Source organism: Aricia agestis, chromosome 9, assembly GCF_905147365.1.
Source record: "Aricia agestis chromosome 9, ilAriAges1.1, whole genome shotgun sequence".
NCBI lineage: Eukaryota > Metazoa > Arthropoda > Insecta > Lepidoptera > Lycaenidae > Aricia > Aricia agestis.
This window is the reverse complement of record NC_056414.1, coordinates 4,970,171-5,258,528: the sequence shown is the minus strand read 5'-3', so window position 1 is coordinate 5,258,528 and position 288,358 is coordinate 4,970,171. Positions and strand designations below refer to the sequence as shown.

Here is a 288,358-nt window from a genome sequence, read left to right as displayed (position 1 = left end):
TTGCTACATTCTGGTCTTTAGTTCTCTATTTCAAATAAAATATTGTGAATCCTCCCTTTTACTTTCATATTTTGCGTAACTAAAGGTACTATTGTTCCTATATTACACAAATTTTGAAGAAAAATTTTTCATCAAAATTTCTAACATATACGCTAGTGCTTGAATCAAATTTATCGATATGCTTATCGATATTTTACAATAACATAAATCTAAAATAAAAATCATTTACCTTTATATTTATCACCTTAAGCCCGGCCGCACATTATCCGAAATTTCTGATCAGAAAAATTCGGACGCCCGGCGCAACGCACTCTGTTCATACATTTTGTTGTAGACCCATCATACTAAAATAATTTCTGACGTGTCAAAATGTATGAGCGGGGCGGGGCGTCCGAATTTTAGTGATCACAAATTCGGATAATGTGCGGCCGGACTAAAAGGACATATTATCTTATTTTAACTAATAGTATATTATAATATAGCTAATATAATATAACTACTATAATATAGAGTGACTCTAAAACTAGAGGAAGGTTTATATTTATATATCATAATCATTTGTTTTACAGATTCCCTCAAGATCCTCTAATAAGAGGAAAATGGCTGAAATTAATTGGGCGTGTTGGTTGGAATCCCAAAAAAAATTCAACAATATGTAGCAAACATTTCATTGAAAATTTTTAAAGAAAAATTAGAATAAATACTATTTTGTTTAAAGGAGCTATCCCAACTTTATTTGTGCCAGTAAGTTTGACATACTGTTGCACTTATTACTGAAGCAATTATTAAAAATAAGCAATTATAAGCAATTAATGCTTTTTAGTTCATTTAAGATTATACTTATATGAACTAAAAAGTATTAAATAATCCTTATTCTGTACTCAATCTTCATTTCGTGAACGTTCTTGAATATTTTCTGGGACCATATGTTCCCATTTGAATATCAAGGAGTCACTTCGATTTCTCATTGTTTCCATCACCAGACCACCACTTTTGTGAACATGATACCTACTCGGAACAATACAATGTACAGCAAAAGAAAAAATTTGAAAATCGGTTCATAAACGGCGGAGTAATCGTTGAACATACATAAAAATATATCCACAGGCGAACGTCTAGACTCCTCCTGTTTGGAAGTCGGTTCAAAATAATTGTAATAAAATATTATGATATTTTATAATATGTATTTAATTTAAGAATAAAATATAATATACTATGTGTGTTGTTTACTTTCAACGTTTACTTTCAATGTAAGGGCTGATTTACCAGATAGATTTTACCTGAGTAATAAATAAGTAACTTTATAATTTGTTAAGTGTAAATTATTTACCCCTATAAGAACCTCATGTCATAACATATCCGACGATTGAAAAATCATTCCAAAAGAAAATGTGTATCTACTTTTCAATCGTCACCTTTTTTTGCCAATTAAAATTTATGATACCTAATTTGAAATACAAATCTATCAAAGTTGCATATTATTTATTTCTTATAGAAACTCAGGTAAAATAACTCGAACGGACTAAACTATCGATAGCAAAATACTATACTATCGATAGTAAAATATACATCACTAGCACACGCACACATTGACAGATCAAAAATGGTCACGCATTTTCGAGTTGTCAGGTGGTCTTTACGACAGTATATATTATGTCTATGGTTGATTCCTATGCAATTGACAGACCAACGTTATTTGGTCGAATATGTCAGTTCAATGTTAATTGTGATCTGTCAGCTGGGTTTGACGTAACGCAACCAAACTACTTAGGTCCCCGATTTGCATAGGAATCAACTTCTCTGATAGTACATTACGATTATTTTACAAACGTAGGTACCATACTACCCAGGATGTTTTGGTACGTAGCCGAAATTAGAACTATCTGTTTCACAACCACGCCTTGAGACCACACCACCAAAACATCCTATATCATTATTATATCGTCCGTAATTCCTATAGAAAGTATTTCGAAAAGGGTTGCAAATTGTCTGTCTGTGTACTACTTTTATGTAATACTTATATTAATTTACACACTCATTTTTAACATACTTCACAGAATACATAATTATTAGTATTTAGTACAAGTACCGACTTCCAAAAAGGAGGAGGTTTCTCAATTCGACCTATATATGTTCTTTTGTTCTCCATTAACTAGTCTTAATATATTATGAAGTAGTAAAATACAACATACTATTGTTTATCCGCGTACGAACTTAGCTCGCGGACTTCGTACTTTTCTAGCACCTTCCAAGTTCTATAGAACGCAATTTCAACACTGTTTACTTTGCTTGTATTTACTCAGACAATATTAGTTTTACGCTTGACTGCTGACAAAAAATAAACCAGATTATATTTCACTTTAGAATTTAAATTTAAGGAAGTAAACTATAATCTTTTTGCTACCTCTTGAAGTGCCTCAAAATATTCATAATGATATTATAATATAAAGTATGTATATCAGTCTATCTTAGATCTGTAGGTTAGGTAACATATTACCTAACCTAACCTCTTTACGCTAAAACTGCAGAACTGATTTTGATGAAACTTAGAGTGGAAAATTCTAGCAACATCTTATTTATTATCGTATCCATTATTTATACTTATTTAGTTGTAACTTGTTCAGTAAAACCTCTAGAATTTTCATAATAAACTGCAATTTTGTAAAATATTAGCAATGAGAATAATCATATTTAACTAGATATAAGTACTGCATTGCAGTATATTACGAATATTTATGTAGCTTATCTAGTTGATTTATGTATTTTTGTACTTAAAGTAATTTTAAAGTGATCCAAAGAAGCGTGCTTAAAATAAAAACAGTACCCTGATTCGACTATTTTAAACCTATATTAATGCAGCTGGAATTACCTAAATAATAAAACGAACATGTCATACACATTACACACCCTAGTGTGTCCGTTTTAGAGTTGAAGGTGTAGCTTCATAAAAAAAAGCGGCCAAGTGCGAGTTGGACTCGCCATGAAGGGTTCCGCAGCTGCAATAAGGTTTATTTCTATGAAATTAAAAGGTTTTTGTTTTATTTTTATATTTCAGTTGATTTAATGAAAGTTAAATTAAGGTTAACCATTTATGACGTATAAAAAAACTACTTGCTGGATCTTGTTCAAACCAATTTTCGTTGATAGTTTTTATAGTAATGTACATCATATATTTTTTTTAGAATTATCATGCCCCTACTTTAGACTTCTAAGGGGGGGACACACATTTCACCATTTGGAAGAGTCTCTCTCGCAAACTATTCAGGTTAGAAAAAAATGATACTAGAAACCTCAATTAAGACCTATTCATAGATGTCCCACACGCATAGGTTAGACGAAAAAATTTTTTTTTTGTTTCTGTTGTACCTATGGGGACCCCTAAAATTTTTGATAATTTTGTCTAAAACAGCTGTATCGAACCTGGAACGTAGCCGCATCATTATCGCATTAAAGTAGTAGAATAAGGGTACAGGACATGCGGTAAAGACTTAACGATCATAAACAGTCATCTCACGGAATGCACATACAGTATCTACATTATGTCACAACTCACAGCTGTTATTTCCTTGATATAACAACGAGGTGCGACTTGGAGCTTTTTGAACTAACAAAGACGTATAAGAGTATCCATAGTCATATTAAATGCGGAAGTGCTATTGTCTGTCTATATTTTTTTTTATGAAATAGGGGGGCAAACGAGCAAATGGGTCACCTGATGGAAAGCAACTTCCGTCGCCCATGGACACTCGCAGGATCAGAAGAGCTGCAGGTGCGTTGCCGGCCTTTTAAGGGGGAATTAGGTAATAGGGGAGGGTAGGGATGGGAAGGGAAGGGAATAGGGGAGGGTAGGGAAGGGAATATCGTAGGGGATTGGGCCTCCGGTAAACTCACTCACTCGGCGAAACACAGCGTAAGCGCTGTTTCACGCCGGTTTTCTGTGAGAACGTGGTATTTCTCCGGTCCAAAAAAAAGGTTTCTATTAGCATACTGTTTTGAGCAGTGAGCATCAAACCATACGGATTAACACAAAGTAAATAGTAATTTTAGGCAATTTTTGAGCAACGACCATACTCAGAGATTGAATCATTACTTAACTGTATTAAAATGTAGCATTTGACATTAAAAGTACAAGCTCCATAACTCCAAAAGGACACCGGTGACCGCGACAACAATAGAATAACAATAGATTTCCAAGAATCCGCGATCGAAGGATAAAATGCCAAAATCTTTATGAAATTAAAGTTAGGTTATTATTAATCTCTCTGTTGCTGTAGAGTATAGTATATATCATAAACCTTACGTCAGTATATATTAAGTCTATGGTATATATAGATATCTACCTGAACAACATTACAATTTAGGTACAAGCATAGTGATTATGTTCTCTTTGGATACAAGATTTAAGTGCAATTTTGTTTAAAAATCCTCTCACTTTTGGTCAGGTAGAGTTCAAAACGTTCAACTGGTTCCCGCTCACTTAAGCTTTGGAAAATTCCAGAAACATTAATTATTATTACTGATGTTATAAAATATGCATTGTTTTATAATATTGTATTGTTTGCTTATAATAATGCCTATTGTTTATTCTTACATCATCTAGGCTATTTATTTAGTCTAGACTTGCACGCAACGGTCACTGGTTATGGAGTAAGAGCCAGCGATAGCTAGACTTCTGTCATTTTATAAAAGCTGTTTATGCCCCTTATTATAGAGGTAATAACAGCAACTTTGGAGTTTCGGTCGCGGTTACTTTAGGTACGGCGCGGTGTCCAGTTCTGAAGCTGACCTTTGATAAAGTAGAAAACTCAAGTTTTTATCCTATTTGTTGGAGGTAACTGTAGGAATCTGTAGGAAAACGAAAGAACTACTATGCTAAACAAGTAACAACCTATTCTGTATATCTGGAGTCGCATACTAAGGTGATCTCGTGGGCAGCGCTAGGAACTTCCGTGCCTTCAAGCGTTTTTGTCACAATTATTATTGGCAACAGTCAAACACAATCAACTCCAATATTAACTTAGCTTTAGCTTAGGAGTCACAATTATTAACCTTATTTCCGTGGTGCTCCCCCTTAAGTTCTTTGACTTTCGGTCATTGCAACATTGTGCTGTCTCCCGCTTTTATGGGGAGGGAAATTGGAATCTTCCTACTCCTCCTATTTTCTTCTGATTAATTTCGTTGCGGGCCCCAAGACAGTTTAGCATGTCCCTCGGGCTCCCTGAGATCATATCAAAGGGTTTCCGTGATTGGATACCGCTGTCGATCCTGGCGACACAGGTGACAGGAGATACAGTGGTGGGAATGTGTGGTGGGCCAAAGCCCGTCTAAACTGTAGGAATCTTGTCCTCCACATTCTTGGCAGTTTTTTCCTAATTCTAGACACTCTTAAGGAAGACTTTGAAGTTCTCTGGCAGTAGGAAGCAACTGTCGTAAGTGTCCGGCAGTGGGAGATGAAATACCTACAGTTATTGCGAAGAAAATAAGAAAAACAAATGAGCTATATATTTAAAGAAGTTACCGCGACCGAAACTATAGACATAGTAAAAGGAGGGGAAGTGAGTTATCTTCATACAAAGGCACCGCGCGTGGCTTGTATGTGTGCGCCATAGTATCAATGCGTCCGCGTCGCCACGTACGGCACACAACAAAATCTCGGCGGGGTTTTAGAGGCTGGCACCGCCGAGATTTTGTTGTGTGCCGTACGTGGCGACGCATTGATACTATGGCGCACACATACAAGCCGCGCGCGGTGCCTTTGTATGAAAATAACTTATTTCCCGTCCTTTTACTATGCTATAGAGGTAAGCACGACTAGCAAATATGTTGCTAGTCGTGCTTATAGAGTGCTCTATAGAGGTCATAAAAAGGTAAACTTCCAGCTTTTATAACATGGTTAAAGTCGGGCTGCGGCTGGCTCTTACTCTGGAAGTAACTTTAGCACGAGGATTTTATGTAAATTAAAAACATTATATAATAATTGTTTTTTCACGAGATTCTTCTAGTAGCATGTATTATATAATATTTAATGTAATAGTATTACATAGCATCGAGATGGCCTTTGCCCTAGCACGAAGGATACGATACGACAAAGACGTAAGTATATTTGTAACTTTGTATTAGAAATTTAAGGTACCTAATACTTGGGTGCACATGGAGTAAAACCAAATCACAAATTTTTGGACACGTTATGCATACGAGAATCGATGGAATATTGGAGCTAATTGGAATTTTTAATGATTGTCAGTAATTATTATCTAAAAGAGTGTATGACAAAATTTTATGAAAATAATTGCCCAAAATACCTACAGAATTGAATAATATTATCTTATTCTGATTCAGAGCATAGTATTAAGTATTAACTATATAGAGACAGTGACGGATTAAGACTACTTGATGCCCTAAGCAATCCATGCCTGTATCCAAATCAATGTCAAAATCTCGACATTATGAGACGAGTAGTTTTTAATTATCTCGAGAGTGAGATATCTCGTTGGCGTATGCTAGGCAGGCATGTATAATTTCACATTGAATTGACATAAGCCAACCAATTGACGTAGATCCGTCAACTGTCTAGGAATCAATTTCCTCGATGGTACCTTTTGCAAATAAAAGTTCTGAATCCTAGTAGGTGATAGAATATAGTCGTCTACTACTTGTCTACTTTGGGTGAAAACACCCAAAAAGAGAGCGTATTCCCTCTTAAAAGGCCGGCAATACACCTGCAGCTATTCTAATGTTGCGAGTGTCCATGGGCGACGGTAGTTGTTTTTTATCAGGTGACCCGTTTGCGCATCTCGCCCCCATATTTTATGAAAGAAATAGCTAGTAGTCTACTACTACTGTACAAGTCGATCACCTGACCAATATCCTTAGTGCATCACCGAGGCCCAGTGTCGCAAGCGCGCGCGCGTCCTCCGCGCGAGGCCGGCGCGCGGCGTCGCTCCACAGAAGGAAATACGCATCGGAAAACTCATTTCGTCAGTGCATACATTATGCCGCTTGATTGGGAGTAGAAAGCATAAGTAGCCTTAATCCAGGCTGTACACAGCTTCAAGCGACGTATTCGGTAAAAAAAAAACACGATTTTTTTAATAAAATTAGGGGCAAACCTGCAAACGGGTCACCTGTTGGAATTTGGAAAGCATGGACACTCGTAGCATCACAAGAAGTACAATGTGCATTGCCGGCCTTTTAAGATGGAATAGGATTTTTAGATGAAGGCCCTACTGAATTTTGTAGCTCTACCCTCACAAAGTGGTTCGAAAACTGTCAATTCCCTTTGCTCACTTGCCACGAGTCCCGAGAAGCATGGGTCGTTATTCTGAATTCAAATCTCCAAATCACAAGTCACAAAATTGTATTACAAATAGCATTATGAGTATAAGTTTTGGACCTCATGCCATGGTCCGAAAAGTCTAAGAGCTGGTAAACGTAATTATTTTTTATAATTGACTAACGCGTATTTTCGTTTTACAACTTAGAAGCCATCATTGAATGAAACAATACTTACGCAATTACGAGTCAGGGCCTTGGTCGTCAAAATCTAGAAATACCAGGTTGAATGAAAAAATCTATTCAAAAATAATTCACGAAACTTCCAAACGAATAATAAAAACATCTAACCTTCTTTTTTCAAACGGTCAAGCTTCCGGTTTCCGGATTTAATTCATAAGCAAATATTCATGAAAAAATTGACCAGACTTTTTAGTTGCTTCCTTATTCGATTTTATCGTATTTTAGGTTAAATACTTATAATAAGTAATAAAACAATTGTTATTAATTGTTACTGAAGTTTTGAATGTAATTTACTTTTTAAATCACAGTAAATTTGAATATTATGTATTTAAATGAATCATTATCGAAACGGAAAAATATGCTCATTAATAATATGTAGGTAATGTGTTTATTATAATATAATGAGGAGGTAAAGTTTATGTTTTTATGAAAAATGATATTTATAGCTTCAAGTACTTAGAAGCTAATTACTTTCTGCAAAAAAAAATTATCGATATTTAAATAAGTAATTGTAAATTAAAAAATTTGAAACTCTACGGTACGTATAGATGTCGGTAATCAAAAAACTTAATAATAAATTACTTAATAATAAACTTTTACTAGCGATTTTATAATTTACTTTCACGTTATTTAAACCCAATGAAAAAAAACTATCCTAACAATAAATTTATGGAAACCGTCTGGATAAAAAAAAAATGTTTTATTTCTGAGTAAATTTGAATCAAATGTTTTCAGAATGTCTACCTGATGCCTACCACCGGTTCGGGAACTACCCCGGCGAGAAGAACCGGCGTAAGAAACTCGCACGGGTTCCACTTTTTACCTTTAATAGAACCAAGAGTTGCGTCTTGGTTACAAACGACAGGTTATCGAACACGTTTCTGGCCAAATTTTTGTCAAGTGATACCATTTTCCTCAAAAGGCCCAGGGAAGTCTTTTTGTGGTCTAGTTTTGTATTAAAACAATTAAAAAGTCGGACCTTTAATTTTCCGACAAAGCGCGAATTGTTTAACGTTACAATTTTAAACACGGCATTCGTTTTTCAAATATCCAATTTGATTATTCGAAAAAAATCGATTTTCCGAACATCCGTCGATTTCAAATTTCAATTTTGATTTTTTATTTCTTTTGGCTGTACATGGTTTGTAATTGGTAACGGTGGAAAATAATTGCAGCGTGCGCAAAAATCCAGACACAACCAGTTCCAATAACAAGAATTGGTTGCTTCGCTGTGGTCACAAAGGAAACCAGTCCTGCATAAAAACAAGCAGAACTTATAGGGTTCAAGCAGGAATTTTTGATGTTAATACTTAATACTTTATAATAATATTATGTTGTACTAGACAATTCTGATTATAATCAAGAAAATAATGTTTAGCAATTTAAATGCTTTACCCCTAATTATGGCTTAATGTTAGAGCAGAAATATTATAATAGATTTTGATGCCCCATTTCTTGTTTTAGAATAGATAAATTTCTGTCCAAAACGTCTGAAATCGGGGCTCGGGCATATTATATTTGCTGAATTATGAAAACGACGTTACAATAATATTATACCTACTATATGACGCCCGCAACTCCGTTGCTCCAAAACTCGTTTCTCGCGCGGGAACCGTACATTTTTCCGGAATAAAAAGTATATCCTATGTCCTTTCCTGGGACTCAAGGTATCTCCATACCAAATTTCAGCAAAATCGGTTCAGCGGTTTGGGTGTTAAGAGATGACAGACAGACAGACAGACATACATACTTTCGCATTTATAATATTACATGTAATATAAATACACAAGCTATAAATACAATAGTACATGGATATTTCTGTTCATTAAAAATTGCAAAAAATATTTTTTGCACGGAACCGGGTATGGACATAATAATTATTATGTCGTATTAATAAGTTTACAGTTAAGACAAGATCAACGGAAAGTTTGGCTTGAAAATTATTACTGTGATTTGAAAACATTCCAAAATATTTTACAAATGGTCCCTAATCGCCGACAGCAAAATATTTAAGACCATTATAATTATGGTCCCACTTAGTTCTTATTGAGTTATTTTTTCACGTGGTTTGATGAGAAATCAATTGTCATTATGTAGAGTCTGAATCTCTGCCGCCACATATTTTGTTCTTTATATCTTCAGGTTAATCCTAGATTATCAAGTAACCTCTATTATTAGTATATAATCAAGATATATCTTGATATTTAACCCAGGGTTAATTTATAAGCAAATCCGTGCAAGCGGGCGAGCTTGCTGCGCGAAGATTCTTAGGGTGGGTTGCACCAACTTACTTTAACTATAACTGTAACTTTAACTATAACTTTAACTACATTGCAAAATGTCAAATCTTTGGTTAATGTCAAAAATGGACGCCATATTTAACCATAACCATAGAGCTCGACAAGGCTTTAGATGCACATGGCGAAAAAAGGAACTAGCTGTCATCATACAAAAACGCCATTTCTGACAGTTCGCCTTTACTAGCAGCGGTCCCGCCCACGTTCATTTATAGCCTTGTCGGACCAGCTGTCATCTGTCAAATTCTGTGGTCAAAGTTAAAGTTAGCCTTAAGAGGCTAACCCAAAAAATCAAACATTGTCCTTGTCTCTTCACACTCACGCCCGTCTTTCATATGCCAGATGAAAAAGGACGACGCGGATTCATCACCAAATTAGTTTTTTCTCAATAACTCGATAAATATACAACATTTCAAGAATCCGCTAGATCGGTCTCTCAATGATAGAATTTTATACAATGTGTTAAAATATTAACTTAGTTGAATGCACGGTTATGGAAATAAATAAAAAAATCGTGAAAATTGCCTATTTGTGATTTTTTTTTCTTTTGAGAAAATTTTAAGATATCGTGGATTTGCTAAGATTGAATTCTCCGAAATATAATGTAGTATCTAATTTTAGAAAATGAAACAATTCGGGGCTTATTTTCAAGTATAAAAATGAATTTTAAAATCGACACTTTAGGATTAGTCGCCCCCTTAACTATAACTATAACGTTGACCATAACTTTAACTTTAACCACGCCTCTGGTAGATACCCTAAATTCACATGTGTGTTGTCATTCATTAAAAGTGACAAAGGCAGCATGTGAGTATAATGTATATTGTATAATGCTAATTATTTATACATGCAAAAAATAATACTAATTCTGAATTCATTTATTCGCTACTCCGGACCTAATCTACAAGTAGAAGCGTATTCCCTATTGAAAGGCCGGCAACGCACCTGCAGCTCTTCTGATGTTGCGAGTGTCCATTGGCGACGGTAGTTGCTTTCCATCAGGTGACCCGTTTGCTCGGTTGCTCCCTTATTTAAAAATAATGTGCTTACGTTTAGAATTTGCTATGCCTAACGTGTTTTTTTTCCACACTATTATAATATTTCATTATTAATACCAAAATGCATTTTTAAATATTATTTCTTACCTACGAATAATAAAAACTATTTCTTACAGAAGAAAAAGTGATCAAAATAATAACACCCCGTAGACTAAGCTAATTTAATACTACCTAATATACAATAATTACAAATTACACATAAAATAAATAATACAGGATAATACGTCATGCGATGGAAAAACTGTGATGCACGCGCCGTGCAAACGTGTCCTGACTCCTGGCACGTGGAACCTACTACATGCTAACGCGTGTAATAAATAAAATAAAATATTATCAAAATATAATTAAATAGTTACGGTAAATAAAAGAATAATTTAAATATAAGGTGTTCCATAATTTTCATGTGGTGTCCTTCCAACACGTGAAAAATAAGAAAAAAGTCACGTTTGACTTAGTGGCTGCTCTTTTTGTAGAGCTAGTATAGTCTGTCAAGAAAGTGAAGAAATTAAAAAGTGGCAACGTCCTATAAGTGTCGTCCCTTTTTTAATTCTTAGATTAATTTGAAAGGGATGACACTACGATGTTGCCACTTTTTAATTTCTTCACTTTCTTGACAAGCTCTAACTTAGTATAAGTAGTCCAAACCTCAAATCGAGTCATTAAAATTCGTATTATTAATTATTATTTATTTAAGTAATTTCAAAGTGTTGTGACTAACCTCGTAGTTTGGGCGATATGACGTCAGTTGCTATTAGGCCACCCTAATTTATGCAACTGATGATCCTATTGCACCAACTTACTTTAACTTTTTTTATGAAATAAGGGGGCAAACGAGCAAATGGGTCACCTGATGGAAAGCAACTTCTGTCGCCCATGGACACTCGCAGCATCAGAAGAGCTGCAGGTGCGTTGCCGGCCTTTTAAGAGGGAATAGGGTAATAGGGGAGGGTAGGGATGGGAAGGGAAGGGAATAGGGTAGGGGATTGGGCCTCCGCTAAATTCACTCACTCGGCGAAACACAGCGCAAGCGCTGTTTCACGCCGGTTTTCTGTGAGAACGTGGTATTTCTCCGGTCGAGACGACCCATTCATGCCGAATCATGGCTCTCCCACTCTGGCTAAAAAATGTTGAATAGATTTAAAATTCGGATTGTCAAAAAACCTCAAGAGAACTACCAAAATGCATTACTTATTTCTAACACTATAAGTTCAAGGTTTAAAAAATGCAATTTATTAACAAAACTGGTCTTTGCCATGATTAACACTAACTCATTGAATATGTCATCAAGTTAATTTTGAAGTAATAAGGAAGTTCCTCGGAATATTATAATTTTGTAATTACTTAAATAAATTAATAAACATTTGAGGAAATAATATAACACCCAGTTCACACAAAGCTCATTAAGGACGACGGAATTCGACAACCATGAATTATTATCTATGTGGAAATCATAAAGTTAATAATGGGCGATTCCATTATCGCGGGTGCAACATTTTGACGCACTTAAAGCGTCCTACTGACAAAATAAAACACATTTATTAATAAATTATCTTTTGAATGGATAGAAAACTAAAATTAAATCTAAAAAAAAGCCACAAAACATGTTTGAAGTACTATCGCGGATGCAACCAAATTGGTCCTCTATTAAGAACTCGGAGGAGCTCATTTGAGAATACTGCTAATTGTGGAACTTTTAGTAATTTATTAACCCATATTTCAAAAGTGTATAAGACAAAGAAATGATTTAACTAGATACAATTAATTTAAGTAATTAGTACTAGGAATTATTAACAATTTTCACGATCGCGGGTGCAACATCAGAATATCTCGGGCGCAACGAGTCTAAAGAAATTGAATTTATTCACAAGTCTGCGACTAATTTCTACATTTTTGATATGCAATACATAATATTATTAGTAAATTGTAATAATACTATTAAAATTTTATTATTTTTTAATTCTCAGTCATTTATCGATCCGAGAAAAGAAATCATCTAAATCACTAAAAACAATTAAATAATGTAACTTAAGCAAACCTTTTTTGATGTATTGTTATAAAACCGAACTACAGCACACCTTTAATTCAAAATTAATATTTATAATTTAAAATGATAGGGGAGAATTATAAGTAAAAATATTTTTTTTCAAAGAAAATTATTAAATTTTTATGACTTTTCCTGTCATTTGTAGCATTTCTTCTAAAATATTTAAAAATAAAAGAATATAAATCATCATTTTAAAACATCTGTCAAGTAATACATGAAATATTTCGAAAAATATAAAACACGATGTGACTCCATTCAAATTTTTATAAATCTTGTAATTACATGTAAAGTATTAATAACAAATATAATCTAACGTTATTGTTTACCTTAATAATATGAAATAAGACGAAAACCACTACAATAGTCAAAAAATAATTTGTTGCATTTCCAATTGTACTGCTTCGATCGCAGGCGCAATCACTTTAAAGGTTCTGTTTTTTTCTTAAAAATAATAAAATAGTTTGTTCCAATGATTAATTCTAATTTCCCTCACATTTCTCCTTACTTTCACAAAGTTTTAAATTATTAACAACATATTTTAGCGAGAAAACTAAACTTTTGTACCTTTATCGCGGGTGCAACCATGGCAATTTTACTTTAATAATGTTTGAAAACTATTTAAAATTGTTGTTTTTTTTGCACCGAAATAGAAACTTATGTTATACAGTCAATATTGAGTAATGAAATTCAACTTCGAGATAGTGATTTAGAGTAAAAATGATCATGTGTGGCATAAGCAGTTTTTCTCGCGCCGTTAGATGATATCACTTCAAAATGCTCTAAATCATTCAAATTACAATTTTTACTCATTAAAGTTCTTTTGCTAGTAGATATACATCTTTTTATTTATAATTTTAAAAAAATGTAACAAATGCCATACTTTAAAAATTCGTGTTGAGGGTCGTCTCTAGCGGAATCGCCCTAATGTACCTAGCGGTAGCGGAATAGAGCAACAATCTCGAGCCGTCAAACGAAACCAAAATTGGTTTTCATCTGTGTGAAAAATATGTGTACGTACACACTTACACAAGCATGATTGAACATGAATTCTATGAGATTAAATTGTCAACGTGCGGGACGTGCCGACTGCCCGTCAAAAAAGAGTGCTGCTATCATGTATCACACGTCTCTTTTTACCACGCAGTGTTACTGATAGTGACATCTCTCTTGCTCAGGCCTTTGTTCCTCTATTCCGCTAGGTATATTAACTTTATGGTATAAATTTGTTTCCGTGTTCTTCTAATGCCTTTGGCAGAAGTTTATCTATTCTGAGCTTGATTGGCTAATATCAAAATATTACTCAATCACAAACGCTGTCGAACAGTTATAATTATGATAAAAGCCCAGGAAAATTAAAGTTTCTACCTGGGAATAAATCGTATAGGGCTAAAAAATTAAAAATTGTAGAGAGGTTATAATAAACACCATTATAGTACCTACAGTAGCATGCACTAGACTCTAGAGCAGCCTTTCCCAAAGTGGGCGATAACGCGCTGAAGGTGTAGGCGGCGACCAGAAAAAAAATTGGGGTGTTGTGTAGAGGCTTGGGGGGTGATTTATTTCATCTGGATGCATTTTAAATTGAAACAAGGGGGGCGCTAAAACATAATTCGTTATAAAAGTGGGCAGTAGACAAAATAAGTTTGGGAGCCCCTGCTCTAGAGTCGACGACGAGCTAACAACGTACAAGACACGTTTGTCTGGTCAGCTAGTTTCTTGATAAAAAAAAACTAGTTATATTAAGGTAGGTTACTTATTTTCCTAATGCGCAGAAAACTCAAGTAGGTAAGTATCCTTTATTGCCTTTCATTGTCTACTGTTAGAGATAAAATATGCTTACTGCTTATTTTATGGTCATGTTATGCCTGAATCATTTTTTTTAAGAAATATTTTATTCTGTATATAAAATAAAATAAAACATCAGTTAACCTACTGCTATACAATATTAAAACATGGTGTATCTGTTTGTCAGTCTTTAAATTAGTACCGTATCTAAAGTTAAATTGATGGGTTTTGCCAGAAAAATATACGGTTTCTGTTGGTTCCAAGTTGTTGACTTGTATTTTTCTTCTTGTTACGCATACTGCTACTGTTATGAATTTCTTATTTTTTTTACGTCCGTGGAATTTCGCATATTTTTATGTTAACTGCTTTTTTGTTTAATTCTAATAATACAAATAGCATCTTAGCACAACTTTAATAAGGTTTATTTTTGCACGAGTCGCAAATAATGACCTTAGCAGGTTGAGATGAGAAGTTGAGACTCAATGGATCCATTGAATGCATCAGGCGATCGGACGATTACATCATGCGACTCTATCTATCCCGCTCGGCACTGATAAGGATGAACGAGATAACACTATCGAGTCTATAGCACGTCCGTTTTGCAATATGATTCGTAATTCGTCTTAGATAATATTATCTATTGTCGACAGATGTGGTAATAACATGGATTAAAGTTATAATCGTCATTAAAAGTTCCCTTTAACTCCATAAATGCTTCTCTATATCCATACTTTCCACAGAGACTAGATATCTAGTCTCTACTTTCATCATGTCCAGACTTATAATAATGTTATAAATGGGAGTTCGTCTTTATGCTTAAACATCTAACCTATTTTGATAAAAAATTGGTAGTGTGTAGATATTTTGAATTTCAGGAAATGTCATAAGTGTTCGGATTCTAATAATTATACTGAAATAAAAGCAAGTAAGACTTCTCACAACCACCATATATAATATTTTCAAGTGACACCATCACATTTTCCGTTTGATAGGTACATAAAATATCTTCTCAAAGTATAATGTGCCAGCAAAACGAGTAGTTTTACATTCCTGATATAATATTTACACCTTAACAATAAGATAGTTATTACTTAGGATTCCGGATAAATGTAATAAGTACAGTTTTAAAGACAATAAAGTTGCAGGCAACTTAGTTGTATGTAAATGTCGACACTTCTTTGTTAAAAGTTAAAACATTTGATGGCTGACGAATTGAGAGACTTAATTTTCACTTTCATACCCCATCGAACCCCGCACGTAAGACACTCTAACCACTATACCATAAAGGTATCGATCTAATATGATAGACAAATATTCATTGTATAAAACGTGATCTACGTAAATGGCGAAAACCGTAGTTTTTGTGAATGGATCGTACATCCTGGTTCATTGTAATTACTAATTTGTATTAGGGCTGGTAGGTAAAAAATAAAATAAAATAAAATTTATTAGACATTACATAAAAATCAAGTGAGGTGAAGCACCTGCCACCCTATATAGGTTAGGAAACCTGTAGTTAGGGCTAGCCATAGACTTAATATATACTGATGGGGCTAGCAGTCTCTTTTCCCCCTAAATACAGAACATACAATTTTTATACAGTATTAGCAATAGTTCCTTAATTACAATATGTTATAAACTTATGTATTCTAAATGGCACAGATTTTGACTCAGTATAGTTATGATTTTATCTATTTACCTTTAATATAACAAGACAATTAAATATTTAAGTACCTTATTTTATCTTAGTTTTAAAATTACATAATAATATGGATGTGGAAGAGTAGACAGAGTTTGTGGGTCTGTGAGTATTAATGTTTGTGGGTCTGTGTGTAATGTGTGCAATTGTTATTGAGGTGTGGTTTCTTTATTGTATTATGTAGATATATTTAAAACATAATTTGAGTATGCAAGTTCCATTATACCATAAAATTTTCAGTTTCATCATAGGACATTTTGTGAAGATCGGTACGAATGAGATTTTTGCAGGTGGAAAAGGTTGTTTCATATATTGGTACATTTAGGTTAATTTTATTGTAGAGGTAAGGGCCTAGATAGAAGAAGAAACGTTTGGTGAATACCCTTGGTTTTGGAATCTGACATATTTTATCTTTGCGTCGCTTGATGAGTTCTACAAAAGCGGTCTTTCTATATTGTAAGAGTACTGTATGAGAAATAAATAACTGACGAATGTTAAGGACGTTAAATTTTTCATACAGAAGAGAAGTTGGGAAACGCATTGGCTGATAGGTAGCAACCTTTAGGATGGCTCGGTGGGCGATTTCTAGAGGCCTGAGTATGGTTTTTGCTGAACCACCCCAGCAGATGATACAATATGTGATTACAGGTAGACACAGGGCGTGATAAACTTTGCGAATTATTAACTGGTTCGCAACATGTCGCAAGGTTTTAAATATATAAATAAATTTTCACACACGGGCTACCAAAGTATTTATGTGGATTTTAAGTTTAGGAATTGGTCGATATTAACTCCTAAGTATTTAATGTTATCAACAGCGGGGCTAAAATGGTAACTTTTAGCAATTCCTCTCAATCAATTCAGCGACGATATTACGAGCAATATCGTCGGTGATTCATCTAATTTTGTAAAATAACGTCCTACGTCAATGGCAATTCAATTCATTAGCAGATTCATAATTGAAACTGTATTGCCATTCTGAAAAACATAAAAACGAACATGACCGGTTTTTTTTCTACATTTATTTATGACTAGCTGCAGTTGCCCGCGACTTCGTCCGCGTGGACTTCAGTTTATAAAGCGCGATGTCAACAAAATTGGTGTCAAAAGCTTTTATAAAAAAACCCTGGTACCCCTTAAATCAATACAGCTGTCCAGTGTGCACACAATAAGTATTTCATTTTTTATAATAAACTTTATATTTTATGCCAAATTTTAAAGCTTTTTTAGCCCCCAATTACAAAACTTTACCCATAAACTATTTATCATTGATAGGTTTAAGGTTACGTCACTGCACAGATAAAGTACTGAGTTATTTAATACCGTAGAATAAATATAACAATCGAAAAATATCGAAACTTAAATGTAAGATGATACCACGTCTTATAGAAAGACTTTTGAGCAAGCGTCAGCGCGATGTAGAAGACGCACGGCGCCATCTATTATGAATTGTTGGAACTAACTTAATTTGAACAAATTTACGCATTTTCACCCCCTTACAACCCTTTTTTTCCAGTAAAAAAGTAGCCTATGTCCTTTCTCAGGCTTTAGACTATCTATATACAAAATTTCATTACAATCGGTTCGGTAGTTTTGGCGTTTGGCGTGAAAGCGAGACTGACAGACAGAGATACTTTCGCATTTATAATATTAGTATAGATTATGTGCACACTGCACAGCTGTTTTGATTAATAAGGGCCGCGCTACACCGGAATGGCAGCGGCGAGGCGAGCACTTTCAGCGCTGCCATTCCGGTGTAGCGCGGCCCTAAGAGGGGTACCACTTACCAGGGTTTTAAAAAGTTTTTAAATTTGACACAAATTTTGTTGACACCGCGCGCTATAAACTAAAGTCCACGCGGATGAAGTCGCGGGCAACAGCTAGTATTATACATAAAATATGTTTAAGATTTTTGAAATTTTATTTTAATACACATCCAAGACCCAGGAACATTGAAAACTTTTTGTTCCGCCTGCGGGACTCGAACCCAGGACCCCCGGGATGAGCGCTGGCCACGCGCAATGCGAATTCATTTTCATCGATATTTTCATGGAAATAAGATATTTTCCCACATCAAAATGTAGCCTATGTCCTTTCTCAGACTCTAGAATAACTGTATACAAAATTTCATTGCAATCGGTTCAGTAGTTTTGGCGTGAAAGCAAGACAGACAGACAGACAGACAGACAGAGATACTTTCGCATTTATAATATTAGTATGGATGATTATATTATTAAACATAATATTCTAACGTATTAAAAACTATAAACAAAAACATACTAACTAATAAGTATGATTAGTTCTATGTTACAATAAAGTAAAAAATAAAACGCCATCTGTTGAATCGTATTAGAACTAAAATGTTCATTCCATCGATATATTTCTGGATTTTTTATAAGTAATATTATACATAAAATATGTTTAAGATTTTTGAAATTTTATTTTAATACACATCCAAGACCCAGGAACATTGAAAACTTTTTGTTCCGCCTGCGGGACTCGAACCCAGGACCCCCGGGATGAGCGCTGGCCACGCGCAATGCGAATTCATTTTCATCGATATTTTCATGGAAATAAGATATTTTCCCACATCAAAATGTAGCCTATGTCCTTTCTCAGACTCTAGAATAACTGTATACAAAATTTCATTGCAATCGGTTCAGTAGTTTTGGCGTGAAAGCAAGACAGACAGACAGACAGACAGACAGACAGACAGACAGAGATACTTTCGCATTTATAATATTAGTATGGAAGTATGGATTTTATGAATGATCCACGAAATATTTGATATAATTGTTATATTTTATGTATTAAACTGTACATTTATTGTATACTAGATGTCCCGCGCGGCTTCGCCCGCGTAAATTAGGAATTTCACAGAAACCGTACATTTTTGAATTAAAATAGCTATAAATACTCCTTTCATGTGGTCTACTCTATATAAGTGCCAAATATTGCTATAAAAATTGCTCCAGTAGTTCGTGAGATAAACCCTTTCTAATATTTTCCCCGTTTTTTACCATATTTTCCTGAGTTTCTTCGGTCGTATTAGTCTTAGCGTGATAATATAATATAATAAATAGCCTATAGCCTTACTCGATAAATGAGATATCTAACACTGAAATAAGTTTTTAAATCGGACCTGTAGTTCCTGAGATTAGCGCATTCAAGCAAACATAATCTTCAGGTTTATAATATTAAGTACGGTATAGATTTTTTTAAATTATCGCTTGACAAACTCGAGCCTCGATCTAAAAGACTATGAAAAGGCTCATAATCATGGGACGATGCATGGTATAATATTATGGTAGTGATGATGATGATGATGAATGTAATTTGCATAGTAGCATATGCTTTCCGTTCTTAAAACAACGCCGAAACTCCCAAACTTGTATTTATAAAGAATCAGGAGTTCTCTCAGCACCTTCCGAACCACGGTATACCAGGTATACCTCGGTGCAAAATCTTACTTGTTTGTAGCATATGCACTCACGAAACCGAAGTCACCACATGTTTCCCCATAAATTTTGAGGAGTTCCCTCGATTACTTATGGATCCTTCATCAGGTCACCACTTTTGTGAATATAATACCAAATTGGGATGACACCCTACATACCAAAAGAAAAATTTTGAAAATCGGTTAACAAACGGCGGAGTAATCGTTGAACATAAGAAAACGAATATAACACCTCCCCCATTTTAAAAGTCGTTAAAATTGTAGCCTATGTGTTATTCTGATGTATAAGCTATATTATTGTAAAGTTTCATTAAAATCCGTTCAGTAGTTTTTGCGTGAAATAGTAACAAACATCCATACATCCACACATCCACACATCCATACAGCCATACATCCAAACAAACTTTCGCCTTTATAATATTAGTAGGATTTGTTCATTAAAATCATTTTATAACTAAAAACAAAATGTTGTTTAATAATTTCACCATAATCTTCAAATATCGTTATATTTTCGTAACGTTACTGCCGCAAGGGCATCTATGCCCATTTATCAATATGAAAATTTAACCGATACTTGAAATTATTAATTATATGGAAACATAATATGGTGATTTTGATTCAAAGAGAAGTACCCTAAGCATATGCTACCAAAAAGTAAGATTTTGCACCAAGGTATGCTATGGTTCCGAAGATACTAAGAGAACTCCGGATTCCTTATAGATAAAAGTTTGGGGGTTCCGGAGTTGTTTTACGAAGAAAGCATATTATTATGCTACTATGTAAATTACATTCATCATCATCATCATCACTACCATCACACCACAGACCAATTATACATAAGACTCTTGAATCCCATAAAAAAACAGCGTGTCTGCAGTTTTTAGTTCTCATCTGAATGATAGATGGCGTTGAGTGTATCAAATTAGCCTAACAAATAAAAAATACAATAAATAAATGCACCCTCAGTAGACTATTTTTAAAACACGTTCACAAACTGCAAAATTCTCCCAAAGATGTCGCTGATTAATTTTAATCGGAAATGACATTTATTAAAGCTTTCTTAACTCTTTTAGTTTTTGGCTCTTTTAAAATATCTATATTTTTTTATAAATATAGATACTAAAAAAAATGTTTTTTTTTATTCCGTCGGCGGGATTCGAACCCGCGACTCTCGGCTTGAGCTACCAATGCGCTCATCCATCTGTTTTTCTGATATTATGTATTTCTATTGCCGCTATAATACTAAATACTAAAAACAAAATAAATTAAATATTTAAGGCGAGCTATATGTAGCTTCACTCTGCATCCTCTATCAGTTGTATCACGGGGAGTGCTCTGAGGAATTGTTCGGAATCATACCTCCTGCAACTTTTCGCCATCGCCCCACGCGAAAAATATACTTACCATCCTCATCACCTTGATGAGTGGCAGTCTTCCACCGTGAATTTTTCGCGTAACTTTCTGCCGCGCACTGTAAAACTCTGGAACGAACTGTCACCAGCAGTATTTCCGGACCTATACGACCTGCAAACCTTCAAGAAGAGAGCGTATTCCCTCTTAAAAGGCCGGCAACGTACCTGCAGCTCTTCTGATGTAGCGAGTGTCCATGGGCGACGGTAGTTGCTTTCCATCAGGTGACTCACGACTCACAAAATTACGCTCGTTTGGCCTCACCTAAGGGTTCCTTGTTGACTACGAAACCCTAAAATATGCGTCATGTTGATTTTTTTTTAAGAAATAAGGGGGCAAACGAGCAAACGGGTCACGGCTCACGGTTCACTAAATAATTAAATTAATCAACAATCTTACAAATAGTATGAGTAGTGCAGTGTTCGCTGTAAATAAGAACAAGTATGACATGCCCGTGTTCGCGTGGAATGGCGCGTAATTTCAAACGCGGTACAAGACGGTAAGTATAGATGTCCGCATCTGGCACAGTAAAATTGAATACAGACAGACAGACGGCCTGACAGACCGAAACTATAAGGGTTCCTTGTTGACTAGGGAACCCTAAAAAGTAGGTAAGCACAAATCTTGCGAAAAAACTTTGGTGCTCGAAGTTGGGCTTTGAGTGAGATTTCGTGCGTCTACTAACATGAACGGAAGGTGTCGCGTCGAACTGGCATCGTTGCATACCAAAAATTACCGTTAAAAATATCAGTATTAAAAACGTTATTTTTATACCTATAGGTATCTAAAAATGTTACCCACAGACTTGTATGAATATTAACGAAATGTGTCGCGTCGAACTGGCAACGTCGCATACCAGAAAATAACGATATTTTTACCGGTAATAATAACGGCATTTTTTAAACTATATTTAAATGTTATGTTACCTACTAGATATCGTTAAAAATATCGTTAAGCTACCCTTATAAAAATAACGGTACGTAACGGTAATTTTTCTAGTAATCGATAACGTTATGAAGCCATGCTATATGCTGGCAACATTTTTTACTTTAGTCATGTTTGTATACAAACTTCAAAGTTTTGAAACCGACTTTGTAATTTTAAATTTCTTTAGTTAAACAATTTCCGACATAAGAATAGTTCTAAGATCAAAGATGACGTTTATAGTAACATTTGATGATTCTGCTATTTGACAGAAAAGCAATTCGGATATATTGGACCATTTTTACGACTTTTCATAGAAAAATGTCAAACAAATGAATTGCTTAGTAAGAATCATTAAATGAATTGCACGTTAAGAGAAGTTTAAAAATGAATCGTAAATGATTCATTGTATGATTCAACTAAGCGACCATTTTAGCCCCGCTGGCTCCAATTTCTGACAGTCACATGAAGATTAGGTTGATTATTTATGGTATTTGTATTTTCTGTTGAAATCAGTCAAGTTTGAGTTTTGATTTAAAATTAAGTTCCTTGATAAATTAGTAGTCTAAGTAGCGCTGAGTTTATCCACAATATACAGTTCTGTCATAGTAAAAGGAGGGGTAAGTTATCTTCATACAAAGGCACCGGTTCTTTATTCTGTCTACTCTGAGTTCTGACTTATCGCAGAGTATGTAGGAAGTCCGACACACAAATAAAAATATATCTACTTCAAAATTGAGTTCCAAAATTCCACCTGAACTTACATACTTATATACATACAGAGCAAGTTATAATATAAAAGCTTTTAAAAACTGTGTATACTAGTATCAGCCATAGGCGCGGGCGGTAGACCTAATAAATTTGGTCGCGTCCAACCGATTACTGCTAACATTGAATTGACATGATCCGACCACATGACGTAGGTCCGTCAACTGTCTAGGAATCAATTACCTCGATGGTACATATTATTTAAACATTTATCTAAAATTCCGTGCTGAACTCTGAAACTGTTTACTCAAACACTGTAGTACATGGCACCATGCTCATTGATGAAAATCACTTAAACAATGAAAATTGCGATAGTGTTAGATCAGTTAGAACATAAGCGATAATTTTATATATCCGCGTATACAGGGTGTAACAAAACAAAGTTTTGTACGTGGGAGAGCCATGCTTCGGCACGAATGGGCCGGCTCAACCGGGGAAATACCACGTTCTCACAGAAAACCGGCGTGAAACAGCGCTTGCGCTGTGTTTCGCTGAGTGAGTGAGTTTATCGGAGGCCTAATCCCCTACCCTATTCCCTTGCCTACCCTCCCCTATTCCCTTCCCTTCCCATCCCTACCCTCCCCTATTACCCTATTCCCTCTTAAAAGGCCGGCAACGCACCTGCAGCTCTTATGATGCTGCGAGTGTCCATGGGCGACGGAAGTTGCTTTCCATCAGGTTTGCTCGTTTGCCCCCTTATTTCATTAAAAAAAAAAAACTCGCTAAAAAAGGCCGAGATCTCGCGAGAACGAGATTGCATTCCCTAGTCATGACTTTACCCATACAAAAGTTTAAAAAGTTACTCTTTCAGCGCTGTTACTTTCACAGTGAAGTCTATACAGGGGACTTCGGGAGTAAAAGTTGGTTGAAGCCATTGTACGTTAATGTCCTGACTCCTGAGTCAGGACTCCTTAAGAGGATACACCAGGGGCTGGAGAAATGAAAAAAAAGTACGTGTAATATCTATAGCTGTCTCCCTTACCTCAAGCCTATACCGCAGAACGCGATAGAGACAACTGCAGAAAATCCAGAAAATCAACGATTCGTTGTCCCCTGATTCCTTCTCCAAAACTTAACCGATTTAAGTACTTTTTTCATTAAAGATTAAAAAAAGCCTTGAGCTGTGTTCCTATGTTTTGCTTTTTTTTGTATAATCTAGCCAAATCTGTTTTCTGGACGTTTGAACACAGCGGAAAATCTGGCCATTTTTTTGGGTTTTTGAACGTTCATATCTTATTTAATAATTAAATTATGAAAAAAAAGAAAACATAGGGACATTGTATTAGTGGCCGTAGATATTCAGGAAAAAAATTATAATTCTACTAACATTATCCAGGGAGGAAACAGGGGACAGCGTTTGTATGGAAAAAAGGGCGGTGTGGACTCCTCTTAACAAATATTTGTGTGGTGTTTATCAAAATAATGATTTGTTGAAAAACTATATTATGTAACATACCTATCTTATATTATGTAGTAGGTATCATACTTATTTTAAATACAAAATATAATGTAAGTATATTTACATTTAGTTTTTCGATTTCATCTTTTTTATGAATTTGAAATTGTGTAAGTATATTATAACTTGTCACACTCAATTAAACTCTAAACCTATTGAGATGAATTTTATACTGAAATACTCAGCCTGTAAAGGACAAAAGATGGGCCGTATTTTTTAATATAATTCCGAAAACATTATATTCTAGCTGCAATATGTATACGGCCACTGGCCAGCCGCGATACAAGTTACAACAAAATATGATCTCTGGTATATTTTAACCGCGAAAAATTTTATCGTTGCGCTTTTTGGCGAAAAACAGGACCTTTGTATTTTTTTCTAAGAAGGTTCTGTTGAAAATATAAGCTCATCAAGACATCCAACCGTTATTTTCCAGCTTACCTACAGCGGCTCGTTGGTCTAGGGGTATGATTCTCGCTTTGGGTGCGAGAGGTCCCGGGTTCAAATCCCGGACGAGCCCAGCTTTTTTTTTTAAAGAATAATATTATAAGATTTTTATTCTCATAATAATTTTAATTTTTTTAGTATAGGTCTACCAGAATCTAATGGCAAATTTTGACAGTAGATTTTCAAAAAATCTCCTTGATAATTGGATAAGTTTTTATGTTTGCATGTTACACACTCAGAATAAGCCGCTGAAGGAAAAAAAAAAGGATCAAAATGTTTTATTCCTGTTACCCCGGTACTGCTACAGTCAATTTATTTTCTCACTTTTTGCCATCAGATTCTGGTAATATTATTTACACAAGATGAAAATAAAATCCTCATTTTGTACTTGAACTTCCTATGTCATGTCGATTTTAAGCAATTCAAATTCGGAAGCCTAGCCTAGGCCAAGCTTTTAATAAGGCCGCCTTTGTTTCCAAAAAATCTGACCTTAAGTGAGTAGGTATATGGTATAACAGCTGATGACGTCTATATTTCCGATTTCGCAACGTCAATTGTGCGTGATCATCACTCACAGGCCACAGCCTGTGCAAACACTGACCACGTCTGTTCAAACACGGCTCAAACACTTTAAAATTGACGTAAATGTCACTTACCGCCAACTATGTAGGAGTCATCGTTAAAATTACAAATGACGTTCAACGACCGGATTCACCAAATCAGATGGTATGTTTTGTTAAAAATAGGAGAAACAAGAAATTATTTCCTTACCCCCCCAAGAGCCAATACTACCTGCCTACAGTAAGTTAGAATCTGCATATCACTCCTACACCATAAATACCGTACCTATTGCGGCTTAAGTTCCTCAGTCCTCCTCAAATAAATACATCAATAAAATCTATAACATGATATAATATCATATTATATATTTATGCGTGGGAGAGTCATGCTTCGGCACGAATGGGCGGCTCGACCGGAGAAATACCACGTTTTCACAGAAAACCGGCGTGAAACAGCGCTTGCGCTGTGTTTCGCCGAGTGAGTGAGTTTACTGGAGGCCCGATCCCCTACCGTATTTCCTTCCCTACCCTCCCCTATTCGCTTCCCTTCCCATCCCTCCCCTATTGCCCTGTTCCTCTTAAAAGGCCGGCAACGCACCTGCAGCTCTTCTGATGCTGCGAGTGTCCATGGGCGACGGAAGTTGCTTTCCATCAGGTGACCTGTTTGCCCCCTTATTTCATAAAAAAAAATATATATCTATGAAGTTAATTCATCTTTTATTATAATATTAATTTCAAGGTATGTGATATTATATTATATTATTATCGGAATTCAAGGAAATATTTGCTTCAATTTAATGTGACGGAGTAATTATAGGTTAATGTTATAATAACGGTTTATTATTATTATAATTATTACTTATTAATGACATCTTTACCGACCTTTGCGTCCTCTTCCGTTAGATGATGTTGAGATTTGCTTGAAATTTAATATGGTCTAGTTGCCTAGTACTTGCTAGCTCTAGGTATGTAAACAAATCCGATCTACCGAATACCACAGATAAGAGATTGTATTAATTATAATTTATAAGTAATAACTCCATAACAATTCGCCCATGACTATTAACAATGTCTGATGTGCAAAATCGTTATTTTTGTTTTATTTCATAAAATATGTCCTTATAACCAAGGCTATCGTGAGCTGAAAAGAAAAAAATCTATATTATGCGTAGTTTCTGAAATAGCCACATTAAAAATGTCGTATATTACTAAGATAGCCCGCTAACAATGTCGGATAGTCACTACCTACGTTATTAACGGAACGCGGATGCGAGTGAGAGCGCACGATGTGCGACATCCGACTATGTTAACGGAGGGAATGGACGTCGCGCTGTCACTTAATTTTTGCTACCGTAGTTATATTTTTTTACTTTTCGACGCCATTTTCAATGTTTACAAGATCAGCACGGCCAATTAAAACTTGGTACTCAACGAAATTAAGAAAAATATAGTAAAAGGCAAAAAATGCTGATGGTAATATTATGTCCAAAGCTAACGCTAGTGCGGAAAATGGTATTTACTATTCTTTATAATCTTTTTAAATATTTTTAACAGTATAGCTTATGTTTTATTGCTTTAGATTTGATTATAAGATGAATTCTTAACTTCATCAACATTAATTTATCGTAGGTAACTTAAAACTGTAGGATGTACCACATCCAATGTTCTTAACCGGTTTTTCAAATGTGTAAAATGTCGGTAGTACCACATACGACATTTTTAATCGGTTTTATAAGTGGTTAAATTGTCGGTAGTGCCACTTCTGACATTGTTATGTGGATTTATAAATTGGTAAAATGTCGGTAGTACTAAATCATAATCATTTCATTTACTTTTCTTATTGATTAAATGTCTCTTGTAGTTTGTACCATATCTGTCGTTGCTTACCGACTTTTAAGAAATTTCAGAAGGCTTTAAAATGGGTAATTTTTGTGCGAAAATTAGGTTTTTGTTGGCACATGTCATACATAATGAATTAATATAATTTTTTATTTATTAATCGTATTTTTCATGGTTTTGCGATTTGGTAACTAGTAGCTGCAATAAAGCCAGACTTTCTTGGCATTTTGCTATTAAGCAGGTAGGCAACAAACTTAAAGATTTACTCAAATTATGTAAAAGTGACGTAATTCCCAAAAATAATATCTAAAATGCTATTTGAAATACTACAATGGATCAGAGAAAATCTCGGATGAAGAAGACTGCTTTTGAATAATTAATCTAATAAATGCTATTCTCAATTTTTCATATAAACAAAGGCTGTGGTGGTACGTAAGTGTCCTAAAATGTAGAAATTTTGAAGAACTACTTGACTCCCCGAACTTCGTTTCATGGGCCTGCAAAACAGTCAGTCCTTCGTCAGTACTTTCTGTATTCCCCACACATTTAGGCACTATCATCTCTCCAGCATATTTGGAAGATCTAGATGAGATCGATAGCCGGTCGTTCGACTTACAAATATAATATTTTCCATTACACATTCGTGGTAGCCGCCGCCGTTGCCGCGTCGGCGCGGGCGCCTTATTTTGAGCTTTAATCAAACTGTCCTTACTTCTAAAATATTTGTATATGGGCGAATTATTTACCAAAAATTAAAAGTTGTGGTAATTTTTATGCAATTATTTTAACTTACAAGAAAAACAAACACAAACAATCACATATTTAAATTGTTAGCATCTTAGCTGCCGATTTTTGGCTTTTTTAACCTGTAGATAAAGATAATTTTAAATATATGGTATCTAAGGTATTCAGATTGAGAATCACACTTTCGACTTAGCAGGCTTTCGTTTTTTTTTTTTTTGCCAGAGCCCTGCGGTTATAAGTAGGCATGACATACTCATATTACTACTTAATAATCTGTGCTAATGAATACTATGTAAGCAAAATTTTTTGCACGGAATTCAGAAGTTTTAAAACCACATAGATTGTTCTCGTACGTGAAACCGGTTTAAATAAAATTACGAGTTTGGTCACATAATTATTAAACATATAAATATTTACACGAGAATAGATTTAATTAAGTAATATCAGAGAAGTTGATTCGTAGGCAGATGACGGACCTACGTATTTTGGTCGCTTTATATGTTAAACCCAGCCGACAGATGCCGACTTACATTGAAATGACATAATCCGACCAAATGGCGTAGGTCCGTCAACTGCCTAAGAATTAATTTCTTCGATGGTACATTATTTTGGTCTTGTTCCGTTTACATTATAAATCTTCGTTAAATATTTATAAACGAAACAATTAATCGTAACTTGGTTACGGAAGTTTTTTTTTAATTCGACACAAATAACATTCCGATGAGAATTGTATTTGGCAGAACCCAGGAGGCTTGTAGTTGTAACTATATAATTATGTATAATACAATTATACAATAGATTAAATGATAGGATAATGATTTATGAAGGATTTTTGTCTTAGCTCTACAATTAGGTATTATTATATCTACGCATTTCCACGTGCTACGAAATGGCTATACGGCCTACGTAAGTACATTTGTAGAGTGTAGATTGTGACCTATTTTGCAGCTGACGGAATGGCATAGCACGTAATTTAACGACTACAGCAAAGCCAAAAGGAACCTAATAATTAAGTGTATGTATATACCCTCGTAGCGGCTAAACGTAATTTACTAAAACAGAAGTGGGGATGAAATTTATCGTCATCTACTTAATAATAATATAATATGTAACTAGCTGTCCCGGCAAACTTTGTTTTGCCATAAAATGATTTTCCCTGTTTTCCTCTTGAAGTTTTTTCTGATATTTTTTCTATAGACCTCACGGAGCCCGAGACCTTTCCAATGAATGCAAAACCGTGGAAACCGGTTCGTGCGTTCTGGAGTTATAGCGTCAGGAAGGAAAAGGGGCTGGGCTTTCTTTAACTCATCATTCATCAATCTATTTATTTGACATCTGCCCCTCATTAATGAAACTGAGACTATTGATTATACTAGCATAGAACAATGTGTGTTTATTTGGAACATAATGTGATCTGTGGACCTGAAACGCAAATTCACACCTTCGGTGACCTTTCGTGAACGTTACAGTTAATTATTCGTTCATTATCATTTACAGTTAAATACTTTACGTCACTTAAGTAGCGCTAAAAGACAAAAAAGGCAAAGGGTTGACAGTTTATTGATTTAAATTTTGGGGGATTTGGGGAAAACTTTAAGTAGGTACACAATATTGACAGAGTCGACAGTCTTTCACCTAGAAGTAGGGCTGCCATCCGTCCGGATTTCCCCCGAGTTTGGTTTGAAAGGCGTCCGGGGTGCGTGATGCGTCCGGCCGGGTTTTTAAAAAGTGTCCGGGTGAAATCCGGACACTTTTGTTGAGAGAAATATGACTTTTAAGTTTTAAGTCATGCAGTAAGAAACGAAATATAAAAACTCGCTAAGCATACACACGGTTTCTAGCACGGACTTGAGTTAGTCAGATTTTTATAAATTCTTATTAGAAAAGTAAAAATTGACAAGACGTTATCGTAAAATATACCTACTGACTACTGTTTAAGAGGTGTCCGAGGAAATGACCACATTTCGGCCAAATGTCCGGGAATTTTGTCGTGCCTGACAGGCGAAGGCAATTTGGGTGATGGCAATGCAACCCTACCTAGAAGTAATATGTCCTATAATATTTTAAAACTGAGAACTATCTCAGTTGGTCACTAGACCACAACGCCTGCAGAGTATAAGATCTACTAATTTAAAAGTATGGGCCACCTTGTGCCGTGTGCGGTAGTCCGTGTGCCCATTGCGACTTTTTGTAGCGATGCAGTCGCGCTGTCGCATAATTTGCATCGATACAGTCGCGATGCTGTCGCTAGCTGTGTGTTTTGTATGGAGTAGGAGTTGCAAATGCGACTAACGCTCGTTAGTGGTGATGCAGTCGTGTGCTTCATAGTCGCGCGACTGCATCGCCACTAAAGGTCGCAGTGAGCGAAGGCCCTTAAGCCCCGTAAGGGCTACTGGCGCCTGTGTGCAAAATAAGGATTTCAATAGCGACCCTTTAGGCGAATTTTTTGAGTCCTTGGTTTTGGCGCCCATAAAGATGACGATTTGGCGCCCCTAGAGGATGGCGCCCGTGTGCATTGCACACATTGCACATATGGTAGCGGGGGCCCTGCCCTTAAGATCGATATGTCGCAGGGAAAAGAAGATATCAGGGATATCCCGAAATCCCTGGGGATATCACGAAATCGCGGTAGATACCGAATATTCTTGTTTCTTACGTCTTCTTACTAAACAAATCTAGTGATATGTCATTTCACTAAACTAAATCTAGTGAAATGTCAGAAAAGCGGATATCGCCGAATAAAAATCGAGCTACGCATTTCTCTCGCTCGCTCTAATACCCACACGGGCACTAGTGGTAGTGAAACAAATGCGTCGCTCGAGCTGGCGCGGCTCGTGTGATTTTAGTCGTTAAATTATTACGTGTACGTTAAGTTTGAATGCGATTTTCTAAATATCACCTTTTACGACTCGAGTTTCAACATTTTTTAATATTTTCCAGACTTACGTGCATGTTACTTGCATGGTTCGATAGCCTGTTAAATGTATATTATGGGGATATTAATAACTCAATACCGATAATAAGATCCCTTCACGCTGATAATGCCCCATTCGCGTTAAGAGTCTTCACACTCACGCCCGTCTTTCATATGCCAGGTGAAAAAGGACGACGCGGATTCATTTAAATAGAAAGAAAATTATTGTTTCCTAATAACTCGATAAATATGTAACATTTAAAAAATTCGCTAGGTCAGTTCTTCAATGATAGAATTTTATACAATGTGTTAAAATATTAACTTAGTTTAATGCACGGTTATGGCAATATATGAAAAATTCGTGAAAATTACATGCATCTTTGTGATCGAGAAAATTTTAAGATATCGTGTTTTTGCTAGGTCTGATTCTCGGAAATATAATGTAGTAAGTATATGAAAAATTCGTGAAAATTACATGCATCTTTGTGATCGAGAAAATTTTAAGATATCGTGTTTTTGCTAGGTCTGATTCTCGGAAATATAATGTAGTATCTATGTCTACAAAATAAAACAATTCGGGGCTTATTTTCTTAAGTATAAAAATTTAGGGTTAGTCGCCCCCATAAGATAGTGATAGGGTATTAGAGCGAGCGAGAGAAATGCGTAGCTCGATTTTTATTCGGCGGTATCCGCTTTTCTGACATTTCACTAGATTTAGTTTAGTGAAATGACATATCACTAGATTTGTTTAGTAAGAAGACGTAAGAAACAAGAATATTCGGTATCTACCGCGATTTCGTGATATCCCTAGGGATTTCGGAATATCCCTGATATCTTCTTTTCCCTGCGACAGATATATATCCGCGCGAGAAAGCGGTTTGGGCTTTGGCCGCTACACTCTGCTCACAAGCAATTGTATGAACTATGAAATATGTAAATAATTGCATACAATTGCATGTGATCTCGTTGTATAGCGGCAAAGCCGCTCTTTAGCGCGACTCAATATAAATCGAGACTTATTGATTGCGTCATTGCGTTAAGAATTTATTTTTAAACTTTACGCTATAGCCACAGGCTACAGCAGACCATCACAAGATTCACAAGCATTAAAAAATAGTGATGGGAAATTTTTACAACACACAAAAAATCACGACGGAACGAAGTAAATAAACAAATCATAATATTATATCAAGTGTTTACGTCGCTAGAATTTTCCACTAGTTATTGTGTATGTATGAATATTAATATCTCATCAATAGTGATGTCAAATGAAAGCATTCCTGATAAAACGGAATCGTTAACTTCTATTAAACGAATAACTTAGATAAGTGGTAATTAAAATTACATTTTTCTTCCAAACTTGAAATTTGTACCATAAAGGTACAAGCTGGAAGCTATGTAGCGGCAGCAGACAACATGTCGTCGTGACACTACTGGTTTCTATGTAATTCTATGATAAATGTCGCTAGCTTCGTGTCGCTAGCTGCACAGGGTATTTCATAGAAATACAATATACAAACCAGTAGTGTCGCGACGACACGTCGCGTCGCGTCGTCTGCCGCCGCGGCCGCTTCTTGTCGCCCGCTGCCAACCAAATTTTTATTATATTATGACTAGCATAGACGAATAATTATATATTATACATTGTACTTACTAGAGAACTTTTCCCATTTATTGCAACATTTGTAGGAGATATTTTACTCTTTGCAGTCTTATAATATATAATATATTTTGATATTCGCCATTTTTTTCTCGAGACCTTTGTAAACAAGGGACTAGGGTATTAAGGTTCTATTTGCTCTTTTGTTCGTAATTCTAGAATCTAGAGCCTATTCTTAAATTGATCCTTAATTTCGTATCCAGTTCTATCGGGGGTGTAACTCAGTGGTAGAGTGTCTGCTTCGCATGCTGAAAGTCCTGGGTTCAAATCCCAGCACCTCCAAATGTTACATTTTTGTCTAGAAATAATAATTGTTGTTCTAATTAAGCGACTATTGCAAAGCGTTAAATTTTTATTAATCTATCAGTTGAGTCTCGGTGTTTTAACGATAAACTACTTAAAAATCAATATAGACTGTCAATTTGAATAAATTACAATTCATTTTAATAATTTGTAAAAAAAATGTGAACATAACAAACATGCAACAATACTATAACTTTTTAGAATTTTAAGTAAACTCTGGCTTTATGTTTAAAATTCTCGAATATTTCAATAAATAAAAATAAGGCAGGTAGCGCCATCTACATTTGGATTAAGTAAGTTGTGATGGTCAATGAACTAAAAAGCGCCACCTAGTTTTTGATCCGTGTAACAAAATTTAAAGAAAAAATAATTTCAAAAATAATAATATTGAACGGATAAAAAGAAATAAAATTATTATTATGTTTTTTCCCTATTAATGAATTGGTCTTCCACGTAATATTTTAAATACGTCATAGCTCATAATAATATGTATTAAGATATTTTATGTATTTGCGTCTACGAATAATAAAGACTAATTTGCGTTTATACTTTATACGTCACTTAAAACATTTTAGTTGGGGAGGGGAAGAGGGGATTTCGGGACAAGCGCGAGTACGTCAGATTAAACTTGTTTAGGCTACGGACATAATATTGTGTCTAGTAACTAGTTATTTTGGTATAGAAGTAAGATTTCTCACGTGATGGGTTAATTTTTTTTAAATATTGAAATGTCATGGGATCTATCAGATTAAGATGGATGTTTAGTATACCCCAAAGAACCTTCCATATAAAGTATTGACGATTCAAAGGTTAGGTAAACCTGTAGGGAATAAAAAAATAAAGCTTCATATTTTCTTAACTAAGCTTCGCAGATATTTTATTTTGCACTAAATGATTTAGTCCTTTTTGTCTAAATATATATTTACAATTTACCTAAATAAGCAATTTTCTGAATATATTTTCTTTTTCAAAACTTTAAAATGGCTGCAGTTTTTGAACCCACCGCTAAAATAATAAACGCTCTTAGGTATTATTTTTTTATCAGTTTTACCTAATGTAAAAAACCTACTATGTCTCCATGACGCTCGAGTGACTACACAAATAGCACCTTCCCCTCCCCTACTATTTTATTTTTGACACAAGGGGGACAGGTATTGCGCTTTTTAATTTATCCCTGTTACTATTATTGTTTTCTACGATTTACCTTACTCTATGACGTAATATTATGTGGAAAACCCCTTTTATGTAGCAGGTAGGTATTGGTATAAGTAATAAAATAATTAAATTTTTAACATTATACTTAATTAGTAAGCTATCGTAAGTCGTAACGTGATAAATATATTAATGAATTAAACACAGAGTCGCAATTCAATATTTTAATGAAAAATTCAACTAAACGTATAAATCTTATTTATACTTATTTTATAATAAACAAGTAAATGAGTAAATCTGTACAGTGTACAATGTACATACACCGAAGGACCCCTGGTAGTGGAGGGACCTTCTAAATTGTACTAACAAAATACGGGACCAATATAAAGGACCCTGTCACCCATACAAACATCGATTTGACTTTTTTAATTCATTTAAAATGGCAAAAAGGATATTTTTTTAATTATAAAGGGGATTCAGGGTAAGTTCATATAGGTACAGAGCAATTCTGCGATATTCGAGGTAAGTAAATTTAACTCTGCGAGTGTAAAAAAATAAATCACTGAGTCTTTTTTTTTAATGAAATAAAGGGGGCAAACGAGCAAACGGGTCACCTGATGGAAAGCAACTTCCGTCGCCCATGGACACTCGCAGCATCAGAAGAGCTGCAAGTGCGTTGCCGGCCTTTTAAGAGGGAACAGGGTAATAGGGGAGGGTAAGGAAGGAAAGGGAAGGGAATAGGGGAGGGTAGGGAAGGGAATAGGGGAGGGAAGGGAAGGGAATAGGGTAGGGGATTGGGCTTTCGGTAAACGCACTCACTCGGCGAAACACAGCGCAAGCGCTGTTTTCTGTGAGAACATGGTATTTCTCCGGTCGAGCCGGCCCATTCGTGCCGAAGCATGGCTCTCCCTCGTATAAATGCAGATGCAGCACTGCATGCAGAGTCCGATCTAAGGGGGGCGAACCGATCAAGTGGCAAAATTGCCTTAGCCATTAGCCGTCCGCCACCCAAGTTTTTCAGAATTTTTCTTTCCCTAGGTTGGAAGATCGGTCAGTTTGGATAGTGGAAATATTCAAATAGTTTACTTAAATATTCCCCCGATAATCTCGCAACAAAACTAGTTAATTAATGACTTACCTACTACTGTATGTAAATGGCGGCGGAAATTATCATTGCTCGTTCGCGCGGACGAATATTCTAACCTAAATTGAATTATCCATCTTAATTAACTTAACCTGAATCTGAACTTACCCTGAACAGTCTTTGTAGCTTATTATTGCGATTATGGTAACTTAGAATTGGTCATTTTACTAAAATATAGAATACAGAAATAGGTAATTTTGATCACAAATCACAACCGGCAAAACTCTATTTTAGAATGTGGTTAGTATAAATAAAATTATAAAATTTATAATTATATTTATGTTAAATAAAATTATAAAATTTATAATTTTAATTATGTTAGGCAAGAAGGTTGGGTTGCACCAACTAACTTTAACTATAACTGTAACTTTAACTACAATGCAAAATGTCAAATCTGTCAAGCCATCAAGACGCCATTTACCATAACCATAGAGCTCGACAAGGTTTTAAATGCACGTGGCGAAAAAAGAAACTAACGCTGTCATCATACAAAAACGCCATTTTTGACAGTTACCAGCAGCGCCCCCACCCACGTTCATTTATAACCTTGTTGGACCAGCTGTCATCTGTCAATTTCTCCGGTCAAAGTTAAGGTTCAGGTTAAAGTTAAAGCTCAACTATAACCATAACTTTAACCTTAAATTTAACTTCCACACCTCTGGTGCAACCCAACCTTAATGTTCTTGTCTACCTGTCCTGGCAGTTTTGAGTGAAATAAAATAAAATAGAATATAGATAAAGACTTCATGAAGATATGATATGCCAAAAATGCAAAAGTAAAATAAGACTATCTCTTAAAAATAAGTCAGTAGTAGTAGTACAGTCATGACTCATGAGTGATGACAAGTAAATGTTTCGTTTTATGGGATTTTACAGAATATCTCTTGCTAAAAAAGATATTAAATGCTACATCGGCTATTGGTTCTAAACTTTAAAAGTAATCCTTATCTGCACGAAAACCAAGAGTACCAAGGAGTTTTTTTTTTTTTTTACCTTTGATGTTTTGCAGAATTTAACAGAGATTTAGGTAGGTCCATTTTATAAAAAATCCTGTCAAAGTCTCTACTTAGTAACTCTTTGATTTTTATCTGTCTCGACGCGACCATACAGAGTCACCCCATAAGGTACCTGCTTTAAACACTGAAATGTGTAACATGTTTAATTTGTTTGCTTAATAAATTTTATTATTATTATTGATCGGTTATTGCTGAATGTTGCTTGGGTGACGCCATAAGGCAGTCTCCAGCACTCCGCCTCACCGGAAAATACAGATTCTAGAATACCTAGGGCACCCTGGATGCCCTAAGTACAGCTAACACTACACTACCTTAAATGTTCTACTTGCCATGAAATATATAACTGGGAGATCTTATACAGTTGTATAAATGTAAGGAAATGTGATTATATACGGGGTCATTCATAATTTACTTTAGTAAAAGTGGCTTCAATGACGGGGGTGGAGTACAAAAGTCCCAAATTACAATATTACGTAATTTACAAATGACCCCTTAACACTAGTACGTAAAAAATTAAGATTAAACATTTGAGATGATTACTTATTAAAATCGATACATTGAAGAAACAGATTTCTACTAGAAGAAAATTTATGTACTAGTCTAATAATATTATGTATCATAATAACAATCATTGAAAATATATAACTCAAAGTTCAAACAATAGATAATAATAATTAAATTATTAAAACAAATATTCTCACTACAGTCACAGAATAAATATTAGTTGCTACAGTGCAAGTGGTTTTAAACAATCGGCCAAGTGAAAGGCGGACTCGCGCACGAAGGGTTCCGTACCACTATAGAGCAAAAATAAGAAAAATATGAGTGTTTTTGTATGGGAACCACCCTTAATTATTAATTTTATTTAAATTTTATTAAAAATTATTAAAGTACAAAATAAAACTCAGTAATTTCTGAACATTTCAGGTCCTACCTGTCGTCATCATTAATAACGAGCAAAAAAATGTTAAAAAATCACAAAAATCAGGGGGCTCCCCTATATTAAATTTATTTTGTTTTTAGTATTTGTTGTTATAGCGGCAATAGAAATAATTATATAATCTGTGAAAATTTAAACTCTCTAGTTACAGCCTGGAGACAGACGGAGAGACATCGAAATCTCAGTAATACCCGTTTTTACCCTTTGGGTACGGAACTCTAAAAAGGCGGTTAAATATTTTATAACACCTTAAATATTGGTTAAATAGTATACAAAAAATACTAAATTATAATATAATTATTAGGGTTCCGTACCCAAAGGGTAAAAACGGGACCCTATTACTAAGACTTCCTTGTCTGTCCGTCTGTCTGTCTCCAAGAACCGCTATAACTAGACTTCTGAAATTTTTACAGATTATGTATATCTGTTGCCGCTATAACAACAAAATATATATCTATCCCATACAAAAAACGTGATTTTGGCCTTTTTCGCTGTATATCAATAATAACAAGAGATAGGCACTTGAATTTTTCACACATTCTTTTGATATATATGTACTTTAATTTTTAATAAAAAATTATAAAAATTTAAGGGGGCTCCCCTACAAAAACATAATTTTTAGCCTATTTTTGCTCTGTATCGGTACGGAACCCTTCGTGCGCAAGTACGCCTTTCGCTTGGCCGATTTTTATAAAAAACTATCAAATTTATTAACGGTATTAAAAGCTTAATGGAATGTTGTATTAAAATTAAAAATAAAAAACGTAATTTAAGTTAAACGTAATTTAAACGTGAAATAAAAATGCTAATTAAAACATAGAACAACAAAACAACCGCTGCTATGGTTATGTAAAATGCTTACCGTATTTTATGAAGTCGGTTCAGATCAATTATTTAAATAAAGAATTTACATATAATAAAGGAACTTGTTTTACATAGAATTATTAAACACAGAAGAGCAGTTCGGAAATAGCGCATTTTGTTTTTCATTTGGGCCCGATTCTTGTAACTTGGTTTTATTGGAAGTACTGAGTGCTTACTGCTTAGTCATTAGTCAAGTTGCATTCGATAATTTCGACAGCAAAGTTTATAACGCAACGCATATTACCTATATCAAAATATAATCAATATCAAATGTAACTTGACTAAAGATCCTGCCCATATTTCTGTACTAATAATTCTATGAGACTTAAACCACGACATCCCAGTTACAACAACTATTACCTACATCTACGAATACCTGAGAGAAACGGCCTTGCCTACACCAAAACAACAAAACTACGCTAAGACTAGAGATTCTGGAGGGATTTACTTATGGAAAATGGAAGAACTACCAGGCGTCAACTTGCGCCATGTTGTTACAAAATAGTGCTTTGGTTATTTTCAATTTGAAAATAGAACAACTTTATAATCAAAGTAGAACAATTTGAAATTGGAATTCGGAATAGTCGTTTGATTGTGAGTTTTTTTTTACAATTCCGGTAACTTTTTTATGGCTAATTAATATTCTTCTGTCTGTCAAGAAAGTCATGACAGGCGGGATTTTTTTTAAGAGAACTTTATTCATTCGAGTGTAATAAGCGTTCTCTGTGAAAATACAAAGAAAAATATACACCTTTTAAGCGTGATTACGTTTAGAAAATTTTCCCGCCTGTCATGACTTTCTTGACGTACCTACTATACGGAAAACTATGATTCTAGAAAGACATCAGCAACTTGGTTTTACGATATGAGTTATAAGTCGTAAGTATCGTAACCACGTTGCCTTTAGTAATCGTCGTTTGTGTAAATCGTCTGACACTTCCATAAAAACTAAGATCAACGAAAGAGTATTATCATATTTTATGTAGCATCATAAAATATCTAGGCGCAAGTTAAACGACATATCAAGGACTACAACATAAAACCTACAGTTTGGCAGGAGGGAGAGGTAGCTATAGGGAGTCGAGGCGGGTCCTCTGCACGGCGAGGAGAGCAGACTGCTGCTGCAGACTCTTGCGGAGGCCCTCCAGAGTTTGCAGCACCTGGAATTTGTTGACAATCGAACATTTACTTTTTTGTTCCCGATAATTTTGACCGACATTTTTGAGAAACTTTTTTTTAAAATCGAACGGTTACTTTTTTATTGAAAACAGTTTTCGACCACGGTTTATGAGCTTTTTTTAATAGATAGAATGTAAAGGAAAAAAAGTAATTGGTAAGCAATTATTGGTTAGTATTTTTTCATACTATTAAAATAATAAAAATTAAGTTAGAAATAGTCTTCTTTCTTGTAGGTGCTTGCATAAATATGCAAACAAGAAGACTTCTATGATAAAGTAAGTAATCATTTTATGATAATTTATGACTTATTTAATTAAAATATATTTAGTACACCAAAGAAAATGTATTTTTGATTACAGAAAATATTATTTTGACGACAAGAATTAAATATTGTATTTGGAAAATAACAGAAGACATTATAATGCTTCGATTGTAATAAATGCTTTAATAGCACTTAAACCACAAGTGCGCCTCCTCTGCCATTAGCTAAATCTATTAAGACATAGACCAATATGAAGATAAAAGATTTAATTATAAAATTTTCCTTTTGTTATGGTTAGCTGACACACTTTTCAAAAGGAAGAACTTGGTAATAAACTTCCAAAGTGCATAGGATCATTGACGGGAAAACTTACCTCATTTCTCGCGTAAGCCTTGCGTTTGGGCGGCTCGGAGTGGGGGCGGTCGGCGGGGGCGGGCGGGGGCGCGGCGAGGGGGGAGCGGCGCGCGGGGGCGGCGGCGCGGCGGGGGGGCTCGGGGGAGTTCGCGCGCATGAAGTTAGTGAGGTGAGTGCGTTCCGGACTGCGCCGGGGGACCTCCACCTGGTGGTACCAATGAGTTATGACATGAGATACGTACTATGAGAGAAGTTGATTCCTAGACAGCTGATAGACCTACGTCATTTGGTCGGCGCGTGTCAGTCAATAACTGTGATGACTGATCAGTCGGATGGGTCTGACTTAACCCATCAATCCCCAAGTCGCAGCCGGCTGCCGCATAACAATTGAAAATCTATTGTGTCTGCGATACCCACGATGGAGTTGCTACCGCGACCAAATTACTTAGGTCCGCCATCTGCCTCAACTTCTCTGATAGTCCATTAAGTTCGTTCTTAGTGCCGATTGAATTTTTTTTTCATCGCTCACTGTGAAAATATTAATGACAGTATGGCGTTGAACCAACTAGTTGTAATTTTTTACTACTAAATTGAAGTTACTTTCCATCGGTGACAAGTGAAAAAAACTTAGTCAGCACTAAGATCCAGGTAAAAAACTCTATAGTCTGAATGGACTGAAATGTGTTGACCATCACAAGATGAATACGAATATGATTTATGAAGGAGCAAAGTGCAGTTGGACGTATTGCTCAGACAAATGTAGAGGAACTTTTTACCAGCCATCTATTGGACTTACCAAACCACCTAATATATAAACTTAAATAAGCACCTCGGTGGCTCTGAGCTCCCTCACTCGGGGGTTGTGGGGGGGTTCCAGGGGGGCTCTGGACACCGTGACGAGGAGCTTCTCCGCCTCCCGGATCAGTTCCCGGTACTTCCTCTCCGCCTCCCGGTCGGCCTCCAGCAGGGGGTCGCGCTCTCTGACGGGGGGAGCGGAAGGCGCGTGCCGACGGCGATGACGGGGTGGCGTTGCCCCTGGAAAGTGTTCTATGTATTAATATGCGCTCCGGTTATATAGGACTAATTATAGTTTATAAAAGAATGTAATATGATTTTGTTACTGACTCTACAACTTGGGAGTGGGTTGGCCAAGAAGACTTCTTAGTTCTATGCACTGTTTGTTCAATACGGTATAGGCGTAAAAGTGTTTATTTGAAATCTTTTTTTTTATTATTATTTTTTATTGCTCCTAGTATACAGGGTGTAACAAAAATAAGTGATAATACTTTAGGATGTGTACGTGTTCCTTGTAGAGAGTTCACTGTGAAAGTAGCAGCGCTGAAAGACCAACATTTTTTTCCACTTTTGTATGGGGAAACTCGTGACGCTCGGGCCCTTGCCCATACAAATGTGAAAAAAAAATTTGGTCTTTCAGCGCTGCGACTTTCACAGTGAACTCTCTGCAAGGAACAAGTACACACCCTAAAGTATTATCACTTATTTTTGTTACACACTGTATAAATTACTTACGTAAATTATTTAATTACTTCCTGTAGAAAGTAGAGACCCTTAAACAGTATAGGACATCCATTAAAGATCGAACAACTTAAAAGCAATTATTATAGACCATAAATAAATCTCTCTAGTCTACGTTGCGCCTTGATTGATAGCCGGTAGGCTATCGATAGACATTTATAGCACGCCAATTATTGCCATCGTCTATATACAATGACATAAGAAACACTGTCTATATAACACAACGTGTAACCGGGAAAGCATAAGTACTAAAGTCATGTTAATTCTGAAAGAACCATTGTCTTTTGAGGAAAGAATTTATCATCATCAACTAGCAACCGACCTGCAGATCTCGGCGGCCTCCGCGGCGGTCGGCGGCGCCTCGCGCGTCTTCTCCCGTGATTCCCCGTATCATCGTCCTCATCTCCCCCATCTAGCCCCGTGTCCCCATCCGAGTCTATATCCGCGTCTGACAATATCGCCGTCTCCCTTCCACGTATCTTCCCTCTCTCTCGGCACTCCTCGTCGCTGGACACGCCGCGGTAGTAGCGGTACGGCTCCGGGGAGAGACGCGGGGAGAGATGCGGGGAAAGATGTGGGGAGAGATGTGGGGACAGGTGCGGAGAGAGATGCGGTGACCTGAAAAAGTAATTGAACAATAATGTAAAATTTTTCATCTAGTAATGAGAAAATAGATTTTAAAATAACGAGAAGTAACGTAAGGACTAAAGTTTCAGTTTTTGTTACAACGGAAAAAACTTTCTTAAGGAGAAAATTGGAAAAGCTAACCTAGACTGTTGGACAGGGAGAATAACCGTAAAGTACCTATATGTTTTTTCGTTAAATTAGGACTAAATATAAAATAGGTTCCGCGTGGTGCGCCATCTATAATAATTGTATAGCAAAGGCATTATAATATGCCTTCAATTGCTTATGTAATATAAGCAACGTTCGTTCTAGATCAGCTTAAAGCTGATTCTTGCACTACTGAACCTTCTCTATGCACTCGGACCTAGTATAATGCAGAAAATATTGTCGCTGCTTGCAATTTTTATAGCATGCTCTTATACTGTATACTTTGTCCTAAATGCTGTGTGTCTCTCAAATCTTAAATGGTAATCTCACATTGCATTACCTACAGGTTACAAAATCTATACCTACTTATATAGCTGAAGAGTTTGTTTGTTTGAACGCGATAATCTCAGGAACTATATTAGACCGCTTTCAAAAATCAATGTATAGCTAAGATGTCCCTGAGTGCTAAAGACTAACTCCCTTACTAATAAACGTTGTACCTATACCTAAGCTTTGAATAGTTATACAGTGTTTTGTTCCTGTCACACAAGTGACATTTTTAATGGATTGAAGAAGACAAAACACTGTATAACTATTCAAAGCTTATACAGCGTTTATTAGTAAAGGGGTATGTATGTACCACGGGCGGAGCCGCGGCGGACCACTAGTTAATTTATAATGCGTAATACGGATAGGATGTTCTGTATCGAGGGTTGTAAAGGTCGAGGCTGACAGTGTCGTGAAAGTAAAATAAAGGTCACGTGGGTCTGCCACGCTTTACGTCACGTGACATCAGAAAAAGATGGTAAGGTCGAGTGAGACGTAATTTATTCCTTCTTCATTAACAGACTAAAAATAAGACAGATTAAAAATAATGGACGTTTGAAAAACTATGATGGTAGATTACTACTCGTACTAAGATTACCTGACGGAGAGTAACTACTTCCCTCATACTAATGAGGGAAGTAGTTCCTCTCCCCCCGTCCAACCATCATGGTTTGACAGGTTTGTACAGATCGCTTGACGGAGAGGAACTACTGAACTCGTACCTATATCTACAATGCGAGTCCAGCGAATATGGTGCATGGTGCAGCTGCGGCGTCGGCGCCGGCACCTGCAGCGACTGCTGGTGTAGGATGCCGGGCCGCCTGCGAGCTGGCGACGTCGCACCCAGCCACGGGTTGGTCCTGATCCGACACCGCGGACGGGGCGACGGGGTCGCGCAGACCGGCTCGCATTGACGGGTTACGCTGGCTCGACGTTGCTGGAATGAGAAACGGTAGGTTAGAGTTGATTTACCTCTTTTTTTAAATAAAGTTAGGGGGCAAACGAACAAGTGGGTCACCTGTTGGAAAGCAACTACCGTCGCCCATGGACAAAGTAAATTGACTACGCTAATCTTGTAGTTAGAGAACCCGAGCAGGTACTACGAAAGTTTTTGGCAGGTTCATAAAACGAAAAGTTGACGCGAAAAGGTATAATATAGGTAATATTATAATAAGGAATTGCATTCCCGCAATTCCGCAGGATCCCGTTTCCGGGATGATTCCAATATGAAGAGCAGTGTTTTTAACCTTTGGGTCGCGTACCCCGGAGGTCGCGATGCTTCTGCACATGAGTCGCCACTCGAGAGAGGTCGAGAGAACTATTTCAAAATGAAATATATTTCTTACAGACTGATATATTATGTATAGACTTAGACAAATACATGAACAGCCAAAATCGGGCTTCTACCATGTAAATCACTGGTAGAACACAATAACAGATTTCCTGAGAATAGGTCACTACGACTGTAAATAATAAAGTGATTAAAACATATAAATATCTCGATTTTCGAAAAAAGTATTTCTAAATACTAACGATTTTAACGAGCGCAGCGTTTCAGATCCTTAATTTTTCTTTTTTTTACATGAATTTTCCTAGGCCGAGACTAAGCCCGGGCGCGCACTAGCGGCCATCGAAAGTATGGTGTGGTTTCATACTAAGGTGATTATCTCGATGGCCGCTAGTGCGCGCCCGGGGTAAAATAACAAATAATTTAAGATATTAATTTATTTTATCTTTACTATAATATCCCCATCTGTTACCTCGTGAGTCGTGAGTGTCGTGACGTTAAACGGCAGAGCCAATTTTGATAAAAATTATGCATGGATAGACTGAAGTCTAAGAAAGTTGCGGGCAAGTTCTTGTAAATAAATAAATAATTATGATTTCTCGTTACAATAATTATGTACCATCGAGGAAATTGATTCCTAGGCAGTTGACAGACCAATTTAAATTGCTCAGATCATGTCAATTCAATGTAAATAGTGATCTGTCGGTTGGGTTTGACGCAACGCGACCAAACTACGTAGGTCTCCCATCTGCCTAGAAATCAAGTTCTCTGATAGTACATGAGCGACCACATTATTATTATAGTTATATGTTTCCTGACACCCAATATAAAACTCGGTGAGCTCTGAAACAGTATATTTGACGGACGCAAATGGATATGCCAACATTGTGAGAGTGCTAATATTAAAAGTGGTAAAATGTTTGCCCTCAGCGCCGAGCCCTCGGATGCGAACGCCCCAAGTTTATCTTATAAAAGCTTTTAAGACTGATAGTAGGTATTTTAAGGTTACTTATAATAACTACAGCAATAGAGAAAAATTTATTATCATTACTTAATTTGTTATTTTAGTCTGACAGACCGGTGGTAGGCAACGTAGTTTCTTCGTTCGACTTTTAAAAAGTGTATCATGATACCCATTTTGAATAAAAAGATATTTTGTTATTTATTTATTTATTTAATTCATCCTAAATCCTAATAAGCGGTCTTCAGAAGTAGATTTATGTTTTCGAGAGTATTGTAAACTATGTAGGTATGTAGGAAGTCTAGAGCCTAAACTGGGTATTATCAGTGTTTATAGTAGATAGATTTGATACAGCAAAGCAGTGTAGTGTTTATTTATTTTTTTAGCCTCCACATAACTGTACTTCACTTAATGTTCTTAAAATGACACAAAATTTACTTATTTTATGAGTACATGCTGTACGGTCTCGGCAAGCAGTCCAGGTACTCGTATAAATGATAATTGATAATTTTAGAAATTAGAATTTAATGAATATTTGTAGCTGACTCGGCAAACTTAGTTTTCTCATAATATATAATATACGTGGGAGCGCCATGCTTCGGCACGAATGGCCCGGCTCGACCTGAGAAATACAACGTTCTCACAGAAAACCGGCGTGAAACAGCGCTTGCGCTTGTTTCGCCGAGTGAGTGAGTTTACCGGAGGCCCAATCCCCTACCCTATTCCCTTCCCTACCCTCCCCTATTCCCTCCCCATCCCTACCCTCCCCTATTACCCTATTCCCTCTTAAAAGGCCGGCAACGCACCTGTAGCTCTTTTGATGCTGCGAGTGTCCATGGGCGACGGAAGTTGCTTTCCATCATGTGACCCGTTTGCTCGTTTGCCCCCTTATCACATAAAATAATAATAATAATTTTTACGTCATTTTGCTCGAGAATTTTACATGTTAGATATTGTACCAGCAGTTGTTTTCAGTCCTGTAGGTACCGACTACCGTAGGAGCCCTCTATGAAGTAAGAGGGCTGTACAAAAATTGCGTCCGGACTCCCTTGCGGCAGCCGGACGCGGGTAGTTTCAATGGGTTGTCAGCATCAGTGCTCTCACTTTACGATCACTGCGCACTATGCTCCCCGAGACAAGGAAGTCAATAAATAAAGAAGAAAGGTTGGGTCCTACTAGTAACCTCGTGTAGGAACACCGATAGCGCGATGTAGAGGTACCGGCAGCGCCATCTGTTGGCGTACATGGGAAGTATAGGCTAGGCTAGACCTGTGTTTGATCGAGTTTACTATAATAGTAAGTGAATGGATAGTCAAGTACCAAAGGAAGTTGAGAGGCCTTTTACATAAGTGATTCGAAGCATAAGTTAGTAAGTGAGGTATGTAGACGCCAGACGGCTATCTAATATTATCATGCAGTTGCAACTTGCACAATATTATGTCAAGATCAAATATAAATTAATTCCTGGAAGTTCGAATATTCATTTAATAAGGTAATTTCGTACTTACAAACTTTCTTAATCCTTGCAGATTATTATAAGCAGCTTAAAATATCGAAAATATGAAAGAGCACGTCCATTGTTTCATTCAATTTGGTACAAAAATTATGGAGACTTTGATTCTCCGAATCTAAAATTAGATCAAAGTTAAACAAACTAAACTGTTTAAAAATGGAACATCGACACAAAAAACCTTTTTTTACGAAAAAACCTTTTCAGCGAATTAAGCTTTTCTCAACTCTTCCTCGAGGAAAAATTCTACACCCAAGCGGGCTCCTAATAGAATAAGTAAATAAACCTTAAAACCTGTGGAAATTCGCCTTATTTCATCTCGAGGAAGGCTTTTTAGGCCGCCATTAAATTGGGAAGATAAATTACTAATGAAAGCGGACAGGAAAATGGGCGGAAAGGACAGGACAGTACGACCAATGTCAATTTGATCCGGTCTAGTTAATTAATAAACCCGATACAGACAGAATCGATACGCAACATTTTTAAAGTTATACCTCCGGTGGAATGGAAAATCCTATTTTCTAAGTTTTGTATTTCCTAAGTTTTGTAGTGTAAAGCAAATTAGACTAATTATTATTATTAGACTTACAAATTCATTTTGCGGCTCATCTGATTGGTAAGTCTGCCGACCCATGACTTAGAGGATTATTATTTTAAATGTTCCACTTTGTTTTTAAATTACTTTAAAGCAACATGCATTTTTTTGGAGATACATTATGATATGAGCTATCGCAAATGTAATCTTTTTCTTGGCTTGATGCAAAATTCTCGATGCAAGATGCAAAATATTATTTTAGGGAACTTTTTGTAGACCAAGAGAACCTTAGAAGTCAGAACCGTATTTATAGGATGAAAAGCATGGACCAATGTATAATTCGTCCATAATGGTACTGATACAATACAATAGTGATTGATGGTGGTAAAAGAATTAAATACATATGAGCTTTTCGACTTTACCGCAGATTACAGAAAACAGAACAGAACAAAACATTTCAAGCTTATTAGTTCCCGTTTAATATGCCAATACTACACCATAACCTTGTGGGAAATGTTAATTGATCTGATAAGGGTTAGGGGATTTACCTCAGAATGTCAACTATGTCATATAACGACATACTATAGCGTTGAAGCCTGATACTGCCAGCACTTACTCGCGACTTAATGTGAAGGCAGCCTTAAGGTCAATTGTTGTTAGAAAGTAGTTTTAGGGACTTTTTTCCTCTGCTTTTTTTACGCCTGATAAACTGAGGATTCCGAAATTGTGACATTGTGTTTGCTAAATCACTTGGAGGATTGAGGAGGAGGCGTTTAGTAAAGTTACATTCGATAAAACATGTTACTTGGCCAAGTGTGTCACGAGACTATCACCGTGACGCCAACATTATATTTAGGGCCTGTTTCATCACTTCCTAATAAAGTGCCGGATATGCTATCCACAACTTATCTGACAGATACTCCATATTCTGCGACTGTTTCACCACTTCCTGATAAGTAACGGATAGGCTATCCACAACTTAACTTGATAGATAGAATATGGAGTATCTGTCAAATAACTTATGGATAACCTATCCGGCACTTATCAGGAAGTGGTGAAACAGGCCCTTGATCGCTAATATAGGACGATAGCAAATAAAAATTTAGTGCCTGTTATAACTTTTAAGTCACTTTAAAAGTAGGTATGCAAATCTTTTTAAATTAAACATAAAAAAAATATATCCACAGCCGAATATATAACCTCCTCATTTTTTGGAAGTCGGTTAAAAATGTAACAGGGTGAGCGTACTGCTTGTGGAAAATCAAGGCGAAAAACCACCAGTCGATCGTGATTAAGTTAAGAAAACTTACTTCAACGCCTACGCTACAGTCTACTCCAACCTACTCTCAACACATAGTCTGAAACTTAATAAGTTACTATACAACGCAAAACCGATTGCCTCCGACAGTTTTCTAACTTCTATTTCTTTTTCCACTCGCTCCAATACCGGCAGTAATTGATTTTATTTGCCAGTAAAGAAATGCGGTTTGAAAGCTCTGAATGTATTGCATTTAAAGCGTGAGTTTTATGTCCGTTTACTTTTAACACGGATTTTATTTTATCAGTCTTGAGGATCGTTTCATTTTAATTAGTTAATTTAACATAAGGTAAAATCCTAATATTATAAATGCGAAGTATTTCTGTTTGTCTGTTATAGGCATCTTCACGCCGAAACCGCTGAACCGATTTACATGAAATTAGGTATGGAAATACTTGGGAGACTGGAAAGGAAATATAATTATTTCTGTTGCGGAAAAATGTACGGTTTCCACGCGACCAACGAGTTTCTGTGCAACGGAGTTCCGGGCAGCGGAAATAAACATTATTTGATGTTTCAGTCAGTTACACAAGGGATTCCCTCAGATGACTTCTCAGACTTGAAAAAGAATAAAAATATCTACCTACTTTTGGCTCATGATAAAGGTGTGTCGTCGGTTGCGCGAGTGGCGGCGGCGGGGCCACGAGCGGCGCGGAAAGCGGCATGTAAACGTGGTCCGCTCTAGTGAAACGCCGGGCGACGTCCCTTCAGTGGAGTAGCCGGAATTAAACGCTTATAAGAGACAGCAATTCCTACCTTTGGCTCATGATAAAGGTGTGTAGTCGGTGGCGCGGGTGGCGGCGGCGGGGCCACGAGCGGCGCGGAAAGCGGCGTGAGCGTCGTCCGCTCTAGCACGACGCCGGGCGAGGTCCCGTCAGTGGAGTAGCCGGTGCTGTAGGCGCTCTCGGGGGACGACAGCGGCGGGGCCACGCTGGCGGGGGGCGGGGACTTCTTCTGTTTCCGCTTCTTCGCCCGCCCCAGCTGCGCCTCCATCCATGACTTGAGCCGCGCGCCCAGCATGCTGACGGACACCTGCAATATTTTAAAATGAAGTTTTGTCATGCAGTTTTTTTTGTATCGCCAAGCAGTGAGTTGGCTGTTAATAATGAGGCGGAGAAATGTGAAACTCCATAAACGGCAATAATAAATGTGTGTTTTGATTTTGGCCAAGCGCCAATACAGCCTTTTAGCTATGATACACAGAAACAGAAATATCAAAGTAACGACACCGTGTGTTCTATAAAAAAAAAAAAAATAATACCCCCCACACTGGTTTCGGTGACGGTGGCCGGTTTCATTAAAACCAGGTCAGGTACGCAGGAGTAATTTTATAGTGCCCAAGTGTGTGCGCAGTACACAAGAGCACTCTCTATTCCTTTACTCTCATAACCCAGTGGGACGGAATACCGACACGACTGGCGAGAGATCAGGCGCAGGACCGACTTTTTACATGCCCATCCGACGCATGGATCATCTTACTTGTCAGACAATCAGGTGATCAGCCTGCATTGTCCTAACCAAATATATAAATAACATGTTTCCAACATGGGAATCGAACCCACGACCTCCCAGTCAAAAGCCACGCTCTTAACCACTCCAATGGACCACGGAGGCGTTCATATAAAAAATATTATGTAATCGACGACTACGGCCTACGGGTACCAACTGATCATAATTTAAAGTTAAATGTAAAACACTTTTTTATGGAAATGCTATATACACCGTTGTTGTTATGTGCATTAGACGTAATACTATGTGTGATTATGTGATTTTAGTTTTAAGGCGATAATGTACATGATGTGGTAGTACTTATTAAATAAATAAATAAATAAACTGATTTCGTGAATGAGCGAGCTGATGTTGATGATCTATGGCTGTAAACATTTTTTCGGTTATGTCAGCTTTATAAATCTAAAAAAAGGTACGCTATTCTAGCGAATAGCGATACGACATTTTTATCTAGCCTAGTACTAGATCTAAAAATGTGCAATCGCGAGAAAAGCGTGCCTTTTTGTAGCTCCTAATTTTTCGTCGAGGGTTAACAAAACTCATAATACCATCATAATATCATCAATAATATCCGAGTTTGTCAGAGAATTAATCAATCTAAGTCAATCATCTTGTCACCTTTTCTTTTTTTTACGTAGAGAAATATCCCATTGCGGATATGTGAGACTCGCCGCGGGCAAAGATGGTGTATGCCGCGGCCCTACCCACTAAAACTCTACGGTGCTCCTAGCCGCCGCTTCCTGACGAAGTCGCGGGAACTTTACGACACCACAACTTCATCAGCAGACGTCTGCTTAGTGGGCTGCAGACTCTTCTCGATGGGAGCGTTTTACTCGCTCCCCAGGCCGAGCAGAGGCCCCAATTGGGGGCTTGCTTCTAGGCCATTCCACTGCGTTTTGTCGCGAAGCGTAGGAGCACACTGCACATCGCGACCCTCTCGGGGACTCAGTGCAATGGGCGACGGCATCCCCATACCGCCGCCCTGAGCATCCCGGTTATGGCGGGACGTTGTTGTCGCCATTGTTGGCACGACGTCTTCGCCTTGGCCGTCTTCTGGGGTCGAGCGCCTCCCTTTCTCTTATGCGCTCGGCCTCCTCTTTGGCGGAGATAACTTCTTCGGCGAAGTCTTCCACCGCTTTCCAGTCCGGGTCGCCACGCAGCAAGGCTCGCACCAATGCTGGCAGCGTGATGTCAGGTCCGATTGCGGCCGTTAGGGCCGCGCGTTGTTCAATCCAGGAGGGGCAGGCCGTCACGGTGTGATCAGCCGTATCCCTGTCCGCGTCACAATGGTGACAGCGTGTATTATACCGAAGCACCCGTGCCCGGTCAGCACCTGCATGAGGCGTAACGAGAGTGCGCCTCACGCAGGTGCTGACCGGGCTTCCTGTCGAGCCATTCCTTGAGTACCGGGCGAATCGCCAGCACCAAGTCTACGCTGACTTGCGGGTTCTCTAGCCGCTCCCTCCACATTTCAATAGCCGTCTCTCTAGCGTCATTCCTCCACCGACGTACGACGTCCAGTGGGAGGTTGCTGCCACCCTCGCGGGCTTCTGCGCAACGCCAGAAAACGTCAGCGAAGGCACGCGCGTCTATATCCCAAGGGAAGGCTCCCACGAGCAGGCATGCCGCATCTTTAGATATTGTGCGGTAGCCACGGACGGCTCGGGTAGTCATCATCCTTTGTAGCCGGTTCTCTTGCTGCAGATGGTCTGCCCAGATCGGAGCCCCATACATGACCATGGAGCGCACGACCCCCATATACAATCGCCGGCAGCTAAGGCTCGGGCCCCCGAGGTTCGGGAGCAACGAGGCCAAGGCTCCGGCGGACTTCGCTACCTTCGTCTGGAGCTTCTTGAAGTGTCCTTAAATGAACTTAAATGTCCATCGGCTATCTAGGACGAGACCCAGATACGTCATAGATGGTGTGACGTTAATCTGGGTCCCACCGACTATAATCGCCAATCCAGGGGGTGGAGAGTGCCTTGGCCCGTGAAAGCATATGGCTTCGGACTTCTCCAGCGCCACCTTTAGACCCAGAGCTCGGATCTTCCGTACGGTCTGAGCGACACCTGCCGTTGCAAGGATGACGGCCTCTCTGTATGATTTTGCACGGGTGACGGTGCAGGTATCGTCAGCGTAACATACTTCTTCCACGCCGGGTAGATTGGCGCCCGAAAGAAATCATCTTGTCACCTAAGTCGTCAATAAATCTGCACTTAACTGACGTTAATCTCAACTTTACCAAAGTATAACTTAAGTACGGCAATAAACTAGATTGACTCTAGCATTATTAACTTTACTCGTGTCGCGAGACTTTACTTATTCATATTTGAATATGAGGGAAAACTTTCATAATAACATATTCACTGTGGCATACTATCGTATCCTATAAATGACTTACTGACTTCAAAAGTATTTTTATTTTTTTTTATTTTTTTTTTAAATATTACTTTTGTTTTTTCCTTAAAAGTCGATTTTAATTTTTTTTTGTTATTATTTATGTAACAGATATTATCTGGGAGAGTGCAGCGAGCCCTTGTATATCCCACAATCTGTACATTTTGTGGTACACTTTATGGAAAAACTATCACGCCTATTGATTTGTGCTTTAACATAGTAATTTTTATTTATATGTAGAATGTAGATGCGTTATCATCAGCCAGTCAAGGTTTTTTATATGTAGATGTATTATTATTAATCAGTCACGGCGTGACGACGCCACAAAAGCTCGGCTTGTAGCTAGTAAGTATTTTATACCTGAAGTGTAAACTTCTAAACTTAATAACTTTAACGCACCTACACCAAAGTAAACATAGAGTCTACGCGAAAGCCGCAAAAGTGGCAATCCAAGAAATCCGAGGGTGAAGCCATGTAAAATTCAAAAGAAACATAAACAAAGACCTCAGAAAACATTTATGTTAAACAAAAAACATGAGCAACGTGATTGTTCCCGCCCGCCCTGCGCCCTGCGCCGCCCTATGAAACCCTTTGAACAAAACAAAGGAACGTCATAAACTTGTCATAAAAGTTTTACCGTGTCATCTTCAGAGTTGTTACCTCTTCGTTACCCACGTGAAGTTATATTAATGATTTAATTTCGTACTGGAATTTTCGATTGAATATGAGTGGATTTCAGTTTCATGTTGTAAGAAGCGACCATGCACTAGAAGAAATGAAACGAACGAATTCTGTATCTTAATACATACAGAATTCGTTCGTTTCATTTCGTCTTTTCGTCTAGCTGCTAAATGTTAAATAATTTCTTTTGTAAAAAGCCGTAGGAAATTAAGCTGAAGATAAATATTTTATCGTTTTAATATCTATTCCTGTGGGTTTTTAAAAAATATTATTAGATCTTTTTTGGTTACTAATTGCTACTAAGTTGTATAATGGGCTGAAAGTAGAAACATGATCAATTTAAAATTTTCAAGGCAAATTCAGTCTTCAAGTCGTAACTCAAACTTTAACGAAGTTCCAGACAAATAATAATTTAAACGTGGATGTAGATAAAATTGAAATTTTATATTTATTGCCAGTTTTTAATAACGGAGCTGAAAAATTCATGGTTTTCGTTTTCCGTCAGTCCATGAATAAATTATCTTAACCGTTAATATTGAAATCCGCTGTCCAGTAAATTTACTTTGCAGTTAATCAAAAAGTATACGAAACTATATAGCTTTAATACGTGGAAATTGGAATTATTCGTCGTTCGATATTTTGCATTTCAGAGATGAATTGTTGAGAAGAAAGATTGCAAACAATAGCACTTTTCTTATGAATGTAAACGTAATTTATGTAATATCAATTGAAATAAAAACGGTTTAATTGATAAGTTCAATCAATAGCAGAAGTTGGTGGAATTCAAAACTTAAGCTATGAATACATTAAAGAATACATGGGTAAAAACTAAAAACTTATGCGTATTTCAATTTTCAGCAAAAAAATAAAAAACAAAATAAATAAATAAGTAACACAGACTGTGTTATAAAGTAACCTAAGTACATCTACCTTAAATATTCAAGCGCAGTTTAAGTCTTGTTTTGTTGGCAATAATAGCCATCAGCATAATGTAACAGGCCCAACGATAGACGGTAGATAATGTCTCCCCCGGTGTCATGTTTCAAAGAACATTCCTTGACAAATCCGGCTTATCGCATTTCGACCCTATTACGAAATAAATAGGGCACAAAAGTGGAAAACTCAGATAATCCTGACTGTACCTCCACTCGTAAAACAAACGTAGGCCACGTTTTGTCTTTCATTACAGTAAGTCGGCCTGTGTATTTGATTATCTAAATTCTTGGGCTTTTTGCTACCGCAGATAAGAATTATTTTTTGGCCGTAAGTGTCTATGTAGAGTACAAGAGGTAAAATGTTGAGATGTAAATTATTAAGGAGAAAAAAGACTCGACGAAAATTCGACAATGAAAAGTTAATTTCTACGGTTCAACAATTGTGCCTCAAAAATTTCAGATAATGAAAACGTACCTATTGTGAAGATCAATTGTATCCCCCTCACCTTCTATAAAACCATCGTAGCATGATGAAAACTCTCTTTTGTTCTCTTGTCTAAAACAAGATAATAATCTTATATCTTTAAACGAGCAATTCTTGTATATATGTATAATATACAGGGTGTAACAAAAATAAGTGATAATACTTTAGAGTGTGTATGTGTTCCTTATAGAGAGTTCATTGTGAAAGTAGCAGCGTTAAAACACATACACACCCTAAAGTATTATCACTTATTTTTGTTACACCTTGTATATAATTGGAATCTCGGAATCGGCTCCAACGATTTTCATGAAATTTAGTATATAGGGGGTTTCGGGGGCGATAAATCGATAAGCTAGGAATCATTTTTAGAAAATGTCATTTTATTCGTGTTTTATCGAATACCGAGCAAAGCTCGGTCAAATAGCTAGTATCGATATTAACTATGAAAAAAAATATCCGTAAAAAAGTTACAAAATATAATATTATCCTAATATAACCCTTACAAATCCTATAACACTTTACCCTCAAATATTTACGAAACTGATCTTATTCCTTCTCTAAATCAATTTGCCGTCGATACAATCAATTATTCTCACAAGCTCGCGCCCTCAGCCCTTAGGGAATGTTTAGGGCCGTAGGGAAAGGCTGTTTAGGGCTGAAAAGACGAATGAAGGCTCACTCAAGGGTGCGAACTCGCGACTAATATCGGCAATGCATTACTTAACCACTTTTGCGATTGGGTCATGAATATCCCGACTCCTGAAGAGATGCGGTGGATTTAAAGATGTTTAGTTTTTTATCCGATTGTAAAATGCGGGTTGTGTTTTATGCACGGCTACAACGATTTTGGTTAAGTTTTTATTTATTTTAAAAGCTGGTATAATATAATCCACCCTGTTCTATAGTTAACTATAGAACAGGGTAGATTGTAGATTTTATAACATTAAAGCGTCTCCCAGACAGACGCGGCCTGCGGCGGCGGTGGCGGTGGCGGTCAGTTGGATGACTTGAGAGTTCTAGGAACGACACAGGCATACGCGGCCACGCGTATAAGTCATCCAACTGACCGCCACCGCCACCGCCACCGCAGGCCGCGTCTGTCTGGGAGATGCTTTATGCACATACTAAGTACAGACAGCTTGTTAAAATTTTTCACAGTAGAAGCCTACGGAATACTTAAAATATATTCAAAGCATTTTCTTACATTTCGGAATACTCTGTTGAGCATAACTGAAATAAAAAATAAAATCGGAGAAAAAACTCATTAACAAAGAAAAAAGTTACAGACGAAAACTCGGCGATAGGAAAAGCAAAACTTTTTCAGTCCGCGTTCTGCAGCAAGCCTTTATTAATTTAAGCCTACTTTTTAGGTTTATTAACTAAAGTTCTACAAAGGAAATCTTTCAGTTCGTCTGAACTCTACTGATTGTTAAACCTGCATAAAATAACTGCACTATTTAAGGTTAAAGGAATAGAATCTACGAAATTATTGTTCATACTTAATAATAAATGTTTCTCATCATTTGAAGAGTATTAAAAAGATTTTGGGCAACATTTTATTTTAGGTTTTGTTGATTAGTATATACTGTATAGTTATAACGACACGATGGTGAAGACGGCTACTAGAATAAAATCACAAAGAATGTAAAAACAAAATAGGGTTTCGTAAACTCATGTTCTTTAATCGCCAAGCATCAAGATTAGTTGTTCCTTTGAGACATTTAACTGTGGCACTCTTGTGACAGATCGTTAAAAACGACAGTAAAACGCTAGAGTTAACAGCACTAATAAACGTAATTTGGGGTTAAATTGAAACAGACAAGTGACGCAACACAGAAAAGGTTTTTATGAAAAAAAAATTAGGAGTTAAGCATCAAAATAACAATGTTGTCGTAACATTATGTAAAAGATATGTATGAAATTATTATAACTCCGTGAATTTGTTGTTTTCATGGTAGATTTCCTGAAAACTGAAAACTGTACTTATTAATAAAGTCATGATAAACTGATACCAAATCACAAGTGGTTCTAAACAGAGTAAAGAAAATGCATTGTAACGTTGTACGTTACACGTATTAAAATATATTATTATAATGCTCCATACAAGGTGTAACATAACTAAGTGATAACGAAATAAAAAAGTTTAGGGTGTGTATGTGCCCTGTTAAAGTAGCAGTAAGCTCTAGAAGAGTAACTTTTTTTACTTTTGTGACTAAATTTTTGACGTTAGGGCGTTTGCCCATGTTGCGGTAGGTTCTATCGTACCCGCAACTCTGCCTGAGCGATGAGTGGAGCACCATGGGGTTTTAGTGGGTAGACTACAGGAGTTCGACATACCCCGGCCGATATCCCCAATTTGCCGGGGATACGTAAAGCATTTCCCTATATTAAAAAAAAGGGCGTTTGCCCATACAAATCGCAAAAACAATTCGCTCTGTCACGCTGCTACTTTCACAGTGAACCTATGTAAGTTATACAAACACATCCTAAACTCTAAAGTATCATCACTTTTATACGATTATCACCCATATTAGTGAAAGTCTAGTGATCAAAACAATCTCAATTTTACAACACTAATCCATAATATATCGCCTATCGTATTTGGCAAAGTTCACTGACCCCTACCTCCTAAGCTGAGATAATCCAGGAACCCTTCGCATCGGCTTATCGTGGACTCCTTCATTAGAATTCTGCTCCTTATAGGCCCATTTTGCTTACAGACTTATAATATGTTTAATGTGTCTTTTGGAACTTTAATTAATTTAATAAAGCAAAGGTATTTGAAAAGATAAAACCGGCCAAAGGCGAGTCTAAAGCGCACCCAAGGGTTACGTACCAAATGGCTAAAAGGATCACCAATAAATTATTTAATTGAAGAAACTGACTGACTGATGACTGAGCGAGATCACCTGTGAGAGGCAGATAGACGGACAAATTAGTCTTTAGACTTACTATAATAGTATTCCGTTTCTACCCTTCGAGTATCTATGGACCCTAAAAATAATTCAACATAACTAATGATATTTATATTTCAAAAAGGTTGGCAGTATTAATTTCGTATGTATGTATTAATATATTAATTTCGTATGTATATTGTATGTATTATAATCTCCTAACCTATTAGTTATAATAGGAAATCGAACGAAATCACACAATACTCGTTGAGTAAGCGAATCAGCGAATCATGTTTGGAATCAAATAACATCCATTATAGCCGAAAAGATATCCAATATCCGAGTTGGGTAAACAATTCCACGTAATAAGAGAAATACCAGAAGAGAGCCATCATCACAAACGTCTTTATGTCGACGACGTGATGAGAGAAAACTCGAAATTCCACAAGAAATAGGCTCATGTAAAATGATGCCAAGTTGCTGGGACTGGCACAGTCAGATCAGATCAAAAATGTGAGCCAAGCTTACTCTACACGCCCTCTACAAAGAAACTCTTCAAATACATCATCCAATTTCTATTAGCATACGTCATAATTATTATTATGACAGCTCTACACTTGCTTCATTAAATAATAATAATATTATGATTATTGATTTGTATAGAAAAATAATAAGCAAAAAGTGTCTAATCTAGGGTGTAAGCACAGATTAGTATTTGGTGTAAGTTAAGCTAATATTCATGTAGCTTTTTGAAGTTACATTAATTATTTGGCTTTTCAAATGTTTTCGAACTTTATGATTAAGTACGTAAAACTCATACTCATTGTTTGTCTTATGCGAAGTGCTACCGTGCCCCCAGCTTGAATTAGATCTTCAATACAGGGTTTTCTAACAACACTTTCTTACGTTTCGTCGAAATGTACACGAAACGTTCTTACGTTTCGTGTACATTTCAGGACGTGGAGGACTTATTAGTATGCGCCACAGAACGGTAGGTCAAATCTGGTCCCTCCTGAATTTAATCCAAGCGATTAACTGACGACAACGGGCGCTCTCAATTTACAAAATTCTGCAAATTACTTTGTGACATCTGTGTCACAGGAACTGTACCTACCTTAAGGCATAATAAAAGGCAAACTATGTGCTTTCATAACAAGTTGTGTTAATGTGTTTTGAGTTCAGTTGTCCTATAAAATTTTGCCAAGTTAGTTTATGTGGCTTAAGCATAATTAAGTAACCGATCAGATTATTACAGCTATGATCCGTATATTTCTGTTATTTATGAGCTGAATCATCCACCCTGAATCATACCATATCATAACCCTATGAAGTCTCTGACAAAACTTAATTAGCACTTATAGTACGCACATACCATGAGTCCCAGAAAAGGACATAGGATACTTTTTATTCCAACAAAACGTACGGTTCCCGCGCGATAAACAAATGTTGGTGCAAAGGGTTACGGGCGTCGTCTAGTTGTGAATAAGGTAAGGATTACCGAACAAATATTATGATTAATAAGATAACAGAACATCGAGAGAGGATTCCAGCGAAATCGATAATCCACTTAGGCCGGTGATTGGCAATCAATCTGCCCAGCGACCAATTACAGCCTTAATGAATGTGCAGCTACTGTCTACTGTGTCTGGACACTGCCACAGTATAATACAGTACATCTGACTTTACTAGATCGCCTGAACTGAATCGGGAAATAAGCTTGATTTTAAATAAGTTAAAGTGGGAAAATACTGTAAAGTCATGTAATCGAGTAATCCAGTTTATATTATGTTGAGTGAGTTATTTTTCAAGGAGACGTCATTTACTATACTGCATGATTTTTATTCTCTGACAGTATACTATGTCGTCGATTGATAGCGTAGCTTATACGTAGGGTTGCAGACGTCCCGTATTTCCCGGGATGTCCCGTATTTTAGGCATAGTTTAAAATGTCCCGGCGGGACTGACTCTGTCCCGGATTTGAAGCGTACTTTGTTTTTTTCATTATGAAATCGATCCAAATATTCACACATGCAAAGTTCGTTAAACGTACTGCCCCCCTAGACAAGTGGCAAAACGCTAACGCTAGCGCTAACGCTAACGCTACAAAATGTATGGATTTGACATTAGTATTCGCTAGCGAAGCGATGACTTATGTCAAATCGCATACATTTAGTAGCGTTAGCGCTAGCGTTAGCGTTTGCGTTTTGCCACTTGTCTAGGGGGGGTTTACATTTCTGACTCGGCTAGCCCTCGCAAAGTCGTAACTCGTGGCCTAGCCGTCATTACTCATTGCTTACTGTTTAGAGACAGACGTTGCGTAAATATAAAATACGTAATTTTGTTTTTCATTTAACCATTTGTCCCTTATAGGGTGAAAAAAAAATCTGGCAAACCTACTTATACATGCGATTATAATGCATAGTTAAAATTTAAAACTACACAGTGCATGCAGCATGCTGGTTAAGCTATACAAAGATGAAATAAATATCCTTGTCTATCAAGTGAATTTACCAACTCGAAAGTCGAAACAAACTATGAGGAATCAAAATTATTGTACCCTAGTTACAAGTGCTAAAAAGTGTTAATTTTGAAGTCCCGAAAAAATCTATCTTAAATTTTTTATAGTCTCGATGTTCCTGAGTTTCTGTCCTTGGCATCGTACTTTAAAACGGATAAATAAATACTGACTTTCAACAGACAATTAAAAATGAGGAATGCAAATGAAATTCATCAATAATTGAACCCAAACGGGACAAACAGTGCCAGCCGGACCGTAAATGGGACATCAACGTAATTGACTTATATTCGTCGCTCAAACTCAAAAGCTATCCTCATTATTTTCGTAATTTGTTGTTTAATTGTTTGTTGTTTTAATTATTATTAAAATATCATTATTTTATTTGTTTTAACTTTTAAGGTTTTTAGGGAAAAGCGAATTCACGCATTGTGATATCATAGGAGTGAAATTATATTATAAAAATTCCTCTTAAAGTATAATGATATTATGCTAGAGATTTTACCGTAACATAATACTAAAAATACCAAATACGCACACAGACATCATAAAATATTTTCATTCAATACTCCTTAGAAACTTGAAGTCACATATTATGTACGTAGCTGTCAATTGTTCCTGCTAACCCCACATTAATTGTTTGCGCGAACGACTCCCTCTGTATGTGCAAAAATCTTCAAAGTTTGCGCAAAAGTAATTTAAACTTCCACGGTCCAGTCGACGTTGGTGAGTACGTGTTAGTAGGTTAAGTAGACACAGAGCTCACGCTGCCACTACTGAATTAAATATGTAATGTTTTAATGGCTGACAACTTTTTGTTCACACATATTATAATATTAAAGTTAACATTTTGCTCACATGTACAGATGTAACAAAACAAGGTACTTCAGGGTGCGTATGAGATATGACTCCCTATAGAGTTCACTGTGAAAGTAGCAGTGCTGAAAGAATATCTTTTTTTACTTTTGTAGGGGTTTCATAACGCTTGGGCGCTTGCCCATACATTACATCACAAAAAAATGGCTCTTTCAGCGTACTTTCACAGAGAATTCTATTAAGGTGATGTCGCGTTAAAGTAAAAAATTGTTTTGGATATGTTTTAGATCACTTGTTTTGTTTTGTTGTTTTCTATGAGAGGCCTCTCATAGAAAACAAGAAATGGAACATCAATAAATGGAAAGGGCGTAAGCGTCAAAATGGTTTTTGTTGCGTAATTTAAAAAACATTTATATTTCATATAAGCTATGGGCAAATTATAGTGTATTCTTGAACTAATCTATGTACGGAAGCTTAAATCAGTCTCCTCTGTTGGCAAAATTAGAATCCCTGTTTTTATAGAGGTATTTTTGATTATTAATCTGTATTATAAAAGTTGACCAATCGTGTTATGCTATGGGTATTTCAAAGATAAAAACATGATGAATACTGACAATGAACTTTAAATTATCAAGGCGTCACCTTAAGTGACACATATACACCCTAAACTTAAAGTATTAATATCACTTTGATTTGTTATAGCCGTTATAACCTATATATTATTTGAGTTTAAAGTTGTTTTCACGGCCAAACTGGGGCAAATCTTTGCAACAGATTATCAAAATGAAATTTAAAATTTGAAGGGCGTAAGACTTGGCACAGAGTCAGATCTATTCCCCAGTTTAACGTTTAAAAAAGTTTCGAAGAGCTAAGCTTTTTAAATGTAAAGTCTTTAAGGAAAACCTAACGCAAACACTCCGAACAATACAAAGATATTTTCTTTTGAAATGTTACTTCGACATTACGAGGAAAATACTGTTAGAAAATCCTATGGCGATACAAATAGCGCTACAGTCCTGCAACGAAGTTTTCTTAGTCAAAAAAATATAGTACACCTATATTTTATACAGGGTGTAAAAACAAAGTGATAGAGTTCACTGTAAAAGTAGCAGCGCTGAAAAATCATTTCTTTTGTGATTTGTATAGGCAAGCACCCGAGCGTCGCGCGTCGTGAATTTTCCCATACGAAAGCAAAAAAGTACTATTTCATCGCTACTACTTTTACAGTAAACTCTATACATATAGGGGCCCCACACACACCCTAAAGTATTATGATTTATGACTTAGTTTTATTACACCCTGTATACCATAGCTGAAATCAATCACGTGGGTTTCGGTCAAATTGAGTACAACACCTCGCTCTGTCAGAAGATATTCCGTTGTGGCCACCGCACAATATCCTCATATTGGTGACCCTCGACAGAACAGGCCTCCTTCATCATCATCATACGCCCCTATTAAAACTCCCAGAGCTCAATAAATCAATAGCTTATTTAACTCTATGAAACTATGTTAAGCCAACTTTAGACGCGAACTGCGCCGGATATATCCGGGTGCCGGATATGAACTCGCTCGCGAACTTATCCGGCACCGATAATGAGTTTTCCAATATAGAGCTTACGTTTGACAAATTATCTTCTGTCGAGAACTTGCGCCGTCACCAGCATACATAATTTGTTGAAGAGCGTTAACGTCGTGTAGCTTTTGTCACGAAAACGTCAATGAAAGGACAAGATTCAGGGGGGTGAGCCAAAATTTTTTGGTTTTCGCTTCGTTATAGAATCGCCGATGACAATGTATGGAATTGACATAAGCGTTCGTTAACATACATTTTGATGGGCGATTCTATAACGAAGCGAAAACGAAAAAGTTTCGGCTAAATGGCCAGGAGTGGCAAACGCTAGTTCTTTTTCAGAAAAAAGTCATAGTATATATGCATTATAATCTTTAAAATGGAAGAGGTAGGAGGTAGTAGGAACTGATAATAATAAAATTATAGGAGATACGCCACTGCTATTCACTATCTTAATTAGTAATAATTGCTATTATAGAGTGCTATATTTATTAATTGATAGGTACAAGCTTTATAACTCGTAGACTCAAAACAATAATATTAAGTGCATTTGTCAATGATCATCAAATACTAAATACATTTTCATTTCTCTTTAATTAAAACATTCTTCTCAGAAAGTGCATTTATATAAGCAAAATAAAACCGCATCCATCGCTATCTTCTCTGAAGTAGGTTAAATATTATTAAAAAGTATTTTAATCAAAAAGTTAATACAAGAATTTATGGTCTATAAGAAATGGCAGTATTACGGGGAAAAATTGAAGAATGGGTGGAATGGGGTAAACGGTTCCACCATAAAAGATCCCATTAAGATTTATTGTTCGTGTGACGGATTCTTGAGAAGGAATAAGGATTAAGGGACGTAGTGGACGAATTATTGCGACATAACTTCTGTGTATAGGCGCCGTAAAATGCTTTATACTTATATGACATTTAACACGTTTCAGTAGTTAGAAGTAAGTTCTAAATCTTAATTTCAAATTCTTCTTTTTAGCTATACCAAAATAGTACTATAATTAAACGAAAGTATGTACGTTTTTTGTCATTTTTTTTAATGAAATAAGGGGGCAAACGAGCAAACGGTCACCTGATGGAAAACAACATCCGTCGCCCATGGACACTCGCAGCATCAGAAGGTAGGGAAGGGAAGGGAATAGGAGAGGGCAGGGAAGGGAATAGGGTAGGGGATTGGGCCTTCGGTAAGCTCACTCACTCGGCGAAACACAGCGCAAGCGCTGTTTCACGCCGGTTTTCTGTGAGAACGTGATATTTCTCCGGTCGAGCCGGCCCATTCGTGCCGAAGCATGGCTCTCCCACGTATAAAATCGTGGGATTCTGTATATTAATACATACAGAATTCGTTCGTTTCATTTCGTCTAGCTACTGCATGGCTCTCCCACGTGTTTCCTCCGTAGTATTTCTCCCTAAAACCAATGATCTGGTTTTGATGTGTTTCAAATATTATTATATTGAATCTCAAAAAAGTACGTTTCTCAAACGATGAACGAATATTCGACCAACTCAAGCAAAATAAGGAAAATGAAAGCAAACGGAATCTAGAAGATAATCTTGATTCTTGATATCACAATTTGATACATCCAGTTTTCCTGTTATGTAACATGTCCTTGCAAGTCTGAAAAGTTAGATTAAATCACTTGCATTTTATAAAATGTTCGTGATCATTTTAAAAATATTGAGCACATAGTATTTAAATAAAATACATATGCAATATTTTATCAGCCTGTTAGTATGAAAGTGCTCTTCACTTTTTTCATCGCGTATTCACAAGTATTTTACTGTTTAATTATGTTTTTAATATGAAAAATATTAACATACTGAATCAGAAAATTATATTAAACTATGTTATTTGTATTAAAAAACGTATTTCATCTACCACAGATAACAATAAACTTTTATAACGTCTTAATCGAATATTTTAATGAGATTAACACAGAATCATGCCTGGAAAGTATAATAATGCTGATACCTTACAAGTATGCATATAAAATGAGGACGAACTCTCAGACAGTAGGTAATTGCAGCCGTTTTCAGGTCTAGACTTTAGATAGGCGTCTTGTGTAGGCTACAAACAAAATGCCTTGGGCATTGTCACGCGGCGGTTTCGAGAGACATAAACGGCTAAAAGATGTTTCAGATAAAAATCGTGGGTACTTAGTTATAAGTTGGCTAGTATAATTATTTCTATAAATGTTTAAGAATTCATGGCTAAATAATAATAAAAATATAATAATCGGTAGATATACTTAATAACAGTAATTGTAACAAAACATTATAGACAACTACCTACTTACGCGGTGCGATAAATCTTTAGAAATCTCTAATTTAATTTAAAGTTTCGACTGCCATAACAAAATTCACGATGAAAAACGTAGAGTATACAAACCTGAGGCAATTTTCACAGTTTTTTAACTGAAAATCACGCAGAATTTTCGTATCGAGGACACTTCAATAATTAAGCACACTTCAGGCTATTTATACGTGACATTTCAGTGAATAATCTGTATTTAGAACCCTTCGTTCGGTCGGAAAACCTTACAGGGGCAGTGGGCTATCGAACGCATCCCGACACGTGCGGGTAAATATTACGTTTTATCTCAAATTATGAATGAAAAACTATGCAAAATCTTTCAAATATTCATTCTGTATTAATATTAGGTGGATATAAATGAATGGATGGATGGATAACTTACATAGGCGCGTTGTGTTGTTGTTGTGAGTGTGTCGCGGCATGCCGGCTCTCGCGACACGCGCCGGCACGGCACTGCCGCACGCACGCGCCGTCCGCCCTCCACGCTCCGCCCGCCCTCGGACGTAGGGCTGTGTGGTGTGATGTTATTTGCGTTGAATAATGCATATCGAAGACGTTTAATAAATAATGCGTAACTATGAAGGTGTTGATGAATAGCTGATATAAAAAAATAATGGAAGTAAGACTTACAGTTTTGTTTATGAAACATTTCAATAGCGTCTTTTATAGTTTGTGCGTTTTATGATGATATGCGTGACACATTATAATTGACAATAGTAGGGAAGTTACCTAACAAAAATTAATCGATAGTTTAAAAATATCGAATCACTTCGTAAAGGAATTGCAATCGAAATTATCGATTTCGTACTGACATTTCAGTGGTGCCGGCGATTTAAGATGGCCGCCCTTTTTTATCGATTTGATTTCGATTCAACCGAGTCAATCTCTATTGACATAAGTTCCGTTTCATGCATATGACATTTTTCAAATTTTTTAGTACCAATAATTTTATACTCCTATTTCACAGTTAATATTTATAATTTTTATTAATAAGTTAGCATTTAGCATCGTTTCATTTTTATTCATTTACAATTATAGGAAACATTTGTTTTTGTAGATGGAATATAATTTATTACATTTTGATTTTTTTGTTTTCTTGTAAAAAAGACCCGTAGCAAGGAACATGAAAACTGTCACCCATATCATCATATACAGTTCATCATTCAAGTACTTCAATATTCTGTCCTCCTAGGCCTACATAATAAAAACTTTATTATTCGTAGTCCAAGGCTTTGTAAATTTTCTAAATGTATTTTTTATAAATACGAATTTTTGAAACCAAACGCACTGGGCATCTATACCATATCACTAAAATCTGGAAATGTAATAACTAACACAAAATTAAGAACAGAAAAAAAGATAAAATATCTACAAATAACTTTTCGTAGGCAGCCCTGCTACGGCGCTACGCGGCTACAGCGCGCAACGGGCAGCGCGGCCGCGCTCACACCGAACTCTTATGTAATGAAATTGTCATGTTGATGTAAGGGTGGGGGTGAATGATCGTAAAAGGGATTTTGTTTTGATTGCATTTATCAAGTGGCATTTCTAGGTTTGTTTTTATACATATATTGTAAGTTTCCACATATTGTATTTAACCATAAAATTAATATAATTTTAACTTATAAAATGATTGCGGTGCATAATCGCATAGAGTACCATAAAAGAGGTGCCCAGTTAAATTCTGTTAAGTACACCAAAGGAAGATAAAAGAAGTAGATACTTAATTTTAAGGTATTTATTATATTGTTACGGTACATGGTATACGGACACGTGGTGCGCAAGTACATACTCGAACCTTCTGGGAAGGTCCAGTGTTTGTTTACGTGTTTACCCTTTATTTGTTAGCGTGTTTGAATTTAGACCTTATGACTGAGTACATAAGGTCTAAATTAAATTCAACTTACTGCACTTATCGCAGGGACGGCAGTTTTATTGTGGTACATTCCCGGGCCTCCTAGAAATTTCCCACGGTTGTTTACTTGTTTGCGTGAATCGGGAAATTTCTGGAATTCGTCTCGCCATATAAAAAGAGCCGCAGGCGCGCCCGGCAAGTCAGTTCAATCCGAGCGATCTTCAAGGCGACATCAAGTGATCAACAGTGAGTGAACCAGTGAAACCTGCGACTTGGCTACGACCTAGGACAGTGATAGTGCTTAGTGATTGGACCTAGTGATTAGTGTTTGGACTTAGTGCTAAGTGTTGTGACCTAATGTTTAGTGCAGTGTTAATAAAGTCTTCAAGAGAGTCACCAGGTCTTTCTCTCCAAATCCTCGAACCCTAGCACGTAACAACTGGTGTCAGAAGTGCGATTTGGAGATGCCATTGACTCCGAGAGAGGACTTCAAGGGGAGTGTCAGGACAAGGGCGCAGCGAGCTGCTGCCATTGACTCCGAGAGAGGAGTTGCGGAGGCCACACCCATTGGGGACCAAGCTCCGCCCACTGAGGGACAGGCCCCACATACTGGCCCCGCCCACATGGCTCCGCCCACTGGCCACGCCCACCAGGATCCGCCCACTGGCTCCGCCCACCGGGACACGCCCACTGGCCACGCCCCTCTGGCTCCGCCCACTTTGGACATGGCCACGCCCACTGGCTCCGCCCACCAGGCCACGCCCACTCAGGCCACGCCCACTGGCCCCGCCCACCAGGCCCCACCCGTAGCTCCTACAGCCCCCCAAGTGGCCCTTCATTTAGAAAGTTTAATTGAATTAATGGAGCTGCAAAGGGCTGAAATCAGAGCGATTCGAAAGGCACAAGACCGCAAGTTCGGCGCTTTGCAGGAGTCACAAGACCGCAAGCTCGGCGCTTTGCAGGAGTCACAAGACCGCAAGCTCGGCGCTTTGCAGGAGTCACAAGACCGCAAGCTCGGCGCTTTGCAGGAGTCTCAAGAGCAACAAAAGGACCTCCAAGAGAAAGCGCTTCTGGCCATAAAGGATGTCAGTGACACGGTGACTAAGCTTCGTAAAGATGTCGACGTAATGAAAGAACGAGTTACTGGGTTAGAGACGGTTGTGGAAAATTTGAAAACCGGATTCACAGAACTACAGAAGAGAGTAGTGCGCCTAGAAACTACGGGAGTTGCGGTGTCTAGTGGAGTCACTGGTGTGGCGCAAGGACCAAGAGTAAAGGTGCCACCGTACGACGGCACTACTTCTTGGAACGCTTATCGTCGGCAATTTCAGACTGTTGCTACCGCAAACGGATGGACGGAGGAGCAATGCTTGACCGCTCTCACTGTTGCACTCAGAGGGCAAGCTGTGTCGGTTCTGGAGGCACTGCCACATACGGGAAATGGTTTCCAAGACCTGATGGAGGCACTGGAATCTAGATACGGGGAGCGACACCTGGAGCACGTGTTCCGTGCCCAACTGCGTGACAGAGTCCAACGTTCAGGAGAAGGACTTCAACAATGGGCGTTGGAAATTGAAAAACTCGTCAGGAAGGCATATCCAGGAGCCGACACCAAGATGGTCGACACAAATATTGTTCAAGGATTTGTCGACGGAATCAAAGATTTGGAGGTCAGGGCTGCAGTAAGACTTGGTCACCATACCTCGCTAAAGGAAGCATTAGCGCATGCTTTGGAAGTCGAGGCTGTGCGCCATGACATACGGCAGACCCATAAGATCCACAAGGTCTCTGAAGAAGTCAAGGAAGTTAAGGCTTCTACGAGGAAAAGACTTGAAGCCATGTGCTATAAGTGTGGTGAGAGGGGCCATCTTCAGCTAAACTGTCCGCAGAAGAAGACCCAGATGGCAAGGATAAAAAGGATCGAGGAACAAATGGAGGAGTTGAAGAAGCAAGCGGTTTCGTCCCCTACCCGAAGTCATGGGGAACGAATAGAATCCAGAACTAAGGGGCGAGTACTGGATGACGCGGAGAAAGCCCCGGTAACTGTTACCTCCCAGGCACGGAGCGGAACAAAGAGAACAAGTAATTTGGGGCACATGGAGAATGAAGCTATGAGAAAGGCTCAAGAAAAAGATGACGACCTTCGGCACATCATCACATGGAAGAAACGGGGTGACATAAAACCAATCTGGAGTGAGGTTGCACCCACTGGCGCTGTCACTAAGGCGTACTGGGAGCAATGGGACAGTCTGATACTTCAGGACGGACTACTCTACCGGAAATGGCAGAAGGCTAACGGCAGAGAGTTCTATTTTCAGATAATTGTCCCAAGGGCAAGAGTACCAGATGTTCTCCGCGAGATACATGAGGGCGTATCAGGGAGTCATCTAGGCGTCAAGAGGATGCTAAGGAAAGTGCGAGAACGATTCTTCTGGTTGCATTGGAGAGATGATGTGCAGGATTGGTGCCACAGATGTATTACTTGCGCTGCTGTAAAGGGACCACAGACCAGGAACCGTCTGGCGCGTTACCATGGCAGTAACAATGATGCTCGGGACGAGCATCTCTAAGAGGGGAGTAGTGTTACGGTACATGGTATACGGACACGTGGTGCGCAAGTACATACTCGAACCTTCTGGGAAGGTCCAGTGTTTGTTTACGTGTTTACCCTTTATTTGTTAGCGTGTTTGAATTTAGACCTTATGACTGAGTACATAAGGTCTAAATTAAATTCAACTTACTGCACTTATCGCAGGGACGGCAGTTTTATTGTGGTACATTCCCGGGCCTCCTAGAAATTTCCCACGGTTGTTTACTTGTTTGCGTGAATCGGGAAATTTCTGGAATTCGTCTCGCCATATAAAAAGAGCCGCAGGCGCGCCCGGCAAGTCAGTTCAATCCGAGCGATCTTCAAGGCGACATCAAGTGATCAACAGTGAGTGAACCAGTGAAACCTGCGACTTGGCTACGACCTAGGACAGTGATAGTGCTTAGTGATTGGACCTAGTGATTAGTGTTTGGACTTAGTGCTAAGTGTTGTGACCTAATGTTTAGTGCAGTGTTAATAAAGTCTTCAAGAGAGTCACCAGGTCTTTCTCTCCAAATCCTCGAACCCTAGCACGTAACAATATTATTAATTATGTATGTTAGATCTAAGGTATTTTTCATATGGGCCTCTAATGCCCGAAATAAAGATGATTTAATTTAATTAATTTAAAAATTTAATAAATTTTTAGTACATTCGGTGTTCCTAATATAAAAGACGAACGTTTGCATATTATTTTTGTAGTATATTTTACGTGCATTTTTCAAATATTAAAATCTATAAATGCGTATTTGTGTGTAGGTATTATATTTATTATATTTATGTGTATTATATTACGTTATAATATAAATGGACGCCCCAACCGATTTGTTGATTACCGATGATTTTTGTTAATAACTAAGTTAAAATAAGAAATTTAAAAATCCCGCCAAACAACTTTAAAAAGTAATGAAATAATATATTTTACTGACTTTAAGAATTTAATGTGTAATTGTTTTTACAATACCCAAATAGGGTACTTTCCCAAAAAGGGTTTCTCTATTACGAAGCTCTAAAACGGTTAATATCTGCCAAAACGGTGTGAAAATTCAGAAGGTTGTATCACTGATTACCGCATGGGGTAAAAGCCTTTAAAAATAAATACCCCCGTGAGCTGGCGGAATCGATGTGGCCCATCCTACCCCATTACCTTTACATATTTAGCGTATTGTAACAATTTAGGGTAATTGCCTTACAAATTTTGATTTACGACTATTTGATTGTACCGTAGATTGTAAGTAATTTGTTCTTTTGTGCAGTTTTTGGCCGTTGTGTTGAGGTGTTTTGAAGACATTTTTGATACAAATTAGGTTTATTGATAAAGAAATATCGCATTAGAGGGCTCATTGGGGGATTAATGTACTTACAAGGCAAAAAAACTGGATAAAGCTTTTTTTGCCTCGTAAGTAAAAAGAATTGACGATAAGTATTGAAATTAAATCAGTTTTTAGGGTTCCGTAGTCAATAAGGAACCCTTATAGTTTCGGTCTGTCTGTCCATCTGTCCGTCTGTCTGTCCGTCTGTCTGTCCGTCTGTCCGTCGTCTGTCCGTCGTCTGTCTGTCCGCGGTTTTGCTCAGAGACTATAGGACCTACAAAGCTGTAGTTTGTTTGGCATGAATGCACATATTAATGATGCCGACCATACCATTTTGTACATGAAATCTTAAAAAAATATATTTTTATGGTACCTTCCCTACACATCAAGCGGGGATGATTTTTTTTTCGCGTCCACCCCATCGTGTGAGGTATCGTTGGATAGGTTTTTTTTTTTTAATTACGAGTATTCATAGATCATTTTCCGATTTAGGGATCCGTTTGTGAAATATTAAGTATTAAAGTGGAAAAAATCGTTAGAGTCCAGTGTCCCTCCCTTCTACCAGCTAAACGGTTGCTTCTAGAAATGTGAAAAAATTCACGGGAGTAGGAAATATGCTAAATTTGAAAGGAAAACTATCACGGCTAAGAAGACTTCATAAGTTATTGAGTACCTTATATTCGATCAACTGACAACAAAACAAAAAAATGCATTCGGCGAAGTTTAAAGGAACCTTTCGTTGAAATTCCTTTGAAAGTAACTGAGATGATGTTGTTAGTAGTGTAAAACACGTTATAAATGTACATTCATTGACCATACAAAAATTTAAAAAAACTAGCGGTACTACGGAACCCTATATTGAGCGTGGCCCGACACCATAAAGTTAATATACCTAGCGGAATAGAGAAACAAAGGCCTAAGCAAGAGAGATGTCACTATCAGTAACACTGCGTGGTAAAAAGAGACGTGTGATACGTGACAGCAGCACTCTTTTTTTGACGTCCAGTCGGCACGTGCCGCACGTTGACAATTTAATCTCATAGAATTCATGTTCAATCATGCTTGTGTAAGTGTATACGTACACATACTTTTCACACAGATGAAAACCAATTTTGGTTACGTTTGACAGCTCGAGATTGTTGCTCTATTCCGCTAGGTAACATTAACTTTATGCCCGACACGCATTTGGCCGGTTTTGTTATTTATAGTTTATACAGACAAAGAAACAAGTATAAATTAAACAAGCTCGATGCCATTACTTAATAATTTATGGACCATTAGATGACGCCCGCAACTCCGTTGCGCCAAAATGCGTTTATCGCGCGAGAACCGTACATTTTTTTGGCATAAAAGTATCCTTTGTCCTTTCCCGGGGCTCAAAGTAACCCCATACCTGCAAAATCGGTCAGCGGTTTGGGCGTGAAGAGGTAACAGACAGACAGGCAAACTTTCGCACCTATAATATTATTATGGATAATCCATATTATGTAAAACCCATAATATTATGATCTAAAGTGCATAAGACTCTAGAATATATCCCTATTCCCTAAGTTCATTAAGGTTTTCAATGTTCGGCCTAAACCAAGTCGCTGACGTAGCAATTTACAAATACAAATATTTATTGGCCAAAAAATTGCCAATAAATATTTATTTGAGCAGGGGTTCGTTAGCGAATGTATCCTGGGCTCTGGCACACGTTCAAAGTGCTCTGAATGCCAAACGCCAATCGCGAACCACTACACATGAGTATTCTGCATTAGCGACAGAACTATATTCTATACTGTACTCGGCGAAACATGGCAGTAGCGGTCATTGTCTCCGTCAAAAACTTGTCATTTTCCATATAAACCGCAATTGATAATGAAGTGTCAGATGTTCTTCTTCTTCTTTTTTACTAATGGATGTCAGATGTTGTTAATCGCGGTTTTATATGGAAAATTACTAGTCTTTGACAGGTAGTCAATGACCGCTAGCGCCATGTTTCGCCGAGTTATACAGTACTAGATGTCCCACGGGGCTTCGCCCGCGTAAATTAGAAATTTTACGGAAATCGTTCATTTTCCCATAAAAAATAGTTTATGTCCCTACTCCCTTCACTTGGTCTACTCTATATCTGTGCCTACGAATAATAAAAACTAAGGAAAAGTACCTAACTCCGTCAAAAAACATGCTCCGCAATACTTGTCAAAAAAGTGTACCTTAGGTACACATTTCAAATTTCAATACATTTGCAATATTTAGGTGACCTTGAGCGGTACTAGGCTGACGTTACATGACAGATCAAAAGGAACCAAAACGCTAATAGTACATAATATGGGAGTTACGATTCCTTATTTTTTATTATTCGTAGATCTGTGCCAAATATTGCCATAAAAATTGCTCCAGTAGTTCGTAATCTATACTAATATTATAATTCTGCAGAGTTTGTTAGTCTATTTGTTTGTTTGTTTGAACGCGCTAATCTCAGGAAGTACTGGTCTGATTTGAATAATTCTTTCAGTGTTAGATAGCCCATTTATCGAGGAAGGCAATAGGCTATATTTTATCACGCTAACACTAATAGAAGCTAAGAAATAGAGGAAAATGTGGAAAAACGGGCTGAAATTATTTGAAAGGGCTTATTTGAACGCGCTTATCTCAGGAACTGCTGGTCCGATTTGAAAAATTCTTTCAGTGTTTGACGTGGGAGAGCCATGCTTCGGCACGAATGGGCCGGCTCGACCGGAAAAATACCACGTCCTCACAGAAAACCGGCGTGAAACAGCGCTTCCGCTGTGTTTCGCCGAGTGAGTGAGTTTACCGGAGGCCCAATCCCCTACCCTTTTCCTTTCCCTACCCTCCCCTATTTCCTTCCGTACCCTCCCCTATACCCTTCCGTACCCTCCCCTATTCCCTTCCCTACCCTCCCCTATTAACCCTTAAAAGGCCGGCAACGCACCTGCAGCTCTTCTGATGCTGCGAGTGTCCATGGGCGACGGAAGTTGCTTTCCATCAGGTGACCCGTTTGCTCGTTTGCCCCCTTATTTCATTAAAAAAAAAGTGTTAGATAGCCCATTTATTGAGGAAGGCTATATGCCACGCTTTTCATTACGCTGTATTAAGACTAATAGAAGAATGTGGAAAAAACGGGGGAAATTATTTGAAAGGGCATATCTCGCGAACTACTGGAGCAATTTTTCTGTTATTTGGCACAGATAAGAAGTAGACCACGTGAAGGATCATAGGCTATCTTTTGTTAACTAATTTGTCTGTGAAATAACTAATTTACGCGGGCGAAGCTGCGTGGAACGTTATATTTCGCGTGGTCACGACATCACGCGTAAACGGCTGGACCCATTTTGCTGAAATTTGGTATAAAGATACTTTGAGTCCCGAAAACATACTATACATTTTGTCCCGGAAAAATGTACGGTTACTGCACAATATACTTTTATGATTTGCGCGTAAACTATTCAATCTATTTTGATGGAATTTGGTATGGAGATACTTTGAGTCTCGGGAAAGGACAAGAAATACTAATTTTGTCCCGGAAAATGTACGGTTCCCGCACAATAAACTTTTATCATTATCGCCTAAACTATTCAATCTTTTTTTATGAAATTTAGGATGGAGATTGGAGATACTAATTTGAATCTGGGACAAGGAATATTTTTTGTTACGGAAAAATGTGCGGTTCCCACACAATATACTTTTCCAATTTGCGCGTAAACGACTCAATCGATGTACGGGAACAACTTTACTATAAACTAAAGTCCACGCGGACGAAGTCGCGGGCAACAGCTAGTAATGTATATTTTTACATCTTCGTATCTTAAGATACCGAGCTATATGAAAATATATATTTACATTTTAATACATCTCAATATAAACTTGCGTGCAAAAAAATCGACCCACCTCTCTCCTTATGGTTCAAACGGTAATAACTCAAGAAATATAATAAGTATTATATAAATGTTGGTATCGTTTTAAAGGTAGTACAATAAGGATTTATTTAATGCTATAGTTATTGTAACTGTAAATTGTTTACTAATTCTACAGCCTGAAATCTCGCCCATACAGTCCCCGAACACCTACCAAATGGAAGCCTTTCGTCAATGCACGCTTGCGCAAATCATTCTCCTTATCTACGGTATGCTTTTCTGCGACCATCGATACCATAAAAACTGATTTAGCTTTCATCAGAAAAGAGCACGACCCGCCATTGCTCCAATGAAAAATCAACACGAGAACGTGCGAAACTAAGCTGCGTTTGACGGTGTGCTGGGGTTAATTTTGGACCGTTAGCGAGTTTTTGTGAAGTCAAACAGCTGCCTGCAAGTCTTCGTCGTACAGTCTACTCAATTACTGTAACTCATCCGACTTCTCTTGGCCGTCGTTGCACTTGAACTGAAATGAGATGTCGATTCCGCAAGGACGTTGACACCTTCAAACGGTCATCACGTTCAAATGTAGCCCAATGTCTTACTGAACATGGTCGCATGGTAAAGTTTAGAGTCTCTAGAATACTTCGGTATACTCTTGTAACCGAAGTTCGACTTAAATAAGACTTCTAGCCGCAACTCGTTGTCTAAATGCAGTTCTTGGCAAAGCCCCTGCTTGAGAGGCTTTATTCGGAGTAATATCCATTTTGCCACAAAGAAATTACGTTTAAAATTAAGTTAAATGAAAAATAAATCAATAAAAATCGAGACAAAACAAAAACAATAAGATTTGACCGATTTTTCATACAGAACAAAACCGTTCAATTAACGAAAATTAACGAACGATGGGGGTGCTTAGTGATTTGTGTCGTTTGTAGTCAAGCATGTTGGTTTTAGAAAATGTAGAGTAAACGTACACATTCCCTATCATATTAACTCGCATTATTAATAAAAAGAAATAATAATTAACTATAACTTTTTAAGATATAGTGACTTCAACAGAAATGCGCGGGGTGGGTCGATTTTTTTGCACGCAAGTGTATTTCCATGTAAAATATACATTTCTTCTCTTCATACTGTGATTATATTATTATTATGTACTAGCGACCCGCCCCGGCGTCGCACGGGTATAAAATATATAGCCACTGAAAAAATGATTAAAATCGATAGCCTATGATCCTTCACGTGGTTTACTTCTTATCTGTGCCAAATAACATAAAAATTGCTCAAGTAGTTCGCGAGATATGCCCTTTCAAATAATTTCCCCCGTTTTTTCCACATTCTTCTATTAGTCTTAATACAGCGTAATGAAAAGCGTGGCATATAGCCTTCCTCAATAAATGGGCTATCTAACACTGAAAGAATTTTTCAAATCGTACCAGTAGTTCCTGAGATTAGCGCGTTCAACTTATAATTTTCCCCGTTTTTTCCACATTTTCCTCTATTTCTTCGCTCCTATTAGTCTTAGCGTGATAGAATATAGCCTATAATAGCCTGCCTCGATAAATGGGCTATCTAAAACTGGAAGAATCGTCAAAATCCGTTTCGTAGTAGAAGTAGATTAAAGGGAACAAAGGGATATGAGCGAAAAAAAGCGACATATTATAGGCCCATGTCGTTGAAAGTAAGGTCGAATTTCGACCATTGGGCGATCTCTAGTGTACATTAATATACATTACCTGCTCTGTCTGTGACGAGCTTTATAATACCAGTCATTGTCCATTGGACGGTTAAGGACTTTTTTTACAGAAATAGCTGTAAAAAATTAAATACTTCCCATGAAATCGAAATAGATATTAAATTTGTGTTCATAAATTATCTAACTTAAGATAGGCAAACATAAAAATGCGATGGTTTTAGTTTATATTGATTTTATAGTAAAACGTTTCTAATATTAGCCTAGCCCGCCGACAAACTACTATGCAGTTTGGCAGGTTAATAGAATAAGGAAATATGTTTTGGTTTTCAATAAAGATTTATTACTATTATTAGAATTATTATTATGTAATAAAAATGGAGTGAAGTGACGGGCGAATTTTCGAATTCCTAGAATTTTACAAAAATTAAGGGCTCAATTGGGTTCCAAACCCAAAACATATTGACTTTATCATTTTTTTTTCAACTCTTGTCTCTGGGACTTAGCTGATCTCAGACTGGCCGTGTAATCATGGTCCAAAAGTATCATAAATTCAATATAAAAAAAACTATAATCCATTTTCAATTTGTCAACTTGTTGTCAACAGATTCAACCATAAATAAAAGAGTATAATAAATTATTCGTATGTATAGGCTTGTCACTCAAAAATCTGTCATTTCTCATGTGTGTGTGTTGTAGTGTGTGTAATGTTTTATTTGTTAAAAAAATGTATGATAAAAACATAATTTCAAAATAATAAATTAGTTCGATGCACTCCTTCACCATATAAACTATAACTGTGCAAAATTTAATTCACCTACGTTTCCCCATTTTTCGTAAAAAGGGTTACGAAGTTTTTCGTTCGCGTATTAATATTATAATTACATCCCGGGATGTGTATCTTTATATTATATTAATGTATCACACACACAACAGGTAATGTAATGTATCTTTCCCTACATTTCAATGCTAAACGCCCCGCTTCACGCTTGACGCACATTTCAGCTGCTAAAGTGTTATACAGGCTGTTCTTATTTTTAATGTTGTAATACTATGGCCTTTCGAGTTACTTGCTATTAGATTCACTAGATAGTTCATCAGAAGATAATTCGGATTGTAATTTTGATGCGCGCATTGTTACATATTGTGCCAAAAACAGAACGATGTGGATTGAAGATATTTGATTGAAAATATAGGCTCTGGGGAACAGACTGCCTGCAGTACCTGCTGTGAAGTGCTGTGCTAAGGTGGCAAGTGGCAACACTGTGTGTATCTGTCTATCATACACATTAATATAATCACAGAAATTTTTGAACACCCTATGAAGAGAAGAGATGTAGTCGTAATATACAAAAATATATTGGAGATGTATTGGGATGTATTTGGATGTATCAAAATATAAATGTTTATTTTCATATAGCTCGGTATCTTAAGATACGAAGATGTAAAAATATTATACATTATAGCTGCTGTGTGTGGTCTCCTGACGATTTCTATTATACAGAAAGATGTATTGAGATGTATCGAGATGTATCATGCTATAATATACATCTTTACATTACCTGCTCTGTGTGTGACAAGCTTAATAGTTTCCGATACTAGAACCGAAGACTAGAACATTGTTTCCCGCCATTTACTCGACATTGGCCACGGTTTTATAGCTGAAGTGCCATAATAAGAAAAAAAATTGACAGCTGCTGTCATTTTGCTTTAGCTTTGTTGCTGTCTGTCAGTCAAAAAGTTTTAACTTTTACGAATAATTTTACAATAAAATACAATTATCAATAGAACAAATTAACAAAAATTGACAAACTACTATCGTAAATCCATATTATCAGGTTCTTGTTTACACAATCTCGAAGCGTCCTATCTCAGTGAGCGAAACCACTTTGCATTCTGTGATTTAGAATACGAATTACAATCGACGAATAATTTGAATAACAATGAAAGTGTATTTAGAATAGCTGGGAGTAGGTGAAGTGTGAACAGTTTCAGACGCATCAGACGTTGCAAAATACGACCATGGGGGATAATGGACCGTTCGTGGCTAAGCCGGCTAGGGGTTGGCTTCATCCCGACTCTGTGTTAGCCAGCGACGGTGTCACTTACGCCGTTCGGGTAATTATCAACGACCTAACAAAATATATCCACGGTAATACCATAATATAACTGGATATTCTTCTTTCAGTACATTGGCTGCATGGAGGTGCTTACATCTATGAAACAGTTGGATTTTGAAACCAGGTCCCAAGTAGCAAAGTGAGTATACTGGCCAAAATATTTATTTATATCAAGTTCATTTTGTTATTTAGTGTCAATGCCAAATCATGTGGTATTCTAGCAAGATAACTCACATAGGCTTTGTTACATTAAAAAAAACAGCACTACATAATATTACATATTATATTGGCTCAACTATTTCTGATAAAGTCCTTCCAGTGATGAAATGTGACTCATCCCAATTTCTAGGTAATGTCTAGTCAACATACCATCTATTAGTTAACTATGATAACAAGTTCAATATGAAGTGCATTCATAGTGACATTTCTCATCTTTGCAATTTAGTCAAAATCGTATACTTTTGTCGAATATTATTAAAAATCGGCCAAGCGCGAAGGGTTCCGTACCAGTATAGAGTGAAAGTAGACAAAAAATTGTGTTTTGGGAGCCTCCCTTAAATATTAACTTTATTTTGTTTTTAGTATTTGTTGTTATAGCGGCAACAGATATACACAATCTGTGAAAATTGTTGGTTCTTGAGTTACAGCCTGATAATATACAGACGGACAGACATCTAAGTCTTAGTAATAGGGTCCCGTTTTTACCCTTCGGGTACGGAAATCTAAAAACTAATTGTATGTGAATAAAATCACCAAATTTTTATTTATTAACCTTCCTACAAAATTATTTCAGAGAATGTATAGCAAGGGTGTGTGCTGCAGCTGGTTTGAGGTCAGCCGACAAGAAGCGCAGAGTGTGCCAAGCTGCAGCCTGTGCACTGGCCGCTAGACCTAGGATGGCACATTCGGGATCAAATGTAGCACTGACAGTGTCATCCCGAGCTATCACACTAGCAGCATTGGAAGGTGGTGAGAGTATTGCCCGACATGATATGCCAAGAGTGTCGTTTGCTTCAGGAGGTGATCAGGTAAACTAATCTTTTATCTCCTCACTTAAATAGTGGGAGAGCCATGCTTCGGCACATAAACCTATAATGCTAAATACCAACAAAGAGTGCGAGAGAGAAGAAAATCTTTTATGGAATTATAACAAGATGAAAAGAGAGAGGCAGTCTAATGAAAATTGTAACCACTTTCATTTGACAGGTCGTCAGTCGTTTTTATGCCCTTTCGGTATTTCCAATATATTGTTCAATTTGTTTGTTATTTTGAATAAATATTATTATATTTAAAAATTGTGACTTGTGCTGTAAGTATTTGCAGTGTAAATCATAAGAATAATCCTGAAAAATATACATTTCACAGGTAATTAATCTTCATGTCCTAAATTTTGCTACGATGTGTTTATTTTTGCTATATTCTGTCTTTAGTTCTCTATTTCTAATAAAATATTGTGAATCCTCCCTTTTACTTTCATATTTTGCATAACTAAAGGTACTATTGTTCTTATATTACACAAATTTTGAAGAAACATTTTTCATCAAATTTTTTTACATATACGCTAGTGCTTGAATCAAATTTATCGATATGCTTATCGATATTTTACAATAACATAAAACTAAAATAAAAATCATTTACCTTTATATTTATCACCTTAAACCCGGCCGAACATTATCCGAAATTTCTGATCAGAAAAATTCGGACGCCCGGCGGAACGCACTCTGTTCATACATTTTGTTGTAGACCCATCATACTAAAAGAATTTCTGACGTGTCAAAATGTATGAGCGGGGCGGGGCGTCCGAATTTTTGTTATCAGAAATTCGGATAATGTGCGGCCGGACTAAAAAGGACATATTATCTTATTTTAACTAATATAATATAGTATAGTATAATATAGCTAATATAATATAACTACTGTAATATAGAGTGACTCTAAAACTAGAGGAAGGTTTATATTTATATATCATAATCATTTGTTTTACAGATTTCCTCAAGATCCTCTAATAAGAGGAAAATGGCTGAAATTAATTGGGTGTGTTGGTTGGAATCCCAAGAAGGTTATTAATTGAAAGATTTTGAACGTTTTCTTGGGCCATATGTTCCCATTTGAATATCAAGGAGTCACCTCGATTTCTCATGGTTTCCATCACCAGACCACCACTTTTGTGAACATGATACCTACTTGAAACAATACAATGTACAACAAAAGAAAAATTTTGAAAATCGGTTCATAAACGGCAGAGTAATCGTTGAATATACCTAAAAAATATATCCAGAGCCGAACGTCTAGACTCCTACTGTTTGGAAGTCGGTTAAAAATAATTTTAATAAAAATATTATGATAATAAGAATAAAATATAATATACTAGTATAGTGTGTTTTTTACTTTCAATGTAAGGGCTGATTTACCAGATAGATTTTACCTGAGTAATAAATAAGTAACTTTATAATGTGTTATGTGTATATTATTTACCCCTATAAGAACCTCATGTCATAACATATCCGACGATTGAAAAATCATTCCAAAAGAAAATGTGTATCTACTTTTCAAGTGTCACCTTTTTTGCCAATTAAAATTTATGATACCTAATTTGAAATACAAATCTGTCAAAGTTGCATATTATTTATTTCTTATAGAAACTAAGGTAAAATAACTCGAACGGACTATACTATCGATAACAAAATACTATACTATCGATAGTAAAATATACATCACTAGCACACATTGACAGATTTTCGGGTTGTCAGGTGGTCTATACGACAGTATATATTAAGTCTATTCTTCGGCACGAATGGGCCGGCTCGACCGGAGAAATTCTTTAAAATTCAAATTCTTTTTCAAGAAATACCACGTTCTCACAGAAAACCGGCGTGAAACAGCGCTTGCGCTGTGTTTCGCCAAGTGAGTGAGTTTAACGGAGGCCTAATACCCTACCCTATTCCCTTCCCTACCCTCCCCTATTCCCTTCCCTACCCTCCCCTATTCCCTTCCCTACCCTCCCCTATTCCCTTCCCATTCCCTCCCCTATTCCCTTCCCATCCCTACCCTCCCTTATTACTCTATTCCCTCTTAAAAGGCCGGCAACGCACCTGCAGCTCTTCTGATGCTGCGAGTGCCATGGGCGACGGAAGTTGCTTTCCATCAGGTGACTCGTTTGCTTGTTTGCCCCCTTATTTCATAAAAAAATATAAATATTATGTTACAAATTAGCTATCCAATTGCTGCTTTTGTCTTAGATTAGTCCTATGTACTCAGACCAAATAAAAAGCCTATGTATCCAACAAAGACTGTAATATAATAAATAATAATGGTGTGCTTATTATGTTCTTTGCAATAATTTCCTTCCTGTCGTAAAAACATTTTACCATATACTTATATAAATATTTGGTATTAATTGGCTTAAGGAAAACACCTCTTACTAATTCTCATTCCTCTGAAAAGCATAATACACCCACTGAACTAATTTAATTAAGTGTGAAGACTTTAATAACGTTAAATTTTACATAATATTATTAATGTTATTTTTCATTTTAGGACTCTTTGGATTTTGTGGCATATGTGGCGAAATCCATACCACCAGCAGAATGGAGGGCTTGCTATGTTCTAGAATGTGGCGGACGACTGGCCCAAGATGTGATTGCCACAATCGGTCAAGCATTTGAACTCCGCTTCAAAGAGTTTCTCACAAAACCAAACTCGTGAGTCACTTTAAAATATTCTTAAATGAATCACCGCTATGGATTTTTGAGTGATCACTGATCACTGAATAAGCATTTTGATAGTTTGCTAATTTGTTGTGCCAATACTAACTTAAACTGATGTCAAATCATTTTTAGGGTTCTGTACCCAAAAGGTAAAAACAGGACCCTATTACTAAGACTTCGTTGTCTGTTTTTTGTCTACTTTCGCTTTATATCAGTACGGAACCCATCGTGCGCGAGTCCGACTCGCACTTGGCCGATTATTATTTATTTTTGATCATGACTCAGACGCATATTGGTGTAACATTAAGAGAAATCAAAAAGGAATGTTACTGCTTATTGATACTTCTTTATGTTACATATGTGTAAGTGTGTTTGTAAAATTATACATATTAGTTTTATTTGAAATCAGAGCTATCGCAACCTGTCTGTTAACCGGAAAAAACCGGCCAAGTGCGAGTTGGACTCGCCCATGAAGGGTTCCGCAGCAGCAATAAGGTTTATTTTTATGAAATTAAGAGGTTTTTGATTTATTTTCATATTTCAGTTGATTTAATGAAAATTAAATTAAGGTTACCATTTATGACGTATAAAAAAATCTCGTTTTTAATTAATTAATTTTCGTTGGTAGTTTGGTATGTACATCATATATTTTTTTAGACTTATCATGCCCCTACTTTAGAAGTTAGAGAGGAGGGACACACATTTTACCACTTTGGAAGAGTCTCTCTCTCGCAAATTATTCAGGTTATAAAAAAATGATATTAGAAACCTCAATATGATATTTGAAGACCTATCCATAAGTTTTCCAATTTGGACAGACATGACGAATCTATAAGGGTTCCGTTTTTTGCCATTTGGCTACGGCACCCTAAAAAATCACAGAATCACAGGTCGCCTGTCGATTTTGTATTGATGGCCAAGACGGACTATTAATGTGTGGACCCTTTAGATTGCTTGGCATTAGGGAATGCAATACCGGGATCCCGAAATACCGGGATCCCGCATGCATTTTGCGGGACTAATCCCGGTCGAAAATGTAGCGGGATCCCGCGGGACTAGCGGGATTACAAAGAAGCGTGATTCATACGTGTAACTCTGCGCGCGGGGGTGCGTCAACTGGCTACAGGCAGCCCACTAAACAATTTACCTTAAATTCACCTATAATGCAATGACAATAATGTTCCTGCAACCAGCGTTGAAGCTGAGCCAACTTTTTCAGCTGCTGGCTACCTTGTGTCGAATATCAGGAGTCGTTTTGCAGACACAACTTTTTTAACATACTTTTATAAGCTTGGGCTATATGTATGTAACGGAGTCTTTTAGCACAATTTTCCGTATATTTGGAAACAATGAATAATTTTTATAAAAGCTGAAAATAAATAAGCTTATTTTTTTATTTTTATATATTCTAAAGAATGAAGTATTAATACACCCTTGTAAAAAAAGTGTCTAACAAAGTTTGTTTTATTTAAGTTTCTAAGAATAAAACGGGTTCTATCAAGTAAAGTCATTAGAACGATTTATTTTACAAGTTTATGTCTCCACCCTGCGGGATCCCGCAAATACCGGGATCCAGCGGGATTGTGATGGTTCAGTCCCGCAAATACCGGGATTGAAATTATCTTGCGGGATTGCATTCCCTACTTGGCATGTATAGAAGGAGAATGCGCAGTATTCGATTTGTGTGCAAGATTAGTTGATTAGATGGATCGCAATTATTGTTAGATAGAGTTCAGACTAAAACAAATTATAGTACGCTATTGGTAGATATTGTACAACTCCAAAATCTCTGACTATAATTAATTTCAGCTTCCCATACAAGGCTGAACTAACCCTACTGGGCTAATAGAGGTTAGTGATATTAACCAATAAATTTCAGCTTGAACATGAACGGGCGCAGCAACGGTGTGAGCGAAATAGCACTAGAGGATAGAGAGTACTACAACGACATGCCGGACAAGATCCCCCCGCCCGCGCCCCCCGGGTCGCACCGACACCCGCCGCCGCCCCTTCCGCATCTACCGCCGCTGACGTCTTCGTGAGTGACAAATAATATTGATCCTGTATGAAATAAGGGGGCAAACGAGCAAACGGGTCACCTGATGGAAAGCAACTTCCGTCGCCCATGGACACTTGCAGCATCAGAAGAGCAGCAGGTGTGTTGCCGGCCTTTTAAGAGGGAATAGGATAATAGGGGAGGGTAGGGAAGGGAAGGGAATAGGGGAGGGTAGGGAAGGGAAGGGAATAGGGGAGGGTAGGGAAGGGAATAGGGTAGGGGATCGGGCCTCCGGTAAACTCACTCACTCGGCGAAACACAGCGCTAGCGCTGTTTCACGCCGGTTTTCTGTGAGAACGTGGTATTTCTTCGGTCGAGCCGGCCCATTCGTGCCGAATCATGGCTCTCCCACGTATACAATTTAATTTAAGTCTTTTACTGTATACAATTTAATTTGAGGCCTCTTACAGATGAACGGTTGTTTTTTTAGTTGTAGTTGCTGGATTTTTTTGTCATAGATTTTTTTTGACACTTGTCGACTGCCGTCGATGCATGCCGTCGGCAAGTGCCGTTCGTCTGTAAGTGCTCTAACTCGACGAAATTAATGTGTTATTTAAGTATTTCTGATCTGTTTAAAAAAATCAAATCGGGTTCAATCATAATGACAAGCCACTACGGACATTCGCAAACTTATAGAATTCTGGTATGAAAGCACTGAAAACTGATAATGTTTGTAGGTGCGAGGAGAGCGTCCGTCACTACGTGAATCAGACCCCGCCCCCGCGCACGCCCCCTACCGCCCTCCTGCCACAACATCACACTGACATATTCGACATGCGTAAGTATATAATATTTAAAAGTTGAATCATTACCTTACTACTAAGGGTGGGTTGCACCGGAGGTGTGGTTAAAGTTATGGTTATAGTTAAGGCTAACTTTGACCTCTAACTTTGACCACAGAATTTGATAGGAGACGTTGCTGGTCCGACAAGGCTTTATAAGAATAATAAAAACTAAGGAAACGTAACTCCCATACTTCAACCGTTTTGAATTTGGTTCCTTTTCGCACACAATATGGCAATAGCAATGAAACATTAACCGATTCGTTGCCACCTTCATTTTCACGAATTCTTACCACAGGCCAAGCAGTTTGTTCGATGACGCGCCATAAGCGTCATCGGCCCTGCTAAACGATGACGCCCAACGTGCGGCATTGGCCACTGGTTATGTTTTATGCACATTTAGACGGAATTGTAATTACAGTATAATAAATTAGTTTTAACGTGTTTTTTAACAATCCTTGTATGACGCGCCAGGGCCCCACTGAATCTTTTTAAATGACGCGCTGAGCGCGGCAGTGGCCACGAATCGGTTAACACTCAAATTTACGAAATAAAGCCGTTGATATTAATTGTCACTTCTATATGTCACAAAATGTGTGCCGAATACATGCATAAAGTATGCATGTATTCGGGTCATATTTTGTAGACTCGTGGACAATTTTTTTGACACAGTCACTCTTCCTTAGTTTTTGTTCATTGTACTTATTATAATATTTAACAAGTAACAACGCCTTGTGATCGTATAGTCCACTAAACATAAAAGTAACTCCTATTTTCCAGAACCATTCACCGCCGCACCTTCGTCGATCGCATCAACATCCGGCGCGGCGTCGGGGGGCGCGGGTGCCGGCGACCCCGAGCCGCTCGCGCCGGCGGTGCAGGCGGCGCTGCTGGCGCGGGAGCCCTGGTTCCACGGCGCCATATCCAGGACCGCCGCTGAGAGGGTGAGTGGATGGTCGATTTGTGTATAGACAGGCCACGGCCTATGAGCGGCAGCGTCATAATATGACCTAGGGGGGCGGCAGAGCTCGGGGCGGTAAAATTAAATTGGCCTATACTCATTAAGAAAGGTGTATTTTCAAACGACTTTCTAAAAAGAGAGGTTTTCGAAAAAGTTAATTAATCAAGTAAATATAAGAACCATCCGTGGGAGGGCATTTTATACGTGGGAGAGCCATGCTTCGGGACGAATGGGCCGGCTCGACCGGAGAAATACCACGTTCTCACAGAAAACTGGCGTTAAACAGCGCTTGCGCTGTGTTTCGCCGAGTGAGTGAGTTTTACCGGAGGCCCAATCCCCTACACTAATCCCTTCCCTACCCTCCCCTATTCCCTTCCCTTCCCATCCCTACCCTCACCTACTACCCTATTCCCTCTTAAAAGGCCGGCAACGCACCTGCAGCTCTTCTGATGTTGCGAGTGTCCATGGGCGACGGAAGTTACTTTTCATCAGGTGACCCGTTTGCTCGTTTGCCCCCTTATTTCATAAAATAAAATCCATAAAGTATGTCACCTACTAAATGGGGGGAGAGGCTACGAAAAGTAACGAAATTTAATTTATTATATATTTCGTCACTTTTTTTTAGTTAATGATTTTAATTTTTAGGTAAAAAATTACTCTGTGACGTCATAGTAGGGATCTAATAATGATGAAAATCTTGTGACATACTTTACGGAAGGTATAATAAGATTGTCTATTTCAGCTGGTGAGCGCGGACGGGGAGTTCCTGGTGCGCGAGTCGGGCGCGTGCGCCGGCCAGTTCGTGCTGACGGGTGCGCGCCGCGGACAACACAAACACCTGCTGCTCGTCGACCCCAACGGCGTGGTCAGTACAGTTTATTATTATTAATAGCCGGGAGTGTTCCACTCGTGGGCAAAGGCCTTCCCTCTTTCCTTCCACACGTCTCTGTCCTATGCTGTATTTGGCCACTCTTTATCTGTAGCGTCAAGTTCGTCGCGCCACCTTGTCTTGGGTTTGCCCCAGTTTCGGCGACCGGTCGGTCGCCACTCCGTAACTAGAGTACAGTTTAATTTTATATAAAATATTTTTGATGTCACTGTGTGTGTGTGTGTGTGTGTGAATGCGTGCCAGCGCGCATGCGTGTGTGTGTGTGTGTATTTGATAACAAAGCGTGAGTTCAGAAATATAACCCCATATGATATTGAATGTACTGTCACTTCTTGGTGGAAATTCATCTTCAATTAAATAATTATACACTTGACGCAACGCGCCGTGTGGACTGGCACTTACTGCCGCACTCAGAGTGGAACATTAATTATTTTAATGTAATTTTTTAACATTTTGTTAAAATCAGTGTAAAAAACGTTAAGTGACTGTGACGAACACAAACAATAATGTGTATTCTCCTTTATAGAGACTTTAAGAAAGTGTTGATGGACACAATCTTAGTTAACTCTACTTAGCAGATTAAGTTAACGTAAAATTACTTATTAGTCTTAATTATTAGGCTAGATTGTAATAATTATAAAATACCTATAGTTACAGGTATTTTATGTATAAAAAAATGTAATTAATTCAAAATTTTGACATAAGCCCCATACATTATCTGTCAAACTCTTCATTTAATTGAAGGGTAATCATAAGTTCATAACTTAATGTCTCTGAGTGTGGCGGGTTGTCTTGATAATTTTGAAATATTTACACATATTATCGTTTTTAGTTTGTTTCCTATCAACTTGCCAAATATTGAATACAGCAAACTGGAAAAAAATGCTGTAATAATTTTATACAAATATTGCCACGTTACATTATTAAAGTATGTCCCTTCACCAGGTGCGAACAAAAGACCGTGTTTTCGAGAGTGTCTCCCACCTCATCAAGTATCACTGCTCCAACGAGCTGCCCATCGTGTCAGCTGACTCCGCCCTGCTGCTACGGACCCCCGTGCCCCGCCAGACACCCTGAGCTTGGAGTACAGAACAGATGAACAGCATAATAACCTTTTGAATTTTTGAATTTGGCGGGCAGCGGGGCGGGAGCGGCGCGTTCCAATGTATAGATTTATATGGACCGGTTCTCGAAAACAGCGGCTCGCGGCGTACTAGAACGCGCCGCTGCCCGCTGATTTCGAGATAAAAGCCTTAAAATGTTTAATAGGCAAACAAACATTAATTTGACTCGGCATATTTGACTGCGTACGCGATAGGGGGTGATACATAATACATACACACTTGTAGTAGGACAATCAAATTGATAGTTTATTATGTAGCTGTTTCTCAGTACGACTATACTTTTTTACTTTGCGCCCTGAGTATGCTTTTTTTTATTAATGTTTCTTGTTCCCCCGTACAGTATACAGGTAAATTCTTACATTTATTTATCTATTTACAAGTGAAATTTCTATTATAAGTATATTACACTTTTACCACTTTACACTACAGTATTTAAATTTTTTGATTTGTTTTACTTATTTACCTTTAATTTTACAACAATCAATTCGCCCTGAGTATGTTAGACAGAATAAAACAGGCTATAGTGAATTAATTATAATGCAGGTTATAACATTATGCTTCATATTGTCTAATCCATCCATCTGGTATGCCTATACTCATCCATTTTTAGTTATAACTGCTGTAGGTGCATGGAGCGCAATTTGCATTATAAACTATGAATTATACAGGAAAATGAAAAAAAAAATAGAATTTACTATTTTATTCTACTATCTACTATTTTATTAAGTTGCACAAGCTATTTATGAAAATGAGAAATTCATAGGATTATGGAGGTCTGTGAAATATTTTGTACTGAAAAGGTTCTAATCTAAGGAATCTAAGTCCCAAATTGCATCGCATGATAATGTAATAACTAATGAAATTGGCAGATGTTGTGAAGTGTGTGCCTTGAAATAGTCATATCACTATGATATGATTCGTATGACTATTCCTAAGGGTGATATCAGACGGTTCACTTGAGTGAATGTCCATCATTTTCCTTAAATTTCTTTTATTCAACATTCGACAATATTTCATTTATAAAAATTAGTAGCCGCTGCCTCACTAGAATGAAAGATGATATAAAATATGAAAATAACAAAAAAATAACCGTCTGATATCAGCTTAAACATTCCTAGAGTGAGAGTTTGTTTAGTAAGCAGATTATTGAATGAAACTATGCGAGTTGCGACACATTTTTGACTTTTGAGATAGAAATATAAGAGCCAAATTTTTTAATAAATGATAAAAATACAGCATAACTTATAAGCTTGGCGCATCTCTCGTTTTTTAATCTGTTAAATAGTATAATGGAGTTTGAAGACTGTTGCGTCTTGCGAAGGTGAATAATGCATTTTATTTTAATATTATATTATGTAAAATAATTGTAATGTAAAGGCACAAACATCGAATGTTATAAATTTTCACATAAAAATTGTATACTAGATATTAGTAAAAACAATTATTGTTAGCACAAATTAGTCTATCTTCTTCACTTGTAAAGAGATCTTGCACATTCATTTTAATGCATTTTCATTATTGACTGATAAAATGTGCACATATTTTTGTAAGACTTTATTTGAATCGTTTTTTCGACGTTCCTTTTGCGATTCGTATTTTAGATTGTGTTAAGGCTGGCCGCATACGCACGTTTTCCGTCTTCGATTTCCTAATGTGGAATTTCGATTTGGAATTCCGTGAGACTAGCTCAAACATTCGTTTTTAGGGTTCTGTACCCAAGGGGGTAAAAACGGGACACTATTACTAAGACTTCGATGTCTGTCTGTCTCCAAGCTGTATCTCAAGAACCGCTATAGCTAGACTTCTGAAATTTTCACAGATTGTGTATTTCTATTGCCGCTATAACAAAATACTAAACACAAAATATAATAATATTTAAGAGAGGCTCTCATACAAGAAACGTGAATTTTTTGGACTATTTTGCTCGTAGTCAATAATGGCACTTGAAATTTTCACAAAATCTTTAATTATATTTGTATTTTAATCCTTCGATCGTGAATTCTTGGAAATCTATTGTTATTCTATTGTTGGCGCGATCACCGGTGATCTTAGGTTAATAATAAAAAATAAAATATTTAAGGCGGCTCCCCTTCAGTAAATGCATAAGGGGTGGGGGGCATACAAAAACCACAATTTTTTTGCCTACTTTCGCTCTATAACGGTACGGAACCCTTCGTGCGCGAGTCCGAACGCGCTGTCTTGCACTCGAAACGTACGTGTGGAATTCGTTCCATTCGAAAAAAATAGAACTTCAGCGTCAGTTAATATAATATTTTCTACTGATTCCATGCATTCGGATTTCCGAATACGGAAAACGAATTTGGAATTGGCATACGGAAAACGTGTGTATGCGGCCAGCCTTAAAATATTATGATAGGCAAAAGGTCTGGAAGTACCATTTGATGATATTGTTTTTCTTCAGTTATAAGGTGTACAAATAGTATTTCAACCTTTGTACTTTCGTATGAGATAAAGATACAATTTTTATATTATTTTTAAACGGAACGGCTTATGAATAACGATGGAATTGATAAATGCAAATAATTTTAAGTTAATTATATATTAACTTTAATTTTACTGTACTAGTCTTCACCAAATGTATATAATATCAGGCGTGAAGGCTTAAGTTTAGTTTTAAATAAAGTGCAATTTATATGCCAAAATTATAATCATGTCCTCCACTTGAAATATTTTGCTACGTTCATTTTTAAAGATTAGTAGGTAGTTATGCTCTCTTCTACGAATATATTGTATAATATAATATTATAGTGATATTTAGTTTAATATTGTATAACCAATAGGTGCTACAGAACTTACTTAAATAGGCTATAACTATCGTTAATAATCATCACAAACCCCCTGTTAGCCCTGATACACTTATTTACGGGACGGTTGATCATTTGTCGTCATGCTTTCTCTTTCATAAAATATGAAGACTTGAGTGGATGAAGTGGGTAAATAAGGCGCTTTGCAGACGACGGGGCGGGACGGACCGGTCAATCTCGCCGCGAAAGATCGCACAAAGGGAATCCTATATTACCAATGCACACGGCGGGCGAAAAGACCGCGCCGCTGGTGTCCGGCCCGCCGCCAGCGCATGTCCGCGGCTGCCCGCCGTGGATCACACAAACCAGTTTACATGCAGTAACGCAGACGGCGTGTGCTTTGTGCACGCGGCGCGGGCAGCCACAGACATCGACGGGCGTACGCGGCGAAATTGACCGGCCCGCCCTACACCTTCGTCTGCAAAGCGCCTTACATTTTGGAAGTTTTCTTTTTTTTGCATGAATGGAGGCTCTAAGGAGCGGGAAAATGATATGAAATAAATCTGTTGATTTTCTGTATAGCTAGATATATTAACCAGATCCATAGGTTCAAATTATGAGGGAAAAATGAGCAATTGCCCTTATCTTATAAAAAGTTAGTGATCTACTTCTTCCAATTACGTCTTTAAATATGAAGAAAAAGAAAGACTCAAATCTACATTAACTTTAACCCATAAAGTTAATATACCTAGCGGAAAGAGATACCTAGAGAAACAAAGGCCTGAGCAAGAGAGATGTCACTGTCAGTAACACTGCGTGGTAAAAAGAGACGTGTGATACATGACAGCAGCATTCTTTTTTGACTTCCAGTCGGCACGTGCCGCACGTTCACAATTTAATCTCATAGAATTCATGTTCAATCATGCTTGTATAAGTGTATACGTACACGTATTTTTCACACAGATGAAAACCAATTTTGGTTACGTTTGACAGCTCGAGATTGTTGCTCGATTCCGCTAGGTATATTAACTTTATGTTTTAACCCAGGCTGGCGCAAGTGTACCTAAGTAAATTTGTATCAGTTAAAACTAAAACGCCTCTGCTCAGAGACAAGCCTAAATCAACTTGTTGTGACATACTTAATGCTTTAAATTTTTTTATCACGTTTAAAATACACTAGGTACTTTCATTTGTATGAAATTGATGTTAAAATATTGGTAATATAGTCTATTATTAAATGTTACGATCATTGTGATTATAGTAATAAAATCATGTATAATAATGAGATGGTTTTTTTTTTATCCTACAGAATTCTTGCACTTTGGCTACTCACAATGTTTTTTTTTGTTGTATTAAGGTCAATTCAGACCGCAACGCGACGCGTAGATGCATTTCTAAAGTATGGATTTGACAGTCTGCAATAAAGTGAGAGGCATAAAGTTAATATAGGTACCTAGTGGAATAGAGAAACAAAGGCCTGAGCAAGAGAGATGTTACCATCAGTAACACTGCGTGGTAAATAGAGACGTGTGATACATGACAGCAGCACTCTTTTTTTGACGTCCAGTCGGCACGTGGCGCACGTTGACAATTTAATCTCATAGAATTCATGTTCAATCATGCTTGTGTCAGTGTAGGTATACGTATTACGTACACATATTTTTCACACAGATGAAAACCAATTTTGGTTTCGTTTGACAGCTCGAGATTGTTGCTCTATTCCGCTAGGTATAATTAACTTTATGGTGAAAGATGTCGTGCAAGTTAGTCAATTATTCAATACAGAATTAGGGCCAATGCTAAAACACGGGCGGATATCAGTCACCCGCGTCCGCGCTCCGTCGCAAACGCCTGCGCTGCCCATTTTTTTTGTGTTAAAAGAAGGCAGATAGCTGTAGCCCCTGACGTCACTGCGACCTACAGGGATCTATTGTGACTCCTTCGCACTAGATTAGAGTATCATCCCCAACCCAATACTGCTCATAAATTGAACGATATGGTTGGGGTTGGTGACACGAATTTCCTCTGTGGATGAGTATTAGCTCTGCCCATACTATTTTTCATTATACACACGCGAGCGTGCGCCCGCCCGAGTTTTAGCGTTGGCCCTAAATGCATCTACGCGTCGCAATGCGGTGTGAATTGGCCCTTAAAGGTACAGGTAGAAATGAAAAACTTAAATCTTAATAAAAATTTTAATGTTACAATATAAACATTAAGGTCTTACATGGCAGTGATGTTACATTACTATTTATTATTATATAAATACAAATACAATCCACCAGACTCGTAGACGTCCTGCCACTCTTAAAGCCTAAAAAAATACATCCAACATTCAAATGTTACTAACATACCATAAAACTTCGAGAAAAACCAACGTTTAGCCTTAAGAGTAAAGCAGCGTCTCCTGCCAACATTCCTAATCTTTCCTACGCTTACAAGCCAAACAATTTTCTAATTTTTTTTGTCAAATTTGAACAATACTGTCCCATCGATTAGTAGATTTTCTCATTTTACACCCCAAATATGTCAAAAATTAAAATAAAAATTACAACTTCATACAAGATTTTTGCGATTACATTACTGTATTTGCCTACAAAATATCATTCTTTGGGACACAGCAGCACAACTCCAGACCCTCCTAAAACGCAGAGTCTCACCGTGCCATCAACTATTCGCTACGGATGTGATTACTCCTTTGCTAGAATTGTAGAAAAAAAACTTATAATTTAAGTGAGAAATAAATAAATATACTTCTTTACAAAATAACATATTTGTGGTGAACACCTGAGCACTGAGACCATAGCGGGCCGACCCCCGGCGGACGTCGGCCTGAGACCAGACTAACCTAAGCGAGTACATCTACACTAGCGCCCTACGGCGGGCGACGTCGAGCGACGTCCGGACTCCCGATACGATACTGTGATTCGTTAGCATTCCGCGAATTGACTCAAATCTTTACAATTATTTCTCTTAACAAAAGTGACCGAGAAGGACCAATCTGTAAAAGTTACTGAGTTACAAAATTACGCATCTGCTGTACATCGACCGCCCGAAAGCTCGCGCTCGCGCGACGTTCGTTAAAATAGAACGGGGATATTCGCTACACTTTATTATTCTAGAGAGTTGGTCAAATACGACATCACGTTACGAGTTAACCGATAGAAACTAGCTCGCGACTAATAAAAAAAAATATCTACCGAACTACAACGCAACGACAACGACGACGACGACGGCGGCGGCGCGACGCTCACACCACACTAACACGCTCCGGCGACGGCGGCGCAACGGCGCGTCAGTCCGGCGCCGGCGCCGCCACCGGCTGCGGGGCGTGCGGGGCGTGCGATGTGTGCGACGTGTGCGACGTGTGCGAGGCGTGCGAGGCGGGGGCGGGGGCGTGGTGCGGCGCGGGGCGATGCAGCACGAAGGCGTCGTACACCTGCGCCAGCTCGTCCATGTGGTGCTCCTCCAGGCACAGGAAGCCGGCGAGGTCCGGAGCGGCGCGGCGCGCGCACGCCAGGCAGTGCACCACGTGCCGGCGCTCGTGCTCGCGCACCAGCAGCGCGTGCCACACCTCGCGCTCGCACGCGCCGCAGTAGTGCGAGGCCTCCCCGCGCGCGCGGCCGTGGAAGCGCACGGCAACGCCGCGCGCTCGCACCGCGGCCAGCGTGCCGGCGGCGGCGCGCAGCGTCTGCGCGAGGCAGGTGCGCATGGCGCGGTGCAGACGCGGGTCGGAGACGCGGATGTTGCGCGCGAGGTTCCACGTGAGGTGCACCATGGGCACGATGGACTTGAAGTTCTGCACCTTGTTCCACTCGTAGCGCTCGAGCGCGAGCGAGTACTGGCGCGCGGTGAGCGGGCCGACGTTCCAGGCAATGTTGTTGCACCAGCCGGTGGCTTGCACCCAGTGCACGCAGCCGGCGTTCACCCACACGAGGTCGCCGGGCCGCTGCGTGAAGCGGTACACGGGCACGCCGTGCGCGCGCAGCTCGTCGGGGTCCGGCCACCACGAGCCGTGCAGGTAGGACAGGCCGTGGCGGTCGCACAGCTCGCGCACGCCGCCCCAGTACGAGTCGGGCACGCCGAACCACTCGCAGTCGCCGGGGCCGATGTTGATGTTGATCGAGCAGAAGTTGTTGTTCTCCTGGTGGCCGGGCGTGCGCGAGCCTGGCACCTTCATGTACAGCTGCACCGTGTTCATGCCGAGGATGACGTGGCCAACGTGCGACAGCATGTTGGCGGCAGACGCGACGCGCGCGAACGCCGGCAGCTTCTGCAGCTCGGCGAGCTGGGGGCGCCACTTGCGCTCGTCGGAGAGGTCGACGTTGGTGCCGAAGCGCAGCATGCGCGCGTGGCGGCGGCGCTTGGGGTGCGGCGCGTCGCTGTCGGAGGGAGGGGCGCGCTCGTCACGCAGGGAGTCGCGGAAGGAGCCGGCCTGGTACTGGGCGTACTTGCGCACGGTGGTGTGCGAGCGGTGCGAGGCGCACGCCCACACGCGCCGCCGCCCGCCCGCATCCCAGTTCTCATCGGCGCTCTGCATGAGCTGCGTGCGCACCTCGACGGCGTGCTCGGGCCACGCCTCCACCAGCGTCTTGGTGGAGAAGAGGCCGAGGTCGAGCTTGAGCGCGGCGGTGAGGCCGCGGACGACGGCGATGGGGTGCTTGAGGCAGAAGTCCTGCAGCTGCGGGGAGAAGGCGTCGCGCTTGGACTCGACGTAGACGAAGGGCGCTGGCGGCGCGAGCTGGTCGGGCGTGAGGCGCGGCGGCGGCACGCCGGGCGGCTCCGGCGGCCCGAGCCCGTCCCCCAGCACGCTCCACGACGACGGCGGACCCGCGTTCTCCCTGTGCACGGCACGGTGTTATTATTACCAGACAATGGTGGGTACAAATCTTCATATAATTTAAGTATATGCGTCCATACTACTGTTCTTATTTAAATTAAATAGGTAGGTAATACTAGATTACGTACATTTTTATTATTTTTACACGGTCCTACAAACTTTCCTACAACAAACACAAATTGTGCAAAACATAATAATATGTACTCACTTGCAAGCATCTAATATCTGCTTGGCGCTCATGGCTGAGTGGAAGGTGACGGGCTTGGTGGGGTCGGTGTTGAGCGGCTCGAGCTTGACCACGGCCTGCCGGCCCCCCAGCACGGCGGGCGCGCTAGTCGCCGGCTCTGCTGTAACAACACGCAACGTATAGTCTACTGACTTTCTGTTATGAAATATATCATGTGTGCTCTTAAAATAAAAAATAAATAAAATATGTCGATATAGCTTAAGATTTCGTAAGATTGATAAAGTTTTAGTTTTTATAATTAAATAAGCGTTAATATTACAACGGCAATAAAAAAACTATTCCATTGCGATAGTACAAGTTATTCACCAGTAAACATTTAATTGCTTGAATCTTGTTTCACTTTCTTAAAGAATTTTGGTTTTATTTCTTTCACTCAGGCAGTATATTTAATAAAAATTTATTCAATAATAATTACATTATCGCTTAATCTAATATTTAAACAAAATAATAATTAAAAACGTAGGTATTCAAAATACTAAAATGACACAAAAAATTTGATTGACACTTTGACGCAAATTATTTTGACAATTATTCTTTTTTTTCTATAAAACTTTATTAGGATATGCTGCCATAATATGGCAGAGTATCCGTTAGTACATTTTGAAAGTGATGAATATATATTATATTTTATTTTATATTTATATTATATTTTAGTAAATATTTCTTAACCTAGCTATACTCAGGCACATATTCTGGGCAGTTCCATGTAAAAGTCTACCATAAACTAAGAAAATAAATGATTTTGGTATTAAATATACTTAATTATAGTCACAACATTATGGTACTATTAGGATTTTATAGAAGCAACAATTTCTAAGCATTACTTTTTAGCAAAGCTGCCATTTATGAGATGATGTCGTGAGCTCGGCTGAGTGTGGTTTTGTGTGATGAAGTTCTGACTTAGTTTTCATGTTATCTATTTTAAATTCTTGTCATATTTTGTTACACACTGATTATTCACACAATTAAATACCGATATAGCTTTTGAGATTCGGGAAAATTAATGTTTAAAAAGATATAATAGGCTTGTAAGATTACAGTGTCGAGTTGTAGTGTCGGTCACATAAAAAAACATTACTTTTGTCTTTAACTACAGTAAAATTAATTTTACATCAATAAAATTAGAAACTTTCCTACGTGACGCCTTTACTCAAATGATACTGGCATTAAGAGGATTCCACACCGCCCTTTTTTCCATACAAACGTTGTCCCCTGTTTCCTCCCTGGATAATGCTAGTAGAGTTATAATTTTTTTCCTGAATATCTACGGCCACTAATACAATGTCCCTATGTTTTCTTTTTTTCATAATTTAATTATTAAATAAGATATGAACGTTCAAAAACCCAAAAAAATGGCCAGATTTTCCACTGTGTTCAAACGTCCAGAAAACAGATTTGGCTAGATTATACAAAAAAAGCAAAACATAGGAACACAGCTCAAGCCTTTTTTTAATCATTAATGAAAAAAGTACTTAAATCGGTTAAGTTTTGGAGAAGGAATCAGGGGGCCAACGAATCGTTGATTTTCTGGATTTTCTGCAGTTGTCTCTATCGCGTTCTGCGGTATAGGCTTGAGGTAAGGGAGACAGCTATAGATATTACACGTACTTTTTTTTCATTTCTCTAGCCCCTGTTGTATCCTCTTAAAAATTTGTCATCTTTTTTTATAGGGGGAAGTCCCTTAACGCCGGGCGGCACCTATCGTCGGACACTAGTAATATTTTGATAATTCAAAATGCGGTGGTTTGAAAGACGTGTGAGAGGGGTGCGGGGGATGGTTTCAACGCCGGACCTCATAGGGCAGCAGGCCACTGGCCCGCGAGCGTAAGCTAGAGAGGGTTTTTGTTTGTTTTGGCGGGAAAACGATGCACCGCATTAGATTCAGGTAACTATTAAGCTTTTGGTTTTTTATATACTACTATGTTACGTTCTCTTATACCCAAAGCATGACATCATATTCCATGTAATCTAAAAAAAATATCAACTTTTATAGTAGTATTTGTATGAATTGCATTAATTTTAGACGTTCTCGTCCCCTAGTACCGGACAAGGGCATTTCCCCCAGTACCGGACACGAACATGCTCCTTAGGTATATTATTTTCATTGATATTTTTTACCTAAAATAATTTTATTTTACAGAAAATACTGTCGAAAACTAAAAAAATTGAGACTGTGAAAAAGAAAGGACAGTGAGACCCAAAGAACTTGTACGGTCAACAGTTTGTCGACAGTACATCACGTTTCGCACTGTCAGCGTATACGCCGCCACGCGTTATTATAATTTAGTTTAATTAACTAGTTCGCGTCAAGCCGCCAATCGGTTCGCGTGCTCTCTTTACCATTTAACCATTAAACCATTTTAGCATAAGTTAAGGATTCAATAAACCTATTGAACCTAACTTGTCCTTTACTCTGTACGGGACCAAACCACCGTACAGAACTTACAAGAAGCGATCGATAACGTGTTATCAAAAAATGAGTTACGACGTTAGACTACGACGAAGATTGGATACAGTGGTCCAACTGTCATGGGTGGGCTCACGAAGAGTGTGCAGACATTCCTGAATGCGCAGGTTGCTATATCTGCGCTAGGTGTTTGATTTGCTGATTATGTCCGGCGCTACGGGTTTGACTGGATATGCGTCCGGTACTAGGTGCCACTTTCAGAAACTGATTTATTTTTCACCAAAGTTCAATTTAAGTTCCTAATTATGTTTAAGCAAAAATTGCTGTTTTGTTAGTTTCTATTGATTGTATACTCTGTTACTCTTGAGATCTCATGAATAAAAGTTTTTATTTTTATTTTCTTTAGTGAACTATTTCCTAAAAACCTTAAGTGTTCGCCACTGGGGGACGTCCCCCTAACACCTAAACTCTAAAAAATATTTTTGTAGTGTCAGTCACATAATAGAGTTGATCACGCCCAAAAGTAGCGTTTTGTTTGTTAGTTTTAGTGATACATGGCGAAAATAGCTATAGAAAGCAGAGAGAGAGAAGCAGAAAGCTAAATTATTATTTTAAGAAGCTGCCAGACCACCTCAAAGTCAAATATAACCCAAAATTTAGCGATGTCTGGAAATAGGAAGCAATTGTCACAAAAATTTGGCAGTAGAATATAAGATTCTTACAGATATCGCAAGAAAATAAGATTAAATTATTGATTTTTAAACTTTATTGAACGTAAGGTAGACCTGCAGAACTGGAAACCTTCTAAAGTAATAGCGACCGAAACTCCAAGGTTCAAAAAAAGCATTTTAATGAATTAACTAATTACTGATTTGCTTTTATATAATTTTAGAGTTCATATTGTACGTGCTGAGATACATCAATTTTAAGGTGTCATGTAAAACTACCGACTTTTACCTGCACAAAGTGAGTGTAGTGTCGGTCACGTTTTGGGATGTAGTGTCGGTCACAATTTCTTTTGCTAATAAATAGTTTTTTAAATAACTTACAGGTTATAGGTAACCATTTTATAATAGTTTGTTTCATGAACTATCGATAAAAATACAAAGTAGAGTTATTTAGCAGACAGAGAGGAAGATTATTGGAGTTTACAAACACTCTCGGAAACGACTTCCTTTTGCATGTAGTGTCGGTCACGTTTATGTTTGACTAAATAAATGCTATTTGAAGACAACAATGTACACCATTTTTTCTGCATAAGTTAACTTGTTTAATCTGCTACAAAGCCATCTTAAAATTGATATTAACAACATGATAGTAACCATAATATATGACAAAATAAAACGCAAGTCGTATCAAATGTAGAGTCAGTCACGTATGGAATTGCCCTTCTGGTCCAATTAAAAGAAATTAAAAATAATCGGCCAAGTGCGAGTCGAACTCGCGCACGAAGGGTTCCGTTATCCGTACCGTCATACAGCAAAAACTGGCCAAAAATTGTGTTTTTTGTATGGGAATGTTTATTGAATTTATAAATATTATAATTAATTATTAAAGGACACATATAATTATGACTTTTATCAAAACTTCAAGTGCCTATCTATCGCCATTATTGATATCGAGCAAAAAATAGCAAAAAAATCATATCTGTTAAGTATGGCAGCCCCGCTTAAATATATTTTTTTTGCTGTAGCGGCAACAGACATACACAATCTGTGAAAATTTCAAAGTCTAGCTCTAGCGGTTCTTTAGATACAGCCTGGTGAGTGGTGACAGACAGACGGACAGACTTTTGAGACGTAGGAGAGCCATGCTTCGGCACGAATGGGGCCGGCTCGACCGGAGAAATACCACGGGCTCACAGAAAACCAGCGTGAAACAGCGCTTGCGCTGTGTTTTGCCGAGTAAGTGAGTTTACCGGAGGCCCAATCCCCTACCCTCCCCAATTCCCTTTCCTACCCTCCCTGTTACCCTACTACTTCTTAAAATTCCGGCAACGCACCTGCAGCTCTTCTGATGCTGCGAGTGTCCATGGGCGACGGTAGTTGCTTTCCATCAGGTGACCTATATGCTCCCTTATTTCATGAAAAAAAACAGAACGAAGTCTTAGTAATAGGCTCCCGTTTTTACCCTTTGGGTACGGAACCCTAAAAACGACACTCACTGCTGACAGGCTCCTTCTTGATTTCGGGCTGAGTGTCCGAGAACTTCTTCAGCAAGTCCTCAGCCAGGGACTCGGCGTTGTCGCCGCTAGAGGCGCTACTTTCGCTTTTCGCAACCTGTAAACATTCACACAGTTAGCACACACTCGTGGTTATTGGGTTCCCTAACTGGGCTTCCTAACCTGCCGCCGGGGTATGGGATTTAATATGTATAATATACATGTATACGTAATATAATATACATAATATATTATATTATACAAACCGCCCGCGCCCGCGCCGCCTGCGCCAATCGGTACTGCGACAGTAGTTGCTGCATCATTGCCTGGAAAAAAAAAGTCGTTTTATTAGCCGTTTTATGTTTTCATTACATAAACTGAATCACCTGTAACCCTTTCACTAAGTAAACAATTATCTGTTTTGCCTGATTGTTAGAAAAGTTTCTTGATAGACACGGATAGAAAATTTTTACACAACAATAATATTCATACTAATTATGTGAAAATGAATGTTTCTGTACTTTTTAGATTTTTTATTACTTTGGATTTATTATTAGTAAGGGTAGACACATATTTTTTGCCGCGGATTGGTTTTTGCCTTAAAAGTAAATACTAAACACTTCTTTGTCACCTACAACAGATCCGATATTCTTACTTTTAAAAATCAAATTCTAGCTTGGACTTCTAAAAAAATCATAGGCGCTGAAAAGGTAATTCAAATTCAGAACAATCAGCTGACATACCTGCTGCTGCGGCGACAGGTTGTGCGCGTTCCGCTGCAGGTACTGTAGGGTCTGTAGCTGGGCGGGCGTGAGGGGCGGGGCCTCCGCGCGGCCCGGATACGGCGGCGGCGCCGGCTTGGGCGCGCGCGACGACATCTCCGCCGATATGGGGAGATTCCATGCCTCCTCGATCGACGGTAGAGGGCGCCGCCTGCGAACAAAGCACGAGGATTATGACCTGTTTCTGATAAGCACCTATCATGAATATCACTAGGATCCGGCACCGTGTTACGGCACGACGCCGTCACCGTGATACGGTACGGCGCTGCACCGTGTCACGGTGCCGCGTACGGTGCGTCCCTATTCAGTCGATATTGTCGTGACACGGTGCGGCACCATACCGTATCACGGTGGAGGCGCGGCGTCGTGCCGTAACACGGTGCCGGCGCCGCGCCGTGTCTGATGGGGACGCAGCCTTAGCCCATAGCTTATATGAAATATCAATCTCAAGGGGAATATTGTTAATTCAAACTTTGAAGCTCTATGAATGTTTAACTATTCAGAATTTCTGAGGCTAAGTCACGATCGCTATCTATACATCATATTATATTTATGCTTGTATTTTGAAATTTATTAGCGTTACAGCTTAGTGAATCATTTATAAGATATCCAACGGTGAAGGGAGTGCGTTTGTTCCGTGGCCTTGTTTTGTATAGGATGCAGTGCTTATATCTAGGTACACTAGCTTCGCTTTAGTGTTTAAGTTCGTAGTTGCTTTAGCATAATTTAGGTTGCCTAACTTTGCAATAAATGATTACCTTATAACTTATAGTTATAAGGTTTTTCATTTAAACCTACTCATAGAACGTCTATATAATATTGTGTCTTCTTTGTTATCGCATTTCGTTTTTTTTCACCGTTTCGCTTTTGTATAACCCCCATTACATCACAGTTAACTAAAAATCACCGTTGCGAACCTAATGTTTATAATATCATAATATAGACCCCTCAATTTAGCAAAATGCGTCGTTGTTTTGCCATACACTGTGCCATTTATTTTTATATTTTTTACAAAACAAGGTTTCAATCTTTCTTTGCATAATAATCACTTTTATCATTGCTAACTATGTTTTCAGCATTGCAAACTAATTTTGTAAATAAATAAAAATTGTCTCATTTCTGAATAAATTTGAATCAAATGTTTTCAGAACGTTGAACTACATGTTGCCTACCACCGGTTCGGGAACTAACCCGGTGAGAAGAACCGGCGTAAGAAACTCGCACGGGGCCACTTTTTAGTAAAAAAGTGGAAAATTTGTCTTTAAAAAAAATAAAATTTACAATGTAAATAACTTAATCTATACAATCTATACAACATGAATACACATATAATAAATGTAGAAGCAGCCTTGCAAGCAGCCATCCTACTCCCAAGATGTGCTATATGAATATATAAAATATTATATCGTTGTTTTGCCATTTTATTTTTGAGTTTTCCTACCCAAAACTATTTATTTTTTTCTTTGCACACTCACTTGCCAGTAACGCTCGGCATGGGCGCATGTGCCAACTGCGATCTCAAAAACGCGAGTCGTTGCCGCAGCGACGCGTTGTTCGCTGTTGCAGCGCTCCCTCCGTTGCTGTAACACGCGAACGCGTCGCGCGGCATCTGACAGCTCTCGTATAGGCTGCCGAGGTTCGTCCAAGCTGCGGAATGGCCCTTGTCCAGTTGGACGGCACAGATGTACGCTTGGAGTGCGTCCATCGGCTGGTTCTGTTGTTGGTAGAGCACCCTGCGGGGGAAATAATCACATTAACTAATACATATAAAGGCGTCAGTATCATTTTGGAGATGGAACCTAGAATTTAAATTTTAATAAAGGGTACTGTAGTTTTGTATTATTTTTATCAGTATCAATACTGCTTTAACACGGTTTGGATCCGTATACCGATCATTCGTCAATCAATCCAACGTGAATTGTTTGATTGATCAAAACACCAAAAATCTTTTGTTTGCGGTTCATGATACTATTTTGTTCCAAACTGTATTCATGTTGGATTAAATGTATTCATGTTTAATCGAAAAGCGTACAAAGTATTTAACTCGTTTCGTTTTTTTAAGTCATCGAAAAAGCTCAGAGCCAGAAAAGCTCATCAAAACATGAAACAATCGATGACCAATTTTCAACGCAAACAATTTTCGTGTGAATCCCACAACCGCTCGAATGAACATTTAATATTTAACCACTTACAGTTTGTCCACAACTATTTTACCTCTGCAATGATCCTTGTACCAACGACATAAGACTCACTCTCAGAGGGAAAATAACTGTGAACTGAGTATAATTTATTCAGTGAGAATTAATTGGCTTCCGCAAAAAGCTCGAGGCATCCGTGCAATTGCGAAAAAAAATATACAGCGCCGTTTTTATCAGCTTTCACTATATTTTTAAAACTGTTTACACTATTATTAGATCGGATTTACATCCGCTTAGATTAGATTCATTTGCCTTATATATTTTATTTATTTTTATTTTACAATTTATGTACACACAAATAGAAGTTAACAAACCAGCTTAAAACTAAAAATATGTTTTGTACAAAGGTACATCTTATTCCAAAATGGAATGTCTTCCAGAAGACCTGAGTGAAAGTAGGAATGTGTGATTGTAAAAATATAATATGCAAAAATTAGTGTGCACCCGTAAATTATTATTAATAGTAAAGATAAACTTAGTATATTATTTTTATTTAGTAATATTATAGTAAAGTATATACATATACAACATATAATAATATTATAATATATATAAAATATATTATTATATACATACATATATACATATATAAATATATATAATTATATATAACATATATTGAATATAATAAATATTTATATACTTACAATAAAAATTACTTAAATAGATGAACTTAACATGGAATAACAGTAGTATTATAATATATTTTACGTGTTTTGTCGCAGATAATGTAACCTGACTCTCTTTTTAAATAGTGCCAAAGTTTTACTTTCACGAATCTCTGGTGGTAGGGAGTTCCAAAGCCTGGCGGAATGAACTGTGAAAGAATAGGAAAGGAAATCAGAATGGTGAGAAGGAATTTGGAGAAGAGTTCGTCTAAAAGTTCTACAAGACTCGTCCTGGAGATGAGGAAAAGAAAAAAGGTCGTGCAAATAGGAGGGGGGAGAAGGACAGAAAAGTACTTTGAACAGCAGACTAAGAGTCCTATAGTTTCGACGCTGGCGAACAGGAAGCCACTGTAATTTATTGCGATAGTCCGAGATGTGGTCAAATTTCTTTAGCCCAAATATAAACCGAATGCAGAGGTTTTGTAAGCGTTCTAATTTATTTAAATTTTCCTCAGTAGCATCAGGATAACAGACGTCTGCATAGTCAAATTTAGGCATTACAATGCTCTGCATGAGTGTGATTTTGGTGGAGATGGGTAAAAAGTTTTGCATAGCTTTAAGAGAATGAATAACATAGTTGACCTTTCGACTGATGTCATTAATGTTGACATTCCAGGATAGTGTAGAATCTACTGTAACACCCAAGTATTTAGCGGACTCGGAGAAAGGAATGCGTACACCATTTAGTGTGATTGGTGGTAGTGATTGTATGTGAAGAATCGCACGCATTCGTCTACTACCTATGATGAGCGCCTTAGATTTCTCGGGATTAACCAGAATACCATTGATTTCGCCCACTCGCTTATTTGACGTAAGTTATTATTAATAAAATTTACTGCAGACATAGCGTCAGCCATAGAAAAATGTTCATAAATTTGCAGATCGTCTGCATAAAGATGGTATTTAGATGTAATTACTTTAGTTATTTCATTAATAAAAATGGAGAAAAGAAGAGGTGACAGCACTCCTCCCTGTGGCACGCCAGCTAGAAGATTGCACCAATTTGAAAATGTAACATTTGTTTGTACACGCTGCGATCGGCCACGAAGGTAGGAGTCAATCCAGGCTAATGCCGCAGCAGATAAATTAAGAGATTTTAGGATAGCAAGAAGGATATCAAAATCAATAGAATTAAAAGCATTGCTGAAATCAAGCAGGATGAGGACAGTCAGGAATTTGTTCTCCATGGCGAAACGTATGTCGTCAGTAACTTTTAATAGTGCTGAACATGTGCTGTGTCCTGGACGAAAACATGATTGTAAGGGACTTATTAACTTATTTTTATTCAGAAATGCGGATAATTGCTTATGAACAATGTGCTCCAAGACTTTAGAAAGGAAGGGTAAAATAGAAATTGGGCGAAAAGAGGATAAGGATGTAGGATTTGAGATCTTAGGTAATGTTTGCCTGTTTCCTGGAAAAGAATTTGAGGATAAGGAGAAGTTTAAAATGTGTGTAAGGATTGGTAATATAGAGGGAAGTATCATTTTTATCATTTTAGAGCACAACTTATCACAACCAACGGCTTGAGATGAAATTGCCATGACTACAGCTTTTACGTCAGATTCCGAAGCACTGGAAAAAGGGAAGGACGGGGCTACTTTTGGTAGTTTCGATATTTGTTTCAAGGTGTTGTTTTTGACAGCCCGACAAAGAGAAACAGGTGGCTTAGAAAAAAAGTTATTGAGTGAGTCCAGGTCTAGGTCATTAGGTAAAGTAGCGGAAACTTTCCTTATACCGACTGACCTAAGAAACTTCCAGGCGTCAGCACATGTACGGTTTTCAAGGCGTGAATAAAAGTAACGACGTTTCGCCGCACGGCACAAACTGTTGCACTGGTTTAGCAAGGTTTTGTAGTTTGTTACATTCGCATCATTAGGCTGGCGCTTACATTTCTTTTTAGCCTTATCTCTAGCAGCCATTGCCTCCTTGATAGAATCAGAAATCCAGGGAACAGGGTTATGTTTTATTTTTACCATTTTTAGTGGAGCGTGTCGGTCATACAGTTCTAAAATAATTTTATTAAATGAATAAATTTTTGCGTCAATAGTTTGACTACTTAACACCGACGACCAGTTTAAATTTAGAGCATCTCGCTGTAATACTGATCCTGATCGATACATCTAAAACTACGCAGCAACATAGATTGAGGTTTTCTTTTTGGGGAGCGGATTTTGTACGAAAGGTAATTAAGATCATGGTACGAAAAAGGAGCAGTAAGTTGACCGTGAGTGGAAATATTATTGGGCGAGGAAACAACCATAAGGTCTAACTGGGAAGGGATGGTATTTGGAAAATGATGGGTAGTGCTAGTTGGAAGTAAGTGAAGATTATGAGAGGATAAAAGTGACTGAAGCTTAAATGCACGCGAATCATTTTTGACTAAACATGTATTAAAATCACCCATCATTATAAAATGATTGTATGCTATACGATGATCATGCAAAAATTTATCAAGGCAATCGAAGTAGTCAATATTCATATTTGGCCTATACAAAACGACAAGGAGATTTTTATTATGGTGAGATATAATTTCTAGGGCAAGATATTCGGCTGAATCAAGGTTTTAATGCATGTACTGTTTGGCGTCCTTAATTTAAATAAATAAATAAACTAAGTAATATTACTTTAGGGTGTGTAATGTGTATGTGTCTCTTATATTAGAGTTCACTGTGAAAGCAAGCAAGGCAAGCGACCCCGGGTCATGAATTTATCCATACAAAAGTAAAAAAAAAATACTCTTTCAGTGCTGCTTAACAGCGAACTCTATACACACCCTAAAGTATTATCACTTAGTTTTGTTACAAATCGTGTAATATCTTACACTCACCCAATAGAGCACCAGGTGTCCGCGTTGCCTTCCGACTTCTCCACGGAGTTTCTATACGCGACGAAGGCATCGTGCACCTTGCCTTGGAAGGCGAAGCACCTGCCCAGCAGATACAGCCCGGCTCCGGACTCGGGCTCCGCTACCACGGCGCGTTGGAGGCACCAGATGGCGGCGCGGGCCCGAGACGCAGGTTCTCCTAGCGACGCGCACCGGTGGAACAGCCAGCCTGGTGATTAGAGTTAGTTGTAGTGATTTAGAGACTAATTATGACCTATATATTGAGTATAAGGTGAGGCTAATCAGGGTAAGTTCGGACACAGGGTAAGTCCGGATAATTCAACATATCACTAACTGAGTCAGGTTTTCTTGCCTGGCGCTACGGGCACTGCGACCGTAAATAGTAGTACCGTACCGCAACTGTAGTTTAATTTAGCGTTAACTTGAATTATCCGGACTTACCCTGTGTCCGAACTTACCCTGATGAACTATACTTCTATTAAATTCTAGAGGTAGAATAACTCAGAACAGCTTTTAAATGGTTTCCACAATACATTAACCATTTACTGATCTTGAGCCAGAAAACTTGTGATACTTCAAGCAGAGAGCATTGATTTACAAAACTAACAGCATAACTCGGGTTCTCTATGAGATGTTTTTATCAAATGAAGCCCATCCATTACGAAAATTTGCATAGATTAAATGCAAATTTAACGCAAAACCAATCTTCTTAAATACTTTGGCATCGCCGCCGATGGAAAGCGCTTCGCATATCTTAAATCTTTCATCCGAGAAGATTTATGTACAGTCGACACTCGACGATATTGTGTCACTTTTGAGTCTTATCCCCGGGTAGTAAGGTCGAAGAGTAGCCGGATTAGTCGCTGGCGGTAAGAAGAAAACATCCCGGTATTTAGTGTTCATTAAGCCAAATAAGATAACATCTATATTGGCTTAAGTATGATCATCATCATTAGTATCCGGCCAAGAAATAATGCATTTGATTTGAGAAATTTGAGAAATATATTTAATACAAAAGTGTAAACAGGTACAAAACTTTTTAAAAAAATCTGTGCCGCGCGAAAACCTATTCTACGTCCATTGGAGACTGACTCTCCAAAAGACTCTATCTCAAAACAAAATTTCATTCAAACCAGTGGTTGAGGCATGAAGAAGTAACAAACAGACAAACTTTCGGTTTTACAGTATTGATGTATTATTTTCATTGAATTGTTCATTTATGGTTAAAGTTACGACTTGACTCTTAAGTAAAATATATTTTACTTAAGAGTCAAGTCAAGTCAAGGACTTTAGTTTCTTTATTGCTTTTGGCATAGATTTTAAATACTTTTATAGTGACGAGTCGTTTACTATATCCTCAATCAAATGAATCATGCGTTACGTAGCGGAAATCCGGACGGAAAACCCGAACGCGGAATTGGAGGTACCAAATGTTATTGATAATAATAATTGAATTATTAATTTGCTGAATAGCTCTAATTTACAATTAATATTTTTACTATTACTGGTATTTTATAATGCAACAGTTTTAGCATGCCTTCTGTATGCCTAGAGATGGGAGAGTCAGATTTCCTTTGTCTGTCATTTCGTCTATTATATCGCAGAGTTCTACCTTTTCTGTGGCGGATATCATAACTAAACGTTCCCTAAATGTTTAAAAATAGAACTTATTTAACTAATAGGGACTAATACTAACTGGACTTATGACTCAATTGTTAAAAAAAACAAATCGAATACGATGCTATATCAATTTCACTCTTGATTTGAACATTTTCCTGTGGTTTATTTTATAATATTGGATCTGAATAGACTATAATATTTTGTCAAACTATGTTATGGTATATAAAAAATATGGCCTCTCACGTCAGTCCATGTCGTTTGATCCAAGTTGAAAGAATGTTGGAATGTGGGAATGTATGTGTGGCCACTGGCCACGAGAGACAGACAAAAGATTTTAACATAATATATTATGTAAAATCTTTAGAAATAAGTATGTTTGTGATAAATAATTAATAAATCTATGAAACTGAATATATATAGGCAGGGTAGAGAAATAATAAGAATTCTTGAAGAAAGAATTGGAAGAAAAATATAGAGAGTCCCCTCAATTTCTGTTTTATGCTGTTTACAATATTTTGAACACCGATCCATATCATTTTAACCTAAAACAATAATTATTATTTGCCATCGAGTAATGATGGCGAAGAATGAAATGGTTTATTACATTGTCGTAGGGTTTGTCGGCCCTCGGCTTCTCCTACATGATACATCTTATTTATGTCTCTAACCATAGATGTAGGCTAGGTCTTTCCTGTCTACACCTTCATACCATATTATTTTTGTAGAGGTAAATCTTAGGGCCTGTTTCACCACTTCCGGATAAGTGCCTGATAGGCTATCCGCAACTTTTATATGACAGATACAGGCAGATATAGATACTCCATACTCAATTCCGTATAGGTTATCAACGACTTATCTGACAGATAAGTTGTTGATAACCTATACGGAATTCATCAGGTAGTGGTGAAAACCGTGAAACAGTCCCTTAGTCTGTAAGCTTTCCTCTGAAGAAGAACCTACGCAGAACTACTATATATCATTTACAATGTGAGCCGTGAGCCCGTGAATTTAATTTCAATTAAAATGTCAGTAAACCTGAGTCATTCACCTCAGTATTCCGGCCTCACCGGTTCATGTTAGATAACATGTGAACCTACTGTATGGTAATGTGCGTTTTATTGAGGTAAAATGCGACCAATACCCCTATTCCACTATTTTAAACCAACAATAGTATTATTTCCAGAATCCCCATGCTGGCCCATGACTGATAAAGGAGCAGGAGGTACTTATAATTTTTTAAATGCTCTTAAAGATTGTGTGATTGTGACGGTTTTTTGATGCATTGAAATGTTTGCATTTCTAGTATTTCTACTTATTCTTGGGTGCCTAGACGCCACGGGACACCTAACATGGCACTATTAGCTTAGCTCTACAGTGCTTAGTGTTTGGACCTAGTGCTTTGTGTTAGACCTAGTGCTAGTGAATAAATTCTTCAAGAGAGTCAGCAGTGGGGCTAAAATGGTCGCTTTGAAGAATCATGATATGAAATGTGAATCATAATATGATTCATTTTTCTAAAATCGCAAAATGCAACTCTGCTTGCAATTCATTTCTGTATTTTTGTGCTGATTTGACATTAATTGTCAGTTTGACAGTTTTGACAATTCATTTGCTGAATTGATTGAGAAGAATTGCTAAATGTGACCATTTTAGCCCCGCTGGTCTTTCTCTCCAAATCCTTCGAACCCTAGCACGTAACAACTGGTGTCAGAAGTGGGATTTATGTTGTCTGTGTTCCCCGAATGGTTCGGCTGGTTGACGCTAGATGGCAATGTGTGTCATAAGTTCGGAACAATAATTTTCTTCACTAAGAACTAAAGTCTTTACATGGCTTGGATATTTTGCTCCATCAAGCGTTTGTATTAATTTGGAGCTTAATAACAATACCATAAATAGAATTAATTCTTGTGCAAAAGTATAAATCTACTCTCGACAAAAAAAAATCAACGGATTCGTTTTTATAACAGGAAACTTTATGAGTATTTTTTCATGTTTGCTGCCCATTGATACTCAATACCAATGGGCAGCAAACATGAAAAAATCATCAAAACCTTTCAGCCATTCGAAAAGCAAAAGTTAAAAATTTAAACCAATTAAAAAGTTGGTGAATTTTGTGAAATGCTATCGTATTTATGCTTTCACTTTTTAGTATTTGAGCTAGCTTTTCGCATCAATCAATTAAAAAATACACCCGTGCATTTTCTGTTTACATCCGTTCGTATCGGCTTCCCTTTCGACAACAAATGCCTGGGGGATAGTAAACAAAGCTACGTATTGCTAAAATAGAGATATTGATATCGATTGTCCATTGTACAAATCTCGGAGTACGGGCTTCATGGCAGACGCTTAAAGGCTGCAGTTGGGTCCTCTGATTGGTCTTGGGGTCGGAGAATTTTACGGCTTTGGTACTCTTATTTCTTTTTGATCATTAAAATTTCATTTGACACACACAAACACTGAAAAGTGAAAGCCTGATTTTGGTAGTATTTTTTTATATAATAAAATGAGTAATTATAAAGGGGTTTACCTTATAAGGTAATTTCAACGTCAAACCTATTGGGTAACTTTACACCATCCTCATGACCACATTTTAATCATCATATCCCGTTTATAACTTCATCCACTGGCAAAAAACTATAGATCCTGTTCACAATGGTCCAGTTTCACATTATAATTAGCTATTTATATAAAAACCTGTATTATACGGCTAGTTTACCACGTGCCAACATCCGACTCGTCGTATAAGGCCGACGGAAGCGAAAACTGGGCCGGTGCAAAGAAACATTTGTAATGCAACTCACTTTTACAATATAGCGAGTGGCCATTGCTGAAACACTGCAGGTCATTGTTTCGCGACTTCCTTTAAGTGCATAATAGCCGTTTGAAGTATCACAAGTATCCGTAACTCAAAGATCAGGCTATTTAGGGTATTCCATTTAAAAGTCTGCAAACTCAATAGGCTAGTTAAACTGGTATAAAACGCAGAAGTTAAGTAGGCACCTCATTGTAAAGATAATATATGGAAGCAGGTGCGACATTAATTCCTGCGTGTAGTACAAAATTTTATATTGAAAAACTAGAAAAGTGTTTCAACTTACCTAATTGCCGGCAGACATCAGCCTTCAAAGACGACGACAACGACGGCTCTTTCAGAAGTCTCTCGTAGGCGTCTCTCGCAGACTTCCTCAGTCCCCGCGCCTCCAGCAGATGAGCAGCGTGGAAGCTCAGCTCCAGCCTCGTGAAGGTGGCATCCTGGTGGGGGGCCAGTCTCGCCCTCCTGAAGTGGACGGCGGCTGCTGCCCAGTGCCTTCGGGCTTTAAACATGAGAGCCAGCCGCATATGAGCGTCCGCGGCCCGGGAGAATCCGGGCGACACGTACAGAGCCATCTGCAATGCCTTCGTAGCCCTAATCGACACAACACGAAAAAAAAAAAGTTATGTAATCCGCAGATGTGCCTTAGCACATGGGCAATGTGTGTGTCTATTACTGTAGCACCTATAAAAACCTGTTACTATTTACAACTAATTGCAACAAAATGTGGCGGGCATGAGGGGCAAATTGCACTTTTTATCAGAAACCTTCGTGGACGAACGCAGCCCTTACATTGTTACAGGTTAGCAGTAAAAAATAAAAATGTCATCGATTCGAATCGAACCAATGAAATAAAGGCGCGCTGGACAACGAACTCAAGTAATTAATAGAAGGTGATTACAAATTAATTATTTTAAAAATAACAAGTGGTTAAGGAATCTCTACTGCTGATAACCTTGTAAACAATAATTATTTTGTTTTCTGATGCGTTAAATATTTTTATTCGTTACGATATTTTTGATACAATATCAATACCCAGCTTAAATCCTTATAATAACTTGAATTAAATAAAATATATGTTTACTCAGTTGTCTTTCACTAGAAAATATATCTTACAGCGTTTACAGCGAATGATTTACAACACGAAACATTTGGAACACAATAAACTCTACCTGCGTAAAGCATTGTTGTAAGAATTTATTTATGTACATATTCGTAAAAAACCATGGACATAGTTAGGCATGGGGCACTAGTCAATACAAATATTTATTTTATATTACGCAACGCAAAAAAAATTACGAGAAAGCCATACAAATTAAGCGAAATTGGGGAGGAACAATTAGTCGACCGAAACATTTCTAAAAGGGGCAACGTATTTTAAAAATTTGCGTCCTTTAAGGTCGACCGACGTTTACGTAGATGGTGCAATGACCGTCGTAAAACTAAATACCGTCGACGGTCACGCTAAATTGTCAGACTTTATTATCCACGCAATCTACAAAAACAATTTTATTACTTTTAAGTTTTAACAATTGATTAAGAATGGGAATTTTTTTATGACTCTGAAATTCGAGAATTCGACGACACGAAAGCCCAAAAATGTTGGATTTGGAATGCCGGAGCTCGGAGACTCGGGAAGGTAGAGCCGAGGCCCGAGACGCGGCCAACAAAAAGTGACGCATTGTCAACATCCGTAAGGTTAGGAGCGCATCACCGGAGCGTGACGTCACAGATGCGCCGCGGGGTCGATGACCGTCTGAGGCTCGGTACAATCGATCGGACGTCGCATACAACGCATCGTCTAGACGGGGATCGGGACCGAAATCGAACGGCAACGTCTTTATTTAGATGACCTCCGCTGACATTTGCGAGCCGAAACAAAGGAGCGAGACAGGTGGAGGCTGCGGCGTCCGGTCCCGAACTCAAATTGAGCGTCTATTACCCACACGCACTCGCATCTCGCGGCGGACGTGGCTTTCACCGAGCGACTCGGACCTCCGTTTAAATATCTCCTATCAATTTTGTATCAAACGCTTCTGAGAAATTCAATTTCGACGGGAAGCCGTACGATCTCGAACAAACGAAAAATAATGAAATACCGTTTTATACTGTGCATGACGCAAATTTCAAATCACCTTCCTCGCACTAAAAATAAAAAGCAATTTATCGTGAAGCGTAATTTGTATTACAGTAGAAGGTACATGTAGAAGGTACGAGTGGCTAGTAGTACCAGTGCCGCACATGAGCAACTAATTAACGAGGAACTGCGTAAGTCGTGACCCTAATATTCCACATTTGAATATAGACGTATAGAATTTCGAAAGTTTTGTAGTAGATATTTTATAGGACAAAAGCATTAGCATTTTGGTTACAAACATTTCAGGCGATATTTCAAGGATAGAGAAAGGACAAAATATGCAAAGATAACTTCTCTCACTGATTTACGAGTGAAGTGAGTCTTTGATAAAGATAAAATGACAAAATAACCTGCCCCTGCTAGAGTATTAATACTTCATAGATTTAGTATTTATCAACAAAAGAAAACAGTCACTGGACCAAGTCGATATAAACATTATGAACTAAATAATAATATACTTTTATCCACCGTAATCGCAATATGTTTTTATAATATGTGGCTACATAATCATTATTGCATTGTTTATTACTAGACTGGAAATTAATAACATAAGAGAAATGCATTTAGTGATTTAAACTGGAAATTAATAACATAAGAGAAATGCATTTTGTGATTTAAAAAGTAGCGTGAATCGAGAGACTAATAAACTGTAATAACATAGCAACGGCATACATGATAGATGATAGCGATTTTTAGATATTTACAGATTAACAGAGAAAATTATTTAGAAACACACCCAAAATGTTCTCGATCCCAAACAGTGAGATCGGGAGACATCACAAATTCACTTCATTAAACAGTTGCCTGACTCAATTGAAATACAATTTCATACAAAACGTGGAACGTAAAAGAATAATTCCGTATAAAAGATGGGATACAACATTGCATTATATCGACAGGGGAAACGATGGGGTTTCGTTACTTTCCAGCATATTCCAAATGATCGATATTACAACATCGATGTGGAACGATAACTACCTGCCCGCCGAGGGACCATTATTATCGCTCAGGTAACTAAAATACACGCATACAATATTCAACATAAGCAACATCTGTTTAACTTTGATCGTAAAGCTTTTTGAATATTTCAGAAAAAATATATCAGCGAAGAAAAGAACGCTTAGATGTCCCGGGTAATTGGAGTGGCCGAGTCGCGAGGAGCACCGCCATGAGGCTTGACCCAGTTTCACAGCACGGCTCAAGGACGGATCGCCGGCTATTTATAGTTCGTTCATCACAGCTCATACTTTACATAATTGAACTATCGCTAGGTGCGAGGTGCGCCCCGCTCCACGTGATTCCTCATAATGAGCGCTCGAGACGTTCCCACGGTGACTCGCAAAGGGAACGAGCAAAGTGTAATAATAACCCACTTCCCCGTTAACTACTGTATAAAACGAATACGGGTCAAGCAATTATTGCCAAGGTCGGCTTTTTAACTGCAGCGTTATGACTTATGACATTCGCTTAGATTCCGTTTTAATTTTCTGGTCGTTCCACATTTCCGAAAGATAATTTACATCTAGTGGCTACCGAGTACTAATACTGTCGAGTTTTTTGTGGCTTCTTTTTGGTTGAAGATTAACCTAGAATTTGAAAATGTTGTCGATTCAATTGAAGCTTTCGTTCGGTAGCATCAAGCAATTACATAATACCGCTCAAACCTATCCGTTTCCGTGAAACTGCCGAACGTTTTAAATTCTGCATTCAGAATCACACGACCAAACCAGCAAATAGATTGGCTTTACCTCCGAACAATTGATTGCACCAAGTTCAATTACACTCGGATAGAACTCGTGACGGGGCTTCGTGATGCAATCAACCGATGCATTTTACGTGCACACTGCACACCTGACTTACATCATGGCCTTGTTCGCCCCACGGTAACAGATTGCAACCGCTTTGTTATGAGAACGAGATTAGATATCCAGTAACAGCACTGCAAGATAATTTTGGCCATAAAACTAGTGTTCCCAACGTTGTTTTAATATCTCGTATAAGAAACTTATCAACTCATTTGTACGTGCTGTAAATTACTGAAGTATAATAGCCAATGATAGATCTATTTCTATTACGTTAAATCTATACCTAATCTTAAATCCTTAACTCACTAATACAGAAGTCTATAAACAACTTTCATTAATTTATAATGAACTTCTGTATAATTTATTTTCTCTTCATTCTGAAAATTTCTGAGAAACACAATGGAGTTGAAGATCAAGCTAAACTAAAAGTTACTAAGTTAAAGAGTAATTCTAAGAAACAACACCCTTCACTGAAGTAAAACTTTGGGAAGGATAATGACAATCCTCTAATAGCGGAGTAAATGAGCATGTTTCGAGTAATTTCCATGCCGTTAGCCATTGTATATTGCTCCGGAATGCTCAATATTAGCTAACTCACTGCAATTGGTAATATCAGCTAGGGCCCGGTTATCGCTGCCGTCGTACCATTTGACCTACTTTCGTACGATAACTAACACTAATATAGCCCACACCATATTCGATTGATGGAGGTTTACCATTAGTCATACTCGTATGTTTTCAGGCGTAACTTCCTAGCAAGTCTTTCTTTTCGCTTTTTAGTTAAGTTAGATTAGGTAGACATTTTCCTATATTAGTTAATTATTTAGATTGGTTCTTTCTTAATTTCTTTAATTTTTTTTAAATTCCACTACACGTTTGTTTTTGAAATTCATTCCTTAACCTTCAGCGCTTGTAGTGATAGGTACTATTTTATCTATTTCAGATATCAGAGCAGGGTTAGTTTCATTCCGCATTCCCATGACCCATATTGGTCTAGACTAGAACTAAACGTGAGCTTATTTTATGATTCACCGAGCATGAATAGAAATTGTAACGGTATAAATAATTTTATAGTAGTAACTTTAAACAAGTCAACGCTCAAGGCGAATTTGAATAAACTATACGAAGGGCACTATAAACCAACCTTAATAGTTAATAATACTTAACAATTTAAAAAAGGAATTTATTCATTTCATTTTATATGTGTTATTATACTTTTGACAATGCTCACTTAAGATTTTGTTATTGGATTAATAAGTAATTCTTTGCACGGTATAAATTATACTGTATAATATTTAAATATTGTTCGTATAGAAGCGGTGTATGTATTAACTATTTTCATTTTGTAAATACAAGTAAATACATACTATTATTCGCGTGACAATGTGTTAATACATAATATTAAAACGTGACTGACCTTAGAAAGAACATATAACGTAGGTGATACTCATTAACATAAGCACATAGCAACTAAAACAGTCATGTTCTGGTAATTTGTTCACTTAGCTTGTTTTTGCGTGTGTCTAATGTTCATTAATTACTTTATACGTGATTGTAAACTTTATTCAAAGAGCTCAGATTATAATTTAGACCTACTAAATCGGTGGATTGTGAAGTAACTAAATTTAGCTTCAGCAAATCAGCACCTTATCGAATATAAATAAAAAGTACCTGGATGACCGAGTTTTGCTCGGTATAGCAAACACTCATTGACTGCGTGTTACTTAATAACGCCATCTGCTGGTCGTTAAAACAATTACTTGCCAACAAAATAGTATTATTATTCGCCAATAGATGTCAGGAAGAGTCATATTTTTCAGTTTATCGATTATCCATAAAACACGAATAAAAAGACATTTTCTGAAAATGATTCCTAGCTAGATCGATTTATCGCCCCCCAAACCCCCTATATACTAAATCCGATTCCGAGATTCCAATTATATATATCAAGAATTGCTCGTTTAGAGATATAAGATATGAAGAAGTCGAATGTCCAGCCAGTACAAGAAATAAATAGACCATTCAACTTTTAATTTGATTAAATCTAATAAGATATTAACCATCATAACATGAATATAAATAAACTTGAGCGTGAAATTATAATGGGGGAAGCCATTTTCAATACAGTAAGTAATTAGTAGGCTCATCGTAGCGTAGTCAATGAAATAGTAACAACATTTGTCACTGGGTATACGAGGAATGAGATTTTTAAACACTTTGTGTTGAAACTATAAATCAATCTACTGCAAAAGTGAATAACAGTGCAGTGTGATGAATAGCCTGTTGTTTAAACGTAAGTCCACAATCACAATTCACTAACGTGGAATATAAATAAGGGACAGTAATCAATATACGATTTCCTATCGACACGACAGGCTGCACGAGCAACCTTATGTGGCAGTAAATTCAATGACAAAGTACCGTCTATATATGGTAGATTAGAAATAAGCCGGTTCTAGTGGAAGCCCGCAAGCGCAGCAGGCACGTAGAGGCCATCATTACGGTACTTGAGACAACATCGCGAACCGACACAAACATCACTTATATATATTCGCATATGTATTCCGCAAAGACGAAATACCGAGAAACGAAACGTTTTATGTGCCTAAAGATGAAGAAGTCGAGAAGCCAGATGTAAATACGGCGCGCGCGACGCCAGCAAAACTTGACCCAATAAATAACTTAAAAACATTGCGGCGTGAATCATTGAAATGTGACATAATGTTCTACATTTCGTTTAGCGATGACTGCATCCAGTCGACCCACAACAATGAAACACGCCCACATATACGTGTGTGCAAGTGTATCATAGTGTTCGTGTACGCGAAGCTCATTGTGCACACTGCACAGCACGATGCGAGGTCAAGTAATGAGGAAGCGAGCTCATCGCGACTGCATTCTGCGCTGCAAGAAACGCAGTCGTATTACGTTGGTACAAAAAACAAAGATTCCACCCACGATATTTGCACAATATACACCGAACAGGTTTCGCATTTATGTATTCGATGTAAACAGCACGCATCAGCTGGGAGTATAATTCATTTGCTAAAACAATGGCCTACCGAGAGCAGAAATGATGCTTCTGACAAAAGAGTTCTTTGATCCGAACTTTTTAGCAAACTAAGTTCCGTGCATAATGCTCCCCTAACGAACTGATCATTCCGTGCTATTATTACATTACAAACGTCGGAGTGCCCTTGAGAAGTACCCTACAATTCATGGCACACAAGTGTCGTAACAAGTCCAATACTTATTTACATGCAGGAGAATTAAAAACTCGGCCCCATCCCTAGCATCAGGATTATAAAAGGGTTGAACCCTTTGTGAACGATTTTAAAGCCATCTACGTCAGACATTGTTTGACGGTAGGGTACATATTATGCGTGGGGATTGGGGAATATGGCGTTCGGCGTCATACGATTTCTTGGACATTTGTTAGATTCGTGGGACGCGGCCGGAGGTTATCGCGTTCGGTGACGTAACGCCGTGTCGCAAGCTTGTAGCGTTGGATCGGAGCCCTTTCCGTGCTCCCTTTTTGCGGTCACCGGCCGCTTTCTAATGCCCATTGTATGTAACGGCAAGAACGCTGCGCACCATCCGTGAGAACACCTTCCTCGCTTCAATTACAGTCATCGTTAGTCGGAATTTTATTTATTACTCGAGATGTACTGAGTCATCCGCGAAGTTTACTACTAACGTAACAGGATTTCATGACGCGAGGAGTTGTAATTGTAATCTCCGTCGTATTGTATCACATTTAAATATAGCACGATTACCTAATTTGGAGATAAGGAGCCTTCGTAGTTGCTATCTCATTGACGTAATTCGCGGGTTAGATGTAACTATATTTTAATGAATGAAAATTAAGGATAACTCGATTAGCACTTGCGTGGAAATTCATTGTGGAGTTGTGGATATTACGACATAAAAGCTCAGAATTTGCAAGTTTTCCGGGTGGCGACGCTTTAATTGCTTCTATTGTATATTTTGCGTCAACTCATCAAGCTCAACAATTAATATTTGTTTGGACTATAGAATCTCTTGTTATGTTTTTTCTACTCAAGGAGTAGAAAAAACATTGGAGCTCGCGTCACAAACATGTGATTAGTAAAAAAATGTACTACGCCCAGCGAGAAGCTGCGGGTAGCTAGATAGACGGCCTTGTGACGTTTCCTCCGGTGACGCGCCGCGTGACGTATGGATTTTTTCGCGGAAATTCCGCCGCGGACAATGATCGCGAACACAGTACATACTCGCTAGTCGCTCCTGTATCTCTCCACGACGACTGCGCACAATTAATACACCATCTCCATTGGCTGCTTAATTTAAAATTCATTGATTGAATCCTCGACTACGATTGTAGTTTAGATTTAACATTTTAACTTTGTCAAAATAAATAAAGTTTATGAAATTTTAAATGTACAGTTCAAATACAATACACTAAAGATACTTTAAATCATTACGGAAGAGATTCAAGCGAAGGGGCACTAAAATATAGCGTAAATGGAGCATCCATTTACTGAGAAACGTGAGAGGCTCGAGTACAACGCTTCAAAGTTCAAACGAACTGACTTTTTGCTGCAACAAAACTAAGTAAACTACAACGTAGTTCGTTTAATATTTGATGCAGGAAGCGAACGCTCGAATGCTGAGGAGGTCATTGACAGAGGAGACGCTTGCAGCGATGCAGCGGTCGAGTTCCGGTGCAGCACTCCGCTCTCCGCAGGTATAAATAGTGCTCTCCGTTAGTGTCGACGACCGCGGCGGGACATCACTTAACCCGGCCCGGTCGGAAAGCATGACCCAATTCGGCCACTACGATTATTTCGTAACGAGACGACCGAGCCCTTAAATGTGGGCCGCGATGGGGTAGGTTAGAGGGGCGCGGGGGAGGGTGCCGATGCCGCCCTCAGTAGAGGATTCGATTGAGGTACAGACGGCAGAGCGGCGCGCGCTGCCCCTCGGTAGACGAAAAAGGGCACAATGCGTACGTGACGCGGCGCACATCGGGAGGCAGAGGGAGCCCCTCCCGCACGTCTTTCCGTACTTAGATGCACTCGGCTCCGGTCGAAAACCGCGCACGCCAAAACTAGCGTTCTACCGCTCGGCTTATATAAATAGACAAGAGTGTTCGTCGATGTATGTAACACTTCGAACACAAATTCCGGTTAGGCCCGTTAGTCTGTTACTACGCTGCTTCGCCGAGCCGTCCTACGTCTTCACATAACAAACGATGTTGCGTAACACACTTGTAATTATTGTACGCCTAATGATGGGAAAAACATTCCTATTCTAAATGAAAATTCGATAATTCGGAAATTGAAATGGCATGGTAATGTTGCTAATTAACGAGAATTATCAAATAAGAAAGAGGATCCAAGACATCAAATTAAATACAAAATTTTAAAACAAAATTATAAAATTGTTATTCACATATTCAGTCCAAAAAGTCAGGACGAAATGGCATTCAATGAACTAAAGTATGTACTTAAATCTCAACAAAATAAATTTTAGCTTACTAAAGAATAAAATCCACAAACTGGCAGTTTAGCAAAAGGTTGGGTCAAAAAAAAAATGGCGCAAGGTCAGTGGCATTGCATCTGCAAGTTAATTGCACACCTACATGCGGATAACCGCACGCGTCGCCCAACCGGTCCGGGGGAAACATGCTGTTTGCGAAAACACAAAGACCTGCAGTACTTTGACACGAACTACCAGACCCTGTCAGCGAGTACAACTTATTGCTGGCAACTTTATAACTCTCCGCCTTCGAGGAACGCTAGAAAAGGTTGTGGACTTCGATGAAATATTTCTGGTTGAGGATGTTAAATGAGACTTTGAAAATAAAATCAATTGAGCATCGAACGTATTAATAAATTATGACGAAAAATAAAGCAATTAAACGAGCAATAAAAGTATAAATAATGTCGTTTAGTGGCTTTTCGCTTATGCTTAGGCTGACATTATTATAATTCAAAATAGGCATTGTGATTGAACAAATTCGCATTGGATAAGAGGACCTAGAATAACATTTACATTAATGAATAAAAATGTATGTCTGGAAGAATTATTTTGCAGGGTTTTAAGAGACGTACTCGTTACAATATAAAACTAGCAACTTTCTTATATGTTAAGAAAAAGTAAAAAAAAAAAAACAAAAGGTAAGTAAGCCAAAGAGAATAAAACGATACATTACTAACACTCACGTATGTATAAGAGTCTCTAAGATCATGTTCATGACAAAGCAATTAATAGTAGTGAAAGTGTTCACGTTCGTAAAACTATACGAATATGTTGGTACTCGCTAGAGTATGCTATATGCCGCATGCTATTTTATTGATAACTGATTGTTAAAACATGAGAAACATGACATCTGTATGGTAAACAAAAACGATGTACACGTTGGTGTAAAAAATCAAAAGAACATTGCAAGAAAAACAAATGAAAATATCATGACACGAGGCAACAGTCCAGAATTGGTTTAACCCAATAACATAATATCTCCGAAGTCGTCATTGATGTAATATGTACATAAACTTGTTCCGAAGCCATGATCCGTTTCAATAAAGACGGTAACCATACTCGAAAAGAATTTACTATCATTGTATCGTCCTTTCGCTTGCTATCTACTACGCGAAACAATGAGTACTATGATAGCATTATCGAAGAACGAAGTGTTACTATGAGCGATAAGATGACTTACAATCGCCAAGTACGTAGCATTGACGTTTGATATTAGCAAAGGTTACATAATCTTCGAACGTGCTAAAAAGTCCCAAGTTCAAGGATACATTTCAGAGTTCAGTCTCCAATTACGAATTACGATATCGTCGACAAAAACATTGTATTCTTGATAGGTCTGATAAATCGGAAGTGGTTTTTAAGGATTATTGCAAAGAGCGGGTAAGGCTTTTAAGTATGAATGATGGAATAAAGAAAGCTAGAAGCAGCTGATGTGACAGGTGTGGGAGCAGCCGGCCTACACCTGCCCGGCACGCGCCACCGCAAGCTGCCTTATACATTACGAGACCTATTAGCTATACCCACAATTCACTTTAGACACATGAAATGTGCAACCAGCTCGTGTCCGTTAAACCAGTTCCGAAAAGCTGACAACTATTACGGAATTACCAGAACCATTCAACGAGCTACGCACCGTGAATAGAAATACGTAAATATATGGAATTCGACGAAATCGAAGGCATTAAATCAAACGAACAATTGAACGGGGCACCGTTGTAAAAACAAATGAATCTCAGCGCAGGAAACATCGGTTTTGGATTACATAAGAACAAGAACGAAACAATACGTTCGAAACTTTACAGAACAAAGGTAAAATTATTAGGAATCAACGAGCGAAGAAACTCTTGGAAATAACACCATAAACAACGATCATTATCTCGAGTGTATTCGTGGTATACAAGAGGTTGTAGACAATCTACGATACTACGATAGCACGCTACAAATTGATCCGCTTTTTAGGTTATAGAAAGGGCCCGTTCTAAACAAACAGATCAGGTGTATAGCTAGAAGTACCGTTAGCCGAGAGCGGAGCGGTGAGAAATTGAAAATACTCGGACCGGTTAACTCCAATCACTGGCGCGATTCGTTACATACAATTGGATGATTCCGTGCTAATACGTTTAATGCCCATTTTATACAGGACATCGAACTGTAGATAACATGCTATGCGAAACATTTTAGATATTCATAGCATTTCTTTTTATTCCCAAAAATTTTCAGGGCGTGGCCCTAGGCTTACAAATTGCAATTCGTTTCACTTTGTGTTTAAATGGTCCTTTCAATTCTCACGAATAAGTTCGTTTTGGCATTTTATTACTTGTCACGTTACCTAATTAAAATTAATTTTAATTATTAAACGTTTCCGCGATTTTCCTCGTGGTCTTTGTTACTTTATCTTTTGTTATTTTTTTAATTTTGGTCGACTAAATATATAGTTCAACGAAGTTATAACTACAATGTATGGCTTTCTCAGGAATATTTTTATGATATTGATTAATTTGGATCTGGAAGATATGTGCCACATTCCTCATACTCCGAATCTTATACCTTTACCTTTAAACGAGCAATTCTTGTATATATATAATTGGAATCTCGGAATCGGCTACAACGATTTTCATGAACTTTAGTATATAGGGGGTTTCTGGGGCGATAAATCGATCTAGCTAGGAATCATTTCTAGAAAATGTCATTTTTATGGGATACCGAGCAAAGCTCGGTCAAACAGCTAGTGCTTTATTAGGTGTGTACTGAATACTTAGTAGAACAATGAATTATACAAATATAATATGTCGCTTTCCATATTTATATTGTTTCGTTTTATACTATAAGTCGAAGGACACTTTTTTGGAGGCAAGTGCGAACACGTGCAAAATTGTGAAGCCAAAGAGTTTACCGAAGGTATTAAGCAAATTATCATATTTGGCAGCACATGTTTAAATTCCACGGCGAATTAGGAATATTTCTGCTATAATTTATTCGTCTTGTACCCGTGGAGTTATCGACCAGCTTGCACGAGGGGTTGTTGCGCATCCCGGAAGAACGAACATCTGTCAATACAGGAATCAAGATAAACGTGTTGATTTAAATCCTATTCCCAAATATATCCTGACCGGATTTGCTGTTGTTTGCTATTTGATTTCTCTTTAGTTGGGGCGTTTTCTTGAGATATGGTAATTTTTTAATCAAAATTCCTTGGGAACGCTTCTTGCTCCCCTGTGTTATTAGTTGTACGGTTTTGGATGAGTAATTCCGGATACGTTTGAAGATATGCCTCAAAGGTGCGACAAAAAATTGGGATTTTGTGGTGAGGTGAGGTGTATTTCCGCAAATGTTTGTATCATCGTGAATTTGCGAGCAGATCGCCGCTGACTGGTCGGCCAATGAGGCGCGGACAAAAGTGCGCGAAACCACCGCGTACATGACTCACTTTTCGCATTACGCACGTAACAATTATGAAACTTATCGCATGTAAATTCCATTCAACTTATCGCTGTAGTAAAACCCAACATTACCGTTACCCACTAAATAATTAAGCAAAAATGTTACTAACTACATCATTATTCTGGCCAAATTACCCGCGTAGAACGTCGAAACTACTCGCGAGTTTGATCAATTCCGAGTAACAATATCGGAGCAACAATAGATGCCAGTCTGAATACATTAGGGTAGCGCTGGTATTGTGTTGCGTATACTTATCAACGACATGGAAGGGACCGAGGCCCGACATCGCGTGCACTCGCCACGGCCGCACTTCCACCGACCGACCTACATTTTATGCAGCGCCGGGCCTATTCAGTAAAAACAATCGCACACGCGAATCCACCCTCGCCGCTGCACCCTCCTCGGCTCGTCTCGCCGAAATCGCTTCGCCGAATAAAAAAGGACGTCCTCTCGACTACCTGCGAAAATACTACAAAAAATGCACAATACATGCACACACACAAAAAAACGCAGCCTACAGACGGGACCGGGTTCGGAGCCGTCGACGTAGGTGTCTGCAATTCGGAAACAAAACAAAATAGAGTCGCGTGCGAACGCGACGTAGGGATACGGGCGGCAGGCCGAGAGAAAGAGGCGGCATTAGGGCCGACGTAAACAAACTACGATCGGGAGCTTCGACCGCACTCACCATTTTGGGGCTCCTCTCGGACGGGCGGACCGGACCACAGAGGCCCACGTAGTGAAGATCGGGGGAGTCGTCGGAACGAGAACACAGTCACACAGGATCGTCCGCACGCACGCAATACATAAACATCGAAGCACGACACGTCCCGTCCTACACTACGTTAGCGGCCCGCGCCGATGCAGTTTACGTCACCGCATCCCGCTCCCGACTGACGGCGGCGCGCGCGAGCGACGACCTCGCTGCAGCGTGCACCCCGCCCCGCCCCTCCCCGCGCTGCGCCGCGCCCCGCCCCCCGCCCCCCGCAGGCCCTTCCGCGCGACTGTCCTACGGCCGCGGAATCACAAACAGATATCGCGGCGAACATCAACACGACATCCTGTCCCGTACGAAAATAAAGCTATTTCGGTTTACCCAATATTTATCAATTTACACAACTGACACATTTTAACCCCAGTTTTATTACATTTTGTGAGTTTGTCGTCGTTCGCGTTATTATTAGTAGCTGCAGAATAAATAGTGTGTAGCTTACGCAGACTATTGATATTTTTTTCACACAAAATAAAACTTGTTATGGAGATTATAAAAATAAATTTGATGGTAACATCTAACCAGTTTCCTAATAAGCGTCGAATTTAATTAAGTACACTATAGATTATAAATTATACAGTATAAAAAAGTAATAATTAGAAACCACTTACTATAGAAATAGACTGTTAAATACAATAGAAGTTGGATGTCTTGTACACAGAACAATAAAAACAGGTCTTGTATGTGTAGCAAAAGTTACATAATGTCTTTTATTTCAAGTTCATGTGACAAGATCAGAAAAGTTATGAATAAAACAATTATTTTAGTGTTATATAAAACAATCTGAATATTACATGAGTTGTAAGTTGTAATATGATATATATGAACTATTGTTAAGCATAAAATATTATACTAGCTGTTGCCCGCGACTTCGTCCGCGTTAGCATAGTAGATCACATCCCAAGTAGGTATTATTTATTGTACAAAAATATTCAATAATATACAGAATTGACTTTCCTACGATTTGTATAGATGTTCCGCGCGACTTCGCTTGTGTAATTTAGGAATTTCACGCAACCGTACATTTTGCAGCAAAAAATAGCCTATATCCGTTCACGTGGTCTATTCTTCATGTTTGCCAAATAACATAAAAATTGCTCCAGTAGTTCATATCCCCCGTTTTTTCCACATTTTCATCTATTTCTTCGCTGATATTAGTCTTAGCGTGATAAAATGTAACCTATAGCCTACCTCGATGAATGGGCGATCTAACATTGAAAGAATTTTTCAAATCGGATAAGCAGTTCCTGAGATTAGCGCGTTCAAATAGGCCCTTTCATATAATTTCCCCCGTTTTTTCCACATTTTCCTCTATTTCTTCGCTCCTATTATACTTAGCGTGATAAAATATAGCCTATAGTCTTCCTCGATAAATGGGCTATCCAACAGTAAAAGAATTTTTCAATTCGGACCAGTAGTTCCTGAGATTAGCGCGTTCAAACAAACAAACTCTTCCCAATTATAATATTAGTATAGATTACGATATTTAATTATAAAATAAAATTATCCTATATTTTACCACAATTTAACCTTGTACAAAGGATAAATTATTTTGGCGTATCTATTAATTAAAATTATGAGTAGTAAGAATTGCACTGTCTTAAAAAAAGTTTGTTACAAATAACATTCCTGCAAACATTTTAAATTTAATATTTTACAGTCCAGTCCTCAAAAAACTATAAAAAAAGATTACTGTAGTGTCTTTTCAATTTAAATAAATTTAACTATACCAATAATAATACAACCGTGTAGCGCCCTCTATGTCGTATTACTTGAAACGTTATTTTTATTTCACTCCAACCTTCCCATATTTTGTAGAAACTTATATAACTTGCTTATGGTTAAAATTGCATTAGACTTTTAGTAGAAAAAATTGGACCAGACATGTGTATTGTATGAGTCCATTCAGATTTATTTAACAAAGAAGTTTATATGCAAGTGAACCCTATGTATTCGACATAAAGGTCTAGATGTAAAAAATAAGTCAGACAACACTTTACTGTATGGCGGTTCTTAGGACTATTGAATGATATCTGAATAGCAGGTAGATAAAACTCCTTTGTATTCATTGTAGCTGTCCCTACTCCCTAAGGTTAAATACGGCTATAAAAGGTTTTTTTCTAATATCATTTGACATGTTAGATCACATTTATGTAATATTTTGTCCAAAAAAAAGACAACATTGTACAAATAATAAATCTGCAAAGTATTATAATGTTTGCCAGGGCGAGTATATCCCACAACCTTTACATTTTGTGGTAAGTAGACTTTACGGAAAAACTATCACGCCTATTGATTTATGCTTTTACATTAATTTATCATCAGTCAGTCAAGCAAGGTCTTTTATCAGGGCGAGCGAAGCGAGCCCTAGTATATTCCACAATGTTTACATTTTGTTATACAGTTTACGGAAAAACTATCACGCCTGATTGACATTTTGTACTTTAACATAGTAATTTTTATTTATATGTAGATGTGTTAGGTTATATAAAGAATAGAAAAATAATAAGTAAACTAAAAAGTTGAAAGATGTTTAATTACAAAGTTATAGCTAATTTTTATTAAGAAAAAAATTTCAGAGATAAATTAAAAATTATAGTAAGATATTTAAAATTCTGAGTTTTTCAATATTTTTTAAATCATTCTTCCTTAAAGTTTTTTATAATGTTTTCGTCTCGCTGTTTTTATTACTTATTTAAAATTCTCCTCTTTGTACACCATTTCTAAGTACTTAATTAAAATGTATGTATTATGGTACAGTTACTAGACGTAAAAAATATGTAACTTGCTGTAAACAGCGCATAAATATGCGGTCCGGTAAAGTATTTTAAAATCCAAATGAATACAAATTAAATCAGTCATTACATGGGCGTACCGAGGGGGGGGCAGGGGGGGGCAATTATAGATGAAAGTATTATCTAGTACTTTCACCTATAAAAATAACGAATTTTTGCCATTTGTTCGCAATACAACTAAAAATTATTAATTTTTCATTCTTTATAAACACCTAGCTTATAAAAATCTGATTTGCCCCCCCCCCCCCCCTGGCCCAGAATCTGCGTAATTTGCCCCCCCCCCCCTTGGCCCAGAACCTGCGTAATTTGCCCCCCCCTGGCCCAGAACCTGGGTACGCCCATGTCAGTCAACATTATTCAATTGTACAATTATACCTATATGTATTGATTAAAAGGTTTTTCTATGAGTCAGAATTCAGAGAGAGAAGTTTTTTTAAAGATGAAATTAGCAAGCAATATTTTATATTTTCATACCCTTATTTTAGAACTTATAAAACTAGAGATCTCCCAATGGTCGAAATTCGACCTCACATTCAACGACATTAGGACTACTACCTATATTTTGTAAAAAAATATTGACTTTATCATATTCTTTTTCAACTCATAATGAGAAGATATTATGAAGTAGATGATGCCCGCAACTCCGTTCTGCCGCAACTGCAAAATTCGATTATCGCGCGGGTACCTTTTTTTTCCAGGATAAAAAGTATCCTATGTAACGAGACTTAAAGAATCACCATACCAAATTTCAGCAAAATCGGTTCAGCGGTTTGGGTGTGAAGAGGTAACAGACAGACACACTTTCGCATTTATAATATTAAGGGCCTGTTTCACCACTTTCTGATAAAGTGCCGAATAGGCTATTTACAACTTTTTTGACAGATTCTCCATACTTCATCTGTCAAGTTAAGTGGTGGGTAGCCTTATCAGGAAGTGGTGAAACAGGCCCTTAGTATGGATGTTTTAAAGCCTCTGTTATTATGAAGCAAACAACTGGAAATACAGTTGGTAATATTATTTATTGCCTTTGATTTTTGTGCTTTCTTCAAATAATTTAAGTTGTTGAAGGTTTCTGATGAAAATATTTGCAATCATGTTGTGTGCAAGTAGCAAACAGAGCCTACAAAAAGTCTTTTTTTTTTCTTTTTATCAGCCACGATCAAATTAAGACATGTAATTCATTCATACAATCCGAGTGAGTCTATATTCTGATATTATGTATTTTGGGATTTCATACCCAAAAGGTAATAATCGGCCAAGTGCGAGTCGGACTCGCGCACGAAGGGTTCCGTACTGTAAACTGTTATAGAGCAAAAGTAAGCCAAAAATTGTGTTTTTTATATGGGAGCTTCCCTTAATTTTTATTTTATTTTGATATTATATTATTATTATTTGTTAAAGTACACATAAAATTTAGGCCCTTGTGAAAATTTCAAGTGCTTACCTGTTGCCATTATTGATAATGAGCAAAAAGGGCAAATAATTCACGTTTGTTGTATGGGAGCCCCACTTAAATATCAATTTTGTTTTGCTTTTAGTATTTGTTATTATAGCGGCAACAGATATACATATTATGTAATCTGTGAAATTTTCATAAGTCTAGCTACAGCGGTTCTTGAGATACAGCCTGGTGACAGACAGACGGACAGACAACCAAGTCTTAGTAGTACCGTTTTTACCCTTTGGGTATGGAACCCTAAAAACAGGACCCTATTACTATTTCTTTTGAATTATACAGTGATCTAAATAATGCAAAAGAGATCAATTATTATATTGACAACAAATTATGCTTTTAATAGTGGTTACAATGTATTTGCACCTGTTTAATTGTAGTATCAGAGAACTTGATTTGTAGGCAGATGGGTGAACTAGGTAATTTGGTTGCATTATGTCAACAGATAATATTATTATGTCTAACACTGATAACATAACCCGACCAAGTGGCATTGGTTTGCCATTTGCAAATAAATCAATTCTTCAATGATGCTTTCTAGAACAATAATATAATAATAATAATACACCTCAAAACTTTGTTAATTTTTGTGATAGCTATCAAAAATCAAAATCAAAATCAAAAATACTTATTTCCAAATAAGTTAACAAAGTTAACTATTTTAGAATGTTGTGTCTACATGAGGCCTACCACCGGTTCGGGAACTACCCCGCCGCTATTTTATATATTTTATAAGTCATATCAGCATAAAAGGATTCCTTCAAGGAACTATTAATATAAGAAGGAGAGTACTTACCAATCAAATGCATTGTAATGATAGTAGCACAAGCCGAGGCCATAGAGAAACAACGGGTCTTTCCAATTGTCCTGCTCCAGGGCATAGAATTTTTGATATGCCGACATTGCTACAAAAAATATATCAAAATTTGAGTTTAGCAAAAGTCATTAATTTATTCATATATGATTGTATAAATAATTTAAATAAATTCAAATTTTGTTAATCATGCTAAGGCTCAAGCAATTTGGCTTTTTTTTTAAGTCTTGAAATATTCATGGAAGTGCTGGGAAGGTTTATATGAGGAGGAAAGTAATACAAAGTACACCAAGTCATCTAGTTTTGTATATAAACAAGTTAAAGTAATCTGGTTAAAGAAAATATGTGTACCTTTTGCATAGTCTTCTAGCAGCAAGTGAAAATGGCCCAGTTTACAGTAAGTTTTTGGATCTATACATATGTCTCTTCTAGCGCCCGGAGAACAAGCTCTTTCTTCTTCCTGTCAATAAAGATAGATAAATTACTTTAAAAAGGCCTCAAAACATAAGTATAATTAAATCATAGCTGTATATAAAAGTTTCAAGCAAAGTTTCAACTTATGACTCAAACACTTGCTCGAAGTTGACTTGTAGCTCTTAAATTATTACAACAAGTGTCAAATTGATAAACAGATTAACTTAAGACAATTAATGTAGTTTTAGAGCAACCGCAGACTTACAATTTCAAGTGGGCCAAATTGCATATTAAAGCGACTTATGCGAAAGGTCGAGGTCTCGCACCTTTTTCCAACTTAATTGTACAAATAAATAGTTGGACACCAATTGTATCAGAACCGCAATTGGCAATTCCCTTCTGATTACCCACAAAAAGTTGTCCAACTACACAATTTAGTTGTACCATAGTCGACCAACTTGAAATTGTAAGTCTGTGGTCGCTTTTATTGCTTGTTTTGTTACTTGCAAGTCTTAGATGAAAATATGGAATAAAAATCAGTTTTACCTTGACTTGTACCAGCATGCCCTCCAAATATTTAACAGCTTTAAGAACAAGCGCCCTGGTCCTGCCATGCTCCGTGCCTCGAAGTTTCAGGAAACCGAATTGCCGACTGAAACATTGTTAAGTGGAAACTGTACTCTCTGCTAGAACTAGCTAATGATTGTATGTATGTACAAGTTACTACAAAAATCTAGCGTTTGATTAGAGATTTGTATGTTTATTCAACCTACTTTTCGATGCTCTTATTGCTATTTTTTTAATAACATCTGAGCAATATTCGACGCCGATAGTGCCTTTGCTAACTAGTTAGATTTTGCGAAGCGTTTTCTTACAAGTTAGTTTTTTTTGGCTACGCTTATTGAATGAGCGCCAAACAAATAGAAACAACAATAAATAATACCTGTCCAATTCCGACAAAACCTGTAGCTCCTGAGAGGTTAAATGTAACTCTTCTTTTTCATCCATCTTGCACGTAAACACTCGTTGTGAACTTAGATAAAAACTTTAGTCACTAAGATTAAAACTAATACATAACATCTTCTAGCAGTAAAATATTGAGATATTACGCTTTATAAATTAAAGAATAGTAGGAGTTTCTTAAAAATAATTAGCTGTCGACTTGTCGAGTCGAATGTTGAATGTTGATGCAAATAATTTTTTAATTTTTTTTTACAATTTTATTTGAATACAAGAATTTTGCGTCAACTCCCGTCACCCGCGCATTGTCACTTCACTTGTCACTTTTGTTTTTAAGGGCCCCCGAGACGGTCAAACGGTGTGACTCTTGGTTTGACTCAAACACGAAAGACTCAAACACTCAGCTCAAACACATCCACCAGCAACACTTTAAATTTATGCAATAATACAGGGTGCTTTTGTGATTTTTTCTTACCTTCACCCTTGTTAACTTTTTTCTGGTGATGGTTTAGAGATTTTAATGTCATACAGGAAAATGTACAGCTTTTCAAGCCCTTTCATTATATGTCTGGATGTGCTACAGCTTGGGTACGGGTCCCATACAAAAATAATTGTTCTTTTGGTTTGACTCAAACCATTTTGATCGTTCACAATCACAAAGCTGGTTTGAATGGTTTGGCAAACATTTATGTGTTTGAAGCTCGTTTGATCCATATTGAAATTTTTGTGTTTGACGCGCCGTTTGATCGTGTTCCGATGCGTTTGAACAAACTTTGTACCATTCTTTGGAGTACATTATTTTAACCGACTAAATATATATATTTTTTTGTTGTACTAGGTATTGTTTAACTCGGGAGACTTCTGCAAGTTTCATCAAAATAGCTTTAGTAGTTTTTGAGATAGGGAATTTTAATTCTATTTTAATTATTCTAATTTCGTACAATTTTAAAATCAGTTTTATCTTTTTTTTTTATGAAATAAGGGGGCAAACGAGCAAATGGGTCAGCTGATGGAAAGTAACTTCCGTCGCCCATGGACACTCGCAACATCAGAAGAGATGCAGGTGCGTTGTCGGCCTTTTAAGAGGGAATAGGTGTAAGGTGAGGGTAAGGAAGGGAATAGGGTAGGGGATTGGGCCTCCGGTAAACTCACTCACTCGGCGAAACACAGCGCAAGCGCTGTTTCACGACGGTTTTCTGTGAGCCCGTGGTACTTCTCCGGTCTAGCCGGCCCATTCATGCCGAAGCATGGCTGTACCACGCTATCTTTTAAAAAATACTATTTATTCGTCACAAGACGTATACTCGACGGCGCGTATTGAACCTAACTGCGCAGTTTCATTTGACAAACCGTTCAAACCATGTTCAAACCAACATCAAACTGTTGCATCAAGTGTGTCAAAAAAGTGAAGAAATTAAAAAGTGGCAATATTGTAGTGTCATCCTTTTTTTCTTTAAGCGCTTATTCCATTTGACTAAATTCTAATTAGGATCCTAAAAAGAAGACTAATTAGAAGCTGATTCCACTTGTCCTAATTTTAGTAACTAAATCAGTTGTGACCAAGCGGCGACTTCGGCCAGACGTCTTCTTAATGGCTCCAGTTCTGTCAAAGCAATAAAAAATTGATCTTCTCGTAGGCTTAGCTGTTGGCTCAATGAAAATAGAAAATAAATAAAAGACGAAAAAGATGGATGAATGAATTTTTGCTCCACGAAAAATTATCAAACACGAACTCTCGGAACTACTTGGACCAGCAGACTTCAGAAATTACCTACGAATAGATTCCAGGGTCCCTTGACAAAATCCAAGCATTTTCCGTGCAAGTGTTTTCCACTCAAGCTAAGGACTTGACATCCGTTTATCATATTATTACATAAATCGGGTGTGGTGTTATAATTTATAACTTTTTTTTAACACCTTAATTTTAAAAAATCAAATTAAAATGTTTTGTATTTTTATTACAATAATTTCTGTTATTTTTACTCCGAAGGTAATTCGTACAAAAATAACACGAAAAAACATTATAGCGCCACATCATTGATATAAAGGTAACACTTGTACGTCTTCACAGCTAACGCAGTGCGGTGCGAAATGCGAATGAAGCGTCTAAAATTCTAGGAAGTCCTAGCTAGGATCCTAAAAATTTAGTCAAGTGGAATATCATTTAGAAAGCTAGGATCCTAGCTAGGATCCTAAATCGGAAAAAATGTGGCTTCTAACTGACTAAATCAGTGTTGCCCGATGGTTTCAATCTTTTATCTGTAGTGGGAACTGCTACAGTCTGTCAAAAAAGTCATGAAATTAAAAAGTGGCAACATCGTAGTGTCATCCCTTTTTTCTTACATTGATTTGAAAGGGATGACACTACGATGTTGCCACTTTTTAATTTCATGACCTTTTTTGACAGACTGTAAATCTGTATTAAAGTCAATTTATATTATGTTATAAGATCTGGAATTAATTCGTAGGTAATTTCTTAAGTCTGCTGGTTCCAAGTAGTTCAGAAAGTTCATAATTCATAATTTTTCGTGGAGCAAAAATTCTTTCAACCATCTTTTTCGCCTTTTATTTATTTTTATTTTCATTGAGCCAACAGCTAAGCCTATGACAAGACCAAGTTTTGTTGCTTTGATAGAACTGGAGCCATTAAGAAGACGTCTGACCAAAATGACAACTGATTTAGTCACTAAATTAGGACAAGTGGAATAAGAAGCTTCTAATAAGTCTCCTATGTAGGATCCTTGCTAGAACTTCTAAATAGGAAAAGTGGAATAAGCGCTTAAACCTTTTTCGACCTTTCTAAATAGCTTCCTAACTAGGATGCTAAATGATTTAGTCAGTCAGTCAGAAGCCACACTTTTCCGATTTAGTACACTAATTAGGATCTTAACTTTCTAAATGCTATTTCAGTTGACAAAATTTAGTTACTGAATCATTCACTAAATTTATAATCACTCAGTACGAAAACGCCCCTGCGTTACCCCTTCTCATTCCCCCGCGCCGCGAGTGACCGAGTCTGGAACGATTTTAAATAGGATAAAATATGTCATTGAAAAAAACAAAACACCCAATTTTTTTGGTTAAATGGACTCTCCTATAATACCTAAGCCCTGGAAAAAATTTGGCAGGAAGGTTTAATTGCACCCTGTATATATTGAGCCGCGCCAGGTTATGTTATAACTTATAATTTATAAATGTCAAGCAAAAAAAACGGTAAAGAAAATGACACGAGCAAGACATGACATTTCGTTACACTCCTCGTACTTCACGAATATTCGGGCCGGGCGCCTGTCTGGCTTTAAAATCTCTGTGATAAATGATAATTAATATAATGAGGAGCCAAACTAAAAGCTCGAAGCAGATGGAGCCACCAGCGACTGGCCTTTGTTTACTACAAGTGTCAAATGAGTGGTTGCGATTTTCTATGTTTTTTTTTGTGTTAACGATCTTAAAATATATTCTTTGTTTACTGTGAGTGAGCTGAAAAGTGAGCTTCGTAAGAGAAATGCGTCAGTGGTGAGCAAAAAGCCGATCTGAGCGGAAGGTAAACATAGTAATATTTTTATGTTATATTTCTTATTTCACAATTTGTTTAAATAGGTACCTATGTTATCCTCATAAGGAGTTTTTATTTCAAGATTGGAGGCGTATGATCGGAACCAAAACTTTGACGATAGTTTGGGCGATCAAAAGGACAATTCTCTTATCTATCCACACCCTAATACATTCAGAGACATGAACACCGATTAACCTGTTCCAAGCATCAGCAAGCAGGAAATAATAGAATATCTATAAAGGTATGTGTATATACATTATTAACATTTGTTTACTATCACAGATAAACGTGAAATATTTAGATATTATTCCATCTTTTTACAGATTGAACACAGAACCAACGGCTAACTTTTATACAAATCTAGACATCTTCTGACCGCCCCTTTACTCATGGGACACTATACATTTCGTAAGAGTATGCAAAGCTTGCAAAAGTGATGTATTTAGTAGACATTAAAGTCTCTCAAGAAGGAGGTGTAGACGTGTAGAGGAATGCTATTGTGAATGCGCTGCAGGAAATGGTGCATTTGCTAAGTGCAAACAATATGTCTGTGTCATGGTCATTCATGGCTTACATCCACTATCTTGAACCAGCAGTTTTTGAAAAATAATGGTATAAAAATTATTTAAATGTAATAAAACCAAACAATCATTGATATTAGCATTTATTTATTTTTCATAATACATTCTCTAAAGTTACAACACATGAAACATAAAAAATATTTGACTTGCAATTGGTTAATCCTATAATCCTCTCAGTATGAACACATTTTAGTACTTGCTGCAACTGTGGTACAACAAGCTGCGGAATCCTTACAGTAACTTTTCTATTAGCAAACATGTCTTGAATTTGCTTCGACACTTGGTCATAAGATAGCCTATTCCGATTATTTGTCAATCACATATAGATCTTGCATAGTTATGCTAATAAACAGTAAGACAACAGAAGCTCTGTATGTATTTCTTAAAAATGTTTCTTTTGGCTCAGCATCAGAAAATATATTATGTTATAATTTGTTATTGGTTTGTTTGTAAGAGGCATGTCTAGGAAATAATAAGTTTGGCTTAGGCTAGACATCATAATTTTACAACTTAACTGTATATTTACTTCCTTCAAAATAATCATCTTCTGTGAAATGAAGTGAACTTAAGCATGCCATATTCTTTCCTTGAAATTCTTTATTCACAAGGCATTTCCCCACTTTTTCCTCACTTTGGGTCTTTGGGAAATATATGAACTCTCCAGTTTTTAAAACTCAAAGCACAACATTGAGGCATTTTTACGAATATTGATAAATAATACTCTTATTTACAAAAAATGTATTAGATTTTACAGCTCTAATGTGAAATTACGGTCAGTCGACGATGCGACGCCTATCGGGATAAAAAGGCAGTTTTGCTCTTCATTATGATTCTGCGATTCAGCCTATTACACCATCAATATTATCACAGAATCGTGATAATATTGATGCGTGTAATATGCCCCAATTGTGACCAAATGTCAAAAATTAAGAATATTTTGACACTTGGAGTTTTTGAAATAATGTGAAAGAGTGATGTTGTGTTTTTATATTATTTTCCTAAAATTGTGTTATCTGGGTTTTTAATGTGTAATATTGGTAGGATATTAACCATTAAATATTCGTTATCGTGCACATGTGTAGGAGAGTGATGTAATAACCAGAAACGTGCTCTTTTGTGTTCCCTCCAAAACTCCATCAAAAGTTTCAGTAAAACGTCCTACCACTTTACTGAATCGACCGACTTGACTTCTTGACTTTATACTTAAACTTTGACTAGACTTTAGACCTGACTGACCTGACGATAATATAGAAAAAATTGTATAAAAAGAATATTGTTTTCCCGCCATAATATTATACTCGACACTGGCCATGGTTATAGCCGAAGTGCCATTATATGAAAAAAAAAATTTTTGACACTTGACAGTTGCTTGACAGATTTCGGAAAACTCGGAAATCAAAAGACGCAGTTACCTACAAAATATTTATTTGAAATTTAATATTTCTTGAAACATAAGTGCTAAATTTATTTATTTTATTTAGTGTCTATAGTAGGAATCAAAATATTATACATTTTGAAGTGCTGCTTACTGATATTATAATTATTTCTCAAAAGGCGTATAGATCAAGAGTTTCAAAATGAGTTATAGGGATTCTGTAAGTATTTTTTGATAAACGACATTATTTAGTCGCAATATTTACTGAAAGCTATGTTAAATTTTAAACTTAATGCATTTAAAGTTATAAATATACCAAAATAGCTCAAGTCTATTTATACACCCTAATAGTCATTCAGTGGAGACTCAAGGTCGACTCTGTGGCCTATTATAGGTAGGCATATCATTTTTCTAAGCCGTGCAATATTTTATTAGCCTGACGTGCCGCGACCGCGTTTTCTGAATGTAAATAACTTATATTTTTTCATCACAGGCTGTGATTCACAGCTTCCATTTCCAGTCATATGAAACTGCTTATAGTTGGATCATGGATGTTTATTAATCATGATATTTTACTCTATCATAGTATTATATGTATTTATATCCATAGTTTGAAGTGTATTATCTGTATCATTTCCAACTAAATATATCAAAACTATATTAATATCAGAAAGAAAAAGTTGTAATTACCTTTTGTTTTTTTTGATGATTGAAATTCGTTGTAATCTAAGTTAACTGCATTATTAATAATATAATATTATTATTATTATATTAATATCAGAAAGAAAAAGTTGTAATTACCTTTTATGGAGTAGTTTTTTTTTAAATATTTACAATAATGCAGTTAACTTAGATGCTGCCTGAGATAATCAGGTTGTAACAATAATTTTTGTCTGATCCAAATGGACCTAATTTAAAAAAGAAGATGGCTTATGAAGCACTGTATTTTCTGCACTGCCGCATTCATATTTTATATGAGATTAGGCCACTTTGTTTCCGCCTCCTCATGTATGTAATCTGTAGGGCCTCTATTGACGCTTCAGCCCCTAGGCCATGGCCTATAATGGCCTATTTATAAATCCGGGGGATTATAATAATTATCAAATTATGCATTTCCTTCGAAAAACATTAGTATTATTTAAAAATCATCAACCATTATTCATTATTTAATTTTTTTATTCTCTTATGTTATTGGCAGTACTCACTCTATCCGAGGTATCATTCGTACAGTGCGGCTAAAGAACAGCGTGTAGGATCACATTTGAGGACTTTAATGGTATTTATAAATGTCTATAATCTACTAGAGTTGCAATATTTCCCATTGAACATCTATTATTTGTATATTTTTTTAAATAATAATATTATGTGTGTGTTTGTTTTGCTAAAAGCATACTTACAATTCCTGTTAAGTATAAAATTGTGAATTAAGAAAATATTGCTACATGTTATACTAGATATCAACATGAATCAAAAACATTCTATGGTCTAAATATTTTATCAATTTTGTATGCTAGATTATGCTTGCTTGTAACTAAACAAGCAAAAGTGTTTCATAGCATTCCTTAGTTTTTAAAGCACTTCAGTACTTAATTTCAGTTTTAAGAATTACTCATAAAATATATTATGTTATTTTTAAAGAAACTACATAACATTATTCAGTAATAATTATTGTAAATAATATTTGATGGGGAATTGTTTATTTCTATGTACACTACACAAACATAATTTCAATATTGATAGTAACATCTTATTATACAAGGATAAACAAAACAGAGTTATCAAATATTGATTCACTGATTTACTTTCTTGTTAAGGTACAGAGTAAGATAAAAGTAGGCTAGCTATCGAGTAGCCTATTGAGTTCATATTATAATAACTCTGTGCTATTTAGCTGAATATGGGCCAACTAAGCTCTTGTTTTAAAATGAAATTGTTTATTCAGAATTTGCCTTCATCACAACCTTCTGCGCTGAGTTCCCTGTCGTCATATCGGTCTGGAGTGTCGGGACTATCTGGATTGTCAACCAGTTCATATTTACCAACCCCTGATGTGAGTGAAGTTTACCCGGGTCTGTTTGTTGGGGATGCGTAAGTAAATTTTATTCCTATTTTATAATATAAATAAGAGTATTACGGTTTTTGTGTGACTTTCAATTAATCTGTTTTGATTTAATGTAACATAATGCAAGAGAATTTATAATTTGGCAAATTGAATTTCTCTAGTTTATTGATACTGTATTTGTCTATATTTTTGTATTCCTTTTGTATCTTTCTCTTATGTGGACAGTAAAAAATATTTTTATTTTAATATTCATTCATTGTTACAATAATTTTGACTGTTATCAGGAAACTATGATAGTGAGTCTATGGCAATCTTCAGAGTTTATATTGGAACTCACATGACTTAATGGCTACTTATTTCAGGGTTGCCGCCAAAGACAAAGCGTTTTTACGGCGTATGGGCATCAACTATGTCCTTAACACAGCGGAAGGCAAGAGGTATACCCAAGTGGATACTGACCATTTGTACTATCGCGACTGCCCGGGACTCCACTACAAGGGTTTCCAGATGATGGATCTTCCTACTACAGACATATCGAAGTACTTCCACATTGCTGCTAATTTCATTGACGAGGGAGTTTCCAGAGGTAAGTTTCTCTCTGCAACCACAGTTTGAAAATACCAATATGTAAAAATGTGTACATTGAAATAGTGCTTTGTTGTCATGTTATTTTGTTCAACGAAAAGTATAGACCGCGCACTACTGAAATTCTTAGGCAAAGAAAATGATGGGGAGACATAGGGTGCAATGTTAGATTTCAGGTCTTATGGGTGGGGCGAAGAGCGAGTGGGATGGATCCAAGGAGTCGCAATTGGTACCAATAACCACAAGGGTCGCTATTGAAGTTAAGCGCGGCTTGTTAGTTGGTTCTGGTAAAATTTGTGTTATGTTAAAATTTACAAATAAAAACATATTCTTCACAGGTCGAGTATTAGTCCACTGCATGATGGGCGTCTCGAGGTCGGCAACCTGCGCTCTCGCGTTTCTGATGATCAAGCGTGGCATGACCTTCCATGAGGCCATGGCGCTGGTGCGCTCCCGACGAGACATCCACCCCAACGAGGGCTTCATCCGCCAGCTCCAAGACCTCGACAGGGAACTCAGGGTTTGTAGAGCCCGCTGACATAGAAGCCCCTTCCCTCCATTACTTAGACTGTCACTCGACATCCAAAACACAAACGTCCGAGCGCGGAGCCTCGACCGAGCTTACACCAGCCGATACTAGTGTTGGACCAACCGAGTAATGGAACTCTTGTTAACTTTCGAATCTATATTTTATATTAAGAACATGTTTATTCTAGTTACATTTTAATATACAAGTATATGTGATAAAATAGATGACAAAATCGAATTATGAAAATATATTTAAGAAATGAAATATTACTCCCGTGCCATTTTTTTTTAATTCAAATATTTTATGGTCTAAAATCTAAATTATATGTTATGTGAATATATTTACAGTTCTTGAAGTTGTTGTTAATGAAAATATATAATCATATGTGTAGCAAAAATAGATGTATAAAATAATTTATTTTCTCTATTTTACTTCTAAATGTTCATAACATGCTTTTATTCTGGATAATGATTACAGGATATAGGGAGTTGTGAGTGCCCTCCCACCCATATACTGGGGTTTATTCCCTTGTCAGCAATAAGCAATGAACCATATATTAAAGTAACTATAGTACAAGTCTAGCCTTACGCTTCCAAGTTCGTACTTTATGTTATTAACTAATTAGTCTTACACATGTAATAAACGCCAAAGATATATTTTTGTAAAGAATTATGTAGCTTTAATAATATATTATTTTATCATTGGTACTTGTTGTTAATTATTGAAATTTATTTTATGAAAAATAATATATTTGTTATTTAAAATGATAACAAAATATTTCTGAACAAATAAGACAATTATTTTTTATTTATTTTTCTATGTTTTTAAAATAAATGGCCGTATTTATATTTCAATAATTTAATTTTTGCGTTACATCACTGTTATAACAAAGCAAAGAAAAACTAAAGTATTTTTTTCATTCTTTTTATATTTACAGGTACAAGTTACAACACTAGTCAATAAAATCTGTTTATAGTCATGAATTAAATAAAAGTACTTTTAACTAGTTCACGAGTGAACTACTTGTGTTTGTAGTCGCTGCCAAGTCCTATTAATATTTGGCTAGTGTTAGTGCCTTTGATTTTATTTTTAAATTCAATGTACTACCTTCAACTGTAAATTCACTTTCTTGTTTCCATTTTGTGTAGATATATAAAGCATAACTATTACTTATAATATTATTTTGTTTTAAACTTTTCTTTCTTTTTTAATAATTTATGAAAGATAAATTAGTTATTTAATTTATTAATATATAATTTATTTGCTTTTAAACTAGTTTCTCTTTAATGAGACTATATAAAAATAACAACTATGACATGTCACATGAGTAACATTGTTTAATAATATAAATTGCTACAAAATGTAATATTGTAAAGATGGAATTGTACAGAGATGTGGTCTTAAGGAACCCTTAAAGGGCAAGTTATAATATTTTGATGTAGGTGATTAACTATTTTTATAAATTCGTAAGAATTCTCTTAATAGTTATATTATAACTATTAAGAGAATTCTTAACGCCTATACTTAACTTCAGATCCAATCTAAAGTGCTTTTAGGTAACTATTAAAGTAGTGTAATCTTATAAGATTAAACAGTATTTTAAATGTAGTAAGTATGACAGATGTTGTAAATCAGTACCTATACTTATATCATATATGTAAGCAAATAAAGTACTTACAACAAAATATTATCATAAAACTAAATTTATTATCTAATGCCTGTAATATATACCTGGTATTTATATTTAATTGGCAAATAGCTTCAACTAAGTACATGAGAAAATAATAGTTATACAGTACAAAAATTGTTGAAGCAATATTATTATTTTAATTATTACATTACTTTAATTTCTCTTAAATGTGATATGTATTTTATGGTTGTTTCTATTTTATCAAGTGTTTTTCATTAACATGATTGAAAATGCCTTATGTAGCTAAGCTAGACATTAAAATATATCTTCTTAACTTCATGGCAAGTGTAATCAATAATTATTTAATTTTTAAGTAGATTTGTAACTGTGATAAATATTATTTTATAGATAATGTTTTAAAATTGTTACATTACTTGTGACTTACATTATTGCAAAGCACTGTTTTAATCAGCAACCATTAATTTAGGAATAGATTGTGTCCGAGTGTGAAATATAGAATTGAAATAATGTTGAACATAAAAATAGACTAATAAATAATAAACATATTTAGTGTTATTTTGTACAAACACACTAATATAGTCCGTCAAGAAAGTGAAGAAATTAAAAAATGGCAACATTGTAGTGTCATCCCTTTTTTCTTAGATTGATTTGAAAGGGATGACACTATGATGTTGCCATTTTTTAATTTCTTCACTTTCTTGACAGGCTGCACCACATGTTTTCAACTTCAATTATGCATAGATTATGAAATTGCTTAACCAGTACATTTTTAATTTATTTCGCCACAATAAAAGTGTTCTTAGTTAAGCAATTTAAGCAAGAAACAGACATTTTTGCATTTATAATATAAGAATAATATAATATAGTTAACCATGGTAACCATGTTCTTAAAGTTAATGTTTATTAATTAAAAATCCAGTTATACTATCACTATTTATTGATATTATCAGCTAATACAATATTTACAATAAATTTAGGTTAATCCATTTTCAATATAAAGTAGCTTCATCTGTTATCAGTGTTTTGTAAAATTTTAATGCTAAGTAGAGTTCTTGCAAAATAACCTTACCATTTACAAGTAAGGCCTATTCATTTCATTATTCTTGGCCCTCTTATCTCTAGCTCTGGGGAACCATCTATGTGTTGTAGTAAGAGTGAGTGAAGCAAGTTGTTTTCTCGCTATTTCTGGTTTCATGTCTCTAAAGACTCGTTTTACTTTAACGGGGTCAGTCATCCGCAGAACAGAATTGTCTTCCTTACTTTCTTCAGGAAGTGGCTTTGAAAATTCGTAAGGAAACTCTTCTTCCTTGTGCAATGCTACAATTGTAGATCCATCATCTGTAATAACGATTTTTGAGAAGTTTCTTGTAACGAAGAGGTTATGTGGACGAACCAGAGGTCGAATAAGATACGCCATCTTCGTTTAGTTAATGTTTGGCGCGTTGTTATGAGCACAATTTTTAAAATAACAATGTTTCTTGATATTTTACGTAGTTCTAGGATAAATATTTGTATTTTAAGTTAAAAACGTTTTTAAAATATAAACCAAAATTAGTCTACATGACAGCTGACAGACGACAGCCGACAAATGACAATTTCCATAGATTAAAAAATATAATCTACTCTGTGCCACAACTGCCACAACCATAGATAAAGTATTATAGTATAGATGTCATGATTCATGTAGTCAGCTTAGTTAGCCTGTCATCGCGTGGCCATTTTGTGCTTATTTTCATACAAGCAGTGTGCGTTTATTTTCTTGAATATTTCTATTTGTCGATTAATTCGAAGCACATTATGATACAGGAAAGAAAGTCAGTTCATGATATCGATTAACTATAGTTCAAGTGATGAGAGATTTAAACACACGTAAAAAGCTATGCAATTTTTAAAGCCAAATTATTAATTGATGTGACATTTTTAGCACTAATGCCTTAAATAGCACGGATAAGGGATAAATAAACTTATAAATTATCTTTTTAGCTTACAAAAATACCGATTAGAAAGCCCAAAAAAACGTTCAAAACTTACGTATTTAATGTTAAATCCACGTGTTTAAGGCATTCTTTGGCAATTTTTATGGTTTATTATTTAGCGGAACCACAAAACTCAACAATATCTAGCATCAAATGTTCACTAGAAACCTTTATTAACACTTTTATTACATGAAATATGCAGACCGACTCCTTTGTTATGTCCTAGTAACTAGGACATAACATTACACGCTTTTGACGCTTATACACCGACATAAGCAATGATGAAATACTCAAACCAGATATGTTACTACCGCGCGCTTTGTGAAGCTTCAAATACGGCCCAATTGGGCCGTCTGTTGTTTAGTCTGCATCGAGCGCAGTCATGAACGTGCCGCGTCTTGTCTTACCTAAATGAATTGAAAATGACGTCGTGCGTGTATTGAAAATGTACCAATTATGACCCGAAAGTAAACAAAACACATGGAATCTCTTACCACATGTCTTGATTGCAATAAATATCTCGATTATTTACATTTTCAATTATTTTTTCGAACAATCTGGAAAAAATCGAATTTTCGTCATAGCTCAGGCGAAGAAAGAGACAGCGATACGATTCGACGTTTAAAAATAGAACTGTCTCTTTTACGTAAATGGTTTTTCGTATCTTTTGTTTCACTCATCTGTCAAATTTGTCAATGTCTGCAATTTTGAATTTCAAAATTGTTCGGAAGAGATTTAAGCCGGAAAATAGTATGGATGTAACATATCTGTATAAGTACAATATCATTGGATATAAGGCTCTCTCCAGTCTATAGTACCACATGGCCACAGCCATTGAGGTTCTAGAAGTCTGGCTAGCGAAAGATGAGACTGGAAAAAGGCGGCAAATTCAAAAAATCGACGTTTAACAACCATGTCAATAGCCGGAATTATAGTTTTGATCTACGAACTACGAATAATAAGGTTTCTTAGTTTTTATTCTTCGTAGTTCGTAGATTAAAACTATAATTCCGGCTATAAACAGGGTTGTTATACGTCGATTTTTTTAATTTGCCGCCATTTTCCAGTCTCATCTTTCGCTAGCCAGACTCTCCTTATATCGGTGTATATAAGCGTCAAAAGCGTGTAATGTTATGTCCTACTTACTAGGACATAACAAAGGAGTCGGTCTGCATATTTCATGTAATAATTTAATTGTTAATAAAGGTTTTTAGTGAACATTTAAGGTTATATATAAGGTCAAATTGCGTACTACGTCCAATTAAATTATGAAAGTACTAAATATGTAAAAAATTGGACACCCAGACACTTATTATTCATTAAGTATATAATGATTTTTTATAATAGATTTTTAAAGAACTATTCGATATTTCATTATTATTGAAAAAAATTTGTTGTAATTTGACTACCGCAAATGGCGGCCAAGAAAGCTCGGCAAAGTTATAAATGAAGGTGGCGAAAAAAGGAATTAACGCTGCCACATACAAAAACGACATATTTGACAGTTCTTCTCATGGAATTAATATGTACGTTATACGTAGTACATATTAATTCCAAGGTTCTTCTTTACCAGCAGCGCCCCCGCCCAAGTTCATATAAAGTCTTGTCGCACCCTTCGAAGGATAATTTTCATAAATTTCAATTTGAAATATTTCCCCAGAATTACCGGTGAACCCACTTTTTTTTGGGCTTAAAAAATCGCAAATCGTACAAAGAAATTGATAAGCAGTTTTTTTAGATGTTTATATTTGATACAAAGTTATCAATTCTGACGAATTCTCAAAAATTGTAACACTTCCGGCAAACATTACGTATGATAAATGGAAATTTTAAAATGAATTATTTCACGTAACTTATCGGTAAGGTATTGATTTTTTGGTATCAATCGATGCAGGATGTTATATTCTACTATATATTTCGAATTTAGGTCTTAGAATCGTAGAATCTTTGAATTTATAAATGTCATATACATCCTTAATGCTAGTGTTACACCCTATGTTATTACGTTAGGGTAACTAGAATGAGTGTTCATAAATAAAATCCTTTTGCTAACTGGATTACGTTTATTACGCAAGCGACCATTCAGGTTGCTGCACCAAGAACACTAATATTTTACATGTTAGTTCACCACATGCATCGAACATCGATATAATATAACGACACATGATCACATCGATATACAATATATTGTGTCCCCACAGTATTCCCCCCTTTTAAAAAAGGAAAAACAAAAGAATATTACAAATAAGACACATAAAATAAAAGTGTAGACAAAAAATATCAAATTTCACAAAAAATAAAAAAGACAAAAAAATAATAATTGACAAAAAAGAACAATTTCGACCGTTTACAGTTTAGATATAACACTCTTATTCACTTACTTAAATATTATTTTTCACCTTAATGACTTTCGTCATAAACACAAACATTGAGCCTTAATGACTTTCGTCATAAACACAAACATTGAGCCTTAATGACTTTCGTCATAAACACAAACATTGAGCCTTAATGACTTTCGTCATAAACACAAGCGATTGAGATACGACTGGAGTCTCTCCTCCGGGAACTGCTGCGAGATCGCTCCACGTCAGCTATCCTGGCGCTCAGTTTTGCGATTTCGGCCAACATTTTATCATCCCCTCTGACAGGCTGAGATGTTGATAATTCGGAGATCTGTGGCTGCTGTGAAGTTTCCATGATTTTGTCGGCCACAGTGGCCAGGTTATCAATGTCTTTGACTTTTGTGACGGCGAGAACGGCTCGCACGGCAGTGGGGAGATGGCTCTGCCACAATATCCTGAGTGTGTCATCAGGAATTTTCCCTCGGCCTAGATCGCGCATGAGGCGAAGAAGTTACGACGGCTTTTGCTCGCCCAACTCCATTTCGCCAATAAGTTTTTGTATCTGGCGATTCTCCGACTCCTCATAAATGGCCAGAAGTCTACATTTAAGTGCTTCATATTTTTTGATGTCAGGGGGCTTAATTAACAAATCGGTTACCTGCTGGATCTTTACCCAGCTTTGATACGACTATCTGGAACTTAGTTTTGTCAGCAACCTTTTGAGGACCCAATACAGCTTCCGCTCTGATGAACCATACTCTCGGCTGGTCAGTCCAAAATTCGGGAATACGATTAGTGACGGAAATTGCCGACACGTCACTAAACTCCGGCGTGGCCTGCGCTGGCCCCTGCTGGGCGGCGGGCTGAGACGACTGTCCCGGTTTCGGATTCATCACCAAAAATTTTCACTTATTAATTTGTCCCGAAAATAGTTCATAAAAGTCACTTGTCACGGGGTCACCAATGTTACACCCTATGTTATTACGCATAGCTGGGCACCGTTAATGAAATAGTTAACTTCGTTAATCGTTAATCCGTTAAAAAAAATGTTAGCTTCGTTAAACGTTAAAACGTTACATTTCGGACGAATTAACGTAAGTTAACGTTAATCGTTAATCCGTTAATATGTAATATGGCCTTGTTGTAACTTTTTTTATGAAATAAGGGGGCAAACGAGCAAACGGGTCACCTGATGGAAAGCAACTTCCGTCGCCCATGGACATCCGCAGCATCAGAAGAGCTGCAGGTGCGTTGCTGGCTTTTAGGTGGAATAGGGTAATAGGGGAGGGTAGGAAAGGGAATAGGGTAGGGGATTGGGCCTCCGGTAAACTCACTCACTCGGCGAAATACAGCGCAAGCGCTGTTTCACGCTGGTTTTCTGTGAGAACGTGGTATTTCTCCGGTCGAGCCAGCCCATTCGTGCCGAAGCATGGCTCTCCCACGTATAACTTATATCATTGCGTTAGTGTACATACAAAACCTGTTGGTTTAAGATTTTGGAAGTTAAAATGTTAGGGACAAAACAAAATACTTCTATGATTATTGTATTCTACCTAACTAAATTATACTGCACTCTTCTTTATCAACATGCAAAATATGATTTATAATAACAATAAACAAATCACTCTCTCTATAAGAACCGGCGCTGAGCAATGAAATGATAAAACGAAACAAATTTCTTCTCACTCGCACGCGCCTGAAAATGTATTTAGTATTGTTTTTGTTTCACTCGCTGCTGCCGTGCCGCAGCGCCGCGCTGCCCTGTCTGAACATGTTTTCGCGCCGCACCGTGGTGCCGTGCAGTAAATAGTAGGCATTGGATTAACGATTAACGGACTTCTGCATATTAACGGAAGTTAACGAGTCCGTTAATATTTTTAAGAGTTAACTTAAAAGTAAATCCGTTAATCAAAATGTTAACTTCGTTAATTAACGATTAACGGATTAACGAGTTAATGCCCAGCTATGTTATTACGTTAGGGTAACTAGAATGAGTGTTCATAAATAAAATCCTTTTGCTAACTGGATTACGTTTATTACGCAAGCGACCATTCGGGTTGCTGTACCAAGAACACTAATATTTTACATGTTAGTTCACCACATGCATCGAACATCGATATAATATAACGACACATGATCACATCGATATACAATATATTGTGTCCTCACACTAGATATTGTTGAGTTTTGTGGTTTCGCTAAATAATAAACCATAAGGATGGGCAAAGAATGCCTCAAACACGTGGATTTACCATTAAATACGTAAGTTTTGAACAACGAAAAGCCCTAAGCTTTTCAATCGGTATTTTTGTGCTAAAAAGATAATTTATAAGTTATCCCTTATTCGTTCTACCTTCTTCTTTTTATTTATGGCTCCTTTGTGAATCGCCAATGTCAGAAATATGTTCACACTCGTGCTTACAGTTCATACCTTGTTAGAAGCACTCTATAGCTTGCTATAATGTTTACTCTATGGTTGGAGTAGACTCTGTTATTCGTTCTATACTTTACTGTCCGTCAAAAAAGTGAAGAAATTAAAAAGTAGCAACATCGTAGGACCATCCCTTTTTTCTTAGATTGATTTGAAAGGGATGACACTACGATGTTGCCACTTTTAAATTTCTTCGCTTTCTTGACAGACTGTATCTATGATCCAATTGGGTTGACACGTGACACTTGACAGTTATGGGTTTTGTAATTTGTTCTCCTTTTCAGGCATCAGCGCAAATTGTTAAACAAAAATTCGACTCGGTAATAAAAACAAACGTTCTTAGACTATGTGCTGTATCGAAACAAGACGTGTAAATTACTCATAGCCACATGGATCTAGCGTCTACACCGTCGAATGCCTCGGATAGCAATGAATATCCTGGCGCCATACCGTCGCAGTTCGATACTTCTCATGATGCAAACACAAAACGTCGCAGGTAACCCAAACTTTATATACGATTGACCTCCTCATTATATCCTTGGATTTATTGTATATTTATCATTAACATTCCAGTTCGTCGAGGTCGATAAAACGCAGGCGGTTCGACGATGAATTAGTTGAGTACAGCCTCAGTCTACCCGGCGCGTCGATGGGAAAAGGGGAGAAGAGGATTCGTACGCAGTCCTACACAAGTCAGGTCCCTGAGTTCCTCGCCGTGGTCACTCCGAAACCGCCAGCACCGACCAACGAGCGCCGAAGGGCGAGTAAAGGCGCTGGCGGCGGCCCAGGACGTAAATCCCACCGCAAGGGACAGCTCAGTCAATTATCTACTAAAGATTTAGGAAGATGGAAACCTACTGATGATCTTGCTCTTATTATTGGTGTTCAACAGGTGAGGTTTAAAGAATTAATATATACAGTAAATAGTAAATAAAATCAGCCAAGTGCGAGTCGGCCTTCCGCACAAAGGGACACTTCAGTACCATTATAGAGCAAAATTAGGCCAATAATTGTGTTTTTTGTATGGGTTTAATTTTTTATTTTAATATTAAAGTACACATAATTATAACTAAGGACTTTGAGAAAAATTCAAGTACCTACCTATTGCTATTATCGATATAGAGCAAAAAAGGTCAAAAAAATCATGTTTGTTGTATGGGAGCCCCCCTTACATATTAATTTTATTTTGTTTTTAATATTTGTTGTTATAGCGGCAACAGATGACATAATCTGTGAAAATTTCAACTCTCTAGGTATTTAAACCATTCTTGAGTTACAGCCTGGAGACAGACAGACAGACAAACAGACGGACAGACAATGAAGTCTTAGTAATAGGGTCCCGTTTTTCCCCTTGGGGTACGGAACCCTAAAAAGCCTTATTTCTATAATATAATGACAACAAAACTAGTTAGAACTTTTTACATCTAATTTGATTATTAATAAAAATAAGGTTGCAATAGATTTTTAAGTTATTATAGTTGGGGCAAATTATTAAGCTATGTCTATTTAAATCTTGGGGTATTGTTAAAATAGGATTATAAAAACAGTTGCATTAACTTATGCCATGGCCGCACATGTGTCTATTGTACTATACCATTGGACGATACACTCAGATCGTCCAATGGTATCGTTTTAAGCACGAAGCACTACGCAGGTGCGGCCTGGGCATAATATTACAACCATTCTTTACCATTCTTTAAATTTATTATCTATCTATTTCAGACAAATGATCTACGAATGGTGCACAGGGGCATAAAGTTTTCATGCCGGTTCACAGTTGGAGAGTTACAGTCACGTTGGTATGCATTGCTCTATAATGCAGAAATATCCCGAGTAGCTATAGCGGCCATGCGTAATCTCCACCCGGATTTGGTTGCACATGTTCAACAACAGGCATTGTATTCTACTGCAGAAGAGGAATTACTTGGTAGCTTGTCAAGTGTAAGTATATTTTATTTTTAAGATAAAATAGCCATCTAACCCTAAAGTACAAAACTATGAGGAATTATAGATAAACAATAATAATTAATGAAAATCACTAATTATTATTATCTTTATGAGAACTGAGAAGTTGAATATGAATAACAACAACAGTATTTTGATTTGAGATTTTTCTTTCACACTAAGATTTAATCGGAAATAAAAATTGTTTTATTTCCGAATAGATTTGTAACAAAATATGCTTTCAGAACGTTGATACTACTGGTGCCTACCACCGGTTCGAGAACTATCCCGGCGAGAAGAACCGGCGTAAGAAACTCGCACGGGGTCCCACTTTTTACCAAAAAATTGAGAAAAAAATTAATCTTTCTAAAATAAAATTTACTATTGTAACTTAAATAATAAGAAAAATAAATAGCAATAGAGAATAAAGTGAATACTTTCAAAAAATATTATTTTTCTTTCAGAATTCACATCCAGCAATAGAGAAATTTCAAGAGTTACTGGAGCAAAACCCTCATGTATTCTATCCCACTAGAACGGCTAAGTCTCTGATGGCACATTGGCAGCTGATGAAACAATATCAGCTGTTACCTGACCAAGTGGTGTTACCATTACCTAAAGGTTGGAAAATTTCTTCATTTTTTTTTCATCTTTAAGCATTTATGTTGACAGGAGTCCACCCTGTCTATGTTAAACTACTGAACCAATAATTTGGATCCATCATTTTTTTTTTTTATGAAATAAGGGGGCAAACGAGCAAACGGGTCACCTGATGGAAAGCAACGTCCGTCGCCCATGGACACTCGCAGCATCAGAAGAGCTGCAGGTGCGTTGCCGGCCTTTTAAGAGGGAATAGGGTAATAGGGGAGGGAAGGGATGGGAAGGGAAGGGAATAGGAGAGGGTAGGGAAGGGAATAGAGTAGGGGATTGGGCCTCCGGTAAACTCACTCACTCGGCGAAACACAGCGCTAGCGCTGTTTCACGCCGGTTTTCTGTGAGAACGTGGTATTTCTCCGGTCGAGCCGGCCCATTCGTGCCGAAGCATGGCTCTTCCACGTATAAATCATATGATTGAAGAGAGAACATACAATAGTTTTTATCACGGCAAAATGTGTGGTTCCCGCAAAGAAATTTATGTATCCATGGCTTTTTTTGCAATCATATATTTAAATAAAAAACGAATAGTTTTTGAGAAGTACTAGTAAATTTGTTTTAGTGGAAAATGTAAATCATTGCTTCTAAGGTCTATTATGTTCTTGTAAGTCAAATGTATCTCATGCTATTTTTTGTTAACACCTTAGGTCAAGGAGATGATGTTTTGACATTCTCTGATGCAGAGGACACAATGAATGACAATGAGTTACAGGACTACAAAGAAGACGGGATTGATGTGGAAATGCAAATCGCCGACAGGTATATATTCAACTACTTAATTATTTCTTTGTGTAAGGGGGATATTAGATTATTATATATGTATATTGGATCCGAGATCACTGAGTCAATGATATTGGATAATGTAATATAGACATATGATTCATTTCTTCCTTGATCATAGATTTTTGACGTTTGCTGAGAGATTGGATCCAATACTTATTAAATATATAAAAGAGTTTTTAATTTCTTGTTCGTTAATATGTTTCAAATAATGTAATGTAATTATTTTTCTAAATATATACTTGGATAATCTTGCTGAAATAACAAAAAATAAGCCATATTAAAAATGATGATGTCTTTTGACAAATCAAATTTTTTGAGATCTAGTAACCCTGACGTCAATACCTGTCAGCGTTAGCACTCTCCATTGGCTATTGAAACCACATATGACGTAAAATAGGGTCAATGAAATATGATAATTTAATATGCAGATATGATCAAATGATCATATATATTGGATCCTATATATGATCATAAAAATGATTTTATTGTGGCTATATATATATATATATATAGCCACAATAAAATATATATATAGCCATAAAAGTGTTCTATTATATAACACCCCTTTAATAAGCAACTGATTAGTGACTTTTTATAAAGAGTGGTAAACATAGATAGGTATCATGTCTCATAACATTTTGTAATTTTTGAACTCCTTGATGAATTTTATCACATTTTATCCCACCCTAACTCCTCCTTACGTAATATGTGAATGACCGCTAATCCCCATAACACTACAGGATCGAAAAGAAGAACATTAGGCTGCTGGAGAACTCGCTCTCCCGCTGGCAAGTGCTGGTGCAGTCCGTAGCAGGGGGCAGCGTAGAGTTGGATAAGAACACACTGGCCGTGCTGCGGGGAAGACTCGTCCGGTATCTTATGAGGAGTAGGGAGGTATGTAGCTTTAGAGGGATTGCTGAACATGGCCACATTAGAAAAGCTTTCTTTCAACAAAAAAGATTCTTTTAATGCAACAGATTGATAAAATAATTCTAGTGTTTGGTTTTCTACTGCAGTCATGCTATGCCTGTAGGAACATAACTTGTTACACTAGAAAAGTTTACATGTGTACAAGCCAATTAAAATATCTATAGAAATGCAGGATGATTTAAAGTTTCTGTTGGACTCGGATTGGGAAACTTGCGGCGCGGTTACTGGTCAACGTTTACCGTTTATTGGCTGTTGAGCGGTTAAGTTTTCAAATCCGATTAGAAAAACGCATTGTTCAAATATGAATCAGGCCTCATATTTGATGAAGTCAGTTCGCCATAATTTTGACTCGATTGTAACTTTTCTGGTGTTGCAAGTATCGCTTGCCTTTAGATTAACGTTAAAGTTTTGCTACCTGGTTTATTTAAAAAAAAAGTTTTTTTTTTTCTCTAATGTATAGTTTACCTGGGCGTTTTGACAGGAGTTTATCTATTATACGTGGGAGGTCCATGCTTCGGCACGATTGGGGCGGGTCGACCGGAGAAATACCACGTTCTCACAGAAAACCGGCGTGAAACAGTGCTAGCGCTGTGTTTCGCCGAGTGAGTGAGTTTACCGGAGGCCCAATCCCCTACCCTATTCCCTCCCTTACCCTTCCCTATTCCCTTCCCATCCCTACCCTCCACTATTACCCTATTCCCTCTTAAAAGGCCGGCAACGCACCTGCAGCTCTTCTAATGCTGCAAGTGTCCATGGGCGACGGAAGTTGCTTTCCATCAGGTGACCCTTTTGCTCGTTTGCCCCCTTATTTCATAAAAAAAAAAAAAAAAATAGTGTTGTTAAACACTCTGACATTAGCCAATTAAAAGCTCTCATGAATCCATACTAATATTATAAATCCGAAAGTGTGTCTGTCTGTCTATCTTACCTCTTCACGCACAAACCGCTGAACTGATTTTGATGAAATTTGGTATGGAGGTACTTTTGAGTCCCGGTAAAGGGCAAAATATACTTTTTATCTCGGAAAAATTTATGGTTCCCACGCGATAAACGAATTTTGGCCCAACTCCGGCGTCATCTAGTGTAAATTGTAATATAAACATTAGAAAGATAATCTCTGAAACTGGGCATAGTTAGATGTAGCCCTATCCTGTTTTTTCCATACTGTCATGTCGCCTCATTAGTCAAATCAATTTTTTCTATTATTTTTATACACTATAAAAGAAAGCGTGAGGGCATTTTCAAAAAAATGTTTACCCCTGGTTTTTACCTTGTCCCTTGACTTCGCTACAGATTATTTGTAAAAAATTACATACTAACATTTTGTAATTTTAATGTAGGAGCAAAAACAAGTTTTCTTTTATTAAAATACATTCACGTTTGTATAAAATTTTATTTAGTATGAGATTTATAAGGGTGTTTAAGTACCGCAAACTATTAAATTCACCTGTCCCCTTCCCAGAAGTTGTAACAAAATCTTTAATAACTATTTTTTTTCTTAAAGTAAGTTGCTTATAAAACATATTTTAGATTCCTAAATATTTAATGTATCAATTGAATGTCTTCTTATTGAAAAATCTAACATAATTTAACTACAAATTAATTAAAATTATAATCATGAAAAAACAACCCGACCGAAATGTTCTGTTTAGTGACCGTTTTTTTTTAGTTTTATAAACATACTACAAAAATATTTTCGGTACTAAATGATAGCACTATATTTCATTGTACATCGAGAAACTCCAATTTGAATTTAGTAGTTAAAAATCTGCTACTACTGTTGACAAGTTGCAAAATTAGCTTAGTATTTAGTATAAAAAATGAAATTGTGATAACTATTATCGGTTATTTACAAACACTTTAAAAGTAAAAGAAAGTAATATTACGTGACTTCCGATTTGTGACTTTTCATATGGTCACATATAATGGAACGGACAAGTCACAACAGGCGGAAAGCATAAGGCTTAGTTCACATTTTAAATAAATTATTTTTTTATTCACAGATTTTATTAAGAAAATTGGAGATTTTTAAACTGGTACGATTAACGTACAAATATATTTTTTATTACTTATGTGCTAAGGTGACGCCGCGTTAAAGTAAAAAACCGTTTTGGATATGTTTTTGATTGCTAGTTTTCTATGAAAGGCCGGCCCGGCCTCTCACAGAAAACAAGCAATGGAACAGCAAAAAATGGAAAGGGCGTAAGCGACAAAATAGTTTTGTCGCGTAATTTAAAAACCATAAATACATTTCATATAAGCTATTGGCGAATTAAAGTGTATGCTTCAACCAATCTATGTCATTTTTGGAAGCTTAAATCACTCTCCTCTGTTGGAAAAATAGGAATCCCTTTTTTACACAGGTATATTTGATTGATTATTCTGTGTTATAAAAGTTGACCAATCGTGTTATGCTATGGGTAAATCAAAGACAAAGACATGATAAATACTTACTGACAATGAACTTTCTTAGATTTAGTCATTGAAAAATCCATATCGCTACAGCCAAATTATCAAGGCGTCGCCTTTACATAACAATAACAAATATATACTATTTAAAATTTAAGTAGGTACCTAAAAGTTTTATTTTTTAAATAATTTTGATTTTATTTACACTACTTTTCTATCAGTAAAGTTGAAAATCATTTTGTGTCATTGATATTTTTAGATTTATAATAACTAGACATCGGATTATATGCATTTGCATACTTGCATATGCAAATGCATATAATGTCACTTTTTAGGCGATAGTGCATATTTTGGCAATTTTTCGTTGATAGTGCATATTTCGGTAGTTTAACTTCCATGGGCATTAAGATGGCAATCGGAAAATGTTGGTAGACAATTATTATTGGCGTATAATAAATAAATAAAAACTAAAAAGTCTTTATTTCAAGAAATTAAAAATCCTGGATTTTATGAAATTATAAAAATTGGCGCTTTTATTAATGTCACTACCGGAAAAGTCTACAAAAAAATAATAAATTTTAATATTAAGTGACTTTTGATTCTGCATATTTTGTGCATATTTCGACCACTTCTAGTGCATATTTGCATGCATATTTCGGCACTTTGTTCGTGTATATAATCCGATGTCTAATAATAACAACTTAGGAATTCGTAGACATGTGAACACATCTTTATGATTATGAGATGTTCGTCCCTCTAATTAATAAAGTTAAATCTATGAAATCAAAGAATTTTTTACTTTTATAAGTAGTGCAACAATAAAAATGTTTAAATAAAAGGTTTTTGTGTTATAAAAACTTCTTTAAATATGTTAAATATTACTTACTCATGTAAAAAAATGAAAAATAACCTAGACTATGTGACCTACCCGGTCACATAGTCACACTATGGATTAAAAATAATTGCTACTCTTGTTGATCCTTGAAATGATCTATATTTTTTTTAATAAGCAATTAAATATGCATTTCACTAGATTAAATAAACGAAGAAATCCATTTATTGCTGTATTTTTTTGTATTAAATTATATTTTACATTTAATCGCACAACGGAATCTGTTTCGTCGAAAATTCGATTTTGTTTTAATAATATCAGAATAATATAACGTTTTCGGCGTTCTTTTTAACTTATTCCATTAGTTCAATATTATATTGTATATGACATTCAAAAAAAGGTAAATAAATGACCTTAAAAAATATAGACATATTTTTGCAAGGGTACACGTTTTTTTGAAAACGCCCGTGAGTGTGCAATTATTAATTATTGATAAACCATTATCGTTATTGCATAGGTAACAAATTCATTTATTGTTTCAACAACATTTTTCCTTTGTAATAATGTGTTAGTAAATCTGTAAAAGAGGTTTCAATTACTACGGCCGGGCCTTTTAATATGCGAGTCTAATATGAAAGTCTTAAAAAATCTTATTCAAAAATTAGAAATGAAACGTTTATTTTTATATACATTAAACCTCGAAGTAAGTATGTAGAATTTAGTTTAGAACCTGATATAACGACATTGGAGGGATAACATATTTCGTACGTTATACCCGAACCCAATTTCCAAAACCCGGGCTTTCGGGTATTTTTAAAAGAAAACCCGGGTACCTGGGTTTTTCGGGTTTTTTCGGGTTTTCTTAAAATTCGAAGATTAACGATGCGAAAATACTTTAAATATGATTTTCAGCGATTGCCAACACCTTTCCAGTAAAATACTATTTAAATACCATAGTGTGCGGTCACGGCAGTGCCCAACCAAGTCTCGAGTGAACGGGCACGGCCGTACCATACTTTTATAGAAGCGACTATTTACATCTCCTATTTTATTATATTATATTGGATCTTATCAAAGCTAGGGATTAAGATTTTCGGGCCAAGATTAAGTGTTACGACAAGCGTCACCTCCAAATTACATAATATATTATTAAATGTATTTGTATTTTATGAAATATATAAAAATCTGTCAATAATTTTTGAAGACAGTAAATGGAAGAATAACCTTAAATATAAAACGTATGCCAACAAATCTTTATTTAATCTTTTACATTTTTATTGCTGCTTCTCAAGTTATTAATAATAGTTATTTAGTCCTAATTGATGTTGGCATATAATATTATACCTGTAATTAAATGTGCGTGCCTAGTTTTTACTTGAATTTGCCTTTTGTCTGCCTTGCTGCGGTATGAAGCCGAATGTTCTTTGCAATTTAAGGTAACTTTTCTGTCATCTAACTTAGTGGGAAATCCTAAATTACTGAAAAATTTTACATTACACTACACCTCAAAGCTTTTTGTAGTCATTAGTTCTAGTCACAATAGACAAAATTCATGTCAGATTACCATATAATTGATCAGACCAGACCATAATATTATGGCAAATGCGGAAGGTTGCTTTTAATGAATTTGGAAGATTAACCCTATGGTTGGCATGCTGTTACACACAAGAAATTGTCTCTGGCGCTGGTGTTGGTAAAAACTCTGCTTGTTATATTTCATCTCGATTCACTAAAATCACGTGTTTTAATAATTCCGCAGTGAGTATGACATCCACGGCCGGCTAAAGAAAGCCACCATTCGTCCTATTATGTGTTATCAACATCAGTCTCTCAAGCAATGAAAAGCAATCTGCCGCATTTGCCAGACCGCAATACAAAAATATGGATTCAGGTTTTACTTGATGGAAACTCCCCGGCATAGTTTTGTCAGTTTCTAGGGGCTGGTTGCTTTCCTGGAACCTTTTTACTGATTGCATAGTTTTAATATTGTCGCTTTTTGTTATGTTGTGAATATAACAAATAATGACAAACAACGACAAACAAAAACTTTTAAGGGTTTTAGTAAGTTAGACGGCTGAAAATAATGACTTTAAATTGCAAAGAAGACTGGGCGTCATACCGCAGCAAAGCACAAAAAATATTTTTTAGTAAAAATAATGCCAAACATCGATCAGTATAAATTATTACTTGACAATCAGTAATAAAAATATCTCATTCGAATGAAATTTTCAGTTTATAAAACGAAATAAATATTTGTTGACTTATCATTGATTTTTAAACTTTTTGTTCCGTCGGCGGGATTCAAACCCGCGACCCCCGGCTTGAGCTACCAACAGCCCACCAACTGAGCCACAGAGGTAGTCAAGTAGTAATTTGATGATGATAAAAACTACTATTAACAGTCGCATAAGACAATGTGACACTATTTAATTACCCAAGCTGCTGGCTGAAAATTAGGATAAATAATGAAATATAGGTCATGACTCATGAGTCATGAATTACTCATGACACACTTAAAAGAACCGACTTCGTGCTGTCGTCTAGACTCTAGTACAAACAGACTATAATATTATATCGTAGACAATACAAAGGAAAAAGACCATACAAAATCCATTGAAAAATTAATATGCATAGATAAAAATGAAATCGATTGACCCTCGACTAACCAAGGACGCGATGCCCTAATAACACGACAAATGATGTGACCTATAATACATGTATGTATATTGTGTTGTAATACATTTTAAATTACTTAGGAAGTTAGTCGTGTTGGATGAAATATAATCTTTGTACAGCTTTTTAACGGCGAATTCTTAAACACTTACCCCCCTTAGCAATAAAATGTAATCATTTTATTAGTAAGGGTATGATACAATAGACATTGGATACTTTACACAATGTTTTGTTCTTGCCTGGGACGTTTAATTAAGTACATGAAATTCGCTCGAAAGACAAAGTCAAAACTGTGTATCTTATTTCTCGTGTAACATTTTTGCTGCTTAATAAGGGGGCTAATGTTAGGACTTTGGAGTTAATGCGACGCCTTGATAATTTGGCTGTAGCGATATCGATTTTTTTCAGCAATGAGTAAAGCTAAGAAATTAAAGTTCATTGTCAGTATTAATCATGTCTTTGTCTTTGAGTTACCCATAGCATAACACGATTGGTAAACTTTTATAACACAAAATAATCAATCAAAAATACTATTTTGCCAACAGAGGAGAGTGATTTAAGCTTCCAAAATTTGTACATAGATTGGTTCAAGCATACATTTTAATTTGCCCATAGCTTATATGAAATGTATTTATGGTTTTTAAATTACGCGACAAAAACCATTTTGTCGCTTACGCCCTTTCCAATTTTTGCTGTTCCATTGCTTGAAACAAGCAATCTAAAACATAATATCCAACACGGTATTTTACTTTAACACGGCGTCACCTTAAGGTGACTTGGCAATTACATATTTTCGGAAATAATCTGTCTTCCCTTTCTCAAGAAGAACAGGACTTGTCTAGGCTCTAGATCATGGGTTCCCAATCTTTTTCAGCCTTCGACGCTCTATTCCTAGCTATTTAAAACAAATTAATAAATAAATGGTAACAGATACAAAAATTAAGAGTTCTTATTTTACTAAGTAGTTTACAAAACTCAAGTAGGGTTTTTGTAATTTGTATAATATGAGTTGCTTTGACATTTGTGTTGTTTCGGCGTTACTTGCTACTTCCTGCGGCTTTCCCACGACTGACACTTTGAGAACCTTTGATCTGAATGTTATTCTTTTGGATGATGGGTTATCTTTAAACAACTTGTATTTCCCGGGCGATTCCGAGGTGACATGATAAGCCTAGCAGTTATGACGTATGTTACTATGGCCACAGAAACTACTCGTAGTGTTTTAATTTTTAAGTAAAGTACTTTAAAATGTAAAACCTAATTATACAGGGTGTAACAAAAATAAGTAATAATACTTTAGGATGTGTACGTGTTCCTTGTAGAGAGTTCACTGTGAAAGTAGCAGCGCTGAAAGACGGAACAATTTTTTTCACTTTTGTATGGGCAAGGGTCCGAGCGTCACGAGTTTCCCCATACAAAAGTGAAAAAAAATTTTGGTCTTTCAGCGCTGCTACTTTCACAGTAAACTCTCTACAAGGAACACATACACATCCTAAAGTATTATCACTTATTTTTGTTACACTCTGAATATTACTAGCGACCCGCCCCGGCTTCGCACAAGTAGAAAATATATAGTCATTGAAAAAATAATTAAAATCGATTCAGCAATTTTGATTTATATTCATTATTACCACCCGTGGCCCGCATTGGTTGGTACCGCCGCACAAGCTACGTCTCGCAATTTTTAAACATGTAATAGGTATCTTCGAAAATATTCATTTAAATCATATGCTGTAAAGGGCCATGTAGATTGTAGATCTATATTAAATCAATAATGTATTTAAAGTGTTTAATTGAATAAGGATTAATGCCGTATTGGTTAAAATCGCTTCGAAAATTAGCCATTATTTGTCGTTAAAAGTAAATAACAAAAAACTGTTATTGTGGGATATCCATAACAGATAGACAATATATACCATCGCGTAGCTTTATGTAGACCTTTTCAACGTGTATAATACTTGGTACATTCTTTTGATAAATCTCGTAGGGTTCAGACCGCGTTTGCAATGTAAGCGGAAAAAAATGTAATTATTTACGACATCACATTAGAATTTAGAAACCCTAACAATAACAGTATTTCTCCACTATTTAATTAATGTTATTATACTTATAAACCTCCCTCTTGAATCACTCTATCTGTTACGGAAAACCGCATCAAAATCCTTTGCGTAGTTTTAGAGATTAAACTTTAAAGGGAACAAAGGGACATGAGGGAAAAAAGCAAATTTGTTTTATAATAAGTACATATAACATAATATGTAGTGATGTAATATGTTATTTAACATTTTTAGTACCTGGATGACCGAGCTTTGCTCGGTATAGCAAACACTCATTGACTTCGTGTTACTTAATAACGCCATCTGCTGGTCGTTAAAACAATTAGTTGCTTACAAAATAGTATTATTATTCGCCAATAGATGTCAGGAAGAGTCATATTTTTCTGTTTATCGATTATCGATACACCATACAAAACACTCATACAAAGACATTTTCTGAAAATGATTCCTAGCTAGATCGATTTATCGCCCCCAAAACCCCCTATATACTAAATTTCATGAAAATCGTTGGAGCCGATTCCGAGATTCCAATTATATATATATATATATATATATATATATATATATATATATATATATATATATATATATATATATATATATATATATATATATATATATATATATATATATATATATATATATATATATATATATATATATATATATATATACAAGAATTGCTCGTTTAAAAATAAAGATTATTGTTCAATGATATATTATTCATTTTGTGTGATGTTGATAACAACATCAGACAAAATGAATAATAATAATGACCCTTTATAAAAAGGGTATAAGTGTTAACTGATTTTCGAGTAATGATTCAATATTTATGAAAGAATTTATAATATCAAAGCTTTATAAAATGTGAAGATACAAAATATTGTTTTATTATCTTCGTGCAATTTTTATAGTAATAAAATAAAAAAGAAATAACAACATTTATTATAAAAACGTGATATGAACTTGTAACTTGTTTCGATAACTTGGTGAAAAAACGTTGGAATATTTTAGTTATATGTAGCCGTCTGTTATTAAAAACAATTATTTTTCTTTCATTTTAGTAGTTACCTTAACCCCAGGTAGAATAACCATACCACAATAGACATAACTACCTCTTTGCAGTCGAACTACTTCGACTGCAAAGAAACAGACAGGTTTCAATATCTGTCAAATTCGTCGGGTTTCACTAGGATTATGAACGGAATGTGCCTCGCGCTGGCTTATATAATTTATTTTTAAATATTTAAAATAAAGATTTCAAAATTTGATTCTGACAATTTTAATTGCATGTGCCAAAAGTCAAAACACAAACAACAAAACGATCAAAGAGGAACACGTCCATCGAATATGTCATATTTTTAAATTCGTAATGAACAAGTTAACAACCCTAGCGACGATTTTCGTCATAATACGTCAAATTAAAAAATTTCAACATAAGTTCTAAGTCGGCATACTCTATAATTCTCTCTACTCTGACCATACCGGAAAGATTTTGAAAAGTTGCCACCTGAAAAATAGGTATAAGTATTTTTTGTTTATATTTTAAGCTTTTAAGGTGCTCCCTCACCGTGAGCATTCACGTGTAATATAACATTTTAGATTCGAATTTGAGTATTATTTACATTTCAATACTATCCCCTGACTGACAAGCATTCGCGTGTAATGTAACATTAAAGATTCGAGTTTCATACAAGAAATAGCAAGCTGACTTCACTGTCACGTTACACGTAGCATTGACATTACAAGTTGCATCAAGATATTATACATTGTATCATTACAAGGTGCGCATTGTAATGCTCGGTTCTCCTCCCTCACTGATATAATGCTCGATTCTGTAACGTTCCATTACAAGCGAATGCTCCCGGTGTGGGAGCATTCGCTTTTAATGGAACGTTACAGTTTTTATACGTGGGAGAGCCATGCTCCGGCACGAATGGGCCGGCTCGACCGGAGAAATACCACGTTCTCACAGAAAACCGGCGTGAAACAGCGCTTGCGCTGTGTTTCGCCGAGTGAGTGAGTTTACCGGAGGCCCAATCCCCTACCCTATTCCCTTCCCTGTCCTCCCCTATTCCCTTCCCTTCCCTCTCCTATTACCCTATTCCCTCTTAAAAGGCCGGCAACGCACTTGCAGCTCTTCTGATGCTGCGAGTGTCCATGGGCGACGGATGTTGCTTTCCATCAGGTGACCCGTTTGCTCGTTTGCCCCCTTATTTCATAAAAAAAAAAAAAACCTTTAAGTTTTACGCCAAAGTGTTGCGTAATTATTAAAAAAAGTGTGTATTTTCGAAAGCCTAGGTAGACAATGATTTTAAAATGTTTTAGTATCAGTTGTATCCCGATCTTAAAGCTTATAATTACATACATGATACAGTGCTAGTCACGCTTGACTTGTTTCTAATATAATTATAGCGTACTAAGAACGTGATAATTATCGAGTTGGTGTAAAGTATTCAAATTACAATTACTGTATGCGGAATATTGTTACACTATTGGCTACAACAAATGCAGGATTATGTACCTATTACGTTAGTTGACGCCCGCAAAATTAGTTTATGTCGCTAGGCGCGGCAACCGTACATTTTTCCCGTCTTTCACTGGGACTTACTGCCGCACTCAGAGTGGAACATTAATTATATTTTAAATGTAATTAATTCAAAATTTTCACTTAAGCCCCATACATTATCTGTCAAACTCTCCATTAAATTGAATGTTAATCATAATTAAAATATGTCTCTGAGTACGGCGGTAAAAGTATCTCCATAGCAAATTTCAGCAAAATCGCTTCAGTGGTTTGGGCGTGAAGAGGTAATAGGAGACTTTTGCATTTATAATATTATAATTAGTATGGATTTATCATCCCAGGATTTTGTTTCAAACAATGATTCTGCAGAGTCTTTTCATTTTTGAAACCTTGACTTGTATAGACTTACTTCCTCATTATCTCATTATTAAGGCGGGGATTAATCTCAATCAAAAACGATAACCTTGCACACAACCAAAGACCAAGCGTATACGCATCGCAATAAGATTCATTTTAGCTTAGCATAAAACTATAGGTTCTCGGGCGGATCTTCTCTATTTTTCATGTCTTTTTTAAATATCTTTGGAAATAAATATTAAGAAACAAAATTGCTCGGTTAAAGAATTTATAATATAGATTTACTAACAATTTATTCAAATAAAATGTACAATTATCCTAGTTAATACTTATATTTCGATGAAATAGAGTTTTTTCGGAGGTAAGTTTGTAAATTAATTACAGCCAAAGTATTACGTTTTATTAAAATGTTTATGGTTTAACGTATTTTGAATATTGTGCTTTATATCTCATATTTTTTAACACTTCGTTATTATATTGGAACTAGGTAAACCGGGAGTCACGGAATAACAAATTGGGGTTTATCCTCGCCTTAACAAAATCCACACCGCTCATATTATTATGTTTAGTTGTTGTGTAATACGGTATGATAGTCGCTTGATTGATAATGGCTAAATATCATTGAATACTATAAAATCTGTGTACACTTTGAATCGATTTATTAGTAAAGGTTATTTATAGGCGCAACTGATGACTGTTCGCATTTTGCAATATTACTTTAGATTTCCTTTTCTCTAATGTATTTTTTGCAAATGTATGCCTGATTGTAAGGTTAGTAATAGGTAATTAAGGCGGGGATTAATCTCAATCAAAAACGATAACCTTGCACACAACCAAAGACCAAGCGTATATGCATCGCAATAAGATTCATTTTAGCTTAGCATAAAACTATAGGTTCTCGGGCGGATCTTCTCTATTTTTCATGTTTTTTTTAAATATCTTTGGAAATAAATATTAAGAAACAAAATTGCTCGGTTAAAGAATTTATAATATAGATTTACTAACAATTTATTCAAATAAAATGTACAATTATCCTAGTTAATACTTATATTTCGATGAAATAGAGTTTTTTCGGAGGTGAGTTTGTAAATTAACTACAGCCAAAGTATTGCGTTTTATTAAAATGTTTATGGTTTAAGGTATTTTAAATATTGTGCTTTATATCTCATATTTTTTAACACTTCGTTATTATATTGGAACTAGGTAAACCGGGAGTCACGGAATAACAAATTGGGGTTTATCCTCGCCTTAAGTCATTGTATTTCATAATCATAGAATTTCACGGTTATAACAATGTCATACAGTTAGTATTTAGGTATCGCCCTGAGTGTGGTGACGTAGTCGTATACCTTAGAAATCTACTGTAAAAAACAAATAATGGCATTATTTGTTTTTTACATTTGTTGAGAATATGACAAAATAAACCAGCAACAAAAAAAAAAAGCCTAAATCATGTATACGTATACAGTGTGTAACAAAACTAAGTGAAAATACTTTAGGGTGTGTATGTGTCCCTAGTATAGAGTTCACTGTGAAAGTAGCAGCGCTGAAAGACCATTTTTTTCACTTTTGTATGAGCAAGCGCCCGAGCGTCACGAATTTCCCCATACAAAAGTGAAAAAAATTGATCTTTCAGCGCTGCTACTTTCGCAGTGAAATCTGTAAAAGGAGCACGTACACACCCTAAAGTATTATCACTTAGTTTTGTTACGCCCTGTATACATGAATATAAAATAGTAACTGGTTACAGAATTAGTACTTACTAACGCAGAAGATGTTTTCTTTATGTCGCTAAATGGGACATCTATGGTCTGCCAGTACCATCCAAAAAATATTCTTCTTTGCCAAAGAACTTAAAATAAAATTGGTTTCGTTGAGGAAAATGAGGAGAAGCTATCTTAATCCTAACTGTTGGCGATCTTGTCTAACAATCTAATCAATGATCCTCCTTAAACACCTGATAAAACGCCTATAATTATAAAGGCATTGTTGTAATTTCTGAATGATGTTGTTGCAGCGTACGTAAAACAGTCCTATTGTTTTGAATATAGAAAAGTTTTTAAACTGTTGGCCATGTTGTGGAACCTTGGCAATGTCATGTGAATATCTTGATATATTCGTTAACTACACTACATATTTTAATAAGTTAAACGTTTTGACTCCAATGCGACTTTGAAATTAACCGCATAAATCATAATATAACCGTAAAACAAAGTGTTAAGTAAGTATATCCATAGGTATCGTAACATTAGAATACCTAGTGATTATAATGTTAATGTTATTCATTTAGTTTAATGCTGATTCTATATCTTCATAACTTTTTTTACATTCATAACTGAAGGATAAAAACACTGAGTACGTTAAATCAAGACTGTGAGTTGTGACGCTACTCGCAGGCTAGGAGATGACCCGTCACAAAAAGGCAACACTCAAAATGTGTTTTGTGTCGATATTTTTAACCGACTTCAAAAAAACGAGGAGGTTATATATTCGGCTGTGGATATTTTTTTTTTATTTTTGTATGTTCGACCACTACTACGCCGTTTGTGAACCGATTTTCAAAATTTTTGTTTTGTTGTATTAGGTTTCACTCCAATTTGGTCCCATTTTCGCAAAAGTGGTGATTTGATGATGGGATCCATGAGTAATCGAGGGAACTCCTCAAAATTTATATGGAAACATATGGTGATTTTGGTTTTATGGGAAGCATCCTAAGCATATGCTACCAAAACGCAAGATTTTGCACCAAGGTATATTATGGTTCCGAAGATACTAGGAGAACTCCGGATTCCCTATAGATACAAGTTTGGGGGTTTAGGCGTTGTTTTAAGAACTGAAAGCATATGCTACTATGCAAATTACATTCATCATCATCATCACTACCATGTCAGGGTCACCAATGTCACAACTCACATAGTTGTATATGGATACAATATACACACAACACCATAAAATATTATCAGTCATCACCTTATGTCCTTATTTATTTGGTATATTTCAAAGCGATTTTAATAAAAAAAAATATACTTAATGTTGTTTCAAAATACATAATATTTCAAGTAAGTACCACAAAATTGAACATAAGTAACAAATTCAACCTTTACTCCAGAGCGTAAGGCACACATTTGGGTTGGACTGAAGGAAACGGGGCACTATGGAAAAAATACTTAGAAACATTTTTTGTCAAAATTTTAACCTCTTATAACCACCCTTTTTGAGTATACCAATCGATAGGGGGCGCCAAGGGGAGCAAAAAAGCTCAGATAAACTTTTCTCAAAAATCAATCCCTGTCGAAAGACAGGCCGAAAATGTGACCCTCGATAGCACGGAGAAAATACTTAAAAAAATTTCACGAAAAAATTCAACCTCTTTTAACCACCCCTTTTGAATACAGCAATCGATAGGGGGCGCCAAGGGGAGTAAGAAAGCTCAAATAAACTTTTCTCAAAAATCAACCCCCGGCCAGATACAGGCCGATATACGAACCTCGTTAGTATGGCGAAAATACTTATAAAAATTTGGCTAAGGTTTAGGAACCTACGTCAATTAAATGTTGGTGACATGGGTGACACAACACCCTCTCCGTCGACTTTCTTTTGTAGTAGTTTGTCAAATAAATTGGGGTAGTTTTGTAAACATTTACCAAGATTAAGATAATATTAAGGGGTTGAAGTATTTTCTTACGCGATGGTTAGTAGATAACTAAAAAGAGTGAAATTATTATTTTTAACAAAAATTAAAACCGACTTCCAAGGTAAAAACATTAATAACATCCTTATAATATGAACTAAAAAGTATTAAATAATTTTTCCTATCTAAGAGTGCCTTTTTCGGAATTCGGCTAAACCTCAACTATTTCTGTACTCGATCTTCATCATTTTGAAGTCGGTGCCAGTTCCAAAAGTTTCAAATATTCTGTCAGAGAACTAAAGATTCAGCTATCTGGTACCGACTTCAAAATGATGAAGATTGAGTTCAGAAATAGTTGAGGTTTAGCCGAATTCGGAAAAAGGCACTCTTAGATAGGAAAAATTATTTAATACTTTTTAGTTCATATTATAAGGATGTTATTATTGTTTTTACCTTGGAAGTCGGTTTTAAATTTTTGTTATTAATAATAATTCACATTAAATCTCATTACATCTACGAAAGATAGATATATTATAATGTGTAGATTGGCGGTGATTGGTATTAGTTGGTGGTGGTGAAAGTATTGTTTATTACATGACTTTAAACAAAGGTAGTCTGTTACAATACGAGTATACTGTCTTATTTTTTTATCTAATCAGCAAAATGTAAACACATTTTAATACATAATATTCAAGTTTTTATTAAACCAGGTAAATAAAAGTGCTATTAACTTTATCCAAAGTCAAGGTTTTTTATTTGGCGATACTCGACAATTAAAAAATAACTCCGTTGGAAGGATTTCGGGCATGCTTCTTGGAGTCGTGACATTGATGGAGTGTACATTTTTTCAAGTTTCGCTTACAGTTTTCAAATCCATGCTCAATAAAAAAGTTTATAGCGTAGATAACGAAACTGCATAATGCATTATACGCCAGGCAGAATTGGCTTCAATGAAATAAAGATAACGTAATTTTTATGCGCAAAACCAAATGAAAATCTTTGTAAACAATGACATTGGTTATTATAACGAAGAAAGTGGCGACGAAAAGATGCTTTCGTACAATATTTTTTTTCTTACCTACATCTTATATCGGTTTTAACGACCGACTATCGGATATAACGACCGAACAATGACGGTCTCCTGATTTTTTTGTTACTTAGAAATTTTAGCACAGAATAGATAATAGTACAATATTTTAGTAATAACGTGTAGGAATATCAAACAGCAAATTAGGTTTGAGTCTGTATGAGTCCTTTATACAATAATTATCACAGTAATGATTTAATAGTTAAAGGACTGAAGTCTCAACCAATTCAAATTAAATTTCGTATGGAGATTGGATATACATACGTCTTTTGACCACGAGAAGGAAAATTTTATCCCGGAAATGTTATGTATGTACTAAGTATACTTACGCGATAAATAAGTTTCTACGCAACGAACGACATCCAGCTAAAACCTTAAGGGCCTGTTTCACCACTTCCTGATGAGTGCCGAATAGGCTATCCACCAATTAACTTGACAGATGAAGTATGGAAAATCTGTCAAAAAAAGCTGTGAATAGCCTATTCGGCACTTTATCAGAAAGTGGTAAAACATGACCTTAGTAATAAAATAATTTAAGAAAATAGTTTTACGTAATTTAAAATTTTAATAGTGTTGATTTTCGCAAGTCGATTAATTTTTAATGTGCTCGTACTAAATAAAATTATTATTAAACGTTAGAAGTTTAAGTAACTTAGTAACTGTACGAGTCCTTGACAGTTATATCTAGTTATAGTTAAAATATATATGTGACTTACATGGAAACTACTATGAGCTTAAACCTTTAAATAGCTGGATTTTAACCGACTGACAACTGTGAGAAAAGCAACAGTTTTATAATTTAAAAAAATGCTGTTTAAAAAAAAACACTAACGCACGTTGTGAGATTTATCAGAGGTTTTTCTATTCACTTTCGTTTTTAATTGGATTTAATTTTGAAACCGTTAACCAACCAAGAACGGCGTTGAAAATTATAATAATATAATAACTCTTACTAAAGAAACTCCTGTCGAAAAAGACGATCCTAAAATTATTAACACTTATAAAAGCGAAAACACAATAATAGTCGCATTACATAAAATTCTATCTTGAAATGTAATTTGTGACCATAAAGATTGTCTCTAATGATAATGTAAATGTAGATAAGTGTTCATTACCGTTAAAAAAAATTTTGTTTTGCTTCAGCACAAGATAGACAAAAATAAGTTTAGGCTCTGTCCCCATCAGACACGGCGCGGCGCCGGCACCGTGTTACGGCGCGACGCCGCCACCGTGATACGGTACGGCGCCGCACCATGCCGCGTACGGTGCGTCCCTATTCAGTCGATATTTGCGCTCGAACGAGAGTGCTTGTCTGGATAATGGATATGGATCGCGAAAAAATTATTCTCTTGTTGTTACTAAGACGAAGATGGAAAAAGAATCATTAAATATTTTTTGAAGTCGGTTAAAAAGAAACCGAGGAAATTTTATCTATTATTTATTATAGATAAAATTTCCTCGGTATACATGACAATATTTGCATTACGCGACATTGATATGTATTTTCATATTATGCCTCGTTTAAGTTTGGACACAAATTTTGTTCGGAAGTTTCACCAGAATAGGGGCGCGCGATGCACCGTACACGGCACCGTGTCACGGTGCGGCGCCGTACCGTATCACGGTTGCGGCGTCGTGCCGTAACACGGTGGCGGCGCCGTGCCGTGTCTGATGGGGACGCAGCCTTAAGGTCGCTCAACCGAGGTTTTAAATCATAAATTAAAATGTAGAATAAAATCAATGATTTATTATTTAATTATGTACATAGTTGGCAAGCCAGGTTTAAAAACTGATTAATTTTATTGTAATGCATGTTATTAAAGTTTCCCAAGGTCACCAGGCAGTTTTTACAAGTTTGTAAAAAAGTGTGGGTCTGAAATACAAAAAAAAATCTATTAATGATTTTGTATTGTATTTGAATAATTTTGTACTGTGGGTTCGTAGTATGTAGTTCCAAGTTAGGGTAAACGTTTAATAAAATTTGTATAAGAATTTTTATATGTAAGTATACAAAGAATTTTAAATATATTTTAAAAATTCTTCCAAGGATATCTGACGTCAAATAAATTATAGTAATTATGCTGTTTATATATAGAATTTAAAATAACAGAAAAATCATACGGCATTGCTAATGGTTCATGTTGGTTGGTGTTGTGATCCTTTTGGTGCAATTTTATTAAAAGTTACTACTTAATACAATGATTTTATATATTGAGTAAATTCAGGGCTATAGAATATAGGCTGATAGGCTGTCAGAACTAAAATGCTTTTAACAGTCATTTTTAATCGGTCCGAAAAAAAAACTCCACGTTGGGTCCTGAGTCCTGGATTGTTTCCACGATTGGCCGTCCAGTGTCTAGATGTCGATTAGGCAATAATATGAAATGAAAAATGAAATGAAATGAAAAATATTTATTTCTAAGTAGGTTAACAAAGTTAACACTTATAGAACGTCGTGTCTACATGAGGCCTACCACCGGTTCGGGAACTACCCCGCCGAGAAGAACCGGCGTAAGAAACTCGCACGGGGCCACCTTTTACCAAAAAGGTGGAAAATAACAATAATAGCTTAAGCTGAATTACACTAAGTATGTAAAAATGTAGTACCATTAATTATATTATAGAAGCGGCCTATGGTTTGTCAGCTTATTTTTCCCAAGGTGTGCTGTCATTGAGAAAATCAGTTACCTTATAATAAGCCTTAGCACACAAACGTTCTTTAACAACTTTTTTAAATTTATTTTAAACTTTTTTAGATTTTAGACGTTTTCTGAGATTTTATTGTATAGACATATACATTGACCTTTGAAAGATTTGTTTACTTTATAATAGACCCCTCGAAATGTTTGTATTCGCTTAAATTCCCTAGGAGAACCGCCAAATCTGCATTGTCAGGAATGTGGTCATTTTACTTCATTACTCATTAAGTCATTACCCTTCTGAATTGTTTGGCGTTATGAATTAATTTATAAATGACCCGTAATGAATTAATTTATAAATTAATTCATTACGGGTCAACGTAAAACTTTTCATGTGGTCTAAACTTTTTTTTATTTATTTAATTTAATGGGCCGTCTATGGGCATGAGGTCTACATTAAAAGTGACTGAACCCTGCAATACTACTCCAGTTTGTAGTGCATAACTGTCGACCAATTATGACGTACGTCTTAATAGAGATACCCACTAGATCCCGTTATGGATGTGACAGTTAAGCAAACTGATGGAGATAGCCAAAATATTTGTATAAAGTAATTTAGAACCAATCATCATATATACACGCTGCACAGTGCACACACTAAATAAGAAGTTTGACAGACATATACCCTTTGTAATTAAATTAAGAATTTGACAGATGATTTAGAAATCAAAATTTAATTGCAGTAGTACTTTTACCTAAAATTGGTCTCTGAGTGCAGCAGTTAGTTTCTGCGTTTATGTAGAGGCGGTACAAATATTAAGGCAAGGAATCGTTTTAGCGTTCTCTAACGGCCGTTCCCAATATTTGATCTATCTCTGGTTTTGCCCTACTAGAAAACCAGAGATAGATCAAATATTGGGAATGGCCGTAAGTGCGTAACTACAATGATTTATTTTTTACATGTCAATTAATTTGCACAAAAAGGTCAAGTTGACAACACTACAATGTATTTATCATTCATCATAATACATAAAAATATCATTTTTATCGATCCACTGGGCAATTTCCATATAATGTTGGTCTAAAAAAAAGCTGCGCGGCCAGACCTAGGATTATTTAAAATAGCTAAGCCATATTAAAGAACTTAAAAAAGTATATAGACTTAACCCTGTAACTGCATTTCCCGAGTAATTATTTAGTTAGGATAAAATATTAAAAGCATTGAATTTAAAGGGGTCTTACTGGGAAAGAGGTCGTACTGGAAATGGCATCGTACTAGGAAAGAGGTAATACCGGGTAAGGGGTAATTTCCCAGTAAGACCCCTTTAAATGTAAGTATGCTTTTAATATTTTTTTCCTAACTCAATAATTACCCAGAAAATGCAGTTACAGTATTTTTTTAAGTTTTTTAGTTTCGCTCGGGGTCCATTTTCAGACATGAAATGACCTTCGCGGTCCACACGTTTTATAAAAAAAAAAAATAAACATAGGTAATTACGGAAATGACAAAGGTATTAATTGAGATATCAATGAGAAAAGTAACCATTTTTGTAGCTAATTATCTCTCTGAAGTTTGGAATGAAATATTGGTGCAAGCTAAAGATTTTACATAAAATTCTGGAGATGTTGCAAAGTCCTAAGATGAACGAAGATCATCTTCGAACATGCTTGGTCCGCACACAATGGGTCGGCGGTCCGGATGCGGACCGCGGTCCGCCATTTGGTGACCCCTGGCCTAGCTAATAGTTTTTGGAAATATTCTTAGTTCTGGCTGCGCATTTTATTTTTTTGGACCAGAATGCCTGATGTCCTTTTCCGCGTTTTAATACTTTCTTTTTAAAATAAGATAGTGGATTGAACTCTATATTATAGATATATAATATCTCCATTTGAATTGTAAATTACAGAGATTTTATTTTTAAACAATAAAATGTAAAGGTCATTTTAAAATATTATATAGACAGTAGGTATAGTCTAGAATTTGTGTTATTTTAAGATTAATCCATACTAATATTATAAATGCGAAAGTGTGTCTGTCTGTCTGTCCGTCTGTCTGTATGTTACCTCTTCACGCCCAAACCGCTGAATCGATTTGGCTGAAATTTGGCATGGAGCTACGTTGAATCCCGAGAAAGGACATAGGATAATTTTTATCCCCGAAAAATGCACGGTTCCCGCGCGATAAACTAGTTTTGGCGCAACGGAGTTGCGGGCGACATCTAGTAAAATATATTTTGTATAAGCAATATCATAAGCCCAATACATTCGATGTTGTTTATTTATAGATATTTAAAATTACTATTTAATAAATATAGATTAAGGTCAAATCATTGATAGTGTAGCTAAATACATATCGATGTTGGTATAATTAATTATTATTATCGTGTCCAATGTGAATCATTAGCTTTGTCCACACTGTGCCTTTTTCTGTTCGTCAAGGGCACGACGGAAGCGAACGTGAGGCATGCCCGCGACGCATGCCCTCTGACCGCATCCAAAACTTCAGAAATGACAATATTGGCGTTGCGTTCCTTGACGCATTCAATTATTGAATGCGCCAATATGAAAGTTAATGAAAGTTAAGTTAACCACTAAGGGGATTGTGGCGGTACCTACAATTCGTCTAACATTCCTGCAGGCTGCATCACGCTATCGAAGTTTCTGAGCGCGTCAGTACAATATAGATGTATAACATAGTATACGACAGCTGAAATATATCACATGGGCTCCGGCCTGACCGGAGCATGTACCACCTCGCTCGGTCGGAAGATCTTCCTTTGTGGCGGCCACGCATATTCCCACATTGGTGACCCTCGACAGAACACGCCTCCTTCATCATCATCACTCCCCGCCCCCCACACCGCGCCAGCTGGCATCGCCTCATCGGGACGGATACCTCGTCTACTAGCTGTAATGTACCGCGGCCTGGGCGACTCTACATCGGCATCATCGGGCTTTCTCACTACACCGACCAGTCAGCAAGCAGAGCACATTCTCTCCTGGTCGGCACGTAGCATCGGCCCCGCACGGCAGCTATCCGACTCACTGAATCCCGTACAGCAGCATCACAATTCCGACTCACTGGGACTCACTGCAACAGTTCCGAACTTCCGACTCACTGGAACTGTCTGGCACTGGCGATACAAGCGACAAGACTTCAAGATTCGACCTCCGGTCTACGGGGGGGAGTGATGTGGCGGTACCCACAATTAGCGCCACATTCCTGCATCGCACTATCGAAGTTTCTGAGCGCGTCAGTATCAGCTGAAATGTATTATGTGGGCTTCGGCCTGACCGAGCATACCACCTCGCTCAGTCGGAAGATCTTCCTTAGCGGCCACCACGCATTATCCCTACAGGATAAAATAGAGGATGAAGTCTGTATAAAATATATTCTTAGATTTTCGACTGATTGAACTGAAATTAAACATTGGAGCTTCTACGATGAAGACGAAGAATCGCCCAAACTTGTATCTAAAGACTTGTATTTATAAGGAGTCAAGAGTTCTGTCAGCACCTTCGCAACTATGGTATACCTTGATGCAAAATCTTACTTTTTGGTTAGCATATTATGATTAGTATTTTTCACAAAAATCAAAATCACCATATGTTTCTATAAACATTTTGAGGAGTGGCCTCGATTAGTCATGGATTCCATCATCAGGTCACCACTTTTAAGAACATAGTACCAAATTCGAGTTAGACCCTAATCCCTATACAAAAAAAAATTGAAAATCGGACTACAAACGGCTGAATAATCGTTGAACATACAAAAAATTATACAGACGAACATATAACCTCTCTTGTTTTGGAAGTTTATCACAAATTTAATCCCTAATAACAGCCGTCACTTTAATCTATGCTAATATATCAACAGTGGTGGCGGGGGGGGGGACCACAATGCTGTCTGGCAACATCCGTCAAATCAATGCTGTGGATCGCAACAACGTATACGGCATAATATCAGAACGACAAAATTTACTTAATACCAATTCTTTTCAATACCTACTTAAAAAACAAACATTTGGTACAATTACTATAATTTTTGGCCAATTTTGACCTAGGTTAAAACGCAATTTTCCGTGCGAATGATAAAATCTTCATGCTCTAGAGGCTTTTATCATGGGATTTTTAGTTTTTTGGCTACCTTGAGTACAACAATATTAGCAACGAAAAATAGTTGTTACTTGACTATAATTGAAGTAGTTAAAATATACATATAGTATAAACTATAAATGCGAAAGTCTGTCTGTCTGTCTGTCTGTTACCTCTTGACGCCCAACCACTGAAACGATTTCGCTAAAATTGTGTATGGAGATCCTTTGTGAATTGTGTCCCGGGAAAGGACATAGGGTACTTTTTATCCAGGAAAAATGTTAAGTTTTCGCGCGATAAACAAATTTTGGCGCAACAGAGTTTCGGGCGTCATCTACTCAAGAATATTAATTTTAAAATACATAAAACTGAATGTAACAAAGCTGTTGATAAGTTACCTTGTTTGATATTATTCAATCAAAAGCGCTAGGATAAATAAAAGCCAATAAGAAAATCTTCAGAATTTTAAGAAAACATGGCATTAGATAAGTTTTTGCACTCTACCAAACATTAATTCGCTTATCGGTAGTAGTAAACTAGTAAACCTTGTTACCCATATGCATAAATGCCGACGATTACATACTCATGAATTTTTAATTCTGCATTCCTAAGTTGTAAGGTATCTAGACAAGCTCTACCAGATCTAACACTTCTACTTCGATGATTTTTTGACGCGACCGCACCAACATTGTGTTGACCAACCGACAACCGATGATGATGAATTAAAATCAAGAGCACTCTCGATCTAGTTAGCTTTCAAACAAAAAAAAATGGTATAAAGTAGTTACATAGAAAATTAAACCTTAACTCCAGAGTAACGCACTCATTACTTCTGCGAGACCAATCAGCGTTGGTCGGGCGCATCCGCGCGAATTCGCGCAAATGCGCACGAATTTTTAAATCCTCAGAAGTGAACGTTACCGCTTTGGAGTTAAGGTTGAATTTGTCATGTTCAGTTTTGGTAATTCGCTTCGATGCGCTTCGACTCTGGGCTAGTATAAATTAACCCTAAGTCACTGATTTTTAACGAGGTTCAAGTGAACGATTAAAATTTGAATGAGAATCACTGAATTTTATGATTACTAAGAGCCAGAATTTTGGTATCTAATTATTTCTTTGATTATTATTCGGTTGGTTTTTTGCATTCATTAAATGGTCGTGTGCATGTTGTGGTAGTATAATAAAGATAATTAATTATTTACGTAGTTCGTTCATTCAAATCTGAATGCAATTGTGTCTAAAACATAAACTTATAATATGTCTAAAATAATAATGTTTATGCATACTACGTAAATGGAAACACCAACTGTACCTACAGAGTTACAGACAGGCAATGAGCAATATTAAGTTCCTACGGAAAAACGTGAGGATTGGAGCAAAATTTTGCGCAGACAAGATAAGTAGGTACTGCAGGTTTTGTAACTTTCTTATAAGTTACTAGATGTTCCGCGCGGCTTCGCCCGCGTTATTTAGGAATTTCACGGAAACCGTACATTTTTCCGCAAAAAATAGCCAATGTCCCTTCACGTGGTCTATTCTCCATGTGTGCCAAATAATAATAATAATATAACATTGGTCCAGTAGTTCTTAAGAAAGCAATTTCATATAATTTCCCCCGTTATTTCCACATTTTCCTCTATTTCTTCGTTCCTATTAGTCTTAGCGTGATAAAATATAGCCTATAGCCTTCCTCAATAAATTGGCTATCTAACACTGAAAGAGTTTTTCAAATCGGACCTTCGGACTTCGGAATTTTTCAAATCGGAGTTCCTGAGATTAGCGCGTTCAAACAAATAAACAAACAAACTCTTCCCAATTATAATATTACAGATCTGTCGGTTTAGACTCGAGGATATATTTTATGAAAAAAAAATTACCCAAACGATTGAATATACCCAATTTCTATATAATAAGGCAATTTAGAATCAATCCCACTAAGAAAAACTACACAAATAACACAAACTATATTACAACAACGATACATACAATAATACAAGTATGAAAACAAACTGAGCGCTATAGTTTGGCTTCGCTGATAACACTATCGCAGCGTTCGGTCCTGTCAATATTATCTTTGTTTTCCTCATTGTATATTACGCTCTGTGTGCAGACACCAGATAAACGACGTGTACCAATAATTGCCAAGATAATAAGCGAGTTTAATGAATAGTTAACTTTTTAAGAGTGTTTCGAAGCAAGTTGAAACGGGCTCTATAATATTTTGTAGTGTTTCTGAACTAGATGAAACGGAACATCATGTAAGGGACCATTCCGCTAGAGACGGCCCTGAACGAAAATTTTTAAAATGTGGCATTAGTTACAATTTTTAATTGTAATATACGTAAGAAGATGTGTATTTACTAAAAAAAAACAACATTTATCGGTGAAAAATGAAATTCGAATAATTTAGAGCGTGTTTAAACAATATCATCTAAGGGACGCGATGTTTTCCCCATATTTTTAAATTAAAATAGCTTATAATTTTCAAATTACTGTTTATTGTTTAGTGGTAGTATAGTTATACAATATATAGCAATGCGTCGAAATCTTTTGTATAAATTACACAATTCAATCGTTTTTAGTGATTTAGACGATTAAGACAGGTCAATAAACAACTGAAAATGAAATAAAACTACAATTTGGTGCAGTTTTATTACAAACTTACTAGTATAATTACTTATATATTCCATGTTGAAAAGTTTAAAATTTGTTAAAGAATTACGATTTAATTCACCTTTAAGAGATTTGAGAATTTTGATGTTGCACCCGCGATCGTAGAAATGGTTGATAATTTCTAGTACTTATTACTATAATTACTTTTATCTAGTTGCATAGTTTCTTTGTATTATACTATTTTGAAATATAGGCAAATTATTTTGTAAAGGTTTCGCAATAACCAGTATTCACATATGAACTCATCACAGTTCTTAATGGAGGGTCAAATTGGTTGCACCCGCGATAGCACTTCAAACCTGTTTTGTGGCCCTTCATACATTTGATTAAGGTTTTTATTTATAAATCATAGTTAAACTAGGTAAAATGTATCCCTTCAAGGGATATTTAATTAATAATAAACATGCTTTATTTTGCCTGTAGGAAGCTTTAAGTGTTTCAAACTGTTGCACCCGCGATAATGGAATCGTCCTAAGGCAAACTAACCTCATGTGAGAGAAGGAAAGAGAAGTATTATTTTTTTCACGAAGGAATCTGCACTTATTTGAAGCTGATACCGATAGGTTTAAACGTACCTAATCCTAGAGAAACTTTTATGTCTCGAATATTTTTCTTCCAAAGAATTGTGTACTTATTTAAAACTGTTATTCGTCAATTTGTACCCAATCTAGAAATGTTCTAGCTTCAAATCTACCTTCTAAACTTTAAAGAGTTCACTGACATTTAAAACCGTTAAATGACATCTGTCAATAGTTTCGGTATGTTCCATTCGTGAGCCTGTTTACAAAAGGCATTAGACCATTTTACTGATGACATAGCTTCACTTACCCTAAACATAAGTATGATTTGGTTTACGGACGTATTAAAAAACAACTATTATTTCGATAAACGGGAATTATTCCAAATTTTTTGTTATTCAAGTGGGGTAGACACTTAAACTTTTAACGGAAAATAGACTAGACTAGACAGTTAAACTTTTAACGGAAAATAATAAAAAAATACTCCTAAACCGCTAATTTTGATTTAATTTGCCTCAAGTGATGGAAAAATAATTTTTATTTAAAAATTTTGGTGAATAATTTATATTTTTTTATTAATATACGGTACTTTATTCAAGATTTTTAGTTCCAAATCATTTTTGGTGCTTAAGCTCGACCGTACATTATCCGAATTTCTAACGTTTAAATTCTATGATATTTTCATAGAAATTCGGACACTCCGCCCCGCTCATACATTTAGACACGTCAGAATTCTGATAGTATGCGGGGTCCACAACAAAGTATAGAGTGCGTTTCGGCAGGCCGGGCGTCCGTATTTTTCTGATCAGCGGATAATGTGCGGCCGAGCTAAATCTTTGGTTTAAAAGACATTTAAATTATTTGAACTTCATATGTAATAGTATAGTTATCAGGCAAAAAACACTACGAAGCTGATTTATTATTTAAATTTAAAAACCGATTAAAATTCATTACGTCTTTACTTTTGACCTCATGCTTCAGTACGTTATACCTTCTCGAACAAAATGTTACAAAGTATTTGAGGAATATTAATAGTCGTTTTATAGAGTTATTCTACCTAGGACTATATTCTACGAGATTATTTTTTTTTATCAGGAAGGTCCTTTATAGTAGTAAAATAAGTCAAAACGTGTTATGCAGTGTACTTATCCTGTAGCAGACACCTCGTTACATAAACACTTATAATACATGACGTTTGTTGCATTTTGCTTTCCATACAAATACCTTGTATTACAACTAAAAACATTCATCCGTTATGAAGCTAACTAAGCATGAACTACATAATAACATTTTCGTTTTACCACCAGATCGCCGTCGGACGAAGCACAAGAGATCACACGATAGACGTGGACTTAACACTGGAGGGGCCCTCCGCGAAAATCTCGAGGAAGCAGGCGACGATTCGGCTCAGGAACAGCGGCGATTTCTTCATGTCATCGGAGGGGAAGCGTCCTATCTTCGTAGACGGTCGCCCCATTCTACAAGGCAACAAAGTGAAACTCAACCACAATAGCGTTATCGAGGTTAGTTACACCACTTTATATGTGGTCCAATTAATAATTGAGGCACAGTCACCAGCACTAATGTAAATGTGCAGAAAAGGTCGCAAAGCGTCAAAGATACGTATCAAAGGAAACCTTGATAATACTAGGCAGTAATGTGTGGTTTCTGAGATTTTTACAGGAGTTTAACATCTCAATGGCGTTGTTGATTAGTTACGCGTTTGAAGTTAGCCATTCAACTGTACTGTTGAGGGATTAATACTCTAACAAAATCGCAGAAACCGGGTTCAAGTCGTTTATTTCCATAAAATATGACTAGTATTTGGTGCTCGTGGCTATATCAGGTTTGTGTGGTTCAGTATTAAATCATTGGTAAGTTTCCATAGTTTTTTTTAGTTACGTAGATATTATAAATTATAGAATTTCACGAATAAAAAACAAATATCGATAAGTTATGCTAAATTTGCTTTGCGTGAGTATAACAGTGTGTAGCAGTCGATATTATGTGTTTGCTGTTGATACCTCGTATTGAGCAAACAACATTGTGTTAGCGTTTGAACAATATTATTGTTTTGTACTCGAATACCGAGAATTCTTGTGTTTGTAATTTCACTTTCATGTCATGTTTCGATTATTTTTACATTTATTACTAGAAAGTTATTCCAAATAGACAATAGCTCACACCTACATACCTAAAAATATCAGTGTATATTGCACAGAACCTTTGGGGCAAGAGAGGAATTTCTTGGGACACATTTTGCTTAAATGGTTTTTCTTTTCAGATTGCTGGTCTGCGTTTCGTGTTTCTTATTAACCAAGATCTCATCAACGCGATTCGCCAGGAAGCCGTCAAAGTTAACATACCCATGTAAATTTCAATAAAAAGGTCATCAAACAACTGAGTTTTATTTAGAACACATATATTTGGTCGATTTAAAACAACTTCAAAACAATAAACCACTCTAAAACTTAAACCAACACGAACTGCATAAAAGTTCGGCTCACACTATTCAAAAACTAGTGATACTGTAACCTCTATAACAAAACTATGCGAGTTACAAGTATGGACATATACTTCAACAATGTTATAAATTAGAACTAATCCGTAACCCTTGCTTAGTGCATCGAAACTAATAAAATATATATCATAAATAACAAAAGTGCATAACACAACAAATCATTCTTGAGTGCTACTGATATCATCGTTACGACAATACCATCATCATACGTAAAACGAACATACAAAGTTGAAATCGACACTGAAATATCATTACACGATTGAGCACTCACAAACTGTCCGCTTAAAACATTTGTACAACAATCAATACATTGGTACTTAACATGTAAATTCTTAAAATACCCACATTACAGTAATATATAGATAACTCACAGCGTACAATGTACGTCTATGATAGATTATCAAACAGTCAATAAACCACTCAACATTAATATTTCGGTATTTCAATAGTTTTCGCTTACACTATTAGGTACTTATCTACGAAGGCAACATTTGCACATAAAAGCACAATATTTGGTATATTTAAGACACCCTGTATATAATATAAAAATAGTCTTTTAAATTTATAGATCAGGATAACACACCAGACTAATTATTATAGAAGCTAGTGCTTTATGAGATCAGTGGGCGCAATATTAGAAACATCGGAATGGAACTATACATCAAAATATCGCAAAAGCTGCAAACTTCAACACATACCGTACTAACTGTAGCTATTAGTAAATTATGGATTACTAAATTAATGGATTGTTTAAGAAATCTCAAAAAGTTATTATTTTCAATTTTTAAATCCTTCAAAATGTTGTTTGGTTCCAATGGAATGGATATTTTATTACACTTGGTCCAAAACACATTAGACTTAGTCAAAATCAAAACCGTTTTGGTCTAGCATCTCAAATGTCTTAGAACACTTATGGATTTACAACTACCCTACAATTTTGAAAATCCATTACTTACGTTATCCATGATTTTAATTTCACAAAATTCAAATAGCTACAGTTTTCAATACATGTATACTTATAGCGAGGTGGTTAATACGTAAAATGTTTATAAAACAAGGCTATAAACCTTGTTTATCAATAGTCGACATTAATTAGTAATTACACTGTAGCTGGTAGAAGGCACTGAAACGCACGATATAGCATATTATCATTATAAATCATGAAAATTAAAAAAATACGCTATAAATATATTTGCGGTACAATTTTAACCAGAAACATTCTATATATTTGTAAATATACTATAACAAAATTTAAAAAAGCGAGTAACAGGCACTTTATTTTGTAGGAAGTTCCACATTAACTTTGCTTTGCTTTGGTTCCTTTAGTTTATATTAGATACTTTATGTTTGGTAAAACATGGCAACAAAATACCAATTATTTCATTGGTTGTAGTACACATACATTTCTTTATTATATACAAAATATACACACACTATTTTTATATTTTGTACTAGACTATTATAGTTCACACGCACAACATACGAACTCGAACGTGCAGTACATTTTATAATTAAATGAGCAATAGCAACTATTTTGAGCTGCGATATTTAATTTATTATAATGATATTTGATAATATAATAACTTTGATAAATATATAATCAGATAATAATGTATATGTTTCTCTTAATCTAGTACAATCACAAAATATATTTACAGTTATATTATATATATAACATAATGATAATGGTCGATACTCCCTACGATATTTTTTAAAATAATTCAAATACTCATTTATGGCTATGCGATTGGTGCATCAACGTGAATAAATTATAAACTAACGATCGCAACACGTACTTTAACTTAAATGGAATGACGATATAACTAAAATAGAATTTAAAAAGTATTAACAAACTACAGATCAATTAAAATTGCACTAAATAATACATTTTTATCTATTCTTTGACATCTAAGCATCACAAAAGTGCTATAAACACTAAATCAACAATTCAAAAGGTAACTAATAATAATTTAGTCTGCTTTATGGAATGTTTATAAATTAAAGGATAGGGCGGGATTCGTGAGCGATAGCACTAAAGTATAAAGGTGGTTTAATTACTCGTTTGATAACAAACATTAAACGTATACGAGACACAATATCAATCCTATTACCAAGAAAGTAACTATCATTGCAAATATCAATGGTGCTTCAGACGTATCGTATATTTAAGGTTTCCCTTATTCGAATCATCGCTTTTGGGTTGCGATATAACAAATTTGGCATTGTAAACCGACTTGTATTTTCGGAATTTTTCCGACAATATGTAGGACTTTTTCCTACGACAGTATATAGCTTTGACTTTATGTTTTAAAGCCATTTTGTCGATAAAAGTATTTTTTTCAATAAACACCCACGGCTGCCATTTTCTTCCAGACAAGTCGGGACTCGTATCGTCGCTGCTTGAGCTACTGCGACTGGTGTAGTGTGACCCCGTTTCATTTTTCTTAATAACCACTTTAGGTATTTGATCTCTTGATTTTTTATTTTTAACCTTAGAATAATTATATTGAAATTTATCTATACTCATTAGTACATCCTCAAATTTTTGTTTAGGTTTTTTCGATTCTATAGGTGCACTTAGGCTAAACGTTTTAGTAGGTTTCTTGTCTTTCTTTGGTTCGACTTTGGATGTTTTCAATTGTTTAAGCTTGTTGAGGCTGTTTTTTGGCAGTGGTAATTTTACTTTTAAATCGGATATTGTTATTTTAATAGGCGGTATATATTTTTGGGCTGCCTTCGTAATTAATGTTCCAGAAGAGTTAACATTCGGTTTGTATTTCTTTTTTTCGGTTAGCTTGTAACTAATATTATTACTTTTGATAACAGGTTTGCTATTGTCCAATTGAGATGATTTCGAACGCTTATGGTTGGATATTTTTAATATAATTCCTGGAGATTTATCTTCAGATGTCGTAGACGTAACCTCAGGCGAGCTTGAATAATTGCTAGTGCTGAGTGTACAGCTATAATCTTTATAGTCCTCGCAGTCAGAGTTTTGCTGAATATTTAATGTATTGGTATGTAACATATCAGCTTCAGTTTCTTGTATTAAGCTGTCGAGTACATCTACATTTTCTTTATCGTCTTGCATTATATTATTTAAAGGCAAAATTTTAGGAAACAAGGCAGTGCTTGTCTCAAAATGGTTTAAAATACTTTCAGCTTTCCTTCTATTTGATTCCATTTTATCTTCGGTAAAACTTTCCGTATCTTTTGGAGATTCTAAACAGGTAAAAATATCATCTACAGTTGAATCGTGATAATCGTATGGAAGATTATTAGAATATGTAGAATCATGGCTGATTTTTAATTCATCCACATCATTCTCCATGTTCTTAATAACTTCCTCACAAAGCATAAATGATTCTTTATTAACTGTTTCGTAATTAGAGGAAATATAACCTTTTGGTGATGAAGGCGTATCGATGACAATATCTTCAGCTACATCATCACTGAATACAGTTTCGGTACAGGCAACATCATCATCATCTACCCACAGTTCTTTTTCGTATTGGGGTAAGTTTTCAGGTATTGCATCAATTATTTCACGATCAGTATCATATTTATCAGTTATCTCTTCTTCAGCAAAATAAATGTTTGTATCTTGGCTTTCTTCTGTTAATATTAAATCTTTATCAATCAAAATAACAAATTTTCCATCGTTATATATTTCGGAAATTGAGTTTCGTCTTAAAATATTAGTCAAATTCGTTTCGATGCTCGGAGGTTGTAAAACACCTCTCTCGTTTCTTTTACTTCTTTTAGTAGATAGTGATTCATCTTCCTGAAACCCTGATATCAACGCAGAATCGGAAAGAGACCTTTTACTCGTTCTTTTAAGAAGTTTAACATTATTATTATTAAATGTTAAAGGAGAGAGACACCTAACTGGGTGTGTCTGTTTAAATTCTGTACAGCTTGTGTTACAAAGTATTTTTTCATCTAAGTCATGCTTTTCTTCAAAATTATCCAAATTCTCACTTATATCATTATTGGATTCATGGATAGCTTGTACGACGTCTACTGTTTCAGACAGCGATGCACAATCAGTTTTATTTGCATCTGCATTTTCAATAGTATTATTTATTTCTTTTTCATGATCTGAAATACCAGCAAAATTTATATTTTCATCTAAACGTACATGATGATCGAGAATATCAGCTTCTGCTTTATTTTTATCACTGCACACGATTTTGTTATCAGTGTTGTATAAAATAAGATTTTGGACCCAGGGAGAAAATAATGCTTTTCTATGTACTCGCTGTTTATAATATGCACTATTTAATTTCTCATAAACAGTAGACTGTTTATGATCACCGTTACTTTGTAATTCGCAAGCTATGTCTCTTTTGTTATTGTCATTTTCTATAGCCTGTTGTTTTTGGTTACAATTATTTTCAGTATTCAATTCTTGCATAGTTTGATCGCAGGTACTTTCAGTGACGGGTGATTTGCAGTCCTTAAAATTTCTATCAATTTCATTCATTTCAACTATACTGTTTTCTAAGTTAATATTGTCACATGTATTTATTTCTAGCTTTTTATTGAAATTAGTATTATCATTTTCACTTATTAGAATTTCATTATTTTTTGTATTGAGTTGTGAGTCGAGTAAAAACTCTTTTTTATAATCCAAATTATTTTCGCTGATTGGGGACTCGGAGATAAATTTATCTTTATCATTGCATGTAAATAAACTTGATTCCAGGATGTCTTTATTGTGACTCTCTGATAAATTTTCGTTTATAATAATATCTGTACTTTCTTGGACATTACTAAATTCTTTGTTCTTGATATTACATGATCGATCTGAAGATTTAATAACACTTACGTTTAAGGTAGTATTTGTTTTGCTTACGTTTTCTTGCAATAAAACATTCGAATTGGCTTCAATTGTTACCGGGTGGTTAATTTCTGAAAAGCTATCTATCATTGCATCAGATTTTGCATCCATTTGTTGTAACTCTTTTTCAATTGTATCTACGAGTTTGCTTGTATTTACTTCGCGCGCACGCTTATTTGCAGAATAATTAGAAGTTTCGTCCAATTTTGTAATTTGGACATCGTTTGTGTTATTTTTAAAATCAGCATCTGGGATATTTTCTGATTTAGAATAATCTGTACTTCGGTCTGAGTTACAGTTTAAAGGTGAGGGAGTTAATTGTTGATTAGAATCGGTTGCTAATTCAAATGATAAATCGGGTAATTTATTTATATCGTCGCACCTATTAGGTACCAGATTATCAGTGAATAAACGTCTTTCTTCTTCTTTTATTTCCTCTGTTTTGTGTTCTTTATGTAGTTTCTGTTTTTTATGTGGTTCATTTAATTCACGATGTGTTAAACTGCTGGTTTCAGATTGATAGTCTTCAAATTGCATTTTACTTAGTTCTTTACTTGCTATGAACTCTTCGTGTGTTTTATTAGATGTGATAGATTTTTCGTCACTTGTGCAATAAGAATCAGAGTTATGGTCATAATTTGTGAAACTTTCATCCTGTTGTCCAAAATAGTTTGCAATCGACTTAGAATCAGATGACTTCTTCGATTTTTTTGTTTTCCTATTTTCCTTTACATATAAATTCATGTTACTTGGACAAAACTGAGATTCTTTAGATAGGATCGCGTTTGTTTTATCGATTTCACTCTTTGTATTTACAGTTTTTGCGTCCTCTTTTCTATTTACACTAAAATCGATTGCCATTTCATTGTTTTCAGACCAGGCATCATTCTTAACAATTTCAGTGTTGTTATTTTCTTGGGTCGTTTTATGCACAATATTCTTTACTACTTCCAAAGATTCATTTTGGCTTTCCTGACAAAGTCTTGCATTTTCTGGATTTTTTATGATAACGCTATCTGTTCTCTGTGCCAAACTACTTGATGATAAAATTGGATTATTAACTGTATCCGTTTTTTTAGTCTTTCTATATTTGCTAAGTTTTGTTACTTCTTGATCTGCCATAGGTCCTGGTCCATCATTATGTATTTGACTAAAATTATTATTTCTGGCATAACTATTATCTGGGTGATCATTTTCCAACATCGGAACAATTTGATGTGGTGAACGCGACGTTATTTCGATTTTGTTCGCATCGATAAACTGTTGATTGACTTCAGGTAGGTTTAAGTCGATATCACTATCTAGTTGTGGTAAAGAAGCAAGACAAACGCCCATATTAGCATTTATATCTTGTAGAGGATACAAAGGCTTCACCACTGCTGAATTCACATGGTTTTGATTATATTTACCATTCGCCATCTTGCAACTTGTTACATTCATAGACTTATCAACTACTTCTATTTTACTCTCTGCATCTTTTCCTAAGTTTAACATGACAGGATTAGCAACTTTCTCTATAAATCTCTCTCCAAGGACATCGTGGACAGGAGCTGCTACATCGACATTTAAAACTTTCGGACTACATGGCTTTATTTCAAAATTACATCCAACCTCTTTATGTATAACAGATTGACTTATTTTTGCTTCAACGTCTAGGGGCGAAACAGGTCTCTGGGTGCCATCCTTAATTTGATTGGTTACATATGTTTGTGGGATAACTTTGTACTCTTTTAAAGGAGGAACTTTGACGTGTAAATTATTCATGCCTGGTGATTCTACTAGTTGCTCAAACTGATTAAGTATTTCTATGTTATTGTAACCTTTAATATTTTCAGGTAGTTTTGAAACTTTTTGCAAGTGTTCATATTTAGATAATTCTTCTTGTGGAACAGTAACAGATCCAAGAATATAAAGTTGTTCTTGATTATTGTTACCTGGAGGTTTAGGCGAAACATAATTGGAATTTATCTGATTGTTGTTATTATTATTAGCAGCAGTGTCTTCCTCATCCCCTTCATTCCACATTTGAAAAAATTGACTTAGATTAAGTCCTTTTTTGTTGTCTGTTGAACTTGCTGGTTTGGAATTGCTTTCTTTACGGAAAGCATTCTGATTGGTTGATGCATAATTAAATCCATGTCTTCTGTAAAAGTCTGCATGACCATTATTGGAATCCATGCTTCTAATACTTGTTGTCGAAGATTGACTGACATATCCACAATCTTCTTGTGGCATTCCCAACATAACTGCTTCATTGCTAGTATTTGAATCACAAGGAGACATTGATACTGACATTGTATTAGGTGAAAATTGCATAGGCATTCTTGCTAGAGGATTACCTATACTCCTATGATCTCTGTAGGGATAATGAGGAGAATGATCAATACTTTTTATAGACAAATTATCTTTTTTATACAAGTGCTGCTGACCCATACTATTCATTTGTGTATGACCTGGAATTAAAATATCCCCTCTCATAAGTTTAGCCCTATCATTATAATAAAAATTATCAGGGCTCGGATAACCTTTATATCTGGGATTTTCCAATTCAAGGTATATTTTGTTATTTGCATCATATGACAATTTGTTTCCTTGCATAGATTTTGGGTTGTCTGAAGGGCAAGGATAAGGTTTGTTGTGATAAAAGTTGCCTGGTAATGGGCCATATGAAGGGTGGACAGGATGAGTATGAAAAGCATTATGTTGTGGATACAATGCTCTTGGATGGGTTTCCATCATGGGTTCTGGATACCTTCTGTCAACAGTATACTTATAGGGTCCTTGTGGATACATAGGGTAAGGATGGCCATGCATGGATTTTTGGATGTCAAACTTAGGTATGGGATTCTGTGGAGGCTGAAATGTGTTTGAATAGTCATACCTTGGCTGCGGAAACTTCTCTTTACTTGTAGGATAAGGTTTGAATCTTATGTTACTTTCTTGGTAAAGACGATCAGTATACATTGGATGTATCTCATCATGAACTATTCTTTGCGGTTGAACAATAGGCATCGGTCTAGGAGCAGGACAATTAGAGTATTCTGTATTATGATAGTAGTCATGAGCTTGATACGGTTTCAAAGGCTGCACTCCTCCCGTCCATCCGTGTGGTTGAACACCTCGCAGATACGAATGGTTCATTGCAGGCATTGCACTATCACTTCTCACACTTTTTGGTTCACTACTTAACATATTTATGGAATAAGGCACATCACAATACTTGCCCTCAGCGGGGACATTTAACTTTGGATTTTTTAAACTAGTCTCATCACTACTTTTAATGGAACTATATGTTGGTGGTACAATTACACGCTGCATATTTTCTTGGAATGTTTGTCTCGGTGATATGTTGTGGGCTTGGTGATATTCCGACATTTTTATGGAGTCATATGGGTGGCGATAGTTGTCTGGGTACTCCCAAGGTTCTGGCGGTATCGTTTTCATGTACACATCATTAGAATCTGCAGAGGGCAACACTCTGTCTGGACCTATGATGGCGCAAGGTCGAGTGTCCGCTTTTCCCAAGGGGTGGGAGCCGTCCGGGAACGATTTATCCCTGCTTGTATACGTAGCATTGCCATTTGGAAGGCGTTTATTGCAGTCATTGTGGATACTCGTACCCAACCCCGAATCTATTCTCACCTCCTTATCGTCCATTGCCGAGCAGATTTTTGAGTGCTCCAAATTGAAACATTATGATACTTTGGGACTTATACAACTCCTCAGTTGTCATTCACCAATTATTCAATTTTCAATGCCACCACTGTAAATACGTTTCGCTTGTCCTAAAACATATAAACAAGTTAATATTTTCAATGACAACTGTCAAAACACTGTGCCACATACGCTCAAATCGACACAACATCCAAATTGAAATAGAAATTGCTTATCTTTAAGACAGACACTAAAACCATTTTACTTACCCAAGAAAATTTATTGGAAATTAGAAACATCGATAATATTTCCTTGGAGACACCGATTTATTATACGTTGTATCGGGTCTATTTTACGATGTTGCCATAAAATTTTTTTTTTTGTTAATTCGTCCCGGTCGGGACAGGCAAAGGGTTGCCATAAAAATAAAGACCACAAATGACAATTTTTTTTAAAAGAAAGGTATGGTCAAGGTTTCAACTTTCAAGTTTCAAGTGATAGAAAAAGAATCAATAAAGAGTAGGAATACCGTACCGAATACCTAAGTACTAGATATCTTAGATACGAATATTTGGTTTACGTCTAATATTTAACAATCGTATTGTGCATTATCGATATCTTTATTTATTACAATTTATTTTTAGTTGTCAAAAAACAATAAAAACTCTTTGAAGTCTAAAAAGAGACTCTAAAAAATTATAATGTCAAAATTCACTGACATTATGATTGTGTTCCGAAACTAACCTTCTGTAACATTAGCTTAGCCAATTCGGTTTGACAGGATATGATTGGCTACTATAACGTCAAATAGTGTTGTTCAGTAAACTAGTATTAGTACAAAACACTCTGCTGATGTCAATTGTTTATTGTCGTCCACTTTGTCAGTTGTCAAAATTTCAGAAAACTGAAAAGTGAAAACAAAATATTGGAAATTTTCTGCAAAAATTACTGGTTTTAAACGTAATTTGAGTTAATTTGAAATATAATTAAATCCTGATATGAAGTATATTTCAGTTACATCGATACTTACCTTAATATTTGCTGTTTATGTCATAAATACGTTATGGACATTAGCTGAAATTTTTATACCGCCGGAATGTCGTCGTGGCGAGAAGTGTATAAAATCGTATTTATCCTCTAATCCTGTTCAATGCCTAGTGTTATATACTTCTGTTAAGGAACATCCATATATAAATGGAGTATATCAATCGTCGGTAAACAAAGTCCACACTTCATTGAAGTTTGACTACAGGACTTCGGCTTCTATGTATGTATTCCTACAATCGGCATAAGAATGTGGCCACGTTACTCCGTTGCGGTGCGTGACCGCGTTTTACAAACATATTTTAAGATGCCAAATTAATGTGATGATGCTCTTGGATGTCAAAGCCTTGTATTAATTTTAGCACATTGCCATAACGCAGATACGACAACACAACAACAGAGTAATGTTATTTAGTTCTAAGCAGAGCCGGTTTTAGCACTACCAGCGCCCTGGGCGTGATATTTTCCTAGCCCAGGGTTCTGACTGCTGGTAGTGTTGAAAAAATTGGCATCCTTTTTGTTTGCCTTTGGCGCCCCTTTTTGTCCGGCGCCTTGGGCTGTCGCCTAGCGTCGCTCCCCCCTAACGCCGCTACTGGTTCTAAGAAGCACTTAAATCATGTAAGACATTGTTTTGTATTAAGTATTTTTATTTTTCAGAGATGTTACAATAAAGGTGCCAAGACAAACACGCAATAATGGAACACTGTTCATGCATGCTGTGTTGTTGGACGAAAAGCGTTTGTATGATGACTTTGTGGACATATTTGCTAAGGAGGCTGTGCACACACTACCCCTGGTTAACTATTTAGAACCACAAGCTGCTACTTTTAATCTACTAGAGTCAAAGGTATATACTCTAAACTTATTTATTAATTTCCTTTCTTCTTTAACACATTGAGGGCCAATCACTTGTATAGACGTGATGTTAAATATGTTCTCATTCACCGATCACATGTCTTGCTGCGTTCGGACTTTATTGAATAGAAAACCACATACGTTTGGAACACATATGCAAAGTTATATGCATGTAGCTCTTTAAATGTGTGTAAAGAGGACTTGTCTGAACGCGCTCCTCGTGCTTGCGCACAAGGGTGGGTGTAAAACTTTTTTTTTAAAAGCATATTCTTTTTCTAGCCATATGAATAAAAAAAAAAAATATTTCTTAAATCATAAATATAAATATTATCAAAATTATATAAATAAAAACAAATAATTAGCTTTCTCTTATAGTTTTGTAATAGTAAGCCCCTCAAATAGTGCGAAAAACGCCGGCCAACCAGTATATATCGCATTCTAATGGCCCGGCCCTCAAAGTGTTAAATAGTTAAAAATACAATAATAAAAAATTTTATAAAACTTCTTTCAATTGTATACTTATTTTCTTAACCAATTTATAACTTGAATATTTTAAGACTGATGAAATAAACGAAGCCAAAAGTAAAGGAACAGAGAAGCCATTTTCACATATTGCAACCATAGCACCTTTAGCCATACTAACTGATGACCTCAACCTTCCAATGAGAAAAATACCAGGAGAACTTGCTCATTATATGAGGTACTGTTAATTAATGTAATACATTTTTAATGTTCCATACCCAAAGGGTGGGATCCTATTCATGAGACTTCGATGTCTATCTGTCCGTATGTCTGTCCGTCTGCATGTCCGTCCGCCTCCAGGCTGTACCTCAAGAACTGCTATAGCTAGAGTTCTGAAATTTTCACAGATTGTGTATATCTATTGCTGCTATAACAACAAATACTAAAAACAAAATAAAATTAATATTTAAAGGGGGCTCCAATACAACAAACTTATGTCTACTTCAATATTTAAGAATAATATTAAAATAAAATAAAAAATTAAGGGGGGCTCCCATACAAAAACACAATTTTTCGCCTATTTTTCCTCTATAACGATACGGGACCCTTCGTGCGTGAGTCCGACTCGCACTTGGCCGATTTTTTGTACACTGACTACCTTTTTGATTCCTGTTATTAAGAAATATGAACATTTCAACTATGTAGCTTATTTATCATTTCCTACATAGAATCTATAGTAAAGTCTAGTCAATAATAAATAGATCAATCTTAATTCAGCTTCTCTTGCACATGCATGAGTTTTATATACATAATATAGCATTATCATTTAAGATTTATGCACATAAGTAAAACAAGTATGATGTTAAATATGTATAAAATTTTATGTGTTTTTCAACTATTTAAAACCAAATTTCCATTCTGACGCTGAGCTGGGGCCAATTTTGACATCACATAACATATTATACCTATAATTATAATTTATTGTATACAGTGTGTAACGTGTACGTGTTCCTTGTAGAGAGTTCACTGTGAAAGTAGCAGCGCTGAAAGACCAAATTTTTTTTCACTTTTGTGTGTTCCCCATACAAAAGTGAAAAAAAAAATTGGTCTTTCAGCACTGCTACTTTTCCAGTGAACTCTCTACAAGGAACACGTACACATAGTATTACCCCTTATTTTTGTTACACCCTGTATAGCTTAAGTCCTTTTTACTTTTTGTTTTGTATATGTTGTGTGTTGAAAAAATAAACGTATTCTATTCTATTCTTTCTATTTTGCCAGTAACACCACGACCATATAAATTGCAGCTACAATCATACATTTTCAGGGTGCGTAATGGAAAATTTTTACCGATATTGCAACATAATGTTTTAAAGTCGAGAATATCTCAGTACCAACTTCTAAACAAGACGACATCTGAAGTTAACATTACAGTGGAGGTTTCCCCAGCATCATATGGCTCGCTGCGTTTAGCTCTACACGTGAGGTTGGCATTAGACCAGCTCCAAGCTTTGGGCTTCAGTGAGAAAGACGTTGATGATGTGAAAGGAATATTTGCTGATACAAACCTGTATTTACTATCAGCTACTGTTCTCATTGCAAGTTGTCATGTAAGTTGAATTACATACTTTGCAACTACTAATAAAGTTACATATATGTATATTGTCCCTGTAGAGCTAAATTCACCAGATAGCTTTTTCATCATTTTGAGATATGAGCGTTTAAAGTTTTAAAAATTTTTTCAACAGATTTCTGTTAAGAGATATAAACTTTTTCTTTTTGCTATTGCTTGGATGGTATACCAAAGTTACTTAAACAATAATTTTTAATGAATTTAAATGTATTTTTATACTAAATATTCAATAAAATAAAAACTACTTTAGTTACTTTTCGCCCTTAACGTTTCTTTCATTACTGTAATGTTATTGCTTGTTAAGTGCATTTAATGAGTTTTCGCATAAAAACTGAAGAAATAAAAAGGGTTATAAGTATGCTTAGTTAATTTTCAACTAAATAAAAATTAATAATGCTCACTTAGTGAAAAGTTGGAATTATCGTTTATTAATAAAAACAACATTTTAATCAGTAATCCTTATAAAATTTACAGCATGAAAACGAAACAAAACTATTTTTTTTCTATCATTCATAATTGGATACGGATATGGGGGACTGGCCGACGAGTAGTACCAGCCAACCCACTAAAAACATTTGCTATCAGCCGTATAACGGAGAGTGTCCTGAAACTATCTAACAAAAGAAGCCCACCTCGACTGGCTGGTCTACCACATACAGGATAGGATTTCCAACAAAATAAGGGAACTTAGGCCAACTGAAGCATTTTCATCGACACCGGGACTGGGTCAGCTGAGAAGGTTCCCATATACACCCAAAACCCCTTTAGACAAAGTCTTAGAACTTTTCAAAACCACGTCTCTGCTCTTTTGTTCTACCGAAATCTGTATCCTGAGCCGAATGGAGGGTGGATCTTCCTCCCTGTTGCGCTCTGCGGCCCTTTTCTGTGAAATTACGGATTCACAGCTGATGTCATGGCGCTGCATCGCACACCACAAGTCCTCCACAGCGCCACATTCCTGGTAGGCTGACGTAGGCTCTCCTGAATTGTTAATATTACGTACATGTACGTGCCGAAACATCTGAGTCCGGTGAGCACCGTGACGGAGCCGGAAGGTAAGAGATTCTCTGAGCTTTGGGAACTGTACGCAGAGTCTGAGACTCTGTTGGCATTAAGCTTCTCACTTTCATTATCAGGAGCTACTGCTCTCTTTTTCCGCAGCTGCCAGTGCTGGTTCCATTGGAGGTTTTTCACCTTGTGACCTTATCTCTTATACGAGTAGGTGCAACTTGGCGAAGAACCCGCAACACACCCACAGCGGGTCCCCCTTTCATACGTGAATGCTCCTCCTCATCGAGTCGTGTTTCTCATGTCTGAGGATTTGACCTCCCCTTTCTATGACCTTCCTTTATAATATGGTGTTACGCCAGCTATTTCTATCTGTGGCCACTCGAAAAGCGTTATAGACATTGAACTCAAGTGTGGTGCGGATTTGATCGGACCAACTCATCACCCGCGGTCTTTTTCCCACAATCTTGCCAGTTATCATGAGTTTTTCAAGGTTGCCTCCTTTTTTCTGCCTATGTGTCCGAAATATACTAAGATGTGTGAGGTTTTCATGTTTAGTTTAGCCAGAATGTATGCGTTGATTCTGAATGCAGTTCATGGAATTCAGAGCATTTTCCTCCTGCAACACATCTCGAAGGCGTCGATGTGTCTTCGGTCTGTAGCAGCGGATCCTTAAAGATAGATAGAGAACATGAGTGTGTGGACAAGCTTCGTCTTTTTTGCATATTTTGCAGGTTTTTTGTGAAAATCTGGTTCACAGGAGCCGTTGTTCGTAATAGTAAACCCAAAGACGAATACGCTAACCACTTCCAATTTTAGAGCGCCAGTCACAGGTAGAGTGTTGCTTCTATCTATGACCATGATTTTGGTTTTCTCTTTATTAATAGAGAAGCCCAAGGTATTGATGATTTGCTCCATTCTCTGAAACAGTTCTTGCATCTCGACTTCATTTGCAGCCAAGAGAGTAGTGTCATCCTTAATGCTAGCTATCTATGATTGATTGCATTATATGTGTAATGTGTATACCTAAAGGCTAAAACTTTATAGGGATCTTTACGGATAAGACTCTTTGAGAAGGTGCCCAAAAATTATCTCCTTAACTTCCCTTACTTGAAAAATGATATTTATAATTAAGGTAAGGGACCAATTTTAGTGAAATTATAACAATTACATAATTTTATGTCGCAATTTTAAATGTAAAGGACATGTTGTGAGAATTGTACTAAGCTGAAGGTTAACGTAAGAGACTGCATCGTATTTTAGAAGCATTTACGCTATTTTTCTAACACGTTAAAATATTTACGTCCTTTATATATTTTTTTTACTAAAAACCTGACGTTAAAAAATGTGTACTGTAAGGGACATTTTTTAACGATAGAGGAATTTCAAGTATACCAAACGATAGAGCTCGAAATTCTGAATTCAATGATATTTATAATATAACTAGATGTCCCGCGCGGCTTCGCCCGCGTAAATTAGGAATTTTACAGAAACCGTACATTTTCCGATAAAAAATATTTTCCCCGTTTTTCCCGCATTTTCCTGAGTTTCTTCGGTCGTATTAGTCTTAGCGTGATAATATATTATATAATATAGCCGTCTTACTCGATAAATGATCAATCTAACACTGAGATAAGTTTTTAAATCGGACCTGTAGTTCCTGAGATTGACGCGTTCAAGCAAACATACTGTTCAATGTTATTATATTAGGTAGGTATAGATTTTTTTATCTATGGACGCTTCACACCACGTTAGTCTGGCCCCGTGGTAAGTACCTGATGGACTTGTGTTACAGGTACCAGACAACGGAAATATATTTAATACTTTTATACTATACATATATTTAAGATTTTTATTATATGATACACATATTTAATACACATCCATGACCCAGGGGCCAGGAACTTTGAAAACTTTTTGTTCCGTCGGCGGGATTTGAACCCGCAACCTCCGGCTTGAGCTACCAACGCGCTCACCACTGAGCCACAGAGGTCGTCAAACTATTTTTAGAAATAAAATAAAGATTTTTTTTTTTTAAATATCGCTTGACAAACTCGAGTCTCGATCTAAAAGACTATGAAATGGTATAATATGATAGTGATGATGATGATGATGAATGTAATTTGCATAGTAGCATATGGTTCCTGTTCTTAAAACAACGCCGAACCACTGTATACCAGGTATATCTCAGTGCAAAATCTTACTTGTTGGTAGCATATGCTTAGAATACTTCTCACGAAACCGAAGTCACCACACGTTTCCCTATAAGTTTTGAGGAGTTCCCTCGATTACTTATGGATCCTTCATCAGATCACCACTTTTGTGAATATAAAAATCGGGTAACATACGACGGAGTAATCGTTGAATATAAGAAAACGAACATAGCACCTCCCCCATTTTGAAAGTCGGTTAAAATTGTAGCCTATGTGTTATTCTGATGTATAAGCTATATTATTGTAAAGTTTCATTAAAATCCGTTCAGTAGTTTTTGCGTGAAAGAGTAACAAACATCCATACATCCACACATCCATACATCCAAACAAACTTTCGCCTTTATAATATTAGTAGGATGTAGCCTATAATATATTATCACGTTAAGACCAATAGAAGCGGAGCACCAATGAAGAATGTTTTAAAATCGGGTGATTTTTCCTATTGTGCTGCGTAAACGATAAAAGTTTCGCAAAAAATGGCAGAATTTTCTTTATTTACCCATGAATTAGTTACTCTCTCGGGTCTGTGGCTGTTTGGTTGTTCGTTTTGTTCGGTGTTGCTATGTGTCTGTGCGGATGATTTTCTTGCTCTCTGTATTCGATGCCTATCCCTATCCTGGCTGAGGCGAGCCTCACGCTCTACAGATGATTCGCTTTCTCTCTGTATTCGATTTCTATCACTATTCTGGCTGAGGCGAGCCTCACGCTCTACAGACGATTCTCTTTCTCTCTGTATACGATTTCTATCACTATTCTGGCTGAGGCGAGCCTCACGCTCTACAGACGATTCTCTTTCTCTCTGTATCCGAATTCTATCATTTTTCCGACTGAGGCGAGCCTCACGCTCTACAGACGATTCTCTTTCTCTCTGTATCCGAATTCTATCATTTTTCCGACTGAGGCGAGCCTCACGCTCTACAGACGATTCTCTTTCTCTCTGTATCCGATTTCTATCACTATTCTGGCTGAGGCGAGTCTCACGTTCCGTTGACGATTCTTCATCTCTTGCTGAACGTGCTCTTTTGGCATTCACTGTACTACGACCTATGTTCGAACGACGACGTCTTCCAGGCATGATCGTATAGTAATACCCACAAAGCAACAAATAACCCAATCGCAAAGCAAAAACAAAAGTCCGTTTTTCTAACCATGTCAAATATATTGTTATCGACAATTCAGAAACCAAAGAACCAGAAACAATGAATATCTGAAAGAAAGCGCTGTGGTTGCTCCTGTGCGTTACCGTCTGCACAACCACACAATGACGAAATACACTATCTACTACAATAACATAAGGCCGAAGCTTATGAGAGCCCCCGGCCGGTTCCGCCGTAACCGCTATGTCCCTCGGCCGCCGTCGCGCGACATATTTTTTGATTCCGCGTAAGTTTATACGTTTGAAAACTTTTAAAGTATTGATCGAAATTGTATAGTGTAAAAGACAATTATAATCTACATTTAATGTCTTAGCTTCCAAACATGTTTATTTGGATAAGGGTTAATGTTGTAAATTGTTAAAATCGCTTCGTAAATAAGCCATTATTTTTCGTAAAAAGTAAAGAACAAAAATGGCTATTGTGAGTTATCCCTAAGAAATAGACATATACCATCGTGGACTTTTTTGTTTACCTTATTAAGGTGTACAATACTGTAGTACATTATTTGGATCTATCTCGTAGGGTGTAGCCAGCGTTTGCAATATAAACGCAAAAAAATGAATTTATTTACGACATAACATTAGAAACCTCTAAAATTATCAGTGTTTCTCTACCATATTATGCATATGTTATACATATAAACCTTCCTCTCGAAACACTCAATCTATTAAAAAAAACCGCATCAAAATCCGTTGAGTAGTTTTAAAAATCTAAGCATACATACACACACATATACATACAGACAGCGGAAAGCGACTTTGTTTTATACTATTTAGAGACTCATTTTCGCCAAAATACATTACGTTAATTGATATTCCCGGTGTCGAAATATGCACTTGAAGTAGCATACAATGTCACTAAGTCTTGTTAGATGAACACATAATTCGCATTTGCAGTATTCAAAACTAGTATAAAACTTATTAAAATAGTTTAGTTGAAGAATTTTTACAATATATTCATGCAAAAAGTAACTAAATAAGACATAGTGAATTATTACGCATACCAAACACAAACGCTAAACGCGTAAATTAATAAATCGAAAATTCACTAAGTAGACTTAGTTAGTTTCATTTAACATTATTCAATGCAAATATTTAGAGAGTTGTAACTAAATCAATGTAGTGAATTTTCGATTTACTTAAGTTACTTGAAATATGATTTGTTCATAGGACGAAACGCACCTAAATCAATTTAGTTACGTAAAAATGCGCTCCGTTATTAGCTATAATTAATTATGTCCATTAAGAGTTTTTTCGCTATCGTAGTCTAAAAACCCGAAGTTAGTGACTTTTTACACAAATAATCTCCGAAACTACGCATCGTATCGATAAACTGGTAACACAGAAAAATAGGAAAAAAATCACACATCTCAATGGCATCCTTAACTCAATTTTGGCCATTTTGCTATCTGGTGAGTTTAGCTCTACGGGGACGATATATATTTTTTTTATTTTCAAAAAGTTTACAGTTTAATGTCGGCATTACATAAAGGCGAACGCGTTGGCCGACGCGCTGGACGGCGCGCTGGCCCAATGTGTTCGCCTATATGTAGTGCCGACTTTATACACAATTTACACAGTTTATTACAGTTTAGCACAGCAATTTGTTGGCGAGAATTAAGCTTGTTACCATCCCTGTTGTTTTGCATGTTTTGAGTGAAATAGAAGCATTCATAAATGTATGTTTTATATAGTAATCTATCTAAGAACTATTTAACTCAAGTATAAATTAAATTTTACAATTTTCAGCTCCTATTTGACTTCCTAGCATTCAAGAATGACGTGTCGTTTTGGCGGAAGAAACAGTCGCTAGCTGGCTTGTCGATGCGCACTGTGCTTTGGCGAGCATTCTCACAGTTCATCATATTCTTCTATCTTCTGGATCAACAGACGTCACTCTTGGTGCTTGTTCCAGCGGGAATTAGTGCAGTCATTGAAGTAAGATATTTGCTGTCTTAAGGTGCTCCCTCACCGGGAGCATTCGCGTGTAATGTAACATTATAGATTCGACTTTTACATATCAAGTTGACTTCACTGTCATGTCGCATTGATGTTACAAGTTGTATCAAGATATTACACATTGTGTCATTACAAGGTGCGCATGATTGAACATGATTTCTATGAGATTAAATTGTCAATGTGCGGCACGTGCCGACTGAACGTCAAAAAAAGAGTGCTGCTGTCATGTATCACATGTCTCTTTTTACCACGAAGTGTTACTGATAGTGACATCTCTCTTGCTCAGGCCTTTGTTTCTCTATTCTGCTAGGTTAACCTTATGGTTCTTCTCCCTCACTGATGTAATGCTCGACTCTGTAACGTTACATTACAAGTGAATGCTCCCGGTGAGAAAGCACCTTTATAATGAGATTTATCCATGGCATTGTACTCACTTGTTTATGTTATTAAAAGGTAAAAGCAATTTCATTTCAAAAAGCATATTTACTTTTTGAAATGAAATTGCTTTTACCTTTTGTGGGGTTATGGCTGTGTATGTACCGCCACAAGGATCTAAACTAGCCTATGAGTTACACTTAGATATTGTTTTTCCGTCACATTTTTTGCTTTTCTCAGTGTGTTAAAGTTTGAGATTTTTGCTTTTACATTTTATTTATATGTAGATGTAAATCAGCAGTCAGTCAAGGTGTGACGTCGCGAGCCCTCACAAAGCTCGGCTTTTAGCTAGTAACCTTTAGGCGCAGCGCAGACGACACACTATCCGTGACGCACTTTTTAGTCCGTGGAAATAGAACGTATGCAATTATATGCAGTAACGCACACGACGCGCTGCGCCTTAATCCATGTCTACAATAAACTTTAAAAAACTACCTTTAAATGAATAAGAAGTAGATCAATCAATTTTTCCTTTCCATCCCCAGTTATGGAAGGTGACAAAAGTACTACACCTGCGTATAGAGAGGCGCGGTTGGCGTATACGGGTATGGCGAGACTGCGGCGACGCGGCCGAGCGCAACACGGCGCGCGCCGACGCCGAGGCCATGAAATACCTCTCCATGTTACTGTATCCACTATGTATAGCCGGAGCACTATATTCGCTGTACTATGAACCTCACAAAGGGTAAAGAAGGCTTCTTTTATTATTAAGATCTAAAAGTAAGCAAAGTTAAGTATAAGCGGCTGCTTATAGCGGCTGCTTATAGCTTTGCTATAAGACGTATTGTTTGTAGACTGTAGAGTTGAAATTTTCAAAAGATTGTTGCATATTATAAAGTGCATGATTATACGAAGTATTAAAATATCGTAGTATTAAATTACAATCTGGAGTGCGACTATCCAAAGGCTGTCAGATGAACTTACGCACCCATAATATACTAGACTAGAACATAATATACTAGACTAGTATTAGCTTGGGCTGTATGTATGAACACGATTTTTACCTATCTCCAATTCGAATCTTTGCATAGTATAATAAAAGTCAATGACAAAACAGTAATTTGTTAAAATGTTTGCATTGTCATTGGATAAAAAAGCGTGTATTTCAGTTTTTTTTAACTATTATTATATTTAACTTCCAGCTGGTACTCATGGGCTTTACACAGCACAGTGAACGGGGTGTACGCGTTCGGTTTCCTCTTCATGTTACCGCAACTCTTCGTAAACTACCGCCTCCGCTCTGTGGCGGCGCTGCCGTGGCGGGCCTTCATGTATAAGGCCTTTAACACGTTCATAGATGATATATTCGCTTTCGTTGTTACCATGCCAACGGCGCACAGAGTGGCCTGCTTCAGAGATGACTTGGTTTTCCTGGTCTACTTGTATCAGAGATGGTGAGTTATACTGTTTGTTGAAATAAGTATCAATAGACTCTTTGTAATGCTCAGCAGCCTTATTCCCGAAACTGATATCAAACTGATATCAGATTTTTGACACTTTAGACATCTAAAATATGAAGAAATAGAATGTCTAAAGTGTCAAAAATCTGATATCAGATTGATATCAGTTTCGGGAATAATGCGGCTGCTATCGGCATTGGCAGCACACTTTTTTATGACGCGTGGAACGAACATTCCGATTAGCCGAACATCTTAAAATTGTACGTGGCCTATTACATTCAGTACCTTTGTGGGTCTTGAGTCTCGACCTCCTTGGAGGTCGCCAAGGTCCTATTTATTTGCCGGAACAACTACTTGGAAATGTTGAATTGGTGTTATTTCACCTTAAAATAATATTAGTAGTCGTTTAGTGTTAGCCTTAAAGCACGAATAAATCATTATTTATCATCTTTTATACGTGGGAGAGCCATGCTTCGGCACGAATGGGCCGGCTCGACCGGATAAATACCACGTTCTCACAGAAAACCGGCGTGAAACAGCGCTTGCGCTGTGTTTCGCCGAGTGAGTGAGTTTACCGGAGGCCCAATCCCCTACCCTATTCCCTTCCCTACCCTCCCCTATTCCCTTCCCATCCTTACCCTCCCCTATTACCCTATTCCCTCTTAAAAGGCCGACAACGCACTTGCAGCTCTTCTGACGCTGCGAGTGTCCATGGGCGACGGAAGTTGCTTTCCATCAGGTGACCCGTTTGCTCGCTTGCCCCCTTATTTCATAAAAAAAAAAAAAATCTTTGTTAGTCCTTAACTGGTAACATTACTAACTTCTACCTTTTTTAGGTTATATCCCGTGGACAAGACTCGTACTGACGACAGCAGCAGTATGGACGTCAGTCCCGAGGAGGTGGCGCCACAGAAGAAGAAGGAGGAATAAGACAACGAGGCTCAGGTGCTATAGTCCCGAAGAGTTGTTTTACTGATGAATGGTGTCTGAGTAATGAGGGTGTTTGAAATTCTATTTGCCATTTGTAGCCTTAGGTCCAACCCACACGTACCACAACCACAACTACATCACGTGGTCGGGCGTATATTTCGCATTGTAAATGAACTGGACTATTCACACGTACCACATTTTGCAATCGTTGTCGACCACTTGTGTGATACTTCATACTGACCACATCGCAAACAAGCGAACTAGTGGCCGACCACATCGCAACCACAACGTTGCGTCGATGCAATGACAGTGACCCTTCGTTTCATTGACTTTCGTACGTAACCACATCGCAAACTACTGGCGACAACGCAACCACGTCGACAACCGTGTCGGTACCACAACGCAACTACAAAAAGCTGCATACGGCATTTTGTCGTTGCGACGTGTTGTGGTTGTGGTACGTGTGGGTTGGCCCTTAGGATCTATCGTGTCAAATAATCATATTATCGTGTCACATGACAGCTATATCGTGACACATAACCGAATCACGATATAGGTGTCATGTGTGTCACGAATCATTCGTGACATATGACAGCAGATTGACACGATAGACCCTAAGGCTACATAGCGGCACCTGGTGGCAAATAGAATTTCAAACACCCTCATTTTGACAGGAGTCTTCATGACAATCTATTCAACTGCAATCCTAATTGGCTAACATTACCCAATCAAAAGAGCGATGGAATAGTTCAGTTAAAATATGTCAGAAACCGAGATTAAAAGGCTGAAAACATAAGAACCTTGCATAAATTAAGTTTTGATAAAAGATTGTTATGTAGTGAGCACACAGCTCACTGGGTGCTTAGTCAAATTTCCTTCGACCGTTTCGACAGTGGAGTTATGGCCGGCTTAATCCAGTAGCAATCCAATACCAAACCAACCTGCCATTTAAGATAATATAAGAAATGTATGGCATCTGGATAACGCCATCTATGTCACAGCGACGCAGTATTTCAAATCCCACTTTTGATTTCTAACTTCTTCGTCTTAATTATCAAATGTTATTTGTCAAAGTACACTTCGTTATGTTGGAGGTAAAACAACTCAGGACGGACTCCTACGCATTTATATTTATTTCGTTACTGTTATTGCGTAGTTAATTTTTAATAATGCGAAATATACACCGCATATAATATTATTATTTTGGATAATTTTTAAACGGTGCAATATTTTCGTTAATGATCTAAGTAGGCAAACTTCCCTGGGTTATATTTATGATACTTAGATTAATTATTTTAATTATTGTTATATAATATTGGTTAAATTCATATACCTCCTTTCTTATAAAAATGTTACATAAAGAATATTAAGCTATGTAATCTTTTGTCCCTCTCTGCCAAGTGATATTTATTACTTATCAGACAAGGACGGAACTTTGTATAGTGATCCATTGTGTAAATATTTTTATAGTAAAGAGGATAGAAATTAAATTAAATAGTAAGACGTAGGTTTTTTTAGTGGGAAAGCTTTTTTACTTGATGTTTCGTGATATTATTCTTAATGAAAAAGACGAATTATTTTTAATGTTACCTTCCTACGTTACTTTTAAGCTAGTGCATAATTTAAAATTAATTTATTATGACGTGTTTAAGTGTTATCTTTCTACATAATTTGTATTTAAAATATTTTTTTCATCACAGCCACCCTTTTAACATTCATACATTTTACCACCCCTATCGATTGTAACAGAATTGTTATAAACAATAGGTCTGGTAAATTAAAATATATGAATAAACCCAACATTTTGAAGTTTAAATAATTCTCACTTTTGCTAAGAAGTAACCAAACTTATAAAAATTATATTGTGTCCATTCATTTAGGAGCTTCAATGCCACAAAGAGATCTGACACTTGTATAGGACTTGAAGCTAAGTTTGGTTCAATTTATTAATTTACATAATTTATAAAACAAAATATTATGATCGTATCTGTCAGTAATTTTTGATTTTTGGACGACGTTATAAACATTTTAATATTCCAGGGTAAAACATTCCATGTGCATTTTTAAAAGAGCCCTCTATCGGCTTGTGAGAGCAATAAGAAAATCTTAAATGTATATATAAAGCTGTTCATTTTAAATATACACCTAGTAAAATAAAAATATAAAATTCTACTTCATTATAACGTTTGAGACACAATTATCTTATTAATTTAACGGTTATTATACAGTAGTTTAAGTATTGTTGTTTTGTGACTGATATATACTCCATGACTAGATTTATATATGTAATATGTTGCAGATTAAATTATGGACTTGTATTCTGTAAGTTTTATTTATATTTTACGTTATATATAATTAATACATAATTATTCTGTTATCATATTCGTCATATTTTTATTCCCCACTATAATAATTATTAAGGTTACTACTTCTTACTCTAGTTTCAATATTTTTCAGTGTATTGTTTAAATTTGTTTATTATGTAATAAATATACATTATTTAATAATTTTGCTACTCCGTGTGATGTAGATAAAAAAAATATAACTTGACAAAATTAATGTGCCATTGAATATCCGTGCAATAACGTTTTATACTTTATCTATATTAATAGCATTTTATCAGCCCATACAGATTTTTGCACTCATTTAGATCAAAGTAAATTAAAAAAGAATATAGTTGACGGTGAATGCTCTCAGTTTGTTGATGCTGGTGTCCCTCAGGGCTGTGTGCTATCGCCTACCCTATTCATTCTGCATATCACTGACTTCACTCTGCACCCTCTATCGGTTGTATCATGGCCCACGGGGAGTGCTCTGAGGAATTGTTCGGAATCATACCTCCTGCAACTTTTCTACATATTTCGTCGTAATTATAAGAGGTCCAGCCTGTTTGAAACACTATGGCAGTCAACTATCCGAGCGGCCTTCGTTGGATAGGATCTCTGGATCGTCAGGGGCGCCAAAATACCAACTATTCCCCCTGGGGACTCCATACAGTCAGTACAGAGAACAGTATTCCATATGAGGCCGAACCTGCGCCTTGTAGAGTTGTAGGCGTTGGTCCGGACTGAAATACTGTCTTGCTCTGTTAAGAACACCAACCTTTTTCGAGGCTAACTTGGGCTTATCCTCTAGATGACATCGGAACTGGACTTCGCCCGATATGTTGACGCCAAGTACCTATTTCGATGTTAGGGGAACTTATTAAAGAGGTGGCCTCATAACTAGGATATACGACTATTGGTTACTTTTTAGTGGTGAACGCGCAGACTTGTTGTGTCTTGGCGGGGTTGAATTGGACTAAGTTACGTCTACCCCATTCAGAGACTTTCTCCATTGAATTCTCTATTTTAGCCAAGAAATTTGTGGGGAGCAGGTATATAGTGCATCACCTGTACTATTATCCGTATAGCAATGAATGCCGTTAGTCTGTAAGGTGTCATTGATATGAAGAATGAATAGGGTAGGCGATAGCACACAGCCTTGAGTGACACCAGCATCAAGTATCAACAGACTGAGAGAATTCACCGTCAAATACGATTACTTACTTATACGGCTAATTAATGCGAGATAAACTACGCAAAACCATAATAATTGTATAATCAAAGATACATTCAATATAGTCATTTTATATCACTCCTCGCTTCTGTTTGGATGTGTTTTGTGATGGATGTGTTCGATGTGTTGCTCCAAGCGGGCTGCTTCACCGCGGTTGTGGTTACTTACTTGATTATCGTGAGGAAACAAAAAGTGAACGCTAAGAACTACAGGCAACCGGGTGAGTTCCAAAGATTACTATTGGTTTATTTAAGGCTTCTTCCAGACGAACGGCACTTGTCGACGGCAGTCGGCGGCACGCGTCGACGGTAGTCGCTGGATTTTTTCATTGATTTTTTCTTCACACTTGTCGACAAGTGCCATTCGTCTGTAAGCGCTCTTAGATTAGATCGGTATGTACAGTTATTATTGTGTGGTGACTGTTGGTAGGCAACATGTAGTACAACATTCTGAAAACATTTGCTTGCAGAAATAAAACCATTTTTATTTTTTTTATTGGATCGATATGTTATTGATAGCGCGCGAGTTGAATGCAGTTGGGGCCTGTAGGCCTACTACGAAACCGTTTTGAGACTCAAACAATCGAACGAGAATGCCGCGTCCTGCTCTAACAACGTCATTTCACGTTTGTAAGAGTAGGATGCCTCATTCTCGTTCGATTGTTTGAGTCTCAAAACGGTTTCGTGGTACAAGCCCAGAGACGAAGGGCAGGGGCAATCCCCCCGCCGCCGACAGCACGCCGCCTCTCGCACGCCTTCGGTGTAGTGCTGTGCGGAACTTGACAGCTATTAATTATTATCATTCGTGTAATAATTTTTGTTTGTTGAAACAAAATGTATTTAAAAAAATTGTTGATAAGTAAATGAAATTAAATAATAAATTGTTTATAAGAGTTTCAACAATATTCCAAGTTACAGCCGCGTGTAATTATTGTTTTTAATAATGACTGAAACGAGTCCATCAAGTTCAGTTAAAAAAAACTATTTTTTTTATTCGATTTTGAATTAATAGAAAGTGATAATTACTTTTTGTTTTTTTTTTCCGAAAATTATAATGTTAAACTAAAAGCGTATTTAAAATGTATCGACATATCGACATTATTGATTCTTATTACGTCACAACTCACAGCACTACCGCATTCCTGAGCTCTGCGCTCAACTCGCGCGCTATCAGTAGAATTATTAGACGTATTGATAAAACAGGTTTTTAATGTGTTATAACTTATAAAAGGTCGGGATTAGGTAGATTTTTTTTGTATATAATAATGTTGATAAGTATATGAATCAAATCCTCAAATAATACAAGTCTGGGTTATTTTCAATAAATAATTATTATCGCTATAATCTGTCGGAATGTTATAATTTAACTGTGCCACAAAAACTCACAATAATGTAACCGAACCGACCAAAACAGACCTGAACTGACCGAATACGAATACTCGGCAAACATGCCGAATATGCCGCATACCAAATATTTAACGAATATTTGGTCCATCTCTAGTTTTTATTATTATTTATTTGTTATATTGTTGGCCACACAGGATTTTATTGAAGAAATCCTTGAAACATTTCGATGCGATAACATAAATACCTCTACCTAATTCCGACCTTGGTTATCCATAAGTTTTATTATAATATTATAAATGCGAAAGTGTGTATGTCTGTCTGTTAACTCTTCACGCCTAAACCGCTGAACGCGATAAACGAGTTTTGGCGCAACGGAGCTGAGGGCGTCATAGTAAAATCATAATAATATGTTGAACTTGATATTGAAGCCTAAAGGTGGCCTTTGAGTTAAATGTGATTGGCCAAGAGGCAACTACGTAATAAAGCTAATACCTAACTAATATTATTCCATAAACGTACATAATATGTCCTTTAATGGACTTGTGACTTGTGGTTAATCACCGATCATTATAATATATCGTATGCACAATGCGTGTCTATTTATGTCCTGTATATGTATATCTATATTATGTTTCTTATTGTCATTAATGTTTTGCACAAGGAAAAAAATACAACAAGACTATTCGGTATTATAATATAACTTGAAGCTAATGTTTTGGCAGGTCTAAATTATTTTCTAACTACTAATATTAAACTGTGATGTTCAAGTAGGTAATTAATATCAGACAACTCAATAGACAAACAGTAAGCTTCGAACAAACCTACGCGTCAGCCGGGACGCGGTACGCGATACGGGAGCGTCTGCAACGCGAGTCTACGGCCGCCCGTGGCCGCTGGCGGCCGCCGCGGCCGTGATTTCTCAAGCGATACGATATGTATTATAATAATGAATATAAAGTTCAAAATCGCATGACACTCAAATGCTCGCCTCGCCGCTGCCATCCCGGTGTGGCGAGGCCCTCAAGTCAAATTAATTTAATATTATGACACTGTATCAAAACGTAAGATACAAATCAAAAAATCATAAACTGAAGCAGTTTGTATAAAATAATATAAAAAAAGATTTTAAAAAGAAGTCTAGTTATGTACGCTACAAAACACACGTACACGTCTGACACTTGACGCGCACGTACCGCTTTGCCGACGCGAACATCCCGCGTCGCGGTCGCGCAGGTGTGCACAGCGCTATAAGATTACATGGGCAGCGTCTGCCGCGTGATAGACGCTACCGCTTCGCAGTCACTCGTCGCGTAGGTTTGGCTTAAGCCTTAAGTATACAAAGCATACATTATTATTGCATTATCCATTACTATTAGATATAACAATAAATAAATATAGACCGTACAGTTACTAGAAGTGTATATTGTATCGAAGTGCGTACCTATGCGTAAAAATTATAAAAAAGGAGGCTGTTATTTTCTTTACAAATGTCATTGTAATTGCCATGGTTCTAGGATGGAACTACCCGTTGAAACTCCTGGTAGCAAAGTACGCAGTAAAGCGATGGCGGTCGCAACTTCCGACGATGGAATTGAAGGACACTCCATCAACGGAGCTTATGGAAGGTTGGGACGATATTACCATCAAGGCTTCAGCACCGAACGGTGTTACTGTCGTCCTGAGTATCCGCAAACAGTGCAATAGGAGGAATATTGCTGAAGTCACAGTGTTTGTGAAGCTCTCTGATGCTATTTACCAACGTAAGTATTTTAGAATTTCTTGAAAGTATAGTTGCGGAATCAGTATCAGCAATTCCTCTATCTATTGCGTTTTGTCTGTTGACTGCTACACTCGTACGAGAAAATATTTACTCCACCTACCTAGCATACGCCAACGAGATATCTCACTCTACATGTTTTCTCGATGTTTGATGGTTTGTCTCTTCATCTCTATTCACCCTAGCATGACAAACATTTTTTCTCGCGTAGATCTATCATCGAAATAACACATTTTATAGAGTTTGGTCGAGATAATGTCGAGATTTTGACATTATGACACGAGTAACTACTCGTCTCATAATGTCAAAATTTCATTATCTCGAGAGTGAGATATCTCGTTGGCGTATGATATTTTCGTGCGCAAGTAAAAGATGCAGCTGTAGTGAACATTTAAATAAAAGTGCATGAAAAATATTAACCCCCTATATTATAGGGGGTTCAACAATGAATTTACGGTAAATATTCCGTATCGCGCCACCAGCGATTTTAAGGCCGTTTTTTTTTTTACAGTCGCGTTATAATCTGTAATCATCAGAACTAGTATTGTTATGATGGCGCATGACTATTTCTGGCAAAAGAAAGTCGACGGAGCCCGACGGGCTCCTATTTCTGGGTGTTGCGGTCATGGTGAAGACAATACTAATTTTGAAATATTGTCAGTCTCGATTCTATGTATTAAGCTAGATTTGTTAATTTTTAACCTACGACAAAAAAGAGGGGTGTTATAAGTTTGACGTGTCTGTCTGTCTGTCTGTCTGTCTGTCTGTCTGTCTGTCTGTCTGTTTGTCTGTGTGTGTATCTGTCCGTGGCATCGTAGCATCCAAACGGGTGGACCGATTTGGATCTAGTTTTTTTTGTTTGAAAGCTGATATAATCGAGAGTGTTCTTAGCTATAATTCATTATCATCAGCCTGCTCAGTGCTGGACAATCAGGGTTTATCTGGTTCATGAAAGGCCGTTAGCAACTTGTAGTCGTTTGATGGGTTTTATATTTCATTCTAGTTCGTGACATTTGTGAATATACAATACACGTATACACATAATAATGGAAAGTTGACCTGGTGCTGCTGCATCACCTGGTAATCAATAGGATATCCAATTCCTCGCCAACTTAGAGCAGAGGTTTCGTGTTTGGGTTGTGTTCATTTTAATTGCGACAACCAGTAAGAAGTAGATAAGGTATAAACAGTAAATATTTACATGCTGCTGCTGCAGCATCACCTGGATTCTATAGGAACCGAGCTTCGTATGAACCCAAAGTGGAGGTTTCATGATTGGGCTCATATTAACGGCTTCATCGAAAAGGACATTGATAGATGGTAATCATGAGAATATGATTCTGTTGATAGGAATTATTCTGCACTATAACCAACACAAGTTTAAAAAGTATGAAATAAAATTAAATTAAGAAGCCAAAACAACTTTAAAAAGTAATGAAATAACATTTACTGCCTTTAAACTTGTTATGTGAAATCAAACATCTACATTAGCGGTCCCCCGACACACCTTGACAACAATTATGGACTAAAATATTACTTTACACAAGTTAGGAATTATTTGAACTTAAGGATCAATTCACAGCGATCTGAATCGAGATAGGTAACCAGCGACTTGGCGGTTGTAGGTTGTAGTTTACTTGGCGGTCCCCCGACACACCGTGACAACAATTATGGACTAAAATATTACTTTACACAAGTTAGGAATTATTTGAACTTAAAGGCAGTAAATGTTATTTCTTAAAGTTGATTTACTTTTTAAAGTTGATTTGGCGGGGGTTTTTTTAAATTTCTTAATGTTTACAGGAGAATCAATTCCGAATACTTTGAAATTTTTTTTAGCCAGAAATGTCATGCGCCATCATAACAATACTAGTTCTGATGTTTACAGATTAAAACGCGACTAAAAAAAGAAAAGTAGCCGAAACGTCGGGATTTATAAAAGTGCTCCGCGACAAAATCCGTAACATAATGCCTATGAATAAATTTCTTCGATGGTACCTACTACCTACCATCACCATGTAAACACAGCACATGCATCATAATTAAGTAAAATATTTAACAAGACTTTTTTTGTGTCAGAGTTCAGATAAACTTGTGTCACATTATTTATTGTCTACCTCCAGAGCATCCAGAAACAGCTGTATGTATGTGGACCGAGGTGGAGGGCTGCTGGGCCGCCGGCGGACTGAAGATACAGGTGCTAGAACCGAACAACAGACTGAGGATTCTGTACAACGGCCTCCTTACACGAGTTGACGACAACACTACGCAACATCTCACGTTCAATTTCATGTAAGTGTATCTCATAAAGTTAGTATACCTAGTGGAATAAAGCAACAATCTATACGTGGGAGAGCCATGCTTCGGCACGAATGGGCCGGCTCGACCGGAGAAATACCACGTTCACACAGAAAACCGGCGTGAAACAGCGCTTGCGCTGTGTTTCGCCGAGTGAGTGAGTTTACCGGAGGCCTAATCCCCTACCCTATTCCCTTCCCTACCCTCCCCTATTCCCTTCCCTTCCCATCCCTACCCTCCCCTATTACCTTATTCCCTCTTAAAAGGCCGGCAACGCACCTGCAGCTCTTTTGATGCTGCGAGTGTCCATGTGCGACGGAAGTTGCTTTCCATCAGGTGGCCCGTTTGCTCGTTTGCCCCCTTATTTCATAAAAAAAAAATCTCGAGCTATCAAACGAAACCGAAATTGGTTTCATCTGTGTGTAAAAATATGTGTATGTATACACTTAAACAAGCATGATTGAACATGATTTCTATGAGATTAAATTGTCAACGTGCGGCACGTGCCGACTGGACGTCAAACAAAGAGTGCTGCTGTCATGTTTCACACGTCTCTTTTTACAACGCAGTGTAACTGATAGTGACATCTCTCTTGCTCAGGCCTCTGTTTCTCTATTCCGCTAGGTATATTAACTTCATTGTGTATCTACTGTACAGTTTGATTGAAATAAAACTTTTTCTTGTTTTTAACTGACGTAACTGACGTTTCTTACCAAAGTTACTGTTTTATCTATTAATTATGCTATTGTTCAAGTTATTTTTTCTTTATTATAAAATAAAAAAATATATCTTTTTATTCAAAATGGGTATCATGATACACTTTTTGAAAGTCGAACGAAGAAACTACGTTGCCTACCACAGGTTCGGGAACTACCCCGCCGAGAAGAACCGGCGTCGGAAACTCGCACGGGGCCATCTTTTACAAAAAAAATGGAAAATTACAATGTTATGGCTTACAGCTATGTAACAAAAATAAAAGAAAAGTAACCTGCATGGAGCCACCCTATTCCCAAGATGTGCTGTCCTCGAAGAAATCATTGACTTTATAATACGCTTTAGCACTAGGGAATGTTATTATTCGACAAATTTACTATTCGAATAATTCGAATATTTTACAAAAGTTTTCGAATAATTCGAATATTATTCGAATAATTCAAAAATTTTGAAAAATGCTGAAAACTCTGAACAAAAGTAACAAAAAACTTCGTACAACCATGTACAACCTATTTTGTTACTACTACGAAGTAAGCAATTCTAATTTTTACTTTTATCAACATAAATCTTTGTAAATGACATAGTTAATTTTTATCGTTAAACACTTTAAAAAATTATATTTTAAGGCTATAGCTGGGCAATAAAAGAAAGGCTGTAAAATGTAAACCGTTTTCGATCGTAGCACCTTTTACTTTTCTCTTGTGATTATGCTTGAAAGAAGTCAATGGATACAGATCGTTAGCGACTATTACTGACGATACTGAAATCCATGACTAAAAGGAGTTTATAATATCTTCATTTTCATGTCTTTAGGCAAAATCGTTATTTTGCCTAAAACATGCAAATTAATTTATTAGACGTTTCTAAAACATGGTCAACGGCGACGATGAATGGTCGTATACTCATTAGTTAGACTAAAAACTAGGGGTCGCAAACCGGGATCCCGAATTTCGAAAATACCGGGATACCGGGCCAAATTTAGGTCTTAATACCGGTATTCATTTTACGAAAACCGGGATATTCGGTATTTTCGGTTTTAGTAAAATAAATGAAAAACAAGTGATTTAGTGATAGGTAACCATAATTATTAAATAAGTACCCACTTAATACTTAAGTACGTTTCAAAAATATTCGTATTAAGTGGATCTTTTATCAGCCACAGCTTTATACTACTTCAAACACCATATTTTACGTCCCCAAATGCCGAAATTTTCTCGTGTCTATCTCGAAAGCCTCAAGAGCTATGTTCATAACTTCGGATTCATTAACAACTCTTGAACTCATAAAATTCAAATGCTTGCAATTATTATACATATGAGGAGCGCCAAAATTTTTATAACGCTTATCTTAAAAGATTCAATTTTTCAAAACGCCTATCGAAAAAGCAATGATATTCGACCAAAAACAAATGATCCAGTTCCTGAAAACTGATCATGCTGGGAGATCTGTCTGTGACTTTGCCCTTGCGAACGACTTAACACAACTGGTTGCTACGCCTACGCAAATCCCAGATGTAGACGGTCAGAATCCTTCCCTGTTGGACCTTCTGCTGACTTCAAATCCTGATGGCTAGTATCCATGACCGCACCACTTGGTTCATCGGATCATTGCCTTATTAGGAGTTCTGTGCCACTTACGGCGGTATTGCGACAGCGTACTGTTAATTACCGTCGTGTGTGCAAGTTAGCAGACTGGGATGGGATGCGGTTATTTTTTGCATCCCAATGATACCGACGAGCTTTTCATTCCGTCCTCTGTAGTGCCAACCGGTGGCAGATTTCGTCCCTGGTTTGGTTCATCCTCCTAAAAAAGCTCCCCGAGCAGGAGGTTTACCAATCCTGGGCCAATGCAGTGTCTGCTCGGGATTTAAATACCAGTACATATAAAATGGATTACAACCTTGCCTCTAGATCTCTCAAGAGAGAGATCACTCGGGCAAAGAAACAGCACGTCAATAGAATTAGTAAGAGACTCGAGTGCCTCCCCTCGGGAACCCGTGCATTCTGGTCGTTGGCCAAAGCTATTGAAGGGAAAGGTCACTAGCAGTATTTCCGGGCCAAGACGATTTGAAAACCTTCAAGCAGAGAGCGTATTCCCTCTTAAAAGGTCGGCAACGCACCTTCAGCTCTTCTGATGGTGCAAGTGTCCATGGGCGACGGTAGTTGCTTTACCAGGTAACCTGTTTGCTCGTTTGCCCCCTTAATTTAATCTAATAAAGGTCTATAAAAAATCGAAATATTATGTATTTGTAGAAATAAAATAACATTATAAACAAGTATTAATCTCTAGTTCTTTGCTTTACCTATTGGATACCTATAATAACAGTTCATGTTATTTAAAATATCTGAGATCTTAAAAATTTTAGCTTAAATCCCGGAAATATCGAAAATACCGGTATACCGGTATTGGTCTGGAGCCAATACCGAAAATACCGGTTTTGCTTAAATGACCCGGTATTGCGACCCCTACTGAAACAGATTTATATGTTATAATATTAACATTAAAGATGTAGAATATTCATAAATAATATTATTTTTCTGAAATAAACTTAATTATGTTCTTATTCCATGTTAATTTTATGTTTGATAGTATTTTAAACAAAAGTAAAAAATATTTTTACTATTCGAATTATTCGAAAAATAATTTGGCGAATATTCGAATAATAAAATCGTCGAATATTCGAATAAAACGAGTATTCGAATATTCGAATAACATACCCTATTTAGCACACAAACGTTCTTTAACTGCTTTTTTAAATTTGTTTAAAGGTAGATTTTGAACATTTTCTGAGATTTTATTGTATAGGCGTATATTGGCCTTTAAAGGATTTGCTTATTTTGGTTAGTCTGAACATTGGTATTGTTAACTTGTTCTTATTTCTAGGATTTACATTATGATTATCACTTTTCTTTTTGAAAATATTTATGTTCTTTCTAACATATAGGTGCATTAGCCATTATCAGAGTTCCGTATCGGAAAGGTGCGACTCTATTACTGAGTTTTCCCTGTCTTTTCGTCAGTCTGTCGCCGTTTATATTATAAGCGATTCAATAAGCGCTGCTTTTGCTTAGGACCTGCTACCTACCTACCTCCTTTTCCAAATTACTTAGTACATACTTGTTATTTAATAATTGTAAATTAACATTAAAATGTAAGTACAAAATACTCCTCTCCTCTAACCTGATTTTGTTTTTAGTTGGACATCAGCAACGAGTGTGATCCGCCACCCTCACGATTGGAGCGAGAACCTCGCCTCGCAGACCCTGGCCTTGGAGCCGTGGAGGGACACGTTTTGGCCACAAATGCTGTAAGTGTAAAAGCATTGAATTTGAAATTTTGTTCAAGTCTAGATAAATAATGGGTACGTATACACTTACACAAGCATATGCATAAGCAAGCGTCCAGGCTAGATGTCGTGGAGTCGGACCTGCGCGATCTTAAAGTCACAGAGTGGCAAGAAACTGCGCAAGACCGCGACAAGTGGCGCTAACTCGTGTCGGAGGCCAAGATCCACTTTAGTCGCTGAGCCATCGTAAACCTTTACGACTTGGCGATACCTCAGCCTGTATGACTTACTAGTTGCCTAATACATATATAATTGCCACTTGGTTGCACTGAAATCCGTATATCGCACTGGAACCCTACTCTTTTCCAGGATAGTATGGATTGATGCCCAATCTAATTAACTAATAATGGACGCTTCACACCACGTCAGTCTGGACTCTGGCCCCGTGGTAAGTACCTAAAGGACTTGTGTTACAGGTACCAGACAACGGAAATATATTTAATACTTTTATACTATACATATATTTAAGATTTTTTATTATATGATACACATATTTAATACACATCCATGACCCAGGAACTTTGAAAACTTTTTGTTCCGTCGGCGGGATTCGAACCCGCGACCCCCGGCTTAATCTACCAACGCGCTCACCACTGAGCCACAGAGGTCGTCAAATGATGGCAATTAGGCTAAAAAAGCTATTGCTTAGCAAAAAATACATTGTTGGTACAGGAGCAAATGCGACGAAGGCGGCGGCAGTTGGATGCAGTTCGGTGTCGTCCAGGGTAGAGTGAACTCGTACAACGGCGACGGTACACCAGACCGCAGCGAGTACATCCGCGTGCGAGGGGTCAGAGAGAGGTCCTGGTCCCAGCACAGGACTCTCAGACGGTCCATCAACATCGTGGTAGCGGCCCGAGATGGCACCGCTGTGCACATACGCGCGAGCTCCTATAAGAATGATTTTACACAGTAAGTTTTTATTAGTGAATAGGACAGTAATGGAGAGACAGACATTTTTTTACCTAAAATGTTTCAAAACTTTGAATGTCGTTTTCATTGCCATCTAGTATCGAGTAGGGGATTTATGTTGTCTGTGTTCCCCGAGTGGTTCCGCTGGTTGACGCTAGATGGCACTGTGTGTCCGTATCCGTAACACTATGTAGTGATTTATCAAATAAGACGTATTAAGTGGCTAAACTTTTTATCTTACAGGTGTGTTTCAGGATCGGTAAGACTGCCAAATTTCATGGTAAAGCCGTTAGAAGACTGTGATTTGGATATGTCTGACTTCTGTGAGACTCTAGAAATAGTACCGGAGAACTACACTATAAATGTTCATGGTAAGATTTTTTATTGGGTAGGAACTAAGAGGGCTTAACAAAGTGCAGTCTAATTTGCATCATTTTTATACCTAATAACTGTACTGCAAAATATTTTTTTAGGAAGCTTTTAAAAAATGAAAAAATCCATTCTACAAATCAACAGTAAGGCTTACTAGCACAAGTGTTAGCTAAAAGTTTATAGTTCTAAATAAAATATCATGTACCCCTTATTTTTCAGATCAATGACAGAGTAAGCATGATATATAATTTTTTTTTTAGCGTACAAAATAAACTTTAAAATCGAGATGAAGATAAACAAAGATGGCGGTCGAGTGTACCACGGCGCGCCGCATCACTTCGAGGACGTGTTCCGTACCGTGTCAGTTAGCATTAACGGGGAGATTGGCACGGGCGTTCTGTATCTAGGGTATGAGAAAGGTAAGAAGGCTAGTAATCTGGGTTAAAAATCATGTCTTCATTTTAGTAAACAAAAGACAAAGCATTAAATGATAACAAGAATTAACTTTAATCCAGATTACAAGTTAACGCTTTTAAAAAAGGCAATTTGTCCTGAAGTCATTAGTTTTACTGGGAAGCAATAATATAGTTTAACTGCTATGCCTCTGATATACTAAAACATGTGGCGGTAAGGCCGCCTTTTTGCAATATTCCTTACCTTAATGTGCTGTTTTTGTTGTAATATATTGTTTATATGCAAATAAAGAATTTATAAATAAATATGAGCATATGTGCACGCAGTGCAAGTACATGCACGCGCGCACGTTCGCGTACACACAAACACAGACCTACAAAGGTGTACAAAGTTCTTCCTAAGTTTGTGCTGGTAAAGTCTAGAATTTTTGGATGTCTACGAATATTCCTGAGTAATTTCCTTATTCCAGCAAAACGCCAGCCATCAGTATCCATAACCCCCGAGCCAACACTGCGTTGGCTGAGCGCGGCCGAAGCGGGGGCTGTGGGGTACTGCGTCTCGCTGGGTGACCGCGCCGCCGCCTGCACGGACTACGTGGGGGGAAAGGGTGCCTCGCTGGCATTGCTGGCTTCGATACAGGAGAAGGAGGTATAGTTTTGTATAGTGTATTCGCGTTAGGAAGATAGTAAATATTTCGTTTAATAGATTTGAAAATACTAAGGCACTAATTGTTTTAATGCAGGGCCTAGTTTCTTAGGGTTTTTGACAGGAGTTTATCTATGCATTGTTGATTGGTTAATATTCTGATGTTAGCCAATAAATAGTGCAAGTTTATAGATAAACTAGCGGTCGCCTGCGGCTCCGCTCGCGTGGATGTCGCTTACCGCTGCTAAAAGCCTACCCAGGAAAGACTCAGTCAGCAAAATGATTCCCAGGTCAATTCACAGACTCCGACACTAACATCGACGATGTAGTCATTAGGTATCCGCAGGCTGCACACTTGACACTGCACAGATTGCCTTCCTCCTCGTACCCCGGCCCCGCCTTGGTGACGCCCACTATCATATATTATAATTTCGCCATAATTTCAAAACCAAACATCTTTAAATGTTATGTAGTACCATCGAGGAAATTGATTCCTAGGCAGTTGACAGACCAACGTCATTAAGTTGACAGACCAACGTCATTATAGAGGTCAGTGCCAACGTCATTTGGCCGGATCACGTCAATTCAATGTTAATTGTGATCTGTCGGTTGGGTTTGACGCAACGCGACCAAACTACGTAGGTCCCCCATCTGCCTAGGAATCATACAAGTGTTAGCTAAAAGTTTATAGTTCTAAATAAAATATCATGTACCCCTTATTTTTCGGATCAATGACAGAGTAAGCATGATATTTCAACTTCTTTGATAGTACAAAAAAATTCAAGATTTTTAAATAAATAAATGGTTATTGTGCCTCACTCGACATAGGTATAGTGTGTCGCGGACTTTTATTGTACATATTTATAAGGTCTACAATTACTTAGAACATTTTATGGTTCTATCTTTTATTGTTTAGTCAGCGTACGCAAAATAAGTCATTTTACTGGTTGATTTTTTACATCTTGCGTCCGAAAAACCTAAATATCTTACGGAAACCTATCTTTTTCCAAAATATAATTTAGACTATGTTCAGCAGAAATAATATAGGATTCCAATGTTAAAAGAATTTTTCAAATCGGTCCAGTAGTTTCGGAGCCTCTTCATTTCAAACAAACAATCAAAAAATCAAATCTTTCCTCTTTATAATGATAGTGTAGACTACAGGTTAAACCATAGACTTAATATTATATACTGTCGTATAGACCACCTGACAACCCGAAAATGCGTGACCATTTTCGATCTGTCAATGTGTGCGTGTGCTAGTGATGTATATTTTATCATCGATAGTATAGTATTTTGCTATCGATAGTATAGTCCGTTCGAGTTATTTTACCTGAGTTTCTATAAGAAATAAATAATATGCAACTTTGACAGATTTGTATTTCAAATTCAGTCTTTCCACTTTGGCCAACTAAACTAACCAACTGCAACTGACCAACTATTTTTCGTTCCCAACGTTACAACTTTTTAGTTGGTTTGATAGGAATATTTTATTTTTTTGAATTTGTTCCCGTTCACACAACTTTATAATAATTATAATAACTATGAAGTTTGTTGTGTATATAAATGAACTGGCCACTTACTGGCCACTTATAATTATTATTGATAATGGCCGTGTTCTTCGGCGTATTTTTGGACAAACCTTTTATTGCGCATGTCCAAAAGATGTCATGGCAACGCCATAACAAGTTGCTGGTCAAGTCGTAAACAACGTCTTAATTGTTTATACATAATTAAAATAATAAAAGCTAAACATAAATACATAAGCCTAAATTGTCTAACAGCCGCACAAATAATTTATTTAACACCATGATAGTGTTTGATTATTTTATTTTGGAAAATATGGATATGGATCACTTGGAAAAATTTAAAAATTTAATTGTTTTTTTTAATGAAATAAGAGGGCAAACGAGCAAACGGGTCACCTGATGGAAACAACTTCCGTCACCCATGGGCACTCGTAGCATCAGAAGAGATGCAGGTGCCTTGCCGGCCTTTTAAGAGGGAATAGGGTAACAGGGGAGGGTAGGGATGGGAAGGGAAGGGAATAGGGGAAGGTAGGGAAGGGAATAGGGTAGGGGATTGGGCCTCCGGTAAACTCACCCACTCGGTGAAACACAGCGCAAGCGCTGTTTCACGCCGGTTTTCTGTGAGAGCGTGGTATTTATCCGGTCGAGACGGCCCATTCGTGCCGAAGCATGGCTCCCACTGGTTTGTTCATTGCAACGCCACCAACAAATTGTAATTGGGTTAAATGTCAAGTCGTAAACAGTTGTCGTTGCCATGGCATGACATGATTTGGACATGCGCAATAACTAGGTTTTGCAGCGAATGCGCTAAAAATTACGCCGACGAACACGGCCAATGAGTAAATACTTTATGACTTTGACTGAAGTATTGTGTCATTGTTATGTCGACTGAAGTATTGTGTAATTTGGTAAATATCAAACAGAATATATCACTAATTGCTTTGAAAATGATTGAAGTCTGTGAGAAAAACGGAGGAAAAGTTTTTCTATATGAACATTTTCAATATACGAAAGTCCGGAAATTTAAAAGTGGAGCTTTGTATTTAAGGTGCATAAATTATAAGAAATTGAAATGCAACGGAAGCATAACTGTAAAAGTTTCTGTCCTCATACTTTTGCAGTTGGTCCGTTGAGTTGGTTGGAGTGGAAAGAGTCCTTCAACTCCTACCAACTAAACTGACCAACTGTCATCCGTTCAATAGACAGAACGATCAGACAGAAGTTTTTGGCCAATTTTCAAAGCTTAATCCCGATTCCCGCCGATTTATTTTATTAATCAATGGACGTGTTCGTTGGCGTAATTTTTAGCGCATGCGTCGCAAATCCTTTTATTGCGCATGTCCAAAACGTGTCATGTCATGGCAACGCCACGAACAAAGTTGTTTATATATTTAGTTACCTGTCAAGTTAAAACAACATGTATTGTCGTTGCCATGATTTTGACATGGGCAATAAAAGGTTTTTGCAGCGCATGCGCTAAAAAATTACGCCTACGAAGTACGAACACAGTGAAAAGGTAGGTTTTGTTTTTATTAATCTGCATTCAACCAGTAATTGGTTAGTTTAGTTGGTCAAAGTGGAAGGTAGTCATCGAGTTCCATTCTGCACAACCAGTTGGTCTAACTAGTATAGTTTTTTCAAAAATAAAATATGGGATCAACCAGTTGGTTAGATTGGAATTATTCCTTTACCGAGTTCCATTCTGCACAACCAGTTGGTTAGTTTAGTTGGTCAAAGTGGAAAGACTGTTCAAATTAGGTATCATAAATTTTAATTGGAAAAAAAAGGTGACGATTGAAAATGCGTAGCTCGATTTTTATTCGGCGGTATCCGCTTTTCTGACATTTCACTAGATTTAGTTTAGTGAAATGACATATCACTAGATTTGTTTAGTAAGAAGACGAAAGAAACAAGAATATTCGGTATCTACCGCGATTTCGTGATATCCCTAGGGATTTCGGGATATCCCTGATATCTTCTTTTCCCTGCGATATATATGTATATATATATATATATATATATATATATATATATATATATATATATATATATATATATATATACATATATATCGCAGGGAAAAGAAGATATCAGGGATATCCCGAAATCCCTAGGGATATCACGAAATCGCGGTAGATACCGAATATTCTTGTTTCTTACGTCTTCTTACTAAACAAATCTAGTGTTTAGTAAGAAGACGAAAGAAACAAGAATATTCGGTATCTACCGCGATTTCGTGATATCCCTAGGGATTTCGGGATATCCCTGATATCTTCTTTTCCCTGCGATATATATATATATATATATATATATATATATATATATATATATATATATATATATATATATATATATATATATATATATATATATATATATATATATATATATATATATATATATATAAGATTATTTTGATGTATGGAGGAAAACAAGTAAACAATTTTGTTTCTCTGTAAAATAAGAGTTTAATCACTAAAAGTAAAATTATAAACAAACTAAATACAACAATAATATAATAATATCATACCTGTAAAATAAGAGAAACGACAATTACGTTTATTGTTATTCCTCCGATAAAATATTAAAATATTTTTAACACAGATCGTTTCTCTTAAATCATTTTTTTCATTATAATAAAATTGTCAACTTACTTCAAAATCAAATAAATCATACTTTCTCTTTGGAACTTATACCAGCCTACTCTATAACAAGAAACACCTAAGAGGTAAACTTACATCTCCCCCCTTAAGGAGAAAAAAAAAAAAATCCATTTTTTTTACATCACTAAATCTAAAGGCCTACATAAGTCTAATTTAAGTCTAACATAGGTACAGGAATCATTTTAGTCACATGAAATAGGTTTGACTCAGCTTTTCTATGACCTGTATCTATTTCATATATAGAACTCGACACTTTCTTTACAATCCTAAATGGTCCAATATAAACTTCATCTAACTTACATCTATTAAGCCTATTTCCATTCTCAACATAAACTAGATCTCCCACATTAAAATTACAATGCTTCCGATTCTTGTCAAATAATTTCTTGTTGTAATCATGGGACTTTTTTGAATTATCCAAAGCAATTTTTTTGTCATTTATCCAACTCTCACTCGTTAAGTTATTTCTAAATTCCTTTGGTAAAATCATTACTTTTTCTGTTCCATACAAAAGATAAGTTGGAGAGAATCCTGTAACTGTGTGAACAGTCTCATTATATTTTTTAACACACTCCTTAGCTATACTAGCCCAAGCTCTTTTCTTCTCTTCTTCGTTAACTTTGCATCTTATCTTATTCACCAATGTTTGATTCAAACGTTCATTTAAGCCATTAGAAAAAGGGCAGTTTACTGCTGTAAATACCAATGGTATATTTCTGTCACCAAGAAATTTTTTTAATGCAATTGAATTGATTCCTGGATATTGATCGGTCAAAATCATGCCTATTTCTTCCGTTTCCACTATACTAGATAAAAGTCTTATGAAATCATTTGCTGTTTGAGTTTTAGACGTATGAATAAATGCGAATCTACTAAAATGGTCAACTAATAAATGCAAGTATTTTTTTGATGATCTCGAACCTCCAAATCCGCCTATTGTATCAATAGACATAATCTCAAAAGGTCTTGTTGCTGGTCCTAGATGAGACATAGATCCAAATCTTTCATGTCCTCTTGTTTTATTTTTTATGCAAGTTTCACAACTTTTGCAAATCTTTTTAATATTATCTGATAAATTTCTTATAAAATAAAATTTACCAATCATCTTTTGCATTTGGTTGATTCCAATATGACACATATTTTCATGAACATCTTTCAAAAAAGTTAAACTTAATTCTTTTGATAAAATTATTTTATCTCTTTTTCCAACCCTTTTGAAGTACACATTATGTTTATTTATTAACTTATCTTTTTGTTCTTGTACTTCCTTATTAATTTCTTGATCTTTCAATATGTCTTCAATGCTTATAAGATTGACAACTCTTAGTTGTTCATCAGTGTTTTCATCTGAATTCAACACTGGATTTCTACTTAAACAGTCTGCCTCTAAATTATTTTTCCCAGGAGAATAAACTACATTAAATTCGTACTGTGATAGGTAATAGGTAAGATCCCCTAATTCTTCGTCCGTTCTTGATTTTAAATTCATATTTTCCAAAGGTTTGTGGTCCGAAAAAACAGTAAATGGTCTTCCTATTAGCCAATATTGCCAAAAAACCACCGCCTCTTTTATCGCCAACAATTCCAAATAAATAGCTTTCTTTTTCTTCTGCGTTTCCGTCAATTTCTTCGAAAAATATGCTACAGTTTTTTCTTGTCCATCTGGCTGTATCTGTTTTAAGACTGCACCAACTCCTTCTATGGATGCATCTGTATAAATGTGTATAGGTAAATTTCTGTCATATATCTCTAATATTGGTTTAGAGCATAATAGATTTTTTATAGTGTCAAAAGATTTTTGGCATTCATTGGACCAAACAAATTTTTGGCCTTTCCTTAACAATTTATGCAAGGGGTCCAATATAATAGCCTTTCTTGGTATGTATTCATGGTAGAAATTTATTTTACCAAGAAACTGTCTAATGTTTTTTTGATTTTTAGGAGTAGGAAAGTTTTGTACGGAAATAATATTATCTTTTAAAGGCTGCACTGAATTATTTTGAATGATATGTCCCAGATATTTGACAGAATTTGAGGCAAAAGTGCATTTTGTAAATTTTAACCTGAATCCTTCCTTTTTTATAGCTTCTAATAACTGTCTTAAGTGATTAATATGGCTATCAAAATCCTCGGAGAAGATCAAGATATCGTCAATGTAATTAACGGTAAATTCGTTGAGTTTATATTTTCTTAATATGTTGCTCAACACTCTTTGAAATATTGCTGAAGACGTTTTTAAACCAAAGGGAAGACATGTCCACTGGTAGTGGCCTTCTTGAGTTACAAACCCTGTTTTCTTTCTGTCTTCTATTCTTAAAGGAATAGACCAAAATGCTGAATTTACATCTAGGGTCGTGAAAAATTTGCAATTTCTTGTTTTTATTACTAGATCTTCAATTAACGGGAAAGGTTGAGCTTGTGGTACTACAATTTTATTTAAGTCTCTAAAATCGATACATAATCTTGTTTTCTTATTGTCTTCTTTTTTATATGCTAATGTAACTGGCGCTGCAAATGGACTGTAGGATTCTTCTATTAGCTTATTATCAAGTAATTTTGCTATCTGCTGTTCTATCTCCTTCTTATCCTCCATCGTGCATCTGTAAGGTCTCTTACTGCAGTATTTCTCTACTGTTAAGTCAATTCTAGCTTCATATCCATTTACAGTGCCTATGTCATACTTGTCTTTAGCAAAAACTGACTTGTAGTCATCAATTAATTTATTTATTTTATATTTTTCACCATCTTCTAAATGATCTACTTTCATTTCAATATCATCTTCTTTGACATGTTCATTAAAGTTTATTTTTATATTTTCTGTAATTCCATCGTTACATATTTCTCTTTTCATACTGACATCTCCATTTTCTATCATATTATTCTTGTTCTCACAATTATATTTCTTTTGAATAATCGTTAAATTTTCAGTTTGAATCAATCCAAACTTTTTTATCATATCCAAACCAATGAGAAAATCATGTTTGAAATTCTTTTCATCAATGACGTAAACATCCACGTCTTTTTCTACTTCAAAAATCTTAATTCTTAATCTAGTCAAACCAGTTGCTTTTTGATTATTTTGATGTATGGAGGAAAACAAGTAAACAATTTTGTTTCTCTGTAAAATAAGAGTTTAATCACTAAAAGTAAAATTATAAACAAACTAAATACAACAATAATATAATAATATCATACCTGTAAAATAAGAGAAACGACAATTACGTTTATTGTTATTCCTCCGATAAAATATTAAAATATTTTTAACACAGATCGTTTCTCTTAAATCATTTTTTTCATTATAATAAAATTGTCAACTTACTTCAAAATCAAATAAATCATACTTTCTCTTTGGAACTTATACCAGCCTACTCTATAACAAGAAACACCTAAGAGGTAAACTTACATATATATATATATATATATATATATATATATATATATATATATATATATATATATATATATATATATATTATGAACCGATTTTCAATTTTTTTCTTTTGTTGTACATTGTATTGTTCCGAGTAGATATCATTCCATAAAGGATTTTCTTCTCTCTCGCACTCTTTGTTGGTCTTTAGCATTATAGGTTTATGGGTTAAACCCTCTTAAACCGTGCATAAGAATATTATCTGCATTTTTCTACTCGCCTCATATAATGTGTATTGTCTTCTTGTAATTAGTAAACTGAAAACGGACTTTATGGGTTATAGGAGAATTTAAAATGTTTTAGCATTTTTATGTTATCTAACCCGAATTCACTATAGAACTATAACGCTTTCAGGGTTACAAAGTACCGCCAGGGTTCTGTCTAACTGTTCACGCCTTTAAGAAGCAATTAAAATTAAACCCGAAGATAAAAGAAGCTATAGCGGCGATTGAAGCAGCTAACGAAAATTATGAAGAGTCCAATTTTAAGGACAAGTGCCAGAAGTAAGTAACAATGTGATTTAGGATTTTTTCGCACATCATTAATTATTATTAAAAGCATAAGAAAATTAAATTCTATATAAATTGATGAGTCTTTAACGTTGTTAGTGGCGGCCGAAAAGGAAGATCTTCTGACCGAGAGAGATAGCATGCTCGGTCAGGCCGAAGCCCACTGACGTCATTTCAGACGTTGTATATATCTTGCCGTTCTCCGAAACTTCGATAGCGCGATGCAGGATTGTTAGGCGAATTGTGGGTACCGCCACAAGTCATTTAAAGTTAGAACGTCTCAAATATAGTTACTGTTTTTAATCGATAACAATATCAACGCCATCTATTCGCAGCACATCAAACTGAACATGATCAAGAATTGAGACACGATGCGATTCTTTCTGCTACATATTATTATGTAGTACTAAATCAAAATTTTATTTTATGTATATTTTATAATAGTGCTGTAGATTTGATCGTCTCGACGGAAATAGCTTCTGACGTGAAAGCGGATATTCTGTCTCATCTCGCTGAGTTGCGGAGACAGGCGGCAGAACAGGGCTTCGGACCGGAACTGCGGTTCGCTGTGAGATCTTCAGGTATGTAATAAAGTATCTCGCAATATCAAAATTGAAAACTGACTTGATCGAGAGTATTCTTATTTCTTAGTAACACTTCATAATAATTATAAGCCTGCTAAAGGCTGGAAAATTAAATAAATTTGATCAAGAACATTTGTTAAAATTAAATATTTCATGCAAGGTTATTCCAGTGATTTAAACGGTTTCGTATTTTGTATTTTTATTCCTGAGTCCTGACACTATTTAGTTACGCATTAGAGTTTTGAATCGGTGCGTGTTCTTAAATAGGTGTCATATTTGCGTGTGCGTGTTCTAAAAAAAAGTAATATAGGTGTCACATTTGCTATCAGCCTTTTACATGACATGTGTATGACCTTACAGCGGTGGGCGAGGACAGCGAGGCGCTATCAGCAGCAGGTCAGAACGACACAATACTGGGGTGTGTCAGTGACGATGATGTACTGAGCGGGGCGGTGCGCTGCTGGGCCTCCATGTTCGCCTTCACCAGCGCCTGCTATAGACGGTACATACATATAATAGCGCGCTGCTCTATTTGTAATATGATACAGGTCAGAATGACACAGTTCTCGTTGTTCTGGCGTATCAGCAAGCTGTAAGGCTGTTTACACACACGCAGCTGCAGCAGCGGCACCGCCGCGGTGCCGCCGCGGCGGCAATAGGTACTCATCCTTGCATTTCTATGGGCCCTTACACTCGGCGCCGCAGCGGCAGCGGCACGGTATCGCCGCTGCTGCGGCGGCGCCGTGTGTAAGGGCAAATAGAAACACAAGGATGAGTAATGTAGCGGCACCGTGTGTAAACAGCCTAACGTGTAACGTATTTCTTTTGTGGTAATAAGCTTGTAATTTGCAGTCAAAACGGCGCGGCCTGTCTGTGCGGCGGCGGTGTAGTCGTACAGGTGATGTGTGCGGGGCGCGCGGCCGGCGTGATGTTCACGCGGCACCCCGAGCGCGGTCACCCCGGGCGGGTGCTCGTTACAGCTAACTACGGCTTGGGAGAGGTGAGATAGATGATTCTAGATCTGTATATACAGACATGGTGTGCCGTTTTGACTGTATATACAGTATAGACTGTATATACAATGTATAGACAAAAGCTTGATAACGCTTTCTAACCTCATTGAATTTTTACAGAGTGTAGTATCGGGCGCAGTGGAACCGGACACATACATAGTGCGTCGTGGACCTAACGATGATCTGGAAGTAGCGTCCATACAGCTCGGCTCTAAAGCCCAAAGGGTGGTCACATCTGGCAACACCGTGGAGTTTGAGGACGTACCCGCAGCGGAGAGAACTAAGCCGTGTCTGTCCGTCACTGAGGTGCTGAAGCTGGCGAGACTCGGAGTGAGACAGGAGATGTTCTGGGGCGCCGGCCGGGATATCGAGTGGGCTATTACTGATGTGAGTATAACGTTTAAAAGTTTAAGAACTAGTAGTTTAAGAACTCTTTAGTAGAAGTCTTGACAGTTTCGACGGAAAACTTACAATAATTATAGTTTGTGCGTTTTATGATGATATGCGTGACATATTATAATTGACAATAGTAGGGAAGATACCTAAAAAAATTAATCGATAATTTAAAAATATCGAATCACTTCGTAAAGGAGTTGCAATCGAAATTATCGATTTTGTACTGACGTTTCAGAGTGGCGCCGGCGATTTAAAATGGCCGCCCTTTTTATCGATTTGATTTCGATTCAACAGTGTCAATCTCTATTGGCATAAGTTCCGTTTCATGCATATGACATTTTTCAAATATTATTTTCGTAACAATAATTTTTACTCCTGTTTTCACAGTTAATATTTATAATTTTATGTTAATAAGTTAGCATTTAGCAACTTTTCATTTTTATTCATTTACAATTATAGAAAACATTTGTTTTTGTAGATGGAATATAATTTATTACATTTTGATTTTTTTGTTTTCTTGTTAAAAAAACTCGTAGCAAGGAATATGAGAACTGTCACCCATATCATCTTAAAACGCACAAACTATAAATATGTCTAGGATTAGACGGACACGTGCCATTGTTGCTTTAGAACTCGTTTATGAAGTGCTTGTCAAATAGACGCTAAAACATACAACAACTCAATAACGAAAATTACAAGTACTATGAAACGCCAAGGTAGCTGCCAACTTCTATAGTTTGTGCGTTTTAAGATGATATGGGTGACACTTCTCATATTCCTTGCTACGGGTTTTTTTTACAAGAAAACAAAAAAAATCAAAATGTAATAAATTTTATTCCATCTACAAAAACAAATGTTTCCTATAATTGTAAATGAATAAAAATGAAAAATTGCTAAATGCTAACTTATTAATATAAAATTATAAATTTTAACTGTGAAAATTATTGCTACGAAAATATTTGAAAAATGTCAGATGCATGAAATGGAACATAAGCCAATAGAGATTGACTTTGTTAAATCGAAATCAAATCGATAAAAAGGGCGGCCATTTTAAATCGCCGGCGCCACTCTGAAACGTCAGTACGAAATCGATAATTTCGATTGCAATTCCTTTACGAAGTGATTCGATATTTTTAAATTATCGATTAATTTTCTTAGGTAACTTCTCTACTATTGTCAATTATAATGTGTCACCCATATCTTATATCTTTAAACGAGCAATTCTTGTATATATATATATATATATATATATATATATATATATACTAGCTGTTGCCCGCGACTTCGTCCGCGTGGACTTCAGTTTATAGCGCGCGATGTCAACAAAATTGGTGTCAAAAGCTTTTATAAAAAAACCCTGGTACCCCTTAAATCAATAGAGCTGTGCAGTGTGCACACAATAAGTATTTCATTTTTTTATATTAAACTTTATATTTTATGCCAAATTTTAAAGCTTATTTAGCCCTCCAATTACACAACTTTACCCATAAACTATTTATCATTGATAGATTTAAGGTTACGTCACTGCACAGATAAAGTACTGAGTTATTTAATACCGTAGAATAGATATAACAATCGAAAAAAATCGAAACTTAAATGTAAGATGATACCACGTCTTATAGGAAGACTTTTGAGCAAGCGTCAGCGCGATGTAGAAGACGCACGGCGCCATCTATTATGAATTGTTGGAACTAACTTAATTTGAACAAATTTACGCATTTTCACCCCCTTACAACCCTTTTTTCCAGTAAAAAAGTAGCCTATGTCCTTTCTCAGGCTTTAGACTATCTGTATACAAAATTTCATTACAATCGGTTCGGTAGTTTTGGCGTTTGGCGTGAAAGCGAGACTGACAGACAGACAGACAGACAGACAGAGATACTTTCGCATTTATAATATTAGTATAGATTATGTGCACACTGCACAGCTGTTTTTGGGTATTTTGATTAATTAAGGGCCGCGCTACACCGGAATGGCAGCGGCGAGGCGAGCACTTTCAGCGCTGCCATTCCGGTGTAGCGCGGCCCTAAGAGGGGTACCACTTACCAGGGTTTTAAAAAGTTTTTAAATTTGACACAAATTTTGTTGACACCGCGCACTATAAACTAAAGTCCACGCGGACGAAGTCGCGGGCAACAGCTAGTATTATACATAAATTAATACATTTTAGATTTTTGAAATTTTATTTTAATACACATCCAAGACCCAGGAACATTGAAAACTTTTTGTTCCGCCTGCGGGACTCGAACCCAGGACCCCCGGGATGAGCGCTGCCACGCGCAATGCGAATTAATTTTCATCGATATTTTCATGGAAATAAGATATTTTCCCACATCAAAATGTAGCCTATGTCCTTTCTCAGACTCTAGAATAACTGTGTACAAAATTTCATTGCAATCGGTTCAGTAGTTTTGGCGTGAAAGCGAGACAGACAGACAGACAGACAGAGATACTTTCGCATTTATAATATTAGTATGGAAGTATGGATTAACAGATCGGTATGTTATCGATATACAATGATATATTATTATATCGATATGTTATTTGTATGTTAAAACAGGTTTTCAATGTATTATAAAATCACTAGATGTCCCGCGCGGCTTCGCCCGCGTAAATTAGAAATTTTACAGAATCCGTAGGTACATTTTCCCATAAAAAATATATCCCCCGTTTTTCCCACATTTTCCTGAGTTTCTTCTGTCGTATTAGTCTTAGAGTAATAATATAATATAACCTTCTCGATAAATGATGAGTCTTACTCGATAAATGATCTATCTAACACTGAGATAAGTTTTTAAATCGGACCTGTAGTTTCTGAGATTGACGCGTTCAAGCAAACATACTCTTCAGGTTTATAATATTAGGTAGATATAGATTTTTTTTAATTATCGCTTGACAAACTCGAGTCTCGATCTAAAAGACTATGAAATGGTATAATATGGTAGTGATGATGATGATGATGATGATGATGAAGAATGTAATTTGCATAGTAGCATATGCTTTCTGTTCTTAAAACAACGCCGAAACTCCCAAACTTGTATCTATAAAGAATCAGGAATTCTCTCAGCACCTTCCGATCCACGGTATACCAGTAGTGCTAGCACGGTGACCAGCGGAAATGCGAAAGTATGGACAAACTGTGGAAATAAACCTAAGGTGCCGTTCCGATCTTTTTTCGTTCCGAAAAATTCTATTAAAATGCCACTTTATGACAGACTATAGTCACAAACTGTGGAGATAAACTTAAGGTGCCGTTCCGATCTTTTTTAGTTCCGAATAATTCAATTAAAAAGCCACTTTATGACAGACTATAGTTCTAAAAATTCAAATAATATCCTACATTATGACATATACTATAGTGTGTCATAAAGTGGCATTTTAATTGAATTATTCGGAACTAAAAAAGATCGGAACGGCACCTTAGGTTTATTTCCACAGTTTGTGCATACTTTCGCATTTCCGCTGGTCGCCGTGCTACCGCTACAGGTACATCTCGGTGCAAAATCTTACTTGTTGGTAGCATATGCTTAGAATACTTCTCACGAAACCGAAGTCACCATATGTTTCCCTATAAGTTTTGAGGAGTTCCCTCGATTACTTATGGATCCTTCATCAGATCACCACTTTTCTGAATATAATACCAAATTGGGATGATACCCTATATACCAAAAGAAAAATTTTGAAAATCGGTTAACAAACGGCGGAGTAATCGTTGAATATAAGAAAACGAACATAACACCTCCCCCATTTTGAAAGTCGGTTAAAATTGTAGCCTATGTGTTATTTATTTAATATTTTAATCAGCACATGAATTGAATAACAAAATTTTTTTCAAATTAATCGTAGCACCATCTGTCAGGACAAACTAAAATTGAAATAGAATAATATTGAATGCGATGATAGCGCCGTCCGCCGGATCTAATGTAAAACATTCCAAAATCAACAACTCCTTATAAATAAGAAATTAATTGAAAAAACATTTTCCAGTAGACCAAACTGTAAATCTAAACCATTCTCGAATCTCCACGAACACACACAAAAAATTTCATCAAAATTGGTCCAGTCGTTTAGGAGGAGTTCAGTCACATACACACGCACACAAGAAATATATATATTAAGATATATATATATATATATATATATATACAAGAATAATTGGAATCTCGGAATCGGCTCCAACGATTTTCATGAAACTTAGTATATAGGGGGTTTCGGGGGCGATAAATCGATCTAGCTAGGAATCATTTTTAGAAAATGTCATTTTATTCGAATTCGAATCGAATACCGAGCAAAGCTCGGTCAAATACCTAGTCATCATAAAACGCACAAACTATAATAACACATTATGAACTACTTAACTTAGGCTTTATTACCACTGTTAATCATCATAAACAGAACACCATCTACCTGCTGCAAGCGCGGCCCATCACGTCGCTGGAGCGGTGGACGGAGGAGGAGCTGCTGCACGAGGCCGACTGCCCCATCATGTCTGATGACGAGCTGCTGACCTTCGCTAATGTGGGAGAGGTAGGTCTACTGTTTAATGATATGTTATGGTAATTGGTAAGTATGATTTATGAACCTTATACTTTGTTTTTGGAACGAAATTCCTTATCGCGCGTTGCGAAAGGGGGCTAGGCGGAAAAAGTTGTAACGACACGACATTTTGATTTGATTTTTTGACCGACACATTTGCCACAGACATAGCTCAAGATATATACCGCGTACTTCGCGGGACATGCGGTATCTATCTTGATCTATGACTGCTTTTTGCTATACTTAGTTGTAAGCCGTGCGGCATGTGCGTGTTTCTCTCTCTCTCTCTTTCTCTCATAGAATGCAAGCCAGTTATTTTTTTTTTGTTTTTTTTTATAACTTCGTTCCATCCGGGCGTCCCGTGACTCCTCTCAAGTTTTTTTAACACCTTCGTGGTGATGTGGCTTAAAACTTGATGAAAAAGATGATGCGTTGGATGGGCATATAAATATAGGTCGTGCATCTAAAATAAATCGTGACGAATATACAATCCTATCATTGGCACCTTAGATTCTTGAATCTTGCCTGAAAATATAATACAATAAACGCCAATCATATAAAGGATTTCTTTAGTTGACGCGAGTATCACTCATGATATTATAAGGTTTACACACTTACGGATTTTGTCGCGGAGCACTTTTATTAATCCGCTGTAGGTAAAGCAGCCAAAACGTCGGGATTAATAAAAGTGACAAAATCCGTAAGTATTTAAACCTTATAATCCATACTAATATTATAAATGCGAAAGTATCTCTGTCTGTCTGTCTGTCTGTCTGTCTGTCTGTCTGTCTGTCTGTCTGTCTGTCTTGCTTTCACGCCAAAACTACTGAACCGATTGCAATGAAATTTTGTATACAGTTATTCTAGAGTCTGAGAAAGGACATAGGCTACATTTTGATGTGGGAAAATATCTTATTTCCATGAAAATTTCGATGAAAATGAATTCGCATTGCGCGTGGCCAGCGCTCATCCCTGGGGTCCTGGGTTCGAGTCCCGCAGGCGGAACAAAAAGTTTTCAATGTTCCTGGGTCTTGGATGTGTATTAAAATAAAATTTCAAAAATCTTAAACATATTTTATGTATAATATTATAAAAAATCCAGAAATATATCGATGGAATGAACATTTTAGTTCTAATACGATTCAACAGATGGCGTTTTATTTTTTACTTTATTGTAACATAGAACTAATCATACTTATTAGTTAGTATGTTTTTGTTTATAGTTTTTAATACGTTAGAATATTATGTTTAATAATATTATCACTTGGTATAATAATAATCAATCTATCTTATCTTATGCAGAACTCCTACTGCATTTCTAATCCATACTATCCATACTATCCATACTAATATTATATATTATAATATTATAAATGCGAAAGTATCTCTGTCTGTCTGTCTGTCTGTCTGTCTGTCTTGCTTTCACGCCAAAACTACTGAACCGATTGCAATGAAATTTTGTATACAGTTATTCTAGAGTCTGAGAAAGGACATAGGCTACATTTTGATGTGGGAAAATATCTTATTTCCTTGAAAATTTCGATGAAAATGAATTCGCATTGCGCGTGGCCAGCGCTCATCCCGGGGGTCCTGGGTTCGAGTCCCGCAGGCGGAACAAAAAGTTTTCAATGTTCCTGGGTCTTGGATGTGTATTAAAATAAAATTTCAAAAATCTTAAACATATTTTATGTATAATATTATAAAAAATCCAGAAATATATCGATGGAATGAACATTTTAGTTCTAATACGATTCAACAGATGGCGTTTTATTTTTTACTTTATTGTAACATAGAACTAATCATACTTATTAGTTAGTATGTTTCTGTTTATAGTTTTTAATACGTTAGAATATTATGTTTAATAATATTATCACTTGGTATAATAATAATCAATCTATCTTATCTTATGTAGAACTCATACTGCATTTCTAATCCATACTATCCATACTAATATTATAAATGCGAAAGTATCTCTGTCTGTCTGTCTGTCTGTCTGTCTGTCTGTCTTGCTTTCACGCCAAAACTACTGAACCGATTGCAATGAAATTTTGTATACAGTTATTCTAGAGTCTGAAAAAGGACATAGGCTACATTTTGATGTGGGAAAATATCTTATTTCCATGAAAATATCGATGAAAATGAATTCGCATTGCGCGTGGCCAGCGCTCATCCCGGGGGTCCTGGGTTCGAGTCCCGCAGGCGGAACAAAAAGTTTTTAATGTTCCTGGGTCTTGGATGTGTATTAAAATAAAATTTCAAAAATCTTAAACATATTTTATGTATAATATTATAAAAAATCCAGAAATATATCGATGGAATGAACATTTTAGTTCTAATACGATTCAACAGATGGCGTTTTATTTTTTACTTTATTGTAACATAGAACTAATCATACTTATTAGTTAGTATGTTTCTGTTTATAGTTTTTAATACGTTAGAATATTATGTTTAATAATATTATCACTTGGTATAATAATAATCAATCTATCTTATCTTATGTAGAACTCATACTGCATTTCTAATCCATACTATCCATACTAATATTATAAATGCGAAAGTATCTCTGTCTGTCTGTCTGTCTGTCTGTCTGTCTGTCTGTCTGTCTTGCTTTCACGCCAAAACTACTGAACCGATTGCAATGAAATTTTGTATACAGTTATTCTAGAGTCTGAGAAAGGACATAGGCTACATTTTGATGTGGGAAAATATCTTATTTCCATGAAAATATCGATGAAAATGAATTCGCATTGCGCGTGGCCAGCGCTCATCCCGGGGGTCCTGGGTTCGAGTCCCGCAGGCGGAACAAAAAGTTTTTAATGTTCCTGGGTCTTGGATGTGTATTAAAATAAAATTTCAAAAATCTTAAACATATTTTATGTATAATATTATAAAAAATCCAGAAATATATCGATGGAATGAACATTTTAGTTCTAATACGATTCAACAGATGGCGTTTTATTTTTTACTTTATTGTAACATAGAACTAATCATACTTATTAGTTAGTATGTTTCTGTTTATAGTTTTTAATACGTTAGAATATTATGTTTAATAATATTATCACTTGGTATAATAATAATCAATCTATCTTATCTTATGTAGAACTCATACTGCATTTCTAATCCATACTATCCATACTTCCATACTAATATTATAAATGCGAAAGTATCTCTGTCTGTCTGTCTGTCTGTCTGTCTGTCTGTCTTGCTTTCACGCCAAAACTACTGAACCGATTGCAATGAAATTTTGTATACAGTTATTCTAGAGTCTGAGAAAGGACATAGGCTACATTTTGATGTGGGAAAATATCTTATTTCCATGAAAATATCGATGAAAATGAATTCGCATTGCGCGTGGCCAGCGCTCATCCCGGGGGTCCTGGGTTCGAGTCCCGCAGGCGGAACAAAAAGTTTTCAATTTTCCTGGGTCTTGGATGTGTATTAAAATAAAATTTCAAAAATCTTAAACATATTTTATGTATAATACTAGCTGTTGCCCGCGACTTCGTCCGCGTGGACTTCAGTTTATAGCGCGCGATGTCAACAAAATTGGTGTCAAAAGCTTTTATAAAAAAACCCTGGTACCCCTTAAATCAATACAGCTGTGCAGTGTGCACACAATAAGTATTTCATTTTTTTATATTAAACTTTATATTTTATGCCAAATTTTAAAGCTTATTTAGCCCTCCAATTACACAACTTTACCCATAAACTATTTATCATTGATAGATTTAAGGTTACGTCACTGCACAGATAAAGTACTGAGTTATTTAATACCGTAGAATAGATATAACAATCGAAAAAAATCGAAACTTAAAAAGATGATACCACGTCTTATAGAAAGACTTTTGAGCAAGCGTCAGCGCGATGTAGAAGACGCACGGCGCCATCTATTATGAATTGTTGGAACTAACTTAATTTGAACAAATTTACGCATTTTCACCCCCTTACAACCCTTTTTTCCAGTAAAAAAGTAGCCTATGTCCTTTCTCAGGCTTTAGACTATCTGTATACAAAATTTCATTACAATCGGTTCGGAAGTTTTGGCGTTTGGCGTGAAAGCGAGACTGACAGACAGACAGACAGACAGAGATACTTTTGGCGTTTGGCGTGAAAGCGAGACTGACAGACAGACAGACAGACAGAGATACTTTCGCATTTATAATATTAGTATAGATTATGTGCACACTGCATAGCTGTTTTTGGGTATTTTGATTAATTAAGGGCCGCGCTACACCGGAAGCACTTACCAGGGTTTTAAAAAGTTTTTAAATTTGACACAAATTTTGTTGACACCGCGCGCTATAAACTAAAGTCCACGCGGACGAAGTCGCGGGCAACAGCTAGTATCATAATATAAAGGATATCAGGCAATTTCCATACAATGTTCTAAAAAATAGCTAGGCCATATTAAGAACTAAAAAAAATATATGTAACTGTAACTGCATTTTCTGAGTAAATAAAATAATAAAATAAAAAATGTTTTATTTCTGAGTAAATTTGAATCAAATTTTTTCAGAATGTCTACCTGATGCCAACCACCGATTCGGGAACTACCCCGGCGAGAAGAACCGGCGTAAGAAAGTAATTATTTAGTTAGGAAAAAATATTAAAAACATTACATTTAAAGGATTCTTACTGGGAAAGGGGTCGTACTGGAAATGGCATCGTACTAGGAAAGAGGTAATACGGGGTAAGAGGTCATTTCCCAGTAAGACCCCTATAAATGTAATGATTTTAATATTTTTTCGTAACTAAATAATTACTCAAAAAATGCAGTTACAGGGTTAAGTCCATATATTTTTTTTAAGTTCTTAATATCGCCTAGCTATTGGAAATATTCTTAGTTCTGGCCGCGCATTTTATTTTTTTTAGACTAGAATGCCTGATGTTATGATGTAGTACGGGAGCCCTAGAACATTTTTTTTACTACTATCAAGCTATTTTTTGTGAGTAGCTTCATTTTGATAAGATGAACAACATTTTTATCTGTGAAAGATCTTGAAAATGGTAGCTAACAGAGATAGAAAGGATTTCATGCTTTGCTTTGATGGTACCAAAATATGGATTGTTTTATTTGTAGGACAATGTTACTCTTAAATTATATAACTAATAACTTATCAATATACAAAAAGTCTGCTCGTTAGGGTTCCGATTAGCTTGATAGTAATAAAAAAAAAATGTTCTAGGGCTCCCGTACTAATGTCCTTTCACTATATAGTTTGAACTCCGGATGCCAATAATTAGGTGTCGTATCTTATTATTCTTACATGACGTGTATCGCTGAGTTAGTAATTAAGTATATATCAAATCTATTTTATCTTCAGGTCCTGCCGAAGCCGCTATCTCCTCTCGGCTACGACCTGACCATGATTCCCTTGGATGTCGGCATGGGTAAGCTGGTGTGGAAGAACGGCGACGGATATTACCACACCTTCATGTTCACACACAACCGTTGTACCATCGCGCTGTATAGTGTGAGTATAACCTGATCTTGTCATAATACTCCCACACCGGTTTCAGTAACGGTAGCCAGTTTCATTGAAACCAGGCCACTTACACAGGAGTAATTACAGCACACAAGAACACTCTATTCCTTTACTCGCATAACCCAGTGGGCCTGAAGACGACTGGCGAGATATCAGGCGCAGGACCGACTTTTTACATGCCCATCCGACGCATGGATCATCTTACTTGCCAGACAGTACAGATTTATGGAATGTTACCGGTTACCACACAAGATAACTTATAGAGTTATCCATGGGCGTACCCAGGTTCAGACCAGGGGGGGCAAAATACCCAGGTCCTGGGCCAGGGGGGGGGGGGGGGGGAAATTATCCAGGCTCTGGGCCAGGGGGGAGCAAATCCAAATCAGTTTTTTTATAAGCTAGGTGTTTATAAAGAATAAAAAATTTATAATTTTTAGTTGTGAAATATTGTATTTCAAACAAATGGCAAAAAATCGTTTTCTTAATTTTTGATTTTTATAGATAAAAGTACTAGATAATATACTTAGTAGGGGCGTCAACATGATCCAGGGGGGGCTCGGTACGCCTATGGAGTTATCCCAAAAATTTATAAAGTAATGAAGCAAGTAAAAAACTTAAAGTAAACGTCGATTAAAATAAGCCCGCAATACGGGACACGACGCCATACATTACAATTTACAAACGTGAATCTGACGTTTTAGAAACGTCAATTCTATGGAACGTGAAGTGTCCCGTCGTGTAGTGTCGCTTTAAGCTGCGCGTCCACCGGGTCGGAGCATATGGTGCGGACGGAGCGTCGTTATTTATAATTTGTGAGGCGCAGAAATGACGTTCCAGTGCAGGCAGTACCATAGAAATTAATACAAAGCAACAAATCCGTCCGCTGCGTACGCGCCGATTCCGATTCGCCTTCAATGTCATGTTGTCTTTCTGGGTTTTCGCATTCAGGCATAAAAAAGAGACTGAAAATTCGGTACAGATTGACCATAGACATCCTTACTTTACGAATGTCAAATTACGTAGAAGACCAAGTTTCCATACAAAACAAGCAAAGCCTACAAATATGTTTACGTAAGCAAGTGTACTATATAAGTGTTTTGTATGAAAACACAACTTTCGACCCTTTGATATTTCTAAAATAAGAGCGTCTGTTGTGGCTAGGTCTGGCAGCCGTACATCTATCGGTTAGTGTCCACTTCTGGGCCTGTACCACGAAACGGTTTTGAGACTCAAACAATCGTACGACAATGTTGCGTCCTACTCTAACAAACGTGTAATGACGTTGTTAGAGCAGGACGCGGCATTCTCGTCCGATTGTTTGAGTCTCAAAACGGTTTCGTAGTAGGCCTACTGTTTACACATCAAACAGCATTTTGTATTCTGGCAGACGGTGTACCGCAGAGTTCCCAAGAAGCTGGACATCAACATCCGCATGCTGGAGTTGGCGATCCACGGCCACGAGGTCGCCGATGACGACATCATCGCGACCGCGCTGCACCGACGACAGCCGCGGTTCTATGACAGAATCGTGGACCTGTATGAGATGGTTAAGGTTAGTAAAGCAATACTGATATAATAAGCACATATTAGTAACAGCTCCCACACAAACTGCGAATTCGCATCACATCGTAATGTCATTTTTATTATGAATTTTGTCGCAGATAGCGATAGCGCGATGTAAGTAATGTATAGTGCCATCTCTCGGCAGCGCATGGAACTAATATTCCACAATCACTTATCATGCATCTGATAGTACAGGGTTTTTACAACTTTTTTTTAACAGGGCCACATTAATATTATTTGCACTACCGCACCAGTAGTCTACAGACATTAATTGGTTTGGGTTTGGAGCTATTGTGATAGATTGTCAAAAAAATAAAAATAAATAAAACACTTCGTGAAAGATGAAGTGCGTACGACTTGCGTACGACTATAATATTCATGCACACTCATGTTTGATGTTTGAAATAAATTATTGACAGCTTATTATAATATATACTATCACAAATGCTTGTTAATCCATAACAAGTCTTTGTAATATTTTATCTGCTATCACATTGTTTATAGGTACTCTTACTATCAAAGCGGGCTATGAACAACACTATCCGCGACGTCAACATCATGAGCATCGACACTTCCAGCGACGATCCGCTAACTCTGTTAGACGCTATCGCCGCTACCAAAAAACAGATCACCAAGTTCTTCCACAACCACGGTCTTACTACCCTCGCGAGTACCTACACGCAGTTCCTGGCTATGAGCATACTGTTGGAGGGGAGATCAGGTAACATATGTTTTTTTTAATCTCATTAAACCGGAATTCGCACTGTAAAACCTTACATCATGTCGCGATGAAAATTGTCATTATATTATTTTTCGGGGCTAAAAGTTTCTCCATCCTCAAACTTCATTTTATTTAAGAGAAAGTAAAGAGGTCTCAGACAGATAGACAAAAAGTCTTAAATATGTCGAATAGAATATGTCGTATTATAAATGAAATTATGACGCAACAATATTGAATTAAAACCACTAAAAAGAGAGAGAAATAGTATGAATAATGATTTCAAACTTTTATAATAAACTGCGTCACCAAGCTCCTGCATTTTGTTACAGACTTCACCCCGGTAGAGTGCAACGAAGTCAGCATGTTGCTGAGTTCAGGTGATGTCTTGTCAGCGGAAGTACCGAACATTCTAGCGAGGATTGCGAGAAAGATCGATGGGTTTAGACGACTTGAGGAGTTCAGGAAACAGGACCCCAAGAACGCAATGGACTGGCTGAAATATAACCTGCCGCCTGTCCACGACGATGTCAAGCAGTTTTTGGACGATCACGGCCATAGAGCTATAATGGAGGTAAGCCTACCATTGATCACTGATCTTCCAATAGCGGCTTCTGCTTGCCCAAACCTACTCCGCTCACTCCTTGTACCCTCAAACTTCAAAGACACAAAAACAGAGCTCTTCGCCTTTCCTTTCCATTTTGGCAAACAATCTTATACACCTAAACTCACTACTCTTTTTGCTTTAATTTACAGTTCGATCCGTTAACGAAGCCCTGGGCGCTGGTGCCTGAGGACTTCATGCGAGTGTTGATGCACGTGCAGACCACGCAGCAGGAGCCCAAACCCGCCCGCACCAACGACGACGTCATCAATTCACTTAAGACACCGCAGAAGTCCAGTACGCGGTAAGATTATAAATTCAGATGTTTAAAAAAAATTACCACCTTATGCTATAGGTGCACGAAATTAGGATAAAAAACTACGAATAATAAAAACTAAGGAAACGTAACTCCCATACTTCAACCGTTTTAAATTTGGCTCCTTTTCGAACACTAAAATATGACAATTCAGATTTTCGCCAAGGTCGTATCCCAGGTAACGTATCATAATATTGCGCGCCGGACGACAGCCTGCGCGGTTATGGACATTGTCATAGTTGTGAAACAATAATTGTCAAAAGCGGATAGTATTATGCAGTATACACCAAGCACATCTACTATCACTAAGAAACGAGCACATAATTATTATTTTAAAATCAAACATTTTTCTCTGATCCTTAAGACATCGATAATAATAATATACAATACTAGCTGTTGCCCGCGACTTCGTCCGCGTTAGCATAGTAGATCATATCCCAAGTATTATTTATTGTACAAAAATATTCAATGTACAGAATTGACTTTCCTACGATTTTATTATATAATGTAGATGTTCCGCGCAGCTTTCCTTGCGTAATTTAGGAATTTCACGCAACCGTACATTTTTCCGTAAAAAAATAGCCTTTGTCCCTTCACGTGGTCTATTCTTCATGTTTGGCAAATAACATAAAAATTGCTCCAGTAGTTCTTTAGATAATAAGCAATTTCATATAATTTCCCTCAGTTTTTTCCACATTTTCCTCTATTTCTTTGCTCTTATTAGTTTTAGCGTGATAAAAAATAGCCTATAGCCTTCCTCGATAAATGGGCTATGTAACACTGAAAGAAATTTTTAAATCGGACCAGTAGTTTCTGAAATTAGCGCGTTCAAATAAGCCCTTTCATATAATTTCCTCCGTTTTTTCCACATTTTCCTCTATTTATTCGCTCCTATTAGTTTTAGCGTGATAAAATATAGCCTATAGCCTTCCTCGATCAATGGGCCATCCAACAGTAAAAGATTTTTTCAAATCGGACCAGTAGTTTCTGAGATTAGCGCGTTCAAACAAACAAACAAACTCTGCAGAATTATAATATAGATATATTAGTATAGATGTAATAATTATGAACAAACCTTTTACGACTCGGGCGAATCTTAAACTGTCCGAGTACCTAGAGAAGACGTTTTCAGATTACAAAAATCTATGTGCTAAATTATTACAGAATTGAAATAAAAAACTTACGTAAATTTTGTACTTATAACTCACAATTAATACAATATTTTAATAACAGTTAGCAGTTTTTTGTTCATTTACAATATTAAAGGAAATATTTGTTTTTGTCGATTGAACGTGATTTATTACATTATGTTTTATTGTTTTGTTGTAAAAAATCCGTAGCCAGGAATATGAGAATACCCATATCATCTTATAACGCATTTAGTATAATGTCAGCCAGACCTTAAAATTTCGTTTATGATTAAATTGTTACATCTTGCATAACACTGTCCATGGCGACTTTGTAAAAATTTTGTAATTATATTATTTATTGATTATTGCACTTTTAGAATAACATGTAAATGTAATAAGACAAACACAAAGAGACCAGCTTAATTTTATGCAAATACCCTAGCATCCAACTTAAATAAACCATCTTTTTTGGGTCGACAAAAATACAAGAAATTTAAGCATAATTTTAAACAATTCACTTACAGATGAAAGGTTATTCCTGTATTAAAAGTCGTATCTGTATGACTTTTACACCATTTCACAGGGCATTTAGGCATTTTAACAACAAAAATATTGTAAAAAGCTACGTAAAAAGTAAGTAAACAAACCTATGTAAACAAATTGTAAAATGAGTTTGACAAAATTGTCATGTCAACCTGGTTGAATGTCACTCGAGTATATATACACGAAAAATGTGTACCGAACACATGCATAAATATGCATGTATTCGGGTCACATTTTGTAGCCTTTTGGTGCACTTTTTTTGACGGAGTTACTCTTCCTTAGTTTTTATTATTCGTAGATAAAAAACATATAAGTAATACCAGAGACCAGACATACATACATGTATATTTTCTCTATGGTGGCTGTCTCTGTGGGCATAAGAGTAAAAGAGAAAGATATATCTTTACCTCTTCGTTTTTTTCCAAGGTTGTCCTAGTTTTGGAGTCTTTTTTTAAAGTTACTTATTCATATTATTGCAAAAAGGTCGTAAATATATCTTAAAAATTGGACTCCAAACCCAAAAGTTAAATACAACATAATATCACGATTTTTCATATAAGTAGAATTTTTGTTAAAAAAGAGATCACGTTTACGGATTGACACTATAATTTTTTCAGCAAATTCCTCCGTTTGATCGTGCCTCTCTGCCACCGAGCAGTTCGCCACAGAGAGTCTACTAAGGCTCACCTCATACTGATCACGTTTACGGATTGACACTATAATTTTTTCAGCAAATTCCTCCGTTTGATCGTGCCTCTCTGCCACCGAGCAGTTCGCCACAGAGAGTCTACTAAGGCTCACCTCATACTTGCAGTACACAAAGTGAGGCTAGCTGCTCTCAATCTGGGCAGAGTGCTGGTGAAGCGCTGGTACATACCGCACCCGGACTTGGTGTTCTTCTTCAGGGTACATGAACTGAGGGAATATATACAGAATAGAGATACGGCGCTGTTGAAGAAGTGAGTGTCCTCCTCGCCAAAAACATTGATAAAAAATTGAAAATGTCAAATTACATAATAATGTTAGCTTAATGGTATGTCGCATCGCACTAAGCCACAGTATCAGCAGTGTAGTAACGCGACACTTTAGGCGTCTTGCAGACGAAAAGCACTTGTTGACGGCACGCGTCGACGGCAGTCGACGGCAGACACTGGATATTTTTTCATTGATTTTTTTTACACTTGTCGACGGCAGTCGACGCGTGCCGTTCGTCTGTAAGACGCTTACGTGTTATAGAAATGACGTTTTATGTCGATGCCGCATAGTGCGAACGTCATGGTCAAAGAATATTGGACCGTGACGTGTCGCCTTTAATAAAAAAAATGTGTTTTAGGGCCGTCCAACGCCAGCAGTACTTCCCCAAGTGGGAGAGGCTGAGGTTCGCTGAGATAAACCGGGGGTGGGTGGAGCCGGCGCCGGTTGCGGTGACGGTTTTCGGCGCGGGCGTGCGGCTCGCCGGGACCACCGCGTGCAGCGGCGAGGTGGTGGCCAGAGCGTGTGTTGTTAAGGACTTGAGTGAGGTATGGTTTATCCTTTAGTGTCCGTTCTTTCCATATTATTGTAATGTGTAAGTTCTGAAATAAAACCCAGTTTACTAGCTAGTGCATTGACGTTTGTGACTTAGTTTTGACGTAAATGTGATTTGACTTTGTTTTGGATGTCTTTATTCTAAAAATTTTTACTAATTCGACACACTTTTCTTCCCAGTTTATTCGTAGTTCCCAGTGCAATATGGCGTTGGATACGTAACATTATGAGCACTGGTAGTGCAGCACTGGTTTATATTTTTGAACTTACGCAAAGTACTGCATAATAATTAATAATGTCATCACAATGTCATGTCAGATCGGTCAGCTGCGTCAGGGTGACGTGCTGCTTACGCACTCGACGGATATCGGGTGGTCGCCGTACTTCCCCCTGCTCGCCGGCATCGTCACCGAGCTGGGTGGACTGATATCGCACGGTGAGGCATCATGATTATGTCATCACAATGTCATGTCAGATCGGTCAGCTGCGTCAGGGCGACGTGCTGCTGACGCACTCGACGGACATCGGGTGGTCGCCGTACTTCCCCCTGCTCGCCGGCATCGTCACCGAGCTGGGTGGACTGATATCGCACGGTGAGGCATCATGATTATGTCATCACAATGTCATGTCAGATCGGTCAGCTGCGTCAGGGCGACGTGCTGCTGACGCACTCGACGGACATCGGGTGGTCGCCGTACTTCCCCCTGCTCGCCGGCATCGTCACCGAGCTGGGTGGACTGATATCGCACGGTGAGGCATCCTGATTATGTCATCACAATGTCATGTCAGATCGGTGGACCCGACTTACACTAAACGCCGCCTGGCGGACTCGTGTTTTCTGTCTGTCTATAAGAATTTTCTGACACTTTCCTACCTACCACCTGCCGCTATGTATCCAATATCAATAGTGTCTATAATGTCAATTATCGTGTCTAAAGGCCTGAATTCACTTTGATTAGTGATAAGTGCAATGTGCACAGCGACGGATTAGTGCAAATTGTTTACTTTCTCCTTTATCACTTATCACCTGAACTAATCAAAGTGAATACCTGCAGGCCTAAACTTACATCATATCACATAATATGTCGCGAACTAATAACCCACATTGTCTAATCATTTTATAGGAGCGGTGATAGCGCGCGAGTACGGACTACCGTGTATAGTGGGAGCGCTCGGCGCCACTGACATGTTCGAAACTGGAGACATGATACGCCTCTCGGGGACGGACGGACTCATTGAAAAAGTCAACGTTGAAGAGGAAAAAGTTAGCGAAGAGAAAAATTGAGCGGAGAGGAAAAAGGGAGCGAAAAAGAGAGAGTAAGCAGATAATATGCTATCAAGTATCATGGCACGCCTAGATGTCACTGTTTTGTACCATCAGAGGAATTGATTTACAGGCAGACATATGTTACTTGTTCGGGACAATGTTAGCTGTATATGTCTGATGGGCTTGATTTGTATCATAGCTGGGCACCGTTAATGAAATAGTTAACTTCGTTAATCGTTAATCCGTTAAAAAAAATGTTAGCTTCGTTAAACGTTAAAGCGTTACATTTCGGACGAATTAACGCAAGTTAACGTTAATCGTTAATCCGTTAATATGTAATATGGCCTTGTTGTAACTTTTTTTTTATGAAATAAGGGGGCAAACGAGCAAACGGGTCACCTGATGGAAAGCAACTTCCGTCGCCCATGGACAGCCGCAGCATCAGAAGAGCTGCAGGTGCGTTGCCGGCCTTTTAGAGGGAACAGGGTAATAGGGGAGGGTAGGAAAGGGAATAGTGTAGGGGATTGGGCCTCCGGTAAACTCACTCACTCGGCGAAATACAGCGCAAGCGCTGTTTCACGCCGGTTTTCTGTGAGAACGTGGTATTTCTCCGGTCGAGCCGGCCCATTCGTGCCGAAGCATGGCTCTCCCACGTATAACTTATATCATTGCGTTAGTGTACATACAAAACCTGTTGGTTTAAGGTTTTGGAAGTTAAAATGTTAGGGACAAAACAAAATACTTCTATAATTATTGTATTCTACCTAACTAAATTATACTGCACTCTTCTTTATCAACATGCAAAATATGATTTATAATAACAATAAACAAATCACTCTCTCTATAAGAACCGGCGCTGAGCAATGAAATGATAAAACGAAACAAATCTCTTCTCACTCGCACGCGCCTGAAATTGTATTTAGTATTGTTTTTGTTTCACCCGCTGCTGCCGTGCCGCGGCGCCGCGCTGCCCTGTCTGAACATGTTTTCGCGCCGCGCCGCGGTGCCGTGCAGTAAATAATAGGCATTGGATTAACGATTAACGGACTTCTGCATAATAACGGAAGTTAACGAGTCCGTTAATATTTTTAAAAGTTAACTTAAAAGTTAATCCGTTAATCAAAATGTTAACTTCGTTAATTAACGATTAACGGATTAACGAGTTAATGCCCAGCTATGATTTGTATCAATGGACGGATTTTTTTCTTCTGTATTGGGATATCCTGTAATAGTAGATAAGTTTGTTTAATAAATAAATAATAAAATAAAATAAATAAAATATTCCGACCAAATTAGTGATGTGTAAATACGGGAAATACTGTAGATATTTCAATAAATTTGAGTATTTTTATAAATTATTACGACTGTTTCCATTTTCAATACGCCTTAGGCCAGGCGCGCACTAGCGGCCAGGTCGCGGCGGCTATCGAGATAGATACCTCAGTATGAAACCGCCGTATACCACGCGCAACATGGCCGCACGGCGGCCAGCGGCCACACCATACTTTCGATGGCCGCCGCAACCTGGCCGCTAGTGCGCGCCCAGGCTTAGCCACCTTTAGTTATGCAAATTCGGGCGCTCCTGTGAAATTTAAATTTTTAAAACTCCCTGCAAAATTATTATGGTAACTTCATGTTTTTTGACAATCTCATAAAAGGTTGTGTTTGATGCCGTGAACTGGTGTCTCCAGACCGAAACTTGTACTCGATTAAATACTCGGCATGTGCTGCCACTTAACAGTTTCTGTACATTCCCCATTGAAATTCTGCGAATCTTTTGCACTTTAAAATATTTTTTGTGTAAAAAAGTTTGAAAAGGTGCCTATTTAAAAATCAGCCAAAGAGCAAAATTGGGTCAAAAATTGTATTTTTTGTATGGGAGCCTCCTTAATTTTTTATTCTATTATATTATTATTATCAAATATTAAAGTACACATAAAACAAAGGACTTTGAGAAAAATTCAAGTACCTACCTGTTGCCATTATTGATAAAGAGCGAAAAAGGAAAAAAAAACACGTTTTTTGTATGGGAGCCCCCCTTAAATATTAATTTTATTTTGTTTTCAGTATTTGTTTTTATAGCGGCAACAGATATACATAATCTGTGAAAATTACAACTCTCTAGCTATTACCGTTCTTGAGTTACAGCCTGGAGACAGACAGACGGACGGACGGACAGACAACGAAGTCTTAGTAATAGGGTCCCGTTTTTACCCGTTGGGTACGGAACCCTAAACATCACCTTTTGTTTTCTGACGTACTCTCTCCACTCTCGCGGACGCTGTGTCTTGTTGCATTGCATCGTCTTGAGCAAATCTCGAATAAAATTTTTTTCTACATATTATGTAACGAACGAGTGGTTTGCAAAATTTTCGCAAATAGAATCCATTACGGTGAATATACATAGTGGCAAAGGCTTTGTGATAGAAACTACCCTGTTGAAAAGTAAAACTAAATGAGAAACAAAAATAATATATAAAGTGTAATATTATAGTACTTATAGTGTAGTTATGTATAATAGTATAGTGTAGTTTTTAGAATTTCCTCATTGCACGTTTAATTCTTAATAATCTATATTATTTTTTTTTATTTTATATTAGTTAAGTAGTTATATTAGTAGCATTGTAGCAGCCCATACAGATCTTTGCACGATAATATTAAGATCAAAACAATTTGAAAGTGAATATAGTTGATAACAAGTCATACTATGATAAGTCAATAAACGCGTTGAAAGAAAATAATGACCCGAATTGAACTTTGATAAGGAAACTTACGAAAAATTATTAAATATGTAGTATAGTACCAGGTGTGATTTGTTGTAATCACACTATCGGGTAATACGAGATAAACTACGCGAAAAGATAATTGGACTAATCAAAAATACATTAAATAGTCATTTGATATCACCCCTCGCTTCTGTTTGGATGTGTTTTGTGATGGATGTGTTCGATGTGTTGCTCCAAGCGGGCTGCTTCACCGCGGTTGTGGTTACTTACTTGATTATCGTGAGGAAACAAAAAGTGAACGCTAAGAACTACAGGCAACCGGGTGAGTTCCAAAGATTACTATTGGTTTATCTTAGACTAGCTGTTGCCCGCGACTTCGTCCGCGTAGACTTCAGTTTATAGCGCGCGATGTCAACAAAATTGGTGTCAAAAGCTTTTATAAAAAAACCCTGGTACCCCTTAAATCAATACAGCTGTGCAGTGTGCACACAATAAGTATTTCATTTTTTTATATTAAACTTTATATTTTATGCCAAATTTTAAAGCTTATTTAGCCCTCCAATTACACAACTTTACCCATAAACTATTTATCATTGATAGATTTAAGGTTACGTCACTGCACAGATAAAGTACTGAGTTATTTAATACCGTAGAATAGATATAACAATCGAAAAAAATCGAAACTTAAATGTACGATGATACCACGTCTTATAGAAAGACTTTTGAGCAAGCGTCAGAAGACGCACGGCGCCATCTATTATGAATTGTTGGAACTAACTTAATTTGAACAAATTTACGCATTTTCACCCCTTTACAACCCTTTTTTCCAGTAAAAAAGTAGCCTATGTCCTTTCTCAGGCTTTAGACTATCTGTATACAAAATTTTATTACAATCGGTTCGGTAGTTTTGGCGTTTGGCGTGAAAGCGAGACTGACAGACAGACAGACAGACAGAGCTACTTTTGGCGTTTGGCGTGAAAGCGAGACTGACAGACAGACAGACAGAGATACTTTCGCATTTATAATATTAGTATAGATTATGTGCACACTGCACAGCTGTTTTTGGGTATTTTGATTAATTAAGGGCCGCGCTACACCGGAATGGCAGCGGCGAGGCGAGCACTTTCAGCGCTGCCATTCCGGTGTAGCGCGGCCCTAAGAGGGGTACCACTTACCAGGGTTTTAAAAAGTTTTTAAATTTGACACAAATTTTGTTGACACCGCGCGCTATAATCTAAAGTCCACGCGGACGAAGTCGCGGGCAACAGCTAGTTATGAATAAAAACAATATTATATAGTAAAGTAGGTATGATTAGTTCTGTTACAATAATAAAGTAAAAAATAAAACGCCATCTGTTTTCATATATTAGAATTAAAATGTTGATTGCATTGATATATTTTCTGGATGGAATATAGGCCAACACGGTACACTCGAACTCCTTTATTTTAGAGCGCCCTCTGTTGTCAACTTGTCACATATATTAGAAATGCAGTAGGAGTTCTATAAGATAAGATAGATTGATTATTATTATACCAAGTGATTATATTATTAAACATAATATTCTAACGTATTAAAAACTATAAACAAAAACATACTAACTAATAAGTATGATTAGTTCTATGTTACAATAAAGTAAAAAATAAAACGCCATCTGTTGAATCGTATTAGAACTAAAATGTTCATTGCATCGATATATTTCTGGATTTTTTATAATCCATACTAATATTATAAATGCGAAAGTATCTCTGTCTGTCTGTCTGTCTGTCTTGCTTTCACGCCAAAACTACTGAACCGATTGCAATGAAATTTTGTATACAGTTATTCTAGAGTCTGAGAAAGGACATAGGCTACATTTTGATGTGGGAAAATATCTTATTTCCATGAAAATATCGATGAAAATGAATTCGCATTGCGCGTGGCCAGCGCTCATCCCGGGGGTCCTGGGTTCGAGTCCCGCAGGCGGAACAAAAAGTTTTCAATGTTCCTGGGTCTTGGATGTGTATTAAAATAAAATTTCAAAAATCTTAAACATATTTTATGTACTAGCTGTTGCCCGCGACTTCGTCCGCGTGGACTTCAGTTTATAGCGCGCGATGTCAACAAAATTGGTGTCAAAAGCTTTTATAAAAAAACCCTGGTACCCCTTAAATCAATAGAGCTGTGCAGTGTGCACACAATAAGTATTTCATTTTTTTATATTAAACTTTATATTTTATGCCACATTTTAAAGCTTATTTAGCCCTCCAATTACACAACTTTACCCATAAACTATTTATCATTGATAGATTTAAGGTTACGTCACTGCACAGATAAAGTACTGAGTTATTTAATACCGTAGAATAGATATAACAATCGAAAAAAATCGAAACTTAAATGTAAGATGATACCACGTCTTATAGGAAGACTTTTGAGCAAGCGTCAGCGCGATGTAGAAGACGCACGGCGCCATCTATTATGAATTGTTGGAACTAACTTAATTTGAACAAATTTACGCATTTTCACCCCCTTACAACCCTTTTTTCCAGTAAAAAAGTAGCCTATGTCCTTTCTCAGGCTTTAGACTATCTGTATACAAAATTTCATTACAATCGGTTCGGTAGTTTTGGCGTTTGGCGTGAAAGCGAGACTGACAGACAGACAGACAGACAGACAGAGATACTTTCGCATTTATAATATTAGTATAGATTATGTGCACACTGCACAGCTGTTTTTGGGTATTTTGATTAATTAAGGGCCGCGCTACACCGGAATGGCAGCGGCGAGGCGAGCACTTTCAGCGCTGCCATTCCGGTGTAGCGCGGCCCTAAGAGGGGTACCACTTACCAGGGTTTTAAAAAGTTTTTAAATTTGACACAAATTTTGTTGACACCGCGCACTATAAACTAAAGTCCACGCGGACGAAGTCGCGGGCAACAGCTAGTATTATACATAAATTAATACATTTTAGATTTTTGAAATTTTATTTTAATACACATCCAAGACCCAGGAACATTGAAAACTTTTTGTTCCGCCTGCGGGACTCGAACCCAGGACCCCCGGGATGAGCGCTGCCACGCGCAATGCGAATTAATTTTCATCGATATTTTCATGGAAATAAGATATTTTCCCACATCAAAATGTAGCCTATGTCCTTTCTCAGACTCTAGAATAACTGTGTACAAAATTTCATTGCAATCGGTTCAGTAGTTTTGGCGTGAAAGCGAGACAGACAGACAGACAGACAGAGATACTTTCGCATTTATAATATTAGTATGGAAGTATGGATTAACAGATCGGTATGTTATCGATATACAATGATATATTATTATATCGATATGTTATTTGTATGTTAAAACAGGTTTTCAATGTATTATAAAATCACTAGATGTCCCGCGCGGCTTCGCCCGCGTAAATTAGAAATTTTACAGAATCCGTAGGTACATTTTCCCATAAAAAATATATCCCCCGTTTTTCCCACATTTTCCTGAGTTTCTTCTGTCGTATTAGTCTTAGAGTAATAATATAATATAACCTTCTCGATAAATGATGAGTCTTACTCGATAAATGATCTATCTAACACTGAGATAAGTTTTTAAATCGGACCTGTAGTTTCTGAGATTGACGCGTTCAAGCAAACATACTCTTCAGGTTTATAATATTAGGTAGATATAGATTTTTTTTAATTATCGCTTGACAAACTCGAGTCTCGATCTAAAAGACTATGAAATGGTATAATATGGTAGTGATGATGATGATGATGATGATGAAGAATGTAATTTGCATAGTAGCATATGCTTTCTGTTCTTAAAACAACGCCGAAACTCCCAAACTTGTATCTATAAAGAATCAGGAATTCTCTCAGCACCTTCCGAACCACGGTATACCAGTAGTGCTAGCACGGTGACCAGCGGAAATGCGAAAGTATGGACAAACTGTGGAAATAAACCTAAGGTGCCGTTCCGATCTTTTTTCGTTCCGAAAAATTCTATTAAAATTCCACTTTATGACAGACTATAGTCACAAACTGTGGAGATAAACTTAAGGTGCCGTTCCGATCTTTTTTAGTTCCGAATAATTCAATTAAAAAGCCACTTTATGACAGACTATAGTTCTAAAAATTCAAATAATATCCTACATTATGACATATACTATAGTGTGTCATAAAGTGGCATTTTAATTGAATTATTCGGAACTAAAAAAGATCGGAACGGCACCTTAGGTTTATTTCCACAGTTTGTGCATACTTTCGCATTTCCGCTGGTCGCCGTGCTACCGCTACAGGTACATCTCGGTGCAAAATCTTACTTGTTGGTAGCATATGCTTAGAATACTTCTCACGAAACCGAAGTCACCATATGTTTCCCTATAAGTTTTGAGGAGTTCCCTCGATTACTTATGGATCCTTCATCAGATCACCACTTTTCTGAATATAATACCAAATTGGGATGATACCCTATATACCAAAAGAAAAATTTTGAAAATCGGTTAACAAACGGCGGAGTAATCGTTGAATATAAGAAAACGAACATAACACCTCCCCCATTTTGAAAGTCGGTTAAAATTGTAGCCTATGTGTTATTTATTTAATATTTTAATCAGCACATGAATTGAATAACAAAATTTTTTTCAAATTAATCGTAGCACCATCTGTCAGGACAAACTAAAATTGAAATAGAATAATATTGAATGCGATGATAGCGCCGTCCGCCGGATCTAATGTAAAACATTCCAAAATCAACAACTCCTTATAAATAAGAAATTAATTGAAAAAACATTTTCCAGTAGACCAAACTGTAAATCTAAACCATTCTCGAATCTCCACGAACACACACAAAAAATTTCATCAAAATTGGTCCAGTCGTTTAGGAGGAGTTCAGTCACATACACACGCACACAAGAAATATATATATTAAGATATGTTGATCTTGATATTGCGCTGGACCTTGAGTCATTAAATATGATTGGCCGAGAGGCAACTACGTAATAAAGCTAATATTACGGTCTGTTCATTTATGGACAAGCTATAGTTGTGAGTTGTGGTTAATCACCGGAATTGTATTATAATATAACGTATGTGTGTCTATATTTCTTGTATATCTATGTTTCTTGGTGTTAATATTATGAAGAAGGATATAAAATAAATCTTTCTCTTGGACTATCATAAAAATATGTAATAACTAAAAGTAGACGTTTAGGCAAGTCATATTTATTTTTACTACTAATAATATAATTAATTAATGAAGATTGAAGATAGGTAGACCTTAGTCTGTCCTAGGTATAGAAGTGTTTTATAAGGTACAATATTGTTGTTAGTTCATTCTGATAGGACTCAATCTATTTAAATTCTATTTATAAATAAATTACTTATTGGATTTTTGATGATAAAAATGTAATCACGGTAATCAATTACTAATGAGTGAGCGAAGGGGCAAAAGTTGTTTCGATAAAATGCCACGGTAGGTGTAGGTATTTTTATTTTCTACTAAAGTAAAAGTATAGAGCTGCATATGAAGTGCAGTTGTCCGTACTCCTTTATGTTGCAATCAATAATTTAGTATGCCATACAAAAATATCTGGTTGCACTACCTTCATTTCTGAATAAACGAGAGCCTCCACAAAAATGTATAATATACTCTAGGGTATGGGTCACCAAATGGCGGACCGCGGTCCGCATCCGGACCGCCGACTCATTGTGTGCGGACCAAGCATGTTCGCAGATGAACTTCGTTAAAAATAAATTTAGGTCTCGACTTACTGATCTCTAGGATCGAGGCTAGGATCCAATAGCTTGCACAAATTTCACTCCAAACAAGCAATGAAAAACTGACACTTTTCTCATTGTAATTTCCGTAATAACATTGTTTATTTTTTTATGTTTGGACGGTGAAGGTCATTTTACTTCTTATAATGGACCCCGAGCGAAACTAATTGGTGACCCCTGCTCTAAGTTTTACTATGGACATAAAATGAAATTCACCACATTAATAATTATTGTAAATAACGCCAATGCCCAATACTCTTGGACAATTCTATATATTGTCTCAAGCAGCAAATTTTAACGCTCATCTCAAGCTGTAAGCCTGACGTTGGAGCCTGAGTACCTTATCAGGCACATTATCAATCGATTGACAGGCAATTTAGTTCAAGTAGTTCGTATCAGAGTCAAGAGACAAACAGTAATAAGTCTACGACTATTTTGTTGCTGCATGAACCATTAGGTACAGTTATTAGAAGTGTACATGCGTCGAAGTGTTATGATTTTTATCCGTCTTCCCCAAAAAGGAGACTTTCATTTTCTTCACAAATATTGTTATTGTCCATTGAGTTATAAGTACATGTTATTGACATGGTTTTAGGATGGAACTACTTGTTGAAAGTACTATTAGCGAAGTACGCAGTAAAGCGATGGCGGTCGAAACTTCCCACGATGGAATTGAAGGACACTCCATCAACGGAGCTTATGGAAGGTTGGGACGATATTACCATCAAGGCTTCAGCACCGAATGGTGATACAATCGTCCTGGGCATCCGCAAACAGTGCAATAAGAGGAATATTGCTGAAGTCACAGTGTTTGTGAAGCTCTCTGATGCTATTTACCAACTGCCCCGTAAGTATTTTTGTTCAGTTTCAAAACAATTAATATAAATTAGTTTGTTGACTATTGTTTCTTTTCTCTTTTACTCGCGCAAAGATATGGCTATAGCCTATAGATAGAAAATGTTCGTAACTTCGTACACGAGTATAGACTATAGATACTATCAAGAAGCCATTGGTCAATTTCTACACGCTTCGCGACCGGACTCTAGCAATAAAGGCTGGCGGTTTGAAAAGTAGACAAGGACAAAACATATTTTATGACAATAACCTTTTTAGAAAGTAACCAAACATCTTTTGTGGCAATAGTCTATTATTAGTAAAGATTTGAATTGTTTTCAATAATTATTAAGTATTTACTCAATCATTTTCTACCTCCAGAGCATCCAGAAACAGCAGTGTGTATGTGGAACGAGGTGGAGGGCTGCTGGGCCGCCGGCGGACTGAAGATACAGGTGCTAGAACCGAATAACAGGCTGAGGATTCTGTACAACGGCCTCCTTACACGAGTTGACGACAACACTACACAACATGTCACGTTTAATCTCATGTGAGTAGAGTTTAATAGTTGAAGAAGAGCGTTTTTTTTTTGTTTTAAGCTTTGCTCTACCAAATCTAGTGTTCTAGTTAGAGTTATGATAATATATTTTGACGTGTTAGCCATTGTTATCAGTTTCGTATTGTAAGTCTATTTCTGTTGTTCATATTATGAACGATTCTAAGCACCACTTAAGTTTAGGACCTACTGGCAGGTAGGTAGGTAGTACCTACCTACGGTATTTCCTTAACTACTGATTACCTAGGTACTTATTATTTCATAATTGTATACAGCATTAAAATTAACAAAATACTCCTTTAGAGGAGATTAGTCTGACTTTGTTATTTCCAGTTGGACATCAGCAACGAGTGTGATCCGCCACCCTCACGATTGGAGCGAGAACCTCGCCTCGCAGACCCTGGCGTTGGAGCCGTGGAGGGACACGTTTTGGCCACAAATGCTGTAAGTGAAAGTCCACAAAATGATTTGAGAATAATCTATTCTAATACAGATTTTCTGATGGATATTATAAATCTCAAAGACTTGTGGATAACTCTGCACCGCCCTCTGCTCGAACGGTTGTAAAAATCAGATGTGACGTGATGTAATGACGAATTTCGCAAATAAAAATTCGTGATATTCGACTCGATTACAATACGTTAGAGTTTAGACTTTAGACCTGAAGTATGATAATTATATCTTAGTATATTCTAATACTATGCTATAATATATTATAGTATAGTATTGGTATAGCTTAATGTATGATATTTACTTTATGCTTATTTCCCAATGTGTCCAACGTTGTTCCGAATATTGTGGCGTAACTTCTTAATAATTATTGTACCACCCAAGTAGAATAAGCTAAGTAATAATTTTAAGTGAGATTAATCATTAATAAAGATGCATCGGAGGAGACAAGTCGTTTTTATTTAATAACTCTACAAGTCCAAACTCTTCATGGCGACCCTGCGACCAAAGTCTGACTGGAAAATGTGACGCTACCAACTATCAAGATCCTGAAGCCGCCTGCATCTTCGTGACCCTGCCGTCTTCGTGACCCTGCCGTCTTCGTGACCCTGCCGTCTTCGTGACCCTGCCGTCTTCGTGACCCTGCCGTCTTCGTGACCCTGCCGTCTTCGTGACCCTGCCGTCTTCGTGACCCTGCCGTCTTCGTGACCCTGCCGTCTTCGTGACCCTGCCGTCTTCGTGACCCTGCCGTCTTCGTGACCCTGCCGTCTTCGTGACCCTGCCGTCTTCGTGACCCTGCCGTCTTCGTGAACCTACCATCTTCGTGACCCTGTCATCTTCGTGCATCGGAGGAGACAAGTCGTTTTTATTTAATAACTCTACAAGTCCAAACTCTTCAGACCAACACCATGGTCATGTCATTCAGGGGCCGCCCAATGCCCATAAATTCAAAAGAAATTCTCACTTTGTTTCCTCTCACCTTTAATCCTTAGATAGATAGATAGATAGATAGCATCCCTACATTACATAATGCCGTATATAATGTAGGGATGCCCATCATTAAACCAGAGAAACTTGGCTATATAGCCTTCATTAGCTGGGTACTCAGCAGTGTTGCATGTATAACTCGGATACTGTATCAACTGGCAAGTTGGTTGTGTAAGACAGTAAGTGCAAGTGCCACTTGTACGATTAATACCGTATCTGATAATACATTACATGCTACACGGCTATTTACGTAACAACGACCTATTTCCAGGAGCAAATGTGACGAAGGCGGCGGCAGTTGGATGCAGTTCGGTGTCGTCCAGGGTAGAGTGAACTCGTACAACGGCGACGGTACACCAGACCGCAGCGAGTACATCCGCGTGCGAGGGATCAGAGAGAGGGCCTGGTCCCAGCACAGGACTCTCAGACGGTCCATCAACATCGTGGTAGCGGCCCGAGATGGCACCGCTGTGCACATACGCGCGAGCTCCTATAAGAATGACTTTACACAGTACGTTACTAGTCATTTAGACAGTGTTTCCATTTTAAATTAGGTTTCAGACACGGCAGTATCTGTGACTAGGTAACGTGCAAGAACCACTCGTCAAGTAAATAAAATAAAACAAGTTTCGAATCAGCGATACCAGTTGGCAGCACTGCACCCTTGCTTAGTTGCTACTTAGTTGAAAATAATATTATGTGATGTAGAGTATTTACCTGATTCGATTTTGATAAATGAGATGTCAACAAATTCGTATGAGTGACACAATTTCATTATTTATCAATTTATTTCACACAAGTAAAACCATTATTAATTTATCTATTTATGTCTTCTTATATTGCATAATATCAAGTGATTGAACGTTTTTATCTTACAGGTGTATTTCAGGATCAGTGAGACTTCCCAATTTCATGGTGAAGCCACTAGAAGCCTGTGAATTGGATATGTCTGACTTCTGTGAGACTCCAAACGAGATACCAAAGAACTACACTATAAATGTTGATGGTAAGATAGTATGCTTTAGCATAGTAGGAATTAAAAAAAGATACCGTATAATAGGAATTAAAATAAGACTCATTTTATGCCCAGTAATTCGGACTTTTTACTACGTACTATTTTTGAGGTGATTGGATAATATTTTTACGCTAGCCAATCAAAAGCGCTAGTGAATATATTATCAACTTCAATCACACCAGAAACAAACCAATCAATCTACAAAGTTGAATTGATAAACTTTTGTGAAAAAAATACACTTGAAAAATACAAATATATTACGTACTAGCAACCCGCCCCGGCGTCGCACGGGTATTAAATATATAGCCACTGAAAAATGATTAAAATCGATAGACTTTCCTATATATAGATAAACCTAGATAGACGAAGAGAATCCTTCACATGGTCTACTTCTTATCTGTGCCAAATAACATAAAAATTGCTCCAGTAGTTCGGGAGATAAGCCCTTTCAAATAATTTCCACCGTTTTTTCCCCACGTTCTCCTATTAGTCTTATCGTGATAAAATATAGCCTTTAGCCTTCCTCAATAAATGGGCTATCTACAACTGAAATAATTTTTCTAATCGGACCAGCAGTTCCTGAGATTAGCGCGTTCAAGTTAGCCCTTTCAAATAATTTTCCCCGTTTTTTCCACATTTTCCTCTATTTCTTCGCTCCTATTAGTCTTAGCGTGATAAAATATAGCCTATAGCCTTCCTCGATAAATGGGCTATCTAACACTTAAAGATTCATCAAAATCTGTTGCGTAGTTTTAAAGATTAAAAAGAACAAAGGGACATGAGGGAAAAAAGCGACTTTGTTTTATAATAAGTATAGATTTATTACTTTTTTCAGCATACAAAAGAAGCTTCAAAATCGTGATGAAGATACACAAAGATGGCGGTCGAGTGTACCACGGCGCGCCGCATCACTTCGAGGACGTGTTCCGTACCGTGTCAGTTAGCATCAATGGGGAGATTGGCACGGGAGTTCTGTATCTAGGGTATCAGAAAGGTATGTGGATTGAGATAGTCAATGTGGGATATTGCGGGGGCTACATGCCTTCCTTTTCATATGTATAGAAATAATGAAAGGATAATAATAATACATTGACAAAGATAAGCTTTGATGAAAGGCTGCAAGTAAATGTAGTTATTTCATCCAAAGTCATTTGTTTACTTGTGAAGTAAACACGTATAGTCCGTCAAGAAGGTGAAGAAATTAAAAAGTGACTTTTTTCTTAGATTGATTTGAAAGGGATGACACTACGATGTTGCCACTTTTTAATTTCTTCACTTTCTTGACAGACTCTATAAACAACGATGCTTACAAAGTAGAAATCACGCACAATCTATAATATAAAACACTAGAAATCAAATGCACGCACGTTCGCACACACGTGCGCATACACGCACGCACTCACGTACGCATACACACATGCACTCACGTACGCATACACGCACGCACTCACTTACGAAAGTAGGTATCTTTATGAATTTGCACTAGAAAAGCCGCGACTAATATATCGAATAATTGTCAATGTCAACCAAAATTTCTTAGTAATTTCCTTCTTCCAGCAAAATGCGAGCCGGCAGTAACCATCGCGCCCGAACCAATACTGCGTTGGCTGAGCGCGGCCGAAGCGGGGGCTGTGGGGTACTGCGTCTCGCTGGGTGACCGCGCCGCCGCCTGCACGGACTACGTGGGGGGAAAGGGCGCCTCGCTGGCATTGCTCGCTTCGTTACAGGAGGAGGAGGTTGGGCATTCAGTTGTAATTATACCATTGTTTTGTAAGTAAACTATAGAAGTAAAATATTTTCAGGGTTACAAAGTACCGCCAGGATTCTGTCTGACGGTCCGCGCTTTGGAGAAACAATTAGAATTAAACCCGAGGATTAAAGAAGCTATAGCGGCGATTGAAGCAGCTAACGTGGATTATGAAGAGTCCAATTTTAAGGACAAGTGCCAAAAGTGAGTATTTAACATATTGCATCAAAAGATTTTGGCTAGTAAAATTACTTTTTGTATGTACTATCAGAGAAGTTGATTCCTAGGCAGATGGAGGACCTACGTAGTTTGGTCGCGTTACGTCAAATGAAACCCAGCCGACAGATCACAAATACTTACTACTTACTAATATTATAAATGCGAATGTGTGTCTGTCTGTCTGTCTGTTACCTCTTCACGCTCGAACCGCTGAACCGATTTTGCTGAAATTTGGCATGGAGATACTTTGAGTCCCGAAAAGAACATAGGATGGTTTTTATCTCGGAAACATTTACGGTTCCCGCTCGATAAACGAATTTTGCCGCAACGGAGTTGCGGGTGTCGTCTAGTTATAAATAAATTGAATTGACATGATCCGACCAAATCATGTTAGTCTGTCAAGTGCTTAGGAATTAATTTCCTCGATGGTACATACATCATTTCTTGAATTCCATGAGAACGAAGATAGTCAAAATTGTTAGCAAATTAGATGATTCACGACAAATATATTCGATTATTTTTGCTCATTCTGTTACATTTTATTATGTAGTGATAAATTAAAACTTTATTTAATCTTTATTTAAATATTTTAGTGCTGTAGATTTGATCGTCTCGACGGAAATAGCGTCTGACGTGAAAGCGGATATTCTGTCTCATCTCGCTGAGTTGCGGAGACAGGCGGCAGAACAGGGCTTCGGACCGGAACTGCGGTTCGCTGTGAGATCTTCAGGTATAAAATACTTCGTATATCGTGATAGGATTAATAATTTAACTGCACGAATAAGGGATTAAAAAACTTATAAATTATCTTTTTAGCTTACAAAAATACCGATTGAAAAGCCCAAAAAACGTTGTTCAAAACTTACGTATTTAATGTTAAATCCACGTGTTTGAGACAATCTTTGACCATTCTTATGGTTTATTATTTAGCGGAACCACAAAACTCAACAATATCTGGCATACAATGTTCACTAAAAATCTTTATTAACACTTTTATTATATGAAATATGCAGACCGATTATATATGAAAGATATGAAATTTACATGGGTAAGCCATGCTTTGGCACGAGTGGGCCGGCTCGACCGGAGAAATACCACGTTCTCACAGAAAACCGGCGTGAAACAGCGCTTGCGCTGTGTTTCGCCGAGTGAGTGAGTTTACCGGAGGCCCAATCCCCTAGCCTATTCCCTTCCCTGCCCTCCCCTATTCCCTTCCCTCCCCTATTACCCTTTTCCCTCTTAAAAGGCCGGCAACGCACTTGCAGCCATGAAGCTAATATAGAGAGGCGGTGTCGTAATCGAATTTCCTTAAGAAACGACGCGTGACAATTTGCGGGGTGAGGGGGTGTCAAGCTCCGCCCACTTTTCAATATTTCATCTATCGGCTAAAAGCAAAACTACTAGCTTAGGTCGATGTTGATGTTACTACGTAGTTCAGCTATCTTACACTAGATGTCAAAATTCTTGAATATTCTTGAATATTATGGAATGTACTCAGAACTTAAAAAAATGTATATTATTAATTATAATAAGTTCAATTAATAAAATAAGGGTTAGTATTTTGACCGATTTTTAATGTAAAATAAGGGGACAAACGAGTAAACGGGTCACCTGATGGAAAGCAACTTCCGTCGCCCATGGACACTCGCAACATCAGAAGAGCTACAGGTACATTGCCGGCCTTTTAAGAGGTAATAGGGTAGGGGGGAGGCGGCCTATGGGCTATGAATCAGTTTCTTCGATGGTAAACTGTGCATGAGTAGATGATAATCCACGCGCGATCAGAATGGGATCGCAATTACAGTTTTGTTTGCTAAAAAAGTAGCGTTAGCAAAATTTTCTGATAACATTAATTTATAGGTAAGTAATCACCAATTCTGTACATTAAGACTGGGTTGCACCAACTAACTTTAACTGTAACTTTAACTACAATGCAAAATGTCAAATCTTTGGTTAAAGTTAAAAATGGACGCCATTAAGACGCCATATTTAACCATAACCATAGAGCTCGACAAGGTTTTAACCCCTATTCTGCGGTACGCCACGCGAATCTGCGAAACCCGTCGTTTGCGAAGAGTTCGCGTCGACCAAGGGTTCGCGCGGCGTATCTCAGAAATTTATAAAAATATCCCAATCCTTTTAAATGCGCGTGGCGAAAAAAGGAACTAACGCTGTCATCATACAAAAAACGCCATTTTTGACAGTACTCCTTTACCAGCAGCGCCCCCGCCCACGTTCATTTATAACCTTGTTGGACCAGCTGTCATCTGTCAATTTCTCCGGTCAAAGTTAAGGTTAAAGTTAAAGTTAAATTTGCCTTAACTATAACCATAACTTTAACTTTAACTACGCCTTTGGTGCAACCCAACCTTAAGGTATTACCTTATTTTTGGTCAACCCCGTGGCAGCTTCAACTCTTTCAGTTAAGTACTTAATTTTTTTATTTTTGAGCGAATCCAAAATTTTCATGAAAAAGATTTGTGGTAATACTTTATCAATGAATGTGGTTCAGCTATTATTTTATTAATCCTTCAAGCCCCATAAGAGCACCCTGAAAACTGTGATCGAAGTATTAATCAATTACTATAATAATATCACGTATTACCTATTATTACCACAAAAAAATTAAAACAAAAACTTAAAAGAAATTTCCGCAAATAAAAACGTTTTTGTTTGTCGACCCTACGGCTGGCAAAATATCAGCCGCGCGCGTCAACAATCAACATTAGCAAACAAACTGTCATTGCGATACTTAATAAAAACACAACCTCCTCGGTTTTTGGAAGTCGGTTAATAATTTAATTCTAAATACGGCCCTGGATATTTGTTACGTTCAAAATAGTTATCCAAGATGACGACAGATGGCGCTTTATAAGTAATATGATAATAAAAGCTATATAAGTATGGTTTTAGCTATTAAATGTGTTAAAACAGTTTTAAACACAACCGTTAAACACAAAGTGTATAACGGTTTTTAGTATTCAAGTATGATTATTGCAATAAACTTATGCAAAATTATAAGCATTTACGTCTGTATTATCTTTCAAAGGTCTGGCCACCTAGTGTCAAGTAGTATAGTTAACGCTGAAAGCTAAAATGTTCTAGAACTTTTATATTTAAATTACATTTAAAATTATTTGCAAATGAAATGTGATAGTATGTATATTATCAGAACGTCTGTCTGAGTATTTTCGACATTGTAAAACACAATACTTCATCCTTTCCTTGTTAAAAACGCAAAAAACACCAATTTATTGGGAGTCTCGTTACGTGTGCACCTGACAAACGCTGAAAGTGTACTGACTTAAGCCCCGCCCACAATGATGACGTCAGGACCTAGTTGAAAATCACAGTGCACAGTTGCTTAGGCCAGCTCCTCTCTATATTAGCTTCATGCTTGCAGCTCTTTTGTTGCTGCGAGTGTCCATGGCGACGGATGTTGCTTTCCATCAGGTGACCCGTTAGCTCGTTTGCCCCCTTATTTCATAAAAAGAGACAACTTCTTTGTTATGTCCTAGTAAGTAGGACATAACATTACACGCTTTCTATAAGGCTCTCTCCTATAAGTAGTATCTCAATTTGTTTTCTTTTTGAACTTTTAGACCCCTGAAGAACCGCCATACTGGTAAAAATTACCAGTATTTTGTGTCACCATCTCCCGGTCTATAACATGAAGTCTCTCTATGTCAAGTTTTTGCGACACTTCACATTTATAGTTCTGGCGCTTTGTGTTGTCACACCTATTTGTGCAGTCGCACCCTTAATTACATTACTACACGTTTTCTATCAACCCTTGCTCAACATGTGTATTATCCTTTTTTACAGCGGTGGGTGAAGACAGCGAGGCGCTATCGGCGGCAGGTCAGAACGACACAATACTAGGGTGTGTCAGTAACGGTGATGTACTGAGCGGGGCGGTGCGCTGCTGGGCCTCCATGTTCGCCTTCACCAGCGCGTGCTATAGACGGTACGTGCATATATAATAGCGCGCTGCTCTAGATGTAATATTGTTACGTGCTAGGGTTCGAAGGATTCGGAGAGAAAGACCTGCTGACTCTTTTGAAGACTTTGTTCACTAACACTAGGTCACACAAAGCACTAAGTCCAAACACCAAGCACTATCACTGTCCTAGGTCCTAACCAAGTCGTAGGCTCCACTAGAATCACTTTTTGATCACTTGTTTCTCACTTTGAAGTCGCCTTGATGATAGCTCGTATCGAACTGAATTCTGGCCCGTCTACCTGCGGCTATTTATATGGGCGAGACGAATTCCAGAAAGTTCAAACAAGTAAACAAGTGTGGAATGTTTCTACAAAGTTCGAGCATGTTCTCGAACACCTAACGCCATCTAGTATCAAGTAGGGGATTCATGTTGTCTGTGTTCACTCGATAAGTTTCGCTGGTTTGACGCTAGATGGCACTATATGTCGTAGGTCCGTAACACTATGATACAAGTCAGAATGACACAATTCTAGTTGTTCTGGCGTATCAGCAAGCTGTAACGTGTAACGTGTTCTTTTGTGGTAATAAGCTTGTAATTTACAGTCAAAACGGCGCGGCCTGTCTGTGCGGCGGCGGCGTAGTCGTACAGGTGATGTGTGCGGGGCGCGCGGCCGGCGTGATGTTCACGTGGCACCCCGAGCGCGGTCACCCCGGGCGGGTGCTCGTTACAGCTAACTACGGCTTGGGAGAGGTGAGATAGATGATTCTAGATCTGTATACAATGTGTCCCGACACCGGTGTCCGATCCTTTAATGTCATGATCTATGGCATATGTTATCGACAAATTGGCTCTCAATTTTTTTTCTCTCTCACGGTTGTAAAATGGCAGCCACTTTAGTTTTTCTCGGGCTCTCACACTAATCTGACCAGCCCCCCTAGACAAGTGGCAAAACGCTAACGCTAACGCTACCAATGTATGAATTTGACATTAGTATTCGCTAGCGAAGCGACGACTTATGTCAAAAAAAAATTGTCTAGGGGGGCAGCAGAAAAAATGTTTGAAAGCCAATTTGTCATTAAAATATGCCATAAATCATGAGTTGAAATTTTTTTTTCTCCATCTTTTGAAAAAAAATATTTGTCTGACTTCATACTTATCTGACCTATACTTCACAGGAAAATCATTATAACTTCTGAACTATCTGACTTAGAGCATTGAAGTAAATAATTTATTTAAGATGAAAACCTTCTCTATCTTTTTAAAACAAAAAAGAACCAGTTTAATGCGCTAGATTTTTCACAAAAAGCAATTAATTAAAAAATACACAATTTTTTTTTCTTAAACTTTTTTTTTCTATGTTTAATTCCACGAAATTTATAACATATTGCCTGTGTAAGCATAGTCCACAAGTTTAGCTATCAAATTAGACCTTTTTTATCTTCATGGGATATTTACATGAGAAGTACTGGTCAGAAGTACTGGCAGGTTAAGAGCCAATTTGTCGATAAAATATGCCATAGATCATGACATTAAAGGATCGGACACCGGTGTCGGGACACATTGTATATTGACATGGTTCGATATTTTGACCGTATAGACAGTCAAAAAGTGTATACCTGAGACAATTTACTCAGTTTTCTAGTCTCATTGAATTTTTACAGAGTGTAGTATCGGGCGCAGTGGAACCGGACACATACATAGTGCGTCGTGGACTTAACGATGATCTGGAAGTAGCGTCCATACAGCTCGGCTCTAAAGCCCAAAGGGTGGTCACATCTGGCAACACCGTGGAGTTTGAGGACGTACCCGCAGCGGAGAGAACTAAGCCGTGTCTGTCCGTCACTGAGGTGCTGAAGCTGGCGAGACTCGGAGTGAGACAGGAGATGTTCTGGGGCGCCGGCCGGGATATCGAGTGGGCTATTACTGATGTGAGTATAACGTTTAAAAGTTAAGGTTTTTACTTTTAATATTTTTTTGTTAAATTCCAGAATTATTGTTTTTAAACTTGTTGTCGAAATGTGTCAAATTCGTGTTAGCTAAATGCTAATCTCGTCAATAACGAAAACGAGAAGTATAAAGAAACTGCTTTACTGATTTTAATAGCACAAACCCCAAACATAACGTAGATTATGAATAAGACAGTCTGCTTTCTCGCAGTTGCGTGGCGTCAAAATTTAGAATTCCCGGTGTGATTCTCTTGAGGTCGTTTCAATTTCTGACACCATAAAATAAGTAAAAAATAAGTTTTGAATTCCCACTGTTAACCAGCATCTTTTTTGTATTTTGTATTTGTAGTTTTGTAATTATTATCAACAGACCACCATCTACCTGCTGCAAGCGCGGCCCATCACGTCGCTGGAGCGGTGGACGGAGGAGGAGCTGCTGCACGAGGCCGACTGCCCCATCATGTCTGATGACGAGCTGCTGACCTTCGCTAATACTGGGGAGGTAGGTCTACTGTTATCCCACTGTTAACCATCATGAACAGACCATCATCTACCTGCTGCAAGCGCGGCCCATCACGTCGCTGGAGCGGTGGACGGAGGAGGAGCTGCTGCACGAGGCCGACTGCCCCATCATGTCTGATGACGAGCTGCTGACCTTCGCTCATACTGGGGAGGTAGGTCTGCAGCCGTTACGATAGTAGAGCAATGCAAAGAAGAATCTTGTCACTTCGCTTTTTAATACTCTCTTGATATGTAAGTTATAAATTGTATGATATTAAGTGCCTGTTTCACCACTTTCTGACAAAGTGCCTAATAGGCTATTCACAACTTTTTTGACATATTCTCCATACTTGATCCGTCAAGTTAATTGTTGGATAGCCTTATCAGGAAGTGGTGAAACTGGCCCTAAGTCAAAGCAATAAAACATCGAGATATTAAGTCTTTTAAATCTGGTCTTTATGAATAAAATCCTTTGCTTTTTTACGCCATTGGTTGGAAAGCTTAGATTGGCTTGAATTTGATTTCAGTTATACTGCGAGCTTTTGTTGCTATACAAGTTTGGTAAGGAAACTACTCGGCTATCCTGCATCCGGTTTATCTGAGTAAACATTTTCTTGTCAGACCCTTTTTTTTGCATGGGGAAATGCTTTGCGCATCTCCAGCGGATTGGGGATATCGGCCGGAGTGTGTGGGACTCCCTCTAGTATTTAGTATTTACCCACTAAAACCCCATGGTGCTCCACTCGCCGCTAAGGCATTGTTCCGGGCACGATCAAGATCTCTTCTCCCTCCTCTTCTTATCAGACTCAAGCTTCGAATGTTGTAAATAATTTGTAATGGGCCTCATCGCAGACACGTCAACTGTCCGTCTCGGTGGCGTGAACCTCGACGTGAGAGCTTTAATAATTGAAGTCTATTGGCACATATTCGCGTAAAAAATCGGCCAAGTGCGAGATGGACTCGCGCACGAAGGGTTCCGCACCATTATAGAGAAATAATAGTAAAAAATTAGATTTTTGTATGGGAACCCCCCTTAATTATTAACTTTATTTAAATTTTATTATTAATTATTAAAGTATAAATACAATAGGGATGATGACAAGGTCAAAGATTAGCGAATTTTGTTAATAAAATAAAGAAACCACGGTAAAAAATAAGTGTTCCCAAAATTTCAGCTCGATAGCATTTGTATTTTTTTTGTTATGCGCCTTCAAAGTTGGATAATTAAGTCGATTTTTTTTTTCAATTATATTTCTTAATATTTGTATACCATTCGATAACTTATGCAATTAAAAGCAACTTTTGTTATAAAACCACTTTCATAAAATATTTAATATACCTATCGAACAAAGTTCTCTCCCGATGCATACAAACTACGAAAGAGTGACGTCAGTCTTTCGTAGCACTTTGTATGGAGCGTTTCGGGCAGGTCTATTTTATGAGATGTTTGAATTGTCATATCTTGGTGAATTTTTAAGCTATCAGAGTCATTCTTTCAGCGATGTTTCTATTTTTTAAGGGTCGTTCAATTACCAATAAGAAAAAAAAATAGTCATCAAGCCTATTAATGCCATGATGACAAATGCAAGTGCCAACTGCCGATCTGTTGTCATCATTGATACCGAGCAAAAAATGTTTGAAAAATCACGTTTGTTGTATGGGAGCCCCCCTTAAATAATTAATTTATTTTGTTTTTAGTATTTGTTGTTATAGCGGCAACAGAAATACATGATCTGTGAATTTCAACTCTCTAGCTATTACCGTTCTTGAGTTACAGCCTGAAGACATACAGACAGACACCCTAAAAAGCAGTGAACCTTTGACAGACAGAACAGACAGCGAATAGGTCACCTTATCTAACCTTTACCGCTGGAGAAATGAAATGTAATTTTCTATTTTCCAGGTCCTGCCCAAGCCGCTATCTCCTCTCGGCTACGACCTGGTCATGATGCCTATGGAGGTCGGCATGGGTAAGATGGTGCGGAAGAACGGTGACGGTTACGACCCCACTATCATGTTCACACACAACCGTTGTACCCTCGCGCTATATAGTGTGAGTAAACAGATTTCCATTGAAAGTTACCATACAAGGTAATTTCTATAGGTATAAAGTAATAAAGCAAGCAAGAATCCGTTCGTGAAGTGATGCCAGATTAAGTTATCATTTTGACGTTGTCAAAGCTTACTAAATAACCCTCATAGACCATAAAGTTAATATACCTAGCGGAATAGAGAAACAAAGGCCTGAGCAAGAGAGATGTCACTATCAGTAACACTGCGTGGTAAAAAGAGACGTGTCATACGGCACGTGCCGCACGTTGACAATGGGGATTGTCCATTTTTTTTTAATTTTGCTCATTACAAAACCATTTCGAGGAATAAGGCCAGTGATCGTTTTTCTGTATATAAACGAAAAAAATACCCATTAGTTACTTATATTTTTGAACAAATATGTTTAACCTTTGTTTGACCTTCAATGGCGTTAAATTAGCAATAAATTCGACCAACATTACGTTTCGAACTTTTGGTAAGCTTCTCGTATCAGCTTTCACATAATGAGAACTTGCATTTGACGAACCAGCCATTATAAATAAGATTGAAAGGAAAAAACATACTGCAGAGGTCAATTATTGGCCGCCGATGATGACGTCAGAGCGAAACTTTAAAAATTTATTGAGAAAAAACTAGCCAATGAATTTTAAAATTATTTAATTTATATTCTTAAAATACCCTATTTTAACGAAAAAAAAAATAAAAAGTACATGTGATTTTTTTTGGACAGTGCCCATTTAATCTCATAGAAGTCATGTTTAATCATGCTTGTGTAAGTGTATACGTACACATATTTTTCATACAGATGAAAACCAATTTCGGTTTCGTTTGACAGCTCGAGATTGTTGCTCTATTCCGCTAGGTATATTAACTTTATGTCATAGACATATTTTGTAAACATATGTTTGTGTTTAACGTAAAATATGTTTAGGATCATCCTGGGATGCTGTTTTAATTTATATAACTTAGTTGAGTTCGTGCTTACTAAGCGCTGCTTAGATTGCACCTGTGCAGAAACGGCACCAATAATACGTGCTGTCAAATTTTACTTTACTCGGGAGGCTTTTTCTTAAGTGTGGTCAAACCATGGCTTGAGTGCTACACATTCTTGATATCAAATTAAAATTACTAAAAATAATTTAAGATGCTGAGAGTGTATCAGCCAAAATGTATTGAGTATGATAGCAGCTTACTTATAGCGGGTTTAATGATTGCAGACGGTATACCGCAAAGTCCCCAAGAAGCTGGACATCAACATCCGCATGCTGGAGATGGCGATCCACGGGCACGAGGTCGCCGACGACGACATCATCGCGACCGCGCTGCACCGACGACAGCCGCGGTTCTATGACAGAATCGTAGCGCTGTCCGACATGGTGAAGGTTAGTTAAGGCCCTGTTTTCCCAGAAACGAACGATTTTCAAGATTTGAAAGTGACAAAAGACATAAAAATATAGTAATTCAAATTCTGAAAAAATATATGTGTTAGTTAAGGATCTAACACAGTGGAATTTATATTCCATTACACAATATCATGAACTTCACTCGATAGAAAAAATCGCAAAGTTACCTCTTCTTTTAACGAAATTGCCTTACTATGTCCAAATTATTTGGAATTTTCAGATTATTTTTGTACTGAATTAAAAACAAAGAATAGATACATTCTTTGTCTTTAATGCAGTACAAGAATTATCTGATTAAATCTTGAAAATCGTCCGTTTCTGGGAATACAGGGCCTTTAAAGCGATACTGAGATAGCGCGATGTAAGTAGTGTATAGCGCGTACTCTCGGAAGCGCTTAGAACTAATATTTTTATAATATAGAGATAGAGGGAAATATAGTGCCAAAGAGCTGGAGTCCACGACCCTGCACAGCCAACAGCGAGGTTTTACGACAGAAGCAATCAAATCAAAGTTATTTAAGCGTGAAACTGATTTACCTCACGAGTCACCACGACGTATAGCGTATGGCGACATCTCTGAGCAGCGCACGGAACTAATGTTGCACTGTTGCTAATTCACATCTGATGAAACTGAAGTTTTCAACTTTTTCTTAAAAGGGACTTTATCGATATTATTCTTGCTGTCTGATGTCTCCATTTTTGTTTAGTGCTATTGTGATAGATTGGCAAAAGATACGATAAATAGACGAAATAATTAACATTTTGTGACAGATAATGTGCGGGCAACAATTCTTTTGTATATACATCCACATATTTGATGTTTCTAATGCTAGTAAATCCGTAACAGGTCATTGTAACATTATATCACATTCTTTACAGATAATCTTACTATCAAAGCGGGCAATGAACAACACTATCCGCGACGTCAACACCATGAGCATCGACACATCCAGCGACGACCCGTTAACTCTGTTAGACGCCATCGCCGCTACCGACAAACAGATCACCAAGTTCTTCCACAACCACGGTCTTACCACCACCGGGAGCACCTTCACGCAGTTCCTGGCTATGAGCATTCTCTTGGAGGGGAGATCAGGTAAATTTCCTCTTTTTGTATCCTCACTAGATGTTGCACGAAAATTTTGCTATGAGTAACATGATGTCTTTGTTTTGGCACCAAAAGAATCTTGATACTGTTTTATTTAATTTAATTATTAAAGAAACAAAAAATCACAAACGTAATAACTTTTTGTTGCAGACTTCACTCCGGTAGAGTGTAACGAAGTCAGCATGTTGCTGAGTTCAGGTGATGTCTTATCAGCGGAAGTACCGAACATTCTAGCGAGGATTGCGAGAAAGATCGATGGGTTTGGACGACTTGAGGAGTTCAGGAAACAGGACCCCAAGAACGCAATGGAATGGCTGAAATATAACCTGCCGCCTGTATACGACGATGTCAATCTGTTCTTAGACGACCACGGCCATAGAGCTATAATGGAGGTAAGTCTAACTCTTTCGCTCTATTAATAATAATTTCTGCCTTTTACACTTAACATACGCCGCCCACAACTATGCGATGGCAGTAACGTGTAACCGTAATTTCTTGATCCACCAATAACGGCTAAAAAGCGGTTTTTGCATGGGCGCACCCGCCACGTTCACTCCTCGGTCCGTTTTTGGCGAGTGATCTTATAGTTGTGCGCAACCTAAGTACTTCTATTTTGCAGTTCGATCCGCTAACGAAACCCTGGGCACTGGTGCCGGAGGACTTCATGCGGGTGTTGATGCACGTGCAGACCACGCAGCAGGAGCCCAAACCCGCCCGCACCAGCGACGACGTCATCAACTCGCTCAAGACGCCGCAGAAGTCCAGTACGCGGTAAGATTATAAATTCCGACATAAAATTGGACTCCAAGTTCAAATGGTAGAGAAAATTCGAAGGGATCGAAATATTTATTAACTATACTTGTGATAGGTTCAGCTAAATAAGAACTGCACAGCTTGGACAGGATAGAAATTATATTAAACTTTAAACAAATAGAAAATTATGTAGGAAGCCAAAATAATAAATCATAAGAGACAATGTGAGATAGCAATAATAGACAAGTAAAACCTGCAGCCATTCTCAATTTAAATTAACTATAAAAAGTAAGTATTCATGTCGCGTTCGTCACAATACTCGTACACTTCCAGCTCCCTCTCTACTTGATAATATTTAATTTGATTATAATGTAAGTTCTTTTTTCAGCAAAGTCCTCCGTTGGATCGTGCCTCTCTGCCACAGAGCAGTTCGTCACAGAGAGTCTACTAAGGCTCACCTCATACTTGCAGTACACAAAGTGAGGCTAGCTGCTCTCAATCTGGGCAGAGTGCTGGTGAAGCGCTGGTACATACCGCACCCGGACTTGGTGTTCTTCTTCAGGGTACATGAACTGAGGAAATATATAAAGAATAGAGATCCGGCGCTGTTGAAGATGTGAGTTTTTTTTAACACGTGAGAGGTGATGTTCGATTGTGCTAAGCTTTGCTGTAGTTGAAACATTTAAGGTTTAGCATTATGCCGCATAATACGCTCTAGTGCAGCAACTCAAAAACAGGGATTATTTGCTCTTTTAACGCCCAAAGAGTTTTTTTTATTAGAGTTATACATGGGGCACACTAAAAGTTTTGCACTTCTAGCTAATCGGAACTATTTGAGTTTTGAATGTTATATTTTTTTAAACGTTGCAACCTTCCTAGCAATATAAAAAAAGTTGGCGGGAAATCATTTGTCAATTGTTTTTTATCACGCATCAAAGTTCTACGTACGCAACGAAATTGGAATTAGGTCGAAAAGATTTTAGAGCGATGATTTTTTATGATTTTAAAAGTTATCTCTCTCCGCAAGACTGTGCTGCTCGTCTTCAAAATGCTTTTGGGAGGGAAGTACCTTATTTGAGCACCGTGAGGAGATGGTATATTGAATTTGAGAGAGGTCGAGTTTCTTTACATGACGAATTTCGTGAAGGGCGGTCTTCAACTGCCGTCAACGAAATTAATGTGGCTACTGTTAAGCGGCTAATTGAAGAAAACCCGTAGATTACCTATGAGACAATTTGAGGACTATTTGGGATTGGTAAGAGCCAAATTAAAAAAAAAATTACACGAAGAATTGTGAGTTCGGAGACTTTGTTGTAGTTGGACCCCTCATAAACTGACAGCGGAGCAGAAGCGGGCTCACGTGGAATGGTGCTCACAGATGCTAATGAAGCACGCACACGGATATTCTATGCTGTTTATGACAATTTCACAGGAGACGAAACGTGGATTTGTTGTTTTGAACCCGAAAAAGAACAGCAATCTTGTGCGTGGGAGTTCGAAAATGAGAACAAGCCAACAAAAGTGAGGCAGGCGAGAAACGTTGGTAAGAAAATGATCGCGTTTTTTTTCTGAACTACGGATCCCATTTGTACAATTCCACTTGGAGATCAAAAGAGTGTTAATGCTGAGTAGTATTCTACCATTTGTTTACCCAGGACATTAAAAAAGGTTCGCGAAAGACGACCAAAAAGCCGCATTCTCCTACACCATGACAACGCCTCTTCACACACGGCCAACAAAACAAAGTCATTTTTAGGTTCCGAAAAATCACAACTCGTCACCCATCCTGCACATAGCCCCGACCTAGCACCCTGTGATTTCTGTATTTTTCCCAAAATTAAAGATTTAATGAGAGGTTTTACTTTTACCAACTCCGAAGAGGCAGTGATAGCGTTCAATCAGCACGTAGAAAACATGCCATCAGATCTGTGGTCCTCCTGTTTTAAAAAATGGTTCGATCGCATAAATGTAAAGGAGAGTATTTTGAAAAGCAATAAACATAATATTTTGGTTATAACGCGTCGTTTTTTTAAGTTACGCAAAACTTTCAGTGTGACCTACGTATTATAATAATTATATCTGGATAACAATAATTCCAGAGCCGTCCAACGCCAGCAGTACTTCCCCAAGTGGGAGAGGCTGAGGTTCGCTGAGATAAACCGGGGGTGGGTGGAGCCGGCGCCGGTTGCGGTGACGGTGTCCGGCGCGGGCGTGCGGCTCGCCGGGACCACCGCTTGCAGCGGGGAGGTGGTGGCCAGAGCGTGTGTTGTTAAGGACTTGAGTGAGGTATGGTTTATCCTTTAGTGTCCATTCTTTCCATATTATTGTAATGTGCAAGTTCTGAACTAAAACCCAGTTTACTAGCCAGTGCATTGACGTTTGTGACTTAGTTTTGACGTAAATGTGATTTGACTTTGTTTTGGATGTCTTTATTCTAAAAATTTTTACTTATTCGACACACTTTTCTTCCCAGTTTATTCGTAGTTCCCAGTGCAATATGGCGTTGGATACGTAACATTATGAGCACTGGTAGTGCAGCACTGGTTTATATTTTTGAACTTACGCTAAGTACTGCATAATAATTAATAATGTCATCACAATGTCATGTCAGATCGGTCAGCTGCGTCAGGGTGACGTGCTGCTTACGCACTCGACGGATATCGGGTGGTCGCCGTACTTCCCCCTGCTCGCCGGCATCGTCACCGAGCTGGGTGGACTGATATCGCACGGTGAGGCATCATGATTATGTCATCACAATGTCATGTCAGATCCGTCAGCTGCGTCAGGGCGACGTGCTGCTGACGCACTCGACGGACATCGGGTGGTCGCCGTGTTCCCCCCTGCTCGCCTGCATCGTCACCGAGCTGTGTGGACTGATATCGCACGGTGAGGCATCATGATTATGTCATCACAATGTCATGTCAGATCGGTCAGCTGCGTCAGGGCGACGTGCTGCTGACGCACTCGACGGACATCGGGTGGTCGCCGTACTTCCCCCTGCTCGCCGGCATCGTCACCGAGCTGGTCGGACTGATATCGCATGGTGAGGCATCGTGATTATGTCATCACAATATCATGACAGATCGGTCAGCTGCGTCAGGGCGACGTGCTGCTGACGCACTCGACGGACATCGGGTGGTCGCCGTACTTCCCCCTGCTCGCCGGCATCGTCACCGAGCTGGGTGGACTGATATCGCACGGTGAGGCATCATGATTAAGTCATCACAATGTCATGTCAGATCGGTCTGCTGCGTCAGGGCGACGTGCTGCTGACGCACTCGACGGACATCGGGTGGTCGCCGTACTTCCCCCTGCTCGCCGGCATCGTCACCGAGCTGGGTGGACTGATAGTGAGATCATTGAGTATTATTGGTCATCCACATAATAATTTAACGTCACATCTTAAGGGGGGTCAAACTAAATGTAGATATTAGAAATAAGAGATAATGTCAATAAGAATTTTGCGACACTTTCCTGCCGGCTACCTACCATCTGCCACCAGATCCATAATCAAGGCGTTGTCCTCTAGAATCGCCGAAAAAGCTATTAAAAAGCATGTTGGCTAGAGGCTCTGGTGAAGCCATGTTACGACATGGTATTTAGTGTCATTATACGTGCCAAACATCGGCCATATATCGCCATAATCCGTCAATATCTGATAATTTTACAGGAGCGGTAATAGCGCGCGAGTACGGGCTGCCGTGTATAGTGGGAGCGCTCGGCGCCACTGACATGTTCCAAACTGGAGACATGATACGCCTCTCGGGGACTGACGGACTCATTGAAAAAGTCATCGTTGAAGAGGAAAAATTAAGCGGAGAGGAAAAAGTGAGCGAGGAGAAAAATGTGAGCGGAGAGGAAAAACTAAGCGGAAAGGAAAAAGCGAACGAAGAAAAGAGAGTAAGCGGAAAATAAGCAAGTATCATGACACGCCTGAATGTCATTGTTTTGTACCATCAGAGGAATTGATTCATAAGTGTCATAAGTTGTTCGGACAGACTAACATTGTTGTGACCTGTCTGATGGAATTGCTATAACCCGAACAAATTAGGCTTCTTACATACGAACGGCACTTGCTAACGGCAGATACAACTGCAGCCGTCGACAGTTGACGGCTGCTATGAATCTGTCTATGAATCAGTTTTAATTAATGACTTGACTACATAGTACATTAAATTATTAACTAAGCTAAATGAAACGATTGAGTAATAGGAAATAATTTTACTATATTTTTGTTTTATTATAATTGACTTGAAGATGTGTAAATATGAAAAATATTGTATTATAATATAGATATTTCAATAAACTAAAGTATTTTTATCATTTATTAAGACTGTTTCTATTTTCAGTACGCCCAGTCATTCTTTAGTTTGCACCCCTGAGAAAGTTAAAAACGTAGCTGTAATGCAAATGGGCACTTTAGTCTCTTCGCAAATTATTTTGGTAACTTCAGGTTTTTAACTGAAAAAAATATTAATTATGATAGTTTGATGTCAATCCGAATTTTTCCCTCTAGGTGGCATGTGCTGCATGCAGGCTACAGTTTCTGCACGTTTTGCTTTCAAAATATTTTGAGTAATTTTGTTAAGATTTGTGTAATTTAGTTGAGTTTTACAATTTGCTTAAAAACTTCACCTTTCTATAACTTTTTTCCGAGAGTTTTTGTTATGGACTGGACACGCTCGGTGCCTCTGACTTGGTTACAGACTCTTTCGCGGACGCCGTGTCCTGTTGCATTGCGTCGCCCAAGAGGTACAGCAAATCTAGAATATTTGATGTTAATGTAATGTTATTTTAATATGTAATATTTATTAACATGTGTAAGGAAGTGATTTACCCGCAATGCCTTATCCAACATCAAATTGGCATACAAAGGCTTCGTGATAAAAATATGGAATGTAAAACTAGAAGAGCAAAACCATTTAGTTTTCATCTCGAAAATGACATAGATATTGTCTCTGCCAATATCTAATTTACTCATCTTTATTTTGGCGGGAAATTTTAGATCTTGTGAACTGTTGTTAACTATTAATTTAAAAGTATGAGTTACATTCAAAATCCTATTATAATATAAATACCTTCATCGTCATCGAAGTCCATCATGATCATGCGATCTTCACTGTCGATCAATATTTCCTCTATCCAAACTGCTATCTACACAGGTAGAGAAAATTGTTAGGTACGTTAAATTGTGTTCTCGAATGGTTCTCGATGTTGCAGTTTGTTTTTTTTTTTACTCTTGCAGCTGCATGGTACTTGTACTTTTTACTCTCTTCTGGCGTACATTATAATAATTGCTATCGTGTTTCATCTATCGTGTAAACGCGATAATGTTTTCGTACACGAGTAAAAAGACAAGTTGCGATCAATCAATGTACTAAATTTGAACTTAATCCTATTTTTTAAGTGCATCCTTAAACAAGATAAATATTTATACCTTGTCAGATATTTCCTTCAAGAACTTGGATTTCCTACAGTTACATCTGTATGCGTTTGATTTCATGATCTTAGCGATGTTTCTAAATATTATGTTTGACAGGCGAAGCATTCTGAAAACACAAGTACAACCGCCTACGTGACTATGCATCTTGCGACAGCAATGCAACAGGGAATAGACAGAAGATATTGTACAATTTTCGTCTGTTGTATTGCTGCCGAAAGATGCATAATCAAGTTGCGGATCGGATCAGTCTCTCCAATTATATTTACTACTATGTACTACTACTACTTTACTACTAAAAATTCCGCTAGAGGTCGCTGTGACTATTTACCTCACACTAATGCGTTTAGATAAATGGTAATTAACATAATTAGGTTATACTTATTTGAAATAATTAACCCATTAGTGAGTTCATATTCCCCAGGTCTTGATAATCGTTCCATGATGCCTACAGCAAAAGCCACGGAGGCGCTTCTAGCAGCCATTCGCTTCCCATCTCTATTAAACGTCGACAACTTTGCTTGTTTTAAATTGGATGCTCTAAAACGTAATAAATATTTTTCTTAATCAGTGTTTTAATATAATGCTTGTCTACTGCTGCAACTATCACCAGATAAATTATCTCTAGGGAAGTATGTACTATCAGAGAAGTTGATTCATAGGCAGATGGCGGACCAACGTAATTTGGTCGCATCACGTAAAACCTAGTATATATGTCGCAGCCGACTGGTTGACAAACAGCTAGCCCTTTGACTGAACAACGCCATTCAATCACACGTCTAGCTTTTAGATTGAATATTTTAGTCGCTCAAAACGTTCAACACTACAGCTGATTCAAAAGCCGCCGTCTAATTGAAGTAGTTCAGCGCGCACCGCTGCGGCGCTAGGTGCGTTTTATTTACAATATGGCGTCAACTAGCAGGTGTTTGTGGTTGTTTTTCGGAAAGAAAGTTGTTAATAAAAGTTACAATTGTTATTAAAGAGACAAAAATTGTGGAGGCACATACGAGTGAATCAAAATTTCAACAAATATTCGAGGAGAAATTACGGGATTATGAAATTGATGGACGTAGCCCCCCTGAAAGGGGGGTTCGGGGGGCACAGCCCCCCGTCACAACAAACACAATCCAGAAAGTGAAAAAGTTGGTTAGGTTAGAACTTAGACCACAACACAGAGGGTGCCGAGCGAGCGTGCTGCGGCAGCAGCCGGCGACCGTCGTCAAATAAAAGGGGGGCTCGAAATAAAACAAAAACAAACACAATCCACAAAGTCCGAAAGTAGGTTAGGTTAGAACTATGACTGTGTGTCAGAAAACACGCCTCAGAATTTTTTATTTTTACTTATTGTAATGCAATAAGTAAAAATAAAAAACTTTTAGTCACCCCTTAAACTTAATCCGAGAATAATCTTTCAATAAAATACAAAAAGATTTCCTATTTTCCCAAATTACATATTAAGCTAATGGTCGCCCTAGTCAATTTGCCATTAAACCAGTAGGCTAAGCGTCGTCTAGCTGTAGTGTTGAACGTTGTAGTCAACAAGTCGGCTAGACGACGTATAGCCGTCAAAGGGCTAGCTGTTTGATTGAACGGCTATTTAAACCAGTCGGCTGCGACATATATATACAGTTCGACAAGGGCCAAGGCTGTTTATGAACGTGGTGAGAAAAGGAACTAACGCTTCTATCATACAAAAACGTCATTGACATATTCATAATATAAAGGCGAACTGTATTAATAATTTACATAATCCGACTAAGTAACGTAGGACCGTCAACAGCCTTTAAACAAATATTTTCGATGACACAATATTTGTGTGGTTCATCAGCGAGGCTGCTCTAAGCTTTAATTTACGAGAGGCGTCGTGACAATGCAATATGTATTGCACTATATTTAAAATTGTACTGTCATCACATCAATCATCAACTCATGACTCATCACTATACCTACCTACTATTATACCTACACTCGTGACACGTGTTTATGAAATTGAGTCCGCTTTTTAACCATGGTCCATGGATAATATACCGGAAAAAGCTGTAAGACTAACCGTCTCTTCTTCATTTTAGTCTTTTGCAAGTTGACGAAGTATTGGTATGCTTGGTCGGGCTTGGGAGGCTCATCAGCGTCAAGGAAGGTCCGGAAGCGAGCGATCTGTTAAAACAAATGTATAAGAATACAAAGTTTTAAGCTAAAATTAGGTAGACCTTCTTTTAAAAACCCATCAATCCCCAAGCGGCAGCCGGCTGCCGCATAAAAATTGAAAATCTATTGTGTCTGCGATACCCACGATGGAGGTGCTACAGCTACGTTTACACCAAACTGACTATCAGCCGCTGACTGTAATCATAGACTATAAGCTAGTCTTATAATGCTTAAGTACAGTCAGCTAGCATTAAGACTAGCTTAATAGAAAAGCGTAAGAAAGTTTTTTACGCCTATCTATTTTTCAGTTAGATAAAAACAAAAACCGGCCAAGTGCGTGTCGGGCCACACGCAATATAGGGTAGTATGTACAGCTAGTTTTTGATAATGGGGATTGTCCATTTTTTTTTAATTTTGCTAATTACAAAAACATTTCGAGGAATAAGGTCAGTGATCGTTTTTCTGTATATAAACGAAAAAAATACCCATTAGTTACTTATATTTTTGAACAAATATGTTTAACCTTTGTTTGACCTTCAATGGCGTTAAATTAGCAATAAATTCGACCAACATTACGTTTCAAACTTTTGGTAAGCTTCTCGTATCAGCTTTCACATAATGAGAACTTGCATTTGACGAACCAGCCATTATAAATAAGATTGAAAGGAAAAAACATACTGCACAGGTCAATTACTGGCCGCCGATGATGACGTCAGAGCGAAACTTTAAAAATTTATTGAGAAAAAACTAGTCAATGAATTTCAAAATTATTTAATTTATATTCTTAAAATAACCTATTTTAACGAAAAAATATATAAAAAGTACATGTGATTTTTTTTGGACAATGCCCATTTTTGTATGGTCAATAATTAATGTACATTTATAACGTGTTTAACACTACAAACAACATCATCTCAGTTACGTTTAAAGGAGTTTGAACGAAAAGTTCCTTTATACTTCGGCGAATAAATTTTTTTTAGTTGATCGACTAAAACTTATGATCTTAGACGTGATAGTTTTTCTTTTAAATTCAGCAGCATATTTACTACTCCCGTGAATTTCTTCACATTTCCAGAAATAACTGTTTAACTGGTAGAGGAGGACACCGGCATCTAACGATTTTTTCCACTTTAAAATTTAATATTTCATAAACCGATCCCTAAATCGAAAAATTATCTATGAATACTCATAATATTTAAAAAAAAAACCTATCCAACGACACCTCACACGATGGGGTGGACGCGAAAAAAAATTCATCCCCGTTTGATGTGTAGGGAACGTACCATAATTTTTTTTAAAGATTTCATGTACTATTTTGTCGGCATCATTAATATGTGCATTCATGCCAAATTACAGCTTTGTAGGTCTTATAGTCTCTGAGAAAAACCGCGGACAGACCGAAACTATAAGGGTTCCTTGTTAGCTATGGAACCCTAAAAAGTGAATAATTATGTACGACAGTACCAAAAACTGTGTAACGCCCGCTCACTTTCGGCGGCACGCGGCTGACTGTCGGTTTGGTGTGATCGCATACCAAAAGGCTTCTAGAAGAAGATTGTGCAAAATTAAATCAAGACTCAAGTGGATTAGAGTCTTACGGATTCGCACGGCAGCTGGTGCGCGTACTCCCGCCACAGGTCGAGTACACGCCTCCGTGAAGGTTTGGCGAGCTGGTCCACCCTCCCCGTGACCACACCCAGTCGCCGCAGACAGCGGAGATGCGCACGCGCCGCGCGCTTCGATAGCTTCACGTCCGTCGCCTTTGGACCACTAGAATGGCAGTTTTAGGTAGGTTAGTTGTAACTTGTATATTTGTAGAACTTCATTCTGCACGATAAAAGGAATTTTTTAACTTTATGCGTACCTATTATACTGCACAATGCAGGCTATCTACAATCATAGCTACAGTACAGCAATCGGTGATAAAAAACAACAATTAATGTAAAAAGAAATAACACAAGACCGTAGTACGAGTCGCGAGTGCTTTCGCTGGTTGCAAATTGCGACAAATGTGTTGAAGAAGGTGACAATTATTGAGGTTTTTTTTATGAAATAAGGGGGCAAACGAGCAAATGGGTCACCTGATGGAAAGCAACTACCGTAGCCCATGGACACTCGCAGCATCAGAAGAGCTGCAGGTGCGTTACCGGCCTTTTAAGAGGGAATAGGGTAATAGGGGAGGGTAGGGATGGGAAGGGAAGGGAAGAGAATAGGGGAGGGTAGGTAAGAGAATAGGGGAGGGTAGGTAAGGGAATAGGGTAGGGGATTGGGCCTCCGGTAAACTCACTCACTCGGCGAAACACAGCGCAAGCGCTGTTTCACGCCGGTTTTCTGTGAGAACGTGGTATTTCTCCGGTCGAGCCGGTCCATTCTTGCCGAAGCGTGGCTCTCCCACGTGAGAGAGTCAGGCAAATGAAGCGACTCTGTTGGTTCTCAAAAACTTTCCTCTCAAGTCTCAACGCAGCTGCGCGCCGTAGGACATGCACCCTAGACCCTAGGTCCGAAAATGCAGAGTTTTCTAAAATCTCCTTACCCTGGTCTAGCGGGCTTTGGTAGTGGTTTCACCGGTTTTCTGGGCGTGGACTTTTGCTGGTACCTAATGACATGTCCAGCCATTATTGTGTCAGCGATGGACACGCGAGTGGTGGTGTTGGAGGGAATAGGCGCCACATCTGCAAGAGCCCATTTATTTTTCATAAAAGACAAGGTAAAAATTTCTAACCCATTGTTATTCTTTTATAAACACACCTTCCGTCATATTGTTTAAGTTTTACCTAGTAGTAGAGCAAAATAAAGGTTGATATCATGGAAGAAGATAAGCTCAAATATTGAAACAGTCTCAAATGAATTATTATACTTAAATTTAAAAAAAATATTTTGGATTTTTCGTTACATATACAGCTAATCATCTACATTATTTTCCTTTATGTGTTGTACTGTTTCATTTTTTGGGACCATAGTGATTATATTCTCTTTGTTTGGGACATTCGACATTGTCAAAATATATAAACATGCAAAAGATTCGCGGTTTTTTTTTTCTTGGCAACTTGACACAATTTTGCGTATGTTGTGCCACAGACGAGTAAAAGGTAAGGAACTAGCGGAAGGAATAACGGGAACGGAATTTGGAATACGTTAATTAATATAGTTTATAACTTTACATGTAAGTAAATAAATTACAATAAAATACAAAATTAAATATTAATGTTATTTAAAGATAGGTAATTACTTAAACAAATATATACATGTTTATTATTTTAATGAAGTAGAGTATTTACAGAAGTAGGAAATGGGATAGGAATCAATGATAAGCTATGATATAAATTGGAATGATCATGGAGAGGACAGAATAAAATAATATGGTTTAAATCGCCAATTTCGCCACACTCGCATAAATCATCACGTTGAACGCCAATTCTCTTAAGGTGTGTAGGAATGCACAAATGACCCAGTCTCATTCGAATAATCGATGATGTTACGTTTTTTTAGAGATGAATTTTAGCAAACCAAGGCTTAGCTGGGATCACGGGTTGAATTTTTTGATAATGAAGTGCTTTTGTTTGACTGCTCAGTCTCCATGACTCATCCCACGCTTCTACGAGAGAGTTCCTGGCAAGAGCAACCAAATCATGAGTGTAGTTATAAAAAGGAAATACATCCCCACAGAATATAGCGTCTTTTGCTATTTCATCAGCTAACTCATTGCCTATAATGTCACAATGGCTAGGTATCCATACAAAAGTAATAGAGTAGCCTTTTAATTTACATTTATATAAAAGATTACGAATCTGAATAATAATAGGAAAACAGTTTTTTTAATTTGAAAGGGAATTTATTTAGGGTTTGCAAAGCGCTTAAGGAATCCGAAAATATTAGAGCCTTCTCAAGCCTACCGAGTAGAACATACTCGATAGCCTTGAAAAGACCATAACACTCCCCAGTAAAAACAGAGGATTCGGGTGGAAATTTAACTTTTTACACAATATTATATTGTAAATGGTAGATCCCTACTCCTACATGACTGTCTGCAGAATTTTTTGACGCATCAGTGTATAAATGATGCCATCCTTGCCAATTGTTATTAGTTATGTATTTAAATATAATATTAGCAAAATATTTATCAGACTTCTTGATACCGATATCATAACGAACATCGGGCATAAGGGTTAGCTTCGTATGAAGATTCAAATAACGGAAAAGAAGGGGGGCGAAAAGTAGGAGCGTCTAAAGTCAAGAATTTACGATAGATATGAATGAGTGGGGGTTTAGATTTATGAAGCCAGTGTTTACTATTATCGTAATAAAGTTGAGATAGAGTAGTAAGTTTAGGAATTAAAGGATGATTAAGAAATTGGTAGCAGCGAAGGAAAAATTTATCTGCCAGATATTGTCGTCGGAGTTGAAGAGGAGGTTCACAACACTCCAACTGAAGAGCGTTTATCGGAGATGATTTCATAGCACCACAGATTATGCGTAAAGCTTTAGCTTGTATTTTATCAATTTTTTGTAATGCACTCAAGTTACATGGCTCTAAAAGAAAAGTCCCATAATCTAATATGCTTCTTATCATTGCATTATAGATTAATTTCATTGTAAAGGGATGGGATCCCCACCAAACACCGGAAAGACTTTTTAACATGTTTAGGTTTCGTTCACATTTTGAATAGATGTATTCAAAATGTGCGTTACCATTCAATTTTGAATCTAAATATAATCCTAAAAAATTTACATTTTCTTTTACAGGAATTAGAATTCCATCATAAAAAACTGTTACAGGCGGAGGCATACGCATCTGTGAAAATAAAACCACCGAGCTTTTATCAACCGATAACTGTAAGCCATTCTTGTCCATCCAAATGTTTAATTTCTTTAAGACATTTGTCAAATCCCTACAAGCATCACGTATAGAATTAGAAATTATGTAAATTGCCTTATCATCTGCGTATTGTAACAGTTTTATTATATTATTTAAGTCTAAGTATTTTTCTAAGTCAGCAGTGTATAAGTCGTACAATAAAGGACTTAAAACAAATCCTTGCGGAATACCTTTACGGACAACTCTCGTTTGTGTACAGTCATCTAAATTTAAAATTATAATTCTTTCCAACAGTAGATTTATGATAAAATTTACCAAAATTATTGGCACACCCAAAATAATTAATTTTTCTTTTAGTATAAATAAATTTACATTATCATATGCGGAATTTATGTCCAGAAAACAAGCAACGACAAATTTATTATTTGTTAACCCGGTATCCCAGTCTGGCTGGTTTAATGCTCTAAGCCCGGTATGGAATGCGTTATGCGAATGTCTGTTGTCAGTATGGCAATGTTGTCTATGGTCCCTCTACCTTTCCGAAATCCGAATTGTGAATTTGACAGGAGGTTATGTTTTTCAACAAATCATTCTAACCTATTTTTGGCTAAATGTTCAGCAATTTTTAATAATACTGAAGATAATATAGTGGGACGATACGATGTGGCGGAGGACGGTGGTTTGTAAGGCTTTAATATGGGTATCACTTTTTGCATCCGCCATGAAGTTGGTATATTCCCTGATAATAGAATTTCACTAACTAATTCCAGGTAATACTGTAAAATTTCGTCGTTTGCATGTTCAAAGAAACTATAAGGAATACCATCCAGTCCAGGAGAAGAGTCTTTTAAATTTTTTACTAAACCCTTTAAGTTCGTCCAGAGTAAAAAGACAGTTAAGGTCCTCAAATTTTTCATTTAGCATTGGAGATGGAGATAGGAAACTGAAGGAGGAGCTAAGTTATCTAGAAAGTTACTAGACAGAGATTGAGGCATGGGATAGAAGGAAGGTTTAAATGCTGACCTATATCGTCTTATATTATTCCAGACTGTGGTAGAGTGTACATCCGGACTTAGAGATAGACAAAATTTTCTCCAGCTTGTTACCTTTTTTGTCCTGAATAGTTTTTTTGTTTCTCTAACACAATCAAGGTAATGCTGATAGTTAGTTATATTTGGGTTTATATTATACTGTTTTTCACATTCTTTCCTGTTCCTAATAGCAACTGTGCATTCTTGATCCCACCAAGGTGGAGGTGGTGGATGATTAGATGATAAATTTTTTTTTGGAAAAGTGTCATCAGCTGCCTTAATGAATGCCTTGGCTAAGGCATCTGCACAAATAGATGTATTTTCTGATTTTATGTCAGGGAGGAATGGCAACTGATTTGAAAGTAAATTTATAAATTTATCCCAATCCAAATTATTGTTTAAATTGTATTTTTTTGAGGACTGATTATGATTAGGCGATTTATTACTGTTTCTACCTGGAAATGATATAATGATGGGAAAATGATCACTACCGTGACTTGATTCTAAAACACTCCAGTAAAAAAGTTGAAAGATTAGGTGAACAAATGGATAAATCAGGAGAACTGCAACCTTCATGAGGAGCAGTATGACGGGTTGGATGGCCGGAATTAAGAATGCACAGTTGGTGATAATCTACCAAGTCCAGCAATACATTGCCCCATGAGTTGTCTTTATGACTACCCCATGCTTGATGTTGTGCATTTAAATCTCCAAGTATTACTATTGGTTTGGGTAATGAACTGATTAGATTATTAATGTCAGAAAAAATGTTATATGAAGGATGAGGTATATACAATGAAACAAAACATATGTTATTTACAGATGCAGCAATGATTGAGAAATCTGAGTGATGTGGAGGGAGAGAAATATGATGAAATGATTGATGATGTTTGATAAGCAACGCTGTACCACTATGCCCATCAGATCTATCTTCCCTAAGACAGGAATATCCGGAAATCTTAAAAAGAAATTCCGGTTTTAGCCATGTCTCTTGTAAGGGAAGAATAGATGGTTTATATTTATTAATTAGATATAAGATTTCATGTTTTTTGCTGATTGCGCTTCGACAATTCCACTGTATTATGTGGTCCGTTATTGGATGTATTGTTACTATTTATTTCTGTATTCAATGAAGCTACGTTGGACGGTGATAAAGTAGATAGCAAAGTTATTAATTTGTTTAAGGCTAGAAAAGTTTCTTGGATGGAGTTAACTTCAAAATTAGGAGCAGGATAGGCTGAACCATTATTTCCTAATGGAGGATTATAATCCTTTACTAAACTATTATGAGCTTGTCTATCATACCCATACTCCTGTCTGTGAGGAGATTTAGGTTGTTTAAAAACTGTTTTTTTGTAAGATTTTTGACCTAAATTACTATTATTTCTAATGTTGTTATTTACAAAGCTTGATTTTTGTATATTTACAGGTGCTGACAAAGTATTGGAGAATATAAGTTCATCAGAATATAATTTAGATTCAGTTGGATGGAGTTTGGAGGCTTCAGAGTACGACAAGCAATTATGAGCCATTGACTCTTTTATGGACTTTTGTTGTTGATACTCAGGACACTTTTTGTCTGTAGCAATATGTGAACCATGGCAAATACAGCAGTACATAGAATCCTCCTCCACTGAGCAGTTTTCTCCAGCATGACCTTGACCACACCTGTAACACCTAGGTGTGGATCGACATTGACTTTTTACATGACCATACCTGCAGCAGTTATAACATTGTATGGTAGGGAATATATACAGATCTCAGGCAGAGCATTGTAGCACATAAACACCCTCTTGGGTAATACTTGTCCATCAAAAATTATTACAACCGACTCTGTATTATTAAACTGAGTTGTTCCATTGACAACAGTTTTTTTCTTTAGCCTTCTTATTTTTAAAATCTCCCCACAACCAAAGGGAACTGTTATATTATTAATAACATCCTCATCAGACCAATCAGCGGGAATCCCTCTGACTAGGCCTATTCTGCTAACTTGAAAAGAAGGTATAAAGGCTTTATATTGATCTGCACTTAATTGTTGGCTATTTATAAAGTTGTTAGCATCCGAATACACAGAAAATGAAATAGTCTATTTCTAGCAATCTTTTTTATGCTACCATCAATTATATTTTGTATATTATTTTTCTTTAAATAATGGCCAAAAACAATGGGATGAAAATTAACATTTTCATTGGGAGATTTTGTTATTTTCTGTATGTGAACTACATAGTCGAGTCAGTGTCTTTATAATGTTAACCTACTTACCCTAGAATCAACTAAGCCTTGGTTTTTCGCGGTATTGTCAATTGTTTGTGTCTCAGCTTTTATATTATTGTCTTTACAAGCTGCGTTGTTTTCAGAATCGCTAGAACACATGCAATTAACATCTTTTTTAGCTTTTCTTGGGTCACTTTTAATTTTTTTCATACATTTCCTACAGCACTTTTTAGATATAGCTGGATGTTTACGTGGGTTTGTTGAGTATGAAGCATCTGTATCCATACTCGATTCATTCGAAATGGTCACATAATGACCAACGGGGGGACCAGGTCCCCCCGGGTCAGGCTCCTCCATAGTATTCTTATAAACTACAGAATAAAAGAAGACTTACCTAAATAAAACTTAACTACACTACTAATGAGAGAAAATATAACTAAAAATAAACTATATAATTAACTATTTACATACAACTCGGGCGAATTAACATGACACCTGGTTCAATTGACGTTTCTCTTAAGTACTGAGTGCAAAAAAAGTTTTTTTATTTTAAGTTATTTCAAAAAAAATTACGTTACCGGAACTAGTTATTTTTATAGGGCTACACTAACCACAGTATTAACCAAGTACGAGTTGGACTCGCCCAAGGGTTCCCCAGCAGGAATACGAGGCTTATGGATGCGTCCGATAATTTGTATCTAGCTTCATATTAATATATTCCGTGAGTAGCTAATTCATACCACAGACGCACGGCAATGTTCAAACGTTAATACGAATAACAAAAACTTAACAAATTTAACGTTCAAACGTAACAACTAACAGATAACACAACAAAACTCAACAAAAATCCAAAAACAATAACCATTAACTACTAACAAATAACTCCGAAACGCAAACTCAATAACACACGTGTAACGGTAACAGATATAATATGCTAACGCTACTGGACGCGTACGACGAGAGCGGGGTGCTGCGCGGGGAAGCGAGGGAGGGGTAAAATTTAAGCCAGGTGTCAAGTTAACTCGCCCGAGTTGTATAAAAAATAATTTTAAAATTTTAAGAAAAAATACCGCGACTTCAAGTTCCCGCGCTTTCCGATTCGCGGGTTATCACCATGTTAAGAAACCACTGATCTCCATTATCAAGTAGGTACGCAAGAAACTGTTAACACAGTAGGTAACACTGGACTAAGGTTCGCGTCCACCAGATCGGAGTCGGAGCATACGCAGCGGACGGATTTCTTGCTTTATATTGATTTCTATGGTAGTTGGTACTGTGTATGTATTTAAATATTTCTATATAGGTACTGCGTGCACTGGAACGTCATTTCGCTGATGACGACGCTCCGACCTCCGTCCGCAGTCCGCACCGAACGCTCCGCTTCCGACCCGGTGGACGCGCAGTATAATATAGTTTTTCATGTTCTCATTTGTGATAAAGTTTTCGTAGAACAATTAACAAAAGCCGGTAGAAAATAAAAGTAGAAGAAAATATTACGCTGTCTCTCTCTGTCATAAATTTATGTCAATAGTTGTCATATTTTGGTCCAGTTTTGCCGGAAATGTGAAAGAGTGATATGTTGTGCTTTTGTATTATTTTCCTAAAATTGTATTAACTGGGTTTTTAATGTGTAATATTGGTAGGATATTAACCATTAGATATTCGTTATTATGCACAAGTGTTGGAAAGTGATGCAATATCCAGAAATGTGCTATTTTGTGTTCCCTCCAAATCTCCATCGAAAGTTTCAGTAAAGCGCGTCTACCACTTTACTGAATCGTCAATCGACTGACTTTCTGACCATATTGACTTTTAGGTAGCCGAAGTGCCATAATAAGAAAAAAATATCAAATGTAAGTTACAAAAAGGAGTTTTTGGGAGAATGTGAAAGAGTGATGTTGTGTTTTTATATTATTTCCCTAAAATTGTGTTATCT

The 288,358-nt window shown here is 36.9% G+C and overlaps 11 protein-coding genes, 1 long non-coding RNA gene and 3 other non-coding genes across 23 annotated transcripts; 8 read left to right on the top strand and 7 right to left on the bottom strand.

Moving 5' to 3' along the window:
* The first annotated feature begins 24,861 nt into the window (after positions 1-24,861).
* Trnap-ugg lies at positions 24,862-24,933 on the top strand. Its single transcript has one exon. It is a non-coding gene; the product is annotated as a tRNA-Pro (tRNA).
* A 7,854-nt stretch (positions 24,934-32,787) lies between these two features.
* Trnaa-cgc lies at positions 32,788-32,859 on the top strand. Its single transcript has one exon. It is a non-coding gene; the product is annotated as a tRNA-Ala (tRNA).
* Positions 32,860-38,842: 5,983 nt separating this feature from the next.
* LOC121730396 (serine/arginine repetitive matrix protein 1-like) lies at positions 38,843-64,607 on the bottom strand. Its single transcript, XM_042119421.1, has 7 exons — positions 64,556-64,607; positions 48,797-49,072; positions 43,151-43,365; positions 41,650-41,945; positions 40,621-40,826; positions 39,811-39,996; positions 38,843-39,156 (listed from the first exon to the last, which is right to left on the bottom strand). The coding sequence occupies exons 2-7, from the start codon at positions 49,058-49,060 to the stop codon at positions 39,067-39,069; spliced, it is 1,257 nt and encodes a 418-aa protein (XP_041975355.1). The 5' UTR covers positions 49,061-49,072; positions 64,556-64,607; the 3' UTR covers positions 38,843-39,066.
* LOC121730790 lies at positions 45,700-45,823 on the bottom strand. The gene has a single exon (XR_006036150.1). It is a non-coding gene; the product is annotated as a U4atac minor spliceosomal RNA (small nuclear RNA).
* On the bottom strand, positions 50,545-51,307 carry LOC121730671. The gene is made up of 2 exons (XM_042119815.1): positions 50,883-51,307; positions 50,545-50,821 (listed from the first exon to the last, which is right to left on the bottom strand). The coding sequence occupies exons 1-2, from the start codon at positions 51,305-51,307 to the stop codon at positions 50,545-50,547; spliced, it is 702 nt and encodes a 233-aa protein (XP_041975749.1).
* Positions 64,608-77,237: 12,630 nt separating the features above from the next.
* On the top strand, positions 77,238-87,220 carry LOC121730397 (SHC-transforming protein 1). The gene is made up of 9 exons (XM_042119422.1): positions 77,238-77,602; positions 77,673-77,743; positions 78,398-78,632; positions 81,142-81,305; positions 83,191-83,349; positions 84,045-84,145; positions 84,930-85,093; positions 85,853-85,975; positions 86,945-87,220. The coding sequence occupies exons 1-9, from the start codon at positions 77,507-77,509 to the stop codon at positions 87,074-87,076; spliced, it is 1,245 nt and encodes a 414-aa protein (XP_041975356.1). The 5' UTR covers positions 77,238-77,506; the 3' UTR covers positions 87,077-87,220.
* Positions 79,097-88,453, bottom strand: LOC121730408. Its single transcript, XR_006036111.1, has 3 exons — positions 88,366-88,453; positions 87,639-87,641; positions 79,097-79,109 (listed from the first exon to the last, which is right to left on the bottom strand). It is a non-coding gene; the product is annotated as an uncharacterized LOC121730408 (long non-coding RNA).
* Positions 88,454-92,069: 3,616 nt separating this feature from the next.
* LOC121730384 (lysine-specific demethylase 6A) lies at positions 92,070-130,794 on the bottom strand. Of its 3 annotated transcripts, none has more exons than XM_042119404.1 (12): positions 130,569-130,794; positions 130,172-130,277; positions 129,563-129,671; positions 129,194-129,302; positions 110,758-111,065; positions 106,022-106,247; positions 101,801-102,058; positions 100,287-100,476; positions 99,810-99,869; positions 99,547-99,661; positions 94,937-95,075; positions 92,070-94,729 (listed from the first exon to the last, which is right to left on the bottom strand). In XM_042119404.1, exons 1-12 carry the CDS (start codon positions 130,631-130,633, stop codon positions 93,184-93,186), a joined length of 3,231 nt encoding a protein of 1,076 aa, XP_041975338.1. In that variant the 5' UTR covers positions 130,634-130,794; the 3' UTR covers positions 92,070-93,183. The 3 variants fall into 3 exon arrangements, with proteins under 3 accessions (XP_041975338.1, XP_041975339.1, XP_041975340.1); XM_042119405.1 differs by having other exon boundaries at positions 94,937-95,072; XM_042119406.1 differs by lacking the exons at positions 129,194-129,302; positions 129,563-129,671; positions 130,172-130,277; positions 130,569-130,794 and adding an exon at positions 124,066-124,274.
* Positions 125,640-179,882, top strand: LOC121730394 (microspherule protein 1). Of its 2 annotated transcripts, XM_042119418.1 has the most exons (9): positions 125,640-125,652; positions 148,063-148,169; positions 148,247-148,565; positions 149,396-149,614; positions 150,082-150,238; positions 150,919-151,030; positions 151,795-151,948; positions 178,790-179,005; positions 179,767-179,882. In XM_042119418.1, exons 2-9 carry the CDS (start codon positions 148,063-148,065, stop codon positions 179,854-179,856), a joined length of 1,374 nt encoding a protein of 457 aa, XP_041975352.1. In that variant the 5' UTR covers positions 125,640-125,652; the 3' UTR covers positions 179,857-179,882. The 2 variants fall into 2 exon arrangements, with proteins under 2 accessions (XP_041975352.1, XP_041975351.1); XM_042119417.1 differs by lacking the exon at positions 125,640-125,652 and having other exon boundaries at positions 147,935-148,169.
* LOC121730404 (dual specificity protein phosphatase 13-like) lies at positions 136,199-139,397 on the top strand. 2 transcript variants are annotated; one of them, XM_042119429.1, is made up of 5 exons: positions 136,199-136,317; positions 137,296-137,373; positions 138,040-138,185; positions 138,522-138,745; positions 139,083-139,397. In XM_042119429.1, the coding sequence occupies exons 1-5, from the start codon at positions 136,300-136,302 to the stop codon at positions 139,280-139,282; spliced, it is 666 nt and encodes a 221-aa protein (XP_041975363.1). In that variant the 5' UTR covers positions 136,199-136,299; the 3' UTR covers positions 139,283-139,397. The 2 variants fall into 2 exon arrangements, with proteins under 2 accessions (XP_041975363.1, XP_041975364.1); XM_042119430.1 differs by lacking the exon at positions 137,296-137,373.
* On the bottom strand, positions 179,872-188,858 carry LOC121730380 (protein PF14_0175-like). Of its 2 annotated transcripts, XM_042119399.1 has the most exons (3): positions 188,770-188,858; positions 183,337-188,631; positions 179,872-183,063 (listed from the first exon to the last, which is right to left on the bottom strand). In XM_042119399.1, the coding sequence occupies exons 2-3, from the start codon at positions 188,501-188,503 to the stop codon at positions 182,141-182,143; spliced, it is 6,090 nt and encodes a 2,029-aa protein (XP_041975333.1). In that variant the 5' UTR covers positions 188,504-188,631; positions 188,770-188,858; the 3' UTR covers positions 179,872-182,140. The 2 variants fall into 2 exon arrangements, with proteins under 2 accessions (XP_041975333.1, XP_041975332.1); XM_042119398.1 differs by having other exon boundaries at positions 179,872-188,631.
* Positions 188,859-189,407: 549 nt separating this feature from the next.
* On the top strand, positions 189,408-201,707 carry LOC121730390 (cleft lip and palate transmembrane protein 1-like protein). The gene is made up of 8 exons (XM_042119413.1): positions 189,408-189,767; positions 190,202-190,391; positions 190,957-191,099; positions 192,189-192,471; positions 198,621-198,809; positions 199,751-199,950; positions 200,408-200,659; positions 201,502-201,707. Exons 1-8 carry the CDS (start codon positions 189,499-189,501, stop codon positions 201,593-201,595), a joined length of 1,620 nt encoding a protein of 539 aa, XP_041975347.1. The 5' UTR covers positions 189,408-189,498; the 3' UTR covers positions 201,596-201,707.
* A 3,057-nt stretch (positions 201,708-204,764) lies between these two features.
* LOC121730383 (putative phosphoenolpyruvate synthase) lies at positions 204,765-244,981 on the top strand. Of its 2 annotated transcripts, none has more exons than XR_006036105.1 (24): positions 204,765-205,373; positions 208,014-208,259; positions 210,400-210,568; positions 214,485-214,595; positions 215,307-215,546; positions 215,790-215,917; positions 216,179-216,337; positions 216,802-216,980; positions 224,954-225,102; positions 225,553-225,689; positions 226,053-226,194; positions 226,545-226,692; positions 226,826-227,092; positions 231,497-231,628; positions 236,962-237,111; positions 238,511-238,675; positions 239,191-239,407; positions 239,737-239,978; positions 240,161-240,312; positions 242,615-242,678; positions 242,793-242,956; positions 243,331-243,517; positions 244,000-244,274; positions 244,649-244,787. XR_006036105.1 is itself a non-coding variant. In XM_042119402.1 (24 exons), the coding sequence occupies exons 1-24, from the start codon at positions 205,250-205,252 to the stop codon at positions 244,807-244,809; spliced, it is 3,951 nt and encodes a 1,316-aa protein (XP_041975336.1). In that variant the 5' UTR covers positions 204,765-205,249; the 3' UTR covers positions 244,810-244,981. The 2 variants fall into 2 exon arrangements, 1 of the variants encoding a protein (XP_041975336.1); XM_042119402.1 differs by lacking the exon at positions 244,000-244,274 and adding an exon at positions 243,843-243,960 and having other exon boundaries at positions 244,649-244,981.
* A 2,530-nt stretch (positions 244,982-247,511) lies between these two features.
* Positions 247,512-275,023, top strand: LOC121730382 (uncharacterized phosphotransferase YvkC-like). 2 transcript variants are annotated; one of them, XM_042119400.1, is made up of 23 exons: positions 247,512-247,839; positions 253,854-254,105; positions 254,474-254,642; positions 254,982-255,092; positions 256,357-256,596; positions 256,964-257,091; positions 257,936-258,094; positions 258,658-258,836; positions 258,903-259,051; positions 259,660-259,796; positions 262,892-263,033; positions 263,613-263,760; positions 264,672-264,938; positions 265,327-265,458; positions 267,361-267,510; positions 268,727-268,891; positions 269,792-270,008; positions 270,171-270,412; positions 270,640-270,791; positions 271,162-271,389; positions 272,873-273,059; positions 273,385-273,502; positions 274,444-275,023. In XM_042119400.1, the coding sequence occupies exons 1-23, from the start codon at positions 247,716-247,718 to the stop codon at positions 274,686-274,688; spliced, it is 4,041 nt and encodes a 1,346-aa protein (XP_041975334.1). In that variant the 5' UTR covers positions 247,512-247,715; the 3' UTR covers positions 274,689-275,023. The 2 variants fall into 2 exon arrangements, with proteins under 2 accessions (XP_041975334.1, XP_041975335.1); XM_042119401.1 differs by lacking the exons at positions 247,512-247,839; positions 253,854-254,105; positions 254,474-254,642; positions 254,982-255,092 and having other exon boundaries at positions 256,494-256,596; positions 256,975-257,091; positions 274,444-275,019.
* Positions 275,024-275,128: 105 nt separating this feature from the next.
* On the bottom strand, positions 275,129-281,269 carry LOC121730401. Of its 2 annotated transcripts, none has more exons than XM_042119426.1 (9): positions 281,107-281,269; positions 280,892-281,030; positions 279,957-280,128; positions 278,264-278,367; positions 276,613-276,753; positions 276,211-276,322; positions 275,852-275,927; positions 275,409-275,536; positions 275,129-275,151 (listed from the first exon to the last, which is right to left on the bottom strand). In XM_042119426.1, the coding sequence occupies exons 1-8, from the start codon at positions 281,114-281,116 to the stop codon at positions 275,439-275,441; spliced, it is 852 nt and encodes a 283-aa protein (XP_041975360.1). In that variant the 5' UTR covers positions 281,117-281,269; the 3' UTR covers positions 275,129-275,151; positions 275,409-275,438. The 2 variants fall into 2 exon arrangements, with proteins under 2 accessions (XP_041975360.1, XP_041975359.1); XM_042119425.1 differs by having other exon boundaries at positions 275,133-275,234.
* Between the last annotated feature and the right edge of the window lie 7,089 nt (positions 281,270-288,358).

Excerpts from the sequence above, each read along its gene's own strand:
- LOC121730397 (XM_042119422.1), top strand. The coding sequence starts at position 77,507 with ATGGGGGATAATGGACCGTTCGTGGCTAAGCCGGCTAGGGGTTGGCTT. Across the intron at positions 77,603-77,672 it reads GTGTCACTTACGCCGTTCGG|TACATTGGCTGCATGGAGGT; the intron begins GTAATTATCAAC and ends TTCTTCTTTCAG. Across the intron at positions 84,146-84,929 it reads CACTGACATATTCGACATGC|AACCATTCACCGCCGCACCT; the intron begins GTAAGTATATAA and ends CCTATTTTCCAG.
- LOC121730671 (XM_042119815.1), bottom strand. The coding sequence starts at position 51,307 with ATGGGGGTCGTGCGCTCCATGGTCATGTATGGGGCTCCGATCTGGGCA. Across the intron at positions 50,822-50,882 it reads TCTCGTTACGCCTCATGCAG|GGATACGGCTGATCACACCG; the intron begins GTGCTGACCGGG and ends TGACGCGGACAG.
- LOC121730384 (XM_042119404.1), bottom strand. The coding sequence starts at position 130,633 with ATGGATGAAAAAGAAGAGTTACATTTAACCTCTCAGGAGCTACAGGTT. Across the intron at positions 106,248-110,757 it reads TGATGTCTGCCGGCAATTAG|GCTGGCTGTTCCACCGGTGC; the intron begins GTAAGTTGAAAC and ends TCTAATCACCAG. Across the intron at positions 99,870-100,286 it reads ACCTGTCGCCGCAGCAGCAG|GCAATGATGCAGCAACTACT; the intron begins GTATGTCAGCTG and ends TTTTTTTTCCAG.
- LOC121730382 (XM_042119400.1), top strand. The coding sequence starts at position 247,716 with ATGTGTTTTGTGATGGATGTGTTCGATGTGTTGCTCCAAGCGGGCTGC. Across the intron at positions 254,106-254,473 it reads TGCTATTTACCAACTGCCCC|AGCATCCAGAAACAGCAGTG; the intron begins GTAAGTATTTTT and ends TTCTACCTCCAG. Across the intron at positions 273,060-273,384 it reads TTGTTAAGGACTTGAGTGAG|ATCGGTCAGCTGCGTCAGGG; the intron begins GTATGGTTTATC and ends ATGTCATGTCAG.
- LOC121730390 (XM_042119413.1), top strand. The coding sequence starts at position 189,499 with ATGAAGTATATTTCAGTTACATCGATACTTACCTTAATATTTGCTGTT. Across the intron at positions 190,392-190,956 it reads TTAATCTACTAGAGTCAAAG|ACTGATGAAATAAACGAAGC; the intron begins GTATATACTCTA and ends GAATATTTTAAG. Across the intron at positions 200,660-201,501 it reads GTCTACTTGTATCAGAGATG|GTTATATCCCGTGGACAAGA; the intron begins GTGAGTTATACT and ends TACCTTTTTTAG.
- LOC121730404 (XM_042119429.1), top strand. Across the intron at positions 137,374-138,039 it reads CACATTTGAGGACTTTAATG|AATTTGCCTTCATCACAACC; the intron begins GTATTTATAAAT and ends TTGTTTATTCAG. Across the intron at positions 138,746-139,082 it reads TGACGAGGGAGTTTCCAGAG|GTCGAGTATTAGTCCACTGC; the intron begins GTAAGTTTCTCT and ends TATTCTTCACAG.
- LOC121730401 (XM_042119426.1), bottom strand. Across the intron at positions 278,368-279,956 it reads ACCAGCTGCCGTGCGAATCC|ATCGCTCGCTTCCGGACCTT; the intron begins GTAAGACTCTAA and ends TTGTTTTAACAG. Across the intron at positions 276,323-276,612 it reads GAATATGAACTCACTAATGG|AATGCTTCGCCTGTCAAACA; the intron begins GTTAATTATTTC and ends TTGTGTTTTCAG.
- LOC121730380 (XM_042119398.1), bottom strand. The coding sequence starts at position 188,503 with ATGGACGATAAGGAGGTGAGAATAGATTCGGGGTTGGGTACGAGTATC.
- LOC121730394 (XM_042119418.1), top strand. The coding sequence starts at position 148,063 with ATGGATCTAGCGTCTACACCGTCGAATGCCTCGGATAGCAATGAATAT. Across the intron at positions 148,566-149,395 it reads TTATTATTGGTGTTCAACAG|ACAAATGATCTACGAATGGT; the intron begins GTGAGGTTTAAA and ends TATCTATTTCAG. Across the intron at positions 149,615-150,081 it reads TACTTGGTAGCTTGTCAAGT|AATTCACATCCAGCAATAGA; the intron begins GTAAGTATATTT and ends TTTTTCTTTCAG.
- LOC121730396 (XM_042119421.1), bottom strand. The coding sequence starts at position 49,060 with ATGCTGGGCGCGCGGCTCAAGTCATGGATGGAGGCGCAGCTGGGGCGG. Across the intron at positions 43,366-48,796 it reads ACCTTTATCATGAGCCAAAG|CAACGTCGAGCCAGCGTAAC; the intron begins GTAGGAATTGCT and ends TTCTCATTCCAG. Across the intron at positions 41,946-43,150 it reads GACTCGCATTGTAGATATAG|GTCACCGCATCTCTCTCCGC; the intron begins GTACGAGTTCAG and ends TTACTTTTTCAG.
- LOC121730383 (XM_042119402.1), top strand. The coding sequence starts at position 205,250 with ATGTGTTTTGTGATGGATGTGTTCGATGTGTTGCTCCAAGCGGGCTGC. Across the intron at positions 225,690-226,052 it reads GTTCGCTGTGAGATCTTCAG|CGGTGGGCGAGGACAGCGAG; the intron begins GTATGTAATAAA and ends ATGACCTTACAG. Across the intron at positions 239,979-240,160 it reads GCCATAGAGCTATAATGGAG|TTCGATCCGTTAACGAAGCC; the intron begins GTAAGCCTACCA and ends TTTAATTTACAG.